Here is a 288,358-nt window from a genome sequence, read left to right on the forward strand (position 1 = left end):
TTGATCTAGGACATGCCCTATCCAACTATAAATCTGCCATCACATTTAAATTTACCCCCCCCCCCTCCAATGCCACGTGGTTTTGCCAAGGTTCAAAGTTACTAATTTTTTCGCTTTACTTTCCTTAATGAATCAGGCCCATTATATTTAACATTTTTTCCTGATGCACTTATTAGTTATGTTGTGTGTTACTTTGTAATTTTGTAAGGAGTTGCATACACTAAGTGGCACGATACAAATGTACTCATACAGTGCGAATACATGTGCACAACATTTTTTATTTCTTTTTTTTCTCTAGTGGAAAATTATGTAACTGGCTGAGGGATAGTAAGCAGTGATATTAAAGAGACATAATACATTACAAACCACACAAATCATTACTGGGCTCTGTCCTTTTCAGTGTTTTCTTTATTAATGATCTTGTATGTGGTTTCGCAAGTAAAGTATCCATATTTGCAGACAACACAATTTTGTAACAGAGCAGGATATTAAGTCATTACAGAATGACTTAGCCCAAATGACAACTGGCAGATGAGGTTTAATGGACAATGCAAGGTAATAATTGTGGGATCCGAGAAGGAAAAAGACTTAAGTAGACAATAAGTTGACTAGTGAGCACCCAGTGTCAGGCAGCTGCTGCAAAAGCAAACACAATTATGAGATACATAAAATGGAGCATAGATGCACAAGAATTAAAAGTAATTTTGCCATTGTCTAAACTCACATTAGACCGCATCTTGCATATGGGATAGTTTTTGTTAATACCATTAAACACTATAAAGAGATTAAATTGGGGCATTGTGCAAATGAAGATGATCTTTGCATTTACAAAGCAGTTAAAAACCACTTGTGTAACAGAGCACATAGGAAACAAATGACAGATTAACCTATTGGGATTATGTGACTAAAATGAACTGTGTAACCTAGCTCTTAATAAACAACTTCCAAAGTTCTAGAGCAGATTCAATTAGCTACGAGGGGCTGTGCAACTTGCCGGCTAATGTGGTACTAAAATCTCTGTTTATTTTCCCCCACATGTCTGTGGAAAATGAGTGGAGATTTTAAGTAAAATCTTCACGCAAATGTGTGGACTGTTTCGGAGATACATTGTGGCACCTCCTGGCTAATGGAATTTCCCCCATAGAATAGATCCCTGCACATTCTCATCCACAACCTGCTCTGACCTGGTTCCTAAATAAACTGGGGTGTGTTTATGGCATAATTGAAACAGAAATCGAAGTTGCAGATCGCAAGGCTACAAGAACATACCATCTAGAGTTTGCCTCCAGATATCATAGACTTATTATCAGACCACGCCGAGAAATTCTGTGTTTTAGAAAAAGATGGGTGTCTTTCATGACACTCACCTTATGGGAGTGTTACCATTAAGCCTAATTAGGCAACGAATGTGCAATATCCAATGGGATTGGAACCAGAGACGCATTTAAGGAATCAGAGGCATGGAAGTTTAAGAGGCTTGAGAAAGTCAACAGGTGGTGGACGAAACGCGTTGCCTATATTCCATCCAAATCTATACGTATTTACTGTATTCACTTTATGATTTTCCTTATTGGAACAGACCTTTCAAAACAGGAACCTTTCAGCCGGCTATTTGTTGCACGGAACTTACACAGGTGCGCACCTGCAACATCACCAGGAGTTCATTACAGCCGAATGAGTATTGGAGAGCCAGCGTGAGATTGCGGTCCATGTGGAGCGATACCAGAGAGACTGTGAGTGCATATTTTGCTATTTTCTCCCAGATCCATCTCAATCCCTGGCAAATCTCCGTGGTTTCGGCAACTATTTTTATCTGGACGGCTAAGTGTGTTTTCCACTAGACACAAAGTGTCAGTTCTCCAGAGGAGGGATACCGGAGGAACTGTGGGTGTATATTCTTGCCATTACTATACACTTAATTAAATCTCTAGCAAGACCCTACAAGCTCCGCTTATAACATTTGCTTTTCCTATAGACACCAAGTGTATTCTATCCGGAACGATATTTGTCTTATGGAGGAGTAAATAAATTAGTCCCAATGTCTACACTAGTGGGATTAATATTATCCTAATGCTTCTTTCCGGATTTGCGAACCAGCTAAAGATTTGTTTATGCCAAGGTATATTGTGGAGATTAACCTCACACCCACATATCTATTTTATTATTATTATTAATTTTTATTTATAGGGCGCCACTAGGCGTCCGTAGCGCCGTACAGGGACAAACAAAGTTACAATACAAGGTGAGACAGCACAGTACAGTAAACAATAAGCACAGTAACTCGGTGAGCTCAAAGCACAGCTAGAGGGACGGGAGAGGGGAAGGTCCTGCATACATCTGAGCTCGAGAGGGAGGGCCCGGATGATAGGGAAAGGAAGGAGCGAGAGGGGACGGAGCGAGAGGGGACGGGGGGGGGGGGGGGGGGGGGGGAAGAGGGTCCTCGAGGAGGAGGGCTAGGTAGCTGGAGAGCAGAGTTACGAGTTGTGCGGACAGGAGGAGAGATGACCCTGCTCAGAGGAGCGTACAATCTATATAACAGTTTCACTAGTGTTCAAATTGTTATTATGACTGATGATCTGTAAATCCTATAGATTAGTTTCATTTGGTGTTCACACCTGCTATTATGATTGATGGTCTCTAATCAGCATATAAAATCTATCTAATGCTTATTTCTGCAGTTATATGTACCCTTTTGATATTGAAGAATGTGATTTTTTTTAACTGTATATTAAAACGTTATATTGTATTTCACATTGCCCTGGATATTTTTAATTCATCACTCAGATATTAATATTGAGGGAGATTCACTCCTCTGGAATCATTTTTCAGTGCTATGTAATTTTCTTTTTTGTTATCTTCTGTTCTGGGATGTGACACCATCCTCACACAGCTGCGTTATCTGATTCCATCGAGTGTTTTTTATTTTATTTTATTTAGCGCCAGGTGATTGTTTTTTGGTTATCAGTACATACTAGTCTCATAAGCAGGCAATAGCGATAACAAATCTTTCCAAGGGATCCTCCTAATATAATCATGTTTCTTATGTAACCGAGTGGAAAATCAAACTCTGCTCAATTTTTTTTTATGCTCATATATTTGCTGTGTTAGAAGAGCGTCAAATATGTATAGAACTTAGTATTAGAACTGCGTTTGAACAAAGGACCATAAAGCCGGTCGTAAAACAACGTACTCTTTCAGTGAGGTCACAAGGAAAGGGGTTGAGGGGGAGAAAAGTGGTTTTATATTTTCCCGTATGTCAATTTGTTATCCATCAAGCATTGAGAACTTTTGTCATGTAAACTCCATTCAATAACATGCTGACTTTGTGTTCTTATTGGATTCACGATCCGTTAGGCTTGTTTGTTCCAAATCTACATTTAAGGCACACAATTGTTGGGTTTACAATATCTCTGATTAAATTCGGTTGAGTTTGTATTCTGAGATGTCAGGGAGTAACTAAAGACTCCTCAGTGACAACTCTGAAACTAAATCTTAGTTGTGGCAAAACTGGGTAGTTAATAGTTAGGGAGCGATATCATTTTGAGAGATTTCAGACATTTTTTAGACAGACTACGTGGTTTTGTTTAACTCTTCACACCCATATGCCATGCATGTCCAGCTGAGGCTTTTCAACCTGCAAGATTAAAATAAGATTTGTCAATGTCCGGGCAACCATCAGGCGGTAGCTCACTCCACATAACACAATTACACACATTGACGTTCATGTGCAGGAAGAGAGGTGTGTATGGCATGATGTACACAACAATTGTTGCCTTATACCTTCAATGTTTAGAAAATCAAAACAAAAACCCACCAGACAACAGACTTGCTCATAGATTTCATTACATTTATTGATGGCAGGGATTACCATGATCCCCCGTCCCCCCCCCCACCCCTCCAAAAAAGGTTTTATTGCTCTATTTGGCAACCAGTTTTATCTGTCAATGTAATAAACAGACCAGTGGCCAATTCTTAATGGAAAATACTAACAGAAATAAATTGAAAAATACTAATAACAATAAAAGTAATAACTGCAATTATACACTAAAAACAGTCTATACCAGTGGTGCCCAAACTGTGCGCCTAGGCTCCCTGGGGTGCCTTGGAGATCTCACAGAGGTGCTTCGGCCAGGGTCAGTGGTAAGCAAGGCGGGGGACTACTTGGTAATTATTTTGGCTTAGGGGTGCCTTGAAAAATTTTTGGAGACCCAAAGGTGCCTTGAACTGAAAAAGTTTGGAATCCACTGGTCTACTGAAACACAGCTGCACTCCTATGGCACCTGCAGGAAGGTGAGGCTGCATGAACCACATGGAAGCTGTAAGCAGGATTGGGTTATAAATATATATATATATATATATATATATATATATATATATATATATATATATATATATATATATATATATATATATATATATAGGCATGTTTTAGTGGCAAGGCATATACATAACATCAGTGACGACATGTGGGTGTGGTAGGACATCTTTGGGGGTGTGGTCAGGTCCAGAAAGGAGGGAAAATATGATCCAGACAAGGCAAATGGGTGACTTTGCTCATAGTCAGCACATAGGGATAAGAGAACTGTGTGTATAATCTGTCTTCCTGGATGAAATCTACCTGGAATCCAGATGGATTTCTTTATTATTATATTCTCTTTGAATGCAACAGCTCAGCTCAATTCTGCACACTGGAGACAACAAATTTAACAGATGTGGCTTCTCTGGGCAATGAAAATAAAGAAATCTGGTTGGTAGCCCGTCCGAAGGGTGTGTTCCCCTTAAGGTTAGTAGCTTTTAATAATCACAAACTGTATAACACATGTTGCCTAATAATACATATCTATTTGTGAATGTTATTAGATGTGTAAGAATTTCAGGACTGAGATCTAAAGCTTATCCATAAACACATGCATACAGTGATCACCAAATTAAAAAAAAAAACAGCTAATAACAGTTTGTAAGAGCATTAGTTTATTTTCTAATTTCCATGTGTTACTTGAGAAACAATTGACTTATATACAAAAATTGGAATGTTGAATAAATGCTTATCATTAAAACATTACACTGCTGTTGACAAAAAGATTCCATGAAAAATAAAATCTCACAGCATACCTAACCATGAAAGCTGGGCTCGATTTCATCTTTGCTTTATTGCTATGTTTTGAAAGTTCATAGAAGGCCTTAAATGTATATACACATTTCTTTAAAACACGGTCCAAAAAAACAAACAAGGAATATGCTATTTACATAATAAATAGTGGGAGATTTGCAATTGACCTCAGATTACAAGACAATGATGCTGTGTGATGTGCATTTGATGCAAATATATTTTGATGTGCGTGTCTCTGCATAGTTGAGGTTTATATAAACCAGGTCAGTTGCCAGAATAACACAATACACTGTACACAAGTACGTAGTATTAAACAGTACACACACACACACACACATCACACCTGTGCATTGTTGTAGGATACCTCTGGCTCCTCTAGAGGGAGACTGTTGGGAATTTAAATGGTAAAAAAAAAACCCGCCCCCTCCTCCTTTTGAAACCGTTGCATTATTTCCGTAAGGTGCATGAATCTTTCCGGTACCTGGAAAACACAGTATGCCGATTCATAAGAAAAAGCAGTATAACCGTTTTGAAATGTCATCCTCAAACAGCTGCAGACCTGTCCAGTATCTCAGAGGAAAACAAAAGATCACTAGTACAGTAAATACCGCATTTCAGACATAGTGCTTCAAATGCTGCTTCCACAGTGAACTGTATTGTTAGTTCATGAACATATTGCAAATTTATTACCACAAGGCATCTAATCCATGTATATGCATAGGTCATTTGAATTCAAAACCATATCCCTTAATTGGTTTGTGCTCTCACACAAAGAAGTAAAACAGTATTTTAAAAATGTGGGACAGAATGTAGATCATAATCTATTTATGTCATAAAAACTATTAACATTAAAATGATAAATTGCAGGGAGAACTTAATCTCTCCGTCATATGAAATGTATGCCATGTAAAAAAATAAAAACAAAACAAAAAAAAAGTTCCTCTCTTTAGTTAAATGCTTAAAAAATTATAAAATCCTGAAGGTCTGTATTACCATTTGCTCATATTGAAACACATTCAGCATTTACACTGTAACAAAATACGGCAAATTTCTGTGGTTATATTCCAAGATAGTCAATTCCTATGTAAAGATAACTGAATCTCAACTAATTGAGAATACCAAGAGCTATTAAAGGGCTTCATTCGGAATATTCAACTTTACACTACACTCCGGAACCAAATACAAGTTTCTGCACTTCTACATCCAAGAGCAATATCACTTTTGACCATTGGGTATCAACAGATACAAAATATCACTTTTGCTTTGCTAAAATCCACCTGTAATACCTCACAGTCAGGGCTGGTAATGGCGGATGTATCCGCTATTGAATCACAAATAAATTACAGCATTATTTAATTATACAGATGTAGGGCTGTGTTAACACCCACATACATTGTAAGTAACATGAAAAAAAATAATTAACTGTCAGAATAATGATCTAATAAAAACAAAGAGACAATTAGCCCTAAAATAAACAGTTGTTGGTCATCTATGGCACTTATCCCTGGTCTTTAATAATCATGTGTTAAGAAGCACTGCAATCCCTACTCATTTACACCAGAGCAACAAAAGAAAAAATATCAATGAGCAAATGTTCCTTTGTGAGCGAAACCATAATAAGAAATATTTACATTAATAAGGAACAAAGGCAGCTTGTGGTAAATCACCAAACAGTATATAGTTAGAAACCCTTTAATGACTCTAGCGCATCTATTTCACATTTCAATGTTCCCTGTAGAAAGAGCCCTTTAACTGCTGCCATTAAAATGAACGGTCTGCGGGACCCTCCGAGCTGGTCTCCAGAACGCGTTCGGATTCTGCCACACACTTGCTTTGGTTACCTAGCACCAAACACTGACATTTAACAAGGCAAGAGGCCATTCTGTCCCATGTGGAAAGTGAGGTGATGCAGGTGTAATGTCACCATGTCTACAGAAGCAGTCTCTGTTATAGCAATAATAATGAAAGCTGGTGAACTTTAACCAAGCCTTTGGCTACTGGTCACCTGGCATGCAGACATGGCACCTTACTGTAGACAATCTGGGGTTCTCATTCCAAAGAAATCAAATAAGGTGATTCCGAGAGGGATTTGTTGACAGCGATAACTTTGGAAATGTGTGTGTGTAAAATACAATGATCAGGCACCAGGTACAAATGCTGCTTGCCTAGGCTACCCTACCGTGATTTTCTAGTACCACCCAGGCCTAGCCGAGCACATAAATCATCTTTTTGTATTGCATGTGAAAAGATAACAAACAGATTAAGATGTAAACACACTTTCCCATGAAATTATTACAATAATAATAAAAAAAAAATGTGCACTCACTTTAAAAAACAAAATAAAATGTGCTTTAAAACAGATGAAATCGCTAAGGATGTTAATATTAAAAAAATATGCTCTAGGCGCCTTTAAAAAAACAAAACAAAAAAATAGCTTTCATTATTAAGACCCCATATTCTAAAGAAAGAGCACTTATTTCCTGCACAGTCATTGAAACCAAATAGGACAGGTGGCTACATTACCCAGCCAACCATTTACACTACTTTGCTTAACCATTCGCCTATAATTGTACACATAGCAAAGCCAAAATTCTCCCTGTCCAACTCTACACAAGTGGTTTGAATTAAAAAACAAAAACACAAAAGGTGATACCAGGTGTGAAGAGAGAAAGGCTTACACAGAGGCAGCTCTGCCGCTCACCTGTTCGCTACAATTGAGGCTCATTTTTTTTTTATCTTACAGAGTTTAGTAATGCACATTATCCAAAAATAAACCTACATTCTGTACAAAAACAATACAGGTTTGTTCTTGTAGGCAAGACTTTCAAACACCCGAGCAGCAAGGCGTTTGATCCCAGCTGTGTTATCTGCAGTGGTTTGCTCCCCCTAAACCACACGTCTGACAATTCATCTGTGTACAAACTGTTTTTCTTTTTTATCAAAATCCAAGTGCATGTTTTCTGTATTTCTCTCCAAGCCGTTTTTACTTATATACATAGAAAAATAGTTTTTATACTAATTAGTCTCTTGACACATTGCTGGCATTCAGTTCATTTTTGTTTCCTTTTTACACGGCCCCGTCCCGTAAAACAATCAGCTCTACCGCACCCTGAAACTTCTTAAGCAGTGAGACTGCTTGTCCGTGGTCAATGTTCAGGAAACTGTACCCATTAGCCTAAGGGAGAGGAAAGAAAGTTTATTGTTAGCAAGGCTGTAACAGCACTGACTCATTCTACATGAGCTTTGGTTCCTGCATAGTAAAAGAAAAAAAAAGTCACATTTCAACAGCGCAAATGTAGCTCCATTTGAACAAATATTAACAAGACTTTGCTGCAACTGTCTGCTGAGCGATTACCGCACAGGAAACAACAATTTTGTTTTGCAAAATGTTGCTGCTGCAATTCTGTAATCATGGGAGCACTTGTCCCTAAGAAAAACTGTACTCCCAAAAAATTAATTGGGACTCGATCAACTATATCAAGGATACAATCCTCAACTGTTCAGATTTATGTACAGGCTAGTAGCACACTCCATTTTTTGTTGTATCTAGATCTCTCATTTAAATAAGAAACTAAAACATACTTTTTCATCAAAAATAATTAAAAAACAGAAACACAAACACCCTTTACGTAAACCAACATACAATTGTTGTGGCATAATGTTTAATATAATATTATTGTGTATATAATAGTGATTTGACATACCAGATGACAATTAAATGCACAAACATATATGTTATTTCACAATATTCAATTTTGCTACCGAGGAAACCTGGTTCTGTGAACCTGTGACCTTAGTCTTGTTTAAGGCTGGTAGGTATTACGTGTACTCTAATAGATCAGTTGTAGAACAACAGGGTGGCTATATAGCAAGAATATTGTAGTGTGCGTGTGCGTTTTCTTTTGCTTTTCATCTGATTGTGCAGCATGCCATCTATCCAAAACAAAATAATTAGTAATCCACTTCATTCATGTTCATCAAGTTACTAAGTAAGGAGAATGTCTGCTTAATACATCTTGAGCATTCACCAGAAAAGCTTTCAGATATTTAAGAATGGTTATGAGATATGTACAGATTACTGTTGGAAATGGAGGCTTGGCTGAGCACATCAATCCCTTTGGCCAATATTTAATTTTGAATCATTCACTTCAAAAGGAAATTGTCATTCCATAAACCAAGGGGAACCACCATTACTGTAGGCTCATAATGCAACAGGTTACAAACATGCCCTGGAGATCAATGCTTTTGAACCTGAATATATTTTCTCTGTTTTATTCATTTGGATATATATAGCCGTATGCTCCATTGAAGAGAGCCTGTCACAAGTTTTAACAGTTGCGGTTTATTTTCTTATCACATATTGCCTTGTGCAATGTGTAATAAGCAAAGACAAAACTAGTATGAAGTAAAGAGAATATTGTGCAGCTGACTGGTTAACTCAGACTGTCTGCTACGCTCTACTGCAGGAGGACTTCCGCTATACCCCAAAGCTCTCCTGGGTATTCAGAGTGCATGCTCTGTCCCGAGCTAATGTGGTCACGAAAAATGCTTGTATTGTTTTTACCAAACAGGACAAGTAGCTATCGGAAAGTCTAGCAAGTCTTATATATAAGACGGCGAGATGCATGGAACAATGGCAGAAAATCGGAATACTAGTGGCTGGATGACAGATGTAATAGATATTCCAAAGAAGTCAATGGAGGGAAACGTGAAAAATGGAGAATGATTAACATTTAAATTTCAGTAATGTTTACCTGTATTATCTTGTCCCCAGGCTGCAATAGTTTGGATGCTGGTCCATCAGGCTGTACTCTGGTCACAAATATACCCTACAAATGGAAATCATTTTCAAGTTCACAATATGTAAAAGGCCCATTAACCCATTTAGGGCTCATCCACATCTATGCTCCACAAATGTATGAAAACCAAATAAAAAAAAGATAGCAAGAACAGTTTCTTATGGGCTTTTACCCATCATTGGGCTCTTACATTTTAATGCTGAATTTATAAGTGTAGCACGGCCTATTTCCTATGCATTAATGCACGCTATCCGTGCAATACATTAAGCTGGTAAAAGCACATGTATACACTTTACAAACGCATTACTAAAAACGTGTCTAAAGCCTGTATAAGTTTTCGTTGTTTTGCCCATCTTCAGAATCATCGCTGCCCCACCCCTATCTGCACCACTCGCCTTCTCAACTGTTGGTAGAAGCATAATACCTGGTTAACAAACATTTGTTTAATGGAATAATGGTGTAAAAGCAGAGGAGAGAACAGAGGAGAGAACAGATCGGACCTCCAAGGATAAGACTGTCTGCTGTGAGAGGCTAATAAGCAGCGCAGAAACTGCAAAGAGTTTGGTTTTATGGACACAGCCCTCCCCACTAAGACAACACACCGCCCAGCCCTCCCCACTAAGACCACACACACAACACACCACCCAGCCCTTACCACTAAAACCACACACCCAATCACAACACACCGCCCAGCCCTCCCCACTGAGACCACACACCCAATCTCAACACACCGCCCAGCCCTCCCCACTGAGACCCCACACCCAATCTCAACACACCACCCAGCCCTCCCCACTAAGACCCCACACCCAATCACAACACACCACCCAGCCCTCCCCACTAAGAACACACAACCAATCACAACACACCGCCCTGCCCTCCCCACTAAGACCACACAACCAATCACAACACACTGCCCAGCCCTCCCCACTAAGACCACACACCCAATCACAACACACCGCCCAGCCCTCCCCACTAAGACCACACACCCAATCACAACACACCGCCCAGCCCTCCCCACTAAGACCACACACCCAATCACAACACACCGCCCAGCCCTCCCCACTAAAACCACACACCCAATCACAACACACCCCCCAGCCCTCCCCACTAAGACCACACACCCAATCACAACACACCGTCCAGCCTTCCCCACTCAGACCACATCTCCCAGCCACTTGCCCCTAACACCAAACACATCCCCACTTCAGAAAACATTTCCAAATAGACAGAAGAAATCTGCAGGAGAAATTTCCAAGCCCCAGCGCCACTTCACACAACCGCACTCTTATCTCTTGTACAAACTACAGCACCGGAATCCTCTTGCAACTCTTATGTCAGCAATCTGGTCTCATTCTACTCTCACCCCTTCAATCTGCTGCATACCTCAAAGTTAAATAGATCCACTATCCGCTCACTACACTGCTGCTCCCCCCCCCCCCGAGCCTCAGCTGCAGTGTCTCATTCCTCAAATTTTGACAATTTGAGACTTATCTGTTCTATGCATGTTTTGCACACAGTGGAGGCAGCTTTCATGTCATGAGAATACAATCTATAAATTCACATGACATCACTCGCTCCATAGGACTTATTTATGCTCAATTCCAGGGAATGAAATAAATTATAAGATTTAGCCACAAGCGGTTATATGAAGTAAAATGGTGAATAATGAGTCAAAGGTAATCACCATACAATGTACTGAGTTGCTGTCTGAGAATTCATTTCATACTATTAATGGACTGTCGTATTGCTTCCATTCCATTAATCTGTTACCAATAATATATAAATATATATAATATACCTGTTTTTTTTTACTGTTTATGTTACTGCTATTGTGGTTATTTACACTTAGTAATACACATACACTAGCAATATTTACAGGACTATTATAAATGTACAACAGAAATAAAAATTTATCAAACACATATCACTTATAATCCAAGTGTCTTCTCTTTCCCTCAGTGAAGAACACAACACAGATTCCTTTCAGGAAAAATTCCTTGAAGGAAGAATTATTATATATACACACACATTATATATATATATATATATATATATATATACACACACACACACACTCAATCCTTTGGGGGGGGGGGGGGCCAGAAGAATAGCTCCATGTACTTTGTATCTTATTCTCTGGAAGTTATTACAGGTCTCTGGTTTTCTGCATGACATTTCAAGCTATTCCATCCACTATTTGCTCGCAGTTGGGAGTATTTCCTCCTCACTCTTAACTTTAAGGTTCTCAAGTGCCAGGAGGTTAATCACACACATGCCGGGGACAGAAGTGAAGACAGATGGGTAATCAAGCTCCGCATAAATGTAATTTGAATGGACAAGTGCAGCTTTGGGTGTATGACAGATAACAGGTATCACTTACTCTAAATAGTGGAAGGACAAAACCCTCCCAAAAACAACAAAACCTATATTTAATAAACACCTATGCACAAGTTTAAATAAACACTCCCACAAGAGAAGATTCTTAATGAATCATTATTATTACTACAGGCTAAGATACACACACTCTAATTGTGGCTCTGTGTATGCAGAGATATTTGATCAGAAATAAGTGAGAAGTGTCAGAGAAATACTTACATCATCACCAGGTCTGAAAGGATTTCCTCTTCCGCCAACACCTCCTGATATACTAAAGCCCAGCTCGGGATCCTTCACCAGTCTTACCCGGACCTAGCATTAGAAGAGAGAAAATGATAAACTGTTTGGACAAATGCTGACTATTCACTAGCGCATCTGACCAATGAGTGCGAAACGCGTGTGCAATCTTGCTGTGAAAGCTCATTGGCTGGTTTGGGAATGTAGTTAAGGATATTTATGAACACTGTTCTACAGGTAACAGCTTAGAAAAGATAGCGCTGCCTACAGCAGATATCAACTTATGTTGTGTAAACTGTACTAGAGAAATTAAGATGGAGGGATGTCTTACCACAGCTGGCTGGGCAGGGTGAGGATGGTGCTGACTATAGCTGCCCTGTGACCTCGACGGCTGGCCCATCTGCCCATTGCTCATATGCATCTGTAAATCAGGTTTAGTTATATTAAAAAGGGTAACAATAGACTTATTAATAGCTGTTGGCAGCTTGCAGCTTTCAAGCCCAATATACGGTGTCAGACATCGGCATGACAAGCTGTGACTTGCAGTTCATCAGCTCAAGGGTGACAAGTTACCTACCCCTAATAGTACGTGTGAATGATACATGAGAGATAAAGAAGCAGAACATGGGTGAATTTAGACAGAAATTCAGACCTACCTTTTTCCCACTATCCGTAGCATTGTCTTTGTGGACCAGGGTAGCGTAGTTTTGCTGTCCGGAACCAAACACATCATCTTGAGCAGGTTCTCCGGTGCTGCCAGCTGTAGGGTGCTGTCAACAAGTAATATGGCAAGTGTTATAGGCGAACAAACTGTGTACAGGACATGTACAATACTGAATATCGTATTTAATATTATTTCATTGTTTTGCCATGTATTGTTAAACAGGAGTAGCAGCAATCAAAAGTCAGTGCACACTGGAAACAGAAACAGTGTTAGCTGGAACGTACAGATTAATGATCACACAGTAAAATTATTATATTCAATCCATTAATAATAATCAGTACAACACAGCGTAGAAATGAAGCATTTTAATGTTCTGATCAGTTAAAGAAATGAAACAGTAGCAGACCTGTTCAGCACTCCTAACTAACACATACACTGAAGACATTTAAAGGAAAGCTACAAATAAACATAAAAAAATCATCCACATATGTTTTCTGTAAGAACAGGACAAAGAGCTATAGAAACATAATAGAAACATAGCCTTATCATATGTCTCCTCTACACATGTGCAATGGAACTTATGTGCACCATAAGAAAAGTGCAAGGTGCATATACACTCTCCTGTGAAAATGCAGTGGGGGATTCTAACTCAGGTAGAAAAATACCATTGTTGTCCAACAGGTAATTCATGGTCCTTTTGTGATCCCATCCACCTCCCTAAAAACGCTATTGTATTCAGATGGTAGGTATAAAGTTGCAAAATGCTGTCCTCTTCATATAAACACTGTACTACACCCTTTGCTTTTGGGTTTTGTTAGAAGCTAAAACATGTTATGTATTTTGGGTAACTGCATAAACAAGTCACTAGAGATCTCTTCATTGCTAGCATGAACACATGAACATGCTGAATGTTACTCTGTTAGGAGTGAGGAGACAGTTACTATGATGTTCCAGGTACAGAAAAGCAGTGGTGTGATAGTACAGGCTTTGCATGCGACACCAGTGGGGACCATGAACATTGGGCAAACCTTAACTAGACCCGTCCACATTCAAGTGCTAATGCAGCCAATATTGAACCTCCAGGTAGCAGTGACATCACTGTACCCCAGGCCTCAGCGATGCCACTAGATCCTTGTGGTTAAATAGACTGCAGACTAAACCAGTAGCGATGAGAATGCAAACTGGCTGCCTCCAGAATGATTGGGAAATGAGGTGCACAGTGGTAAAAATGGTCTCAACATCTAGAGAGCACAAGAACCAAAAGGCAATTGTGACTGTAAGGTAACAGTGCCTTATAACTCCAATCATAGTCTTCTTTGAATATACGCTGACAAACAAAATATTACATTTGACTCAATTGATTGCACCATTACACCTCTGATTTGTGCAGTCATTTTATTTTGATATTATAAGGCTGTTAGTGGTTTGGAAATGTCTGCTGATCTTCTGTATAATTCAATGTAAAGCTGTATAATAATTATTACATTACAACTGTTGTGCAGCTTATTTTCTGGAACAGATAACCTTACTTGTTTAGCCAAATATAATGAACTTACACGGGTCTTATAGGGCCAACTCAGGTGACTTAAACGCCAGACTAATGGTAAGCCGGAGTAGAACTAGCCACTAGTCACCAGAGAAGTTCAGTTTTTGGTGAGCAGTTTTATGTTTTTATTGTGGTGGAGTCCATCTTACTGCTGAGATGGATGAAATACAAAAGGGTTTGCCCTCCGTCCCATGGCCCCATGGAGAGCGCAGAAGAACGCAGCACATAAGCGGCAGAAGGAACGACATGCACACATACTGTAAGAGCATTTCAGAGTAGAGAGAATGGAAACAAATGACAATTTAGATGATATTATAATCATGGGATTTGTTATAGTCAATGAGCAAATTCAATATCTAAAACCCAAAATCAATTAACGGTAATCTTTATGCTTTTACATTTACACAATGCAAAGACCAGAAAAAGGTATCAGCCTTTCACACGCGCATCCAAATGTGTATTTAGCCTAAGTACGTGTGAATGGGTTACTCTGCATATTTAATGTGAGGTGAGCATTTTTTTAAGTCTGGATTGGTAAGTGCCCAAATCCTACTTTTACAAGGATATATGTTAAAAAATAAATAAATAAAAACCCCACACATTGTATAATGCAGTGATGAGCAATGGGCGGCCCTAGGGACACAAGCGGCCCTCAGAGCCATCACCTGGCTGCTTTATTGTCAGATCTGTTTGTTGCAGCTTGTAACACTTGTTTAATATGCCTGCTGATATGTTATTACAGATAGGGGTCTACTTCCTGGATTAAATGTATTGTTTTAACTTACTTAATGTGCGGCTCTTTACAGGTTGGGGGCTGCACTATGTGTGCATCCGCTTGCCCATCACTGGTATAATGCATTGCCAGCTGCACATTAATTATAATGTTTACGGTTATAACAGATGTGGATGGACCCGGCAGGAGGGTAAGGACATTATGTATACAAGGTCATAGATGCTGCACTGAACAATTCTTCTTCTCCTAGAAATTGATTCAGAGTACTTTTCATTAAGGCAAACTAAACCGTTTGCACATTTTGCTCTTCAATAATACATTTCACTGCTTTAAGCTTTACTTTAACTGTATTATATATCTCCCTTAATTGCAACAGTGATACACAGTATCACCAATTACTTTCATAACAATTAAAGAAAAATGTACTAATTAGGACTGTAACAAAAAACAAACAAACAACATGTTTGTGTACATTTGTTATTGCTTTCGTTTTAGGATAAACATTATCTGTTTCTTTCTTTTTTTAGGATAAAAAGCAGGAAAGAGGCACAAATGGGTATCGATCCTTATGTTTTGCCTTCAAGGATTTGCTTATGAAATTCAGCAAATCACTTTGTTTATCTCGGCTGAAGTCCGGCTGACAGCTTGGCTGCTGTGTTTATCTGATTAAGTTTGCAGGGTTTCCATTACATCCCAGCATGTGAGAGAGTTTCCACTGGATACCCCAAAAGTCTGCTTAATGCAAATGTAACGCTGTCTCCATATCAATCATGTGAGTTTATATTAGTAGCACACTTTAGTAGAAGGTTGGGCTGACCCTCAAACAAACAAACCACACAACATTAAAATTGCATCAAATACATATATGAATATATAATACTAATAATACACTCTATGCATTTTCTCCACGTCCAACGTGCTGGTATTGATAAAATCCTACGGCTACTTTAAGTACTCACACGAAATATGTGAACACCAGAACCTCTTCTGTCAGCAACACTAAAGGCAACACTGCCCTGGCTGCCATGCAGATCTCTAGAGCTGCCATACAGAGAGCTGCTAGCTGCAGTGTAAGTGGAATTATAGGACCGTGACAGCATGCTCTGAATAAAGAGGGACAGATGTAACAACACAGATTAGTAAAGCATGCATATACAACTGAATGGGTTATTCACACAATCGCTCAACACATTGCATGCAAACACTGTACACAGAGCCGTGTGGTTTTCTGAGGCGTACCCTTTACCCAAGACGTGAGCATGCAACCTTTGTATACCAGCGTGCAGTATTTAATGGTAACCACTTGTATGTGTGAGATGTGGGAAATCCAGCAGATGGGCACACAAAAAGGAAAATACACATATACTCTGTATATAGGTCATGGGACCCAGGGCAGTCTGGGAGGCTCATCTACCGCCCCTTTGACCAGGTTTCATATTCTTCCTAATAATTGTGATATTATAGTCCAGAGCAGCAACATAGCCCATGCAGCAGGATTATTGCAGGGTTCTGTGGAGACACCGTCTCACCCACTGACCAATTCGACATGGATCAACCCATCCCTAACCTATTGCTCAGATGTAATAATACAAGGTATTGCACAGACAATCGTTGAGGATGCTTCAAATATTGCACACTAATCTATTGCTGTGATTTCATAATGCAGTACACAGTCACTGTGGATTCTGCATGTACTGTATTACATATTAGCCTATTGCTGTAATGTCATAATGCAGGGTATAACACACACAATCATTGTGGATGCTGCAAGTATTGCACACTAATCTATTGCTGTGATGTCATAATATGGCACATAGCACACACAGCTACTGGTGGGTGCTGCAAGGAGTTCTCATCTATGTAGTGCATTGTAATTAAAAGTGTGCCCCTGATAACCATCACATAATCTAGCAACACTTTATATAGTAGCAGCAAGCTCATCAACTCTGCTGGAATAAATATGTAAGGTAAGAGGGCAGTAAATATACTGAAGATTTCAGTCCAATAATTTATGGCAAGTACTAAGATTGCAGACTAAATAAAATCTATCCAGAAGAAAACTCTGCAATCATACTAAATTACTGATCTTCAGGAAACATGACAAGCATACCAATATGGTAAATGAAATGACAATTTCAGCAGAATTCTAAGTATCTTGCAGGATTCAAACATCCCTGACAATATGGTATCTGCAATGCCCAACAGGCATAGCTGTAAGCTACCTCTTCAAAAGTTTTGGACCACATATTCACCATTTCACTGGATTAGTCTACCATTCTGATTTTAAAATGTGTCAATAGAGTTCTTCTTACTAGACAGATTACAGTTACCAGGTCTGAAGTAAAATAATGCAACAACACCATTCATTTCACATGTGCATTTCCAAGGGCTATGGATTACTAACCCTGGGTGAAAGATCAGTTTTATTAAACTGCATCTCATCTACACACAGTACAGGCAGCTATTTTGTGGGCTGAACGAACATTCAAATACAGACTATTATTTCACAAGGGACCGGACACACCACTGATTTGTAGTAAAACTGACAAGCTGCTTTCCCATGGCAGTATGGATGCTTCAGTGAGATCAATTCTTTTTATTGCGTTAATTAGCTGAATCCCCAAAATGTTTGCTTCACTTGTGCACAGGAGATAGATGCACAATTAAAGGCTTCCACGGAAAATCAAGCAGGTAGAACACTTGCTGAAACTCATAGAAAATAATAAGAGGATAATTTTCTTTACGGTTTACATTTAAAACCCGATATCTAATTGATGGTTGCGGATTACAAAACATAATTTAATAACCCTCAGAGTATCAACTTCCTGAACGTGGCTTGTTACTTTAGTTGGTAGTACTTGGAAAACATGACCATAACCAACTGCAATTGACAATTGCAGACAGCCACTAGGTGGCAGTGTAGTATGCTATAAATGCGATACTTCTTCATGCAGCTGGAAATAAAGAGATTAGAATTTCACGCTTCACAGAAACAAATTTGATTATATGAAAGTTACGCATGTAGCTTTTCGCCATCCACGCCGAGGTTACAAATGAAAAAGAATGCACCTTGTTATATAACTGCAGAATACATTATTACCCTCGTGAAAATTGATGTATTTCTAAGCTGGTCAAAAACTACAGACTGTCTTTGTGAGAGGTCAGGGCAGACTGTAAGGTTGTAGAGCAGACATAAGCAACCTGTGGCTCCTGTTGAACCACAAGGCTCAGCATTCCTTACTAGCCACAGCTTGTCTACCTCTGCAGAACAAAGCTGACTCTCTATGACTAAATGACTTGTACATATGGCATTGAGAAAGTTTAGCTGGGGTAACAAAAACTTACAGTGAAACTTTACACTGTTAACGACATTTCAAAACCCTCTGAGGGGAATCCAGAGACAAAGAAAACTGTATTTTTCCTGCAACTTCTGACAGTTTTGTACTTTTACCCGGCATTAACCACAGATTATTCACCAGAGAGCGGTCAGACAGTTTCTGGTCTGATCTACACACATGGAACAGAACAGAGATTGAGACCAAGTGGACAATTACTAGTAACAACAACATAACACTAAGGTACTTGTAAACTGACACTCTCTGCTAGTAACTGCATCCTTTACACACTTTAATTCTGTAAAAAACAAATATAAAAATACCAACAAAGCCTTGATAGCACTTTGGGCATCCTTGAAAAGTAGAATATTTTATTGTTTTCATTGGTGACAGGAAGGTGAACTTCATTTAAAGCAGGCCTGTCTAACCTGCGGGCCTCCAGGTGTTGTGAAACTACAAGTCCCAGCATGCCCTTCAAGCTATTAACTGGTTGTCTACTGGAAAAGCATGCTGGGGCTTGTAGTTTCACAACACCTGGAGGGCTGCAGGTTGGACAGGCCTGATTTAAAGCATATTCCACTCACAATGTGTCCTATTTGGTCATTGAGCAGCGCTCTACAGTCTTAACCAGTATAGAATAGCATCAATCTATGAAGAGTACAGCACTGCCCCCTCCCCCCCAAGAAATATATCTTCCCATCAATAAACCTAATGAAGTAGCTGCCCACAAAGAGTTTTGTCCAATCCCCATTATATAAAAGTGGCTAAAGCAATACAAATGACAAATACTTCATGCACTAGAAAAGTAGTAAGAGTATGCAAGAAACCATTCCACTAGAGTGGGGACTAGAAGACATGTTTCTCTATAACTGTATGTGGTAGTACAAGATGCTCACAAAGCCTTAATAAAAGAAAGGCAGACATATCAGTCACAGGTCAGATATACGTGATACATTGGATATATTCAGAATTTTTACCACTGAACAACACAAACTTCTCTGTAATGTCAAATAAAATAAAAAATAAACAACCCAATTCTAAAGATTATTCTTATTGTATAAGTAAAGAGCAGACAATAATTGACTGAAGCTATACACACCCCCCCTTTTTTATTTTGGAATATTGCATGAGTTTGATCAGGTTGTATGGCGACCAACGGTAAGAAGCAATTCTCAAATCATGTCAGATTCTTGATGGGATTAAGGTCTGGGTGTTGATTGGGCCATTACATGATCGTGATTTTATGGTTTAATGAAGTGGCTTTTTTCTGTATACTGGAATAATACATCTTCTCCCAAGTCCTGGGTCTCTTCAGCAGATTTTCTAACTGTATCCTTTCTGCTCTCTATTTTGTCATGTTTTGCAGTTGTTGAAGCACAGAAACATCCCCATGACATTAAACTCCCTCCACCAAGCTGATCAAACCATAGAATCTTCCTCTGCTTGGTATGAGCTTCCCCCACGTTCTTTCTGGCAAACTCTCTGCTCTAAGAGTTTCGGCAGCGTTCCGTCAACAATGGTTTTCTTTCAGATACCCTCCCATAAGATGCAGATTTATGAAGTGCCAGGCTATTTTTGTCCCATGGACAGTTCTTCCCATTTCTGTGATAAAACACTATAACTGTCAAATTTCCCATAGGCCTCTCAATGCCTTTTTCACACAGATGCTCAGTTTTGGAGGATGACACGATCTAGACAAATTCATAGTTGTGCCACAAAATCTGCATTTCTCTATTGCGGACTTGTTCACGCTCCTGGGAACATTAAAAGACTTCTTATATCCTTCCCTTGATTGTTGCTTTTCAATAACCCTTTCTTGAACTTACTTTGATTATTCATTAATCTTCATGATGAAGCTCTTGTTTGGAAATGCACAAACCAAGTGTTGAAATAAACTGAAACACTAATTATTTACTGGTGTACTACACCAAATTATTATGGGACCTGTAAAGACAACTGATTGCACCAGAGTTTATTTAGGTGTATCTTGGCATTTTGTGTTGATTTGTGGTAAAAATTCCCAAATAAATCCCATTTGGTTCCATAATGTGGGAAAACAAAAATCAAAAACTACCAAAAGGTGATGAATATTTTTTCAAGTCACCGTATCTCTATATTTTTCTCTCTTTCTCAATGTATTTGCAATAGATAATTTTGGAGAATATACAGCTCAGTTTTCATTACACAACTGATGCCAATATTGGCAAAAGACCATAGCGCAAGCATGAACTGAAGCGTTGTATAGAATAAGAGAACTCATAGATATCAGGTTAGCACAGCACTGCTTGATGTGCTCATAGTTTGAACATTATAAATCTTAACTCTAATAGCCTCAAAGTTATCCAACTGAATTAAAATAAACAAATTACATTAAAAACGGAAGTATAAATCCCTCAAGATTCATTCGAAATGGCCACATTACCTTCTAGGCGCAATGATAGAATTAAATAAATAAAACACTAATAAATATAAAGGATAGTTTCATTTGCAATGTCCTTGATTAAACCAGAAACCTTCTTAATAGACAGCCAAACAAACACACACAAAGCTCTGCAGTTACTTAACACTCTAGACATGTTCAGAAATTCACAATATTTTGACAACAGTGCAATTGGAAAAGAAGACATAAAAAAAAGACAACACAAGTAAATTTAGCTTAAGTAGAATATATGAGGCAGATTGTATGGAGTAATTGTCCTTACCTTTTCTAGTTTTTTCGCCTCTATGTGCCTTAAGACCTGTTCCCTCCAATCATGAGGGACTTTACTCCTGCCTTGAGGGTCCAATAAAGAGTGCTCGGAATTAACCCTAGCATTTGGCTTTTTTGAAGGACTAGTCCGAGAGTAGTTAAAATCACTGACAGACATCGTTCTCTCGGGGATATCATTAACAGAGGGACGTGCGCTCTGAGGTCTGGGCACATTGGGGCCATCGATGCTGTATGTTCTGGCTGATAGGGGTCTCGGAGGACCTGATATCATGTGTGAGGGTCTGGCCATTGAATGTAACTCTCTGTATGTCATGTAGTCTCCTTCTGGCACAAGAACCCTCCTTCCAGGTCCTGCATCCCCCAGAGACATAGACGCATTGGAGGAGACGCTGCCTTGTCTCTGAAGGGTGTTACGACTGGCTCCCTGGAGGACCCGATCATTTGGGGACATGGCCCAGGCCTCCGCATGTCTCTGCCCCATCCTCTGGTGCACACTGTACATGTTACTTGACCTCACGTTATTGTGATTAGAGAAATTCATGTTGGCAGAGTGTTTAACATAATTGGGACTATCTACGCTGTCTGACATATGGAAACGAGCAGGAGGCAACCCCCCCTGATCCATAGAGGTGCTTTGTTTCGGCGAAAACAGATTGTCTTTGGCAGTAGCACTACTACTACTGTACTGAACATTATATTGAGGGATAGCAGACATCTGAGAGCCCAGGGGGCCCCTCATTGTGTATAGTCCCTCAGGATTATGGTTGGAATCAAATTTGAAAACCGTTTTCTTTCCTGTAGATACTAGATCCGAAGAGGAAGACGAACAAGTGAACACCTGCAACGGCTGATCATAAAGAAGAGTCGCAGACTTGCTCCTAACAATGCTTTGACCTTCCATGCCCGCTGCAGCAGGTTTCCCACCATATGACAGCTGTGGAGAACCACTGTCGCTGAGGATATCATAGATCCTCAGGACTCCGGTGTCGACGTTGGTTACGCTGTGAGATTTCCCAACAGAGCCCATGGAGTCTCCCAGCTGTGGAGACAGATCATCGGTGCTCTTTGAAACACACATATCGAAAGAAGGCACTGAATCCTCCGACGCCATCCTGACCAGGCCGCTCCTATCCAAAGACATCTGATCATCCAGCGAATGCCCGTTAACCTTATTCATGGCGCACACATCAGGGTATGTCATCCTATTCTCCAAAACTTCAGTCTCTTGTTTCTCATTGTTGTTTGAAAATCCCTTTACGGATACCACCTCATGAGAGATTAAGGACCGTTCCAGGGAATCCGAGTGCATGCCACCATCACTCGATAGATTATTGTTTATGTTTATTTGGTTCAAGTTATGTGGTAATTCAGTGGTGTTATTTACTCTTTTCTCACGAATTACATTCTCTTCATTGTTCGGTGATGGGATCTCTGCAATTTCTCTCTTCGCATTTAATTTGCCCCCGTTATGCAAAAGATTGTTTAAGTTTTCATCTTCTTGTCTGCAAGCAAAAGTACAAGACTGTGAGGCCCAGAATAATTACATGTGTAACTTCTTAATAGGACAAACAAAGGATTCAAGTTTACAGTGTCCAAAATGCCCAGCATATCCATAACACAATCCAAGGGCTACGTTACAGGCTTTAATATCTATTTCATGGTCATATTTAACCAAACCATATTAACTATTTTTCTCTTAGGTCTGGTTCACGTGTACAGAACTCAGAGTGCTATGCATTAGGTGTGGTTTGATGGCGGTCAGGTAATAGTGCAGGCATTAGGACCAATCACTTTGTAGCAAGTGGTAATATCTACAGCACTGTGAACACAGTGTGCAGTAGTCCAAGCGCACCACATGGAAGGCAAATATCAGAGCGGAGATGTGAGCAAACCCGTAATTTTAACGTCTACTAACACCGCCATTTAGCCCATTATGTTTGCCCCTGCTTAATGTCTAAATTAAAGGCTTTGTATCTGACTCAATTATGTGTTTTTTTATTATTTGAACAAACCTGGTGGAAAACGTCTTTGTGTATCTAAATGTTTTTGTATATTTCCTTTCAGTCTCTATTGTTCTTAAACTCCTATTTTCAAAGTGCTTCTTGGATTCTAGATATTCTTTTATTAACTGAAAGCTTGTATCCTATCACACTACCCCTTCCTTCTGATATCTGCTTGTACAGACAACAGTGTTCGCTTACAAAGGCGGCGAATAGTGATTTTATCACTGAACGGACCGTCATTATTTGAGTTAGACTATCTGTATTGCACTCCATCCTTTCATTGTATGATGTATTGCATTTATATGATGATGTACAACATATATTAAGTTTATGAAACTGTGAGCTTATTTTTACGATTATGTATATTTATATTTTTATTGCTGTATGTATTAATTTTAATCAAATTATACTTTATTGACTTAGAGACCAATAAAAGGACACATTTATTACACGTACTCTGCACTTGTATATACCCCTCTCTGAGAGACAGACATAAGCATTTGTTTTTCTAACAATGGCTTCTGGTCGGGTTCTGAATGGAATGGCGCATGAGAAAAGAGGTGGGCAAAAAAATTACACACACGCTGCAAGCATAGCAGCCGCACACAGGATACGGAGAGAAAATAGGCTATTAAGTGATTGGTCAAGAACCGTAAACTTTTAATTACACCAGACAAATAACAAAGACATCCTATCGAAACAATATGCCTGATATTGTAGAGTTAAAGATTTAATACTAAATATCTACAGCTGTAGTGCCTATACTCTGATTGAAGGTGACTGTATGGCTTCTCCTGCCAGGGGACAACACAGACAACTGTTCAAGCTACTGGGAGGTAGCTGTAACACTGAAAGCTGGTAAGGAGGTTTGTAGATGGTAACGCACATTAGTGTATAAGAAAAACTTCAGAGAACTTTTAACAGGGGCACTAAAAATATATTTTGCCTCTTTGCAAGAGGTTTATGATTTCCACCTGGTAGAGAGCATGGAGCTAAATAAGACATTTGTTCATCTATTGATGGATATGTATTTATTTTTACCTATCAGACATTGAATGCTAATTCTTACAATAGGAAAAGAAATGTGATGATAAGAACACAACACAAACCTTAATTTCAAGCTCACGGCAATGCTGGAGTCTTTTTCTGGCGAGCACAGGGAGGTATCATGGCTGCTCTCGGTGTTTAGAGAGACAGAGTCGGACATACGGGATGGCGAGGAACAATTACTATTGTTCTGATTACTGTTGTGGGTCACTTCATCTGACAAAGAGTCTGCATCTTTAATATCATCTGAAACACAATACATCAATCCAGTCAGCCAATGGCAAGCTGCCAACGAGCCATCAAGGGAAGATTGCAGCAATTTATTCAACATTGGTGTATCTGAGAGACTGAGACAGCTTAAAAAGACATCATTATTATTTATCGTTATTTAGTACAGAGTGCTAATGATTGCCCACGATTGTACTCAGAGTTTGAGGGGGGTATTGAATTGTTCCTCCGGGTGCCGCCGGAACGAGCGCGTTAAAACTATTACCGTTTATACGCAAAAACCGTTAATACGGTAGTTTACTCGCTGAAATTCATCTCGCAGCTCAGGGAGCTGTGAGATGAAATTCAGCGAGTAATTACCGTATAAACGGTAATAGTTTTAGAGCGCTCGTTCCGGCGGCGCCCGGAAGAACAATTGAATACCCCCCTTAGTCTCATATACTGCTAGGTGAAGGCACTTCAAGGTACCTGTGAATCAGTAACTTAAAAGACCAAATATTTAAACTGTCGTGTTTTATAAGGGCTTATATGATACGTTTAACAGTTTGCTATATATAATCTACACTTTAGCCCTAATGTCTTTTCCACCTTCATATGACGGCTGTACAGAGTATTCTAGTACGGCTTGATCCCACCAATGTATCACAGACTAGACGTCATCAAGTTACAATTGAGTAGTGTAAAATCCACTGTAACAAGAGGCGACGCTGGAGGCAGGCTGTACCAGGAGTATTCGGTAACACCGGACCATCAGAGATCTGAAAACTGCATATATAACCTCTAAAAAAAGAAAAAGAATTCCTGGACTTGCCCTTTAATGACTAACAATGCACAGGATGCAAAGGCAATAAAGAGTTGATCTACTGTAGTTTGAAATGTTCACCTTTCCTGTTGTTGCTCAGTGCTACCACTTTTGGTTGGTTCATAGAAGTCTCTATCAGGGGTGGCCGCATTTCAGCCATCTTCATCTCTTCATCATAAGACAGGTCTTCAGACTCCGGCTGCACAGAAACGGTAGCACATTTAAAGGGACTCTTATGAAAAGTGTGTATTATTTATATGGAGACAGACTCATGGAAAGTATGGCAATTTGTATAGATAGGTTTTAAATAAAATTAAATTCTAAATTGTTACTTTTTTTCTGCCCACATTGTGTAGTGTTCTCAGAAGCAGTGATTTGGCACTTTAATCTCAGCAGAAAAACAGTAGGTAACTGTATTCTCACCAATAAATGGAGAAGAAGGTTAATAGTTTAGAGGGTCTGATTGTCATCTCACAACTGCATAAACAAGTGGTTTTTTTTTTTTTAAAATATGCGCATTGTTGTGGTTAATGCGCATCTGACAGTGCAATCTAAAATGCAGGATATTTAACTTATGTCCTTGTAAAAGTAGGATTTTGGCACTTGCCATTCTTGATTTAAAACCTATGCATAGTATTAAAATATGCACATTAACCCATTCAGGGTTAATGTGCATAATTCTAAGACCCAATTCACCCTAACTATCTGTTTCTCTGCACATGTGAAAGTCAGAGAGATCACACAATGATATAACTACTGTGCAAGCCTCTTGTAGGAACTCAGTAATGTAAAGGTATTTAATTAAACAGAGGAAAAAACACTGCATCACATTGTATTTTTGCAACAATGATTACACTACAATCTACGCTTTCTGATTACTGCATCTTGGTGTTACATTAGGATGTTTAATTTGTCCACACTCAACTAAATCGGAACAGGCACAGTCCCTGCTTTCAAAATAAAGCTACTTATAGGCTATTTTATTGGTCTCCGATGTTAATCTAAATTTATTATTTCACCCCTTTATGGGAATTAGTTATAAGACACATCATATCCCTCAGGCTCAGTTAAATATGATGAAAGATAAGTTCAAAGACTGTAGCAAGTGGGAGAAATAATCAACTTATTCCCTATTCTATCTAGGTGAAACAGGTGACTCATAGCTTGGCAATAGTCCACTGAGCAGTCAGATGCACAAATCATGAAATATAGACACATTAAAAAACAGGTGGAAGCCTTGGTAGACCGAAGAGCTATGATATCACATAACCTTAGAGATGAATAAAACCTGATTCTTCTTGCATGGCTGATTATTCAGTTGAACGAACATAAAACTGACTTTTACCTGCTGTTCACAGGGATGGTTGTGGACCAACTAGCTGGAATAAAAGGCTCAATGCCTGTTGGATTGTACATTTAGTGTATATAACACACAATATGCATATATTTTATCACAGACAAGGTATAAAACCATTGAGGACGGTCGAGGATGAATATCATCATTATACCATTAGTCATTGCTTGATGCATACCTCAAGTGTCTCATTATGGTTCACAGTGGTTTTTGCATTCCAAAAATTTTTAACAAGGGTAGTTGGTTGTGAATTTCCAACGGTATTTTCAGATTCTGGGTTACAGGGTTTCTGGATACAGTTCCCTAGAATGTGCTTCTCTTCAAAATCGCCTTTGGCCGGTGCAGGGTCTGGTGTCTGCGCACAAATACAAATAAAAATGGTAATTTTGAATATAATAAGAATAAAAGCAAAAAAACAAAAAATCCCCAAAAAAAGCAAAATAAACCAAAAAAACAAGCTATTACAAAGTTAAATCATATTAATAATCAATGACTTGGTTGAACAGGTTTAAGTGTCGATAAGAAAACATTGCGCAAATGTTTATTAACCAAATATTAGGTAAAGGAAAACTATTTTTACCATAACTTAGGTAATGAGTGATGCCGTTCTGCTGTGGTCTATATGTTATACTTTCATTTTACTCTGGGTGAAGAAGAAATAAACTGTACATAGGCTTAATACATAAATGGAAAATATAACCTACGATACAATATAGGTCTTAATGAGACCACCCAAGGCAGGAATTGAACAGCCGTATTTAATGTACAAGGCAGTAAAGCAGTTGCTATTAATAAAACTTGGCCTGTAAGTGCAGTGATGTGATAAAGGTTTGTATGCCTATAGCCCTGGTTAGACCCTACTGAAAATCATCTCCAAAACCACTTCGCTTTAGCTCAACTGCTTTACCAACTATCCTCTCAAAAAATTATTTATCACAGTTATAGGCAAGCTGTAATTTTCATGGGCCTCAGCAATGACAATAAATAGTTAGGAGAAGATCATGACAACACCATCTATTAACACTACAAGATGCCCCCACCTTCACTCCCATGTCTTTCATAGACAGCGCCTGGGCTTCACTCTGCTTCATTTCTCTGTTCGCTTCCTCAGCCTTTTCTTCATCTTTCAGCCGATGCACAATAGTCTGAACGGTCTTCACCATGTTCTTCAGCTCATCGGGGTACGGTGTTGGATATCTCTTCAAGTTCCCTTCCTGATTTTCACCAAAATATGCAAATGATTAGCCAGGTCTATTGTGGCATTTAAAGAAAGGCTACACAACATTCACTGTCCTCTGCAACATATCAAACTATTTTTTATAGGTACAGTTCCATTTTAAATGGCTCCAAAAATTAAGATTCAAGTTGACTGAATATGAAAAGAATGCAATATACACACATACGTAGGAAAAACTTTCACATAGCAGAGAGAGCTTAAAAGATAATTCCACGCAAAACTGAAAATTCGGCTTAAGTAATGCTATGGTAAATAAAATCTGGTACCAAAGGGTTACTTACCCTGGGGCCAGAAGTCAGACCATCTGGTGGGTACCAAACATCTTAAAACGCACATACTACTGCTCTTGTCTTCAGACATTGGATTTCCCTCAATTCCCTTTCAACCCGCCAACCAACAACAAGCAGGAGCGTGCAGAGCAGTGCTGAATGCCCGTAATACATTGGTGGTAAGCAAAGGATGGCCTGAACACCAAACCCTGGTAAGTACCTTTTTAGGAATGGGTTTCACGTCAAACACATGATGTTATGGACCATTTTTGGTGTATCCTTGAGTTGTAGGCAAATGGCTCCAAAAATATTTAAGTTTAAGTGCATATGGAAAATGCTTCTCTACCATAACTGAAGCTTAATTTGCAATATAAGCAGCACTGATTACATCCGATACATCCTCAGCTCACCAGCAGATGGATATCTGTGAATATGTCTGAATGTGCTTGGATCTTACCCATTAATAACCTTACAGAACATGACAGGGACGGTAGGGTTAATCATGCAGAATACTGACCCGTGCTGGTGCTTCCCGCTCATCCTTGTCATCATCACACTCAAAGGCAACCTGAGCGCGCTGCTTTCTCTGCTCTTCCCACAAAGAGGGGTTAAAGCTCTCATTGTCTGAAGAGAAGATAACTGCAAAACAATCAGAAAACAAGCGTATTCGCTCATTACCATACAGCTCAAATCACACTTCCTTCTACACCATGATTTTGACTAGTCTCGGTCACAGAGAGGCGGGTTAAATATTTTTGGCTGTGTTGACGGACTGCTGTATACATACAGCTAGCGGACCTCGCCTTACATGAATTTATTTCAGAGTCCTAGAAACATCTAGGGCAGTAGGCTGTATATACTATTCTTATTCCACTATGCTGGAAAATGTCACAGACTTTATATAGTATTGCCTACACAGGCTGACAAGACAAAAAGTAAAAACCTTGTCTCTACTGCCGCTACAATTCATAATAGGTACATAAGCAATTAGTTATATACCTATTACGCAAGTACTATCATTTGGTAAGGATGGTGGAAAAAAATAAATTATGAAAACCTGAAAAAAAAAAAAAACCAACAATGTAGTCAGTGGAAAATGTGCACCTACACTGGGCACAAACCAATACAGAGACCGAAAAGGAAAAAGAGAGGAAAAAAAAAAAAGACTGTCTGGTCTCCGTTCTCTGTCCATCTGGTAGAGAGCGATTAATCTGCAAGGTAAACATCTAACATTCCATTCTCTGGTGACAGAGATTGTTATCCCAGAACAAAGCACAATTCTAGGACTGCTCCAGCATGAAATATTTCCAGCAGTTTGTGAGCACAGTCTGTCCACACCAGCAATATCCACACAATCTTAAACCTTGCATATAAAAACTTCTGTTTAACTCTCACTGACAATTAAAGGAGATCTTCCCCCTAACATCAATTAAACAAGATCCCAGCACAGTTCCAATGTGTCCTGTAAAACAATAGACAAACTGCTTCTTTTTCTGGTGTGTTAAGGATTAGCTCCAGGTACCCTCTTATTTACACTGCTCTCCTAGGTAAATTAATCATCCGTGCTGGATGTCCGTACCATCTGCAAGCTGACTACACCCAACTTTAAACTTCCTCCCATGGACTTTCACTATCATCTTATAACCAACCCCACAGACTATCTTCCAGCTGTCTAATTAATGATATCCGCTTTTTACTTATTACTCCATCCTCACTAGTGCTGAAATACTAATTATTAAAATATAAAAATATTTGACGGCTCAAAGTATCAACAATGCTAACCACTGTGTTCTGTGCTGCCTTAACAGGACATTCCTTTATCTGTTATCACCATTAGGGGGTCACATGTCATTCCAAACTGCCCCTCTATTCTCTCACGTTCAGGCACTGACAAGATCTGGTTATGCCCTTCTTGAACCGTATGAAATAAACGTTGCCCACCACATCCAGTAATGCCGCAGCCCAGTAACACCAAGTTCAATTTTAGCTGGTCTATCGCCTGCAATAAGTCTTGTGACATATAGATATTTTCCTTACGATCATCAGTCCTTGGTTGTTGCGGGAACATATAGTTGGTTAAGACCGTTTTCTGTGTATCCTGGTCGGTCTCCTTCTGCAGTGGTATGAGTGGCTTAGACTGAAAACAAACATTAATTAATTAGATACGAGAACGTTACCATAACGGATGATTATTATAGTAGCCTGCGTCACATTCTGGTACGCAAGACTGCAATCAAGGGTTTTAATCCTCAAAGGCCTCACAAGAAAAATGTAAAGTGCCAATCCAATAATAAAGGGTAACAGTCCAAATATAATACAGACAATGTTATAAACAGTTCATGAGTCTTGCCCACACTCAATTCTTCATTCTTATACTGGTGCTGTAGTCCAGTGTCTAAACAAATGTTATATTATTATATTGTTTTTTAATTAAGAGACAGGGCTTTCATTTAATAACATATTCAGTTTAATAAATTTCATTTTATGGACATTAAAAGGGCAAAAACAGACAAAACCACACGCAAATGAAACAGTTCCTGGACTGTTTCCATAGTTACTTTAAAGCAATTACCACAACCAAGGAAAATAAGCCAAAATGTTAACATCTAATACTCCGGAGCATGGCGATAACAGATATATGTACTTTAAGGAATTGAGATCGGTATTGGGGCCAGGGGAAATGTAATCCCCTCCACCCACACACCTTGAGGAGACCCAATGCAAGTTAGAAGATCCAAGTAGAAAACAATTACTATAAAATCTCTGTTAAATGTATGCGAGACCTAAATCAAGCAGCTGTGCAATAGGAATTTTGTACAGTGCAAACTGATCAAGTGGATTTCCTATTAAAGGCAGAAGTGTAAAGCACTTTGGCCGTTAACAGATTACGTTCAACCAAATGCCGTGTGTAATTTTGGGTCGAATAATCGCGCGGGTCCAGGCTTACAGGTGGCCATGGTAGGTAACTATCACTCTCTGATGCCATTTGCAAATAAAACTTTTCCTCAGCGAGACTTTTGAACTAATGTACTTAGAAGAAAAGGTTCCAGCACATTGCTAGAACACAATGTATTGTGAACAAACAAACGATTGTGTTCTCATGTGCATAAATGCAGAACCACCTACGGTCACTGCACACAATACATTCCCAAGTCAACGAATTCCATCCACATACACAGAGCTCTCTCTTCTGTAATCGTGTCATCCAGTCACATCTCATGAGGGGACGCTGGAGAGACAGAGAACCACAGAGAGAGCCCAGCAGGAGAAAGGTTATTTCCAGGGAAGCGTAACCCCACCTGATTATCTGACAGCCACATTGCAGTAAGTTGTTGCAGTCTTGTAAAGCTAAAGGGCAAATTCTTCAGTCTGTAGAAATACAAAAAGAAATAAATATAGATCACAAAGGTTTTTTTTTTTTTGTTGGTTTTTTTTGTTTTTTTTTTAAATGGTTTAAAAATCATATTAACACCACCACAAAACCATGTGGTTTACAGAACAAGATTTTCCAAGAAATCGCTCAGATCCTTTATATGTTTGTGAATTAACTGGCACTTAAGTGGCGCTAAGCTTGCAGCCAATCTTACAATGATTGTAGCACACTTGCTGGAGCGAAGGGGCTTAATGTATGGGACGGCCTCACCCTTCAGCAATGCACAGGATTAGCATACTTATAATTACATTATGCTATAATACATTTGGCCCGACAGCCCATAGTTTGGGAGATGGAAGTTAGACATCTGATATTGGACAACCGTTCTTAGTGACCGGTTTTACAATGCACAGGAATATGATTAGCTAGTTTTCTGACCAACATTTCAGACATTAAGGGGTTAATTCAATTGAAAGCAATGTGCCCCCAGATATCACTGTGATATCCAGCTGCGCACATTTTCAGGTATTACGCCACCCCAACATTGCAGATTTATCTCTGCATCCCTATGGGGGTGTGGAGGAAAATCATATATGTTGCAATTCAGCAGAGTGCCTTCACAAGCACTGCAGGGGCCCCTCCACCGGCACATTGCTTTAAAGTGAATCGGCCCACAAAAACAAGAAAGAAGGAAAAATAATTATTTCATACACACTCTGATATACATATCAGATTATATATATATATATATATACACACACATATATACACACACACAGATATTATGATATCTACTCATAAGATGACACACATTGAACAGAGAAGACTCGCATACATTTTAGACACAAAACAAACTTTGAACAGTGTACAGTGATTTTACTGGCTACACAAGACAGCCACACACAAGCAGATCCTGGTGCTTGATCTGACAATCAGGATCAGCGTCCAACTTCTCCACACATCTAGGAAGCAAAACTGGATGTGATCTGGCCAATCAGCCCTTGGGCTGAACAGCTTGTTCTCTTTCTGCTGGTGCAAGGGTGACTGTGAAATGACCACACACAGGCTACTAGTGGTCATCTTTATCAGTTCTGATCAGATTAATATCGGGCATCTTTTAAGGAAAAGTAGGAAAAAGTAAATACAGAAAGTGATGGGAGAAGTTGCCTTATTTCTATGGGAGTTCATAGAGTCTGGAAAATCTGATGTTTCACTTCCACTTGAGTCACAGATTATGAATCTATGTTTCACCAAAATATACTAATACTCACTTGTTGTCACTCAGATTAATGACTTTCAGTTTCTGCATGTCTCCCATCTCTTCTGGGAGAAACTCTAACTTGTTAGAATGCAGGAACAAAACAGTGGCGTTTTTCCAGTTTCCAATCTAAAAACAGAAAAAAGTAAATCTATTTAAAAAACACACACACACACACACACACACACACACACACACACACACACACACACACACACACACACACACACACACACACACACACACTACAATCTGAAATATTTATATTACAGATCAAAAAGATGATCAATATAAATGTTTTACCTCTCATTCTCTAACACCAGAGACATTGTATATAAAATACAAGGCAATAACAGGTTTAGCATGGTACAGGAATAACAATGAACCTGTTTTTCATGTAAAGTAAGCTAGATCTTCGATGTGAGGTGAGCGAGACCTCCATAAAACATAGTAAGCACTCGCTTCATGAGGAAACACAGCAAGAATAAGGTTGTATCATCCTACATAGCCCTCTGACACTTGCTCACCCATTTGTGCAGCACTGGCATGAAGGGTAAGATCACAGGGTGCTCTTGGAATGCTACCGCTCAACCAGGCAGTTCAGCACCCTCTGACTACACTAAAGGGGGTTGTTACCCAATTTACTTACTGAACAGATGTGGGGACATAAGACATGGTATCTCCACCATCCACCCCTTCATCCTACTCCACACTCCTACTCCAGGTAAAGCGTCAGAAAAACAAAATAAAACCTCTCACAAAAGAAAGCTATACACACTGTTACATTAAAATTCACTGGTGACGTCACAGTGGAGAAAAGCGCTATACCCTTCGTCCCTACGTAGCGCCTGCTCACTGAATCAGCCTGCAAATGAGTTATGCTTATTTTAGGAAAGGGTAGACACGCTCTTCTAGAGAATATACCCAAACGATGACTGTAGTTAGTTGAAAGTAGATGACACCCTACCTAAGTGAAAAATAGGTTTTATTCAATATGACAAACATTCTACAATTTGCCGTTTCACGGCAGCCTAGCAATTTATCATTCAATCTTATAACATGTAACACCATGGCACCTCCATCAGGTTAATATAAATATGCAGACTATAGTGATTTTTGGGGCACTACAGCGTGTGCCTGCATGGTTTACTACATGGTTATAAAAAGGTAAAGTGGAAATAGATCCTACTTATAAGCCAGCTGTCTTTTTCCTATAAGGTTTTAGTAGTACGAGAGTACGTGACAATGTTCCTATAAGTGCATGTGTTTTGTTTCCTATTACATTGGCAGAAAACAAACACAACCTTTGTGGAGAGGCTGCTGAACACTATACACTGCCAACAGGCAGCAGAGTCCCTGTTCACTTGCCTCAGACAGTTCTCAATGTTTTGAGGTTATCTAGTTCATCTGTGGCTTCATCTGTCACAATGAAATGTGAAATTGAATGTATATACTATTAGGTTCACTGGTCCTCTTATCAGTCACTTTAACTGTCTGACTTCATAACAAGAAAACAAGGTCATGTGGAGAAGGCCTTATAATACAAGTGAACATTATTACTTCCTCCCACTCATCTTTTTTGCTGATAACATTCATTGGGGCTGGAATTTATACCATAATCCATCATGGTAGGAACAAACTTCCAACAAACTTTGCAAATTTCCTTGGCAGCTAAAATGGAAATATTCCAAATTGCTCGTAAAAGTCTGATTTACATGGCCATGGCCTACTACGGGGAATTAAAAGATCTGGGCTGGAACAAAATGGAATTTTATACTGGGGAAGTCTGTGAATTTTTGAAAGCTCAGTAAAAGCAGAATGGTGTGCGGGGATTTTGAGAGCGTTGTGTGAATGACAATATGGGGAGAACGACGTCTGTATGAAGGGCTGTTTACAGATAGAGAGGCATTCCTCCATCAAGCAATCAGGGGGAGGCTGTTTTCATGCCTGGGCTGCCAATTGTTTACTGTAGATATCATCATTTTTTTTATATAGCGCCACTGATTCCACAGCGATGTACAGAGAACTCATTCACATCAGTCCCTACCCCATTGGAGCTTACAGTCTAAATTACCAAACACACACAGACAGAGAGAGATACTAGGGTCAATTTTGATAGCAGCCAATTAATATACTAGTACGTTTTTGGAGTGTAGGAGGAAACCGGAGCACCCGGAGGAAATCCATGCAAACATGGGGAGAACATACAAACTCCACACAGATTACACCATGGTCTAAAGCAGATAGCAAGAGTCTTGTATTGGGAAAACGCCCTTTAGGGCATAAGAAGTGTATGTATTTGGAGGAGGAGGAAGTAGTTCTAGAAATACCATCACACATTTCTATGTTCCATAACATTCCAAACAAAATAAGAGACAGAAAAACAACAGACATTACACGGATGTAGAACACGGATATGTGCATGCTTATGTGCTGCATTTCCCATAAGCCAGAATTGTTTTTATAGCTCATGTCAACACTAGTTAAGCAGTGTCCATCTCTTCTTCCACCGCATAATATATACATACAAATAGCGCCAGGTTTCGTCCTGAGATCACTTGCTCATAACAGGTGGCAGAGCCAAGAGAGGCACATGATACTAGCAGATGTGTCTGTCCCTCTTGGATATGGCCTTGTGCTTTAATAGCCAGTCACTGGGTATATATTATCCAGGCTGTTTGATAGGGTAGCATGCTAACAATTTATTTTTGTGTCTACAGAGTTTTATGTAGGGATGCTGAAGATAAAACCAGTAACCTCTATGTTTACGTTTGACTGCTACGAAATTGCCAATTTACAAAACTCTACCGACCCTGGTAACAGTAACGGCAGACTAAGAATCCTGCCAAACAAAACTCACTTATCTGTGAAAATAGTAACGAGGAGCTGCAAGCTATACAATCAAGCAGACAGTGTTTACTTACTCGCTTGCAATTTTACTGTAATGAATAAAAGAGCCGCTGTACCTCTGGGGGAAGCTGTGTTAAGAAGTTATGATCAGCAGCAAACGTCCGTATCTGAGAAAATTGCCCGATAGAGGAAGGTAAAGCTTCAATCTCATTGAAACTGCAATCCAGCTCTTCAAGGGAAACAAGCCTGCAGGATGGATGTTGACATTTAAATAATACAGTATACAACTTCTGCAAAACTTTCATTGGATCAATTTGAATACTGTAGATTAAAATATTTAATATTCACGTAAGGGCAAAATCTCACTGATAAATATTACTTGTGGATGAGCATGTTTGGGTTAGTTTATCTATTTCCCAAATGACTGCAAGCTGGAAAATACTCTGATTATGTGATTCTATTCAATTTCATGGTCAAGTACCCATTTCTAAGCTGTCAGAAAAAGGTCAAATTATTAACGCAATTCCAATTGTAATCCTCAGCCCCTCTGTAGAACTCTAGCAGAGTCTAGCACTGTGTACATCAGTCACTAAACAATGAGGAAACCAGCTATATGCTTGACATTAACAGTAACATAAAAACACAAACATACAGGTAACTTCCAAAATAAAAGAACACTTGAGTATATAAAAGGATAAAACAAATATTAAGTAGGTACTACAACAAAGGAAAGGTTCCCAAATTTCATTACCTATGAAAGAAAAAATCCTGGGTGAGCCCACCAACCCAATGTTTTGTTTACCATGACTATAGGAAGCAACTTTAAAAGGAGGGGTAATTTTTGGGGAACATTTGGCTGGAGGTACAGTGATCAAGACTGCACAACCTGCAGAGGATTCAATAACTGAGATGATGATGACATGGACATCTGAGGGAAAGACAACTGTTGATAAGAAACATTGCGGAGCAGCGTTTCAGACAGTAGCTTCCATCATTAACAAATCGGTAACTAATTTTCTGGTGGAAGAACAGAACTCTATATAGATTCCTTAGACATCCAACACATGTAGATTCCAAAGTGCATTGATGTTGTTCTAGCGGATCAGGAGTACCCAAAGTCCTTAGAAACTTTACATCAGTGTTCTTTTACTTTGGTAGTTACCGATACATATTATGTGTAATAAGCTCAAAACCAGATATTTTATATTACTTATTAGAATATTAAATGGCAATTTTACCATAAGTGAACTTCAAGAGAACTGAGTTTTAGACTTACAGTGAATTCTACTGTTTTCTTACAGATATTTTGTAGTCTGGATCAATAAGCCCATCAGCTTACTAGATGAAGTTCCCACTGATGGGCTAGACCCTCAGCGCACACAGCTTTGACAGAACAGAAGCAATGTAAGTGTGGAGGCCCAGTGAATTAAAGGGAAACCTATATCAAAGTTTAACACTTAATAGCTTGTATAATTTACCTTGGCAATGTATTACTTAGAGAGGAAAGAATTATTATGTTTATTTGATATACTCTACGACACTCGGTAGCATTATCTTATAGGGGCATATTCAATTCTTCCGATTCCCCGCCGCGTTAAAACTACTACCGTTATTACGGTTATAGTTAGCTGGATTTCAGCTCGCGGCTCAGGGAGCTGCGAGCTGAAATCCAGCGAGAAAACTACTGTAATAAAGTTTTTCCGCGCACTATTACCATAATAACGGTAATAGTGCGCGGAGCGCGAGTTTTTTGGCGTTTTCTGCCGACAATTGAATATGCCCCATAAAGTGCTACTACTATTTTCAGGGATCATTTCAAGACATACCCTCCAATGGAGTCTGGTAAATACATCAGCTGGTTTTCATCCACTTTCAGAGTTGTCAATTTCTTCAGTGCACCTGTATTAAAAACAAAACAAAAGGAGTGAGTGACATCCTGGCATTTGTAGTACACTAGTAATACAGACTAAAGGCAACCTATGGAACCGATTGAAAACTAGGTTGGCCGATTAACATTATCCCCCCCCCCCAGACAATATCAGGGACATATAATGGTTATTCACCAATATTCAAATGAGAGTGAAACTGAAATGATTCTATTGTGGAATGATATAAAACGACAGCTAAGATTGCAATTACAAAATAAGTTCCTACTCTGCCACCGCTTGTCAGAGGATGACATAAGTTTTACATGTACAACGAGTGACAGTCGTCTATATAAACCATATGAAAAGTTTTCCTGGATCTAGTGCAAACATTGAAGATGTCACATTGAGCAAGGCCAAATTATAAAAATGTCCCACCACTTCTACAAACCCATCACACCCTTCTACAGCAAGAGAGAGGAAGAAAGGAGAAGCGGTAGTTCCAGTTATAAACAGACCACACACCTAGCATGAGGCACTGTACATCTGTTTAATAGCACCGGATGTTCTACACATACTTCTTTATCGGCCAGGGGTTGTGATAATGATGTATAACCCATTTAAGTCATATTGTGATGAACGTCACAACTACATTCACGGCTGCTACCAGTCCCAAGTTACAAGGATGCATCCCTGAAAATGTTTTACACCTGGAAATGTGGCTATTTTTCAAAACCGCTAAATCGCACCATATAATGCAACCTGTTCTGTAAAACGCCATTTTCTTAATATATTTTTATCTTTGGGGTTAAAGTTAATATTTATTAAAAATAAGCCTTTAAAAAATAAAAATGGACAAATGATGTCATTATAACCATGTTTAACAAACATATCACACCATGACGAGGGTTGGAGGACACCAAGGACGACCTAAGCTGTAGCATTACACTGTACCAAGCAGCAAACTGCCACTGGAAATGATTCTTACAATGTTGTTATACTACATGCACTTCGTGGACACTGACCAATAGACTCCGGTAACTGTTGCACGGCGTTGCTCGATAGCAGCAGGTCCTGTAAGCTTTCACACCCAGAGATGCCATCTTCCACCATTTCTATGTTGTTCTTCGAGAGATCTAAGTATGTCATTTGCTTCAAACTTCCAAGAAACTATAGCAAAAGAAAGGAAACGGTTTACAAGGTAACAGAGTGTGACTGGTGTGTGTTAATGTATGTGTCAGAGAACGGCTGAATTATCTGGATCTGTTAATATGGTGAAATGACTTTATACATGTGGTAAAAATGTACAATGTTTATTTCATCAAATCACTTTTACCTACTTTATTATGTATTTCAATTGTGTTCAAATACTGTGTATATACAATGTGCAAACTGTATACAGATATTATATATACCCCTGGGATATAGGTTAATCGGTTGCCATCCATCCAGAATTCCTTCAGACCACTTAGTTGTTCAAGTACTTCAGGCTGGAAGAAAATCATTCAAACCGTGATCAGAAACGTACACACTATACGCACAAGCTATTGGTAACCAGTGTGACACTTTATATCCGTAAGCCTAATGAATACTACAGTGAGCATCTCTGCGTTTTAAAACTACGTTCGAATATCGTTTATATACTTTTTCCAAAGCAGAGATCTTTAAATATCTGTTAATGAGGGAATTTGCCTATTCTACGACTGTGAGCGTCGTAGAAGTCTTAGTATGAGTGACAAGCTTGTTAGTCTCCACTTTAATATATCGCTCAGTACATATTTGTGGAGCCTGGCATTGACCATAACCAGTGATATAACAGTGACGGCAAACTATGTTTTGTCATTCCAGCTTTCCGTCCTACACGAGCGCTGAATTAGAGCTGTGGTTTTTTGTTGTTTGTTGACTTTTCTTTTAACAAAGGTTGCAGTGAAATATCAGGTTAAGACTGGAAAGTGCTTTTTACCTTCATCTATCATAGATGAAACGTTACATTGGGTGTAGGTGTTCTTCATTAAAACACCCGTAATAAACGTGATGATTAAGCAGTCTCTAAACAGACGCACATGTAGATGGATCACCACTGGCTTATTTACAGCCCATTAGTAGTCGGAAGATGACCATACACTCAGGCTGAGCAGTCATTTCCGTCTGCATTGTACACAAAGCTGGAAAATGAACCAACTGATTTCAATAGGATAATTATCTATAATAGGCTAGTATAGTGGTTGTTTTGAGGCCACATGCTGCAATAACAGGCCAGCCACCGGATATTGTATTTGGTCAGCTTAACCATTATTACACATCTTGTCAGTAGCGAGATATTTACAGAGCTAGCCACACATTCAGTCCATTAGAGGGGGCACGGTATAAAAAGCTATTTTACAGCTACGATGTAGTGTGTAACCATGCAGTGTGCATGGATGCAGTGTGTAACCATGCTAAAACATGGAGCGACTAATGCAATAGAGTGTAAGAACAAAAACAGCCTTGACGTCTCTTCCTATTAGCCCTTGGTGTAAATAGTTTTTAGCTTGACATAACTGCCCTAGAGATACAGATTGCATTGTGTGTGAGTTACTAATAAAAGAATCAGACATTAGCATGGTTACAGGGCAGGGAGTTTTTACAGTGCTCACCACTTCTGTGAATTCATTACTTCCGAGATCCAGTCTCTCGAGCTGTGTAAGTCTATTCATAGTTCTGAAAGAGGAACAGGCTGAGCGTCAGATTATATTTTTAAGGTAAAACAGGGAACACTTCTAGAATCACATTTCATATCCCCTGGACCAGCGACGGGCAACAAGCGTCCCTCCAAACAGTCCACTGCGGCCCTCGTCTCCTTTATTGTCAGATTTGGTTTGTTATATCTTGTAACACTTGTTTAAAACGTCCGCTAATATTTTATTACAGATAGATGATATTTCTTCCTTCCTCACAAGCATTCTGAATGGAACAAAATGATGTAATCATACAGGTTAAATATATAAAACTAGCTATTCATGATATAAGACAACTGCTCACCAAACAAGTCTTAGCAGGAAAATAATATAATTCTTGCTGATAAAGTTAGGGATCGGTACAGTAGTTATCTGATATAACTAGTGGGAGACGCGGTGAAGGGGTCTGGGGCAAATATCTGCTTAATCTTAATCTGTATTTCATCTCAATGAACAATAGTCAGTGTTATGATCACCAATGTTTTAGGCCGATACTCATTCATGGGTATTAGAAATAAAACGAGAATGTTTTGTAAAAGCTCTAGATTCAAGTTTCATGAATAGCTCATACTGTAACTGAATCCGCCAATGCTGGTAAATAACATTGAAAGTGCAAACAACAAATTGTTAAATAAAACACAAGACTGCCCATCTGGGAGTACAGATTTTCTTTCAGCAAATCTCTGGATAAAACAGAAACATTATCCTGCTGTTTAATTTGCAAAAACCCCACCATGAACTAGAGGACATGACATTACTGGCCAAGAAATCACAAATCAGATTTAAGGCTGCAGAGAGAAAATGAGGTAGACTGTAACTGGGAGAATTACAGCGGACAAACCCCTGGCAGTTTTGCTGCTTCTCTTTCTGACCAACAGATGAGTATTTTCACCTTTAAACCATCGTGAGCAGACACAGGGTTGTTTTTAAGCTAGTCTGATAATAAACAATGTCAGGCACAGAATGAATAGAACAGTAAAAGGCACAGAGTGCATGACTTTGTGGAATGCCAGTTCAATAAACAGCCTTTATCCCAGCACTTACAGCATAATACTGGGTGCGCCCTAATGAAATAGACTTAAACAAAGGCTCTGGCACATGTTTCACCTCTCAACAGAGCCACCTGGCACTCCTACATCAATAAAAGGCATAACAAAGGGCCTGATGAAATCTGGGCAGAGAAATATCAGAGCAGTACATGGGGAGGATATAAGGGTAGGCTGAAATGGTCATTAACGTTGACATTTTCCATACTGCTGTGCCGTGTTTTGCTTAGTATCTCTTACAGTATCTCTCCCAGCTGTCTGGAGAACCTACAAGCACCCGAAGACATGTATTGAAGACGTGGAAGCTGCTATCTGTTACTAGACAACCATCTAATCTGTCACTTTCCCTGCAGGAGAGTCTAGCCCATCTGCAAGCTGTCCAGGCATCTGTACCTGGAACCCTGTATACAGTGTCCATCATGGTGGTTACAGACTTAGCAAAGCAATGTAATAAGTTATCAGAGGGGACATCTATGAAGCTCTGACCGGTGCAGGCTCCCTTTATCTATATGGGACCTGCCCCATATGTAATCTTTATGGATGGATATTTGAATATTCTTAGTCAAAGTGACATCTTACCCAGGGGATGTTAATCTTTATTCCCCTAAAGAAATAGATCAGATCATTTCCAATTCCTTGCTGGGCACAACCAATTAAACAGTCATTTAAAAATTGGTGAACGAAAAAGATTTTCGGGTGCAATAGTAACCGAAATGGGGGAGCCCCCAAAAAATGGTTTCGGCATATAGTTTCCAGGGCCCCAATAAGAGGAAGCGCTTTATCAGTACCGAATAAATGGAAATGCTGCATTAAAACGAACAACGAAACTCAAACGTAGTTTCTAATATAGGTTATTCCTTAACATAACAAGTGGTTTCTATTGACTACTGGAAGGACGACCATCACAGAGAACGAGTGACAAGTTCACTAATTACCATGATTTAAGGATAGGAGTAAATGAAGCTAGAAGGGACAATCCTGCATTCTGGTGAAGCCATGGTGTGCTGTAGGTGGAAGAGGAACACTTTATAATGTATGGACAGATTTAGAGTTGGATGGAGGAGGGGGGGGGGGGGGGTGTCACGTGTCCCACATAAACTCTAGGTCACAGTGTTAAAATAAATCTATGCAAACAAAATATCATTTGCATCCCAACATAATTTGTCTCAACACTAATTGAGGCCCAAAATCTACGCGATGAATGTAATAAAAATAAACACTTACTTTGGTAACATTTTCAACTGGTTCTCCCGAAGCTCCAAAATTTGAAGTTTAGTAAGCCTGTAGGAGTCATTCATATATACATAATTAAAATTAGGGATAAATAACACACAATTTTATAAAGAATGATTATGTATCTCAATAGAGAGACGTCAGGACAAACACCACATCGTGTTTATACACACGATACTTTCTTCATATCTACAAATTAAAACAATGATTTGCAAGCACTTCTTTTTTCTGCTACCTTATAGCAGAAATACAGTATTTACAAATGCTGTTTTTAACTTATCTGTGGAAGACTCCAGACAATCTCAGCAACGGATTACGCAAAGAAGCTAAACAGAGCTTTCACCGTCCCCCTTTCCTCTAACCCTGACATTTATTACAACAGATTTTAGTAGGCAGCCATCTGTTCTCACATAGAGCCGTCTCTCTACTTTTCACATTGAAACAAAAGTTAGCACTCAGTGCTGCAGTGGAGACGATATCACCACCATTTATTTATATATATATATCTATAATATAAATGTCTAGTGGCGTGTTAGTCTGTCTGTGTGTGGAAAAAATAAAACCAAGCTGCAGCGCCACCTGCTGGGCGGAGTTATACACTGTCCTACTAAATTCTTAGTGTGTGTGGGAAAAAAAATTCAGAAAGGGCTGAAATTTGGTATACTAAGATGTTTTTAATTTGTTAATTGTTAAAAGTGTTTATAAAGATTTAAAAAATATATATATATATTTCTTGAAGGAGAAGTGACAGTTGGGAGTGGTTGGTGGTTGCCGGGGGTGACAGTGGGGAGTGGTTGGTGGTTGCCGGGGGTGACAGTTGGGAGTGGTTGGTGGTTGAGGCCTGGGCTATGGCCCAAATGCATGACAAGAACCTTTTTAACACCCTAAGTAGCTTGAATTGACTAGAATGCATGAGTATCATGCACGGGTTAACTTGTTATATATATATATATATATATATATATATATATATATATATATATATATATATATATATATATATATATATATATATATATATATATATATATATATATAGCGCCAATAATTCCGCAGCGCTGTACAGAGAACTCACTCACCTCAGTCCCTGCCCCATTGGAGTTTACAGTCTAAATTTCCTAACACACACACAGACTAAGGTCAATTTGTTAGCTGCCAATTAACCTATCAGTATGTTTTTGGAGTGTGGGAGGAAACCGGAGCACCCAAAGGAAACCCACGCAAACACGGGGAGAACATACAAACTTCACACAGATAAGGCCATGGTCGGGAGTTGAACTCATGACCCCAGTGCTGTGAGGAAGAAGTGCTAACCACAAAGCCACCGTGCTGCCCTGGTTTAAATACAGTTTGTAAAGACATTTTAAATCGTTATATTTTAAAACATTTCTGTTTCAGTGCTTTAAGATCTAATTTTTTATATTATAGAATCCTCATATGACATGTATGACAATAAAGGAAACACTATCCTAAGAGAACTAAGAAACCTCAATCTTTCTGAACAACTTAAATATGCTGCTGTCATAGTTGTGTTCTGGAGTGTGCATGTTCCGTGGCCTGCCTGAGAAATGCCCTGGTCTTACTACATTACATCATTATTCAATAGGACAAGGCCAACAAGCATGTAGGTCTAAAAGAGACCTAAACCCCTCCCCATGACGAGAGCTGAACAAGAACAACAGTTCCGAGTCACTGATTTATACTTGTACTGCTGCAGTTTTACAAACCCCACAAGAATCACACCATGTGAAAGTCAGCCAAATGGAAATATATAAAAGCATCTAAAAAAATCCTAGGCCAAAAAAATAAAAACCAGAGACCTCAGATATCACCTTTTAAAAATATAAAGCCCTAAGAAGTTCTACAGGGATTTCCCATGTGGGTTAACTACGTAAAAACATGATACCAAGTCTATTATATGACTTAGGAGTTCACCAGCACAGAGCTGTGGTATTTTAGTGCATGCTTGGCTGCAGACTTCAGTAAATGTTGGCTGCGAGTTACAAAGAGCAACATACTAGAAAGCAGTGCCAACGAGAAACCAAAATAATGGACAAAAGATAAAGGAGGAGGATCTACATTGCTGGCACAGCTTAAAACACAAAGAGCACAAAATAAGCAATAAAAATAAAATTTCATAAATGTCCTTTTATTCTTACATACAAGTCAGTATATGGCAAACAGCACATTATAGAACAAAGGTACAAGTTGTACTAAACCTAGTATGTAATGAAATATTCATAGCATGATAAATTGCCTACACATTGTATGATTGTCAGATAATAGTAACTATACAGGCATGAGAATCTGCACCAGTACAACAACAAAAAATATGGAAGGCTTCTCTTCACGTAAATGTCTCTCGACGATCTAAATCTGCATATGGTAAACTGAAAATAAATAACCAATCTCTGGGTATCTTCACTGATGAATACCACAAGCCGGGCAAGGGTGGTCCACAGAGAAGCAGCACGTGGACAGTGTAACGTCCAAGCCATCTAACCAAACATTCTCATGACCCTCATCAAAGCGTTACATCTATTGCAATACAGTGCTGATATATATATATATATATGTGTGCAAACCTTAATATAGTAAGGATGCATGAACTGCTTCAGATTCAGGGGCTAAGCTGGATTGTAACACTTCCATGTAAAGTCTAAATATGTATTGTTTGCAGACACAGCTGTATTCTTCAGTACAGTTTTTTTTATATTATGTTTGGTGAAGAACAGATAGTGGCAGGGACTGAATTGACAAATATCCTCTGTACAGCGCTGCGGAATTGGTGGCACTATATAAATGATGATGGCGAACAATGCTGGACAACCCTTTTATAGACTCTGGGGCTAATCTAAGAGCGCTACAAATGTATCCCTTGGGCCAAGAGAAGAGCGCAAGGGACTGCATATCTTCTGTACGTCATGGAGGTTCATATCAGTTCACCCATTCACTCCAATTTATTTAATTTTACAGTACTATGACGCTATGGGGTGTGTAAATATTTTCTTAGGCTAGGTACACACTGAAGAATTTTCCGTCCAAAGTGTTATCTAAAACGACTTTCCCTTCGACCGAAGGTTCGAACGCTCGGGCAATTCATGCGTACACACTAGTCACGTTTTAGACGATTAACGTAAGACTCAGAAAGTGACTTTTCACCTCCATATTGTCGTGAGCAAAGATTAGACATTTGTACACACTTAAAACGACTATGTAACGATATCCCCCAAAAATTGAAATAATGGGCAGAGCATGTTCAATAGTAACAACCCCAAACCTCACAAAAAAGCAAAGGCAACACGTTTTCACAGGTGCAAGATGCACAACAATTTACACAGGTGTACTAGACATATATAAAATACACATCTATACATATCTACAGGAAACACGAAAACATGTATTATATACAAAAATGTATTTAATTATGCAGGCAGACAAATGTAATACACATATTTAACCTTTTTATTAATGTGTATTGAGTGTACAATAAAGTGACACATAGCTATATTTAAGAAAGCAGACATAAGCAATACACATATAAATAGTTTTTTTTTTTTATAAGACTACACTGACAAAGGTTTATAATTAAATTGGCAGACATATGATATACGCATTAATGCAATAGACAACTGATATTGCTTTACCGCTAGAAGCACCTATCATCATCATCACCATTTATTTATATAGCGCCACTGATTCCACAGCGCTGTACAGAGAACTCATTCACATCAGTCCCTGCCCCATTGGGGCTTACAGTCTAAATTCCCTAATATACATACACACAGACAGAGAGAGTGAGAGACTAGGGTCAATTTTGATAGCAGCCAATTAACCTACCAGTATGTTTTTGGAGTGTGGGAGGAAACCGGAGCACCCGGAGGAAACCCACGCAAACACGGGAAGAACATACAAACTCCACACAGATAAGGCCATGGTCGGGAATTGAACTCATGACTTCAGTGCTGTGAGGCAGAAGTGCTAACCACTTAGCCACCGTGCTGCCACCTAATTACAAAATGAGTGACGTGCGGACACCACACCACGTGGGACTGATACAAGCATCATAAATTAACACACACCCCCCAAAGGAGTCGCAGCTCGAGAAACTATCGGCACATGGTCGTGGATCGATCGGAAAATTACTACATGATCGTTCGGGGGATTGGTCGGATAATATTAAAAAGTATGACCAACCAAATGAGCCGGCAATCGGCACTTTGGTACGACTTTCGACCATCGTGTTACTATAGACACTAACCTGACTTCCAATCGAACGGTTGTATGTCGGCTGATTTGCCAGATTATTGGACGAATATGCTTCAGTGTGTACCTAGCCTAACTCTGTGTAAACGCATTACAATTATCTCCAAGATACTTCCAAGGGTTCTTGTCTGAAATGTGTAAACATTTTCCCTACTGTGATACGTAGATGGTTATCTAGAAACACACAATCTAACATATTACATATTAATATTACATCTACCAGCTTGTTCAGAGACGAGCGGCTGGATCTTATCCACATGAGTGGACAACACATTACTCAACTGCGGGATCGGAGTGTGTGTGTGCTCACCTTTACCGAAAGCATGAATGTTTTTATTTTAGGTGATCTCTGAAATAGGTAAGCTATAAGTAAGTCCCACTCACTCATACAATGCCAAGTGTTCTATAGAGAAACGCATACAAGTAAAAATATATATATATATATATATATATATATATATATATATATATATATTTATTTTTTTTTAAAAACCCAGCTGTGTAAGGAGACAAATGACTTGCATAAATTCACTTTGTGTCTAGGGAGAATGACCTGCAAAATCTGAGTGTATAAAAAGCATTCCTTTAAATCACAGCGACAGTAACACATATTGACTATTATAGTCTGTACTCACCTGCCAAAATTAGCTGGCAAGAAATCAAGAAAAGCGTCATTTAGGTATAACTGAGTCAAGTTTAACAGCTGTGAAAACCCATCTGGGAGTCTGCAGAGAGAAACAAAATAAAACAAACAAAATCATTAGTAAACAAAAAATATTTTGGTGCTAGTGATATCTACCAGTATGCCATACGAGATGACAGATACCAGCACGTGTCAACAATATTAATCGTGAATATAAAGCTGTCACATTAGGCAGCTTGGTATAATTTAGAGAAAATTATTTTGTGGTTCTTTTACACTAGATTCAAGTAAGAACAACGCAGAAAGAATTATGTATGTGCCATACAGCACGGACACAGAAGTGTAAACCTCTAGGTAAGAGACAACGGTCACATTCCTCACGAATGTACATTTATTGTAGGACTACAGAGCATACCATTGTCTATGTGCACAAACACTCACGTCACCATCTGTAAAGTATATATATTTTACACTGTTGTGTATAGTAAGCTCTATACAAATGTCCACATTGAGTGGAAATTCTATTCCCCATTTCCGTGAATGGTATATATTCATTTACTGTAAATGATTTACAATATTTTACAAGGCGACTGATTTATTTGACAAAAGCAAGTTCATTATTATGGCACAAACATAACACTGACTTATTATTTTCTTGTGGTTGGTTTATTACATACTATGTTTTAGGCAAGTGAAGAAATTGTAATGATTTCTAGCTTGAGGAAGCTAAGAGCAAGTAATGGACATTTAATTACGGCTAAGTCATTATATAACACACATCACTGAGATGTTTCTAAAGACAAGCTTACATGTACACAGTTTTTATGTATTTTGTGGTTGGATATAGTATGAAAAACAATTATGTGCTACAGCCCATAGCAAAGCAATCGATGCAGCTTCCCTCAGTCTAGTGTTTTAGGTCAGAGGTGCATTTCAGAAAATGATGTTTTTTTTCGATCATGAAAAACACTGAAGATATGCATGTGGTGTTATTACAGCTGAACCGCTGTAGTGTTACAGGGAGAATAGCACTCAGCATTTGCTTTAATATTGCCCTGATTCAGGTATTCTTTTTTTAGATCGCTGTGTTTTTGTTAGAGAATTGTGATGTTCTGAAACGTCTGTGTGTGACCTTACCCCTAATCAGTTCAGATACATCCAACTGACCTCAGTGACAAGCAGATGATTCCACGTCCAATTGGGCTACACATATATGGCCAAATTGGACAAATCCGATGCAGTAGGCCACAGCTATAATAGTCGGATGCAATCACCGACTGCAGTTTCCGACAATCTCCTTCAATATCTGAACTTACATAACCAGGAAGTGGTCAAGATCAGACTTTTTGTGTCTACTCATGTCACAATTTGTGGCCAACTAGGTCTAATATGGAATAATTGCAGTGTGCATGGACACTTGGTTGGAAGCGAAAATCTGATTGATTGTTGTGCATTAGAGGACATGGGTCTACTATGACTTCAAGGTTTGGTGATAGATAAAGGGTAAGAGAGCTGGGACAGACATTCCTAACACTGAAGGAAGGGGCTTAGCTGACACACCTGGAGAGGACAAGCGAGCTGAGAATCCTGCAGCTAACAGTAAACAAATAACTCCTCATCTAACAGATTAGTATAATACAATAATATCAAAAAAAATATATAAAGAAAAGTGAAAAGAATCAACACTCCCAAACTGAATTTGAACTTACATTTTATTTACAGCAAATTGGGTAAAGCATCAACGCTCAAAGCTTTACTTTGCTAGCAATCAACATCACTATGCAGAGCTTGTTTCTAAGAAAACCACAGTTTAGGCAACAAAGGGCAAGTCTTAAATCGGTACTAAAAGTTCTATTTAAATGACATAACAAAAGATACAAGGTGAGGCAAACTGAACTGAACTGAGGAAAGCAAAACAACACATATTTGAAATAGTACTGTATAGGGCCTTTAAACAGCACCATTATTCATCTTGTTATGCTAATCCTCTTCTACATGCAGGCTATACTAGTAAATACATCATGCACTGCTGACTTGACACTAATGGTGATTTAGAGTACAGCACAACGAAGGACAATTAGCACAGCCCATTTGTGTTATAGAGAGCTCTGATAAACTGCTGAAAACCTGCTGTTTCTTTAGAATGAATCAATGAGACCATGTGATCTGCTCTGAGCGCTCGATTGGATGGCAGGAAAAGCAATTCTGCTGACTGTTCAATAATCCATTTGCCATTAAACAGAGAAAGAGCTCTGAGAAATGTACAGATACAAATACTGGGAAAAGGACATAAGGAGTTTGAGTCTTGATTTTCTGAGCCGTTGTCGCTAAGCAGTTTTCACAAATAATCACTTCTTCCCTTGAGCTTCTTGTACCATGTCACAAACCTCTTAATTATCCCCTCCTCCAGTAACTGATTGGAGCCTGAGCGAATAATACATTATCTGCCAAATGCTTCATGAGAAAAAAACTGGGCACATGCAGAATGTTTACTGTAGTAAGAGCCAAACTGGAGTATGACTTATATAAATTAAAATATTTATTAAGAATTACCTTACCTAAATTAAACATTAAAACAAAACACAAAATAAACAGCACTAAAAAGGCAAATAAACAAATTTTCAGACCAAATTAAAACAATGATTAGTAATAAAATCAAAGGGTTAGTACTTACTTGGATATTGGATTGACACTCGCTTCGACGATTGTCAAAACTTTACAATTCTTAATATTTTCTGGAAACTCCTGTATACCTGTGAATAGCAATAATGTTTCTTAGTTGTCCACACAAACATTCAGTTTAACCCCATAGTGATGAAGGAATAAAAAAACAAATAAACAAAGCCCCCAAAATATACAAGTCTATCAACTATAGACAATACCAAAAAAAATAAATAAAAAAATAAAAAAATAAATAAATAATACAACATTAATTTAAAGCAGACTGAAGACATTGCTGAAAGGTTTAAATGTGCACTGAAAGCATGACACTCAATCAGCAATGGTCTTTTAGCTGCCCAGTGCAAGTTAGACAATGATAGAATCAGCATGTGATAGCAATTTGATATAAAATGATAGCAATACATTGCTAGTGTTAATTCAGATTTGCAGCCTTGAGCAATGTTTCTAGGTCAGTGTCAAAACTTGTGAATACGTAAAAACGCCACAATTCTATTTATCTCTCATAAGTGTAAATTGGAGAGACCAACGATTGTGCCTCAGGTCACCTGAAAAATTATCCTTTATCCAATTACTGCTTCTACTTGATATGATTAAATTGGACTGGTAACACCCTGTCATTTCAACATACCATTTCTTTAGGCATAAGCAGCTCATTTAACACGTACCCACTGCTCAAACATGTGTGTGCTTAGCCGTTAGTCATGAGAATGCAGCCAAAATTCACAATGTGGTCATAACATCACAGACACAAATCTTTCCTAGAGAATTGATAGGCTGCATTTTCACATGCATCAGAACTGAGAAATGTCTGCCTCCATTGAGTACCATTGAAGGGTACACTTCAAGACATTGTCCATTTTATCAGCTGAAGCATACATTTTAGAAGGCCAACAATCTTAATCCCTAATCTTGTGCCTCTCAACAAGCAAACCATGGTCCTTACGCCTAATGTTTTTAATAACAAGGACCAGATAAGTAAACAATGTTCTATACCCATACCAATAGCAGTGTAATTGAAGAGGTATTTTGGCTCATTGAAAACCAAAACAATTATCAGAATTTGAAGGGAAAGGACAAACAAGAACATCCTCTTACAGCGATACACACAACGCAATATCATCAATCTGTTTGGGTGGAATTAAGGAGGCTCTGTAATCTACAACAGATTACAGCTATGGTCCGCTATGTTTAGCAAGCTTAGGCACCAAGCAAACCATCTCATTTTTCAGGCTCTAATATAATTCACCTATATGAAGCCCTTGGAGAAAACATACCAGGAAACCTGGGAAAGTGCGAGAACGGACAAGAAATCTGAATATAACCTAACAAGTCCCTTGGTGTGGGGATAGGATGTGGGAGATATAAGACAGGTATCAGAGGAAAGGAGGGTTTCCTCTTCCACTACTGCCATGATTATGGGTTATATAAAGGTCACTGCTACAATAATGACTACATTATGTGACCAATATTTTACTTACAGGATAGTAATAAGGTACAAAAATATACTGTGTTGATCATTATATCATATTACGAACCCAAAAGCAATACAGTGTTGCAGTAATTGACACAGGGAGCATTCTCAGCTATATCTGAACACCTTGTTCCTAGTGCTGTGCTACTTACCTATTACCAAGCCAATATCTAGCACATAATATACTTTATTATTATTATCATCCTTTATTTGTTAGGTGCCACAAGATTTCCGCAGCGCCGTACACCATACAAACAGTACACTATACAGGGTGAAACAGTACAAAACAATAAACAAAATACCAGTACTACAGAAACTCCAGGCAGGTGAAGCAATAAACACGGAGCAGAAGAACAGGTAGGGAGACAGGAGGGAAGAGGGACCTGCTCATGTGAGCTTACATCCTAAGGGAGGGAAAACAGAACAGGCACAAGGGGAGTCAGATGAGGCGAGGGAGAGCGTGGGTGGAGGAGAAGAAGGGGTTATGCGGGTGGTTGGTAGGCTTTAAGGAAGAGGTGGGTTTTCAGTGCACGTTTGAATGAGCACAGAGTAGGAGAGAGGCGAATGGAGCGAGGGAGGTCATTCCAGTGAAGGGGGGCTGCGTGGGAAAAGTCTTGGATTCTGGAGTGGGAAGAGGTGATCAGAGTGGAGGAGAGGCGGCGATTATTGGCTGAGCGCAGAGAGCGGGCGGGAGTGTGAGTGGAGAGGAGGTTAGAGATGTAAGGGGCAGTAGAGTGGGAGAGAGCCTTGTAGGTGGTGGTGAAGAGCTTGAAAAGGATTCTGTAGGGGAAGGGAAGCCAGTGTAAGGCGAGGCAGAGAGGGGAGGTAGATGAGGAGCGGCGTGTGAGGAAGATGAGTCTGACGGCCGCATTGAGTACAGAGCGGAGGGGGGAGAGATGGGAGTGGGGGAGGCCGGTGAGGAGGAAGTTGCAGTAATCCAGAAGGGAGATGATGAGTGCATGTATGATTGTCTTGGTGGCATCCTGAGAGAGAAATGGACGGATGCGGGCGATGTTGCGTAGTTGGAAGCGACAGGCTTGGGCAAGGGAATGAATGTGGGGGGCAAAAGAAAGAGAGGAGTCGAGGGTGACCCCCTGGCAACGGAGTTGGGTGACAGAGGAGATGGTGGTGTTGTTGACGACAATAGAGAGGTCGTGGTTGGAAGGGAGTCTGGACGGAGGAAAGACAATGAGTTCCGTTTTAGAGATATTGATTTTGAGAAAGCGCGCGGACATCCAGGAGGAGATGGCGGTGAGGCAGTCAGACACGCGAGAGAGGACGGCTGAGGAGAGGTCAGGAGAAGAGATGTAGAGTTGAATGTCGTCAGCATACAGGTGATACTGAAGACCGAAGGAGGAGATGAGTACCAAGGGAGGAAGTATAGAGTGAAAAGAGTAGAGGGCCAAGAACAGAGCCCTGCGGGACACCAACAGGGAGAGGGTAAGGGGGGGGGAGGACGAGCCGGATGTGGATACAGAGAAGGAGCGGTTAGCGTTACTTTATATGCTATTTATATTGCACCGAAAGACAAATATTATGCATACGAGTGAGGGAAAAAGAAGCAATGAAAGAAACGTTGCATTGGTAAATATACGTAACATGAACATTGGATTCTGATGGACTGAGAGCGATCATTTTTCAGGATATATAGCCCATACAGACTTGTACAGAGCTGCCCCACACAGCTGTTCACCTGCTTGTCCTATAACACTCCGTTTCAGGCGACATCAGCTACATAATCACTTTCCCAGAGGCCACCACTCTCCAGAGAGCACAGATGTATATACTCTGCCATTGTCTCCGGAGCTTTAGCTTTTGAACTCTCTTTTTATTGGCTGACAAACTGTGCCATTCAAAAGTCCCTGATACAAGTTTGATAATTAAGCATCACTGTTCTACTGGTGCCTACTTCCGATAATGAAATTATTCTTAGGACTCTTATTTCAAGAAGCATTACAGTTTCATCACAGTGATGGGAATAATTAAGAAATTGGTTCCGACTGTTCAAAACAATTAGTCAGCAAGGCACAAGCCATCAGCACTGCACAGCAAAGCCGACAGGAAAATCTAACAGATTCTGAATATTATTTTCAATATTTCCATCAAGCAGAAAGAAACATGAAATATTGCTATTCCAAAGTGTCAAGCCAATAACTGACTGACACTGAAAACCCAGTCATCCTCAGCAGTGCAATCATCTTCTGCCGATTACATTTTCATTCTTGATTTTTAGCAAATCGGGTGCTCACTAAAAAGGTCAGTCGTTTCAAAGAGTTTCTATCTATTAAATTAATTTGTACTGTGCAAGATATGATTTTTTCATAAAATCACTTCCGCGACCAGTTGCTGTGCCTATAATATATTCAAAGTGGTACCGGATGAGGCATTCTAACTAGTTAGCAGACGGCAGGTAGTAAGCTGCCATATATTAGTGTGTGAGATATATCTATCTATAGCTACACACTAATATTTATTTACATATATTTACACATATATTTACACTATATATATATATATATATATATATATAGGCAGGGTGCCTCATGGTGTAGTAATATAAGATCCAGAAACCAAGAACCAGTGTGATAATAGTTATGCATACCAAAAAATAACTTCCCAGTTTTATGGTCACATGTACATACACCACTGGGTGTAAAATAAGGCTCATTAAGGTACTATACTATTACTGGTTTCTTCACTTTTTTGTTCCTATTATGAGATCCTTGAAGATATCCTGAAGATTGGTGCGAGGACCATCATTTTGATACGATTACTGGCAAGCTATTTTTTGGTACGTATAATTATTATCACATCGATTCTAGGTTCCTGGATCCTATATTACAGCAGAAACGCAAAAAACACAGTTTGATGTAGCCTCCCAGGCTCCAGCTAGCGGGAGGGGGCACCTTAGTAAACTCTTTTACCCAAGTGGTAGTGCAGCCTTAAATCTGCTGTGCCCTATCAAAGCCATATCTGAAATATTTTAACCTCTAATATGCTCCTGAAACGTTTATTATAATGGGTATAAGGGAACTTGCAGTGTAGGTTTAGTGGTGCCGTACTATGGCCAGCTGAGTGGATGTACAAGCTGCTGCTGGGAGATCACACGCTTTCATTTCTTCCATATTTTCACATTTTGATGTGAATGTCAGTGTTTTACTCCTCCTATTACAGGCTCAATAAACTTTAAAACAAGTCTCTGTGAAAGAAAGAATATGAAATCTTTGTTTATGAGAGAAGCAGAGGAGCTCTGAGAAGAGAGCCGACAGGAGTCATTCCTGCGATCTGCTTCACCAGCCCCACCAGTAAAAGCACTGAGCTTGCTCCATCCATCTCCTCACTATTGTGCTCATTAGATAACATTACACTACATGTGAAGCCACCACCTACACACACATTTTATTTCCTGGATAAATACTAAAGAGAATGCAGCATATGAACAGCCACAAAATGCATCAGTGATGTCACTAGTTCCTCACGTAATGAGAGGGTACACAGGTTAAAATGAACAACAGAATGTTTATATTGTTCTATTATTTAATAATCTGTTCATGTAGATCAGTCAATAAAGTCCCAGCTGTGATGTAATTGTTCTCATGGATAAACTAACAATGCTCAGGAGCCACGAGTGGTGGGTTTGCTAGAATGGGCAATGACTGCACACCATTCATCTACTGACCGAATATTTAGCCATGCCTGAAAATAACCAGATCAATTTAGAAACCCATTGGTTCATTTTCAGGTATTGTGCTTACTATGGGGTCACACACCCTGCGATGCCAGTTAGCCCGCCAATATCACCTTTGATAACATAGTACGTGGCCACTTGACACAACGGACTAATATTTCCTGTTGAAAGATTCCTTATCCCTAAATGGGCACATCTTAAATATACCTATCATAACTCTCTCAGCTTGTTACCTCCTGACCTACAATGAAATGCTTTCATCTACAGAGCAGCATTAACAAGACAGGATGCTACAGTACTTGTGTCCATGATGTCAAAGAAAGGAAATGCCACAGATCCTGTCATTATTACTATATCCAAGTCACATTAACATTGTTTACATGTAAAATAGACGTGAGCACATGCAAAAAAACAAAAAGGGAACGACAGTAAATATATTCAGGGATGTCCTGCTGATTAGTGTCAGGATTAGTGAATTATTTCCACTGTCACTGCCCAAAGAGGGACTACAGGTCACCTGCAATGTTTTAGTAAAGGGTGGCAAATCAAACTACTTTTCAGAGAAAATTTTTGTATTTATGGCAAGTCTATGACATTTCCAAATCCAGGCAACATTTACAATAAAGTAAGTTTAACATTACGCTCAAATGAAAGAGAGAATTCTAATTTACAAATCGAAACAAGGATTTTTATCCTCTTAACTCGTGTCCTTACAAAATGTTAAATTAGTAACCTGTAAAAGATTAAAAAGATACGCAACCTCCCTTTTGTTCTCACATGAGGAATCTAAATAACATAAAACTTGCCAGTAATTCATATCTTGGTAGCACATCCTAAGCAAAAGGCCATTCACACAAAAGGAAACAAAATCAGTGAATTCAAAGGCACATTGGAATTCAGAATGAAACAAAGAAAGCGAGAGCATGCATATATTGTGCCAACTACAGTAGTTAGCAGCGCATTGATATACAATTCAATGAACTTGTAAAGGAACTTACCATTCTTGCTGACATCTAGTTCCCTGAGATTAATGAGATTTGCTATAGATGCTGGCAATATTGTTAGGTCATTGTCTGGCAAACTCAGCTTGTGCAGAGACTGGCAGTTGAATAGTTGCTATTGAAATAAAAAAACAGGAAAAAATGACAGTCAGCTTCCATTTTCTACTTCACAGCTGATGGTGGGAAAAAGAGGACAAAACAATATGCAATGAGACAATGAGGTTTAGAGTTGCAGGGCTTACAATGGAGCAGTTTCATAGTAATAAAGGTGATTGAGTTTTGACTGCTCTAAATCAGAGATTCTTATCCTTTCTTTGTCCAGGACCCAGATTAAGTTTGTGAATCAGCCCTGAGGCCCAAGGCTCACTTTAAAATATTTCCTTTCACTTATTTTACTATTGTCTGCAATTTAAAAATATAATGGTGAACACATATAACAATTATTCAAGTTAGGCGAGCGTACAAAATAATTATTGGTATAATAGTTGGTAGTAAACACAGGTTTGCAAGAAAAAAGCAATCTATTCCAAACACACTGTGACCAAATGTGGAGGTTCTGACCCATAGGTTACAAATGTTTGTGAGATTGTATCATCATGAAGACTCCTGCTTAAATCCACACTGTTTGGGGGGATGGCAGGGTAATGGCTTTCACTTAATGTCTTACTTGCTTTTCTGTGACCAAGAAGCAAAATAACATACTGCCACCTCCCAAGGGAGATTTAAAATGCAGGGCAACCCTTATAGTCCCTCCCAGGAATGTTCAAACAAAAAATAAAACCACCTGTGCAGTAAGCACACCGCCCTGCTCCCATTTTCTCCTGTAATTAACTGTCCCCCTCTCCCACCACTTCCTACATCGTATACATGTGTTGACTCTGACCAGGGCACTCTGGCAACATCAGCACCATGCTGCGCGTGTTCACAGCCCATCAATGACCTGGAGCAGCAGCATGGCATGTGATACCAGAGACATGCCCTCCTCTGTCCATCGGTAGAATAGGAGGTAAGAAAGTGTTGGGGGGGGGGGGGGGGGGGAATGTTACAGGGAAGGGGTATTAATTGAGAAGGAAGTGGTGGGGAAGAATTAAATTATATGGGAGGGTGATGGGTGAAAATTTGTTACATTTTGGAAGACTATATATAAAATGTAATCTGACAAAGGGGAGGCTACTCAAAAATTCTGCCCTGCGAGTCAGTATTTGTTTGCTTAAAAACATGCAGTAGTGGAAGTTGTCTGCGGGCATATGGGGTACAAAGTAAATGCCACAAGGCTTATGGGACTAAATATTGCCATGTCTGTGCAACCAGTCTCTAATAGTTTGCTCTGCACAAACAAACACTCAATCACAACTGAACACAAACACAGAGAAATTGTCCTGTATTTCTGGGACAGTAGCTCCGCGTCTGACATTAGTAGATTAGAATAGGACAAATCTCAGGAGCCAGGTAACTAGAACACAATCAAAAACACAGGTCAACTACAAGACCAGGAGCTCCAGAAACGAATATACATAACAAAGCCTTTTCTTTATTTTAAACAGAAAATAAAAGCTTTAAAAGCACACAGATGCTATTACACAATATAAATGAGGTTCGTGCAGCTGTGTGTACACATGTGAATGCCGTAGAACAGACAGCATTTCAGTCTTGGCATCAATGTATACATGTATGTTAAAGGGCAAGAACCGCTTAAAAACATGCTCATTAAAAGTACTGGTAGCAAGCACTTCTAGGTTATCTATATTTGTGATTCTTATACCCTGGCATCAATGATGCTTTTTTTGCCACTGGATACACACAATTTTATTATATGAATGGACATAATTGCTGTATGTAACAGGTGTCAGACTTGACAACAGTAATACAGCACATGTAACTGCACTTGTAGCTGGTCTCATTAGAGACATATGGTTACAAATGATACAATCTTTTGGAGGTGATGAATTGTGCAGAAATTGGCAACTAAAAAACTACTTGTGTAACTGGATCCATATGAAGCGCGACCACTGCTTATCCATACGGACAACCATCAGGAGGGACCAGGCAAGCAGTGCTGGGTACGTTTATAACACAAGTGCTAACACCTCAGCACCTGTTAGTTTCTAATATAGATGCTAACATAGCAGAGTTTGGATTATAATTTTCCCAGGTGGCCAAAACCAGTGGGGGGCCATTTCTCAAAAAATGCTAATTGGGGGAGAGAGAGGATTTTTAAATTGCATTGGTTACTATTAACATTTTCAAACAGAAAATAAAAATGTAGTTTATATGAACATATTGCTATGTTTAAATCTTCACTGATTGGCTCTCTAATCTCAGGTAAATCGGTAGATGTAAGGAACATTCTGCTGATAGTACTAACAGAGTACTGGATCAGAAATGGCAGCTATATAACGGTGCACATTATACAACATTCATTAATAATAGAACACAATGACCACATAGGCAGTCTTAGACACACACACAGTATAGCGCATTACCCCATATTTCTTAGACGCAGTCTGCAGTATTTTTGTACTACAGCACCTTTGAGAAGGCACACGTCAATTTACAATGAATAAACAGCCGGAGATATGTTTTACGCGTGTTTTGAGGATGCATATGTTCCACCTATGCTTCACATTATTCAAAGGGTTGTGGGAAGATCCGCTCCCAGTAATATTCCATGATCATCATATGAACTTTATTGCTAAATAAAAAAAATAAGCAGTTACCATAAAAGTTTAATAGGCACCTGACCTGCATGATAGCAATCTCAGTGTGAGATAACCAGGATTTGGGAGTTCCGTACCATCATTTGGAGTTACAGGCTACTCAGAACTGTGTCACACAAATGGCTGCACCCAGAGTAAAAGGTAGCATTTAATTTTTGGCCACCATCACCACCGTGTGACAGAATAAGTGAGACACGGTTGTTCCATTAAGTATAACAAGACAGTAAATACTGGATGACTTTGCTTTCTGAATCCTCTGTGACATTTATGAGGACTGTCTTCCTGTGGAAGAATTCATGTCCACTATAAAACTGCAATTCAAGTTTCGAAATGACACAGGCAAGTAAAAAGGCATTAACTCTGTGTTTGCCACTATCACAAGCCGTTATTGTGACAGAATACTGCACAAAAAGCTCCAAAACAGGAGCGAACTGATACATCAGCATTTCTAAAAATCCCATCACTCACCCATTGTTCATCTCTCGCTCCCTCAGCCCACTGTGCTTCCCTCTCACTGCCACTCAAGCCCACAGTTCCCTTCCTATCTCTGTCACTCAGTCCACCCCCCCCATCCCCCCTCCTCTCAGTCCACTGTTCCCCTTTCTTAAGCTGGGTACACACTACACAGTTTTCATCCAATAATCGGCTACATCAGCCGACATACGACCTCTTGTTCAAAAGTCGGGTCAGTGTGTGCAGTGACACAATGGTCGAAAGTCTGCACAAGTGGACGATTGTCGCCTCATTTGGTTGGTCGTACCGTTTAATATTTTCGTTGCAATCTCGTTTCCGCTGTGTAGTGTGTATAAACTTTCGACCGATCCACAACAGTGAGTACGAAATTACAGTCATTGCTCACGGCAACATGGCTGTAAAAAGGTCGCTAAAGGGACGTCCGCTCTTCCCTTTATCATCCTAAACAAGGCTAGTGTGTATGCAGTCCATGGACCGAGAGATCGGACCATCAGTCGCATGTAAAATCGCTCAGCATAAAAAGTTGGTCCAAATTTCTGTAGTGTGTACCCAGCTTTAGACCGGTGCCTCCTGACTCTGGGCAGACATCGGCAGTGCAGCAGATTACACATGGGCTTCACAACCCCCTGCCTACTGGATTTTCTATTACACATCCCACACTTAGAACCACTAGTCTAGTGCAAGTTACAGAATGAAAGCGCACTCCGATTGGTTGTTATGGTTTCAGTGTAGATTTGTGCATTTGCGTAATGTTTACACATAATCTTCAGTGTTTAGGTAGAGGGTATTAAATACACTACTAATGGTAGGATGACAATTTCCTTGTAGAAAGCAGTAATTATAGAGTTTTGAACAATAAAGATCTTTGAAAATAATACTTTCATATAATAACTCCATCATATTAAAATTGAACTGTATCTACAATTTAATCACCCATAATAAAACCTATATTTCACTCCATTCATTAGGAGACGGTCAATGGAATATAAATGTTAAAGGTGCATTGGTATATAAATAGTTCACATAAAAACATGTTTTTATCATGACACAATCACCCATTAATGTCATAGTCACGGGACAAACACCATAGAATGAATGAGTCAGTGCAGTATCTACCAGAAGGCCAGAGATTTAAACATGTGTTAATAAAGGCTGATGACTAACAAGAACAAGCAAATAATGGCGGCATGACCTAATGACATGCTTAACATGTTTCCCCAGCCTCATACTACAAATGAGAGAAAACAACAGCACAAAGGAGAAAGGAGAAGAGAGAAACGGTAATGTGTCATGTCTCATTGATTTTTCCATTTCAAAATATCTCTTGTCATGGCTCCCAGCTCAAGTGTTTTAACACATTCTGTGCACTGGGCACAGTGTAAACAAAATCATGTTACTTGTGTTCGATATAAGAATTTCAAGGATAATTTCTGTAATGGAGACTGTAGGCTGGCCGGCTCATGTAACACCCTAATACAAGTGCAGTCATATGAAAAAAGTAACAACAACAATCGCAATCCAGTGTGATTTCTATACAACTACCACTAACCGGATGTGCCTATATTAGATGTGAACTAGTGAAAAGCAACACATGTCCATTGTGTGCACTGAATAAAGAGTTCGACCAAGCGAGTATCATTTTGATGCCCAAGATGTTTTGATTTTTTTTTTTTTTTTTTAATGGGCAGAGGGGTAGGGTTGATCCAATTCACATATTAAGCCAATGTTTTATCACTCTCAAGAGTTCTACAAGTCATAAATGAGGCTAGTGTTTTAGAAGGGGAAGTTGAAATGAATAAAGTGCATGGTCCTAAAGTGTTTGCAGGCTGTCGCTGTCCACCATGCACATATTTCCATCTGGACCCAAAATCCCGTAAAAAGAACCATTTCCATTCACAGAAAGGGGGTGTGCACCTATGTATTTGCGAGGTGGGCCAATAAGCATGCGTGCACAAAGTTAAATGTGCTGCACTTCCATAGTTCGTAAATTAGCATGTGTGCCACACTTAAGAGTGTTCTGTGAACACTTCCTGCATTCGCCAGCAACCTGAGCATTTATATAGCAGTGCATTAATATATTGTGACCTACTTCAGAACAAAAGGTTTACTATGCTCCTGTGACCGAGTCTTTCAATTCCATTATCATCTATAGGGCACTGTCATTAATACAATTACCCCCGAAGCTGCAACTGGCAGCAGAGTGTGGGTTACTACACCGGCCAGCATTATGCAGAGCATTAAAACAGTGACCAGACAAGCAGTTCAGACACCACAACTCATATTAAGCTCAGTTTGCAGTTAGAATAAAAAATAATAATAAAGAACAACCACAACACTAGAATTTTTAAAAACCATCAAAACTGCATTACAACTTCTACTTGGCACTAATGGTAAAGTACAAAGACATAGGACAGTGGTGGCCAACCAGTGGCTCTAGAGTCACATGCGGCTCTTTGAGCTTTGAAGTGTGACTCGTGTAAGGGGCAAGTGAGATCTCATGGCATGTGAAAAGGCCAATGAGCATGTAAGAGGATGTAATCGCATTTGTGGAGATATGATATAATAAGTGTAGGTCTGTTGGCATGTGGGGGAGCTTAATTGGCATCTATGGAGTATGTGGAGAGGTCTAATGGCATGAATGAGGAATGTGGGTAGATCTGATGACATGGAGAGTTTGAGGGGCATGTGGGAAGGTCTGATGGCATACAGGGATTTTGATGGGCTTGTCAAGGGCATGTGGGAGGTCTGACTGTATTTAAGGGGCATTTGGTGAGATCTGGTGGCATGTGGGGAGGTACGACGGCATTTAAGGGCCATTTGCCAAGATCTGGTTGCATTCAGGGAGGTCTGATGGGCAATTGGGAATATCTGACGGGTACTGCTGAGACATGTGGGTAGAATTGATGGCATATGGAGAGGTCTGATGATACAGGGGGGGCTGATGTGCATGTAATGGGCATGTGGGGAGATCCAATAGGCACGTAAAGAGGTCAGAGGGGCACGTTAAGAGGTCCGAGTGATTGAGGATGCAGTAGCAGTGCGGCTACTGTGAAGAGATATGAGCAGCCCTTGGAACCCTCCTCCACTGGTCACAGCAGTGAAGTAAGAGTTGTGCTGATTTTATGAGAATTGTGAACATTTTGGCAGTGTTCTATATTTTCTGCTTTGCTTAGCAAGATATTGTAAATTATGTAAAATGTTCAATGTATGCGAGTACAGCATGTATGCGCATGTTTATACTAGGTACATGTATATGCACAAACATGTAAAAGGTAAAGTTGGCTCTTTGCAGTACCTATAGATATTATTTGGCTCTTGGACTCTGACTGGCTGGCCACCCTTGACATGGGGGTATATTTACTAAACTGTGGGTTTGAAAAAGTGGAGGTGTTGCCTATGGCAACCAATCAGATTCTAGCTGTCATTTTGTAGAATGTACTAAATAAATGATAACTAGAATCTGATTGGTTGCTATAGGCAACATCTCCACTTTTTCAAACCCGAAGTTTAGTAAATATACCCCATTGACTTTAATGCGACAAGGTAGATTGTGGCACTCTCACATATGTTTAGAAAACATGCAGTTCTTAGCCTGGTGAAGTGCGTTGGCAAAGACGTGATTAATTGCAGTCACAAGGAAAAAGTACACGAGAATATATTTAAGAGTATGGAGCAGCCGTTTCAAAAGTGAATAAATTACTCAACTCAGAGCAATCTAGGTCACAAACTAAGCGAGAAAGAACAAGGTAAAATAATAGAAAAAATCCACGCAGGATTCAGTATTCCAGATTTACTGTGCAATTATAGAAATAGGTACTGCAATGTTTTTGCTGATAGCTGTGAATCTGCAGAAACTGCTTTCCTGAGCTTGAAAAGTACAGGAACCATCAGCAAAAATAGTGTTCCAAGATGTTGCAAAAAGAAGAAGGTGGCTATTCCAAGGAATCTTTTTCTGAACATAGCTTTAAAGGGGTCCTGAACCTATTCAATTTGGCTACACACGTGGGTATCAGAGTTGTCCGAAATTCAGCAGTGTATCACTTCTGGCTCCATTGTAGCCTGTTGGATGATGACTGCAAACACAGGCAGACAGCGGTTAACTTCTGCATTTTCTAGCACTGCCAATAGAGATTTACTCAATTTTGAGATGATCATTATTGGGGTTGATTTCAGTCCGACACGCTGCAATATTGTGCCAATTACTTGATACTGGCAGCGTGCTGGTCACCTTCACAGTGCAACCTATTTTATGATTACCGGCCATATTTACGAGACTGAACACTTGTGCTGGGTCCTACCTGTAAGTGATTATGTTTACAATTACTGTGTTCCACAGTTTCCTGCCACCTATTACAGTGCTATACTGTGACAGTATGTAATAGGAGCTATACTATAATACCCTGGCACAGGATAGCACAATGAAGCAAGCTATGGGTGTCAGAGTATGGGGAAACTAAAAGCTGGGAGGTCAATGAAATGCTGCAAAGAAAACAGCTCTTATCCAGGACTAGGAAGAAGTATAGAGTGCAGCAGTAATGATCAATGCAGGGTTGTGCTTATAAGGCAAGTAGGGCTGGTAATAAGTATTAGAGTAAGAGGAAGTGTCATGCAGAGATCAACTATAGGTTTACAACCCTTTAATGCAGCGTTGTTCAGGGTCCTATTTATGAACCCTTATACCATGTGGATACAGCTTTTTCCGCATGGTTTAGTAAGTTTTAAGTAGTCATTATGTAACAAAAGCCTAACACAGGAGATATCCCCTGCATCAGGCAAAGTACCACACAATACCGCAGTCCCCATAATACTCAAGGGTGACTGCAGTGTGGGCAAATATATCAAGCTCAAAAAATCTTATCTTTCAGAGATTGATCCCATTTGCACTGTGCAATAAAACACAGAGTTTTCACTCAGAGTCATTATCAGAACAGCCTCCTACTGGGAGTGCTGTCCCGACATGACTTTAATGGTAAATGTTGTCATCGCTGTGATAACAGATGATCTTTAATGGGACAAAAGTGTGAATAATGGTAAATAGGCCCCTCAATTGTTTACTACTAAAATTGTTCTCCCAAAATAACAATCTTGTGCCGGAGGGCCCAGTGGTTTTTAGGAGCATAGCCTTGGAACATTAAGAAACGACGATCACCGATTGGTGTCAGTCACTGGCGTCAAAAAATGCTTTTCTGTTGCATTTTAATTTTAACCGACATCTTAAACACAACGCTTTTTTTAACACCATTTTTCTCTTATACAAAATTACAAAAGCCCTTACAAATCATATGGTCTAAAATGTTATGTCTTTTCTCATAATAATTATAACTGGTTTATAGATGCAGCTTTGCAAAAGTGCTAAGGAAAAAAAAAAAAAAAAAACCCGAAAATTATATTTTTCTAGCATATTCGCAAACAGACATTTCAAATAAGCCTGAAGATATATGAGTGTTCTGATGTATTTAGCAGAAGAAGTGAGCAATAGCCTCAGCTTTTGAAGGCATGGCTGGTAGGTAAATGTATGAACATCTGCTTGAGAATAAATCTACCCAGGTGCCAACTAACTGAAGAGTCTGGAATTGGAAGGTACTCCCTGGCTAGATCTCACGCTCATGAGATGCGAGTTGGGCGTTAAGTGAATGGCTGGCGCGGGAATCTGCCAGGAAAGCTAGTGCAGCGAGGTGAGATAATGCTTATAAAGCACAGCTGGAAGAGGCCCAGGAGAATGAGCTGCTTGTCATCAGTGTCATGGAAAATATGAATCCTACACAAAGAAAGTGGTACCTTGGGAAGCTCTTCAATCTGGTTGGCATCCAAATACAGTTCCTCCAAGGTTTTCTCGAACGTGAAAATCTCTTTCGGCACCTGTTCCAGGCTGCAGTGAGAGTAGTCAAGTGAGGTCACAGTTTCTTCCTCTCCCCGCAAACACCGGCATGGCACCAACCGAACAAACAGGTTCCTCTTCGCTGTCATTTTCAGGCACTAGAAATAAAGCCAAAAGACAGTATAAAAGTCAGGTATAAATCAACATTCACAGTGGGTCTGCTGGCGCACACACACACGTCTGTACATACAGACTCCCCATCACATCTCTCTCCTGCCTACAGATCTCTAGAGAACACGGAGACGCATTAAACCACAAGACACTCATCTATGAAAATCCAGCTTGACAAGTTTGGATGTATGTGGTGGAATGCTCTGGAACTGCATCCTATAATAATAGTAATATCAACATCATCAAGGTCACACTTGTTGGATTACTTTTCCCACTCAGAAGCCAGAGGAGTAACCAACTCCATTTACAAAGTGTCTCAGCTGACTTAGCTGTGATACATGAACAAACATAAATAAAGCATTTCTATTTCAGCTAATAACAGGAGGTAACGAAGCAAAATATTCTAGGAGTGGCCGTCATGTAAGCATGATAGCATTTGGTCAGTCTAACAGTGTGTTGGCTAACCTGTGACACTCCAGGTGTTGTGAAACTACAAGTCCCAGCATACCCTTCCAGCAATAAGCTGCTATATATTGGCAAAGCATGCTGGGACTTGTAGTTTCCCAAACACCTGGAGTGTCACAGGTTAACCAACACTGGTCTAACAATTAATAATGAATGGGAGAACCTATGCATGCTCAAAGTAGAAAGCAACGCAATAATGCACATTGTGGAATATTGTAGCAAGCATGTCTTTTTTCGTTCATTTGAAATATCATACAAAAAAAGCAGTTTTCCCTTTTAGGACAGAGTAAGATTACAACATTATTGGGATAAAAGATCAGTTTTTCACTACTATTCTGCAATGTTTATGTCCTTTCCAGATTCACAACCATAATACTATATAATAATAATTTCAAATTTAAGATTTATTGTAGAGGAGCAATGACAATGCAGTACAAGAGGACTGTATCGGGTACAGAAGTCATGTGATGTGGGGGTGGGGCTATTGTCACAGTGTGTCTAGAACAGAGTCGATACCCACTGGCGTTTGAATTAAGTATTTTACATGCAATTGATCATTGTTCCTAGTGTTATCATACTTATCAGCATTTTTACATGCAGTTTGCTCTGGTAGCAATTTCTAAACGCACCTTTTCCATTTTGGCGTGTCTGAACTACTTAAGGACATACAATCATCTCTAAACTGTTAATAAAACAGTGTAATAATAAATGTGTACCAAATGTATTTGATATGTGTTTTTACAAATGTTAAAATTGTATCTCAAACTCTATTGGATATATACCGTTAGACAACCTGTAGCCACATGGGCCAGTGGTGTTGGGACTTAGTTCAACAACAGCTCCCTACCTCTGGGGGACAAGTAACAGGTCTCACTTGCAGTTCAGTCCTCTAACTCCTCGGCCACCAGAAATAACAGTGTGTTCAAACTGAAATATGTCTGCACCGACCAAAGAAAGAAAGACCGTCTCTCATTTCTTGACTGGTTATTACACTTTTCTATGTTATACTCAGAGAACTAAATCTGCAAAGCTAATGAAGGTCAAGATACACTATGAGGCAAGGCAACCAGGTATAAGGTACAAAGATTTATGTAATAATACCCCCAAAGTATTCTGCAATGGATTAGAAACAATCACAGTCAATGAGAAAATTGTAAAACAGACAACTGCATTTCAGACACCATTACTTAATATTTATTTTTCAATAATATATGTGCATGTATATTTAAATCTAATGTCACTGCTTATAAATGGGAGATATTAATCAGAAAAAAATGTGTAATATACAGAACACTAAGCCTGCAGCTTATTGTTTGTTTATTCATAGTTCACAGAGCGCTTTGATCACTACTAATATCCAAGAGTTTGTGGCAGTGCTGATCCAAAACCTGATCTCCTGAGATGGTAAAGACTGGGCAGTACGGGTAATAGCAAAACAATCCATAGCTTCTAAACAAAGAACAGGCCACAGACTGTGCATGTAACACTGACACGTGTCCTGCCAGCCACACTCAAGCTAAAGAAAATGGATCCATAACCGGCCCACTATACACAAAGGGGATGCATTTATTTATTAACATTTAAATATATAGTGCCAGCTATATAATGCCAGCAGTCTGTGAAATGTTTCACTACTGAAAACAGAGTAGTAAAACAAGACAATTAACAGGCAGACAAAGGGCTGCTCATGACCTTAAAATCTATACACATACTGGAAGGATATAGTGAGGGAAGATGGGAGTCGCAGATCTTGAACAGAGTAGAGCGGTGAAGGAGGGACATATTTTGTGACAAGAGAATACATATAGGGGGGCAGTCAGGTGACAAGTGCTAGAGGGGTGTGGCCCAGCCCCCTGCTTTTAAATACCGCAGTTGCATTGCAAAGCAGAGGTGGGGCTTGTTGGCGCAAATCTCGTCATCATGTCCCGCCTCCACCAAGACTTGGGAGGATGCCTACTCTTGTGGGAGGACGCACTGAAATTCGGCATCACCCACGGAAATTCTGGGAGGGTACGCAAGCACGAGATATATGTTTGTGTAGTTTTGTGAAGGGCCTTCCATATTGGGTCTGATAAAATACAAAGCACCAATGTAAAGACCGACAGAGCAGAACAGCAGTATAAGGAAAATTAGTCTAGACTCTGCATTCAAAACAGATTGTATGGGTGTAAGTCTGGTTAGGAGATGACCAGGAAGGGGAGTAATACAATCATCAATGTGGGAGATAACAAGTGCATGAATTAAAGTTCTGGCAGTATCTTTCTGCAAGATATGGGCGCGTTCTGGAAGTATTTCTTAGACGTATGTAACAGGATTTAGATACAGACTGGATCGGTGTCTTCACATAGTGAAGTACAGCACACTAAACACGTTTTTGAAGAAGGGACTGTGGCACAATGTGCAAATATTTATTACAGCAACATAGGTATCAAGGAGCTTCCATCATAGACTGTTGTTCTGTAGTCTGTGATATGATACACAGGACCCCACTGAACAGATGTCATTCAATCAACAAACGAGAGAACCTGATCATATCACGTCCTGACAGAAACCGAGTTGGGAACAGGTGGAGACAGCTTATGAATGCTGGGTACATACATGTAAACAAGCTCTTGAATAGGCTTTATGAACCACAATGGGATAAGAGCCTGAGAAAGCTGCTTTTCAACATTGTGAAACGAACAGTGGTAAAGTGAAACCATTCAGCCCTTCCCAGCAGACATTTACCACTTCCCCCTAATGCCACCACTTCTCTCTGTGCCAGGGAGCTCTGTGATAACTTGCAAAGTAATTATAGATAACTCAGTAAAACCGCCAGTATTACTATAACCTACATACAAACACTAAGGTGTACATTTCTCACTTCTCATGTCAATATCCAAGGAGCAACAATTCTGTGACTTTGCAATGAAAACAAGTCAGACGATCATATAAACTCCTGTATTTTAACTGTAACAGGCACGAAAATTATATATGCATGGGGACAGTGAGTACATTATTTAACTGTGTTTGCAAAGTGCTGCAGACCTCAATGGACATAACTTAACTGGAACGTTTAACTAATTTTACTGATGGCACCAGAAAAATGTAATCAACTATGACAGTTATTACAATCTCCCTACTGACCTGTCTGTATTCCAAGCAACTGATTAAAGAGAAGTCTGTAAATTATAATTGGGTACTCCACACATAATTATGCTTTGGAATTCATATCAAAATTGTGTGTTGGAAGATTCAGCCAACCTGCATGCAGGGAGTCAATAATCTGGACATTCACACCTCCCCCTCCCTTCAACATTCAACTACACTCTGAAAAACTTATCTCTTACTGGTGCTGACAAGATTAATATATGATTATTTGCAAATTGTTATGAACTCTTCAGCTGCCTTATGAAAACCTAAACATGTTCCAACGGATACTCCAATGTATAAGCACAGAGAGTTTAATGCATGAAACTGTTAAGCTGCTGGGGGGCTGGCCATAGGCCATATATTATCCAGAGGTTGGGGGGGAAAAAATGTTAATAAAGATGGATTTATCCTCATACTTGCTATTATCCTATCTACTTATGTGAGGTGGAAATTTAAGCAGTGATGTATGAATTGAGTGTGAAGGAAAATCCAACATCCCCTCTCTCTTCTCTGATCACTATGAAATATCAATTCAGAATTGCCGACTCCTGGAATGTCTGGGAGACTCCTGTTATAGTGAGTGATCTCCAGGAAGCCAGGACAGACAGAGATGAGGTGGGTGGAGCTAGGAGTAATGACGTAAGTCATGTCATCACTCTCCTCCCACCACAAAGGAAACACCGGGGAGAAGAATAAGTAATCTGGGTGCTGGAAAGTGGCAGCCATGTTTATGTAGCACACCTCCTCCTCTTCCTGGTAAACAAACACTTCCTTACACAATCTCCCTGGAACTTTATTTTTTTTTCTTCAAAAGTAGGCAAGTATGTATAAGGGTATAAGGGAGACACCATTACCCTTGTTTATTTTTTTTTTCATTGTGAGTGGACATACTTAATTATTTGTGCCGAGGCATCTTGTTTTGTCATGCTGCAATGAGTTGAATGAAAACAATTAACAAAATAAAATAAAAAAGTGCGGGGCATAAAAATGTTTTGTTTGTTTTTTGCGCCATTCTTAACCAATTGTGCTGCACAACATTTTCTGTTCTCTGATCCACCCTTGGAACCAGCATTGAAAGTCTAGCACCACAGACGTACAGGAACATAGTTGTGACATTAACACAGCAAACGCAGCAATGTTGCTGCCTTAAGCACACACTACAGAATTTTCCACCAACTTTTTATGCCGATCGATTTTACATCCGATCGATGGTCCAATCGCTCGGTCCATGGACTGCATACACACTAGCCTTGTTTTAGACAATAAAGGGAAGAACAGCAGTCCTGTTAGCGACTTTTTACAGCCATCTTGTCGTGAGCAATGATTGTAATTTCGCACTCACTGTCGTGGATCGGTCGGAAACTTATACACACTGCACAACAGAAACGAGATTGCAACGAAAATATTTACCGGTACGACCAACCGAGGCGACAATCGTCCATTTGGGCAGACTTTCGACCATCGTGTCACTACACACACTGACCCGACTTTTGAACTAGCGGTCGTATGTCGGCTGATTGAGCCGATTATTGGACGAAAACCCTGTAGTGTGTACCCAGCTTAACACAGACAAAAGCATTTTTTCCAATTAGGGGAGTCGGAGGCTGTTGTATAAGCAGTGTCAAGTTCTTGAAATCTCCTGTCGCCCGAGGAGGCAGATCTCAGATATTTTTGTGTGCTTGCACCTCATTTAAGATTTGCTCTTCAATTTTTTGCTCCTAGGTCTCATTTTTAGGTCATTTAAAACAATGTTTCATTTTGTTCTATTTTTCCAGCTAAGAACACAAAGGTACATTAAACACTTCTCCAATGCAGAGCTTGTGGCAGCAATGCGCATGCATCTATCATGACAGCACAGTGTGATACCGTACAGTTTATTTCTCTGTGTTCCAGTCATTAACTTCCATTAATAGTGTTTGTAAGAGAACATCATTATAAAGGAAGGGTAAGCCACACAATAAACCTGTGTGCTGTCAGCATTGGCTGGTTTAATATCCCTCACTATAACCACATTAAAAGCTAGATATAAATGCTGACTACAAATCAGGTACCCAAGTTTAATTTTAATTTATTTATTTTATTCCAGCAAGCCTTGTTGAGTTGATTATGGTAGAAGCAGGAGCATGGAACGGTTACACTGCACAGCACAAGCTCAGTCACCACTTGGCAATGTCAGAAGAAAAGCTTTTAGCAGCCTACAGAGCCCTGCTGTAGACTGGCATTTGGGAAAAGCACCCTGGACCAAATTATGATGCACCCACAAGTCTCCAGCCACTGTAGAGTTTTAGTTTTGTCTTTGTACAGTTATGCAAGCCAAGACACGAGTTAAAGATTAGAGATCAGGTTAAAGCAGTCAGTGGCTCTTCAGCAGATGATGAACCACACCTATAACACACCAAAAAGAGAAAATATATTTCAAACATTAAAAGGTAAAGAATGAGAAAGTGAATACAAAACAAACAAGGACAGGAAAATGAGGACTCATGATGATTTTGCTGTATTTTCATGCTTTGGCCAAAATGACACCATAAACTGTACGTGATGCATGCCTGCAGCTAGAATTCCTGTTTGGCAATGATCCCTGTCTGTGTATAAGTAGCCTTATCACTGATTATTCTGCACGCAAAAGGGACTACGCTGCCACTAGGCAGAGGCAGCTTTGCCATAGGCTGCTGTATGCATTTAAATCCCTTCTCTTGTTTTGCATGTTCGTGCTTCAACACAGGTGTTGCATATACTAGCCTATTAAAGTATGTGGTTTATAAACACATTCATATATTTCACAACAGGTATGCACAAAGAGTATTAGATTAGAGAAGCAGAAAAAGTTAAATGACCTCTACGCCCCAAAACTGAGATTTTCATGCATGACGGTGAAACGTATTGTCCGGTGTTAGCCTGACATTCCCCTGCAGCACTTGTATTACCTCCACACACCACTGCAGACAACTGTAGTCCCTTATGTATTTTAAGGACTGGAGCTATTTGAGTTGTGGTGACACCACTCTGCCCTTGTGTATGAATTAACCAACCCAACACAATGCATTTCTGCAAAGCAAGGCTGTCTGTCTCTCAGTCACCGTACAGAGAAATGCCTCTTTCCTAAAATGGAAAGTTATTGCAGATATGTGACATACTTATGGTGGACTTAGCGAAGAATAAACCCTCCCAATTATTTCATGACATCAGCTCAGCAATACACAGCATTTAATATACATGTCAAATAGTACATTCCCTATTTAATTTTTACATTGATTAGATATACATGTATTTGTATAGCCTATGGTTTACATTTAAATGTATGGACCGGATATACTTGTTACTTCTATATTTTAAATGGTTGCAACCCTTTGGATTATAGTAACTCACACCTATACCTTATGTCTTTCATGATTATCTATCTATCTAGATCTCTATATCTATCTATGTTTTAGAATAGTAACAAATAAATTGCTCTACAGATTGCGTGCTACCCTTTTTTCTGTTACTCAGACACCTTTCTGCTGCCTGGCACCCCACTAATGCTGGGAGCTTCTGGATTGGATTACAGAGTAATAGGTGAATATTAATATTTAATAGCACCATCTCCAACCCCTCTCTCACAGCGAATGGAGCACAGAACAGATACAACTAAACACATATCAGTAGTCTGCATCATTCAATATTGAGGTTTCATTTACAGTTTTTGAATCTTATTTGCGGTATTATTACTTTACATTTTGAAATATAATAAAATTCAGTAGTAGGGGATAAAAGCACCTGCCATTCACTAAGACGACATACTATCTTGCTAATTGCTCAGTCATTCCCCCCAGGAGCATTCTACCAGGATGGGTAAGCATTGCAAGTTTGCTAGGAATTAATGACTATAATTAATGACCATAGCAAGGCTTTTATTAACCTGCGCAAGGCCCTCATCCTCCACGTAAAGCAATGTCTACAAATCCTCTAGGAAGAAATCACCTGAAAAAAAGGATTTGGGAACAGTGGAGAGAACCAATATTCCACTAGTTAGGGAAGAAACGCCTTCATATAGCTCATTCAAAACAAACAGAATATCCCTGTGTGATCCATTACTATCAGCAAAGATATATAACCTGGTAATTCTGATGGGATAGAATAAATGATCATTATATTCCATCTATGATGCCTATTTGAATTGCACCACATTGAGGTACAGATTAAACATGGCAGGGGCTCAGTACAAATTTTTCTTACACAAAGTATGTATATTTTGTAATGTAACCAGTCATGGGTGGCACAGTTAATAGCATTGTTGCCTTGCAACACTGGGGCCATGGGTCCCATTCCAACTAGGGCTCTATCTATGTGGAGTTTACATGTTCTCCCAGTGTACTTGTAGGTGTACTCCGGTTTCCTCCCACAGTTCAAAAACATATGGTTAGATAAATTGCCTTCTGACGAAATTGGGCCCCTCTGTGAAATAGTTTAGTAAGGCACTGAGTAATATGCTTGGGCTATATACACCGAGCAGCCTAACCATTAAAACAAGTGAAGTGAATAACAATGATTATCTTGTTACAATGGCACCTGTCCAATGGTGGAATATTAGGCAGCAAGTTATGGAAGTTGATATGTCGGAAGCAGAAAAAATGTGCAAGTGTATGGATCTGAGTGACTCGGACAAGGGCCAAATTGTAATGGCTAGACGACCGGGTCAGGACATCTCCAAAACGGCAGGGCTTGTGGGGTGTTCCTGGTATGGAGGCAGTGTGATGCTCTGGGCAATGCTCTGCTAGGAAACCTTGGGTCCTGGCACTCACGTGGATGTTATTTTGACACGTACCACCAACCTAAACATTGTTGTAGACCAAGTACACCATGATGGCAGTGGCCTCTTTCAGCAAGTTAATGCGCCCTGCCACACTGCAAAAACTGTTCGGGAATGGTTTGAGGAACATGACAAAGAGCTCAAGGTGTCAACTTGACCTCCATGTTCCCCAGATCTCAATCAGATCGAGCATCTGTGGAATGTGCTGGACCAACAAGTTTGAGGAATGGAGGCCCCACCTCGCAACTTACAGGATTTAAAGGATCTGCTGCTAACGTCTTGGTAGCAGATACCACAGGACACCTTCAGAGGCCTTGCATAGTCCATGCCTCGATCTGTCAGACCTGTTTTGGCAGCACGAGGGGGACTTTCACAATATTAGGCAGGTGGTTTTAATGTTGTGGCTGATCGGTGTAAATACTAATGATAATGTCAACACAATGTTTCACGTATTTCGTAAAACAACATGTAGCTGTAAAAAGGAACTAGACATGTTTAGCAAACTAACTTCTTGACCTTGCAATAACGAAGCAAAACCTTTGTTACTTCTAACTTTTTGTTTACATATCATGCATGACATTTAAAAAAAGTTCCCCATGTGCAACTACTGAATACTTGAAACATGGCCAAAATGTTACAACAGATCTCCTTAAAAGACCAATCAACCTAAATACAGGTTGCCTTATATAAAACACCAACTAAAACTCAAAATATAATAGAATTGTTCAGCTGAAACATATAAAGTAATAGCTGTTTTCTGGACAGAAGAAGCGGCCTACAGGAAACAATCCAGAGTGTTTTTCATAAAGGGACAGAAGTACAAGATATGGTGTTTGAAAACATTTCTCTGGCAGTAATGTACAGCTACAGAGGGCTTTAACAGAAGGGTGTTTTTCTTGGTTCTCTTTAAACACACAGTTATCTGATATTGCACCCTGGGTCACAGACTTCTAAGCGATAATCTCAACATGATCACAATGTGCGATTACCTCATTAAACGTAGTGTGTCTCTAATCTAGAAATAATTGGATGTCGGTCTGTAAGAATATATTGCAGAGTCACAGACGTCTGTTAAATCCTGTGATGTATTTTTGCTATAAATACATTTTAACCAAGGTGGATAAAAATGGAATTTACACACTGGACCAGTCTACAAAGCACTGAGAAATAACCATTCTAAATGCATGTATGAATGATACAGAAGAGGTTCTTCAGAACACTGCAGACGTTTTCTCCTTAAAGTATATGTGTCGCCTACACACAGTGGAAGCAGCCACTTCATGGGTAGAACCAATGCTCCTCAGAATGCAAACTATAATTCACTAGAAGAGATATCACTAACATGACACATTTTGTGGTGAAATATTGATATTCAAGTGATTACTATTCTGTCAGTCAATGTTAAATATATGAGTAATGCATCACCCTGAAAACATAAATAATCACTATGGTAGGCTATGTGTGACTACCACAGCAACCACAGTCATGTGGCACATGATGTAGTGAGCAGGGAGGCTTTGGAAAGACCCTCTGAGTTCAGTCTGCACTATAAAACCCTTCCCTTCCGCCTTCACGTGATATGCTTAGAGCCTGCGTGTGACTGGCAATCATACTTGTCTCTACCCTCTGAAGAGATTTTTTGAAATGGAGATAAAGATTTGTAGTAGGACATTATAAAGATGGAAGCAGAGAAAGCTTGTGCCATCTTGACTGTCTATATATATATATATATATATATATATATATATATATATATATATATATATATATATATATATATATATATATATATATATATAAGCTGCACTCGCTGATATTTCAGCAATTGCTCTAAATGTTGTCATATTTCTAGGAAGGTTTGTCCCACATGCCAACTGATTGCCTTGAATTGATAAACGGTCCTGTACGCATACTACAGTAGATATTCTCTAATACCGTGTTTCCCCGATAATAAGACACTGTCTTATTTTATTTTGGGGTCCAAAAAAACAGCATAGGGCTTATTTTCAGGGTAGGTCTTATTTTAATTAACATTGACAGCAATTTCAATAAACAGGTAATGCCCCTCAGTCCTGCTTGTATCCCCATCATGCCCCTTAGTCCTGCTTTACTTACCATTTTTTTTGTCTTCACTTTCCTCTTTTTCTGTATTCTTCTCTGTGGCGCTGCTGTAAAGGACGCTGGCACGCACACCAGCGTCATTCACAGAAAACGAGGAGAGGGTGCGCGCTCACTGTGAGAGAGTGAGATGCTACAGCTGTGATTGGATGCCACTGTTAAATCTTTAACAGCGGCATCCATTTCATGCAGGGGGGGGCGGAGCTGGGGGGCATTGTATTGTAGCGCAGGGACTGGGCAAAATGGGGATTTAGCTAGGTCTTATTTTCAGGGTAGGGCTTATTTTGGACCGTTCTGCAGAAGTAAGGGTAGGTCTTATTATCGGGATAGGTCTTATTATCGGAGAAACAGGGTATCCAAACAAAGATTTTACATAATTACAGAGTTCTCTTTGCCTATAACAGTGTTGGCTAACCTGTGACACTCCAGGTGTTGCGAAACTACAAGTTCCAGCATACCCTTCCAGCAATAAGCTGCTATATATTGGCAAAGCATGCTGGGACTTGTAGTTTCGCAACACCTGGAGTGTCACAGGTTAGCCAACATTGGCCTATAATATATAAAGAACATAGCTGTCCACTCTGAGCCATATCGTCATGGCAGCAAAAGATTGTAGAACTGGCGTCCACATAAAACACCCATTTATCATTTTCACATGAAAGAACAGAAATTTCTCACATGGGCTTTTAAAATAAGTGCTTTTTTATTTAGTTCTAGTTTAAAAAAAAATATATAAGAGAGGAATTGCAAGGATTGTAACGTTAAAATGATGATGATGTGAAGGTATAGTAAGCTTTAGAGCTAGGTAAGGAAAGGATAAAGAGTAAGCGTCTGTGATTTCTGATCACGTATGAGTGTATAGGAGAGCTTGTGATGGCTGCTGTGGGGACAACGAAAGCAGATGTAAAAAGGTGAATTTAAAAAGTTAGAACAAATGTGATATAAAGTGAATTGTAAGGCAGTCAGGGGGGGTTCAGGAACCATTTCATTATGTGCCGCTTCTTCTGGATGAGATACTCATCCAGTTTACACTGAATCCTTTAACTCTAGCAAGAAGCACCCAGGGTTTTCAAGTTAAAAATAAGAAAGCCAAATCAAAATAGGAAACAATATACAACTTATTTTTCCAATAGAACTACACATATTTAGCATTACTATGCTCTGGAAACCAGTGGATTATATTTTAGGTAAATTGATGGGTTTGCACTAAATATATAAATGGTACAACAAGCAGGATCTTGGGTGCTTCTTGTTTAAGTGGATTTTTTTTTTTTTTTAAATGAAACAATAAGAATTTTAATGTGAAAAGAGAAACAAAAACCAAATCAAATAAAACTTACTTTATAGCTTAAAAATAAAATGAATGAAACTTACAGCTTAAAAATAAAATGAATGAAAAGTAATTTCACATTAAAACACAAAAACTTGAAACATTGACTTGCTCATGAAGGGGGAAGGGGGAAGGGGGAAGGGGAAAGGGGGCCCAGTGGTCAATTAAAAAGTGTTTCCTTTATTTTAACAGAGTCACTTTCTTAAATAAGCAACCCAACATGTGGGAGGTTTACAAAGCATTGTAAATACCAGCAGTCATATTACTGACCCTGGGTCTTCTCTGGATATGAACTCAACACCCAACATCATAACAACAGAAACAATAGTATTTACCTACTGCACTGGAGAGAAGATGTAATAAAAGGCTTATGTCTGATATCTTAACCCCTTTACCTTCTTCTTCGTCATAATCAACTATCACCTTAGAGTAACGACACGAGACTTGATTGTGGCAAAATAAATGAATTAATTAACTATGGTGGAGGAGAATAAAGCAGTCAGTCCGACGTGTGCCAGGCCAAACCCAACTGCATCTCCTTAGGACTACCATCCGAGGCGCCAACACCCCCTGGGTTCACGTGGGGGACAACCAATCAACCCCAGGCGCACATATCAACCTGGACGGGGCACTACGTCCAGATTCTACCGAACCCGCCCATCCTCTGGGCTATACGGAAAGCAACCACAGGGCAACCCACAGGGGCGGTACCTGAACCGAGACTATTAGCTGATTCACTCAAAGAGAGGCGGGTTCAACGTGCCCTAATACCGTATATGTGCGCCCACACAACCACTGGCCGTCGACTGAACTGCGTTTTCCGGCAAACTCTATCCATCTTCGCAGGTCACTATGACCACCACCAGCACGGACATCCATCTTGCAAGTAGCCTTCCAATTCTCCAAGTTCTTATGAACTAAAGAAACCAGGGAGGGTGGGTGGGCAACATCCAGCTTTGCAAGACTGACTCAAACTCCACCCATCCAACTTATAACCTCTGAACCCCTCCCCTATGACACCGGATGGGCAAATCCAAATAGTTAACCATTAACACTCCAGAGAATAGATCAGTTAAAGATACAGCAAAGCTTTTATTATCCTTCGTTCCTATGCAGATCTCAGTTCTTAATACTTCCAATGAATGAGGAAATACAGCTCCAAAGTCAAGAGACACAACAAAAACACAGAAAACTGAAATGAACTAGAAAAGGAACACATCCTCCACGCAGCTGTCACAAGAGCTACTATTGTTTAGTATTGTAAACAACTGCACAGGCAATTTGCATTCAAAGCTCAACTCTTCTCTTACATCTGTAACAGAAATCTTCAATTTCAATGAGTACTAATGAAGGTACTTAACATGAGTAAAAGCCCAGCTACTGAGGGCACTAAACTGTCAACAATAGAGGAATTACAAGAGTCACAAGTGTGGGGAATTGTCCAGGAGTTTTATACTATTGGTATTTACAACATAAGCAGCATATAGAACACATCATATACATACATATATATGTAAACACAGGGACTTAAAGCTGGTACATTCATCTGCCATCCCAGGAGATGTGCATGCCTTAAATCAAGTGAAACCAAGCCGAGTGCCAACATGTGACGCTATAAGAGCAATCTATGGAAATATTATTAATTTCTGTATGCAATATTTCCTGGTTTGGAAGCGGTACAGAGCTCTAGGAGTCCCGAAAATCCTCTATGAGCCAACAGCAAACTGTTAACTCATGCCCCAGAAAGGTGGGGTAGAATCCTAAAAATTCCTCATTATATAATTTCAATAAGGAAAACATACTTACGATTATTTACAAAACTATAACAGACATTTTCAGCCCCTTTAAAGCAACAATCCCATTACAAATAGTTGTGTATTTTTGTTTGTTTGTTTATTAAACACAAATCACAGTGGCAGTCGGTTTCTAACAGATATGTTATTACCATTTTCCCATTGTTTGCCTACTCAGGCTGCTATTAATGATTTAGAATTCTTCAGAGTTTCCCCAGTGCCCTATGACTACCATGGGAACCACAGTCATGTGGCAACTGATGTAGTGAGCAGAGAGGCTTTGGAACACCCTATGAGTTCTGTCTGTACTGAGCATTAACAAATCCTACCCCTCCTTCTGCTCCTCCCCCCATAGAAAAAAAAAAGAGAGATACGTTAGACAAGACAATCTTTTTACGATCTTCAACGGCCCGGTTTTGGCGAGTTTGTACCCACTGTAACCACAATTCAAAACAGACATAAGTGGAGCCTGGTTCTGCTGCTGTAGCCAATCCACTTGAATGCTGGACATGCTGTGCATGCAGAGATGCTCTTCTGTATACCAATGTTGTAACGCATGGTTATTTGACTTAGTCGCCTTCCTGCCAGCCTGAACCAGTTTGGCCATTCTCCTCTCACATTAGCAAAGCATTTTTGTCCAAAGAACTGCCACTCAGACATATTTGCTTTGCGCACCCTGTCTGAAATAATCAAATCAGCTTATCTGGCACCAACAATTCTTACAGAGTCACTTAATTTACATTTCTCCCCCATTCTGGTGTTTGGTTGAACAATCTCTTGACCATGTCTTTTATGCACAGAGTTGCTGCCACATGATTGGCTGATTAAATATTTGCATTAACCAGCAAGTTTACAGGTGGCCACAGTGTAAATGCACCATTCTGTCTCTGTGTGGCACGGTTTGCCCATTAAACTGACCAAAAATATGTTCATTACAGTGTCCCATTTTGGCAAAGTACTTGGTGCTAACCCACATAGATGCAATCATGTAAAAATTTGTATATAGCAATGCAGTAAGGTATGGCTTTATGTCTGCAGACTTTCAACATTCATACATAACTTACAAAAAAAGGGGTACATCAATACATTTTCAGCGCCTCAAAACAATTGCTGCTAAATAGATACCCAGAAAAAACAACCGTACACTAGTCGAATCAGAAAATGTCAAAGAAATGTATTATGGGACAAAATTCAGCGCTATTTGTTCTCCAATCTAAGCGTTATTTGGAAGTTTCCATAAAAAGCTATAACTAGCGTTGGTTAGTGTGAAGATCATGGGTCCATTAAATGGATTGAAGGACTTTATAATACAGTATGAGGAACCGATAACGCTGAATTTTGTCCCATAATACATTTCTTTGACATTCATAAATGGACTTCCAATGTATTGCCTACACAGGATGTAAAGAACCCAGGTCTCATTTTGTATGGAGGTTAATCCTGAGGTTAGAGCAACATTATCTACAAATTAACTGTTTGAGGACATTATCACTCTAGCTGCAAAGATTCACTTACACCTCTACTGTTCTAAATAAACCACTAGTATTCTGTTAGAACAGTGGTGGGCCCGCCGAGCCTTCATCCGCAGGGGGTAGACCAACTTCCTTGTTACATGACGCAGAGTTCGCGCTGAGGAGTGCAGTATACTCCCCCTCCCTCTCAGTGTGACCCTTTGGAAAGATGGTGGGCCACAAATGCGACCCTCTAAGAAGATAAAGTTGCCCATCACTGATTTTGACCAATTGGAATGTACTTAAACAACTACATTAATTGCCCATTTCTACACATAAGTAAAAATATCAATATCCCTGATATTGCCTACCTCTCCCTCTTTCAGATCACATTTTCTGGAAAACTAGAAAACCAAAAAGTATGTAGGAATCCTGAAAACTGTGGCATGGAATCCATGAGCAAATCAGTAAGTGCAGATACGTCACTCTCTCCCTGCTACAAACGCCTGCGGACATCAGGCAGAGGATCGTCTGTGTACGGTCTATGCTTGCTGCTTCTCCAAGGTGACCAAGGACATGGCTGGAAACTGGGCACAAGCACGCAAAGAGATTGCTTGGAGATAACCAGCTCTAGACTTCCCCTGCTCATTTCAGGCCAGTGGTGTTAAAATGATTTAACTAGAAGCTAGCAGCACTTCAGTCTCAACTCAATGACCACGGACCCGCCACGGAAAACTAGACTATGAAGAAGAATTTACAGCCATTTGCTTCTGAAATCAAAAGATCACCAAGTAAATTCTATGTAACATAGCTCAATGTAACAACTAAACGAAAGGCTAAGTGTAATAATTATTAATAATAATTATATGCAGTATGGGCCACCACCGGCTGCTAACTTCAGGACCACACTAATATGCTTCACCAGAGAATCACAGAAGATGCAACGGACAAATGGAAACCTGAAAGATGTAGAATGTTCAGCTTTTTCAGATACTGCCAAACTTAAAGGATCACTTTACGGAATAAAACACTCTGTCCACTAAGGATGGAGGTAGGGGTGATAAATAATAATGAATTAACAGCGGCTTAACTTGCAATGAAGCTAAAATAGTTAAAAAAAGAAAAAGGAAAAAAGCCTATTGACAATGCTGACGAAAACAATAACAAATGTATGGATCTGTATTCAATCAAGCATATGTCAAATAAATAGATCTAATCCATAGTTTTATTTGAAGGGACAGCATTACACGCCCCCAGCACGTGAAAAAATGTTAGATCAGATACTGAAGATGGAGCTTGGTGCAACTTCAGCAATTTTTAAAAGGGGGGTTAATGTCAGAATGTTTCATAGACTGTCCAGATAGCTCAGTTTAATGAAGTATCAGGACTTTCGACTGTGGAGCAATCCTTGCTAAATTTCTCCAATGGATCATTCTCTTATCAGATGAGAGACGGCCACATTAAACATTAGTATAAATCTTACTGAAGAAATATTTCACTATTTTAAAATGTGCCTGTAAAACAGTGAAACCAGCCTATGACTACAGACAAAAAACAGGTCTGTGCATGTACATTTCTCTGTGAGAAATGATGATATCATAATAAAGTAATCAAAATAATAATAAGTCAAAGAAAACCATAACAGAGTAAAGATAAAATTATGGCTTTTGACTGCATAAAAGTAGAACATTCAGCTTCACCAGTGATGGGTAATCTGACAGACATCAGGGCCGAACATTACCCTTAATCTCGGTAATAAGCTAAAACAGTACATTTAATCAAAGAAAGACAGCTATATGTAATAACATATCAGCAGACATTCTAAGCAAGTGTTAGAAGCTACAACAAACAAATCTGACAGTAAAACAGGAAGAAGCTGTGGACCAGAGGAGAAGGCTTGGGGGGCCGTCTGTGATTTATATATTGTTTGTTTGTGAGCGCCGGACAAAAAACTTTCTTTTCTTTCCACCACTGAGCTACACAGTTGTGGCAGCAATTTTGTGGGCTGAACCAATTTTCAAGAGATTGCAGACTATCCATTCATTAGGACCTTGTGACATTGCTGAGGCATGTCTCATAGTATTACTAGCTCCTGGTGAATGGATTGGATGAACCAAAAACAGCCCACAAACTGTCTGCCTCCATTGAGAATAGGTCATCATCAGCTATTTATATAGCGCCACTAATTCCGCAGCGCTGTACAGAGAACTCACTCACATCAGTCCCTGCCCCATTGGGGCTTACAGTGTAAATTCCCTAACATACACACAGAGACTGAATAACGTTGGGTACACACTACACTGTTTTCGTCTAATAATCGGCTCAAACAGCCGACATACGACCTCTCGTTCAAAGGTCGGGTCAGTGTGTGTAGTGACACGATGGTCGAAAGTCTGCCCAAATGGACGATTATCGCCTCATTTGGTTGGTCGTACCGTTTAATGTTTTCGTTCCAATCTCGTTTCCGTTGTGTAGTGTGTATAAACCTCTGACCGATCCACAACAGTGAGTACGAAATTACAGTCATTTCTCACGACAACATGGCTGTAAAAAGTCGCTAAAGGGACGTCCGCTCTTCCCTTTATCGTCCTAAACAAGGCTAGTGTGTATGCAAGTCCATGGACCGAGCGATCGGACCATCGATCGCATGTAAAATCGCTCGGCATAAAAAGTTGGTCGAAATTTCTGTAGTGTGTACCCAGCTTGATAGAGACTAAGGTCAATTTAACAGCAGCCAATAAACCCAATACTCCACTTTAAGAAGCGGAGTATTGCAGAATAAGCTAGTCTCTGTTGGCAGCAAGAGACATGATCTGAGAAATACACACGTTAGGGAGAAGTAGCAAGATACGATTCAATTACTGTAATCAAGCTGACAATATTATAAAACCTATTACAAAAAATGTGCATCAAAGCTTGTTTCATGCAAATATTGACATCGTAAGGAAGAGACCGCACATCGGAGAATGAGAGTGGTCTGAGTGAAATTGCCACAAAAGTATATTTTCCTTCCTACAAATGTACAAGGTTGTCGGGTAAAGTAAACATTCTGCAGACTGTGAACCAGGTGGGCTGCTGGGAGAAATGCCCTGCCACTTTGGGTCACTAAAAATGATGCAAAATCAAAAAGTTAAAAACTTTGCTAATGTAAATTTTTAGAAAAGATAAAAGTTTCTTGTACTGATCTAAAGTAGGTATATTGCTATCTCTGCTTTTTCCCTGAGGACTGATATTTGAATTGCAACTGCTCCCTAAAGTAGAGAGGAATTGAGAGGCTATGTGATAGAAAATACCAGGAGAATATTTTTTGCTATTAAAGCAACCTGAATTGCATAGATAGATGAACAGGAAATAGGTTTTTGACTTGCAAGGTCAAGTGTGCTGACATAGATTGGTGACGAACATAGGAACAGCATCTGTATTCGTACTGTTCAAGTGATTCACTGCTGTGTAATGAGCCAAGGGTGAGCCCAGCCACAGGGAGCAGTCAGAGCTCTATCTTTCTTTTCCAGAGAGAAATGTGCAGAAGGTGTTTGGTAATACATCAAATTCCTCCTTGACACACCGAGATTACACAGGCTTGCAAATACGCAGGGGTCATTTGACACAAAATAATGGGAGCATCCCTAATCGTTTTTAAAAGTTGGCTGGTATTTTTGATGTAATACAGCAAAGGGTCATTTACGAACCTGCAGAAGTGATGTCATCTAGCCCTTTGTGTGGCTAAGAAGAAAGCTTAACATGAGGAGCTGGAGGTGATGGATGGGGTACAACCTTTTGTTTGTTCTTATGGGAGGAGCTGGGTGACCATGACATTCTTTTCTGAATGCAGAGTAGCCCGAGTAATGTCATTTATACTGCCACCAAAAACACAAATGAGATCATGTTAAAACACAAGATATTTAAATGAGCTTCATGAAGTGGACAGTACACATTTAGGGGGTATTCCTGGTTTAAAAGGGGTTCACAAAACCTTCTTGTCCTTGCAAAAAGTCTTGATCTTTACACCACTGAAGTGGTGGACAAGCATTTTCCAGTCTTACACCATCTAGGCGTGCTTTATACTGGTAAGCACGTGTGTGTGTGTGTGTGTGTGTGTTAGGGAATTTAGACTGTAAGCTCCAATATGGCGGGGACTGTTGCGAGCGAGTTCTCTGTACAGCGCTGCAGAATTAGTGGTGCTATATAGCTGATGATTATTTGTGTGTCTGCAAATAACAATAACTGAAATGTAAAATTGTGAGACATGGAAGATGGCCCCAATGTATACTTGCTCACTTTTTCCGTTATCCATCCGGGAGATATCAGAGTACGTTATAATACAACTGTGTCGTTACGCCGTGGGCGATTCACGTCAGGGAGGCCCCTATCTCACCCACTTCACTAGGATGTAGGACAACGGCCTGCTCACCCTGGAGTCTCCTGGAATTTCCGGGAGAGGGGGCAAGTATCTCCAAATGTCTCATTACTAACAATGAGTGCTTTAGGTGCAAAGTGGAAATGTTGCAATTAAAAAGATGGCTAAAAAGGGATACAGCAGGCAGGACTTAGACGTGATGTTTTTACTTTGCCAGCATACGTAGTTCTGTGAATGTCCGTAATCTTCTTAATGAGGACATGCTGTGTGACAAATATGTGCTGGATATCCATTTGTATTTCAGGTTCATAAATGATACCTATGGTACATACTCGCTGGCATCGTATAGGTGCTATTTTAATACTACAAATCAAATCTGCAAATGTGATTTTACTTGCATGTACAATAGCATCTTAGTGATTATTGTATCGTTTTAAATGCATAGAAATACAGTGAATGGACAGAAATGAAAAAGCAACACAAGTAATAGCTATGGATTAAGGCTATTTAGCGTCACATCTGTTTTGACAACTTAGAAACGCATGTAAAATGCAAAATTCAAACGCCAGTGGCTCTTTAACCTTTGACATTAGCGCTGCTGTTAGAAATATCTTCACAAATCAGAGAACAAAGTAGGGAAAACCGGGATTAAACCATGGTCTTCATTTTTATCTGACTGTTAACTGCTCAAGCTTTGCAGGAGGGCTTCAAAATAAAAAAATATGGACAGTGCTTCATGCTAGCCAGACTTGTCTATTTGTAAGTGTATGCACAAAGACCACGGTAACAATTAGACTTAAATAAGATACAGTTCGTGAAATTTGAGATGTAAAAGTATCTAGGAAAAATAGTTGGCCAAAAACAGTAGCAGCACTCAATGCCAGGCAGCTGCTGCAAAGGCTAATTTTGTCAGGCATAAAAGAAGACAGATGAATATGCAATCATTACTAGTCAGACTAAGTGAATAATGGGCACATTTTGATGAGGAGAACATAGAAGAACTTGAGGGTTGAGAGACCTGACAAATAGACAAATTAAATGTGTTTTCTTTAGAATAACAGAGCTTGGGTGTGACCCGATTAATAGGTATTCATATACACACACACACACACACACACACACACACACACACACACACACACACACACACGGTCAAAACTAAAGATTTGACTAACAAATATTTCATACCCAGGACTGCAGATTCCCATAGTAAATGCGGAAAAGATCGTTTCAACAGTGCCAGAGAAAGGTCTCCTTCATTGTAAAACGCGGGCAGGCTGTGGATTGCTTTTATTTTTATTTATGTTTTTATCATGCAAGTTGGAGATGGCAAATGTGTTAATTGAATTTAAAGGAAACATCTACCTTTGAGTTTTTATTTATTAAAAAAAATGTCAACAATGTCTTAATGTTTAATGGTTTGATAGATACTCCCTGCTGGTTATTGCTATCTGCAGACAAGATGGCAACATCACTGGGTCGATATTGGCAAGATTGAAACGTACCGCGTGAAAAGCTACTTGCACTTTACATTTCAAACCTGCTGATGTTCGAACAATGTTACAGCATTGGAGATGGGCATGTCCACACAGTGTGCCTGTCTAGAAAACAATGAAGGTTACAGAATTTCATCACAATTTTCTATACGTTCCATGCAGAGTTCTAGAGTTCTGCTGTAGAGCTATGGACAGCGTGCAAAGCACTTGAGCAGCATTTTATGCAGTCTGGCACCTGGCTTCAGGTAATGGTGGGTGGAAGCCCCCTATTTGAAAAAATCCACTAAACATGAGCTATTGGGGGTGCGTGCAGACTAGAGTTAAGAAACACTATTTAAAAGGAATGGACATTTCTAAGCACACTACACCCAATGTAATAAATAAAAAGCTTCAAAAGTGGCCTTTGCAATAAAGTCCAGATGCATGCACTTCTCTTAGCTGTTCTTCTGCAAATCATTATCTCCTTTTCAAAATCTCTCTGGAGGTTACAAAATATGGCTGCCAGGCAGAGGTTCACAGCTCTCAGCTTATGGGAAGGTCAGGGAATAGGACGAGGAGGAAGGGGTGGATTTTACAGAACACAGAGCGGATAGATCTCAGCCTGTCACGGTGAATTATATTCTAAAAATGCACACCTATTTTTAAAATGGAAATGCAGCTTTAAAAAAGAGTGAAGGGGCTGGTCTTACAGTGGTAGTAGGCTTTGACGCGACCATCGTTTTCACCTTGCGTTTATTCAACAGTCACCAATGCACAAAGACCAGGAAATGGTTGTGCACCATGAAGTGCCCATATAACGAAACAGTGTAAGACCATAGATTTTGTGGCGAACCCTTATTTTACCCACCAATATTTATCTAGCGTTTCTGCTGTAGTTCTCATTTTACTTTCATTATGGTTTCCTACTGTTGTCATTCAATACGGTAGCAGTCAAAATTCCAATTGAGAGAATGCGGGCTCTTAACGTGCCGACATGAAAATGACGACAGGCTAAATGTCGACACTTATAATATGCAGACATGTTTACAATGTCTACATTAAAAGAACAACGCCGCCAGATCCGAAGGCTATACCCCGGACCCGGCGGCATTTTTTTTAAAAAAATTTTTTAATGTCATCACTGTGATTGGGGACATTGTCAATGCCACCAAATCACACCGGACAACATTGTAGACCTGCTGTATATTGTATAAGTCTCGGCATTTAGCCTGCCAACATTTTCTTTGAAAAAGCAAAATAGGTGGCACCACAGCACAAACACGAGATACCAGCAGCCACCTATGTACAAACTCTGATCCACCAATGAGTTAAAATACTAGAGATACAAAAAACATATACATAGGACCGGCTCTAATAATAGATGCAAAGAGATATAACCGTATGGATCAACAGCTTCTATGGGTTCAAAGTCATCATCATTTATTTATATAGCACCACTAATTCCGCAGCGCTGTACAGAGAACTCCCTCACATCAGCCCCTGCCCCATTGGAGCTTACAGTCTAAATTCCCTAATATAGACACACACTCACACATAGAGAGGGAGACAGACAGAGACTAGGGTCAATTTTGATAGCAATCAATTAACCTACCAGTATGTTTTTGTAGTGTGGGAGGAAACCGGAGCACCCGGAGGAAACCCACGCAAACACAGGAAGAACATACAAACTCCACACAGATAAGGCCATGGTCAGGAATCAAACTCATGACCCCAGTGCTGTGAGGCAGAAGTGCTAACCACTAGGCCACTGCGGTCTCTATTGGATATTTCTTCTATAAACCAAGCCCAATGAGGAAAGCGAAAAAGTCACTAGAAACCGCCATACAGTGATGGTAAGAATACTGATCAAGCCTTGACAAAGATCTCAGTATTGAAACGCATTGGCTGGGGTGCACACCCGAATCAGGATAGCTCTTTTCCCGAAGTCTGTGTCAGTGGAGTTAGCCGGCTCTCCATCTGTAATACCTAGACTCTGCATACCATCTGCTCTAGGGTAAGAGTCCACCCAGCACGGGATGAGCAGAATTTTTTTTTTCTATTTTTTGCATGTTTTAGTAGATCTTTTTTTTATTAGTGTCATTATGCTGGATGTGTAAGAATAAACCCTTTTTATATAAGGATTACGTACTGCGAGTGCTTGCTTTTATATATGCATGCATGCATGGATCCATGTTATCCAGCGAACAGCATTAAGAAGGAGGAGATTGATAATAAGGAAACTCTATACTACATGCCAGTGATTGCAAATAACTCTTGTAAGTGCATACCCTAAGGGGGTCATTATGGAAGGAATCACCTGGTGATGTGAGGCGTTGCATGTTAAGACACACGAGGGATGGAGTTTGGTGAATACATGCTGTGCATATATCAGTCTGCATTAGGATATATCCCCTGTGATCTCTCTTTTTTTTCTTATATACCATCACGGAAACATATGAGAAGGAGAATTGACTTGTCATCATCTCCTGTTGTCGTCATCATCTGATCAGCATTCTAACCATCGCTGTATGACTGTTTCTGGTGACTTTTTCGCTGCCGACATTTTCATGTCAGCAGGTTAAGTGCCGGCATTCTCTCAATCGGAATTTACATACCCTAGCCATTCAATAAAGAAGAAGTAGGGTGCAAGTAGAGACCACAGCCTTCATTCAGTTACGGTTTCTTTACAATATTTTTGCATTTACATTTTAAAATATCAGTAGAGGAAAAAATGCAGCACGCTAGATACTACTGTCAAATTTACTCCATCGCACATTGAATACTATGCAATTCATATAACATTTCATTTATGTGCAATGCATTTCAAGTGGTCATAATTAATCATATCAGCCACTGTGAGAAATGGTTTCTTTTTTCTTAAAAAGTATCATCATCATCTTCTATTTATATAGCGCCACTAATTCCGCAGCGCTGTACAGAGAACTCATTTACATCAGTCCCTGCCCCATTGGAGCTTACAATCTAAATCCCCTAACACACACACACACACACACACACACACACACACACAGATTGAGAGAGACCAAGGGCAATTTAATAGCAGCTAATTAACCTACCAGTATGTTTTTGGATTGTGGGAGGAAATCGGAGCACCCGGAGGAAACAAACACGGGGAGAACATACAAACTCCACACAGATAAGGCCATGGTTGAGAATCAAAATCATGACACCAGTGCTGTGAGACAGAAGTGCTAACCACTTAGCCACCGTGCTGCTCACATAATTGTTTACTTATAGCAAAACAATGGAATAAAATCTTCACGGATAAGAATTTTACCTTATTAAAACGGAGGGCAATACATTACCACAATCTGATTGTTACACAACCCACACATCCAGTTGCACTATCCCTGTCTTATATAGGAAGAGATAGTTATTCCAGACATTTGCTGCAGATTGTGCACTGGCTGCCTTCAGACTCAAACGCAGGATTAAAGACATGGAGATAAAGCACTGATCAATAAATACATCACTTAACACAACTGAACATTCAGTCATAGCTCTGGCATGCGATAAAACACTGGAGATGCAGCATACGAGGAAGAGGGGTCTCATTCACAAAAGTAGGTATATTTTAGGGACACCATCATTAAATGATGTCATGTAAATGTAGGTTTAAACAGAATACGTCAAATTCATATTACATTCATATGACAAAGCAAGACTAGCTGCTCCTTTAGAAATACAGTGGACTTACCCATGAAGTATTCACAAATCAATAGATCAGATAACTGTCATATTGAAGCATTGATTATATATATATATTTCTCAGTGCAGACCATGCATATAATGAGGTGCCCTTGATGCTGGGATGCAGGCTTCAATGTTTTGATCAAAATATGAACCAATACCTCATGTTTTCATTTTGCTAGACATACACAGATATGCAGTTTAAAGGATAAGCGCTGACAACTGTCTTTTTGTTTTGTATACATATATGGGCATTTATATTGCTATGTAGCTGGGACAATATATAATATGGGATATACCAAGGGCAGGTTTATTTCTTTTCTGGTTTTGTCTCAAAATATTGCCTTATGTTGTCATAGCAGCTGTCCATTAAGCCTATTTAAGGCTCATTTGGGTGTGACTTACAAGCCAGCCCTTGCTAGATGTAAGCCCCTATACCTGGGAGGTGAGTGCATCTGATTTTTAACTGTATTTTAATGCTGTTTAAAGCATATAGGTCAGTGCAGGACCTGCATATGAGGTGCCCTTGACGCTGGGATGCAGGTTTACATGTTTTGATCAAAATATGAACTAATACCTCATGTTTTCATTGTGCTAGATACACACAGATATGGAGTATTAAGGATAAGCGCTAACAACAACTGTCTTTTTGGTGTGTGTGTGTGTGTGTGTGTATATATATATTATATATATATATATATATATATATATATATATATATATATATATATATATATATATATAGTTATATATATATATATATAGTATCTTTTCACAACAGTGTCCCTTTAAAGAACAAAAAGGTACACTGTATTCAAAGAAAGCATGAATAAAGATATTTAATAGAGTAAAATCCAGCTGAGGGAAAAGGTACAGTTACCTCAATTTTTTATAATTTTACCCCAATTAGCTGGTTTAAATCATCACTTTTAAGTATTTACAACAGAATAAGGATTTCAGCGATAATGAAATGTTCTGTATTGCATTTTATTTAGAAAGAGCAGCCATCCCTTGTTCCCCCAGCAATTTAATGCTATACTCGGGCTAGATGGGTCAATCAATGGCTCATTCATCGTCTGTGACGCATGTGCTGGATCAGAGGCTGGAACTGCTGATGTTGGTGTTTCTAATGTTATCCAGACATTGCTCAGATCACATACATTTCCTCGGGTTTATTGCAATATTTAATTGTGTTTTCAACTTGTTATTTGTTCCTCACACCTGTAAACTGACAATAACTACCATCTGCTTTGATATTGGTATGCATATACCAATATCGAAACATCAGTAAGAGGAATAAATATAATATAATAAATATAATGCACAATTTAAACATCCATTTCCTAACTAAGATAAACATATTTACTATCTACAAACTAGAGATGTTCACTGACCCATTTGTTTTGGTTTTGGATCTAGATCAACTTCAGTGTTTTGGCTTTGGCAAAACCACCCTTGTGTGTTTTGGATCCCTATTTTTTCCTAAAATCCCTATTTTTTTCTAAGATCACATAATTTGGCTCTTTTTTTTATTCCTACATTATTATTAACCTCAATAACATTAATTTCCAGTCAATTTTTGTCAAGTGACAAGAACACCGCTACCCCTGTTTCTGTGTGAGCTATGGCGCTGGATCTCCTGCGGAGGGAGGTACTTATGGAATCAAAAACCTGTGAGATCTAACAACGTAAAGATGATGTTTTGCCTCGATTCAGATCCGAGGATGCGCGAAAGTACCGAGCCAGATCGCGGGCCTACTCGGATTCCCTAAGTTCGGGTGGGTTCGGTTTTCAGAAAACCGAGCCCGAGCATCTCTACTACAAACACGTGTAAGACAAACATGGATAACAATAAATGCCTATAGATATTCAAAAAGACAAAACACAAACTTTTTACTATATTATTCTATTTTTGTACCATAATGTTCTATTTTTTTCCACTCACTTTCTCCTTTTGTAACATAATGCAGCCTGCGGCTCTCTACCTGTTGTGGAACTATAAGCCACACCAAGATTGCTATGTCCTGTGATTAAACGTATGCATGTTAACCATAACACCTCAAAATTAACTACGCCGACAGAGGCAGAGGGGGCCCCAACACAGAGCCGACAGAGGCAGAGAGGGCCCCAACACAGAGCCGACAGAGGCAGAGAGGGCCCCAACACAGAGCCGACAGAGGCAGAGAGGGCCCCAACACAGACTGCAGAGAGACAGAACCAACCCAAGCATAGAGACAGAGAGAGATCTGAAAGAGGCAGAGACACACAGACATAGACAGAAGCAATAGAGATGGAAAGAGACAGACAAATGCAAAAGAGGCAGAGACAGGCAGATAAAGAAAGACAGATATCAGAGAAAAGGTTACCTGATTGTACAGTACTGCAGATTATGTTGGCATTATAAAAACATGTCTTTTTACACAGAATGAACCTACATTTTAAGGAACCAAAAGGATATAGACTTCTCTCCTGAGATGAAAACCTATATCTGTATTTAATTGTGCATAGTCATGTACCAGTGTATTGGCTGCTGTTAATACTACTGTAAAGTACTGGTATGAACTGAAGTCTAAAACAACTAGATAAATATACATTAATGACCTTGTGTGCTTTAACTAGCAATGCAATGCAAACCACAACATTACACCTAATAAGTCCCTGAAAGAGAGACATCATGTCATAATTTTGCACAGACTCAGCACAGCACTGTGGGTTTTGCAGCACAATAGGGAGAGCTTGTGACTGCCAGGTTTGGCTCTGCTCCCTGATGGAACATATTGAACAGTTGAAGCTTCCACATTGTGGAAGTCACTGTGAGCAAAACATTTCGGATAATGGTGCAAAGCAGAAAAGAATGCCAACAAGTCCACATGGAATCTGTTCATTATGCACTCACCTCTCAGTTTTTTGCTCCCTGCTGTTTCCTCCCTGAGCTTGCAGAGCCAACATTCTGAGGAGACAAATAAAGACAGTTGGAACGTTACTGTTTGCTTCTGCCATCAGCTTCACAGTGCTAAGATAAAACCACACTGGCTGTTAAACAAGGAAGGAGGACACGAGTAACAGTCTTTCAACTTCCGTTTCAGAGTCAAAGCTGCAGTTTTAGCATTTTCATGTACGAACGGGTGAAGAAAAAGCAAAACAAAAAACAAAAATGTGGTGTATTTGTTGCACAATATAGTTACAAATTATCAGCTTTTATAATAAGATCATGATATCAATACAGTTATCATAGTGGTCCTGTCACCAGATCCTACAATATATTATTTTTTGTTGGTGCACAATATAGTAAATAAAATAAAAGGGAGGGTTCAACACGGAGAGAGAGCATTTTTGCTGAGCCCTCTCCCAAGCAGGCTAGTGCCATGAGGTATAGAGGAAGCTAGTGCAGGAGAGAGAACAGCAAGCCTGCACTGCAGAAAGTCAGAGGGACTTGTTTGCCTGACACTCTGGGTACCCAAACGGTTTTATTTTAGTTTTCTGAATGTTTGTTCAGCCTCAATCTTCCTTTTAATAAGTCACAAGCTGCAAAAACTACAATGCTTGAGCTCAGCAGTGTTTTACTCACACTAGTAAAAACACCTAACGAATGATGGACTTTGTTACAATCGTCAAGACTGAGCAAAAAGTTATTAATCACCAATGTGGGCTGGTAAACCAGTCTAACCCTAGAGCATAGCGCAATCTAACAGCTCAGCTTGGAAGGCTCCATAGCCAGGCTCACTCTGAGATACCTCACGGCTCTCCTTCCCCGGAGACAGAACAGAGCATATACAAATAATAGAGCATTCTGAGGGAACCCAGGTTTTCTGCTTTCGTATTGCACAAAGCAATGTCTAGTAAAGCAAAAAAGAGTGAAACAGGCCAAGTCCACTCTATATGACATACTTCTATATGAAACATAATTTGGATGAAATATACCAGTGAATGCATTTTCTTAACTGCAAAGCTGTAATGTTTCTACCTACTGGTGTAAATGCTAAAAACAAGCAATAGTCTACATAGTAATGGATTTAAATTTGTTGCATATTTTTCGAGTTGTCATTATTCAGCAGTAGTACAGAAAGTATGACCCTGACACAACAGGCACAGAACGTATTCATTGCTATGGATAAAACTTAAAGAAGCCTAAATAAAATCTAATAGGTTTCGCAAAACTTCTGCACATTGTACAGAAGATAACATGTGATCTGTAAAGAGGTTTCTTGCACTTCACATTTAGTAGTAGCCCAACAAAAACCTCTTCCTGTTCTCAGACAAACATGCAGTTCTCCGCTTTACACACAATGCATGTTTTTCTCTCTTTATGTTTATAGAAACAAACCACTAAATCTTAAATTTGTACCAACATAAACACTACTGCTGTCTAATTATCACGTTTATTCTAAACTAAACCGGCAATACATTTAACAATGAGGAATTTAATGCACAATTCACATGTTAATAACCATATGAAAAGTGCATTAAACTAGTGCCAATAGAGCCATATTTTAAGATTATAACATTTATTTTTAATGCCTTCTCTCATGCATTAACGCACCCTACCAGAACATTTGATTGTATTAGCAAGAACGTAATACATGAAAAACGCATAACTAAAGTGCATCTAAAGTGCACATTATATTAAATGCGTTTTATCCACTTTCCCAGCACATATACGTGAGTATGACCGTTGGGAATCATATCATCCTATATTAGCAAGCCAAGCTGTTTGCAGAACACGCCTGCTGCCAGAACCACACTACAATAAGGCTGCACTTTATTTTATTGCACACTTCTGTCTAATCGTAATAAAGTAATTTAACCCCTAAACCCCCAACTGCAGGCTCACAATTGTGGGACCCCAGCCGTCTAGCAGATAGCCACCTTGGCGGTATAACTAGCACTTCGCCTAGGCTGACAGCAGTAGAATTTGGACGTAAACTGCACTGAATGGCTGTCAGCACAGCTGATTACAGGCTGTAGAGCTTTGTACACACAGTCAACTCTGTTGCCAACCTCTTGATGTCCGCTTTCAAATTTCTCACAACTTTCAGCCTGGGAGTATTGTTTCATACATCGCATGTGTATCCTACAGTCAAGTACCAGGAACCCGCAGAAGTTTAGACAGTAGATTGGAGGATCATACGGACATTATTGGGAAATGAAAAACCTAGAATACAACAAGAGCCCAGGAATATTATTTAGATACTTATCGATAACCAATGTAAAAACTAACCATTCAAAAGCAGAACTACCAGTAAAGAACATAAAAAGGTCACATTATACTTTTAAAAGGCAAATAGTAACAAAGAATTATAATGAAAAAATTTCAGCACACAAAGGCTTACTCGTTAACCTATAATACTGACGTAGGCAGGAACACTATGATAAAGCCCAAAAAAGTTCCTTATATCTGCATGGTCATAAAATTCCAATATCTCCAGGCAGAAGATTAAACTGAACTGTATTCACACTAAATTAATCATTATGAAACCAATGTTAGAATTTTTATTCAGGAAATTCTCCGAGCCTAAGAAGAAATAATCAGAAAAATCAGCACTCTGCAACACCATTCTTAACGTAAGAACGTTAACTTTAAGCAATAAAAAGCAGAAAGTGACCATTCAAAAATCACATCCTACATTCAGGTATTAATGAGAAGTGCCAATGACACATCCATTGGTAATGTTTAGGGAAGGAGAAAGCCACAGACGGAGAATTAGATACTGGAATGATGGGAGCCAAACTGATTACGATTTTATTGTCCAAGGTACTCTATGTGAAACAAAATTCCTACTGTTCATCCAAATTTGTTTCGAAACGAGTAAGCCTTTAAACTAAAATCTAACAAGACAATTTTCAAGCCCATGCCTCCTTTCTTCTAAGCTTCAATGCTAGCCACAGAGATCTGTTGTACACCACAACAATACCAAACACTGCAATCCTACAGAAGTGCCTGGATGACATGTGCATTCCTTCTATCTACACTAGTTTGAGTGACACAGGTCAGTCAGCACCATGGGCTGCTATGGTTGGAGTTACGCCCTTGATTCTGCCACTTCCACGAATTGTTGCTGTGGACCACTAACTAATAATCCTCTACATTTTGTATTAATACTACTAAATCCACCCTCTTTACAGGAGGATCAAAAATAAATGGGATAAAACCAACACAAAAATATGCAAGACCAAGATGACTACCTATAGCATTCTTCTAAAGCAGCTTTGGCTGGAATAATATTGTTTGACAGTAGATTAGAAGAATTCAGCCCATGTCATGTCTGCCTGCGCTGAACAAGCTGGAGGCCTGTAGTGTAGCATCGGCAGCAGCTCATTAGTACAAGGAAGGAAGGAAGCCAGCGATGTCATAGGCAGCACAGTGCATGTGGTCCGGCTGAAATTACTTCGCTCTCAACATCATTATACACCATAAAAATAAGGCACATGATGTCTCATCACGGCTAGTTCTTGATTTAGACATAAAAGAAAGTCCATTCTCAAAGTGTGCTCGTCATTCAGAACTCTAACCTTTATAGAACAGTCTAACTAAAAGCCTAATAAGCAATGTAAAGTTATAAATATACATACTGCTGCTATGAACACGCATCTGTAAAACTCCTCCCCTCTCTGTGACAAATGCACAAGGCATTCTTTAAAATTAGCAGTCGGCGTGGATGGGAAGTCCCTGTGACACAGAGCTCATATGGTCATTCACAACCAATACACTAAAAGCTGGCGGCTTGATGATGTTACAGGACGTCCGTGATCACTATAACGGACAATGCAACTTTTAAGTCACCTTTAACCAAACATGGCTGATAACAAAACAATAGTCTGCAGTGAGGGGCGTAGAGAGGGAGAGACCATGCAACACCCATGAGTGGTGCACATTACAGTAACATGATCATGTATAAAAAAAAGGAATGAATAAGGATAGATAAATAAAACACACACACATACGTAAGTTCAAGCGCTCCGTCATCTAGAAAGAGGGCAGGCACTCATGTTAATTAGCCGATATGATGTTCACGAAAATGCAGCCTATTGAGTCAGTAAATAACAGCGTCTCGTGGATATTACTCAAGAACGTGCCGTGATGTCACTAGCTCCTACAGAGTTTAGAAGTAGTATCCTGACATTAAATGTCAGTTCCGCCCACAAAACAGTTGTCTCCACTGTGTGTAGGCAACAGGTGCACTTTAATTTTAAAAATGAAGATTTAAAAAAAAAAAAAAAAAATGTAAAAAATTAAAAAAAAGCTAAAACATATGTTTGAGGCAGATGGCTTAATCAAGACCTGGGGGTAAATGTATTAACCTCCGGTTTCTTCAACTCCCGCGAGTTCGCTTTAAATTTAAGCGCCAAAGACGCCGAACTCGTGGGAGTTGAAGAAACCGGAGGTTAATACATTTACCCCTTGAGCTTGGTCATTTATGGAAAGTCTTATTAATCTTATCCTATTATTATATAGCACCAACATATTCCTCAGTGCTGCACAAGGTGATCAAATAGACACATAGGGAGGAATTCAATTGGCCGCTTTACTGTAAAAAGTAACGTGGCCTGCGCACTATTACCGTCATCACGGTAATAGTGCGCTTAAATAACATTATTACGGTAGTTTCATCGCCGGCTGTTTGTTCGCAGCTCCCTGAGCTGCGAGCAGAAAGCCAGGTTAAATTTACCATCATAATGGTAATAGGTTTAGCGTTGTGATACTCTGGGGGGGAATTGAATTCCCAACTGTGAGTCTGTGGTAAAGAAAGTAGATTGTAAACTCCACTAACACCAGGGAGTAAATGTATTGAGATGCGCTTTCTGCAAATTGCCAATATTCATTTACTTTGAAAGGCAAATTTAAAACAGCAATGTCTTTAAGGAAGCAATACTAACCACTGTGCCACCAACATCTACTTTGTTAGAAGCCTGACTTATTACAAACACATGTAAACAGATGACACAAAAATAAAACGCTGGTCCAGGAGAGACCACACTCATTTGCATTTTTACATGCATTTAAGTTGCGCCGACTGTTCTGTTTTGACTCATTTGCTGCATTTCAATGCCTTTGTCAACTGCACAGTTCTTTCTAAAGTGCTAGTTAAAAAGCGCATATGTTGGTCATGCATCTTTAGTAGTGTTTATTGTTCTCTTCTATTTATAAAGCACCAACATATCACGTTAAAAAAACGTATCTCAAACGCCAGCGAGTATGTAACCTACGGCTCTTTGAACTCAGTTAAGTATATATAATAAAATGAAAACAACCTGAAATTACAAATATTATTGAACTCAGAGGCTGAAGGTTAATGTGGATGTACATAAGGGAGGTTAGTGTAAACCTATATAACACCATCTGCATCTATGAACCACTACCCAAGCCTGCAGTGCAGCGACGACCTTCAGAAACAAATTGGTTAAGAAATTATAGTTATCTCTGTGTCCTTCTGGTATTTCCTGCTTTTTCCATTAACTGTATCTTATGTGATCTGCGCTTTCAAACGTAATTACCAGCCAGAGTAGTTTCTGCAGGATTGTCCTGGTTCTGCAGAGGGAGTTAACAGGACATCAGTTACTGCTGGTTCCTTGTATTAGGTCTTATTGTGTCATTGCCATCCAGAATAAAGATGCTCTGAGCAATGTAACAGACTGAGAAGTTGGAATTGCCGGCTACCACGACGTGGAATAAGTCAAAGGATTTCTCTCATATCTGGAAGTGCTTCTATTTACTTTGTTTTGCCACTAGAGTACAGAGGGGAATATGGTAAATTGATTCTGCTAGTCATGAATGGGAAGTATTCAGAAAATCATGGAGTGGACCATTAGGCTGCATCGTGGGTGACCTGAAAAACATCAGCCCGAAAATGATCAAAATATGTTTTGGGATAATTTTTAGGCATGCCTCAAAACCCTGCTGATAGACCAGCGTTGGCTAACCTGTGACACTCCAGGTGTTTGTGAAACTACAAGTCCCAGCATACCCTTCCAGCAATAAGCTGCTATATATTGGCAAAGCATGCTGGGCCTTGTAGTTTCATCCCACCTGGAGTGTCACAGGTTAGCCAACACTGTGATAAGACGATCGGTATATACCTGTATGTGCAGTTATCTGCTGGTCACACCGACGGGGTGAAGTGAGCTACAGGATTCGGGACACTATTAGCAACACATGGGCACACCTCATTATCAGTATTATGCTCACTCTGTTATACCACCGATATCATGATTTTATTACAGATAGTAGAATAAAGAAAGATCCGCAATAATGACTCTGGGCCCCACCTAACTTCCTTTGCATTAATTGTGTTTCAGTTTCTACTTTGAATGTACGAAGCATTAAAAACATTTAGGCTTCTTTCTTTCTTGTGGTATTGGAGCCACACAGCAGTTATTTTGGCTTTGTATACTAAATAAGCGATTTTTATTTTATCTACTTATGTTCCGGAACATTGTTTCCAGCCAGCATCTCTCTCCAGCCCTTTGGTACACACAAGGATTCACAAATTACACATTGCTTCTGAAGTGTAATGTTAGGTGTTTTTATAGGTTATGCTATTAACGGACACAAGATCCACCCGACCAAAGTATTCAAATGTCATGCAGTTTTTAAAATATAATATTAATAGCACAGCCTGAGAAAATGTCGAACTAAAAAAATTAATAAAAAAAAAAAAGTTATTAAAACAACTACCAACCTCATTAACGACTCACTCCCTAAATTTCGTGAGACATGGACCCCATGGCACGGCCCACATGGCTCCCCTGTCCCGTGTAATGGGCAACTTAGAAAGCTCTCTATCCTTAAACCCCCCCCCCCCCCAGCAAAAAAATAAAAAAAACTTCTCTTCCTTTCCCTCTCCTCCAAAAAAAACCCAAACTTTTTTCCCCAACCTTTTTTCTCTCTCTTTTCTCTTGCATACTTCCCTCATATCATCATTAAAAAACCCACTTTGGTACGTTTCACTCATTTTATAAGTTATATTGCTAAACTGATATTTCTGTAATACTGTTTTCCATTTTTCTGTACGTTGATTATGCTCTGCAACTTTGTACAAAGTGTAAAAATAAACAGATTTAAATAAATAAAAACACACACATATACCAACCATTGTTCAGAAGTAATAGCTATGAACCCCCTCTCTCCTTGTCCAACTCCTTGGGCATTAGCAAACTCACGGCTCCGCCAAGGAGAAGTTGGGGGGACGGGAGCCCTAAAACTACCATCTGTTATTGGTTGGTAGTGCAGGTTTTATTTGCATCAATATGTGAAAACACCACCTTAGGGCCATAACTGCATATTACAAACAAATAAATATAAATAATGAATTGTATTCCTATTTCACAACAATTGGGCATCTGTATAAAATAAATAAGGATAATTGTAAAATTATTTACTGTATCACTAGGTCAATTACAGAACGCTCGTACTTAACTGCAAAGGGAATTCACCTGATGTAATTATTTAATACTAAGCTTTGTGCAACATCTCTTCTAATTTTAGAGCCTGGAAATTACATTAAAGCCCAGGATATTAGATTAATCTGGTAAAAACTTCCTCTTAATACAATTCATATTGAGAAGGGAGGATTGAAAAACCATATACAGGCAACCCGTGTCCAAACAATGAAAATTACAAAATCTTTTGATGTGATTTTATAATCATTTAAAAACTATCAGGTTTGCGGAACCTGCGCCAAAAACCCTTAAGCCAAGAGGAAAATCATGAGATCAAAGAAATCCAAACACATAAACATTGACACAGTCTAGTTTATTCAGTCCCCGTTAATACCACATCAATATTCTATATTTTTTTCCCCCTTTTCAAACTGTAGGTGTAGTAGAGAAGCAGAGAAATACATAATGCTTCAGACATGGAAGTTTCCACCACTGAACCCCAAAAGTGAAATTTACAGCTCTTATAAAAAAAATGATTAACTTCCTCCTGTACTACAGACAGCTGTAGCTCCTGAGCTTCTCCCACATCAGACACCGTCCTGATGGGATATCATAAAAGAATGCAAACATCTGAGCTAATATAACATCACTGGCCCCGTGTGTGAACCCTCCAATTCCCACAGTGCCAGTCTGCAGAGCTGACAGTCTCTTCGTGCGACCCCCCCCCCCCCTATCATGGCAAGCTGAGGTGGCAGTAAACGAGCACAGTGGTGGACAGATTTAGTGCAAACACTCCTGTAGTTTCAGGTTTATTATTCTGATCAGCAATAGACTGTTTTACTCTAACTCTTAGGGCCTTGGTCATTAAAGAAAGCAAAGCATAAAAAAGGAATAACTTTGCACCTGGGCAAAACCATCTTGCATTGGAAGTGGAGGGGAGGTAAATTTAAAATGTGGAGACAGATTTATAGTTGGGATAAGATAGGTCCTAGATCTGCTTTAAACTTCAGTGAAAAAATAAAGCTATCAAGTATTTGTGAGCTAGATGAAAAAACAGCCAGTATTTAACAGATGTGCAAAATAATAAACTAAATTGCACCCCTTGCATTGCATGGTTTGTCCCGAAGATCATTTACTGCCTTACTTTCCTTAATAACTCAGGCCCTTAGAGTTTAAAATGACTGCCCAGTCTTCCGTCTCAATTTAGCGAAATATGCACTAAATACATTGCTGCAATCTTACAGAAACAAAGCATTTACAGTACATCACAGCACTGTGGTTATTATTTGCATGGAAAAAACACTTTAAAATAAGAAACCTATAAAATGAGGTTCAATGCTTAAATTGGGGTGTTGGTGCCTATTCAGTAGAGCAATACCCAGGCATATAAAAGGTGGATACGAGAACAGGTCATCACATTTTATTAGAGGCACACATAAAAATATGTATAGTCCGTTATTATTTTATGGACCCTCAGCAAAATAGACTGACCACAAAGTCCACATATTACCACAAGTATCACAGACAATATATAACTGCATTCTAAATTACCGTGCAACACATACAAGTGACCGATTTCTCTACGGCAGACGTTACATATATGTTGGTGCAATTTTATCATGTGCTTTACTGTACGTATAAAGAATAAATACTGGTCTTTTGGTTTTACCATGTGTCTGCTCGATTTTGGATATGGTGCCTCTTTTCGAACATGTGTTTTATTGCGTTTTTGACCACTATGTACCTCCCTTTGCCTTTGTCTTCTTGTTGTTCTCTTTTGCTTTCAGTCTCCACATAACTGAAAAACTTTGCTTTATAGATAGAAAAAAATAGATATAAAAAACAGCAATTCTGAAAAGGCAATGAAAATGAGCAAGTGTTAAGGACTTTGCACTAGTGGAAAGGTCACACCACTACCAAGGAAAATTGTGATAATTATATAGGCTCTATGTTTGGTTCTGGATACAAAGGTAACCAGGGCACTAATGAGCCATGGGACATAGACCTCAGCAAGGAAGTAATCATTGATCACCATGACACAAAGGAAAGGCGAGAAAGTGATTACATGGACATTGCAAAAAACAAAATGGGTATCACTTGGGTTTATCATTATCAGTATGGATCAAACACTCTTATCTGAACATACACATACTTCCAAACAATAGCAATTAGCAGTTCAGTGACTACAAACAAAGCTGGTCACACATAAGGGGATAAGCTCAGACAATTTGGCCATTTTCTGTCAAAATTTCCTTGACATTGTTCTGTGTTTAAGCCCAATCTGGCAAGAAATACTCAAGAACAGTTTTATCTGAAAAATTCCAGAAGTGCTTCAGGCAGGCTATACGGTCACATCTATATTATTCTTCATCAATGATTTACTTTCAAAGGTTCCTGAAGTGTTCTTAAATAGGATTACAGCCAGAACCCTAGTGTGTAACAGGAAATCAGTCCCCCAGTGGCTAAAACACCATAAATAGCTTTTGGTCTCACGCACCTGAAACTATTATGGACATATCTGTTGCTATTATAAAGCTATGAATGTTTGGCTATGAGAGAGACATGCATCACCCACAGCATAAGATTGTTTTTCATATCATTCTAAATAGAAGTCTTTTCTGTCTGTGACTATGAGGGATCCTCTGTCAGTCACTGGCTTGATCACAAAACACAGAGGAGTCTCTTACAGAACGCCTGTGAACTCCCAATGAACCCAGACTTAAAATACAGCTTGTTATTTCTTATTCAAGCTGCATCTCTATTCATTTATTTATAACCAAGCAACAGAACAATCATATGACTGCTGAGTAGAAGAGGTATTTTGGAGATTGGCAGAATAGTGCTGGTTTTACCCCTTTGCTGACTACAGAGTACTGGACGGGGCTTGGTTGGTTAATATTGATAACAGTTTAGTGTTCAGGCTCCAATCAGTTTTTGATTGCTCAGATCACTCTTGTTGGGAGGAACACACTGTACGCGGTCAGGCAAAGTTGGCCAAAATGAACCAAGTGGAAAATGACTATTACATTCACTTTACTTACATTAACTTACAAGGAACAAAATAACGTAGTGGTGAAGCCAGGATTATTAAAACGGAGACTTCAGAATACAACAGACCTTTCACTACATATGTGGTTAGATAACGGGTTATAAGGCAGGTTAGAGACAGAATAATGGCATTATAAAGGTAAAAATACCTCACTTGGCTACACAATCAGGACTACATTCTCCTGTGCGTGAAAGTGACAAGTCATTACGAGAGAAAATGTTGATAAACATTGAAAACGGTTATAATAAAACTGTAAAAAAAAAATATTGATTTTTGTCCAGTAAAATTTTTTACTCAAAAAACATTGTCCTACGTATAGTTACAATTAAAAATGATATTACACACAATCCATGGCGCCCATTGCATGGTATATTAGAACATATGATTAAATATGGCTTTATGCATATTTCTGGTAATGTAAAAACTAGAAGCGAAAAGTCTAGTTCAGTGATGGCTAACCTATGACACTCCAGGTGTTGTGAAACTACAAGTCCCAGCATGCTTTGCCAATATATAGCATCTTCTTGCTGGAAGGGTATGCTGGGACTTGTAGTTTCAAAAACACCTGGAGTGTCACAGGTTAGCCAACACTGGTCTAGTTCTTACTTTTGTTGGATTTCTAGAATAGCAATGTCCATTCCACTAAACATGCAGGACTAAAGCTGGGTACACACCTATGTAATTTTCGTGCACATCACATGATTCACGACCGTTTGCTCAGTTTGCAAGTCCGTTTGCCAGAGTGTGCATGCTCCACAATCATGTTCTATGGAACAAAAACACATTGCATTTGTTGAGTTGGTTTTATAAGCTTCCTAAACATCACAATCAAACATGGAACTATGTCGGGCAAATTCGGAAATGTGTACGCACTCTCAACCAGCAGTGTAGGCAGATATCTGTAGACTGTGTACACAGTCACAATCTTTTTCGATCACAGATCTGAAGGTAAATTGTGTAGTAGTGTACAGATGCTCTTTGGGACTTTCAATCGGTGGTGAAATCGTTACAGAAATTGCATCTGAAGTAAGACTGCATAGGTGTGTACCCAACTTTTGGAAATGTTTATGGAGACACAGAGTATCTAAATGTGTACACCCACTCACCGTGGAGGGGTAAATGGTGTTTAAAGAGAAGGTTAAATATTCACAGCCCAAGACAGCATGCAGCTGGTAAAGAAATCAGACCAGAGAAAGGTTCATGTAACTGGTGCAGAGTCGGACTGGCCTGCCGGTGAGCCGGACAATCCACCGGTAGGCCCAGACGCTGGTGAGCCACGCCCCCGCTGGGTCCGTTAGCCACGCCCCCCACTGGGTCCGTTGTTCCAAATAGGTGACAGCCTGGGGATTGAAGTGCAGAGAGCCCAGACGCGACTGTGGCTCTCTGCACATGCGCTGTACAGACACAGTCATTGGCAGATGAGTCATGTCACATAACTCATGTGGAAAGAAGAACCGCCCACAGTTGGAGAGGTCCTGGCTCCTGCCGCCCAGAGGAGCTACATGAACAATGCAGGAGCAACAGAAGCCATTTCTGATAAGGTCAGTAAAGTGCGCAGCCTGTCATTTTGGGGAAGAAGGGAGAGAAACAAAGTGGCATGAAAGATGAGGGGCAATAAGGGCCTGTGAACTACCATGGCAGAGTATGAAGGGGGGGCAGAGCACAGCATGGCAGAGTGTGAAGGGGGGGCAGAGCACAGCATGGCAGTGTGTGAAGGGGGGGGGGGGGCAGAGCACAGCATGGCAGAGTGTGAAGGGGGGGCAGAGCACAGCATGGCAGAGTGTGAAGGGGGGGGTAGAGCACAGCATGGCAGAGTGTGAAGGGGGGGCAGAGCACAGCATGGCAGAGTGTGAAGGAGGGGCAGAGCACAGCATGGCAGAGTGTGAAGGAGGGGCAGAGCACAGCATGGCAGAGTGTGAAGGAGGGGCAGAGCACAGCATGGCAGAGTGTGAAGGGGGGCAGAGCACAGCATGGCAGAGTGTGAAGGGGGGCAGAGCACAGCATGGCAGAGTGTGAAGGGGGGGCAGAGCACAGCATGGCAGAGTGTGAAGGGGGGGCAGAGCACAGCATGGCAGAGTGTGAAGGGGGGGGGGCAGAGCACAGCATGGCAGAGTGTGAAGGGGGGGCAGAGCACAGCATGGCAGAGTGTGAAGGGGGGGGGCAGAGCACAGCATGGCAGAGTGTGAAGGGGGGGGCAGAGCACAGCATGGCAGAGTGTGAAGGGGGGGGGGGGGCAGAGCACAGCATGGCAGAGTGTGAAGGGGGGGCAGAGCACAGCATGGCAAAGTGTGAAGGGGGGGGCCAAAGCAGCATGGAGGGTGCAGTTTGATCATAAGGAGGCACAGCATGGTGAGCATGGTGATGAAGGGGCACAGTAATGTGTGTATGATGGCACAGCGGGCTTGTGGCAATGTAATGTGTGTATGGTAGCTGGTGGCTAACTAATGGGTGCTATTTTGTTTGTGGAGTGATGCAGCAATTTAATTTTATAGTGGGGACTATTAATTTAAGATGAGGTGGTTTGGGGACTATTAATTGAATGTGGGGCTGAGTTTGAGAAGCATGAGATCTATTTATTAAATGTGAATATGAATTATTTAATGGCAGTGACGGTTGCGGGAAATAGGTATATTTATTATACATAAATGCTATTAATTTATTGCTGGGGTTGTCTGAAGGGAGGGAAATAGGTTAATTTATTAAATGGGAATGCTATTACTTTAATGTTGGGGCTTAAGGAAGGCTTAAGTATTAATTGTGGGTCCTATTGATTTAAGATCGGGACTGGTTGGAATTTTCTAAATGTACCCATTTTTTTCCCAGATAGGGCCCCCAAAATTCCAGGATCCAGACAAGCCGCAACTAAAGAAACCAGCAGCCACAGGTGGTGACAAGAACAGGTAGGACAGTCTGTCAAATGTTCTGAGTCTAGTGGGAAAATCCTGATTTTTTTCTCTTTTTTTGGTGACTGTTCTGCCCAATCTATAGGGCAGGTCAAGACTGTGTACTCTTTATGTACACACTGCATTCTTTTTATACTACACTAGGGTGCTAGCTGTCATTTGTGGGCTGATCACTCCCCCTCTAGTGTCTGACGGTCTTGCCTCTTTGATGGCTGGCCACACCCATTCTGGTGGGCCCCTGGTGTTGCAGCCCCTGGTGGGCCCTTCACGCCCCAGTCCGACACTGAACTGGTGCCACCTGCAGTAAAATAGACAAGCAGATATTGGGCTGCAATCTAATGCACAAGTCTGCATCTAATGTCATGTCAGACAAAACTAGAGAAGCGTTACACAAACGGGGGGAAACTGTGAACATGGAATAATGACGTCTATAACGTGCAATTAGCAGATATGGATGTTAACAATTTAGAAAACATAACATTATACATTAAAACAACTCTTTTTCCCAAACTTATTGAAAAAAAAAGGATGTTGAGGCTGCAATACATAACCACTAGTGAGAAAAAAAAAAAACAGGTTAAAGTCTAAACGAATTCTTAGGTTTTATTTGGCTTATTTTAATACGTGCACTTAAAACATTTGTGGACAATTTAAGACTTCTCTTACGGGAACATTTTTAATGACACAGGAGAAGGTGACTCACCTTTACAAGCTCTGCTGCTGTACTGAAAACTTACATCATTTCAGTGATGAAACTAAACCTAACATTATAGGTTAATAGTAGAAACTACACTATAAGCTGTATTAAAAATTATATTAAATGGTCCTGAAGTACAGCAATGACTTTGTCTGCAAGAAAATAACCATACTATCCATCTTTTGTTACCTAAACATGTGCTGCTTTCCCTTTTAGTAAAATACCATATTTCTCCATGACACACCTTTTTCCCCAAAACTTTGGGTCTAAAAACTGGGTGCGTCTTATACAGGGGTAGTAGCACTTACCCTGTCAGATGATTCCTCTGTCCGGTAAAGTCTTCTTTCTTCTGCCCATCTGATCCAGATGCTGGAAAGTCGCTTAAGGTCCTCTTCGCGATGACCGGATGTGATGCGTGAACCTCAGTTGGAACGCACACTTCTGGTTTCTGCATTTGGTGTTTTTCCAATCACCTTTGTCAAGGTCCTGAAAGGACATCCGGTCCTCGTGAAGAGGACCTTAAGTGGCTTTTCAGCATCAGGATCAGACAGACAGAAGAAAGACGACTTTACTGGACAGAGGAAGCATCTGACAGGGTAAGGCAGAATTGACTATAGCGTTGTCTAACCTCTATATATGCTGCACAATTACTCTGTGAAAAAATTGAAGATAATGTTTATCCTCAATTTTTTCACATGATTTATATAGGTGCGTCTTATACGGTGGAGCGTCATATACATGGGGAAATACGGTAATGGGATATTGGTAAAAAAAAACAATAGTCAAAATATCCCCAATTTCAAAGTCAATTAAAAGTTTGTATTTTTCCCATGTACTTTAATAATTTAATTATGAAAAAAAAAAGTAGAATAGTTGAAAACACATTCTTTCCCTCTGCACAAGTTTAAAAATAGCCCTCAGCCTGCAATGAATTAGCGATATAAATGCATTTAGATAACATATGCCTGTGGTTAACTTAAGTGGAGCTAATAAATAACCAAGAGCGATTGGCAAGTTTGCTGGCCTTGTCCTTTGCAAAGCCAAATACAGTCAAGGTAAGAGGGGATGGAGGACGGGGGGGGGGGAGGGATGATAAATTCTCATGTAGAGGATAATTTGGCACAGGAATACCTCACCTAGGAGGCATCCAAGTACAGAGAGGCACACTGCATGACTACATAGCTGAAATGTAGGTGGAGCTGCAACTTTGTAGGCACAAGTCAGGACTTCGAACCTCTGACTCAAATATTTCTACATCCTGATACACAAATATACGGCCCAGAGATATAAATGATATGCAGTGTTAACGAAGTGAAATAGGCCCCTATGTAAACAGATATGGCTGTAAAGCAAACTCAGCTAGTTAAGGAGGAAATTCTTACACTACATGCACGGGGCTTTGGGATATGTCATGACTGCTATATGGTAATTGTTTTTTAGTAATGCTCTCTTTTACAACACTACAGTGTGTGTGCATATGTAGTCCTGCTCCACAACATATTGTAAAACATATTGCTAAGTGGGCCCAGCTATCAGTTTTTGGCACTCATCAGGCTATAGAGCAGTTCTTAATGTAAACTGAAATCACGGAGGAAGGGACCAGAGGTTACACCGAGAGATTCAGGAAGGAACATGCTAGTGGAGAAACATTACTGCTGTAAACAGCAGGGAAAGGAATAATGGTAGGGGAGACAAAAGGAACAGAAGTGTTATCAAATATAAAAACAGAGCAAACCAAGACAAATGAAAGGTAAACATATTTTTAGGCAAGAGCCTAGGTCAGAGAGCTAGTGCAAATAATTAGACGAAAACGGAAGGTCAGTACACCACAGTCGATAGCTAGATGACCCAGAGGTCAAAGCCAGAGAAAAAGCAGCAGAGATATTGGTAGAGAATGGGTTACTAAAAAGACAACACAGAAGTGATCTCTGGCATCTGCTCCCAATCCCCTGTCACTTACCACCAGCAGAGAATCAAGAACTTGAACACAGTTTTTGTGCCTGTAAGAGTTGTTTTTTTGCTCAGGTGCATTTCTGCGAACTCAGCCACCATGACTTAAAAAACAAAGTCCCTGGAGGTCCACAGAGCAAGCAAGTGTGCCAAAACAGAGCCCCGTACCAAGATTGTTCCCCCTTCTTGTTGTTACTTTTTCTGGTTACATGGAGATATGCATGGATTAAAGAGTGTGACATCAGACGGAAGGGAGATTTCGTTTTAAGATGCATATGATTTCCAGTGCTGAGTAAGCATATACCCTAAGGGGTCCTTTGGGGAGTGAAGGAGCACTGTGTAATTTCCATACACACTGGTCATCTGTGGTGGAAATATTGAAGAATTAGTTCTATATGGTGGTGGACTTCATTCTAGAAGTTATATCTGTGACGTATTACACGGTTTTGCTTTTTTTTTTTTTTTGTTTCTTGGACCTTTTGAGTCCTTTTCAGAGTTTTATCCATTGTATTCAAGTTTATACCAGACGAATAATATACCTGGAATTGTGATCCTCCCATTGTACTAAGAAGGGAGCGCAAGTGTATGTATTAGCTTTTTTTGTCTATCCTTTAATTTCTTGAATATTGGTGGATATTCTTTATTTCATACACGGCTGCAAACCTTAGTGGAGCGACCCAATGGAATTTATAATTTGTTTATATGAAAGATACTAGAACAGGAATCAGAACCAGAAACAGGTATGTGACAGAGTGGTTGTGGACCAAACAGAAGATCAAAAGGCTACAGACTAACATTGAACTGGACAGAACCTGGGTTCTAAAGTTAAGTAGGACAGAATGTTTACGTAAATGGAATCATAATCAGACAGCTCAGTACAAGTAACATGACTAACATTGCAAGATGTGCAAACTCTAGAACTAGCCCAGGTAGCTTGGAGGGTAAAGGAGCAGATAAGTTATGCAGAAGTCCTGGGTACACATCTCAGTTGGTTGTGATGCTTTGCCTAAACCCTCACCCACTTCTGCCGATATAAAACAGAGAACTGCAAGGATTGAATTTAAAAAAGCCTGGGATGTATGGGTGGATCTTAAAAATGTACGTAACCAAGGCAGTGAAATATTTAGTATAGTCTTTAAAACATATAAGTAAATGTTTGGTTTTCATCAATATGATTAATGGAAAATGACTGTTTAAAAAAATGTGTAATAAACTTTCCATACAATGGGGCCAAGTTGTCAAAGAGCTAGAACATCATATTCATATAAGCATTAGTTATATTTTAACTTGATTTTAAAAAGGGGGTATGGATTACAAAACTTTTAGTGTGTGACGCAAGTATTTGCTGAATTTTAAAGGCACAGGGATTAATGACACATTTTACTGAATGTTGTCATAAGCAGAACAGAATTTGGAGGCGTGATATTTTGGCAACAAATGTACAACTTTTTTTGGGGGGCAGAAACATCACATGCCACTTCTCACAAACAATTTCAACAGTCTGCAGCATATACAGTATGCTACTTTGTACACATGACAAGACATGGGAAATAACTAATTTTATAATACCAGTCCTCATACCTATTAGGCAGAATGCACAGGACTTTCTGTGCATCCTGTGATTTGTTGCAGAAAGAGTGTAAAGCTTAGCTGGAAAATGGGTAGAGCCTATTAGTGGCACCAGCGACGCAACAGTAAGAAGCGGAAAGTGACAACTGCAAATACAATAATTAAGTTAATTTCCTATGCCAGGTCAAATCTCTGTAGCATATAACAATCATCACCATTTTTAGAAATAAAAAGTTTTTTTTGAACATGAATTTTGAAATTATTCTATTTATGCAAATCAGTCGCACAAGTCCAATTATCACCTGTGCAGTTTCAGCTGCAAGCTATGCAGCAAATCCTGTCTCAAGTTTCTTGCCTTGTGTACGAGCAATGCAAAGCTCAGTTTCATACACTTTATGGCAATCTAACCATTTAGTAAAACAGCCCTGTATCCAGCTCCAGAGCCGTAACTTAGAATTCTAGCGCCCGGGGCGAGAAAGACATATGCCGCCCTCCTAGCCCTCAATTTTAACCAAATTTACCTAAATTATTCCTAAATTGCACCCCCTTGCAGCGTTGCGCCCTGGGCGGTCGCCCCTGTCGCACACCCTAATTACGGCCCTGTCCAGCTCTGATAGATATTGGGAGTGGACACTGAATACAATGTTATGTCTACACAGGTAGTGAAATACACTATAGGTGACTGCCATCATCATAACAATGGAAAGTCACAGGCATCACCCTGAATGCCTTAAGATATCTTGAAAATCAGCATGGGGCTCCACACTGTTGCTGCTTAGTAATGTATACATGTGTGCCATTATCATTTCCATATACAGAAACTGATAATCAGCAGACTACAGAGGGAATTCAGCTTCAATAAACACTCCGCTACCTACATTGACAGTAAGAAAGTAAATGGACGGAGACATCATACTGACAGTTTAACGCTTGCTCACAGCAATTTCTCCACAACAATCTGAACCTATGACACGGGCGCCCGATCCCCCGTCACTCACCCCATCCACAAATAAATATATAATGCCTTTCATTCTCATTATGTTAAATACAGACATGTACCATCTGCCAAGCAGACATGATCTGTTTCCCCAGCATTATCTCATTACACTTCACGAGACTAATGTTACCGTTTAAATCTCATCGCTTCAGCCAATTTATAAACATTAAACCTTGGCACAGTTTCAGACTTTCCAGCTACCTGGTTCAGAAAACAGTGGAACGGGAAATAATGCCATGACAATGATACCCCCCCTCCAGGGTCAGGAGACACACAGACTGCTGCTAATCTATGGCTGGCAAAGTGTACACACAACAACAAAAGCAGACTCACTGGCTCTCTTGCCACCAATTCAAAGAGAGACTATGATGGAACAATACAAATTTATAAAATACCATTATAAAATCAAAGACCTCATTTTGCATTATTCAAAGAACCAAGACAATTTGGTGTCAGCCCTGTTAAAGTATAAAATGAGGGTAAAGTCTAACACAACCAAAGAGAAAGGTAAACCTCAAATATACAACTGCCCATGGTTGTATTAGACAGATGGTTTCACCAGGTCACTGCATTTAGAGCTATGAAACATCACATCTGTACAGTAAAAGGAAAATATTAGCACGAGACATAAGAAGCTAATATCTGAACAAACATAACGCATCCTATATGCTACACGCAGTGTTTTGTGACTTGTACATAAACTACTGGACTGATTTCATGCTTTAATGCTAAATAATTCTAGGATAGGCACAAATATACAGTTATCATCATCACCACCGTTTATTTATATTGCGTAACTAATTACGCAGCGCTGTACAGAGAACACACTGACATCAGTCCCTGCCACATTGAAGCCTACAGTCTAAATACCCTAACATACACACACAGACAGACTAGGGTCAATTTGTTAGCAGCCAATTAACCTACCATTATGTTTTTGGAGTGTGGGAGGAAACCGGAGCACCTGGAGGAAACCCACGCAAACACGGGGAGAACATACAAACTCCACACAGATAAGGCCATGGTCTGGAATTGAACTCATGACCCCAGTGATGTAAGGCAGAAGTGCTAACCACTTAGCCAAACCCATATTTTCCATTCACTGATTTGACACTAACAATTCTGAAAGACAGAACACTAATGCTTTGATGCTTGGTATACGCATTTGTCAGGATAACCTAGGAATTTATAGGTAATCTTTCAGTTAACTGTGTCAAGCAAATGATACGGCAGCCAGCCCTCGAGAAAATACATTGTAATAAATGCAGCTCTCTGGTTAAAATCATGTGTTTAGTTTACTGGTTGTAGGTTTTTAGGATAATAAAAACAAACCCAACTTATACAACACAGAATATTTCTCCAAGTTGCATATTCATAATACATGGAAATAAGTGTGTAAGTAACAATACAAGGTTCAGTTTAATCAACAGGGAACTTCCGCAATTGCTTGCAGCATGGGGTAATGGCAGCTGTGTGTTCTCAGATTCACAGCAGTAAATGTAATTTCATTAAAGTACATATGTGTATAACTGCGCATGTGTGTCTGCAATTTTTGTTTGTTATATGTATCCACATAGAAAATGTTGCTGTACAATAAAGGTAAAAAAAATGTTTGTAACTGTATCAATGTGCAAATAGAGACTATTGTTTTGTAGAATATATTTCCAATGCTCCATATAAAATAGGAGTCTATAAGAAACTACTACAAAACATTACACAAATCACGCCCTGTACCATAATTCCACTACGCCTGTTACCCACTCCCATGTAAATACAGCAGCAGATCAATCCTCAGAGGGAACAGTGTTATTGAGTTAGAGGGTGAAAGCATGATGAATGCACAGAGTGATCATTGCAGACACCATGGAGCTGAGGAAAATACTGGCTGTAGAAATCAATGCAGCTTATTTGCTTTTCTCCTTACTATGCAATAACCAGAGGTGGCAATTACAGAGCAACAATGAGGGGAAAATTAAGTATCTGAAAGACAAAATAACTAAAAATCACAGCCATCCAATGTCACACTGTACAGATTTATAATATAAAAAGGTAATTAATTTGTTCCCATTAAAATCTCACTACCTGTATATAAGGGCTAATTTCCCCATAACACAAATTCAGGGATTATGGTAATGAATACACTTAATTAGAATACATGCTAAACAATATTTAAAAAAGACCGCTCGTTCAAAAGTCGGGTCAGTGTGTGCAGTGACATGATGGTCGAAAGTCTGCCCAAATGGATGATTATCGCCTCATTTGGTTGGTCGTAACGTTTAATATTTTCGTTGCAATCTCGTTTCCGCTGTGTAGTGTGTATAAACTTCCGACCGATCCACAACAGTGAGTACGAAATTACAGTCATTGCTCACGACAACATGGCTGTAAAAAGTCGCTAAAGGGACGTCCGCTCTTCCCTTTATCGTCCTAAACAAGGCTAGTGTGTATGCAGTCCATAGACCGAGCGATCGGACCATCGATCGCATGTAAAGTCGCTCGGCATAAAAAGTTGGTGGAAAATTCTGTAGTGTGTACCCAGCTTTAGTAACAAAACATATATATATTATGAGCAAATGAACAGCTCTTTATGGAGTTGCCCTGATAAGACAGTACATCTAACAGTGTGATTTACTCTATGCTGCATATAGCAGTCTGTCATCTCCACTTGGAACACTGATCAAAAATAGGCAGCACTGGTCTCTGATAATCACTGTGATTTCCTTGTAGATTTAACAGAGTATATCATAGGGATCTGCAATCCTTATATTTAACGGTCATGGACCACTGAACGCACCACACAGCACCTTACATCTGCGAGCACAAACTATTTTTACAGGAGATAGGCAATATGCTACACTTTCACCTATATGTTTAATGAAAACAGCGGTGAAGTGAAGAAGTCAAACAGTAAATCTAACGATGACCACTTATAGGATATACGGTGTGTGATCTTTAGTAACAAGTTTATCGCGTCTGTATATAGGTTTAGAATTTTTATTTCTGTACAGAAAATGTTGTAAACACTGGAGGCAATGTTTAAAGCAAAATAAATACTAAAATGGTACAGGTCCCCCATACATAGATCGCTTGAGAGACCTCCTCCTGCCAGCTTGTAACAATAGATAGCAGAATTTAACAACAGATAAATTAAATTCTATCATCCATAGGGCTCTAATACAAAGTGGACTTCGGATACTCTTGACGTTACTGAATCAGCTCACTGATACCCCATTCATACTGCACCAAAAACCCGGGTTTTTGCAGAGGCACGCTGAAAAACCCGGGTCTTGGTGCAGTATGAATAGTCCAGCCACAAAATCCCGGGTCTAAAATCCCGGGACTTAGACCCGGGATTTTGCGAGGGGTAATTCCCGTGTTGGACCCCGCTCGCCTGCAGTATGAATGGTGCAACCCGTGTAATTCCCGGGTCTCACCATTCATACTGTAAAAAAATAAATAAATTGTGAAGTAAAAAAAAAAGATTTTAATAAAAAATACATAAGAAATGTTTATTCAACTTATTTTCAGCCAGCGGTGTCTCGGGTGCGTTGCCGGCTGTCAGGGGGACCTCTGGGTACTAAAATGACGTCATTTCTAATGGACTAGAAATGATGTCATTTTAGTACCCAGAGGTCCCCCTGACAGCCGGAGACACCGCTGGCTGAAAATAAGTTAAATAAACATTTCTTATGTATTTTTTTTTTTTTAATTAAAATCTTTTTTAACACCTTTTTTTTTTCTAAAACCCGGGTCGGGCAGGTGCAGTATGAACCCGCCCGACCCGGGAATCTTGTTATCTATACTGCCCTGTGCCCCGGCAATATCCCGGGTTAACAACTCGGGATATTGCCGGGTCGGCAGTATGAAAGTGGTATTACACTATTACTTATAAAGAATGTCAGGGCCTTATGTTGTCGAATATTACAGGACTCAGCGTTTTAATACTCTTACGATCTAATTGGGAGACAGCCAGAAGTTGTGCAGAGCTAATAGGGTGTCAGGAGACAGCCGGAAGTTGTGCAGAGCTAATAGGGTGTCGGGAGACAGCCAGAAGTTGTGCAGAGCTTTCAGTTGTCTCCCAATTTGATCAGCGAGTATTGCTACACTAAGCCCTGTGATAGTTGACACAGATACAACTCACAATTCTATCAGTGTGTTCTATTCATCACTGCATTTGTTAGCTATAGATTTTATTACATTTACTTGTTGGTGATGAGAAAGCTGGTAGGAGGAGGTGTCTCATGCTGTGCTGTCTATCTAAGGGGGCCTGTATAATGTTTAGTTTGCACATTAACACCAGTAGACAGTGGCAAAGCATTGCCTTGAGTGTTTACCCTAGATCGGATATGCTTATCGAATAAAAATTGTGTTATAAATCACATCATACACACACACACACGATTGACCTGCTTTTAAACATCAGACTCCACGAGATAAAATAATAATAATAATAATAATAATAATAATCAACAACGAGTGTTTTGAGTGCTTATATGTGGAAATCTTGTTTCTCTATTCCTGTTCCAGTTAATGTCTCCATAGCACTCATCACTCAGGGGACTCAGGTCACACGACTGACCCCTGACAGTGTTATGGGACTTTTATAGCACAGTATTAAGCAATCCTGTGCGGGGTACACAATCTCTACAAATAAAAGTAAACAAGCAAAAAGCAGCATGAAAACTGTCACAGACCAATAAATGCACCCTCGTCACCGACTAACAACCTCCCCTGATCCATCCATCATTTACAGAATAAAACAAGGGGGTACAGATTTTTTTTTTGTTTGTTTTTTTTTTGTTTGTTTTTTTTATCCATGACAGAGTATATAACTATTGCATTCAATTTGTAAATAATTTAAGGTTTACAGATTATTGATTCATTGCGTTTCCCACTAACAAGACCTATGTGCATCTCCCCCCCCCCCCATCCTCTTAAATTATATATAAATCTTCTGGAATGGAGGTTTCATTAGAGTGGAATGTGCCCTAAGAGACCAGCAGAGACATTTTCAATTGTGATTTCAATAGAAAGCTGGTCTACATAGACTATTGTTATTCAGCTGCATTCTTTAGGTCTAGGGATATAAGAAGTGTTCTACTTGCAGAGTCAAAATAAATTCACAGTAAGCTATTCTGGTCATCACGAAACGAAAGCCAGAGGAATCAAATTAAATCGCCACTTGTGTATGTCGGTAAAAGATGTGAAGAACAAATGGGTTAACAAAGGAATTTCCATAAGTATAATCATTTCATCCTTGTGTGCAGGCATTACCTTCATCAGATACGCTTTGCTTAGCGCCTGACAGATTTCAGAGATCTCGCTAACATGGTGATGTAAGCCAGGGAACTGTAGGACAAGCGTTATTAAAAAAAAAAAAAAAAAAGCAGCAAAAAAAACCAAAACCCAGAAATAATCACTTCCAAATTATGAGTAAGAATAATACAATGAAAGTACTTAAAGTACACACACACACACATATATACAACAGTTAAATATAATTCAAAGTGAAATGAAGCTAACCATTATAACCCTGTGTATCCTGATGACATTGCTCCCCAACTCCCAGCATTTTACATTTAAAAGCAGCATTGTCAGTGTGTGAACATGAAGGAGCAGTTGCTATAGGGATCAATGAGCTCTCTGACAGTCACACTTTTTAGGAGATTACAAGTGCTTTGCCCACAGTCACTTCTTGCTAATAAGGCAGCCACTTCCCCTCCCTTTTTCTGCACCAACCACTGTGTGAGCTCATTACAGCTCACGTCCAGGTGATGCAGAGATTGCAAAACTGATACAAGACAGTATATAACACAGAATAGTATCATCATCATTTATATAGCGCCACTAATTCCGCAGCGCTGTACAGAGAACTCCCTCACATCAGTCCCTGCCCCATTGGGGTTTACAGTCTAAATTCCCTCACACATGCACACACAGACAGACAGACAGACACAGCAAAGGGTCAATTTGTTAGTAGCCAATTAACCTACCAGTATGTTTTTTGGAGTGTGGGAGGAAACCGGAGCACCCGGAGGAAACCCACACAAACACGGGAAGAACATACAAACTCCTCAAAGATAAGACCATGGTTGGGAATTGAACTCATGACCCCAGTGCTGTAAGGCAGAAGTGCTAACGTATCTGTAAGAGGTCCCAAACGAACTTCGTCCTGAAGAACAATTGAAACACTGAGAAACATCTGAGAATAGGTTACTGAAAAGCACCTAAGGGGATGGATACATTTTCATATTGCCCAGAGAATATAGCACACCTGTGCCTATATCCTACAAAATGCAGCATCTATTGTAGAAGGACACATGCCTAGGGCAACTCATGCTGACAGAATTACATACAGTCTTTCATGGCAAAGATCGGAGAAACTGTCCATTGAACAACAATCGACACTTAAACAAATTTGTACTTTATTAGAGGGTGTTTTAAAAAAAAACAAACAAAAAAACCATGGTTGATGCGAACTCGCCTGAAATCTCATCTACAGCTTTCCAGAATGGGGGGCTCAAAGCAAGCAGGTCTATGGTCCGATGAGACTCAAAATTAATTAAGTTTTTGTTCCCGAAAGGAGGCGCTATGTTTGGCGCTACCACTGCACTTCATCCCAAGGACACTATAACTACTTTGAAGAATGACAAGAGTATGATCCTGTGGGGGTTTCCTATCTCTGTTCCAGAGACTGAAAAACATGTCAAAATAGATTGCCAAATGGATGGAGCATGAAGATATAGACAAGAGACTGCTGTGCTGGAATATAAACTTCTCTAAGGTTGATGACACAAAGCATACAGCAGAAGTTTAAATTTAAACAAAAACAAACAAAAAGACATTATGTCCTCGAACAACCCATTGAAATCCCAAATAATCACATTAAGAATCTGCGAAGTGATTTAAAAATGTTATTCACAATCTGTTCCCGTCCAACAAGACGGAGCTTGAGCAATATTTCAAAGGTGAATGGGCATTCATTGCAGTGCCCAGGTGTGCAAAGAGACGTACCCAAATACACCCACAGCTATAATTACAGCTAAAGGTGCTTCTAACGAGTATTAAAACAAATAGAGGGGGGACTATATCATCAGGGATTTTTTTTTTCGTAAATGTTTTCCTGTATGTAATTTTACAAAGTTCATGTTTATCAGCGTTAAGAATTCCCAAATAAATTCATTTTGATTCCATGATGTAAAACATAAAATAGAAAGGTGGAAAATGCTAAATATGGAATATATACTTTAATAGTCACTGTACATAATTGAACCAAATGTCTGATTTTTAGTCAAACAATTACCAGGCGCCTCCTGAAGAAAAACTATTTCACCCCTGCAGACCCTGTTCTATTAATAGTGCTCTAGAGAATTAAAGTACTTCTCAAAGAACAAATTGTGCTGAAATCATAGCTACGCTCTAGAATACTTCTTACAATCTGTGTAATAAAATGCTGATCTTTCTGATTTTCTGCAGAAGGGTTAATCTGTACATAAAGCCTATGTTCCTGTCCTGCTGACGAGTGCTATTGGACACTTCTATAGTTTCAGATTATACTCCAATTTCAAGGATTCTGAGAATTGTACGGCCAGTGATCACCAACACCACCCTTGCTTAAAATGTACCTTTCCCCTATTCACAGTGGAGGCAGCCAGTCCATGGGCTGAACAAAACTTTTAATGCAGCCTATAAATTCACAATGAGCTAGTGACATCACTGAGGCATGAAGCTCTTCAATTAAATTCATCAGTTGAATGTTGGTTTAGCCTTCAATTTGTATAGACAGAAAATAGACTTTGGGCTAGATTTACTAAGCTGCGGGTTTGAAAAAGTGGGGATGTTGCCTATAGCAACCAGATTCTAGCTGTCATTTATTTAGTACCTTCTACAAAATGACAGCTAGAATCTGATTGGTTGCTATAGGCAACAACCCCACTTTTTCAAACCCGCAGCTTAGTAAATCTAGCCCTTTAACTTGTATGTTAGGCTGTTGGTAAACAAGCAACAATATTAACAGACATGGTATCCAACAACTCACTTAGCTGGAAGCTACAAAAAGGCAGGAAGTTTTATGTGGGTTATGGTTGGAGAAAATACAAAGCATGCGAGATAAGCCCCTATATGTCTATTATTACTGTACGCTCAAAAATATTTATTTCAGCTTTCTAAACATATTATACGGTTCTTGCAAAAAGCAAATATCTCTTGCAATATAAACAATTGTTCAAATTTAACAAACTAAAAGGTGCAGCTTCTTAAAAGGAAAAACAAGAACAACAACAAGAAAAAAAAAAAGAAAAGAAAAAACAAATAAAACCACACATTTAGACAATAATAATAATAATAATAATAATAATAATAAAAAAAAAAAAGAAAACTATATTGGTCCGTTTCTCCTCTATGGATGTGATCAGAATGAAAACAGAGCCATTAATGGGAAAACCACAGCACAGAGAATATTTGCTGAACACATGAATGAAACTGTAGCAACTAGTGACGGGCACCAACTGAAACAGAGAAAAGCGACCTGTCAGACACCTCTATGTCATGAAGAGATGGCAATTAAGTGATTTTTAATATTCAGCGTTAACTCCAACTCTCCAATGCAACTCTGTGATGGAAAAATTCCCTCCCTTCACTATAGAAAATATATACAGCCACATTCTACAACTCTAAGGCACAGTCTTAAGTGACACTGAAAGAACAAAAAGCTCAAATGGCAAAACCCTCTGCTGTGAAGCAACTAATCTACACAGCATATTTGGTTAAGTAGTCTAAGGTACGTTAATCACTCAGACCCTGGCTCCTGCGCTACTCCAGTTTGATACAAGACAGGGAAACCAAACCCTACTGAATACAATACCCAGGACCTGCCATGTTTCAGCTACAGAACGTTTTGCATAGTACCTTTTGCACTAGGTCTTAAAAAGAACAAAGTTTGCTAATGCTCCCTCTGCTGAGGTACACTCATACTTACTCCAGGCCGGCTTCCTCCTACGCTCACTAGAGAGAGGAGCCGTTATGTAGAAGGAATACGCCCAGGAGACATTGTAAGTCTGTACAGGGATAGAGTTCATGCTCTCTCAAAGGAGAAAAGAGCAGTGAAAGGGGCTTGTATAGTACACAGAGCACGTTAAGGTCTACACAGACAGTCTCTGGTATAGGATCACCAAAAATTGGAGAACAGGTTGGACCCCACTGAAAGAGCAGGGAAAGAGAAAATAAATAACAGAGACTACATAGAGTTCTTGTTTGAAATTTTACACCTTAGACTTATTGAGCTCAGTCACATTTCCTTAAAGTATAACTCTATCCAAAACTTAAAATGTTAGTTTTGGACTTCAACTTATTAATAGTAGAATTCATAGGGATTTGGTGTTGCCAAAGAAAGAGCAGATCATCCAAGGATTCCAATATTCCAGCTATGCTCTCCTCTCTCTTAGTTAAGGTGCACCTATTTGTTGATGGGAAAGCAGTATAGCACTGTGGTGCCTTTTCCTGGGTTTCGGAAGAGACTCCCTCATTTATCCTGTGCAAGGGATTTATTATTTCGTATCATCCGGCAGATATCTGTACACATCTAGCTCTACAATCTGCTAATGACCATGGTCACACAGCATACCTTGATATCCTATCGATTTATTTTATTTATTTTTTAAAGAAAATTGAGTTTATATTAAATTACATTTATATGTTGAGGATGGTGAAAGAACTTACAATCTAAATGAAAGGAGGGAGTGACACAAGAGGCGCTAATGCTCAGTCCAGTAAGAACCAGCTAGTTTAGATGATGAAGTGTAGATAATGTGTAGTGAACAATGAGGTCATAAGACAGCATGCATATTACTGCTGCGTAAAGTTCAAATCACTATTTCCAGTCTGCAGACTATAATGTCCCCGCACACAGGAAGCAAAACTACTAAAAACTATTAAAGTAGAACCCGGGAAATAAAATATTTTGTAGGATGCAGAGGATGATAGCATGCATTGTCTTACCTTTCTTCAAATGTCAGTACAGCTTTGATTAAATAAAAAAAAATAACTTACTTCAATCCATCCCACAATCTTTTGTCACTGACTATGAATAGATTGTTGGAAAACTATGTTTACTGGATCAGACTGCTTCCCATTTACTTATCACACTTTCTCCTAAAATAAAACTAAAGCATTTCCATTATTAAACACGTTACTGTCAGTGCATAAAGAACAGCAGCAGCCACTTGGAGAGAGCTCATCATTACAACTCCCAGCCAGGGGACACTGGGATCCTAAAACACTTCTGTCCTCATTCAGATAAGCATATTAAAAGAATCTGCTCACAGCAGGGTCCAAGAGGAATGCAATGTGAGCAAACTGCTTGGCAGGCATCGGGATAACTGATAACTGGGTGCTTCTGTCATTGAGACACTGGTAGTATGACCCTCGGGTATGCCCCAAACATCAGAGAATCATGTATGCATGATTTTCCAGTGTTTTGCTGTGACCCATGTTTACTACTGCAGCACGTCTGAACAACTCTGGCCCGCAGACAGCAGAATCAATGATCCTGAAGCCTGAACAAAATTACAAGCAGGTTGCTGAAGATATGTTCTGACCCATGGCGTGAACCAATTCTGCCAAAGTGTTTCAACATGTCAGTATAGAATAACCATTTATTATCTTCACACGTACGAATATGTATCATTTAAGTTTCTGAGCAAGACTTCAACAACATAACCTTCTGAATTACTTGATGAGTGAAAGGACTTCACAGAACTGCACTTTGTATGGAGACTTACTCAGCTGGTGACCAAACCTCCATTACTGAAGTAGAAAGCAATGATACGGTGTTGCTGCTGTCTTATAATTGGAATGGTTAAGGACACAACTATTACACATAGCAATAAATATAACAGGTCAGATGTGTCATGCCATCAACATCTTAAAATTATGTTATGAGCCATCATTAACCAAATACTTACACAGCACTAGCACAATCACATGCCCAATAAATCAATGCACATAAAGAAACAGGCTGCCTCGCCTAAAATAGTTTTATCACTCACCCGATGACACGGCCCTTTCTGGCTTCTTGTCTCTAATTCACAGCCCGACAGCAAGGATCAGTTCCTAAAATTCAGGCATCAGTTGTCAAGTAAGACACCAGGTCAGCAACCTAATAGGAGACAAAGTAATTGTAGATTAATACAAATGCTCACAACATATCTGAATATGTTACTTTTAAAGTATTACGAACAATACCAAACAATAAATAGAAAGTGCCTCAGCAAAGCTGGAGGTAACCCATGTTCCTGGCTAGTTCTCAATACGTATTTGGCCACGATTAATGATCCATGTACATGTCCACCCACAGTGTGAAGAGTATTAAAACTGCATCTGATTGTGAGATAATGAGGACTAGAATCATGTAAGAAGATAATTCGTAAGAGTGAAAAACAGTCAACAATTTTATCTCCAGAGCTTTTACCATGGACCTTTAGAGCTGGTCGTCAGATCCTACACAGAGCATTAAGAAACTCTGTGAGGTTACAGTGGTTAGTGCAGGGTTTCACTTGAATATGGATGTGGCCACAGGACCAGCACAATGATAGAGATATAGATGATAGAGATTATACATACATACATACATACATACACACACACACACACACACACGAGATGTGATCATTGGAAACCTGTTCCCTGTTCTTATAGTTACTGGAAGATGCAGAAAACGTGGTCTAGAAAGGAGAGAACATGTAGGTAAATGATACGATGGAGAACACTGGTTGGGAATTGGTGTGAAGGTTAGCACAGCCAGCAGTGTATGTGAAATATATGCAATGATGTTTTTATTTGGGGGTAATTACATGCTTGCCATTTGTTAGATGTGATTCAAACATCTCAGCACCCCTAACCTCTTAGACATCTGCACACGCCTATGGAATATGTGGGGATAACGCTGTTATAAAAATCTTGGGAGTCTGTGAATACCCCTCTTTTATTGTATTATTAAAATTAGAGGGCTCTTGAGATCTGTATTTCCCACCATTCATTTAAAGAGTGATCTTTCCTAAAATCACAGCCTAATAAAGAACCGCAAGGGATGACTTCATGACTAATGTCAATATTTGATGTATTGAGATACTACTTGTCCACTAACTGAATATCAAGATACATTTATAAGAACTGAATTATACACGTCAGTGGTTTGCAGCCCTTATGTGACCGATTGGCCCACAAACCTATAACCTGTATGCAGCTGTACATTAAACTTGGACAACTCTGGTCTAAGCAAATATGCAGTAAAATATCCAAGATTGAATATTGATTAAGCTGTCAGTTTAAATAATTTTACCATACAGTACTTTTACGGTTAATATATAATAGAATGAAGCCCATTCTTTTCAACACTGGTAATTACACATAAACCACTACACCTGTTATATCTGCACTTTACACACTGTGCTTGGTGGGTGCTGGAGGTGAATTTCTGCATTACACCTACAATACCTCTGTAGCAGCCTTGTGAAAGAGCTACCTGAACATAAACACAACAGCAAACAGGCAGTTACACCTTACACATTACTAGTATATGCATAACCAAAAGTATAAGTATATTCATAATAAGTTGAAAATTAGTTAACAAAATTAGCAAAAAAAATATTAAAGAGCATATCTTCTTCCTGAGCAAGTCTGGTCAATTAGGTACCTCTATTTCTTGACATCTATAGTCCTTGAGCCTAGTGACTATGAAAACGTGATTAAAGTATGGTAGCAATGAGAGTAACGTTATTTTGGAGGCGAATGTTTGAAAGACAATATCTCCTTAGTTTTTTTGTTTGTTTGTTTTGTTAACTGGACAGCATGCAATTGCGCACATTAAACATCTGCAGTTCATCAGATGCACTTCAATGATGATAATCACAAAAATCTATTTACAGAATTGTTTTGCAGAGTTGGATTCTATGGGAGAAAATTGTACTTGAACAAAACACAAAATTGTTGAACAGGGACTTAATATAGAAAGTCTGATCAACACAGCTGCACTGGTGCTCACAAGGAGCATGGAAATCACAAGAGCCAGTTCTATCAACCGACGTGATGAAATACTATACATGAGTACACAACTGTGGTCAAATACATGCAAAGTGCAGGCTATAGGTGTTGGTGGAAGAAATCGCAGAGTGCAACACAAGTCAATGGCTCCATAAATGTGGTTGTTACATTTTTGTTTCTAAATGCATTCCAGTTTGGAAACATTGTCACATGCAAGAAACCAGAAGTCAATCTTCATCATCAACATCATCATTTAATTATATAGCCCAGCAGATTTCGTAACGCTTTACAATTGGGAACAAACAGTAATAAAACATTACTGGGTAATACAGACAGAGAGATAAGATCTAGTGTGTTAAACACTTTACCAAATATAAGAGAGTCATGTTGACTCCCTTAGGCCTCATACACATAACTGCATATATTACACTAGTAAAACAAATGTAAATGGGTAAAATACTTGAAACTAATCTCTAGTGTCACCTTACTCACTACCACTGTTACTAGTATTTCCTAGCTTTGCAGTTTTTGGAATGTACCTTGTTCTATCCACATGCATTTCCTGCAGGTAGACAGATTGTGGAACCTACACTGAGCTCCAAACACAAGAAACAGACAAATGTTGAAAAATTTGACATGCGTTTTTACTAACCACTAAAGCAACACCAGTGAGATCCTCACCTTAAAGAACTTCAAAACTATGGTGGAGATTCAATGCAGCGCAATAAGTCTCCTGAACCGTCCACGGACACACTGGGCCGATGTTGTACATTGCCATGATATCCTTCAGTACATCGCTGACAATTGAATCTACCCCTATGACACCTAGGGGGGAATTCAATTGACAGTGCTATGCTTGCGTATAACGCGGCCAGTGCACCATTACCCTTACAACGGTAATAGTACGCATTATTATCGGTAGTACAGTAATTTCAATGCTGCTTTTTGCTTGCAGCTCTAAGAGCCGCGAGCAGAAATCTGCGTTAAATTTACCGTACTAACTGTAATAATGCGCACTATTACCGTAGTAATGGTAATAGTGCACTGGCCGCGTTATACGCAAGCATAGCACTGTCAATTTAATTCCCCCCTAGGTGTCATAGGGGTAGATTCAATTGTCAGCGATGTACTGCAGGATATCACGGCAATGTACAACATCAGCCCAGTGTGTCCGTGGACGCAGGCCGCGTTATTCTCAAGCATAACATTGTCAATTGAATATCCCCCTAGAATCATGCAAACACTGGTGACCTTTGTGCCGTCGCCTTTCTGTATATTACACAGCACACTATAAAATGCAAAAAAAGCATGGAAAACTGGCAAGTTTGTTTTTATTTTGGATTCAGCGTCTCAATGCACTGTATTTGAGGCACAGGATAAGGCAGCTACCTCCTTACACTAAAAAGGGAGACATTCTGTAATTAATGCAGTGGTTGTCGACTAATGCTGCAATAAAAAGTTAATACATGATTCAGTCAACTACATATAACCATTCAGCCAAACAATATCCTAAATTAATTTGTTGCATATATTTGAATACTCTATTTTGATGAAACCACATGTACAATCCTTTGTAAAGAATCATTCTGTGGTTGTACAGCCATCCAACATATGTTAAAATAATGAGACTTCATTGGTGAAGCAACACATTATCATTATACTCTGAGCGGTCAGATAGCCACAGATAAAAGCTTACTATTAGTAAGACTTTCCTCTAGTCTTCAAACATTCAAGTGTTCTCTGAAAACCCTCCTTTCAGACAAGCTTATAATATTCCTCAACCACCCTCTTAATCTCCCTAGGTTAACCTATTACCACCCTCTACACAGCTAACACAAGACATCAACCCTCTGACCAAAATTGCTGTGTGACTGATCACACAGCCCACTCAATACTTTTATCTTTGCATTCTAGCTGCACTAATGTGCAATATGAAGTAGCACATGCCCTTGTGCTCAAACTCCCATTATCCCATACATTGTAAGCTTGCGAGCAGGGCCCTCTTACCTCTCTGTCTCTATGTAGTAACCAGCATTGTTTTATTAATGTTTGTTCCCAATTGCAAATCGCTACGGATTTTGCTGGCGCTATACAAATAAATGATGATGATATTAGTGCCTAGAATTGTGTGGACATTTCTATAGTTCCTAAAAATCTGCATCTCCTTACCATCTCCACCATGTAACAAGCGGACATCTAGATCTAGCCTCTACAGTACAAAACCTCATCTACCTTGTGTTATTCACACGTTGTTTGCACATACATTTAGCCCACTATCCAGATGTGAGGTTTTCCACATAAAAAATTAAAAATGTTGACAGAAACATAAAGCCTAGACACCAAAAAAGCCAGAGTATGAATAATATGTCCATTAATTAAAAAACATACAAACACGTGTGTCTATTCTGATACTGTGTTACACTGCTCTTTATTATCACAGGACATATTTCTAAGCTTTGTTGCCATAACTTTAGTCTGGACATAGAATAGTGAGAAAGCCACATACCATGTTACAGATAATTCACATTATGTGGAACCTTGTTGTCTCTCTCAAGGTAATCTACTGGAGGAAAAGGTCAGACTACTTTCAAATTAAAAAGTGCAAAAAATGTATTGCTGAAGCGACATCTCCTGATCAATATGGGTATGGTTTTCACTGGGGGGGGGGGGGGGTGATTAATTTAATTGTGGTACATTAAATCAACTGGCCACAAGCTATGGAGCATGTATATATAGAATAAAGTTAGTCTGGCTGGACATTTACAGGAAAATAAGGTTTAAAAAACTTTAAATCCCAGGACTAGATATTAATGCAGTTTTAAATTCATTTTTTATCAGCTAGGAAGCGTACAATTCACCTGACAGCTCCCACTGCCTGCGAAACTCTCTAGAGCCCAAAATGTTATCTTTAATAAAACACTTTATATTCTGGCTCTACAAAATCATGACACGGTTACTTGTGTTCTACTCCTCACGTTCTCCACACAAAGAATGTCCCACGTTCCGCAGAGATAACTACTTTACAATACATTAGTTACGGCTGAATTTACTAAATTAACCTCGAGACCAAGAGTGGGAGAGAATAAAGAAAACAGCAACAGCCTGGACCATAGACTGGCGGTAAGTTAGTTGTGTTACAACGTAAGGCTTTGGGCACATGAACACTTGAAAAATGCACAAAAAAATTATTGCATTTTCCTTTATATTATACTCTGATATTTCTAGAAAAATGTCTGTTATTCCAGCATCCTGTGTTTTTATTGTATGTCAGAATCCTTTTGGTTAATCAGAGAATTAAATAGAAAGCAGACTAAAAAAACACAATAAAACCCAAGAACAAAAACCGTGAAGCAGAAAAATAAATAAACAAATGAAGCTCAAACGCCCTCACTGGTTTCACTGCAGCATGCTTTACGCAAGTAAAATACAACTAAAAGGCAAATCAGACATGGATGAGGAAAAATTGTGCAAGGAAGGCATATAAAAATGCAATAACAATTATGTGCATTATTATAATAAATAATATATATGTGCAGTTGTAATGCACATTATGTACAAAACTCCAGTAAGACTAAATGTATACACAAATCCATAAAAAGGTTGACCCTTTTTATGGATTGTAATTACTGCAAGGAATGCATGTGTGGAGGAATGACATGACCTCATTCTATATTATTACTGGCCTTGTGTCAATAACAAAAATCAGTCACGTCACTTGAGCGCTTGGCGCACGATAATCTACATGTGAATCTGGTTAAAGTGTTCAGTACCATTTGTATTACTGTTCCAGTTGCATTTGTTGCTACTGTCAAAGAATTCTCCAAAACGACAGCGCACTGAAAAATCAAACTCCAGAAAAGAAATATAAACAAAATTAATAAATAAATAGAAACCTAGCACGGAATATTTTGATAATTCCAATTCAGACTCTGAAGGAACAAGACTTTGCTAGCCGTAAGGAGATAACCCTCATTGGACATTAGCTGTTTTATCGTACCCGAGCACATCGTATCGTTTCTTTTAGTTTTATAAAGAATCACGATCAACGATGAAATGATGTTGGCTAAATGTGGAAGTGTGCGTGCACTCACCACCAGAACTGTAGGCAGATCTCTATGGAGTTTACAGAGTCACAATTTTTTCAGCAGATGTGACGACAGAAGATCACAGATATGAAGGTAAATCGTGTAGGTGTGTACACATGAATGTACACTTCGTTGATAAAATCGTTACAGAAATCACATCTGCAGTAATTTTCTGCAGTATGTACCCAGTTTTAATTTGCCTTAAATGTCTGGTTATGGACCACAGCAAATCCCTACCACTTTGCAGCAAACATTCAACTGCCAATAAATATTGCCTCCAGACAGTAATTACGAAGATCCTGTTTAGGTCCACTAGACTCCCTAATAGCGGCGTTTGATCAAGATGCCTTTCTATACTCATGTACCGTTATCTTCCTTGTGCCTCAAACTGCAAAATAATCAGGCCCCGTGTTATAAAGATTTGTTTCCCTGAAATTATCTCTCCAGAGAGTAAACCATAAAGCATGCCTACAACATAAAAAGAAAGGCAATTAAAAAAGATTAAGCTTGAAGTAAAAAAATTATTTGAGGCAGTATGGTGACTAAGTGGTTAGCACTTCTGCCTTACAGCACTGGGGTCATGAGTTCAATTCCCGACCATGGCCTTATCTGCGAGAAGTTTGCATGTTTTCCCCGTGTTTGCGTGGGTTTCTTCTGGGTGCTCTGGTTTCCTCCCAAACGCCAAAAACATACTGACAGGTTAATTGGCTGCTAACAAATTGACCCGTGTGTCTGTCTCTGTTAGGGAATTTAGACTGTAAGCCCCAATGGGGCAGGGACTGATGCGAGCGACTTCTCTGTATAGCACTGCAAAATTAGTGGCGCTATATAAATAAATGGTGAAGATGATGAATTATAGATCTGTAAACTATTACAAGCATGGAGAAAAAGTTAGAAAGGTCTACCGGTATATAAATCGGTAGGGGGTGGGTTACATTTGTCAGACATCGTTCCAGTGATGTTTAGGAAGTTTATAAAACCAAATCAACTATTGCAATATCTGTTGGTTGTTTATTGTGTGATCTGCATAATAATTGCATCAGTGTCTACCCAGTTTAAGGCAGAGATCTCATGTGTAAATGAGGATAGGGATTCATGGTGTAGGGATTAGAACAAAGGCAGAAAGAGGATTCCTGATACCCAATAGGCTTACAAAAAATACCTTTGTTATCTATTACACAGAACCTTATTCATAGCTGTAGAAAAAGGTGGAAAAAAACATTGCAGACTATGGTGAATAAACTTTCCAGAGATGGTTTTATTTATCTTCACACACATTCCTGGGAATTGAGGCTAAAAAAGTTTGCACCTCAAACTACCACTGTAACACAAGCACATGTACATTTACACATTTATATAATGGAGTCTCTTAAGTCTCTTAAACCTTTCTGGATGTGGAATACCTGAGTGTGATAGATTGTTGCTTTTTTATATTCCTTTAGATAAAACAGCAATATTTACTTTTAAGGATTATACAGACTAAATTAGACAATGATAGGACCCCCCCCCCCCCCCCCTCCTCCCCCTCCTCCCCCAACACACAATTATATCCCCCCGTTCATGGTTATTTCATTATTTACAGCTCCGGCACTATCGAGCATTTCAACAAATTCATCTATTCATGTTTAATAACAGGAATTTTCTTCAGATACTTGGATGCTTTATATTTTTCCTATCAGGTCTGTGAAGGATTAGGGTCTTAAATACCTTATTATATGGACTGTGAGCCTGTCAGAACAGCTTAAGGAAATATAAAAAAGGACAATTTAAGAAATATTGCCCACAAAAAGAGTTCCATAACTTAAGACTTATGTCATTTTCCATTTTTCCCTCCATCTCTGCTATTCATTTTATTGCTAGCGTTGCACAACCATTAAAGCACTATAAAATAAAACATTTATGTTTAAATGCATTCTTTGAAGGTTGTGTAATTCCGCTCTACTCTCCTGCCTGACTGGCCTTTATCAACAAATCGCAATATATCCAGATAGTTTTCACTAATCTTCAAAGGAAACCTAGCAGATATTATTTAGGATAAAGGTACCTAGAGATATTAGAGGTCATTGAAGCAATTTTGTCAGCAAAGTCTACCATATATACACACATACACAACAAGTACACTCACTGAGACTACATTACATACACAAGATCTGCGACACAATTAAATGGATAAGTAAAGCATGTGTATGCGTCTGTACATCCGTTTCAGATCTGATCCTAATAACTGTATCAATACCTACATAACACAAATGCTCCTGCAAACACCTCTGTGGATCATAACATTCCAATGACTTGTGTATCCACTCCACAAGAGGACGATGGTACGGTTGCTCTTTACTTAACTGGATATAAACAGAAAGTTTGTAAGAGATTGTGTAAGTGTGTGTATATGTTCTTGCCCCATGGCTTTTTTTTAAATGAGATATCTAAAAAAGAAAACTTTGTGTTTTAACCAGAAGCTTCATAAGATACATACTGGTTTTATAAAATAAATGTTTTCTGTAATATCCCTTTAAAAATGATCATAGACAGCTCAAGCCTTCATTGTCAGACAGGCAGTGGAATTACTTACCACAGTCACCGATGTGAATAGTGTGGAATACACAGACTGTATATGAATGAAACGTCCAAATATTTTCATAAAATAAATGAATATAAATTCTCTGCCGGATCAGACTTTTTTGTCTGTGCTGACATTTATATATCTTTCGATCTGATCAGATGCAACCGCTTTACAACAGATCAATATGAAATTAGAGATAATCTATAAGATTACAGTTTCTCATTACTGCTTTGCAGGGTGACAGGTTACCTAAGTCCGTGTAAAAAAATCAGAGTTGTTCAACCTTTATTTTAGCTGGGACCTAGGAGACCGCTCGTCATCGTTCCGGGAGCCCAAAGGAGACAGTTTTCATTATAAAGCACTTTCACCTACCCATCCAATAGGTCTTACAACACCAAGATAAATTGTAAGCTATTTGAGATATTGACCTTTTCTAATGTATAAAGTTTAGCATGGGGCTTAATTTGTTATATGTGCTATAAAATCTATACATACAGTCATACAAGAAGTCACTACAAGTTAATAAAACAAAACAGATTTTTTTTTAAAAAAGGTTCTAGAATTCTGCTTGTTTATGACTTGCCCAATGTATGCACATGTCCCTTCATATGGGGAAAGTTAAAAAGAGGTCTTGGTATTATATATTGTAAATTTGCCTTGAATGCAGCTTTGACCGACACCATTGATAGCAACTGGGTCTTGCTGTCATCTGTCTTGTGCAAAAACTACACTTTTCACTAATCTGCAGTACCTGACCACAATCTCACAGCTTCAGAATAAAACCTTAAATAATCATTTCGCAACAATACTATCACTTCTAAATGTTATTATAATAGTTCACAAAACGGTGTCACATTTACACTTCTGCAAGCGAGTGCCAAGGTTTTGACAAACAGGAAATTACATCAAAGCTGCTAGGGCTGGTGTAAAAAACCACAAGAGTTAGATCGAAAACACACGGTACATAAAACCACCACCCTTACGTTATGCTGAAGGCAAAACTACCACCTATTCACTTTAAAAACAACTTTGTATAGCTCGATTGTATGGCAGACTCTGGTGGAACGACACCAAGGTCATGAAAACACATCTATGGTCCATAGCTGTAGTTAGCACCATCTCCCACAATGGTTTGAGCATGGGAGAGGAGGGGGGGGGGGGGAGAGAAGAGAAGAGAAGAGAAGAGAAGAGAAGAGAAGAGAAGAGAAGAGAGAAGAGAAGAGAGAAGAGAGAAGAGAGAAGAGAAAAGAGAAGAGAGAAGAGAAGAGAAGAGAAGAGAAGAGAAGAGAAGAGAAGAGAAGAGAAGAGAAGAGAAGAGAAGAGAAGAGAGAAGAGAGAAGAGAGAAGAGAAGAAGAGAAGAGAAGAGAAGAGAAGAAGAGAAGAGAAGAGAAGAGAAGAGAAGAAGAGAAGAGAAGAGAAGAAGAGAAGAGAAGAGAAGAGAAGAGAAAAGAGAAGAGAGAAGAGAAAAGAGAAGAGAGAAGAGAAAAGAGAAGAGAAGAGAAGAGAAAAGAGAAGAGAAGAGAAAAGAGAAGAGAAGAGAAAAGAGAAGAGAGAAGAGAAAAGAGAAGAGAAGAGAAGAGAAGAGAAAAGAGAAGAGAAAAGAGAAGAGAAGAGAAGAGAAGAGAAAAGAGAAGAGAAGAGAAGAGAAAAGAGAAGAGAAGAGAGGAGAGAGAGAAAAAAACAAACAAACCAAAAAACAAATAAACACAGGACTTGTACACAGAGATCACATATACAATGGACGGCAGACCTTCAGGGAAGTGATCCCACATGCTTGTAATGTTTCTCTTCATAGTTGACCTCTACAATTTGCAGATACAAACAAACATTAAGTAGATAAAGTGGCTACTCAATATGTATATTCTGAACATAGTTCTACTACTAATGGCTCTGCTAAAGCTGAGGTTAACACATCTAATTATAAAAAGGGCACTTCAAGACAGCAAAGACAAGCACTATATATCACTAGAATATAAAAATATATATATTTATCTTGTAGTGATTACATTTACGGCCACGTACAATTTGATCTGGTTGTCATGTGCACTCTGACACACAGATTTTTAACCCATTAAGTCAAACAAGTAGAGAGCCAAATTAGACAGCTCTAGGCAAGTGACAAATGACTGGATAGCAAAAGTGCTCTTCATCTTTATGTCTTTGTAACAGGCCAATGACCACCAGGGATCATTAGCAAACCAAACTCCATTGAACTAAATTAAATCTAACCAAATACATTTTGGTTGTTTCCATGGCCACACACTGTGCAGGGTCCAGCCGATTTAGTGGGAAATTACCAAATTAGTTAGGCAGGTTACAGAATTAGCAATTAATTGCACTGCGGTCATGGGGCACATTGATATGGTCAGTGTAATGCTAGCTGCACGCATTCCAATGTTTGCAGCAAGATTGGTCAATTGGACAGATAGAACAACCCCCACTATTGACAATAATCCACACTAAATCAATTGTACGCAATCAGTACACTTAGTATGTATATTATATCTTCATGTTGATGAAGAATTCCGTGGAAATTCCAAAGAGGAATGTATATGTAAATAAATATAATATGAGGAGTAGCAAAAAGATGGTGATATATGATAATAATAATATCACTAATAACTTTCTTTTGAATGAATTCTTCAGCACTATATCATTATTGTTTTTCATGCTGTGTTATGTTCTTTATCTTACTCTATTGATTAACATTGTTTTAACTTAATTATATGTGTAAACTCTTGCACATTAATAAAATCTGAGAGCATATCACATCTGCCATCCATACAGATATAATTTTTTTAGTGTAATTATATTGTGGCGCACCCCATTTTTTTTCTATATATACACTGGTCCACCATTTTCTGAGATTGGCAGCCTCATTGGGGCTAGCGACTGATATATATTACACACTTACATTTGGATTCATATTTTTGAAGCATAGTGGTTATATATTTTTTTTATAAAACCCTTGTTCGGTTTGGTAGAATAAATGGCATGTACGCTAGAAACTATACACTGACCATTAGTTAATCGGGTTATCCTGAATGAGAAAGCAATGGACGGGCAGGTATTTTCCCTCCACCAAAATGCAAAAAAAAAAAAAAAAAAATCACACACACAAATAGACTGCCATTGTTTAGCATATTTACATAAAACGTATGCTCATGTTGTGATCATTTATCAATACACACAGATAAATTATTACAGTTGCATAGTTCCTGGCGCCCATGAGGAGTATCTAGCTCCAGATGCAATTTGTCAAGACAAGCCAGCACTGCCGAGCTGGGGGAGGGAAACTATTTGTTATTAGATGGCTGTATGTCTACCACGCCTGGAGATGGATGAAGGTATACGTGAATTTATTATGCAGTATTCGATGAAGTGACGAGCATGCTCATTCATTGAGGACTACCAACCTGCCATAATCGTTCTCCCAATGCACATATCAATTTAATATGATTTAAAACAACTTGCAGGGTCCGTGAAACTAAGCACCTGTCAAAGCCATGCAACATTAAGAAGCTGCATGCCCATCCTTTTACTCCATCTAAGCAATGTACTTTTATAAATAAAAAACTTGCTTGACCTCCTTAAGCAAACATCATAATCACAAATACTGAGGCGGAAAGTGGCGCGTCCTGCACAGCAGACAGGATCATTGATTATGTCAGTAATAACGATGAGACATTTCCCATCCATAACGTTATCTAGCTCAGATATGAACATTTTTAGCACTCGAGCTGTGGCTGAACTGAGGCGCAGTCTCTTCAGACTTTAAACTTTATTGGCAATTAGCGGTCTAAGCTCAGTTTAGAAACTGTGTCGCAAGTACTGCAGATATCCATTGCCCCAATAAATTAGTTCTGTGAAACTTTAAAGAAAGCTATTTTTGAAATGAGATACAAGGAGTGGAAGCGCCACGTTTTAGGGGGTCCCACGCTGTTTCACTCTACAAAAGGAATTTATTTTGAATCTGTTCCGATTGGGGGAGATCAGGTCTCATCCTAGAGTTTTAATGGGATGCATTTCAAGCTTTCCAGTTGCACTTTGTTAGAGAATCTCTAGAAGCACCGTACTCATTGATAAAGAAATCTTCAATAACTGCTGTCCCAGCCATGAAGGAGATTGAGCAGTATTTCATACTTTTCATTTTATAAAACATTTTTGGCAGGGATATGGATGGACTTTGTTATGGCGTTTTACCCCTTTAGTACAGTGTGCAGCTCCAGATTTCTCAACCACCATCACACCTAGGTGCACCTCTAGTTTGCAAAGATGTCTCCAGAGAGTGTAGTAGGAGTACACCTTGATGTGCGTTGAGTGGATCACAGAGGCGCAGGAGTTTCAAAACAAGGCATTTGCCCTCTGCTCTGTAAAGAAGGTCAGTAGCTAAAACCACCCAAGTGGTAGCTGAAAGCCATCTGCCATTCCTTTTCTTGGTGCATATTAGTCACCCGGAATCTAAAAGCTGTTGGATAAAGTGATAAGCATGCCAGTGTGACTGATTCCATCAGAATGAGAAGGACTCCCTTCCCAAGTAGGCGCCCACTGACAATTTATCATCGTTAAGTGCCCATGCCTACAGCACATAGATAAGCTGTTTAACACTACTTTTGTAAGATCCAACTATTCCCAAATCAAACACATTAAATGTTCACTCAGGAAAACAAATGTCACTAATGAAAAGTGGAGTTAAACCAAAAAAAAAACAAAAACAAACAAACAAAAAAAACAAAACACAATGCACGTGGACTGAGCCGTGGAAACAATCCTAAATGGAATTCTTATAGTATATTTGTTAATTGCGTCACAGGTTATAGATTAAAAGAACTTCCTTTTATTCAGTAACTAAAAGGCTTACATGGTGCCCGAATGTAGAGGATATGAAACGGTCCTGCAAATAAAACAAAATTTCCTGGTGGAATGGAAAAAAAAGCAGGGGGAAGCTTGGGAACCACATTTGTCATAATGTCTCTTTAATAGGAACATTTCACCTTGCTGAATGGTACCACCAATGCTAAAAATATGTATGAATTTATATTAAAAAAAACAAACAAAACACTAAAAGATTTTAATAGACTTATTCGGCAATATGAAATAATACATCATTCTTTCATAGGTTGAAAGGTATTCATATTTCTAGCTTGCCACATAATTACAAGACAACATAACACATTTAGGATATTCCTCCGATTATTCAGACCATGGAAACTGCAATACTTAAACAGCACCTCTGGCATTGTAAGAGGATGGTGAATAGCAAAGGTAAAGCACAACTGTCTTTAATAAACAGCAACATACTACGTATAATAATACTAAGACTTTTTCCTGGGGAAAAAAAATGTATTTTATTTTAAGAGTGGGAGGCCCAATACTGGAACCCCCAATGTTTCAGTGAACAGAACTTTGCATACCCTATATAGAGAATACAACGTCGGTTGGCTGGGATAGTGCAGGATTGTATGATGGGACCCTCACCCATCTACTAGTTAGCGGGAGTAAAACATAAATAAATAAATAAATAAGGGGATACAATTGTAGACTATTGTAAATCTAGATACAACCCTGCACACAAAAGATTTCAATCACAGTAATAACTGATCCCTTCGAATTCCACTCCCTGTATAGTGCGTTCACTTCCTAGAATTATCTTTTGGCCAACTCCAGCTATTGCATCACTTACATTCCAATCAACAATAAACCATTGACAAAACACGCTAACAAAAACACATTCCTACAGAAAGAGGATTTCAGATTTCCAGCATTTACGGGTTAAGATGATAACATTCTGAAACCTCACAGCTGCTGTAACACTGTACGCTAATTTACTGTTTAAATTTAAAGTTCCTGGCTATCATCCCACTCTGCGTTAACAAAATATTACTGGAATACCTGTAAAATTACTGACTGGCTTTAAAAAAAAAAAATGTATATATTTTCACATTTACACACAGGTTTAAACCATTATGCAAATGAATTTACACTATAAAAGCATGCATATTGTAAAAAGCACACTAAAAAAACTGAATAGTGGATGGGATATAAATTGTACATAGCAAAGTGATATATGCAGACATTTGCATTCAGACAACCATGCTAAGACAATCTCTATTTCCCAAGACAGACAATTCTTAACAAGCAATAAATAATCTAGTTGAGCTCACCTTACACTGATTTAGGGACACCAGTTGACAACCGACTGACAACTGTTTTTTTTAGGCTTTGTTTTTAAAGCAGCAAAAAAAAATTTAATATTAAAACATTCTTGGTGGAATTGCTACTTTAACAAACGCAAAAATACCGGTCTGTTCCCAAAAGTATATGTAAAAGAAGAGAAGGGCTCAGCTAATCTATTTGTTTTTAAACAGTGTAGCTGTGTACATTAAGACGTATGGCTCATGAACACCTCAACACAAAATGTCAGTAGAAGCTTACAAAGGAAAATTACAAATGACAATGGTTTACATTCAGCTATAAAACTATAACACATAAAATTATTATAGATATACACAGCAAAGCCAGTTTGTGGCTCATGACAAGGCACTTCATAAATTCATTCAAAACATGACAGTGTTCATGACTTGCCTCAGTGATATCCCCGGTTCATAGAGAATGGATAAGTTGCATTATCACGGTTACTGGATAATCTCATTAGGGAGACCATATGAATCACCCTCATGTCAACACAGGTTTTATATGCCAGTCAAGAAAGGACAGACTTCCTGCATGACATATCATACGGACACAAGATGACACAGTCCACCCACTAAAATAGACACAACCTACTCGGACAGCAAGGCAGTGTGTCACCCAAACAGGTCGGTTTTCTGATTCCCTTGTCGTCTGCTTGCTGAATAGGTTTCAGTCACACTAACTTTGAGCACACAAACAAGATTTTATAAAATGTACACTCAACTACAGACTCTATAGTAGACTTGAAGGAGGTTTTCCAGCATTAAATAAACCCCAGCCTTCCTAATAAGAGTGATTTGATAGTAATTGAAAACTTTACAGTATCTATGTCAGATCCCTAGTGCTATGGACTGACCCAAAAAGTGTGAAAGGTGATTGGCTGATGACTCAGCTACACGTGGATGGCGAGATATTGCTCAAGAAAGTCAATGGCATTCGTACTATTATTGGAAAAGCAATAAATATAGGGTACATCTGTTATTTAAAAGGTAAGCTTGCACTGTATGCACACGTGTTATTATAACTACTGTAAGGTGAAAGTTTAAAACTTTAATGTGATAGTACTAACTTTTTTTTTTTTTTAAACAACCAACCTTCTCCTCACTAGTACTTTGGTTGGCGTCCCTCCCCCAGAACCTCCGCTCAATTTACTACAATCAGTATGGACCTCTGCTGGGGAGTTTGTGTATACATTTATGAGTACTGGAGAAAGGTGGTACCCAATAGAGACTAGAAACAACAGAATGCTTCCAATCAGACGGCCGTTCACTTTGTCCAATCAGTAGCGTCAAATCCCTCCTCGCTCAGTTGCTTGTCAATAAGCCAGTGCTCTACAGTGAAACAAAAACATGGTTTAATATCACTTTGTTTCCAGCTTCATAGGAACGGACTCCCAGTCTACTTTACTCAAGAAAAATAGTATTTTTTCCCCCATGAATGCAAGTAGAAAACTAGGCAAGATTTAGACACAACTAGAACCAAGAAGAACAGAGATTATATTAGTGCAGCACTGCATATTTTGATTGGAGCTATATAAACCATAATGTTATAGCTCATTGTAATCAGGGCATCGAAGAATGAGCTCATATTTAACAGAGAATTAGAGAAATTTGCATGAACTCCCCGTCCTTACGTGGGTTTCCTTTGGTTTCCTCCCACACTCCAAAAGCATACTAGTAGGTGATTTGGTTGCTATCAAAAATTGACGTGTATGTGTGTTGCAGAATTGGTGGTGCTATATAAAATGATGATTATAGTAGAAATATTTTCATTCACCATTGACTTGTTGCTTGATTTACCTGCTCCAAAAGTTACAAAACTGCCAGAAATCCCTTAAGTTCCCTTAACACAATGATGTGCCTTCCTCACAGCTCACTATATAATAAGGAGTTCAAAGGAATCCAACTTTCTCTTGAAACAGATATGTTTTCACCATTCTAGAGCAGAGTTAGGCCATCTACAAGTCAGAGCAACCCAATGCATTGTGGGGCTTTCAGTTCCATCACAGCTGTAGGACCACACATGACCTAATCCTGGTCTATAACAACATGTGTTACTGTCAAACGCAAATAATTATGGAATTATTGACAACTCTATAACTGACTTATTTCACAGATACAATTACTCTGATAAAAGTGCAAACTACAAGCTTATAAATCCAACTAATTTACTCCAGTTTACTGTAACTAGCACTGCAAACGGGAGCTTAATTACCCAGTGAAAGAAACTATATGCAAGATTTAAAAAGGAAAAAAAAAAAGCTTTAGAGTGGAAAAAAATAACTGTCTATTCCAAATGTTACAAACGAGGAAGTTTATCATGCATGAAGAATCTAGCCTTGAAGCAATTATAACATATGCATACTTTGTACGAGAGATCTAGTTCACCTCGCCTGTGTTTACAGAAGCAAATGGTCAAACCATGGAGAGAAAAAAAAAAGAAGACACGTTGGGATTGACATGACATATGCAGTACTAAGAATATTTTTAAACCCAAGCCTCATATAAAAACAGCTGCTAATAAGTGTCACAAACATATGTAAAAGTCCTTGTTCCTTGACAGAACTTTCTATGTTAGATATTGAATGTAGTTAAATCTTGACACAAATGCGCCGTTTTTCGCAAATTCAATCATATGTGTAAGATGGCAGATGGCTATGGAAGGTTATTCTTACAACCGATATAACGCAGAATTTTAAGGTTTAGAGGTCCTCTAAAGTGCACCAAATCACTTGTACAGGCTGTCATTTGGTGGTAGTGCTAGAAAATAATATCAGCTGGTCAAGCGGTATAATTCAAACAACAATGAAATTGATTACATTTTTTTAATTCTAAACCAACAACAATAATTGTATGAAAATTACAAATTTCTCCAAGTTAGAGAGGCAAAAGTTAGGACCTAGCTATTTTAGAAATAAACAAATGTGTTGGGTGTGGCTGTAAATTTCTCACATGAATATCTATTCATCCATATCATATACATAACGTATTAATATATAATATTGAACAATGGAATGCCCAAAACAATACATCAAGCAGAGTGCACCACATCCTGACAAGGATGGAAGTAGGCACTGACTTAATGGTGTAACCATACTGCATACAAGAAAATGTGCATTAAACAGTAAACTTCCATATTTGCCGAGCACAGCATGATGGAATCTTGGGCATATTGTCTTCATTAGCAGTAGTGAGAACTATTTCCCTCGCATGAGATCGGTTGACATACCAGAACGCTGGTTATTGCAGCATGTCTGGTGACGGTGGGTGGTTCACACTTTCTTGAAGGCACTATAGGAGTACAGCAGCGAATGTCTGGATGAGGCATGGAACAATGGTCAGCAGGTACCAAACTTAAAGTTACATAAAGACTTTTGGTGGGGATTTCAATCTGTGATTTATTTATTTTTATTATTGTTTAATGGGGAATTTTAACACAGGACTGGAGTCTTTGAGACTGTGGGAGGACTAAGTTTTGTTTTTCCACCAGTATTTCTACGAGAGAGGCAGGATAACCGGTGTAGACCTGAGTGTGCGGTCATCACTGACCACAATAACAAGCCCCAGTGACACCAAGAGGTAAATGTATCAAGCAGCGAGTTTCCAGCAGGTTTGAAAAGTGGAGATGTTGCCTATAGCAACCAAATCAGAATCAAGCTATAATTTTGTAGACTGCACTAAATAAATAACTAGAATCTGATTGGTTGCTATAGGCAGCATCTCCACTTTCCAAACTTGTCTGAAACTCACAGCTTGATATATTTACCCTCAGTAGTGATAGGGCAGCTTGGCTCAGGGGCCAAAATAGTCTCATCCAATTTGCCACCACAAGTGTGTGGTTAAGTTGGACAGTGATTTAATCGGTTCTCCGGAAAGCAGCATGTGTCCAACTCAAAGGCTCATTTCATTAACTGACTATTCCGCTTGGACTTGAAGAATTCTGGAGATGTTCTGTTTTAAATATTGGTTTCTGGTATAAAAGAAATAAATGCAGAAAATCTGAACATCCACTGGAAAAAGCATAATGTGAAAACAAACAAAAAACTTTGCTCGGCATAATGTCCACTGCATGTAAAATAAGAACTTAGAATTTTGGCACTGTCAGTGGAGCATAGTGCTGTCTGATAAGGACCAGACTAAATGTGCATGTCTTAGAGTGAACAAAGAGCTCCACTGTGTGTAAGGACAAGGCTGCAGGATTATATCCCATGGACACCTACCCCCTACTGCCACCGCAGATAAAGTTGATGAAATGTACTTCTACAAAACACAAAGAAATGTAGAAGCTGGAAGAAACGGGTAATAACAGTCAAAAAAGATTCTACTGATACACCAGGTTCCAGTTTTTGGGTTAATGTACAACAAGCCACGCTATATTATAAAATATATTACATGTGTTTATATATTACACACACGAAAAAACAAAGTTCTTCTGGCTTCAGTTTACCTTTGATTCACTCCTGGCAATAAACATATATTACACTGCAGACCAATTTTACACTCATTTACAAATTAAATAATATTTTCCAATACTAATTTTTGCAACTTATTGATTGATTTTATTGAATTACAGCGTTTGATAAACACCTGGCAGACATTGCAGAGCTGTAAAACTACTGATGCATACAGACACAGGCAAGTAGCGCAACATCCTGCAACCACACATTTTGCTTAGCGACACGAGTATGCTCAGTAACCAATCACGTTTTACACAACTACAGCAAATGAACAGCAGCAAAAAGAATACTGGAAAGTGCAGCACCTTACATCTATGAGGGGGCACCCTGGAAACCTGATGCGATCCTTGTTCATTCTTGCATTTCAAAGATGCTAAGCAACAGCAATGCGAGCACACTGGATTGTGTCCAATGTACATAGCCAAGGCCTTCGCAAACTAGCAACCTGCAACAAAGCCCTATAGAGGAATCTATGATCTGCAAATCTCAATTGTTCTGCAAACCTGCAATAACAACAAAAAAAAAAAAAAATCTTCAACTGTGAAATGATGCAGTAACCCTGCCAAACAACAATCAGGCCACCTGTAAATTAAGCATATTAAACAAAATTGTCACTAATGGCCAAAATGAGTTGGTACAATTCATGGAAAGCATCACCAGTTGTAAGAAGGTCCACATACACTGCATTGGAAGAAATGACACATTACTATCTAAATACTTTCTCAATTTCATTACAGACTAAATTTGTATTGTTTGCTTGCTGATCAGAAGAGCACAGTTTGCACCCTCAATTCAAAAATAAGTCCCCAAAAAACATCAGAACTGCTAAACCAACTACCTAGGGTTCCATATTATAATTAAAACAGACGGCATTTAAGAGTTTGCAAAGGTGGTGGGGGATATTTAACCGAAATCTTAAAAGTGGGCCACAACATGCAGCTCCTAAAACACTAATTTTAATGATTTGTTTTATATACTGCTTCACAAAAAATATAACACCCATGACAGCTAACCAACCAACATATCTTAAACTAATGTAAACTAAAAACAAAAAATCTAAAGCTACAACACTTGAGATCAGCTTTCACTTTGCAGTTCCCACCATTGCAGGGTTTCAATGTTATTTACCAATCAATAGCTGCTTAGCGGAGCATTGAAGGCAACCTTTAATGGAACACGAAAACCCCGTAGAACCCAGCTGTAAATTGCCAGTCTGAATAATCCCCCTTTACCTTACTTGTCTTTTCTGACTTGATGAAGATCTGTTTCAGTTCCTTATTCCACTTCACTCTGAAAGTCCAATGTGTTTTTTATGAAAATAAATCCAACTGGAATCACTTGTTTGCATTTATCAGCAAATAACTTCTCCTGTACCTTCTTCTTCCAGAAATATAAACCAGATGAATTTCCAGAAAGAGGATTAGAACCAGAGAAAGAATCACACAAAAGATTTGTAGAAGTTCCAGACGAAACGATCTTAAGTTTTTTTTGTTTTAACCCTCTCCACAAGCACGTTCTTCTTTTCCTTCTTACTGGAGATGGACCAATTAAAGAAGAATTTAAAAAACAAAATAGTTAAAAAGGGGGGATTAAAAGTCCTGGTGGGAGGAGATGAGCAGTGAGTGTGGAAGGGACACAATGCTTAGAGGGGACGGAGTGGTTTGGGGAGCTAAGGATTCCAAGTGCTCAATCCCCAGGTCCCCTGGGTTTCTTGGATGTCAGTAGGGGTCAATGGGGTGCTTTTTGGGGGTATGCAGGCGCACTATACAGCCGCACCCTACACTCAGACACACAGGCAGAGCTGTCTCTCCTCCCCTAGTGCTGCTGCCAGCGGCGCACACACATACACTCCTCTCCCCTCCCCCTCTGTCTCTTGTTTCTCCTCCTCTCTCAGGAGGCTGTCTCTCTGTCTCTCTCTCTCCTACTCTCACTTCCTTAGGCGTCACATTTCTCCTCTATCTGGCCCCAGACCAGCTTGTCTCTTTCCTTCCCACTACTTCCCCTTTGCAGTCTTTTTCTCGCGTAACATTGACATGACAGTCATATCCTCCTGATAGAGTAACACCCTTTACTGCACCTCCTCCCCCGTTCACCTGTCTGCCCCCTGCCAGCTTCTCACAGCCTCTTCCTAGCTACAATATAGCACTTCAGACGGCCTCAATGGGTGGGCACGGCAGAGGATATGCCTGGGGGGTGGGGGGACATCATTAGAAGCGTGAGAGGTCACATAGCTGGCCATGACCCTGTCTCACCCTCTCTGTAAACACTGTACTGCAGTAACTGGCATGACATGGTTTAGTTAATAGGGGCAGCCATGTAAAACCACATGTGGAGATACACATGGTGACATTGCAATTAATCTGCAAAAGCACAGAGCTAGGTGTGTGAGCTGACTGCAGCATGCACATGTCCTGTGTTACTGAGCTGGTGCATGTGTGTGAGCTAACTGCAGCATGTATATGTCCTATGTGGCTGATCTGGGACATGTGTGTGAGCTAACTGCAGCATACACATGTCCTATGTGGCTGAGCTGGTACATGTGTAAGCTAACTGCAGCATACACATGTCCTATGTTACTGAGCTGGTACATGTGTGTGAGCTAACTGCAGCATGTATATGTCCTATGTGGCTGATCTGGGACATGTGTGTGAGCTAACTGCAGCATACACATGTCCTATGTGGCTGAGCTGGTACATGTGTGTGAGCTAACTGCAGCATACACATGTCCTATGTTACTGAGCTGGTGCATGTGTAAGCTAACTGCAGCATGTATATGTCCTGTGTCACTGAGCTGGTACATGTGTGTGATCTAACTGCAGCATGCACATGTCCTATGTTACTGAGCTGGTACATGTAGCAATGATGTCTCAGCCAATGCACATAGGTAACCAATCATTGGTAATATAAAGATGGACTGCAAGTAATGTACCGATAACAAGGGGAAGCTAATGAACAACAATACAGTGAATGGGAATAATCTAGTGAACTGAGCGAATGCTTTCAATACAGACAAGGGAGGGTTAATGTTGCACCATTATTGTAGCTTGGCATGACAGGGGCATATATATATATATATATATATATATATATATATATATATATATATATGCTATAAGGAAAATAGTTTATTGACTGTAAATGAACAATATGTATCAATGCTATCAGATAGACGAGGTGGGCACAAGGCTAAACAGGTATTGATTCACCAATGCAGCCCCATGCTGCTTTCCTCTCACACAGCCAGTTGTTATTGGCAGGATGATCAGGATGCCGGTAAGACAATACTAAGGATTGTTTCTCTCCACAATAAAGCACCTTTTTATTCAGCTCATTCTATATTGGCACCAGACGATTTAGGTAACTTAATGCAATAAGTAGTTTGTCCCCTTCCCCCTTCCAGCACGTCATAAAGCCAGTGATAGGTTTCCTTGTATGGGTTAATCATGTAATAACCATTCCCTCCCCCCCTGACGGTAAAATGGCGCGCTCAGCTGCTGCCCTCTTCTCTCGGGCTGAGGAGGACGGAGCTGCCCGTTTGGAACCAAGTCAAGGCCAATCAGAGACAGACTTCACGAACAGAGAACTACACGGGCCAATCAGAGAGCGGTGTCAGTCAGGGAGGGGGCGGGCATTGTGTACTTTGTCTGCAGGCAGCCAGGGAGGGGGGTCGTGCTCGCCATACAGCGCTCTGACTGAGACATAAACTACAGGGGGTGGGTGACAAGTTGTAAAGAAAGTGTTGTTGTTAATTTCCTTATTATTACACTGAAAAATATATCAGGTTTGGGATGTAGAACATGCAGGGAAACCTGAGTCACACATGAAAATATGTAACATTATGGCTGACATTAGATGTAGGTAACCAGTGGCTCTATCTGTTGTGGAACTGTAAGTCCCAGCAGGTACTGATGCCTAAGACTTTGTTCTTGTTTTAAAATGGTATTTGGTCACTAAAGAGTATCCAGGACTGCCACCTGTAAACACAAGCACACATCACATTCTATGTTGTAGCTGCATCATTCATTAAGAGGGGCAGGAGGGGCTGGGGCAACAAGGATAAAGCTCTGCTTCACAATACTGAAAGTCTTTCTCATTCAAATGCTTTAAAAGGGGGCTTGCAATCACTGCATGGACTGAATTGGAAAGAGCAGATGTTACTCAACTTTTTCAATGCTGGAAGGGGACAAAAGGAAACCTGGTAGTGACAGCCCCACTAGTTCTCATGACATTATGTAATACATGTGGTAAACACATACACACAATAATAGTGATTGCTGCGTACACTTGATGTGCACGTAAAGCATGACTTGTAGCTAACCGGTGGCATATAGTTATTTAATAATTTATTATATGTATAGGAAGATTTGGGGGGGGGGGGGTGTGATTGTTTAGTGTATGTTTTTAAGTTTGTGATAGACAACTTGATACAATTGGAGGGCGCATGGTCTGGTCTTCTAACCTTCAAAAGTGCTGCACATTACATTTAATCTCAGTAGTAAGCTAAAACCATACATTTAATTGAAGAAAGAGACAACTATCTGTAATAATAAGACATTTACAATTAGCGGAATGTGGAACTTTAGTGGATAAATAGGACTAAACCATCACTAAATGTTCATCACCATCACCATTTATTTATATAGCACCACTGATTCCGCAGCCCTGTACAGAGAACTCATTCACATCAATCCCTGCTCCATTGGAGCTTACAGTCTAAATTCCTTAATATACACACACGGAGAGAGACAGACTAGGGTCAATTTGATAGCAGCCAATTAACCTACTAGTATGTTTTTTTTGGAGTGTGGGAGGAAACCGGAGCACCCGGAGGAAACCCACGCAAGCACAGGGAGAACATACAAACTCCACACAGATAAGGCCATGGTCAGGAATTGAACTCATGACCCCAATGCTGTGAGGCAGAAGTGCTAACCACTGAACCACCTTCCTAAATGTTAATGATTTTATGAAAATGGAAACTTCTGTAGCATACCATTATGTTCAACCCAAGACCACTAGAGCAGATCTATCTATGTGCAGATTGGGATAGCCATTCAAGGATCTGACCGTGCCACTACATTTGACCCCAGTAGAATGGTCATTAACTACATCCACCGATTGCTGTAAGTCCTGCTACCTGTATTATACCACCTCTTTTACTTATGATAGAGAAATGTCAAATAGTTCGTAATTGTCTTCTGTTACTAAAGTTTCGTTTGCAAGAAAAGATCCTGGTGAAATGTGTGTGCCCACATGACTGTAATCTTTACCACAGCAGTGTCCACAGCTCCTTTTATTTCTGCATGGTAGCTCCAGGTCAACTCTTACTGCAGGGAAGTACTATCAGATAGGGTTGGCAGTGCTCCAGCGCTAGAGCTTGGAGCCAGCCCCAAGGACTGGATATGGTAATTTTTCTTTTTTTTTTATATGTGCTTGTAACTGAAACTTGCTGGAGAAGAGCTGAAATCAGGATGGAGGTAATCTTGGAGCTGCTGTTCTCAATGCTGATTTAAAACCGATACGCAGCTAATTAATGTTTCAGAAAGTGTATTTTGTCAACTATAAGGAAATACTTTTATTAAAGTAAAGTGTTAATGCATTTTTTTTCTTCCTCTCTTGATTCTAAAGTTGATTTACAAAACCTTTCTTGTGAAACATCAACAGAAGAAATTTTTAATTTTTTATTCCTCCTATTTGTACTATTTTCATGTCTTCAGATTATCCTCTAAGAACATTGAATTACTACAAGTAATATATATTCAAACAAGCTCCTGTTACAGTCTGTTCTATTAAACTTGAGACTTCAACAGTGTTTGCAGGATAGTAATAAACTGTGTAAACGTGTAGAAAATTATCTGAGAAACGGTAGCTGATGCTTATAAAAAAAATTACAATGATGACATCTGGAAAGAGAAAAAAAACATTTTTTTTTTTTTTTTTTTACCCTAGTTGGGACATTTATAAGCAGCCGTTTTCGAGATGCCACATACCTCTGTTGATATTTAGATTGTCAGCTCTCACCTTCTTCAGCTATCTCATATATACTTGTCCTGTTCTTATGTATGATTTGTTTTAACAGCGTTCCAGTGCTGCAGAGTTTTATGGCGCCTCACAAATAAACATTTATGATGATCATATTTCTAAACCTTTGATTACAAAATGCCAGTATAAGCATTTTTTTAATGACAGGGGTTAAGGTCCTCGTGGTAGTACTTTTTAATGCAAGGTCCTGGTTACACCGATTGTTGAAAATAGACGAAACCTATTGTATTCATGTCTTCCCTGACTAAAAAGAAAAGTTAAAAATGTGTTTCTGGCCTTGTTATCTATATTGTCTGTCACGTTTTTGTGTACATTGGGTAGTGATTTTGGACAATTACTCTAAGAGGTGTGGGGAGCAATTGATTCATAAGCTAGTGGAATAACATCTAAGGCTAGGTACATACTACAGAATTTTCAGACTAATCTGTTATCTACAATGATTGTATGTACAACAGAAGATCCTATTATTCGGGCAGTTGATGCGTACACACTTCACACTATTTACCTCAGATCTGTGCTCTTCATCTGGTCCTCTAGTCATTTAGAGAATGACAGAAAAATAGTCATTCATTCATTCATACATTTGTTAACCTGCAAAATAAAATCTGACTTTTTCCACAATGTCATTATAAATTTTGTTACCTTCTGTGACTTTGAAATGAAATCATCATCATCACCATTTATTTATATAGCACCACTAATTCCGCAGCGCTGTACAGAGAACTTATTCACATCAGTCCCTGCCCCATTGGGGCTTACAGTCTAAATTCCCTAACATACACACAGACTAGAGTCGAATTGTTAGCAGCCAATTAACCTACTAGTATGTTTTTTGGTCAGTCTAAAAACAAACGGATGAATTATTCCACCTACAGAACTCTCTACATTTCGTCACCTGGACATGTTCATTGCCGACATCGACTGAAAAGATTATGACTCTGTAAACTCTGGAGATCGTGATCATGAGTGCATACACTCTGCAGGATCGGAAGGTGATTGGAACGAGATTATTAGTTTTAACGACCAACCAATGAACCGACAATCGGTGCTTTGGAGCGACTATCGGTCATTGTGTAAGTGTACACACTACTGCGATATCGGGCAGAATGTTCGCTTTACGGGTGTTTGGCCCGATAATCGTCTGAGAAACCTGTAGTGTGTACCCAACCTTAATTACTGGTGTGGAAAGTGTAGCTACTGTCTGGCAGAAGCATTAACAGCCACCAGTATTACAGCAGATATTGCTGATTTCTGTGCAGCTACATCAGGTATACCAATGCCCAAAAAATTTGATTTTGCTTTGGTAGAGAATAATATCTTTTATTTGTGGTGAGCCCAGTGGTTTGCAGACATATGACAATTGATCTGGTAATCAAGGTATGTAAAGCTGTATGCTAATTTTAGCATGTAGCATGAGTTTGGTGGTCTATTAATTAAAATAGTTATTTCAATGGCAATTGTTAAATAAGCGTATTCGTATTTTGCTTACAGAGTCCAATAGGTTTCTAGGAGCCTTTCATTCATTTTGGATGTAAAGTTGACCAGTGTTTCGGTGCTTTATCCAGATGTATAATTCAAGTTTCATTATTGTGGTAAAATCAGTACACCTGGGAGCGCTGTACGTAATAATCCATGACATATTGATTAAAAAAGTCTAACAATGAGAGACATGAGCAACGGGAATACAATAGGAGGTATATTGGTCATGGTCAGGATGTTTCATGCATAGTTATTTTTTTTACTTTTTAGGACATAATGTTGGCTTCTTTCATGATCCAGAGATGGGTTCATAAAGACTCTTTACATTATTTTACATGCAGAAATTAAACCTTAAAGTTTGATCACAGGAAACACAAGATTTAAGAGATATTTAAGCCAAATTCAGAACACAAGTATTGTTTACAACGGTTTCCCTGACAAATTCCACGTGGATGAAACGCGTTAGACTGCGCCTGCGCTGGTGCAGCCACAGACATCTTTAATTCGAAAATGATGCTTGGCTGTATTTCGGGGTCTAAGGGTTTACAGCATGCCAACGTAATGTACATGTCACGGTTCAAGAATGGATTCCTCGGTTTGCCTAGATTTGCACTACTCAAGTAAGGCGCAGCGTCTAATGGGGAGGCGGTATGCACCAGGAACCGCCGCAAGGTGGTTTGGCCTTTGCTGCGTCTATCCTGCAGGTCGCGATCCCTACTAGGAGTACCAGGCGAAACCCCTTAGGAGAATATGCAAAGATGGTCAGCAATGGCGGACAACACGAGCAGTGGTGGTGAAGTACTTTGTAGAGTGTCAGCTCTGCGGACAACAAGTTACTACTGGAAGGGTGGCAAGTACGCTGTGAAGTATTAGCTCTGCAGTCTGCAGGTTGTCACTGGAGTGACGGTGAAATACTCTGTAGAGCGTCAGCCCTGCGGACAACAGATTACCACTGGAATGGAGGTGAAATATTTTGTAGAGAGTCAGCTCTGCGGACAACAGATTACCACTGGAATGGCGGTGAAATATTTTGTAGAGAGTCAGCTCTGCGGACAACAGGTTACCACTGGAATGGCGGCAAGTACACTGGAGTGTCAGTTCTGTAATCGGCAGGTTGTCACTGGAGTGACGGTGAAATACTCTGTAGAGCGTCAGCCCTGCGGACAACAGATTACCACTGGAATAGCGGTGAAATATTTTGTAGAGCGTTATCTCTGCGGACAACGTTCACCCGGTGTGTGACACTACATTTACAGTTAGGCCAATTGAATAAAGTCTAAGGTTGTCGTCATTAGATCTTTTAGGATTTTAACCTAAGATTATGCCCTAAGCTATTGTCCTTGGTATAAAATTGATTTAACAAAAGCATTCAGAAGATTTTTTGAAATCTACTCTTTTTTTATTTTTATTATTATCTTTTGTATTGCAAAGCCGGGAGGAGTAGTACCTACATTCTAAAATAGAAAAAGGTAAATATCTTTACCATCAGGATAACATGCAACAAATAAGGAATACATACAATGAGAATTTTTGCAGATAATCTTAATTAAATTAAATCCTTCCTGCTTGTGGGCAATTATGCATAACCACTTCATTACTTATTTTGAATTACTTTGTAGAACTACCTGCTTCCTTATCATCAAAGTGCAGTAAAACCTGCAACACCTATGTTTACTTGTACATTCTTTTCACTAAAGCTGGGTACACACTACACTGTTTTCGTCCAATAATCGTCTCAAACAGCTGACATACGACCGCAAAAGTCGGGTCAGTGTGTACAGTTACACGATGGTCGAAAGTCTGCCCCAATGGACGATTCTCGACCCATTTGGTTGGTCGTACCGTTTAATATTTTCGTTCCAATCTCGTTTCCGCTGTGTAGTGTGTATAAACTTCCGACAGATCCACGACAATCCTCCGATACTTCCTCGACCTGGGGGCGTGTGTATGTAAATTTTTATGTCAATCACAGTCCCACGTGGTGCGGAATCCGCACATCACTGTGTTATGTATCGATGTATATTGCACCTGTCTGGCTGCAGACCATTACACTTGTGCAAAGCACGTGTGTTATTACCCTTTGCGTCTATGATCACAAAGTATTCATATTTACTCTTTATACACTTATACCTTTATAACCTATTAAAGTTATATTAACCTTTATTAACTTATAATTGTGAAGTACCCAGAATAAACCACACAGTGTTCAAGCAACATTTTTATTGCAAGAAAAAGGTACAAAAATTTTAACACACACAGCTATCAGAAAGATCCGCATGAGAAGTGAGCGCGCCCATGCCAATCAGAGAGCTGAATACTGCAGAGTATTATTTTTAGTATTTAGTATTTTTAAAGGTGCTACTGGTTTGTGGCAGACCAGGTCTTGATGTCGCTTGGGTTTCTGTTCCCTTTGATTTCTTTATCTACGAAACAAGAAAATAAAAAATGTTCTACCATTTAACTTATATATCTGTAATTTATATTCAATGACATAAATACTCTCATTTTCTCACCTTTCACACTGCTCGAGATCAGTTTATATTTATATTTTGGTCCCTGTGGCGAAATCGCAATAATAGCGGGCTTAACCTCCGTACATTCTGGAAAACAGGCGCCATTTTGGTTATTATAATGGTACAGGTATGTGCCCAAATCATTTACATGTCTACACATGTTCACTGAAATACCTTTGTGTTGAACTTCTTTAGTATATTTTTCTTGTTCAATTTTTCCTTGTTTGCTAACAGGTGTAACATTAGTGGTATCAATGGTATATAAACAGGCCTTCTCACCGTTAATTCTTCATTTTGACATAAAAAATTAGGTTATAAATTAGCCTTTTACATTGCTTTATGTGACACTACATCTACACTACAGGTACACTATATCTGCTACTGACCTTTTTTAATGTCGTTGTTGTCCTGGTCTAGTACTTTGACCATTATCTCCACCTCTCTTGGGCTCATTGGATTTGCTCTTTGCTCTTCTTGAGTATTTCCATTCCCCACCTTAACTTTTCCAACATTTTTTGGCCCTTCCAGCACCATCTCTGACTCTATCTCCATGTCCGTCTCTCTCTTCATAGCTGCAACCCCCACTGACACCTTCTCCTAACCCGCAAACCCCCACTGACACCTTCTCCTCACCCGCAACCCCCACTGTCACTTTCTCACTCGCCATCTTCTGACGCTCCTCAGCGCCAAACAGGTTCCTCTGTCATTTTATACACTCAGACATGGGCGTTTGTTTCTGCTGTGGACCAGTCAGCGATGATGCACGCCGAGAATGGAGCATTCCATTACATACGAAGGGGTTTTATTATTAGGGAATATTCATTGCATTCCACTTTAGCAGTTAAATGTTTTTCTAAATTTAATGTATATTACTAAACTTCTATTTTATAGAAATGAAGGGAGTTAACTATAGCTAAAGCTCTGCCCCTTTATGCTAATGTCTTTGGTGTCTCGTACATTTCCCGCAAATGTTGCTGCAGTGTGTACGGAATTGAAATCATTGTTTAAGACAACATGACTGTAAAAAGTCGCTAAAGGGACATCCGCTCTTCCCTTTATCGTCCTAAACAAGGCTAGTGTGTATGCAGTCCATGGACCGAGCGATCGGACCATAGGTCGCATGTAAAATCGCTCGGCATAAAAAGTTGGTCGAAATTTCTGTAGTGTGTACCCAGCTTTACATTGGCCTTATAGTATCCAGCTTCCCAGTGAAGACAACATTTATTGATCTTTCTTGTTCTTTTGTTTACAACCACTTTATAACTAGTCTCAATTCCAGTTATTTGTAAAGTGTCGCCTTAATACAACCAAAACATAAAGTCTAACTTGTGTGCATAGAAATATACCCTCCAACGTTTACCAGTAATTTATTGTTCCTTCTCAAAACAATCTTGCCTTTCTTTTCTCTGCACTAGAGTAGAGCCACATAAAGCAAGATACAGAAGACTTCATTTTGGATGGGGTAGTCTACATACTATTATGTATGATATTATGGCTCATTTATATAAGTGTGAATGAATTTTTGTGATCTCACATATCTGAGGTGGCCTTGGATGAATTTTGAGCCTTCCAGGGGTACTTAATCATAATTCCCAACCTTGTCTCTTCTTCATATCCAGACAGGGGGTGTGAATCAGTACAATGGGAGCATGACCACATCCCTGTGGGCGTGCTTAGTGCTTTTGAGGTATTGGGCTAACCTGTACTCTTCTCCTACCAACAACATACATTACATGTGAAACAGTACACGCGGCACCTGTTCAACGTTGCTCTGCCATGCAGACCAGAAGTGAATATACAATACCTCCCAACTATACAATACCTCCCAAATTTCCCACCCACAGGATAAAGCCATCCCAATCGAGATGGAGGGACAGAGTCCTCAAATCGGGACTCTCTCGCCTACATCTGGACAGTTGGGAGGTATGCTTTATATAGGAACAAGAGTTTTCAGCCACGCTTCAACCAATCAAATAGAAACATTAAAATGTACAATAGGGAAGCAATAAAGACCTAATGCCCCTTCACCCTTATGATTAATTTACGACATGAATGAAGCTAAATGCAGCAGTATTTCAATTGAAAAGTTGAAATTAATGAAGAGGAGAGATATTTTTACTTTGTCCACTATGTACAATTTTTCCGGTGGATCTGCAAACTCACAAAAGTATTCGCTTCCCCTTTCACAGGGGCAGTTTAATAAACTGAGAAGGAAAACCAGAAGTGCCAGAACAGTCTTATTCACTGGCTTTTCCCTATGTAAATAACTCTTTTTAACTCCTTTTTTTACAGTAATCTCAGCTGTTAGCCTAATCCTTAACATCTGGCTTCCAAGCCAAAAGGTGGCTCACATTGACACTCTTTAGTAACACATTGAAATCCTGCTCTGTACACCTTCTGTTTCAATGAATACCACTGTATTGTTTAACTGGGCCTGATTCATTAATGAATGCGCACTGTATCATGTGTAAATTCGCTCTGCACATACCCAGAACCGAACTATACGCTAGTGACAGCAGCAATACCCAACTCATCTTCGAGCACAAAAGACCCTCGAAATAGCCTATGATTTCATGGACGTAACAGGGAGGGGACTAGGCATATACACGCAGTCAATGTACAGTAAGGGCGTGCCAAGCTCGAGCACACGCAGCAATGTCCAATTCAAGCTTTGGGCATTTCAAAGGTACATATGTTTGCATTCAGGAGTAACTGTAAAAATGCATTTTATGTACAGTTGACATTAATAACATTATAATAAATGCATTTGAGTAAAAAAAAAAGTTTGTAATTAATGACTATATTATTAACAGCTGACAATCATTAAATACTTTTATTTTATTTTTTTCTGTGCTTTCTTTTGGGACTTTATATTCCACGTATGTATTGGACGTATCTTGCAGTGTATTGTCTGTTAGAGCAGATCGTACCTAGACCCATTTTCAACAAGAGCCGTATCTTCAGATCCGCTCCTAGTTGATTTTGGACGTGCATATGCCCGAGTTACGTGTTTTGTTGTTTAAAAAAACTCAATTTACGTTTGTTTTGTGCTCCTTATTATCCTATTTGTATAACCTTACCCTTTTTAGAAATACCCCACCAGCTTTGTAGTCCTTCTGTGGACACCCACTTTTACTTACACTAAGCTCCAGGTCTGCCAAATTCTACAGCGTGTCATGGTGGCTGTAATTGGATTGACTGTGATTATAGAAATCATTGATCTCTGTGGTAAATGTGGCCATAACATTAACTGAACACAAGACACAACAAAAATAGAATATGCTCTGCTCTAGCTGCAAACTGTGAGTCTGGAGGATGCATTCTACAGATCAATATGCAGGTACTATAGCTACATCTATCTTGCTGTGAACTCAGCTTACTGTACCTCAGGGAAAAAGCTGCAAATGTATATAGTTTCTACGAGCCCTAAAGGATGATTCAACAGCTAACAGTTAACACAGAGTGGTTTATGCAGAGTTAGGCGTACGTCCATTTGATTGAAGTAATACTAGCTAATTCCCAGTGCACATGCCCACACACAATAGCATATGTCTCTATACAGAGTTGGTAGCATCTGATACTTGCACCGGCTTACAACTGGAGAGGTAGATCAGTGGTGGGAAGGGAGTGCAAACGTTAGTCGAGTATAGTAAAGACGTGATCACGTCATTGTGAATGATGCTGACCAGCAGGGACATGCAGGCACTCCTGTCGGCAGCTGTATCTTTTGCAGGAGACTTGATGTTGTGGGTTTCCCTGTTGTAGCCCATCATCATCACCATTTATTTATATAGCGCCACTGATTCCGCAGCGCTGTACAGAGAACTCACTCACATCAGTCCCTGCCCCATTGGAGCTTACAGTCTAAATTCCCTAACATACACAGACAGAGACTAGGGTTAATTTTGATAGCAGCCAATTAACCTACTAGTATGTTTTTGGAGTGTGGGAGGAAACCGGAGCACCCGGAGGAAACCCATGCAAACACGGGGAGAACATACAAACTCCTCACAGATAAGGCCATGGTCGGGAATTGAACTCATGACCCCAGCACTGTGAGGCAGAAGTGCTAACCACTTAGCCACCGTGCTGCCCAGCCTGCCATAACCTAGTGCTGGTAACAACTTGATTTGTGAATTCTAGCAGGGATGTTATGCTACAATTTTTAAATGACCATTAAATCCCCAAATTTAAAAAAAAAAAAATCAGATATGAAGCATGGAAATGACTTTACCGCTTCATATCTTAATTTTTTAATTTTGGGATTTAATGGTCCTATGTTGCAAAACATAGCTTCTAAGATTCACAATAAATCACAGAATGGAAACAGTTACACTGTAAATTTTCACTATTGCAATATGGGTTACAGTATGGATTTTGGATTAGAATAGGTTTATAATAAGCACATAGTTCAGCGTTAACCTGGCTTTCCACTGCAGCTGTTAAAAAGTAAAGTTTAATCGAGTATTACTTTTTATTAGAATGTCTTATTGGGATATAATGGATGTTAAAAAAAATACTGAGATTGCAGCTGCTGTGACATTACTATCTGGACCCTGTGTATGAATTTGCCAATCCACATAGTGTATTACTGACCAAACCAATCAGTCATTCTCTGTCTGCTCAAGGAAGCACCTCCCCCTAACATTACAATCTGATGGAAATGAGCAAGAAGAGTCCATACTATATTTATGTATAAACACTTAATTTACTTCAGAAATATTATTCAGCTCAGTTATATTCAGCTCTGATATAATGTATAGCAATGTTAAACAGTAGTTTGTTTGTTTTTACTTAATTTTGTTATATGTAGCTCAGACATGTTTTTGAAGGGAAGGGAAGAAATCGTTGGGGTATAGATTTCAATAGGTGAACCACTTTCTAATTTGTTTGAGGAATTTTGTTTCTATGACAGAGCTTTGTGCATATGCCGTGTCTGTCTTACTGTCATTAAACCCATTGCCACAATACCTTCATATCAAAATGTTAAGACAACTAAAAAGAAAAGAATAATCCTCTTTAGTGTGAAAAATTAAGTAAATTAAATACTTCTAAGATAATGCAATACTGGTTGTCTCAGCCACAGGAGAAACTGACTGATGATTCCTCTGTCAAGTAGATTCACCTTTCACATTTCATCTTTTGTTTCTAGGCAACAATGGTCTCCCTGGGGCCAGTGAGAGAAAAAAATAAGATTATATATGCATATGTATGGCACAGGAAGAAAAAGAGTCTAATGAGTATTTTAATAGATTTGTTGCTTTTCTTTCAGAAAAAAATAAGTTAACATACATTGTATTTTACTTTAAAAACAATTGAGTAGATAGAAACATAGAATTTGACGAAAGATAAGAACCGCTTGGCCCATCTAGTCTGCCCAATTTTTAACCTATGGTTACCTTAAACCTTAATTGATCATTTGTAATGATATCTTTGTGTCTATCCCAAGCATGTTTAAGTTGCTCTACTGTATTATTATCTACCACCTCTGATGGGAGCTATTCCACTTATCCACTACCCTTTCTGTGAAGTAGTTATTCCTCAGATTTCCTCTGGACCTACTTACCTCCAGTTTCAGTGCATGTCCTCGTGTTCTATTACTTCTCTACATGTTTCCCTCCATGTACTTTGTTAAAACCCTTGATATATTTGAAAGTTTCTATCATGTTGCCCATTCCCTTCTCTGCTCCAAACTATACATATTAAGATATTTTAGTCTGAAGATCAAACTTTAGACATGCAAAATACATTTTTATTTAATTACTACTATCAGTTAATAAATAGTTATTCTAATTTATTGTAGTGAATCATGGGATGGAAAATAAAAGTTAAATATTTTCACTTTTCTATGGATGGTGTAAATTATAATTGATTTAATTTATGCGCTAGTATCTATTTTTAAAAAAAATAGACAACTCCCTGTTTAGCAATTGCAACATGATCATCAGTGCTATATAGCAAAGTATGGTCTGATGCTGAGTTTGATGAACATCCAATTGTTTAGCGTAAAAACTGCATTTTTTTGTACTGCGCATACATAGTCTATATGCAGATTTGGACGCATTTTACACTTGTGACAACTGCCACTTAGAGAGGCGGGATGGACGAGGGACGTGTAAGAGTAGAACGAGGACAGTAAATGTGACAACAACACAGATGGATAAAGACTCATATATCTGTCAGGAGCCGCATCTTGCAGCTGCTGGAAGACTGGTGCGAGATACGATCCTTGCCGACGATAATGATCATCAACACGGACCTTTGCCGTGTAAAAAAAAACTGGCCAAATATTTATTTTTTTATTTGCTGAGTCACACATACCTAGACATAAGATGCCTTGAATTGTACTAATGTGCTAAGATGAGATTTTGTGTATCAGGATGAGATATTCATCCCTTTACTGCCAATACCGTAGAATCTATGTCATACTTGTCCCACACTTAGGTAGCAAATGAGGTAGATTCTGAGGTGTGGCTTGGATGCCGACTAAGATAAACATGTACCTGCAGAGCTCCTTCTTTTTATCTTTAACATCCCTTTCCATCAGGCTCAAAACTCCACAGATATTAATATTATTATTGTTTATTTATATGGCATCACCATATTACGCAGCCCTGTACAGAGAATATTTGTCATTCACATCTGTTCCTTACAACCTAAATTCCATAATACAAGCACAAACCAAATAGGTTCCTTTTTAGTCAGCAGCCAGTTAACTTGCCAGTATGTTTTTGCAGTGCCGTAACTAGACATTTTAGTGCCCTGGGCAAGACAGGGCACCGGCGCCCCCCATCTATGTGGGAGTGGCATTTGACAAGTGGGTGTGGGAAACCCAATATGTGGGTGTGGCTAGCACTTTAGTGAAAGAACTCTGTTACCCGTATTTGCAAAAGTTCGGTATTTGAAACGCAACTTTGCGTTCCAAATGCCAAACTTCCCTGTCTGTGGAACGCACATGCGATCCACTGCGGAAGTCAAAGGCTTTTCTCATCACTGGCTTTTCGTATCACTAACAAAAGAGCTAGGTAGCGGGCGGCTGCTGTGCCCCTTTGGGCTTGCGCCCTGGGCGACGGCACCACCCTAGTTACGGCTCAGTGTTATTGGAATGTGGGAGGAAATCCCACAAACTCAGGGACAACATTCACACAGTTAGGGCCATTCTCGGGAATCAAACTCATGTCCCCAGCTCTGTGAAATAGCAATACCAAGGCCTGGTAGTCGAATTAGTCATACCTCCCGTAGTGCTCACCTTGACATTTACTAGCCGTTGTCCTCTCTCTAGTTACTTCTTATCTGGAGCCATGTTGGGACTTAAGCACTCCAGAACCCACAGCGATTCACTCCAAGTCTATTAGAAAAAACTTCCTCCTCTCAGACCTCCTATCCAGGAGAATGGGGGAGCAGACCTTGTGGCCAATTCATATTGTCCACTCAACCTTTCCTTCCCATCCCTCCTCATTTTTCCTTCACCCTCTATACTGGCTTAACCAACCCTCTTCCACCTTGCCCATTTCTCCAAACTCCCCCTTTTGCAAAATACCCATGGGTCTCTCCTCCTCTCAGTCAACCTCTGGAGGAAGCTTCCTCAAGCCACCTGCTGCCCATCTCTTCATAAATTACAGCAACCCTCCACACCAAATGTAGTGTTCAGGATACCTGAACATTAACTTCTTCTCTCAAGTGACCCCTGGTACCCGCTACAGCCACAGGCACTTTGTACCACATCATCTCAATCTTCTTTGTTCACCACATTGCTGTCCACAACTAGTGGTCACCCAAAGTGACCTTGGAGCAACCTTCCTTTTATAAAACTTTCCACTCTGCTTCCTATTGTCTCTTGTCTTTCCTTCCCTCTGCCACCCCACCTTCTAGTCATCTCTTCGTGGAGATCCAAAGTAACTATTGAAGAGAAAGCAGTCAACAGGAACTTAGTTTTTTTTTATAAAGGATCCCACACCTATAATTCCTACTGAGTTGACAGGCTGCATTGTCATTGTGTTCTCATGTATAATTATTTTTTAATGAACTGATAAGCTGCATTATCAGGAGTGTTGAGCTCAAAAAAGGAAGCTTCCTCTTTGTATGGTAGGTTCATCTTGAAGAGAGATAAAAAAACAAACTTACATATATAAGAAAAAAAAACAAATTGCTTTGAGAATGTTAAACATTCAAACATGCAAACAGTGGAGAGACTGTGTGGCTTTATCTCGCTAAAACTAGCAAAGCATTATTAAAGTAATTCTATCGTTTTAAAATAAGCATTGCCCAATCAATTGTATGTGTGTCCAAAGCACAATGTGATTTATTTTAGCAGATGTAAATAGTCAACAATTCAATACATTATTATATCATGATAAAGTACAGTACAGCACAGCCAATACCAAAAGATAAATACATACCAAATGCAATCGCTTGCGCACGCTGCGCACCCACGGGACCCGGTGGACAATATTCTGTTTAGAATATTGTGTCAAAGTTGACTGAGGCCCCAGTGAGATGCAGCTAATATATATACAGTCAGTGTTTCATTGTGAACAATAGAGATGACGTAGATTGTTTCTATAGGTCCAGATGTTGGGTGGGTCCAGGCCAGACAGGTAATAGGTTGATTCAATCTAAGGAGTCCAAAGGTGGGGGTCTTCTCTCCAGGGGGTCTGCTCCTTTTCATAGCCAGTATCATACAAAGGTTTACTCTATAATATCAATAACTAAAGTATGCAATGTGCGATCTCTTCGCCGACTGCACCGGACAGCTGCTGATGATTAGGGCTTCGATATCAGGCATGACACCTTTCCTATTACCTAAACCTTTAATAACACTACAATGTACATATAATCACTATATATATATATATATATATATATATATATATATATATATATATATATAGACTAATAATAAACCGAATACTATCTGCTCCTGAATTACAGTGTAACAGAACCAATATGAATTGTATAAATAACTAAATGTTGTAATGCGAGAGTGTACCTGCGTATTTTACCGTGCGATCGCATCACGCCACGTGTTACGTGGCGTACGCTTTGCAATACGCACGGCAAACCAATATTAAACCAATATACTTTCGTTCATCCAATTATACGACTTTGACAGCATGCTAGTTGTTCCAAACAACTGGAGAGTCATATGTTGCTTGACTGTTCTAGATACAATATTTCTGTACAAAGCAAGAACATAAACATGTAATCTGAAACCAATTACAAGTTGTAATTGGGGGCTTTGGAACAGTGTGTATGTAAAATCTTATGGCACTGGCTCCTAATCTCTGCACCCGCATATATCCAAGCTCCTGCTTTGGGCTTACCAAAGGCGCAGAGCACATTGTAGAACTACAGTGAAGAGTGAATATTTTATTTACACTCAAGTTTTCACCTGTAAACAATCAAAATCCTCAACAGCAGTCAAGACACAAAGAACCCCATATTATTCACATTGATTACTACCAATATCAAAGTGAGTCATGAAGTTAGGAAGCAATTCATGATCCTTCCATTCCTTGAACCTGAGGCCTACTTTGAACTTAAGCTCAGCACTTTAATCATCCCTAAAATTTTAACGATCATACGTGCCTTTGGATCATTACTAAGGGGAAGAAATCTTCCACCCTTACAGGCCCAAATCCCCCTGACATCATGAGTTAGAATCCAATGAGGATGACATCATTCCAGTTACTATGAATGACTTACTTTCTCTCCTAAGAGATGAAAGAAACATGTTCTGCTGTTCAATCAGGCTGTACAAAGACTAAAATATGAAATAACCTGCATTGGCGAAAGAACAGTCCAAATGGAAAGAAATATGGATGAGCTTCTGCCCTACCAGAGTGATTGAAACTAACCTTACAGGAAATCATTCAGATCAGGAAGTTAGTATCAAGATAATAGGGAATGAAGCAATACATTAAGAATCAAGGAGGGAGTTCAGAAAAAGTATAGTTCCATGGCCTCAAGCTCTACCAATTTTCTCTTGATCTACTGATATACTGGAAGACCACTTGCTACTAGACAGAGCACTTAGGTCCAAGACCCTAACCAGCCAAAAGATGGAATACTCTGGCTTCATTATTTTACTGAAAAGTAAGCAATAATGCAGAAAGCCTGAAAAGCCCAACCCTCATATTTGAGGGCATACTTATATAAATTTTCAATGACAACACAGATGATAAAAATGATAGATATCAATGGTGATACCCATTCCACATATTGGTTTGGCACCAAAATAAGCAACATATGACTAGATCCCTTGCAGCAGCACAGTCTATTCTCCCCAAGCTGTGACTCTCAGCTAGTGAAGCACCATTGGTTAGTACACCAACCTCCACAGATGAATCTAATGCTGCAACATCCACTGAGACATGAATGATCTACTTTTACAAGAACCCTGAAGATTTAGATCACCAAGACCTGAGATAGATAAGACTGCACCATACTAATTCACTTAATTAATGTATCTGTCCTTAAGTCACCATGAATTCCATCACTCCTTGATTACATCTATGATTTGTCTGCTTTTTTTTTTTAAATGACATTGTCCGATAAATGTCACCTTCGGTAAGTTTAAAAGCTATTATGAATAGATGATGAATAAAGGGATCTCTTACATGAGGGCCTTTTGTATAACTAGAGGATTGCTATTATTTTCTCCTTCTATATGACCATATATTTCCTGAATATTGTTTAAATGAATCACTCTGTGGTAGCTACACATTTATACCAGACAGCAATAGCAGCATCCCACACTACACTGGTTTAAAATCCGCCTACTTGATATCACAAGTGCCAATATGTCACTGTGTTAAAATTACATTTATCGAATTGACATTATGTCTCTTAACCATATTTATGTTCCTTACACTTAAAATACCTATTCTCTAAGCTGCCACTATATCCGTGAATATAGCTAAAGCTAGGTTAGACATAGGGGGGATTCAATTCCCCCCAGTTATACCGTCCTGGTAAACCTATTACTTTTAACACAGATTTCTCCTCGTGGCGCAGGGAGCCGCAAGCAAAAAGCCGGCATTGAAATGACCGTATTAATGGTAATTATGCGTACTATTACCGTAATAGTGCCGTATACAGTAATGCGGCCAATTGAATTCCCCCCATAGTCTTCATACTGTTGCCTTCAGATAGATTAAAAACTGTTATAAATGTATTATGGACAAAGGTATCTTTTACATGCAGGCTTTTCTATCAACATTTATTTATATAGTACCAGCATTGCATAGCACTTTACATATGTGTGGCTAGAAGCCAAATTCTGTTACACAAGTGGACTATGAAGTACCAGAGCTAAAAGAAGGGTCCAGTTGAGCCAGGGTCAAGAACCAGGAAACTGCCTTAGAACATGGGGCTGTAATGGCATCGGACAAGGATGCCTCCTGATTTTTACCCTGGCAGTAATTTTGAACCCTAGCAGTAATGGTCAGATCTTCAATAGAAATACATGGGGTGGATGACTAGCTTCTACATATTATCCACAGATGACACCCTATTGTCTTTTATACAACCTAGATATCCCTCCCTAAATTATACAAAATCATGTATGATTGCAATGGGATCTGATATTAGCTCCCAAATCAACTTGAAGTGGGGAGCCATGCTGCTAAAAAGAAACCATTATATCTAGCTTCAAGCTTGAATGACAGCTCAGAAAAATCAAATACCTAGGAGCTTTCATTACATTCTCCTACAAAATCTATGTAAAAAAAAATAATTCCACGACTACTCTAAAACATTAAGCCTGACCTATCCACCTGGAGACCTCTTATAATTTTGTAACTGGACAGGATCATCACAATCAAAATGAATGTAAACCCAACATTTTTATAGCATTTTCAGACTCTTCCAGTACAGGCCCCATACTCCTTTCCAGTGTCCAAAGATCCTTCTCTGATTTTCTGTGGAATGGTAGACCCCAGAGGAAGAACAACCAAAAAAGGGTTGGTCAAGTCTAAACTGTGTTACTGAGCATCCCGCCTAACACTGGTGTTCACAAGCTTTGTCCCGCCGGATATTATTTCCTGGCTGAATAACGTGAACATTCTCTCATCCATCTGGTAGTCTCCCCAAATCACACAGACCATCATAGTTGAAAAATGTGGGGTTCCTGCTTGAATACATTTAGTCTCTCTTCTACCAACCCCCCTCTTAACTTCTTTTGGAATAATCTATTATTCTCTTTTGGCCTTACTCTAAAGATTTTTTAATTCTGGCCTCAAGCTGGAGTCTGTTTTGCTACAGACCTTGAACCTTCCACCCTGAAGCTCTATGTGCTTTTTCCCCCCTTTTAGACAATATGCTTTTCTTCCCCCTTATGTAAAGGTATGATCTAATTACTATGCAATTTTTGACCTATGTTTCAAATCCAAAAGAAGACAATAAAAGGAGTGGGAAAAAGATCTTGGCCCTCCACTGAAGAGGATTATTGCGAGGAGATGAGGGTGAGAATATCATGCAGTTCAATCTGTACCTTAATTAAAGAGATAGCTTACATATAACAAATGGTACTATGCTCCGGATAAAGTCAACAAGGTGTTATTATTATTATTATAATTATAATGTATTATAAATCACTGACAAATTATGCAGCAGCGTACATTGAGGGTGCTCATCATACAATGACAAAAAACAGGAGGTAAAGATGGCCCTTTGGGATAATGACATTTTTTCTTTGCTACCTGCCTCAGGATTTGAACAAACATTTGATAAAGCTGACGTCATATTGTCTAGCTGCCTAAAAAAGCTTAATTGCCAGAATCTGGAAGCAGGCTGAACACCTCTCAGTTTCCTTCCTCAAAAACTAAATATGTACAGCCTGCACAAAAAACATTTGCTTGTGTATGTCGTTTAAGTAGTGAATAAGCTCCCACAAATACCCAAAAGTTATTCCCAACCCCCCTACTCAGAACTGTGATTTACTATGGCTCAACCCCCTTCCCATTCCACCGTATGATCTTCCCCCTTCCCAGTTACGCATTTTAACTTGTATATGTATTGATATGCTATTGTAACTAATTTAATACCATAAAATGCCGGACCTGGTGTATTTTCTGTACGTCTCCTGCATGTTGTGTCCACTGAAAATAAAAAGTTTAAAAAGTTGTACAGCATACATTTCGATGGAATTTGGAAGGAACAGCATGTTTAGACATTATAATACAATTGAAAAGATATATCTCCCTGAGGAGCTTACAATCTAATTTTCTCAATAAGAGCTAACTGGGATTCACAAAAATTAACAAGAACATTCCAGTAAATTAGTTTTTCATAAGTTTTGTTTTCTAGACTTTGAAGTTTCTTTTGTGCCTCAATGTGTTGCTAATTGGTGCACATAAAATGCTAATGACAACATTATTAGCTAATTAAAAAAAGAATTCACTTTCTTTGATTGGCCTACTATACCACTAATAAAGGATCCTTAATGTGACGGAAGCATCTGGATCTCCTATAGTTCCAGATGCATATTTTTTTCTGTGCGGGATGCATAATACGTCAGGCTCCAATCTAACTCCCAATGCTATGTTTATATGTTTATATGCTGTGGTAATAGCCTAAATGCAAAAAAAGATAAACATGCTCTCTGTCAACATAGGAACCATTTAGACTGATACTTGGAGGGAGAGTAGTTGAATGGTAATATACTGAGTGAATCACTCAAAACTAATAAAGAATAGGAACACACAAATAGCAGAGAATATATAAATGCAAATTTTGTGAAGGTGACTTTCTTGAGAATCCTAATTTTATTCAGTTATCTAAAGTTCAGAAAGAAATGGATTTCCCAGTAAATAGAAGCATTATACATATTGAGGGCAGCACGGTGGCTCAGTGGTTAGCACTTCTGCCTTACAGCACTGGGGTCATGAGTTCAATTCTCAACCAAGGCCTTATCTGTGTGGAGTTTGTATGTTCTCCCCGTTTTTGCATGGGTTTCCTCCGGGTGCACTGGTTTCCTCCCACACCCCAAAAACATAATAGTAGGTTAATTGGCTGCTATTAAATTGACCTTTTGTCTTTCTCAGGCTGTGTGTGTGTGTTAGGGAATTTAGATCGTAAGCTCCAATGGGGCAGGGACTGATGTGAGTGAGTACAGCGCTGCGGAATCAGTGGCGCTATATAAATAGTTGATGATGATGGTGATATACTAACACACTTCACTTCTGTTCTGTCTAAGTCTCTTTAAAGTCAGATATACCAAATCCCCAACATTCTTTGTAAAAATACTTACAGAGAGGCCTATTAGGAAATTTTATTTGTGTAGGGAAAAAACACAAGATTTTAACTGTTAGCACTTGCCCCCTGTTCCTGTGCAAACCCCAAAATGTACTTGTTTTCCAATGAATTCCTGCAGTCAGGCTACATCATTATTCTCTGTGATGGAAGATATTCTGTAGACTCCAAGGTAGACAAGGTTGCTGTATGGACCCCCCCCCCCCCCCACCCTCGCTGCGCTGCATCTTCCAGGTCATTCCTCATGACCCTTCTCTCTTCCTCCTCTACTCTTTCAAGGTCTACTCCATTTGTCTCTTCTATCCAGTGCACCTTTGCATTATGGTCATCTATTGTTCCCAGTTTATCTGTGCATTATAAACAAATAATAATAATAACAACAACCTGCTGACTTTATCCGAAATACAGTATCACCTGTCATAGGACTAGTAAGCTATCTCTTTACTTAAGGTATAGTTTGAACTGCATGATCGTATCTCCCTCACCTCCTCCCAATAGTCCTCCTCAGGTGGAGAGCCAATATCTTTTTCCCTCTCCCTCACTTCCTGTCCTCTGACCTACCTACCCTCATTCTAGGTGATCTCAGTATTCCTATTGATAACCCCACCCCCTCCAAACCTTTCTGTCTCTTTCTCCCTATCTCTCTCTCTGGGAGAGGAAGTACATTGATCTCATCTTCTTACCTGTGTTTTTTATCCAATTCTTCCAACCCTCCTTTCCGCTCTCAAAACACAACTTTCTTTGCTTCAGCCTCTCCCCGACTCCTGCGTTGTTCCGTCACCTAAATCCATGCACACTCAGCAGCATCTTAAAGCTCTTGAAACTGCATCTTGACCCATCAGTTGTGCAGCTCCTCTCAATCCAATTGGAGTGGTAAGAATTTGCATTGACTTTTGTACTGCTTCAAGGGTCTGTCTCAGAATAATTTGGATTCTCTGGACTTTGTTATACTGATGATAAGTATTCTGTGACATCCAGTTGTACCACTTCTGCTGATTTGGGTTAATCTCCTGCTCTGATTTTGGGACTTTCTGTATCCTGCACTTCTGCCTGTTGATAGCAGAGCCATCTCCATATGATTCTGAACGTGATATATCTGCATATGATTTTGAACCTGATAAATTTGCATATGATTCTAAACTTGAATCTGAACTGTTTGTTGCTGATCAATTGTATTCTAAAATAAAGACTGTCATTTTAAGTCAAACACCTCATAATTACTGCTGCTAACCTAACACTACCACCACTCTGTCATGCCCAAATCTGGCTGTCTCCTTTTATCACTGCAACTAGAAAAACCCCTTTTGATGCTATATAAATAAAAAAAATGTATTGTTCCGAGTTCTGCATCGAGATCTAGGAAACGTCTTCAACCCCTCTAAAAAATACAAACAAAACAATAGATCAGTTCTTGAACCAGGATATTTAAATATACAGTCAAGTCCATAAATATTGGGACATTGACACAATTCTCATATTTTGGGCTCTATACATCACCACAATGGATTTGAAATGAAACTAACAAGATGTGCTTTAACTGCAGACTTTCAGCTTTAATTTGAGGGTACTTACATCCAAATCAGGTGAACGGTGTAGTAATTACAACAGTTTCTATACGTGTGTCACACTTTTTAAGGGACCAAAAGTAATGGGACAATCGACTCAAAACCTATTTCATGGACATGTGTGGGCTATTCCCTCATTATTTCATCATCAATTAAGCAGGTAAAAGGTGTAACATTTGCATTTGGAATCTGTTGCTGTCGACTCTCAATATGAGATCCAAAGAGCTGTCACTATCAGTGAAGAAAGATCATTAGGCTGAAAAATAAAAACAAACCCTTCAGAGAGATAGCAAAAACATTAAGTGTGGCCAAATCAACTGTTTGGAACATTCTTAAAAAGAAAGAACGCACCGGAGAGCTCAGCAACACCGGAATACCACGGAAAACAACTGTGGTGGATGACAGAAGAATTTTTTTCCTGGTGAAGAAAAACCCCTTCACAACAGTTGGCCAAATCAAGAACACTCTCCAGGAGGTAGGTGTATATGTGTCAAAGTCAACAATCAATAGAAGACTTCACAAGAGTGAATAGTAAAGCGCTACGGAATTTGCTGGCGCTATATAAATAAATGTTGATGATAAAGAGGGTTCACCACAAGATGTAAACCATTTGTGAGCCACAAAAACAGGAAGACCAGATTAGAGTTTGGAAAACAACATCTAAAAAAGCCATTACAGTTCTGGAACAACATCCTATGGACAGATGAGACAAAGATCAACTTGTACCAGAGTGATAGGAAGAGAAGAGTATGGAGAAGGAAAGGAACTGCTCATGATCCAATACATACCACCTCATCAGTAAAGCATGGTGGTGGTAGTGTCATGGCGTGGGCATGTATGGCTGCCAATGGAACTGGTTCCCTTGTATTTATTGATGATGTAACTGCTGACAAAAGCAGCAGGATGAATTCCGAAGTGTTTCGGGCAATATTATCTGCTCATATTCAGTGAAATGCTTCAGAACTCATTGGACGCCGCTTCACAGTGCAGATGGACAATGACCCGAAGCATACTGCAAAAGCAACCAAAGAGTTTTTTAAGGCTAACAAGTGGAATGTTATGCATTGGCCAAGTCAATCACCTGACCTGAATCCGATTGAGCATGCATTTCACTTGATGAAGACAAAACTGAAGGGAAAATGCCCCAAGAACAAGCAGGAACTGAAGACATTTGCAGTAGAGGCCTGGCAGAGCATCACCAGGGATGAAACTCAGCGTCTAGTGATGTCTCTGCGTTCCAGACTTCAGGCTGTAATTGACTGCAAAGGATTTGCAACAAAGTATTAAAAAGTGAAAGTTTGATGTAGGATTGTTTAGTTTTTCCCATTACTTTTGGTCCCTTAAAAAGTGGGAGGCACATATAGAAACCGTTGTAATTCCTACACTGTTCCCCTGATTTGGATGTAAATTCCCTCAAATTAAGGCTAAAAGTCTGCAGTTAAAGCAGATCTTGTTAGTTTCATTTAAAATCCATTGTGGTGGTGTATAGAGCCCAAAATATGAGAATTGTGTAGATGTCCCAATATCTATGGACTTGACTGTATACCCTATAAACTTGAATGGCAATGCACAACTATAAAGAACTCACCTCAAATACAAAAATATTATGTATTCATAAATACTTATGTATATAAAATTAACCTCCAATAATACATAGATGATTAAATAATATTTACAAAGTTCAAATACATCTATTCTTTTCATGACTCCATAGTATTGTTTCTCATAGAAGACGTCTATAAATTTTATTTAATATTCTAAATTATACAACTAGTACTAATAATTAGATCAGGTATTCTCTAAACTATGTAATGCATTATTTATAATAGAGCGTTAATCATTCAATAAATAGTAACTTAATTCATAAATAGTCCCGATATATATGCAGAAAAAGAATCTGTTATTCATAAAAAGTCCCCATGTACACAGGAGTAAGCTGCAGGTCACATATGCCTTATTTGGAGCATATCAGTGTTCATTCATAAATGTTCACATACAAGTAATTGTGGCAGGAACAGGTGGTAAAGGTATGTTGGAGTTTAGCAATGGAAACTGTATAACTGCTAGAGTTCATACAATGTTGAATCTCAAGTACCATGGGCCACTGTGCAAAAGCTAGAGCCCCTCCAGTTACTTCCATTCATAATACCAGCCACACATCACACCTATTTTGTCCTCCATTACTTTTTGCCTGCCCCTTGTATTTCATCTGCCTCTACTGTCTAAGTTCTCCCCCGTTATGTCTGTGTCCTAATAATCTCCTGTCTGTTGCCTCTCTTGTTTGCCAAATTTGTTTATTTTGCGCACCCATTGTATTTTATGTCTGTCTTGCATGCATGGTCCCTTTCAATTTCCTACTATACTGCTTTGCTATTGCAGGGATACCAGCTTGGCCTTGGCTTAGTATAGTTTCTTGTTCTTAATTTTTCAAGTCTGTGCAATGATATTGTATGGCACTCATATTAACTGCAAAGGGATGAGTGGGGCAGAAGGGAGTAAAAGAATAAGAGAACAAGTTCCAGGACTGCATATATAAGAGTAGTTTTGGGGTGGGGGGATCTTTTACGGATCAAAGTACACAGTCGAAATATTACATGCCTGTGATGTGTCCTAGTTTGTATATCTGTCAAACACTATACATTTTTACTAGTCACTTGTTTGCATTTGTCTATCATTAACCAAATACATTGTAAACTTTTGGGAATATATATAATTTCTATTTTATAATGTTTTTTTACTTGTTGGTATCCTTTTTTGTTTGTCTAGACTAAATAAGCCTGGGGCAGATGCAGTTAATGAGAAGTAATTATACACACACAAAAAAACCGCTTATGTTGTCAGTCTTTTCAAATTGATTTTGCATTAAATATTTAGAGAATATTTTATGGGAAATCTCTGCAAGGGCCTGTTACCAGGAAGTTCATTATCTATCACCTACAGGAATACATATGGAGTAGACTTCAGTGCACCATTTGTGGTGCTCATTTCACAGAATGTCACATTTAATGATTTATCTAATTGGTGGCAATTCCTTTAATTACATTTCATTGCACACACGTGTGTTAAATTAAAAGGTATGGCAAAATGAACATTACCTTGAACATAACTTAATTGGCAAATGTGTGAATTGAGGCTGGGAGTTTATGTTATGAGCCGCAGGGGTGCCTTAAGCCGACACGACTCACACTCCCTGGTTGATGCGTCCCAGCCATCTCCATGACAACCGGAACATCACTTCCGGTCCTTGTCCCGGCCATTGCCAAGGCAACGGTCGGGAAGCTTCTGTGTGTAGATCCCGGCATCGGGGGCAGCCGGGCGCGTGCGCAACTTGTTTAATTAGTAATTACAGCCTTCTGGGCTGATTTTTACCTGCTGTGCCTCTAACCCTGTTATTAGTCCGTCTATGTATATAAGGCAGGGAGGGCTCTTGCCTTGCCTGCGTCTGTCTGTGTTGCTGATTGCTTTTGGATTGATTTTCTGTGTATGACTATTTGCTTGATCTTGTGGATTCTTTGCTTAAAGGCCTGACCTCTGCTTTGTTTTCTGGACTTCCTTTTGATTGCCACCAGCCCTGACCTTTTGTCTGTAGCTCACCACGTCACCTGCTTCGGACCCTAGACCACGGCCTGTTCCTGACCACACTTCGCTTGTCATCTGCCGCTATTCAGCGCTGCGCTACATTCATGAGCTTGTACCACGCTGAGTATAAGACCTGGGGGCATCTGAGTACCTGTGAGCGCAACGAGCTCTACGGAAACGGCCGCTGCTATGACCTCTACATCCTGTTCTACAAGCTCACGATAGTAGCCGTTAGCCATAACAGTGTATTAAACTGTAGTGTTCAACCAAACACAACATCAATCCTTCCTTAGCTTGTGTCACAAATCTTACCTGCTCCACACTCCTGTGCTGCTGATTTCCTCTGCCTCTGTGTAGAGGTCAGCACTTCCTGGTTCGGGGGGGGGGGGGGGGTCACATGATCGTGCTGGGAGGCGGCATGTTCAAATCTGCAGAGTATTCTGACACTGCGGCTGTCTAAGTGCAGCAGGTATTCATACCCAGACTGACTCCCTATTATGCTGTATTGCTGCTGACCATGGCTTCCTTTGTGATTCCTGCTTGGATAGTGCTTCTGCATGTTAACCCCTTGTATACCAGTTCTTGCTTGATTTGATTACTCTCTATCTGATCCTGATTTTGTACTGCACTATTGCCTGTGTTCCAGATCCCGGCCTGTTATTGGACTTCCCTTTTACATACTGATTTTATACCTCTACCGCCAGGGTACAAGTCCTATCTGAACTGCATCAATAGATTACTAAAAGGTGTCTGTAAAGTAAGAGATAAGGTTTTTTTTTTACTGCATTTGCCTGTCCTCCCTTTCAGTGTTCTAGATCTTCTTTCCATCAGTAATTCTGTTTATTGAGCTCTCCATTTCACTGGCCACGTTTGGCTTTGTCAGAATGCAGAGGAAAGGACAGGAATAAAATATGAAAATATACAATAAAAGCAAATGGATCAGACATGAATATGGCAGTGTTGCCTGAAGTCATGCAGGGTTGCATACACTAATATTTTGCGCATAATTCATAAATTATTATTTTGCATGCACTAGTGGTAAAAAACAAATAACACAATGTAACGATAACATGCATTAAGTGATGGGAATTAAGCAGATATATGTTTTTATGTGATGTCTCTGGTATATACTGCCTTTATCTTAGAGCTTTCACCTCTAGACCACAATGTTGTAGGGAGTCAGAGAGATAACAGCACAGCAGGTATGCTCCTGTAATAGTCACATTCATCACAACTGGCGTCCTGTTAGGATTTATACCCACAGAGAACAACCAAGTGATGTCACGTGTCTATTCATATCTGGATACATGTCCCTTGACAATGCCTTCTGCATCTGGGTGATGTAACCATTGCCTTGGTGTTCTAGCAGACAATAGAAAGACAAAATCACAAATCCATTGTTGTGCCGGTTTCCTAAACATTGTATTAGATGAGAAACTATTTTTCAAAGAAAGACTGTAAATGTTAAATATTAACCTTGGGCAAATTAAACGGCTTGCTTCTCTTCCCTTTGATAAGCTAACAAATATTTGTATTTGTAGCATACAAAAGAACATATCTAGCAAAAATAATACTAATATATTTTCCAGGACTGTCCAGATTTTAGCTTTCTAAAAAGGGGTAGGCTTACATGTCCTTGGATATGACCTTGCCAAATGAGTGCATAGTGCATATCTGACACTAAGATCTGCATGATAGGAGCCTCTCACATAAATATTATGTGCAGTTTCTAGACACTGCTCCTGCCATTGTCTAATTGTCAGTCTGTGACATCTTGCCACCATTCCCTTCCCTACATCATTACACTGCCTCTCACTAACATAACCACAATCTGGATAGGTGGCTGCCTCCCATAGAATAAACATTCAGCTGTGAAGGTCCCACTATATCTTATTGGGTACATGTTATTCGAGCCCTACCCACTTTAAAACTAGGGACACAGACATTTAGGAGATAAAGAGAGACAAACTGAGAAAGACAAAACAGAGCTCTGAACCTAGTAAAATGCACGAATATTATAACTTTAATCATTATTACATTTAGATATATACCTCTGATTTACAAGAAAATTAGATTTCTTGCATTTTACAGTCTATTACATTTGCTAAGCACACCTCTGGTAGGCAAGCAGACCAGCCCTTGCAAAAATATGTATCATTGTAAGGCAGACAGAGATAGGAAACCCATCATGAGGCAGCAGCTGATATTTATATAGGATACTCATGGTTATGACTATTTCCTCTCATGAAGAAATGTGCTGGTTGCTGTTATATGCATCAATAGAAATGGCCACTCGGCTACATAGGTACTATATACATTGTCCATGCAGCATGATGGGGACATTCACTGTTCTGTTTTTGCCTCACTTTCCACTGCAGCTTTGTTAAAAATATATATATATATAAAGTGTAACAGAGTATTTCCCCCATACTTTCTCATTAACAAACATGTATGTGATGTTAAATACTTTTGTGTCAAAAAAGACAAAAGTATTATAGGAGTGATACCTTTATTGGCTAATCCAAAAAAATTATTATATTTGCTAGCTTTCAGAGCACAGAGGCCCCTTCATCAGCCAAGTTTACAAATGAATGACTAAAGCTGGGTACACACTACACGGTTTTCGTCCAATAATCGGCTCAATCAGCCGACATACGACCGCTCGTTCAAAAGTCGGGTCAGTGTGTGTAGCGACACGATGGTCGAAAGTCTGCCCAAATGAATGATTGTCGCCTCATTTGGTTAATCGTACCATTTAATATTTTCGTTCCAATCTCGTTTCCGTTGTGTAGTGTGTATAAACTTCCGACCGATCCACAACAGTAAGTACGAAATTGCAGTCATTGCTCACGACAACATGGCTGTAAATAGTCGCTAAAGTGACGTCCGCTCTTCCCTTTATCGGCCTAAACAAGGCTAGTGTGTATGCAGTCCATGGACCGAGCGATCGGAACATCGATCACATGTAAAATCATTCGGCATAAAAAGTTGGTGGAAAATTCTGTAGTGTGTACCTAGCTTGAGAAAAACGCACAACATTTAAGAGCGGTTACATCAAGAAATTTGTACAGGGGGGCTTGGGGGGGGGATACATCATCAAGATAAGCTAAAGAAATAAAAAGGAGGTTTTCATTATAGATGGAAGAGTAAAAAGTACTATGGGTTCAGAGGTCTGCACTCTTCTGTGGGGTGTGAAGTGTGTCCATGTAGTGGGTCATACATCCAGGTGTTAGATTGAGTCCTTTAGTCAGTGACTAGAATGTTATATCAGCTTGAATTCCCATATTTTTCTCTCCCTGTCATTTTTAAAAAGACCTTTCAGTATTAGGACTTTTAAATCTGTCATACTGTGTCCTGGTCCAGAGAAGTGTTTACCCACCGAGGTATCCAGAGTTTTCTTTATTGTATGTCTGTGGAAATTCATCCTGAATTGCAGTTTCTGCTTGGTCTCTCCAATATAAATTCTCTCAGGACACCTTGTACACTGTATCATGTACACCACATTGGAGGATGTACATGAGAATGTGTCAGTGATCTTGTAGTCCTGTTGTGTGTTGGGTATGTGGACTGTGTTTGTTGGTAGGACATGGGTGCAGGTTTTGTATTTTTTGTTTTTTATTTTCTTTTTATTACTTTAGCTTTTTATATGATGTATTTTCCTCCCTGTACAAATTTTTTAATGTACTAGCCAAAAGAAAGAAAGGTGTGTTCAGAAAATGAGGCACTCAAATGGTAATTGACCTTAAAACTTATAATTTTATTAATAGTTATTAAAATTTATAACCAACAGATTAGTTCCGTTCATTTTCTGAACACACCTTTCTTTCTTTTGGCTAGTACTGATTCTAATATAGTGTGTGAGTGCACCCTCCATTAAGTATTATAGTAAAATACCTATCTATTATAAATATAAAAGGAGTAAAATGGTCTACTTGGTGCAGTGCAATTCTACTATTTAAATTTCATGATGTAACAGCTCTTAAATGTTGTGCCTTTTTCTCGGTCATTCATTTGTAAACTTGCCTCTGTGTTCTGAAAGCTAGCAAATATAATAATTTTATTTGGTTAGCCCAGTAGTTCCCAAACTTTCTCAGTTTGAGGCACCCTTAGGGTCACCATAATTTTTCCAAGGCACCCCTAAGCCAAAATAATTACCGGGTAGTCCTTTTTTTTAAGTAATTGGGTCAAAATAACGTAATATGTGTTTAGGCCCCTTCACCATCACATTGTGCCCCTTCATCATATCACTCTGTTTCCCTTTCATCACACTGTGTCCCCCTTCGCCATCTCACACTCTGTGTCCCCCTTCGCCATCTCACACCCTGTGTCCCCCTTCGCCATCTCACACCCTGTGTCCCCCTTTGCCATCTCACACCCTGTGTCCCCCTTTGCCATCTCACACTCTGTCCCCCTCTTCATGAGCATCTCACTCTGTCCCCCCTTTAGCATCTCTCTGTCCCCCCGTTCAGCAACTCTCTCTGTCCCCCCTTCAACATCTCACTCTGTCCCCCCCTTCAGCATCTCTCTCTGCCCCCCCTTCAGCATCTCTCTCTCTGTCCCCCCCTTCAGCATCTCTCTCTGTTCCGCCCTTCAGCATCTCTCTCTGCCCCCCCCCCCCTTCAGCATCTCTCTCTGCCCCCCCTTTAGCATCTCACTCTATTCCCCCCTTCAGCATCTCTCTCTGTCCCCCCCTTCAGCATCTCTATCTGCCCCCCCTTCAGCATCTCTCTCCGTCCCCCCCCTTCAGCATCTCTCTCTGTCCCCCCTTCAACATCTCACTCTGTTCCCCCCTTCAGCATCTCACTCTGTCCCCCCCTTCAGCATCTCTGTCTCCCCCCTTCAGCATCTCTCTCTGTCCCCCCCTTCAGCATCTCTCTCCGCCACCCCCTTCAGCATCTCTCTCTGTCCCCCCCCTTCAGCATTTCACACTTTGTCCCCCTTCACTCTCCGTTCCTTTACTTACCTTCTTTCCTTATTTTCTGCTGTCTTCTTATCTGATGTCCTCTCTGCTGCTGCTCCTCACTGACACTGTCGGACGTGATGACGTCACTCCCCGCAGTCAGTGAGAACAGTGAGGAGGAGTATCCGGCGCTGGATTGGAGTTTGAATTGGATTGAAGTTCTTTTTTTTTTTTCTTTTACTTCTTTTGCAACGGTGACCGCGGCACCCCTGTGACAGCGCCGCGGCACCCCAGGGAGCCGCAACGTACACTTTGGTAACCGCTGGGTTAGCCAATAAAGGTATCACTCCTATAATACTTTTGTCTTTTTGACACGAAAGTATTTAACATCACATAGATTTTTCTGGCTAACACGGTACTGCAATAAGAAAAAAAAAAAAATTTGCTACACATATTAACAAACATCAAAAGGCACATTCAATCTAGGTCACAAACTTTAAATTACAAATTATATTTTAAGTTAGTTGTTTTCTATTTGTAGAGCCATCACTGGCTATGACTGTGTGTCCACAAATTTGTGTTACCTAGTGGACTGTGATTCTGAATTCTGCTCTGCCCCACAGTAATGTAAGATCTTCACTGACTTTCGCAAAGGAATATGAGAGTAACTATACTGTGCAAACTTTAGCTAAGCATAAACATTTCAATTATTTCAGATACATAATTTAGCCTACTAGTTCACAGGCTTTCATGCATGTTTACATCCAACAATGGGTTTACTGCTCTTTAAAGATAATTGATATGCTTTGCTATGAAGTTAAAGTCATTCTATTTTCCTAAAACATATCTATTTATTGTTTTAGATTAAAACCTAACTCATTTAGGTGTTGACTAGTACTGAAGGCTTATTTAATAAAATACATTTTACACTTGAAGGCTGGTGAAACATTACAACTGGAAAATGTGACTATTTTATGAAAAGGTGCAAAGTCCTTATTCTTATGTTCTTTTGTTGTTAATAATTAGTAACCAACAACAAGTTGTGAGTCTTCTGACACTGAACAATTGGACATTGAAAATTAAGGTAACCCTCGCACCAATATGAAATTCCACAGACATTATCCTCCCACTGAGACCAATTTTTTAAAGACTCCCCTAGAAACACAAGACCCAGGAGGGGCAACTGGTTCAAATCTACTCGCAGGGGCCGAAAGAAATCTGTGCAATCGAGAGCAATGGAGCTGGAAACAACATCACCGGCCCAACAAACGCATGGGACGAAGGAGATAAATACTAACAACTCACTTCAAATTATTAATCTACCCAACAAAGTTATGGCCAGCACACATATTAGACTTCTCTCTAAAGGTCTGTCCTTCTCTCCAAAAAAGAGGTTTAATCAACACAATTGGGAGAGAGACCTTCATCTATTCACCAGAAAACTTAGACTTAAATTTTGTTTTTAAGAAAATGAAGGGGAGAATGACCCAAGCCCCTCGCAGTTTTTGGTTAATGAAAGTGAGAGAGAAGCACTTCGTAATCTCGAACAATTGCTATTGGAACAAGGGGATGACCCAAGTGAATATCTTGTGAACACAAGACCAATCTGTAAGCAGAAATCCAAATTCTGTCCACAGGACCATATTAGCTCACAAGTAGTTGTATTTGAAAATCTAGGGGTAAATGTATTAAGCTCCGGGTTCTTCAACACCCGCGAGTTCGGCGTCATCGGCGTTTAAATTTAAAGCGGCGCTGCCTTGTAAAGGGAAGTTTCCCTTTACAAGGCAGCACCTCTTTAAATTTAAACGCAGAAGACGCCGAACTCGCGGGTGTTGAAGAACCCGGAGCTTAATACATTTACCCCCTAGTGTCCAATGATCTGGACAAACTTGTCCGAAGAAATCCAAAACGAATGACTGACAACCTGACCAAACAAGAGAGGCTCAGACTTTCAGAAATAGAAAAATGGGACGATATCCTCATCAAACCATACAACAAGGGGGGGTAATATTGTCCTGTGGCCCATTGAGATGTATACGAAAGTGGCCATAAGACAACTTGGGGATTCACCATGCTATAAACCCCTCTTTGGCAATCCAATACAGGAACATAAGACCCAATATGAGGCAATTATCAAAGGAGCATATGAACAAGGAACCATTCTCAAAGCCGAAATGGAATTCCTCACCGTAGAGCATCCCAGAAGCCCAACTTTTTACCTTTCACCAAAGGTACATAAAAATTAAAACAACCCCCCTAGACGATCAATTGTGTCTGGCAACAGTTGTTTAACTGAACAAGCCAGCATTTTTCTCTAAGCATTTACGCAAATATGTTTTGACTCTTCCGTCATACATACATAAAAGACACTACAGTAGTCTTAAAAATGCTGGACGGGATCATTGTGGATAACAAAACCTCGCAGTGCTCATGTGGTTTTCAATGAAGATCTTAAACTATACACAGATCAAGTTTTATTGTGGGCCCGCTACATCAACAATATTCTGATTCTCTGGTGCGATAGCGAGGCCAGTTTCATTGAATTCATGAATACTCTCAACAAGAACAAGAACAATCTCAGACTCACCTATACCATCAGTAAGAATGAGATCAACTTTTTAGACCTCACAATCAAAAGAGGTCAAAATGGCACAACTGAAACGGATGTGTACAGAAAACAACGGCCACTAACAGCATTCTACACAAGAAGAGCTTCCATTTCCCCCCAACCATCAATAACAGCCTGAAAGGGGAGTTTCTGAGAATGAAAAGGAACTGCTCAAACACAGATGCGTTCAATGCCAGAGCCAGAGAACTCAGCGTTCGTTTACATGATTGCGGTTATGGGAAAAAACTGATCAACTTAGCCTGGACAGACGTTCAATCAAAAGAACGACACAAGATTGTGTATAATAAGAAAAAAGATGACAACTCTGGAATCATTAGAATCATGGGCGATTTCTGCCAGGAATGGTGTGAACTTCAGAGAATCATACAGAAACACTGGCATGTCTTGCTCTCAGACGACACGTTCCGCAAGGCCTTGGATACTAAACCGAATTTCAGCTGGAGGAGAGCTCAGAATCTGAAGGTTAGACTAGTTCATAGCCACTTTGTAGGCAAAAAAATGGTAGATAAAATCAAAGGCTCTCAAAAATGTGGGAGACGCTGAGCGTTCTCATACATGAAGAAAACCTATGATCTCACCGATAGATACGGCAACAAACGTATCATACGGGATTTCATTAACTGTGACACTCAGGGAGTAATATATCTGCTATCGTGCCCCTGCAATAAGCTCTACGTTGGAAAAGCTAGTCGCACCCTCAAACGCCGTGTCCTGGAACATGTGGGTTGCATCCGCAACGTCACATGGGATAGAGAGTGCCTGAGACAACTATCCCCAATCGCTAAACATTTCTTCAAAACACACAATAGCGACCCTAGAAATTTAACAGGTTTAGGGGTTGAACATGTAAAAATGGGCATAAGAGGGGGTGACTGTGATAAAATCCTACTACAGAAGGAAAATAAGTGGATTTTCCTACTAAACTCCCTATATCCTATGGGGTTAAATGAAACTAATAGTTATGCGTGGTTCTTGTAGTAAGGAATTCACCTACCACATGCTGTCAATACCCATACCCTTCAGTATCAAACCACTAGTACTAAACTGTGGTCACACACCACAACCCAGTTGGAGAATGAGTGATAGAACATCAGTACATATAATTCTTACGTCTAAGTCTACTTTTAGACTGATTCTATATTAAAGCGCCACTTATACACATATTTGTTCTTATTACTATGTCCTTCTCTTGTATGCACAAGAGAATGAGACCCTCTGACACCACATCTTATGAGAGATCAGCTCTCTGTGTTACCTCCTGTCGTTTTCATACAGCACAGGGGAACTGACATTGCTTCCATTGCGTATATTGAGAGAGAAGGGATCGTTATCAGTGGAGTGACGAAACAATTTGCATTTCATCATGCAGTCATATCAGTTGTGTGGTAACTGTGCCGACAGATTGGCACAGTTTATAACCCTCTTCTTTACATACAAAACAATACTATAATCGGCTTTAGTGAGCCCTTGACAGCACCAAAACGATGCAATTGACCCAGACAAAAGCCACTCAGTCTCTTCTTCATATAATTGGCCAGCATGGAGGGCTTTTCCATACACAGACTAAGGGATTCCCCGTTGGCCGTGATTGGCCAAAGAGGAAATCCTTCAGGTGACTCACACAGAATTCCCATGCTGATTGGCCCGTGATAGAGCCAGTCTACCAATAGGTCCAGTCTCTAACTGTAAAAGACCATGCTGACAGGCTTAATTAACTGGTAACACAAACGTATAACAAAATGGTTTTGGGGAAAAATCTAACGAGTTCATTAAAGTTTCTTACACTTTCATGTTTTTTTTTATTTTACTAGTTTAATGGTAAGTCTTTATAAAATGTGTTACCTTTATATAATGCCCTTACACATCAGAACAAATAATTAATTGCCCGCTCCTTCAAGGACTAATTGCATTTATCTGACAAATGTACAATCTTATATCTAAGGTAACTGTAAGTTATCTCCATTTCTTTGCTGTTATTTCGTGTCACTGGGCTCTCATCTAAGAGGAGCAGCTCATTTTACTGAGCATAGCTCATCCTGCTCTTGGGATATTCTGGATCTCCTTTTGACAAGTAAGAACAGTTGCCATCTGTGTTATAAGTTGCCAGGAGATGTGTTGTGTAAAGACGAGATGGGATATGAGATCCCTCAAGGGCATCGTCTGCTTATAGTTAAAAGTGTGAGTCATCTGTCAAACACTGCCTTGTAAGTATCGGACCTCTGGGTATCTCCCATGTAGTTCATCTAAGTTCCAATTTCTGAGTATTGATTTTACTTGTTAGACTGCTGTTTCTCAGACATAAAGGAGAACCTTAGTGTTAATGTAATACAAAACCACATCCTCTATTGCCCTGATGATATCAGACATGAGAGTAAGTTATTAGTTAAAACCCATTATTTGTTGGCAGCAGTAGGCAAACACTGACATTAAAGGACGGCTATACCTCTTCAGGGATCTGGCAATAGGGCGGATGATCTTAAATTGATGAAATTAACCTTATAAACTGTTACATGTTATGTACAACAGTATGATAAAATAAGAGTGAACCATGTTCTAACAGCCCCGTCTCTTCTTCACATAAATATTTATTTTAATGACCAAAAAAAAAAGGTATGTATTTTTCACACTTCCTCAAAATCCAAGGAGATCGGGAAAGGTGGTGGAATTAGTACAGAAAACACTCTAAAGACAACTGGTTATGTTTAAATGGCCTTAAAGTGATGCCAGGACCCGGGCTACATTTTTATGTAAAGACGGCAGCTCACTATGCAGGAGAGCTCTTTCCATCCAACCTAATTCAATAGAGCGAAATAGAAACATAATAGGGGTGGGTTGTCCAAGACTGGACAAAGCCTTTAAAATATGTCAGCCAATTAAGTATTTCCTTTATCAGTTGAGTTCAAGTTCATTCAACAAAATCCCATGTGTGGTCCCGTTGGCTACAGGTAGCATATGTGTTAGGCATTCACTCAGTTTATATATCAGTAGCGCCATCTCTGTTTCCCACTTTCTGCATTCTATTCAGATGATTATCAGGCCAAACAAACGATAAACGACCCCTACGCTCGATATCGCATTAGTGTGTAACTGCAATGAGGAACGATTGTTCCAAAGCACATCGCGTTGTTTCATTTGATTTTTAAACTGGACTAAAAATCTCTTTTCAACGATGGAACAATATCGTTGCAATTCTGCACTCACAACCGGCAGTGGCCATAGATCTCTATGGAGTGTGCAGAGTCACCATCTTTTCAGACGATGGTTATGACAGATGAAGAGCACAGATCTGAGGGTAAATTGTGTAAAATGTGTTTAGTGTGTACACATGAATCAGCATGCTGATCAGGACATTTTTTTTAATTGTTAGTATTAAGGATATCGCATCGGGAGAAATTTTGTATAGTGTGCACCCAGTCTTACTTATTCTAAGCTACAGCATTCTCTCAATAAAAATGTTTTATTGCATTTTCTTGACATGTCTGTGAGCATTACAGTTTCTGGACAGGCTCCTTATTGGTTATATATATTTTTAATAGAGTCATATTGAGGTGGTGCCTATAACTCTATGTTTATTAAAGATACACGGAACATGACTGTATATTATTATTTTTACTATAAAACTAATTATAAAGTGCCAATCTCTTACACAACACAGCTTGTATGCAACCTCCACTTTTATATGCAAACTAAAAGATATAAAAGGCATACCTAAATCTGTCTTGTTACCATGCAGCAATAAGGGAGAACATTTGGTTAAAGAATGTTAATATTAATAAAATTGTGCTGATAGAAATAAATGAATAAACATGCTATAAATAATTCAGAAAATGAATGAGCTAAAATAAAACCATGAACAAATGAAATAATAATGGCTGATACATATAAATAAATTAAATAATACATATAGAAATGAGTAATATACAAACTATACATACACGTTATGTGCTATCTGGTGACAGGAATCATGTAGTTTTAAATACAAAGATGATACCGTGACAGTCATCATTATCAATCGGCACTTACACCTGCCCTGTAGCTGGTGCAAATTATACTGGTAAAAAAATGTACTTTAGAGAAACCCAGGCTTGAATCACCCACGTCTATGTTGGCATTTACGTCCAAACATGACTCAGCCCCAAGGTCTCCAACAAAGAACATAAAAACATACTATTCTACCCAGCACTCCACGGTAACAGCAAACTACTATAAGTGTCTTCTTTCTTACTAAATGGAGGACCACCGGTTATGTAGCACATACACCACACTCCACAGTAGCTAAGCACAAAGGTCATTCCCAATACTGTATGCCTACTGTATATCTGACCACTACTTGTATTGATGTTGATCCAAGGCAACAGCAAAGGAGACATGTATCTCTCAGCAGTTTGAGAATATAATGTTCATTCCCTCCCACAGCTACAAATGACTAGATCTGTGACTAATTTTATTAGGCTGACTTATCGATAACAGTGGACCCCATGACTAATCAGATTTTCTATCCTGATTGGAACACAAAATGAAACAACCACTTTGTGGGTAACATAGAGTGGTATTTGTGTGGCTGGCTTAAAGTTGGCAATGCATGCAGCAATATCGATACCGATATATCATGAAAAAAGTCAGGTATCAGTCCCATGTAGATCAGCATGTCCAAGAACATCATATTTGACATACCTGGTTTGTTCAGCAAATGACCAATTGTGTGTTCTGTACTGTCATCTAGCGCACATGATCTGGATATATGGTAAAGCGCTAGATCTGTCTAATTTGCCCACCTAGGTCTCTGGCCACATTGGAAAAGAACCGTCCATGTGTCACCAGTTTAACAGGTACATTTGATTTTTACCAGAAAAAAACTACTATCCCTGCATAGCAGTACATGACATTAATAAGCTTCTGGACTTAACAGAATAATGTGATAACAGTATATATTTTGTCCAAGTCAGACAGCATTGTATTAAGCTCTGTCTTCATAAGGAGCTATTAAAAGCCGGCAGTACTGATAAGAAAGGTTAATGCAAACAGCAGGCAATGTCCTGGGAAAATACCTGAGGGTGCGGCTTGTTGTTCATTATTACAGTTACAGTGATATGATCCCTTGGTGCTGTCATCATTCTTCAGAACTAGCACATGACTCATTAGTCAGCAGGATGTTGTTTAATGTACCCATAAGCCACACCTTCCTGTGACTTGTCTTCTACCTGATGTCGTTACAACAAATTACACACTGTATTAACATGACATGCAAAAAAAATTACATCTACTATATTTTATATATACGTTACATATATTGCCTGACGCTATATCGTAAAGGTTTTCCTGTTACAAGGCCACCATTTGATGAAGTTCACTAACACATATTTGGAATATATTCAAACCTCCTTTCATGGAAAATTATTGTGATATTTATTAATATTGATTATTAACTATTGTTTCTGTAGAAATGTGTTTTAAAGGGCCAGTATATCACATTAAGTTTGGCTGTCACCTCATTCTTCTATAAAAGCTCAATAAGACACATTTGGAATCTATTAGTTTGCACTGAGAACCTGTATTTACTATCATTTTACATTTGCTCACATGCATATGTTTGCTTAATCAAGGCGATTTCAGCTATACTTCTTAATGGCACAGTGCTTCTAGCACTGGATCAATTTGACATTGAATAATATTAGTAGCAATTAAAATTATATGTGAATTATACCCTTAATCAAGGTATCTAATTTCATACACATAGTATAGGTATTTTTTATAAAAGTGAAGGAATTTTAAAATGTTCTTAAACAAGTCTTTGAAGGGACATTCTATACAATTTGCCACCAGAGTTTGTAAAGGACCTAAACTGTCACAGTCTATTACTGTGATATAAAAAAAACAATACACAGTATTTATCTACAAATAATAAATGGGATGATTGATGTGAAACATAGAGCCTACATTTCTCCATAAAACAAAATAATATATGCTTATATGTTATGACGCAAGAGGCTCAGACTAAAAATACATGGAGCAACAACATTCCCTCTAAATTAAGGAAATAAACTATCCTATTTTATATTAACAGTTAACACTGTTTCTGTACTTGTTTCTAAAATGTTAGTGTTATTTGGTCATGGGTTTTAAGCTATCTGACATGTAGAAAAAATTATTTATTAGTTGTTTACGCAGTTCAAATTTCTGCATGTGATATAGAGTGTATCTTGTTCCTGATATAGGACAACTTTGAAAACTGATCTTACTACCTGAAGTTTGTTTGTCCTGTCTAAAAATAATAATTTTTACTACTAGTAATACATACCCGCCGTGCAGTGCTTAGCCAATCTGGAATTGATGGATCATTGCTCGGTCCCATCACTCCACCCCCTTGCTGAGGCGATATAACCGGCTGTTGTACGTGGTCCATCCATTGTCAGGGGGAAAACAGTGAAAGCTCCTGAAGACAGAAGATTCCCCAGCTTAAGACAGGAGATGGCGGCAGGGCATGGAGGATGGCGGCGATCAGTGAGAAAGGAGAGAAGACGTCGGGATCAAGTCAACGGTCCAGTTGGTGGCACCAACACTGAATAATGGAAGGAGTAAGGATAAAGAGTTTTCACGGTTTACCCTTGCTGCCAACGCAAAGTGGGCATACGAATAAGGCCTTTGGGCACTCCACATTGTGTATTTGGGTGCAGGGCATGTGGGCACCAGTATAATTATGCCTGAGGCCCCAGTTTTTTTAAGCACTAGGTCAGTGATCGCCAGTTCAGGCACTAGGCCTGTGTTGCATTAGGAGTTATTATCACTTGTTTTCTAGGCTGGTGCACTCACCCATTCCTTTCATTTCCTAGATCACCAGAGTGGTCCATTAGACATCAGGGAGAATTAGGTGTGATCTGTTTGGTCCCCTGCTCTTGGGACCACTGCCTGGATATATTTTACCCAACACAACCACTGTTTTCCCGCCCGTTTCTATGGCGGAAACATTCCTGTGGTGGACACCTGAGATATACTGGTAACAGGCTAGCTAAAGCGGGTCAGTAGTAGTGGTGTATGGTCGAGATGCCTTATACCAGCTACACACCCAATACACGCCCACTTTGTGTCCCAATGGACATTCACTTGTTTCTTTTCAGCAGGTGGGAAGGACTCAGTGGTTACAGAGAGTCTACCGGTCAGGTTGGTGATTTTTCCCCCAGTTGACGCATCAAGCTCAGGTAGGACTCTTCACACAGACTACCATAAAGCTTTGTTATAGCAGTGATAAGCACAAATACAGTAAGTTTTAAGCATCATTAGATCTACCAACAAGGTAACTACAACTGATTTAGACTTTTGCATGAAGAACATTGACATTTTTTTAAATCCACTTTATTGTGCTGCCCCCTAAAAACTGTGACAATTTTCATGTTGTCTCTTTATAGCCTAATAAAACCATGCTGTTTTTGGGTCATTGTCATAGGAACATGGTGATATAACATTAAAGAATATGGAGTACAAAGAAGGATTATCCTATGGTGAAGTTAAGGCAACAATTTAATTCCTCTGCCTTTGTAGAATATGCTGTATAGTGGTAAAATAGTTGTTGAGGACATGCTGGGACTTCTAGTTCTATAAAATACGGTAATCATATGATTGCTCAAGGCAGGACTAGCATTTCACGGTATCAAGAAAGCAATGACCAGCTTGAATTTCAGCTTATCTTTCCTAATTAATAGTTGGTGAGTCAGACATCACTAATGCCGTATATACACACGCTGAAATATCAGCAGTGATATCCAACAATTGGCCCAATATTGTAGATTGTGTGGCCATAGTACCAGTCCAATGCCTGCTAATAATCCAATCAAAAATGATCAGATTGTTGTTGGGCTTGTTGGTTGAGGCGGTCAGAAGGGGTTCATCTTCAGACAGCACTACATGTCCCAGATGATTGTCTAGAGTCTCCAAATGATTGGATGTTTCACTTTCTTACTTGGAAGACATAATGGCTGTACTCTTTTCCCAATCTGTGCATCTGTTAGATCCTACTTTGTGGCTTTTTTTTATCCATCTTTGTGACCCTTTTACCCCCTATGTGTCTTTGTTTAACCCCTCTCTATGTATATATTTAGTGTCTGAGTTTATTGCCTGTGTGTCTTCCCTTCTTCTTCACCAGAATTATTTTATTCTTCTTTCTCTGGAGGTCTTCTCTAATGCCCCTACAGTCATGTCATCTGGATCTCCTTGACTGATTAAAATGAAAGGCTGCCACTGGATAAAATTGTGGGTCTTCTCTTCATTGAGATCACATTGGTTTCAGCCTATGGAACCACCTTGATTTCAGGTGTTGTCCATGAAACTAATGGGCTTTGTGTGCAAACAGTAAAAACAGTTTTCATGTTTAAACTGTGCTCGCATTTCTGTGTATTATTAAAGAGAAGCGTCTGTGGTCATGAAAATGCTCAATGTTGCATGAGGCAGGCCAGGCAGACTAAATGGGACAGCATGTATCTAGACCGATACTTATTTGATCTTTAATAAACACCGGTGTAGTTTATATGCAAATTATTATTTTCTTTTCCTTCTAATTATGGCAGAACATTTGTTTTTGCATAGTGCTGTACAATGAATGCCAGGTCCTGTTTCAGGGGCATAGTATCAGATGAGAATAAGATCAAGCATAACTGAAAGAACAATGTTTACTTTGTGTCATATTAAATAAGGATGCCAATGGGAATGAATAACAGATACTATCTATTTATTTAAGGCTGGTTTGTTAACAATATTGAAAGCAAGCATTACTATTTTAAAATATTTTTTGAAAGGCTAATCTTCCCTTAGCAACCAGACACACCATCACCCTCATAAATATGGAGTTGGATTAAAGGTCGTCTTTAGACACATAGTCATGGTCAAGGACAATAAGTCACATTGAATGGAAGAGAATTGCAAGGTTCTGCTTGAAATATAACAGGCATTCACTAGTCTCTGTACAAGAGCTTCTTTTCCATCCATTTCAAGGATGATTTTACTTTTTTAATTGCCTGTGTTACATCTTCCTGAGGTCATCGGTAGAATAATTACGTCCTGTTCCAATGCATATGGTTTCTACCACAAAGCAATTTTAATAAGAAGCACCACTTTGTATATAAAAATGTTGTTTTAAAAAAAATGTTTAAAATATAATTTTAGAAGCGAAATGGAAAACATGTGACTCTACAGCTTTAGTGGGACTACAAGTTCCAGCATACTTTACTAGCTTGACTGGCCGAGTGAGCTTAGTCCCACTACAACTGGAGAGTCACATGTTGCCTAAGGTCAGATACCCACTGGTGTTGTGCTATGAGTTTTTTAACAAGAGTGAATATGCATTTTTTCTTGTTACATGAGTTGATAAATACTGTCGGCCAGTTACCAGGATTAGTTTTATAATCATTCCAGACTGATTAGCAGCCAGGTGTCCCTGACTTACAGCAAGACATGGATGGAATAAGGTTTCTTCTGTATTAGTATCACTAGCAGAACAACAATTTTAACTGTTCATACTGTCAGGTAATTCCAGGCATGCTAGAGATGGCTTACATCATAAAACAGTAATGTAGAGTCTCAAACTCTTTTAGTATTAGAAGGAATGCAATATTCAGCTGGTACTTGGTCTTGAGAAACCTGATCAGAATGAAAATCTGATTAAACATTAAAGTAGATCTCTGCTAAGAACACAGTTGAAGAAACTGTTCTACAGGTAAATGTATAGAAAGGAGGATTTATCCTTAACAATCAGATTCCGTTTTTCTAGAGCAGTTATAAAAAGTGAAAGCAAGCATCTGATTTGTTGCTGTGGCCACAACTCATTTTCTACACACAGAAAGATCTTGTTACTAGGTGCTCCCTCCATCATCCCTGCACATACGGCGATAATTGCTTTATTGTATTAACACATCTATTTTGGTAGGCATAAACTGTATAAATGCAAATATATATATGTTTAAGATAATGTATAAAACATATTTATCCAGTGGTCTAATGGAGAGTCCGGGGTCCTTGATGAAACCTGCGGGAGCGATGCTTTAGGGAGCACCTGGCTATTGTCCAGGGTTCCGAAAGTCAGCAACAACGAAGGTCCCTCCCAATGCAGAGTTCTATTGAACACATAAAATGTGCTGCCTACTTGGACTCAGAGAGCTCTAAATGCCAACGCTGCTGGCCTACACCCCCAAACTCTGGCTCTAAACCTACTGGGGCCAAATTTGGCTCAGAGGTGGCGCTAAATGCTGGGGACAAAGTCTTGGAAATCAGTCTGTGTGGGAAATCGAAAGATAAGATAGCACTTGCCAACATAAATTCAAAGCTTACTTTTTCACACTGTCCAGTACTCTGTGCCCATGACCAATTGACACAGCCACTCTCCTGATCCATAAGCCATATCCCTTATACCCAATGGTAAAAAAAAATAGATGGTCACATGAAAAATTAGGACTACATTTCTTTCTGATTTCTATTTTCCAGATTTCTTAAATTATGTAGATATTTGTGTTTGCCAAAGAGCCTATTTTTGATCTATATGCTGTGGTTATGGTTTTACCTAGTCAAAGAAAATACAATACAGCAACATATGACTAGTATTTAATGCAGTGCCCATTCTAATGACCAATATACATTCAAGAGAGCATTTTAGCGACTATACAAAACATTGAACCATCTGGTGAGCACTGTAAAATGTAGAACATAATCTGGTGGCTTCTGGACAATGTAGATGTAGATCTCAGAGGGGCGTATTCAATTGTTAGCGGCAACGCTGATAAACGAGCGCTCAAAAAATCTTACCGTTAATATGGTATTTACTCGCGGAATTTCAGCTCGCCGCCCCCTGAGCGGCGAGCTGAAATTTTGCGAGTAAACTACCGTATTAACGCTTTTCGCGCTCAATATTACCGTATAAACGGTAATATTTTTTGAGCGCTCGTTTATCAGCGTTACCGCTAACAATTGAATACGCCCCAGAGAATAAATTCTCTTATATTCAGCGCATGGTATAATTGAATGTAGAAGTGTAGAACATGAAAGAAAGGATCTTGCACACACACAAACATATAAGAAAATATATATAGAAAAAACTTTGACAAATGTTTATACTTATTTGTTAAATATATGGAGATGAATGGTATTCAGCACAATATAAACGGAGGTGGGTCCCACAACATAGACCCCAATTTTGTAGATAGTAGGCATTGCAGACTCCAATCCCTGGTGGACACTAGGCAATATGTACCCCAATCTGGTAGATACAGGGCACTACAGACCCCAACATGTCACTAGACATTAAGGGCCTGATTCATTAAGGAACTTAGACAAGAATTTGAGTAAGTTTTCTTACTTAAGTTTTCTGGACAAAACCACGTTGCAATGCAACGGGTGTAAATTAGTTTATTATTTTGTTCATAAATTAAATTCTGTCTGTTTTGTCATTCTGCTGATGGTGAATATGTTGACACTTATACTGTTGACATAGAAATGGTGACAGTGTAAATGCCGACATTCAAAAGGCAATGCTAGCAGCATTACTGTCTGGCACAAAATACTGTATTTTTCACTCCATAAGACGCACCTGACCATAAGACGCACCTGACCATAAGACGCACCTAGTTTTTAGAGGAGGAAAACAGGAAAAAAATATTCTGAACCAAACCATTCAACACAATGAACACAGTAAGGACATAGAATCACAATGATAACAATCTCATAATATGCAGTCTGCACATATAGCAAGTGATTTAGAAATAGTCCACTAAAGCAATGACTGACGCAAACAGCTGGGTCATATAAGAGGGTTGGAAAGTCCTCCACCCATTAAGAACCCAGCGTGGTACTCTGAGATATATCCATACATAAACGTGACAGGTTCCTCCACAGTGAGTAGGTATAATGTCAATAGATGTCCGTATCAGCGGGCAGTACAGAGTAAATAACTTCACAGATGTAAAGGAGTCTGTACACTTACAGTTGCGGAGAGACGGTCATCTTCCGATACTTTCTGCTAGCATGGAGTCCATTCTGATATGCGTGTGATCGGAGAGAGTGAGAATTGAGTTCCTTTTGTGCGCGCATGTGCAGAACGTTGCTGGCGTCCAAGCTGATATTCTTTAGTGTGCAGTAGCGATGTGCATAGATAGCTTTATTCACTTCACCGACTGCACTTTTATGTTTGCCCCATTCTGCCAGTCTCTGCACTGGTTCTTGCCCCGCTACCAATTTTCTCAATAAAATTATAAGAGAGAGCAAGTCACAAAAAAGAAAATTCAATACAGTAAGTGCTTTTGTGGTGAGATGTGCGATGTGCGATGAATGAATGAGTCAGATCTGCAGGCTTCCTTTTTGCAGTATTAGCTGCATAAGACGCACACACTTTTTCCCCCACTTTTTTGGGGGGAAAAAGTGTGTCTTATGGAGCGAAAAATACGGTAGTTAATGTTGAAAGACAAAATAACACATAAACATGTAGCCCAAACCTTCCCCCTCCAAGCACATTAACTCTAGGCACAATACAGTAAATAAAAAAACAGCATCATTCCCCATCACCAAACAGATTAAACCTAGTGTTGCCAGCCTAGACTGGTACTAGCAAAATGGGGGGGACGGGGGACGGACAAAATGCATTTTGTTAGAACCAGCAATATGCTTGTCAGCCGGGGGCTGGTGGCACTATAGCAGGGGAATCCACAACAAGCCCCAGGTTGGTCATCACAGGGCTGGATTCCCTAGGTCTGCAGAAGAAAAAAGACAGTGCTACAAATGGAAGCATACCCATGGCTAGCCAAAATAATTTTATTGGAAAAAAATATAAACCCCATTAATACTCACCAACCACCCAGGTTCTTCGTCTGTAATAATCCCAATAGTCCTTGGTTGTCCATAAAAAAATACCTAAAAAAAAATATTTTGGCAACAAAGCCTAGTGCTGATTCTAGTAAAATCGGCTGTATTGCCAGCTGATTCGGTGGCTGTAATGCCGGCAGGTCAGCAGGCATGTCGTACCCAACTAATATAAAATAACTTGATATATTTATCATTGTAATTTCATTTGCTGCAGTTGAGAGTAAGCAATTATTCTCTGATATCAGTAATTTTCTGCATATTTAGAGACAGCAACTAGTGAGTATTTTAGATTTAGAAGTCCTTTAAGAGGTAAATAGGGGCTTCATCTTCTGCGAAGGCTGTAAATTTATTGCCTCTGTTTGTACTTTTCCGTTTTTGGTGGAAGCAAAATCAGGCACAATTTGCATAGTGTGTATTGCTGTTTGCAGAAATGTTCTTGACATGGTCAATAAAAGGAACAAAACCAATAATTTCCCATAATTACGAATTTATAAATAAAATTTCCTATATCTAGATTGAACTTGTCTAACAATATATTTACATTTTCTATGCACCTGATTGCAATCTATTAGTCCCTTTTATCAGCCATTTCACACTGAAGCTTCAAGCACTGATTTCAGTAAATTGCCCTGATATCACTGTAACTACGTCTGTGACTGGATCGCTTGTAAATAACTTATGGTATAAACTTATTTAAAGGAAATAGTGCAAGACGCTTATTTATACAATTGCAAATGTACTTATTTTTGATATTGTGTGTATGTTGGTAAAGGAAATATCTTTATTTCTGAGACCAGGGGAGGAAATTCGATTTTTGTTTTAACTTTGCTAGAGGAAATTCATTATTTTCGAGGTATATACCTGATGCAATAAGCTTTTGCTGATGAAGGCTTTTGTGTATTTTGGTAGGGAAATGACTTGTTTGGGGTTTTGTAACTCTTCTTTGGGAATGTGAATTCTGCAACTGTCTGAAGAAAGGATCCATGTTAATCTCATGTTAATCAGACCTTTTGATGTGTGAGGGTCCAGCACCTGAAGGCACAGGAAGGTTTAATTATACTTGCTGTTAGATTCTCTCTGTGTCTAAAACAAGATGCAGGAAATCACAGCAAGTTTTAAGATATCATAGATTAGTGTAAATATTGTTAGCTTTGCATTGCATGTAAATCCATGTTTGGGTAAACACATTGCATCCTGATTCTAAAAATAGCTCAGACCTCAGCTGGCTTACCCTGTGAGGCTGTGTCCAAAAACTGTATAAAAAGCACTGTTTTGTATTGAAAATTGTTCTTCTTGTCTTATCTGACCTGCCCACTGGTACTTTCAACCAGGGTGAGCAAATAAACATTACTTGCTTCAATCCATTCCCTGCTGTTTCTGAGGTTTTGACCCAGCTTTCCGGTACCACCTCTCTGCCCGCTACCCAGCAGCTCTGGCCAGTGTTATAGGCCGGGGGGATCCATCCACAGCAACCCTGATCCATAGGAAGAGGTCAGGGGTACCATCACCATTCACCATTTATTTATATAGGTGCTGTACAGAGAACTCATTCACATCAGTCCCTGCCCCATTGGAGCTTACAGTCTAAATTCCCTAACATACACACACACAGACAGAGAGAGAGAGACTAGGGTCAATTTTGATAGCAGCCAATTAACCTACTAGTATGTTTTTGGAGTGTGGGTATAAACCGGAGCACCCAGAGGAAACCCACGCAAACACGGGGAGAACATACAAACTCCACACAGATAAGGCCATAGTCAGGAATTGAACTCATGACCCCAGCACTGTGAGGCAGAAGTGCTAACCACTTAGCCACAATGCAGCCACTAGCCCAGGAACACCAGTAACAGGGACACTAGCAGCGCCAGTTACCCAGAAGAAACCCGGGTCTGGATGCCGGTAAGCAGTCCAGTGGTGGCAGCATTTGTAAGCCCCTCCTACTGTGGTTAAAGGGCGCATTTGGAATAATGAAAGGGAACGGTGGCAAAGTAAACCCAGCCGGTTCCCAGCAACAACAGACAGGGTGACATATGGCGGTCCATCCTGTCACAACGTCCCTAACTGGAATAAAGTCAAAAAATTTATTTTCTGGCATGATCCTGCCACATAGCACAGAGTCCTATGACTAAGGCTATGTGGTAGAATCATCACATGAGTGGTCAGTAAAAAAGAGGCTCACTATCTGTGTCCTTCAATTTACTTAAAGTGCCCATCTAAGTCCAGATTCTGCCAATTGACCCGAGTGAAGAGTGGTCTGACCTATGTTCAATTTGGTTACATAGCTGTGTGGCCAAATTGTAAAAATTTGTCCACTCATCATTCGGGCCAAATGGCCCAATCAATGGGGGGCAATTAGTGTAGCTGGATGATGACTGCACATAAGATGAGATAGCGCTATGTCTAAAACTCTTTGGCTGTTTGAATTGTACCATGTAGAAAACATAATAGACACAGACACACACACACACATACATACATACATACATACATATATACACACATACAGCCGTCCAAGTGGAAGTTCAGGCAATGGTATGTAAAATGTAAGTGAATTTAATTTGATAAATGAAGGCTGTAGGAGAGGTGGTGGTATACCGCTAATATAAATATATATAATATATATATATATACATACAAGTTAACCCGTGCATGATACTCATGCATTCTAGTCAAATCAAGCTACTTAAGGTCTTAAAAAGGTTCTTGTCATGCATTTGGACCTAGCCCAGGCCTCCTCAGGGGAAGAGCGTTAGTTCCCGACGCAAGCGGCCTTTTTAATGTGTGTTCATGAGGTAAAATTACCTCACGAAAATGAGTTTGACCCCTCAACTCGTAAATTTAGCCTTTACTACCCCTCCCACGGGGGGAAGGGGGGATGATGGAAGTTAACTGACTTGACTATTCTAATTTTTTTGTCAAATAATGTCAGTATACCAAATTTCAGGTCAATTGGATGAGCCCTTTCGGAGAAAATAGTTTTTTCCACACACACACACACACACACACACACACTAAAGCACGCCTCTACACATGTGTGTTCATGAGGTAAAATTACCTCACGAAAATGAGTTTTAAGCCCTACCAAATTTCAGCCCTTTTTGAATTTTTTTCCCCACACACACTAAGAATTTAGTAGGTCAGTGTATAACTCTGCCCAGCAGGTGGCGCTGCAACTTGTTGTTTTTTTTTTTCACACACACACACAGACGCCACTAAGCATTTATATATTAGATATATATATATATATATATATATATATATATATATATATCTCATCATCATCATTTATTTATATAGCACCAACATATTCCGTAGCGCTTTACAATTGGGGACAAACATAATAATCTAATAAACAAACTGGGTAAAACAGACAAAGAGGTGAGAAGGCCCTGCTCGCAAGCTTACAATCTATGGGACAATGGGAGATTGACACATGAGGTTAAGTCTACATTTTGCATTTTGGCCCAGCCAGACTGCAAAGGTAAAAGTGACTCATAAGCTAAATGAACCCGTCACACAACAATGTTGGTCAGGGGGCAGCCGTCCCGCGTGAAACTGTGTAACAGGCTAAAGGTAGCGAGGTATTACTGTGCGAGGGAGAGAATTCCACAGAGTGGGTGCAGCCCGAAAAAAGTCCTGTAACCGGGAATGGGAGGATGTAATGAGGGTGGATGAGAGACGCAGATCTTGTGTAGAACGGAGTTGCCGCGTTGGAAGATATTTTGAGACAAGAGAGGAGATGTATGTTATATATATATTATTAGTTGCCCTTTTATATAAGCCAACTTGCATGGGTGTGCCTAAAACGAAGTAGCCTTCGGCAGCCGTCCCACGCAAAGAGGATTCATTTTTTATTTAAAAATAGCGATTTACTTTAAGCAAAGGTCTAAATTATTACCTTGTTATTAATACATGAATATTATACTATTTTTTTGGGGGAAAATAATTTTTATTAGGGTTTTTTTTCAAAACAAAACAATGATTATAAAACATTATACTATTTATTTTTAAAGTGCACGCAACTCATCTTAGAATGTTTATGGTAGTTTGTATACTGGGTGAAAAGGTCACCAATTGATTTGTCTCCTTGAGCAGTAGAATGACTAGGCACACACCAGCCAACTTGTACTTTTGGTTTTGTTGTCCTTTGACTGCTATGGACGCAGCTGTTATGGTATTGTACTACCACTCCCAAGTAACAGTTACATCATCCACTAAGTTCTTACTGATAAACAAATGATTGTGGTCAGGACTGCAATTGTACTTTTAAACTGAAGGGGAAACTTCCGGCATCATATTGGCTGGTATCCATCCTTGTATCAATAATGATAAAAAAATAATTGTAAGTTTCATTTAAAAATGCAACCTCTAATAGAGTCTCCATATTCAACAACTTTTTAAAAGTAACAGGGCTGATTCAATCCAACAAGATTAGTATTACCTAGTTTAGGAGAAGCAGTGCGTGGTATGGCTAACTGAAAAGTAGGAAACAAGAGTTTAATTGAATAAAACACTCCCCGATACCCCAACATACTTCTTCTCTCTTTGTTCTTCATTGTAATCTAATGGGAAATTATGTTGTCTTTGCAATTCAATTAGCCCAAATTTAGCCCTAACAGTGCAGGTTTTCCATATCTCCGTGCTGGAGCACAGGTGTATTCATTACTGACTGACACATTTTAAAACATCCACAGGTATAATTATTTCACTTGTGACCTGGAAAACCTGCACTGTTAGGGGGCTCTGAGGACTGGGTTTGGGAAATCCTATCATAGCCCCTAGCCAATCACAAAGAAAACAAATGTGAATGACTGATCAGTAAATGGGACTCACAGTCATTCCATTCACTCTGCAGTGGGCACTTATATCAAGCAATTGCCTCACATTTTATGTGTTTTTTTTTCTTAAAAAAACCAAATCAAAACCTTCTAGTTTGAGAAAAGAAGAAGAATTGATTTATGGCAGATCAAGACCAAGGAAAGGGATTTTTTTTATAATGACGCAGTGAGCGAAGGAGTGTTGTATTGAATTAAACTTTATTTTAAAATATTTGTCTGTGTGTTTTACTTACATACTTATATACACTTTTGGGGTAATGGGCAGAAGTCTTACTGAGGTCACTATTGGTATGATGGGCAGTGTCACAATATTTTTTATCACCTCGGCCCCCACAGCCTAAGGGTTCCAGGGAGAACCCCAGAGATTTTCTGCACAGAGCTATGGATAGGTCAGTGGGTAAGGACACTGCCTGACACTGAGAGATTGTAGGGCATCTCAGTTCAAATCCCATTTTCAATTGCTTGTACTGCCTGTGCTCCACATAGGTAGATTGATATAAATATAGTAGAGAAATTTTGCTTGACAAATTATGCCCTAGATAACAATGTTGATGATAACAGCTTATATTATATGGGAAAAGAGCAGCAGATTTTGGTTTTATGTGGTTTCCAATCCCCATATAACATGACATGTTTTGCATAATTATACATAGTCAGCTGTCTATTTAAGTTCACTGGCACACCATATTAATAATGTAATATTACCGAGCAGTGTTTGCACAGCAGACATGTGAAAACTGTGTGTGTTATTGACAGACCGGTTGCTATTCAAACATATCTTCAAGTTCGTCATCGATAATTCCTACATAGTGCAAAGTGCTGGCTCTGCATAGCAGACACCAAACAAAAGTAATTGAAAGCTAGAACAAAAACATTCCATGGTAAGACTGATATCAGAAATAACTCCTGATGTGTTTCCTGTTTCCACAGCAGCAATTTCTCCTTTTTTAACCCACTCATCCAGCCATTCTCACAATGACTGTTGGTTTGCGGGAGACAATTGAAAGTGGCATCTTTATCAAAAGAGGCGTTAATAAGATCTCTGTGACAAAGTTAAAAGAATCAGTAAAGCTGGGTACACACTACAGAAATTTCGACCACCTTTTTATGCCGAGCGATTTTACATGCGACCGATGGTCCAATCGCTCGGTCCATGGACTGCATACACACTAGCCTTGTTTAGAACGATAAAGGGAAGAGCAGACGTCCCTTTAGCGACTTTTTACAGCCATGTTGTCATGAGCAATGACTGTAATTTCGTACTCACTGTTGTGGATCGGTAGGAAGTTTATACACACTACACAGCGGAAACGAGATTGGACTGAAAATATTAAACGGTACGACCAACCAAATGAGGTGATAATCCTCCATTTGGGCAGACTTTCGACCATCGTGTCCCTGTACACACTGACCCGACTTTTGAACGAGTGGTCGTATGTTGGCTGTTTGAGCCGATTATTGGACGAAAACAGTGTAGATTATGGCAGCTTTAGGCTAGGTACACACTGAAGAATTTCCCTGACTGATGTGTTATCTCAAACGATTGTACCTAGGACTGTAGGTCCGATCAGTCTGGCGATTCATGCGTACACACTGACATGATTTACCTTCAGATCTGTGCTCTTTATCTGGTCCTTCATCTGGTCCTCTAGTCTTCAGAGAATGACAGCACAATATTCATTCATTCATTCATTATTGTCACATTGTCACAATGATTAAAATGGCCTTGTTATAGATATCCACATATCCTAAGAAATTTCGTTAGCTTCTTTGACTTTGAAACGAAACATTCTGTCTCAGAACAAACAAATTAATTATTCCTTCTACAGCACTCTCTACATTTATTCACCAGGACATTAATTGCTAGTATCGGTTGAAAAGAGCCCGACTCTGTAAACTCTATGGAGATGTGAGCATGAGTACATATATAATATATTAACGGTCGGAAAATATTAAACAGTATGACCAAATCAGCCGACAATCGACACTTAGGAGCGACTTTCGACCATCGTGTCACTATACATACTAACCCGACTTCTGACCCAACGGTCATATGTCGGCTGATTTTCCTGATTATTGGACGAAAACGCTCCAGTGTGTACCTAGCCTAAAATGCCACCTCTTATTTACCTCTTATCTCACACATACTTCAGTGCTTATATTTTGAGGCCATTTCACTAAAGGAAAATAAAGAAGGAGCCCCAAAGATGACAGTAGAATAATTCTTTTGTCGGTCAGTTATTTATACCAGAGTCCATATAGGATAGTCATGTCCCTGCTCTGAGTCTGCCTATCAAATAGGCAAAACCAAGAACTGAAATACTAGACAAGCCAGGAAAGGTATGTCAGGTTTCATGAATACAGGTAGAAAGCCATCTACACTGAATGGCATACTCACAATGCATCTTGATAAGACATAAAGTTTATATAAATGCTCAGAAAGGACAAGAGTACATTTATACGAAACCAAAATGTTCCTTATGTAAAACTATGCTCCTCAGTCTGCATCGAAAAGGTCACACAGATGTGATGCGTATCAAAATTAATTTCCCTAACAAATGAAAATGTATCCATCCTGAACGTATTCTAATATGTTGTGGGAATGCAGCAGCATAAGTATCTGGATGCTAGTAGATGCGATAAGGAACCACAAGAACATAGACTTGTGTACTTTCCTTACACGTACTCAGCACTGGACTCTGTCACTAAGACACACAATCATGGGTCTTACATCACTGTAATAAAGAATCTGCAGACTGAGACTGGCCAGTAAAGTCAGGGACCAACTATTGGACCCCGAACTTAAGTGGATATGAACATGGTTTACACAAAGAAAGTATTGAGACAGTATTTCTTTCCAATGTCTCACAGGTATCAATAAATTAGATTGATCTGGTCTTAGAATATAAAATGCATTCGCTACATCAGGTAATTTATTGACTCAATTTACCGGTGTGCAGTGTGTAACCCAAAGCAAGACTGCAAAATCAAGTCATTAAAAAAGAGAAAAAATAGGTTATTTAATGTAAATCCGTTGCTTTGTGCCTATCACTGTTGTGAGCCTTGGAGACTGAGAGACAAGAACTGAACATATTGGTAATTTTCGGTGATTAAATGCCCCCATAAACGGCTGCTCTGCCGTTTCAGCCCTATTGCTTGAGTCTGTGATTCATGGGAGCATTTTCTGCCTTTAACTTCCACATTTCTCTTGCTTTCTTGTTGATAAGCAGAATGAAGATTTTTTTTCAAGGTTGAATGCGATGGACTTTTATATTTCATCAACTGCAATAACTGTGTTATTATTTTAGAAAATGTATTATCCATGGTAATTGTCTGATCTCTCTATCTTTGAGCACCATGGGAGAAAAATGTTTTGTTAAGTAAAGTTATTTCATTATATATGTTATAAGTTAATTGTATGGAACTTCTTAATTATCTGAAATGTTGGTCTTCTCTCTAGGGATTAGTGTTTCATTTCTAAGACAATTATATTACACAGCGAAGCAAAGCTCAGGGATGGTAAGAGAGCTGTATAGCTGTCTCCCGCAGTAACACCGTAGACAAGTGTATCTTCTCCTTTATTCATATTGCACTGACACTTCAAAATACTATGCATTGTAAAGAACTTTAAACACAAATCTGTGTGGATGGGAATATGATGGCGCATAAGCACATTTCATATATTTTGCAACATAACATTTTCTCATGAAGCTTCAACATAATGTATAGAATATACTATAATAAAGGAACAGGTCCCGTGACAAGCTGGAATGGTGAAACGTAAAGCTGTTCTCATGATCCTTTGTTTATGAATGTCACGGTTCTCAGCTGTAGATTAAAGGTAAGAATGTACTGAAAGAATTTATCCTACAGCACATCTCCATTTTAATGGGTATTTATTACAGAAAAATAATAGAAATATTTTCTCACACACTCTGAGTCTTTCAGGCCACTTATATCTGTTCTGCCTCATGTACTATATTTCTTTCTAGCTCTGTCCTGCTTGTCTGACATCACAGCAGCCAAAGGAGAGTGCACAGTTGACAGCTCTATTATTTTTTTTCCCAATTTTTATTGTTTTATATATATAAAAATGGTATGTATCTCTCTATTATGATTATCTAAATTACCACTAAAAAATATACAGTATATTAAATGGATACAAAAGAACACAAGCATATGGCAGTGAGAAGGGATAGTTCACTAGAATATGTGTTGGAGGTCTGTAATTATTATTATTATTTATTTATTTGTAAGGTGCCATAGATTCTGTAGTGCTGGATACAGAAGCAGGTAACAAACAGTTCAGGCAATACACATAAGTAGCACAGATACAGTGTCGGACTGGCCCAGCGGGCTACCGGTTAAACCACCGGTAGGCCCGGCTACCATACGGCCACACTCCCTTTTACCCGTGGGCGGAGCATACCTAGGGGACCCTCAGGAGGACCCAGCGTCCCCGCTGCTCAATTGCGATCGCAGCTGCGATCATGTGACACGCCCCTCCCCCTGTCAGCTGATCTTCCCGCCGTATGAAGAAGGGAGAAGGAACAGAGCCTGCCCTGCAGCAATATCAACATATAGGTAAGTTCAGTATATTTTTTAACCATTTATTTATACTATATTGTGTGTGTGTGAATTTAATAAATAATTAAACCATATTTGGGGAATATAAAAAGCATTGAGGTGTCGATAAAACTGCCTTTTGACCACTTTAAATACATAACATTAAAAACCATTATGTAAAAGAGTGTATCAAGCATTGATCAAAATAAGCAACAATCCTCCGACCCTGCTGGTTTGAGTATGGATTCTGTATAAGATGGAGAGGTACGGTGACTGCCCCTTGCTCTGCGAAATTGGGACATCCCCAGTGGATATCAATTGTACAGAATAAAAGTTCAAGTCTGCTGACCATACTAATGCAGGTCTTGAATCTAGAAATTTTGCAAACTCTTTTTACATATATGGTCATGTTTATTTGCAGTTGCTTTATTGCTGTGTTATAAAACATCTCCACACTTTGGAGAGATACATATGACCTTTCAGAAACAAACATGCAACATGGGACAAAGTTTTGTGACTAAACGTTCTTTTGTCAACGAAAAGACCTAGTGACGTCTTAAAATAGTGAAAGCTAAAGAAGTGAACTCTGGATTATATGATTAGATAAAACTATCCCAATGGGAAGTAATCCTTCCTTTGACTGGGTACATGCTCTTTTTGTGTAGCTGATTGGATAGGAGGACTGCACCTTGGACCTGCTAAAATGTTTTTTTGGTACACAAAGCATTCATATTGTGTGTGTGTGTGTGTGTGTGTGTGTGTGTGGTCACTTGTTTGGCATAACATTGGGGGCATATGTGGCATAACATTGGGGCACTACTGTGTGGCATAACATTGGGGGCATATGTGGCATAACATTGGGGCACTACTGTGTGGCATAACTTTGGGGGCATATGTGGCATAACATTGGGGCACTATGTGGGGCATAACATTGTTTTGGCGGCACTACTATGTGGTATAAACTAAACTATAGGGGGGCTGACTATACTAAACTATAGTGAGGGGGGGCTGCACAGAGAACACTATAGGGAGGGGGTGATGGAACCTTTAATGCTGAGGTGGTTTGGGTCTATAATTGAATGTGGGGCTGAATGTGAATAATAATTATTTAATGCTAGGAATGGTCGTGCGAAATGGATGTATTAAACGTAAATGCTATTGATTTATTGCTGGGGCTGTTTAGAGGGAGGGTAATAGGTTTATTTATTAAATGGGAATACTATTAATTTAATGTTGGGGTTGGTTGGAGGGAAATAGGCCTCTCTCCAGCCTCAACATTAAAGTAATAGTGCTCACATTTGATAAATAGATCTAATTATTAAATGTGGGTGCTGTTGATTTAATGGCAGGGATGGTTGGCGTTTATAAATGTACCCATTATTTTTTCCAAATAGGGCCCTCAACATTCCTGGATCCAGACAAGCCGCAACTAAAGAAACCAGCAGCCACAGGTGGTAAAAGTGACAACAACAGGTAGGACAGTCTGTCAAATGATCTGAGTCTAGTGCAGGCTTGGCTAACTTGTGGTACTCCAGGTGTTGTGAAACTACAAGTCCCAGCATACCCTTACAGCAATAAGCTGCTATATATTGGCAAAGCATGCTAGGGCTTGTAGTTTCACAACACCTGGAGTGCCACAGGTTAGCCAAGCCTGGTCTAGTGGGACAATCCTGCTTTTTGGTGACTGTTCTGCCCAATCTAAGGGGCAGGTCAAGACTGTATTCTTTATACACACACTGTATGCTTTATATATGTGTGTGTGTGCGTGCGTTAGGAAATTTAGACTGTAAGCTCCAATGGGGTAGGGACTGATGTGAATGAGTTCTCTGTACAGCGCTGCGGAATCAGTGGCGCTATATAAATAAATGGTGATGATGATATACTACACTAAGGTGCTAGCTGTCTTTTGTGGACTGACCACTCCCCCTCTAGTGTCAGGTCCCACCTCTATGATGGCTGACCACACCCCCTCTGTTGGGCCCCTAGTGTTGCAGTCCCCCGGTGGGCCCTTCATGCCCCAGTCTGACACTGCACAGATAAGTGTGAGTAATGCTATGAGGACTGACACAGAGTTCAGCAATATACATGACAGGACATACAAGGGAGTCAGACATAGAACATGGGACAATAGGTAGAGAGGACCCTGCCCGTGAGAGCTTACATTCTAGAGGGAGGGGTGGTGAGAGACAGTAGGACCAACTGGGAGAAAATGGAGATGGCAGGCAAAGGAAGCAAAGGTGATGAATAAGATGATCAGGAGGTGGCAGGATTGGCGAGCTTGAAAAGGTGAGCTTTGAGTGAGCATTTTAAGGATTGAAGATTGGGGAAGAGTCAAGTGAGATGGGGTAGGAAGTTCCAAAGATTAGGGGCAGTACGGGAGAAGTCTTGGAGGTAATGAGAGGTGAATTAAGGCAGAGGTCAGAGGTGAAGTGGAGTGGTTGGGTAGGTATGTACCTCGAGACAAGGTCAGAGAGGTAAGGTGGAGAAGTGTCGGAAAGAGCTTTGTAAGTGAGGGTAAGGAGCTTGAACTGAATTCTAAAACAGATAGGGGGCCAATAAAGGGATTTATATAAAGGTAAAGTGGAAGAGGAGTGACAGGAGAGGAAGATGAGCCTAGCCGAAGCATTCTGTATGAATTAAAGGTCAGAAAAGTGAGAGTCGGGAAGGCCAGTGAGAAGGAGGTTGCAATAGTCGAAATGAGAAATGCTGAGTTAATGGACAAGGATTTTGGTTGTTTCCTGAAAGAGAAGGGCCAAATTTTCATGATGTTACGTAGGAGGAAGTGGCAGGATTTGGTGAGGGACTGGATATGAGCGGTAAAGCTGAGGGCAGAGTCAAGGTTGACTCCAAGGCAGCGGACTTGGGTGACAAGAGAAAGAGATATGTTTTCAACCAAGAGAGAGATATTGGGAGGGACAGCAGCATTGGCAGAGAAAAGCTGATGAGCTAGGATTTGGAGATGTTGAGTTTGAGGAAGCGCTGTGACATCCAGGTAGTTACAGCCGAGAGACAGCTAGATACTTGGGTTAGGAAGGCGGGAGAGAGGTCAGGGGAGGACAGATAGACTTGCATGTCATTAGCAAATATGTTCACCAAGAGAGGTGGTGTAGAAAGAGAAGAAGAGGTCCAAAGACAGAGCCTTGAGGGACTCTAATAAAAAGAGGAAGAGGGATGGGGGGGGGGGGGGAGTCAGAAGCAGAGATGCTAAAAGAGCAGCCAGAGAGATAAGAGCTAAACCAGGAAAGAGCTGTTTTGTGAAGACCTTGGAAGTGGAGGCTGGTGAGTAGAAGAAGGTGTCAAAAGCACCAGAGGGGTGACCTTTGGACTTAGCTGAGAGTAAATTGTTTGCTACTTTATTGGGAGTAGTTTCAGTTTAGTGAAGGGGAAATTACACAACATAGCAGGTTTCGTAGATTCCCCCCAAAAAATGTCAATGCATAAAAGTTCACAAAAAATATATCGATTTTCACCTTCAATGACCCAGGTATACCCATGGAAATGGTCGATGTAGACATTTAAGTTGGTAGCTAATTTCTCTAAAACCATAACTGAAGTTATTTTAGTCCTGACCATATTCATGGCAATCAACGATTTGGTTAAAACATATAAAAACAGGACTTATGATGTAAGCACATAAGCTCTACAATGGTAGTTTGAGAAAAAAAAGGAGTAGTCTGTGCAATAATTAAAATATATTGGACCAAAAACATTTCACTATTGGGTAGAGCCGCCATATATGGACCATATTGTCTTTAAGCTCACAGCCAAATATTACTACTGGTAATATTAAACTTATAACACATTTCCTTCAGCAGACCATTTACAGAAATATTTCTTACACAATCAAGTACTTTTGAGCAAACCTTACCCTCCCACTCATTATCTAGATCAGTGGTGGGCAACAGGGGGAGGCGGTAACCTCTCATCTGCAGTCCCTCAGTTCTTTGTTCTAAATTCTATATCCGCAGGTGTGCAGTGTGAAGCCTCAGCATCACTGTACTGCTGTGGAGCCAATTGGGACTAGGGGGCGGGGCCAACCAGGACCAGTCAATCAGAATAAAGGGTGTGACTCTGCTAAATTGCCCCCCCAAAAAATAAAAATAAATAAAAGTCTAGGTCCGCCCCTGCCTGCAGGAAGAATTGGGACTGCAAATCAGTGTGTGTGTGTTTAAAATTGTATGTGACATTTTTTTCTGTCCTTTCTTGTACTTCCCTAATGAACTTTTTATATTTATTAGGACTGAGATTACAATCCTGCACAAGCACTTGGACAGGAACAATGATCAGGATAAGAGCAGAGAAGAAATCTCCAGGTATGCCAGAGATGTATTGTTTGATAACACCTTAATCAGGCTGTCCCTCGTTTCTCACAAAATGTGGATTATAGCAAGTACTTTTTATAGCCCTTGCTTTTCTTCCCCAGCTCAACAGAGTACAACTGCAGTGTCTAATTAAATGTGGATAAGGGGACATTGTAGCTCACTGTAAATATATTGTTTATTGTATATTGTTAATATAACAGTGAAGCTGTTATTCATTGTCCTTAAAGTGACGCCAGGCAGGTTATGGGTAAGGATGAGATTCCAGGATACAGGTGAGGGGACTGTAGCCATATTCAATCTCCCCCTCCTTTCTGTACAGGAAGCAAGGAACAGCAGGGGACCCTGTGACATCACAAAGTAGTGTATGGGGTTAATTTTAGGAGGGGCAGACTGCTAACCTATCTTTGGAGGTGGGGGAGGCCAATTAGTATCCATTGTTCTCCATAGGACAAGTCCAGACATTTTGTCTGCAACCCAGCAGGGGGCTTTTGTGAAAGCACAGCTCATCTCCACTCTCCCCCTCCAACCCCATGATCTAGCACCCACCAATGTTTAAAGAGGGAGAGAGCCAGGGGTTTGCCCAGGGAGGGGAAAACACTGTGGAAATTTGACCCTAGAGAGAAGGAGCCACTCCAGGGGGAGAAATATTATGCTCATTCTGTGAATTAATTCTTACAAGGTGCAGGATCTGGTGTTGAGTTTCCCTTCTCTACCAGTGAAATACAGATCCAAGGGTCGTCAAGTCAGGACAGCCAAGTGACTGTAACTCCTTAAGTTAGTGGTGTAAGGGTCAGATAATGTGGTGAACCTGCCTGGCATTTATTTACTGTGTGTATATAATATTTAGTGGTTGTTTTAATTACAATAAATGTATTTTTTTGCCCACTGCATTTGCCTGAGTGGCTATACGAACCTTAGAAGGTACTGGGGTAGGCTTCCATGGCATTGTAAGGCAACCCTGGGTGGTCAACCAGCATGAAGTGGATAGAATTGGGCCAGAAAACCCGGTATTTTCACATGCATTGATGCATATATTATTTGAACCCTACATTAAAGATGTATGGTTACCAAAAATGTATAGTGTCTTTATTAAAGTGGGAAGCAGGGTGCATATTATCTAGTGATGTCTCTTTCTTTGATTAAATGTATTGTTTTAATTTGCTATAATTAAGGGTAATATGTGACCCTTGAATACCATCAGGTTGCCTATCACTGCTCTAGATCCATCTCCCAGAGTATAATAAAACTGGTTTTACTAGTGGAATCTGCATTCACAAATTATTTATATATAAATCCTAAAATATATACGATAGTGGAGTATTCTGACAAATATATAGACCAGCATCAGGAAATCCACCAGGGAGAGAGGGCACAGAGTGGGCAGTCAGTACATGCCTAGTGGGAGGAAGCCAGGATTGGTAATAAAAGAGTTAAGATATAAGAAAATTGTGATTGCAAATTAGAACTGAGACAGCATCTGTCCTATATTTTAAGCAGGTGTTTAAGTATGTGATTGTGACCCAAAGCCTAAATTAGAAGTAAATGGCCATATACTGAGTGAGACAATCTGGCTGGCAAGATAATAATAATGTAAATTTGTCAAATCTAGTGCCCCCATGATTCAGGGTCTGGCACATAAGTCTCCGAGAAACTCTATGCTGCATTACATTGCAAATAAATGTATCAATCCTTTGCTGAAACTATATAAATAATACTCTTAGGCACTGAAACAGGAAGACTAAGAAACAGAAACAAAACTTGGGGTCATTTTAACAGTATATATATGGACATTGGACCCTGCCCAGCTACAATATATAGAACTGTTTATTTTAAACACATTTTTATTGACTTTCTCAAATCTAAATGTTTTGAAGGTCCACGTTTAACGGTGATATCGGCCTATATTTGGCGCACAAAGATGGATTGTGCCACTCCATTAGGATCACAACAATTTCCGGTCCTTTGGTGGCTTTGCCAAATTTCCTTCCCATGAGAATTGCATTACACAGACCTAGTAATAAAGAGGAATAACAGGCAGAGAAAACGTCTGAAGCGGGAGCCGCATATGTTTTGAGAGATTTGATCGCATCGGAGAACTCTTTGCTGCAATGTCCATTTTGCGTCTTTCAGATTGTAAAAGCGTTAGTCGAGGAAGCTTACATGTCTCTAGGTAAGTTTGGATCCCATCTGGGAGCGGGGTAGGGACAGGTAAATTTGCAAGTTAGTCGTAAAGGTAGACGTAATATTCACCAAAATGATTAACAATCTTTTGAGGATCATATAGAAGACAATTTGTGGTATCTTTAATTGTCAGTATTCTATTTGTCATATGTTTGGCTCTGAGCTTACTAGCCGGGATGGCGTCTCCCTTGTCGCCCCGTTCATAATTTTTTTGCTGCTAAAATAGTACTAAAAGGGCAAGTAAGCCAGTAATAGGAGTCCTGCTGAACAAGTCAACATTGCATTAACAAGTACAGTTCTGCAGAATTCATTAAAACTGTGTGGTTCCTGGGCATGCGCAAAGTAAAAATCAGGACATCGCTAGCTTCACATCAAATGCAGTAGGGAGTGATAAGAATATGAATAACATGATTGATGGTTTTTTAAGTTTAATTTTCAATTAAATTTCTCAATGTAAGAAGCAGAAAATCCAAAGCCTAATAGCTGATTAATTCTGTGCCTATTTCACACCTACATGTAATGACACTTCAATAAATGGAAATGACATAACTTAAATTTACATTTTAACAATGTGGCAATGGAGAGCAACTATAACACTCTCTTTAATGTAGAAATGTGCAGCCTGTGTAAGTGCTGAGGATGCTCAGCAGTATTAGGTCAGTGAAGATCTCTCAGCTTGTCAGTTTTCATTCTTACACATGCCACTAATGAACCACAATCTGTGTAAGTGACAGTCTCCAGCTGCGTTGAGAGAGGTGTCATAACATCTACTTTTAAAGGGCCACTTCACCTAATATACAACTTGAAGAGCCCCAACGCAGAAAACAAGCCAGGCCTCCAATATTCAGTTTGATTAGTCTTAGACTGGGTACACACTACAGAATATTTCTCCTGATGCCATATCAGTAACGATTTTACAAACTACTACCCTATCACACGTACTAATTAATTTCTGCAAATAATTGTTTTAAATATGGTGTATTGGTTCACTTAACGTAACATATGTTGTGTCAATATATAGCTTTATGAAATATGCAGAAAAGTGTAATGTATTGTTAAATTCATTTTATCGCTTACCAAAAATTATTGTCCACTGCGATTTGTTGTGGTTCCAACGCACAATTAGATTTAATAGCAGAATATAGCAGGTCATCATCCAGGTTCATTAATGGGCTCTATAGGAGTTAGGCACTTGACCTGGGCACCAATCAGCTTGATCTGTCTAATTTGGCTTGGTAATAGATACAGTCATTCAATGCTTGAGCCACATGCCTCAATATACCCATGTTTGCTGATCAATAAATCCCCTTATTCAAATATTTTAAGCATTTTTGTTACTTGTTTAATGACATTTTACATGTAGCTTTCTTTTTTTAAAATAATCTTACATTTTAGATCTATGGGATAAGTAAAAGAGTGAAAGAGCTAGAAATTCTTTCTTAATATTATTATTTTATGCATTGCAATTTAACAATACATACTAGTTTCCAGAACCAAAAAGTCAAGATGCATCATCATCCTTTATAAAGTTTATACAGCAGTGTTACCTTGTAAAAATTGACCATATACTAATAGGAAGCTGGACAGACTTGTCAGTTTGCCTTTGCAAACTGGTTAATACAGACAGAGCTGACAACACAGATATTATTAATCGATAACTGCATGCAGCACCCCGGTGATCTGATGTCACACAAGCTGGTAATGGAAGCATCAAAACAGCTGTTTACAATTGGAATGGGAGAAACACAGAGCGCTTGTCAGTTTGTGTGTGGACATGAAATCTGCCAAAAATAGTACGTCTGAATCAATAAAGCCTTCCTGTTGGGAAAGCGCTAGGAAAGAATGTATATGCCGTCACATGTGCCTTTAGTGGGGCATACATTGTGCACTTGGAAACTTTTATATAACTTCATGAGCTAGTGGAAAGTGACCATAATGCTGGATTAGCAAGACATAAAATACTGGCACTGACAATCGCCTGAAACACCTGCAGGCAGTCACACTGAAATATTATTCTGAAAGATTTAACTACAAGTTACTTGGTTGGTTTGATGCAATTTACACTTAACTGATGAGTGGCTTATATAATATTTTTCCTACAACGGGACACATCTGATAAAGACTGGCATCATATTAGGAGTATGGATAAGAGGGTAAAGATTCTGCATGTTTTCAATATTAAACTACTTTGCTTGATTTTAATACTAAAATATACATTAATAATAACAAATATTATTATGCAACATGTGCCATTTATTTAGTACCACAGAATGCAAGAAGCTTCCTCCATAAAATATCATAAAAAATATATATATAAACTAGGTGACAGGAAACACACAGAGACACCTAGATCCAGCGTTAACACCAGTTTGTGGTGTTATGGGCATCGCTATGTTAAGGATGGTCATCTGTCAAGGAAGTAATGTTACGGATGGATCGGATGATTGGCACAAGGTGATCAGCACAGAAGTAGAATAGAGATAGGGGGTTTCAGATGTCACATTTGCCCCCAGAGTACTGGCAACCATCATGATCTGAGTTGTAAACCAATCTCAAAGCAGCCTGTTCACAATATACAGGAGACTTTAAATTCTGTTTACTGGAGCATTGTGAGATAACATAATGACAAGTAGGCAAAAGAGAAAATATAAGGCAGTTAGCAGGTGAAGATGTAGACTGTGAGAACTTGGGATTTTGAATCTATGGGGGAAGATGTATGAATGTGATAGAAAGAGATGTTGTCCCACTGGAATACACAGAGGTTTTTTACAGCTGAGTACATGAAATGTGGTGGTATGGTAATATGCACCGGATGACATAGAGTTTATAGGCACTATATGAGCAGTGTATAGCCTGTCCTAAGGTACATGGAGGTGTTGACACTGTTTGAACAGCGCGTAGTGTGTAATGAAGTACATGGATGTGTTTGCACTGGTAAGACAGTAAACAAATTAATACAAGAGTATATGGCAGTGACTCTGTAGAGTCTAAGACCCCCACTGGACTTCAAGAGGATACAGATATCGCTCAGTGAGGACCCAGGTAATGGTACAGTTTAGTTGGTTCCCTCTGTGAAAGCAACAGAGTACTCAGCTTGTATAAGGACCCTGCCAAAAACACAGCAAGGTGAAATGCGGATATGGGTGTGTGTTGTCAGGGACACTGGACACAGGAGTTGAAGAAACACAAATAGCTGCTATACTTCCTAGTATATCATCGCGCAAATTGTTGTATCAGGGTTTAGATTTTCTTTTGGAAGCTGTGGATATAGAATCTGGTTTTGCGATAAGTGGTTTTAGCAGGGCTACATGAAATACCAGGGTAATATTCATACATTTCTGAAGTTTGATCCAAAAGGTCACTGTTCTAATTGGTGCCACAATCTTAAAATACATTGTAGGCTCAATTCTATTTAGGGTACATTAATATTAATGTTTTTGGTGTAGACATCTCTTCAATTGAGGGCTGGAGAAGACCTTGAACATATTTATCGGCTGCCCTCTTACAATTCTATTGATCTATTCATGAATTGGGGGTATTTTATAGTCCAAATAGCATAACCCAGTACTCATAATGTTTGGAATGAAGTCTTTCAATCATATCTGGCTTTATACCAATAAGATTATATGAGCCTTATCAACCTAACTATGTTCTACTTGGGGTAAATGTTTCCAAAAGGTATGGCAGCTACAGACATCAGTTCTTTTGGGCAATCATATGACAGGTTTGGAGGAAGTTTAAATGTATTCTTCTTGTACCATACATCAGCAAACATTTGGAACTACGATGGTTTCTGTTTTAGTACATCAGGAGCCTTCAAGATTCTACTCCACTTCTCAGCATGCTATTTCTCAATCAATAATTGGCTTATGTGCTTGTAAGCAAGACAAAATTATAGGGAAATAAGGATATGAAATTAGTAGAAAAGTTTAGGGTTTTAACGTGAACAGACTCCATGATTACTTCTTGTTTTGTTGATTTTTTTTTTATGTAATAATGCACCATTTCTTCCTGAAAACTTTGGAAATTAAAAAATGTTTTGCTGTAGTGCTATAAACACAAAAAGCAGAACTATTTACTAAGTTGTACATATTTACACACATAAAACCTGTGAAATGGACTGGACAAAATTATTAGTACCTTTTAGAAGTAGTTAGAAATAATTAGATTTTACGTATGTGATTCTCCTTCACTTTGGAACTGAACTCACCTATGGTAAGTAGCAGATGCCTGTAATAAACAAATGAAATGAGCTTGAATAGAGAAAAGGATTCAATCTTCTGTTTTGTGTCACTATGTGTGCTGCAACGAGCATACGGAAAAGAAAGGCAGAGAATTGTCTGAGTAGGTCAGACAGAATATTGTAGCCAAGAATAAATAATCTCAAGGCTACAGATCAATCTCTAGAGACCTTGATGTTCCACAGTACATAATGTTATTAGGAAGTTTAAGCCCCACTATAGCTATAGAGAAAACATGATGGAAGAAGGCAGCACAGTATAGTTGGAATGGTGGAGAAAACAGATCTGCCAAACAGATTTAAAATGACATTCAGACATAATGTACAACAGTTTCAGCTCGCACTAGCTGTCACCAGCTCAATGACAGGGCCCCACTGCTGAGAAATAAGAAAGCCAGACTGGAGTTTGCCAAAACACACCTGAACAAGCAATATTCCTTCTGGGAGAATGTCCTGTGGACAGATGAGACCAAATTAGAGCTTTTTCGTAAAGCTCATTAACCCTATGTTTACAGAAAGCATCTTCCCTAAAATCAAACATGAAGGAGGTTCAGTGATGTTTTGGGGTTGCTGTGCTGCATCTGGTGCTGGATGTCTTGATTGTGTGCATGGCATGAAATCTAGAGATCATCAGACCAGCCATCACTATGATTGACCCATTGTAAAAAGAGCTGAGCCTCCATCAAATGGGTCAATGAGTCTTCTAGCAGGACATTGACCTCAAACGCACTTCAAAAAGAACCCAGGAATGGGTGGTTGACGGCTTAGCAGAGTCAATTCCAGCAAGTAGCCTTCAGTTCAAATACATTCGTGGGAATTGTCTCTTCTCATCTATGCGCTCTCTCAGACTTCTCCAACTCTCCCTTCCCACTCTCTGACCACCATCTCCTCTCCTTAAATCTGTCCTCTTCCGCTTCTCCCCCATGCCTAAAACTACCCTCACTAGATGCTATCTTGACACTCTTGATCCTACTTCTTTTTCCTCCTCTCTTGAAACTCTCCTTTCCCCTCCCTGGTCTGCCCTGACCAAGCGACCTCTCTCTATCACCACTCCCTCTCCTGGATGCTGTAGCCCCCACCGCACCTGTTCATCGATGATATTCAACTCTACATCACCCCCCCCCTCCTTTCTCATATATCAGACTGACTCTCCGCCACCTCCTTTTGGATGTCCTCATCCTTTCTCAAACTTAACATTACTAAAACCAAACTCATTGTCTTCCCTCCTTCTAGATCCTCATCCCACCTGGATCTCTCCATCACTGTTAACACCACCAACTCTCCTCTGCCCGCCAAGTCCTTTGCCTGGGTGTCACCCTTCCTCTCTTTTGCCCTTCACAATCAATCTCTTTCCCAATCCTGTAGCATCCAACTTCGCAGCATCGCTCGCATCCGGCCCTTCCTATTTCAGGATGCCACCAAAACCATTATACATGCACTTAATTCCCGTCTTGACTACAGTAATCTTCTCCTCACCGGCCTCCCCCACTACCACCTCGCCCCCTTCATTTTAAACTCAATGCGCCTGCCTGACTTATCTTTCTTTCACGCCTCTCTTCTTAAACTCCTGCCTTGCCTTACACTGGCTCCCTTTCCCCTACAGAATTCTTTTCAAACTCCCTACCCTCACCTATAAGGCCCTCTCCAAGACTCTTCCTGAGCCGACACCCTGCACTGGAATGACCTCCCATGGTCCATCCTATTGTCCCCTAATTTGTGCTCCTTCAAATGGGCACATAAAACTCACCTCTTCCTCAAAGCATACCAGCCTTCTACTTAACCCTCTCTCCATCCTCGTTCTCATCACCTCTCTCTTCCCGTCTTTACTTGCCCCTCCTGCGCTTGATCCCCTCTACTTACTCCCCTTATGCCAGCTGTCTGTTTGTCCCCCCTTTAGGACGTAAGCTCTTAGGCGCAGGGCCCTCTTCCCTGCTGTATCTTTACCCATTATGTGCTGCTCCAACTTCACTTTAATTGCGATGCATGGAGCCTCTGAGTCATGGTATCACTCGTTTATTGTTCTGTACTGCTTTCCCTGTATGGTCTACTGTTTTGTATTTTGTACGGTGCTGCGGAAATCTTGTGGCGCCTTATAAATAAGGGATAATAATAATAACAATAATATTAATATTAAAAATTCAAGGTATTGCATGCTAAATATTAGCTGCCTCAGTTAATTGGAAATAGTAAAAGAAGGTAGCTTACCTTACTGTGTTTACACCCATGGAAAAAAAAATGACAAATTATTAAATAGCACATCAATCTTAAAAACGTCTTGCAATAAGATTATAACACTTAATGCTGAAATGATTTAAAGATAGTGTTGCCCACAAGGGATTTAAGCAGAGAAAGTCAACACTTCCTATTAATGAAAAGATGTCTGAAATTCTTAATGTACTGTGTCGGCATTTGCCTTTGAAATGACACATTTAAAAGCTTTGAAAGTATTATCACTATATTATGAAATGTAAAATGACAGACTCTACTGGCAGAAGTCACTACAATGCATTTATTTTATTTCAGTAGTTTCTGAACCGCCTTTCCCTTTCTCTCTATGCAACAATGATTGAAGACAGAAATAAAAAGAAACCCCTTTACATTCCATTCCATGTTGAAGATGTCCAGCCAGTCCTTTTGTATCCGCTATAATTCTTGCGCTGTGTGCATAGAATTGTTTAATTCTCTTACTAGGACTAGGACGAAAGCCCATTCTTACTTGAATGGGCTTTTAAAAGATCTTGAGAGGGTGTTCCTGTTATTCAATATGCTTTTTTTTTTTTAAAGTTATTAATTATTTTCATTCATCTTGCGATCAATCCAGTCCTTTCATTTTCCTGTGAATACAATTTTTTTTTATTTGATTTCTTAGACTTGACATCCTTGCTATATAAAACTTCAAGCGCTGGAATAATCACAATTCTGCAATTATTGCTGGTCATCGTTCTTATGACTAGGAATAAAAGATGGTAAATTTAACATAGGCAAAATATAATAGTCTATTTCAGATAAAAGATAATACTAGCTCTGGTCTTTGTGGCATAAATGATGTCTTCTATCTGTTCAATGCAATTTTCTATATGTTTAGATCATGCCTAAATATTTTAATCCGGGCTACGGGTTCTATGTGTCAAGCCACATATGGAGGAGAGTGGCGTCTTTCTACTCTCTCATCTGTATTTGCCCCCAGATGGTGGCTGTGCACATCATCCATCGGAGGAGTCATTGAGGAGTGAAGGCCATATTGCGTCCTAGTCCTGCAACGGGAAAGGGGGGGGGTGTTCAAATTTAAAACTTAGAGTTGGGAGAGGGGCGTGTTCTTGCTCAACTCTCAATTACAGTAATAAAATTAAGCTGCTCGGTATTTTTTGTTACATGCAAAAGCAGCCAGTATATACCCTGAACGCAAAAAAAAGAGGAAAACATTTACACCCCTTACATGTTTTTTCCAGGTGCCCTTTAGCTGGATTTACTTCTAACTCTATATGACCTACATCTTTTCCTTAAAGAGCATCTTCTCTATGCATGCTCACGAATATCTGAAATGAGCTCAGCGAGTCGCTTGAATTAAATAAGTCTTTAATGAAATGTCCGCCCCCTCCTACGGTGATGTCATATCCACTTCCATGACTCTCATGCACACTAATCCCGATTTTTTACATTTTCCCTTTATTCACTCGTTGTGTAGCACTTATTGTCTTTCGTTGCTTAGACTGTAAGCTCTTACACCCTTCTGTTGCTTTTGTGTACTTTTGTACAGCCATTTTACTATACAGAGCAACATTAAGTGCTGGCACTACTATATATAAAATAATATCAGTAGATAAATTTACAATAATAATAATAATAATAATAATAATAATAATAATCTTTTTCAACTCTATGTCGCTTCTTTACACTGTTAAAGTAAACGTGAGCTGCTGCAAAACACTGCCGGGCCCTCCTCCTACTGTGTCATTAGGCTGCTCAAACCTGCTGCTGAATTACGTTTCAGGGCTCTAGGACAATAACTTATGACACTGGGAGTTTATAATATAATATATTTTGGGGATGAAGAAACATATTAACGTGGCAAGAGGTGGGCCTGACGTAACGCTCCACTGTAACCTACTCTGTAAACCCCTTTGTGGACACTTTTTTTATAATCAGATAACCCCAAAACAAGAACGGATCTATTTTCATAAGAGGGACTGATTTTAGACACGCAAACTTGTCACCATGGCCCCCTGCAGTGCAATGCCGCAATTCACGGTGTCATACAGCAGGGGAGGGGAGGGGGGGGGGATTATCTGAATTGCGTCATTAAGCCCTGCTTGTGCCCAGGATCCGGTAGGGTGTCTGCATGTTTGGGAGGACTCGCCAAAATTCATGAGCCTTCCTGATATTCCTGAGGAGTAACCAAGTATGAATTATGTGTGTGAATACTCTCCAGTATAGTTGACTTTGGGTATGGTCAAGAGACTGAGGGGGAGTGTGGTACTTTGCAAAATACCATTTACAGGGGTATTGAGTTTTTACTAATAGCAACATATTTATTGCATTAGTCTTAAATAAATTACAAGGAAGTTGGGATTTTGTTTATTCAAAAAAAGGACAGACTGCCACAGCCATATAAATATATCAAATATTTGCACTAGACTGTGTCTATGCACTAGGACTGAACCACCCCGCTGACCTTTTCAGGAAACAAAATTCTGTTTTTAAACAGTCACAACTATTTGTTAGCCAAGCAAAGAAAGTGCAATTATTGCACAACCATGTTATCAAATTATTACTGTATTTTATAAAACTCCTATATTGTTCATGTATGTAAACCAGAAAAAAAAGGTCACAATGAAAATATGAACACCTGCTTCTTTTACTCATTTATATTTGCTATAACAATACACAATGACAGAGAACATCAGCATATCACATAGCAGAGCAGCTTATACAGTCACAGTACATAGAAGCACATATCACAGAACAAAATACTGCAAATGAAATGGCATCACAGGGCAGTATATTATGGCACAGTACGTAGTGGCTAGGCTCCTAATGGAGGTAGCATTGGCACACTTATCAGCTTTCAATGAGCAGAACATTAATAATAATATTGATGTAATATAACTTGATGTGAGTACGACGACAAGTGTTTCAGGCACTGATATTAATCAATTCTCTTGCATCAAAAGTCACAATAAAGGGGAGATCTATGAAAGGCTGACGTTAAAATAGCCATAAATAAATAATTTATCCCCTAAAATCTCCAATTATTTAAAAATATTATTTTCAAGTCCATTTGGGTGATTTTACTCTACTGAGCAAAAATGACTATCTTTTACCATTCATTTGATAAGTGATGCCTTTCAATAGAAGCAGAAAGCCCACTGAAATCCATTGCCCAGAGAAACGAGTAGGATAAGCTTAGCCAATCACAAACAATGCTTATATATATTAGATGTGATGAGATGGAGTTACAGTTGCCATCCTCCATCTGTCACTATGGACCAAAAGATTGCATCTGTTTGCTAAGGACTCTGATGAACTCTATCAGTATTATCACTTTCATGTATAAAGATTTTATTAAGTCTCTGGCTGCAAACATATGGACTACAATCTCTAATCCTTAAACGTAGCCAGATGGGCTGCTTGTGTTTCAGTTGGAATATAAGATGGCTTCTACACCCCTTACACTACAAGGGCAGGAAGTTTGAAAAGTCATAAAAACATGGAAGGGTTTAAAAGAGGGAGTTTCACTTTATCAACTAGTAATAACTAGTGTTATTTAGTTTAATAACTATTGTTTCCCTCTGGACTCTGTCAGACTTCTGGGCTCATTCCTGGGCTGAACATTCATCCGACTAATTTCCAACCCTATGCCAGCTCTCAGCCAATCAAAGGACCAGTAACGTTAGAATTTCCTTTACAGTTGTATTTTTGCATTTTTGTAATAAATGCAGTGGCTTGGTGGTTAGCACTTCTGCCTCTCAGTACTTGGGTCATGAGTTTGATTCCCGACCATGGCGTAATCTGTGTGGAGTTTGTATGTTCTCCCCGTGTTTGCATGGGTTTCCTCCAGATGCTCTGGTTTCCTCCTACACTCCAAAAACATACTAGTAGGTTAATTGGCTGCTATCAAAATTGACCTTAGTCTCTCTCTCTGTCTGTCTGTATGTTATGGAATTTAGACTGTAAGCTCCAATGGGGCAGGTACTGATGTGAGTGAGTTCTCTGTACAGTGCTGCGGAATTAGTGGCACTATATAAAAATAACTGATGATAAACTGATGATGATGATGATACTGTTGTATCCTCATCTCTTCTTGTCTGTGGGATCTAAGAACCGCTAGATACCAGGGTCCCTAGTGTTATGCCCCAACATCCTGGTATCATCACACTAACAATTTGTGATTGGCTGACAGATACTGACCTCCACCCCCTTGAAAACAATGGGGTTGCCTGCAATGCATGGAAATGCTCCTCTGGAACTGTTAAGGCAAGCCCAGGCTGACAAGGCAAGCTGGGACTTTTAGTTTCACAATAGTATTTAATATTTTCTTAACTTTCAAAAAAAATAAAAAATGGGCTTTCTGCACCCATTGAAATGCATTGTCCATTAAAATGAATAAGCAATCTTACATCATGTCACTGACTTCCAGGCAATCTTGACTGTCTGAAACTAGTGAGATTTTTGGAAATTTCCATGGTATTTTTGCAAATTGCCTTTTAAAAGATTTCCCCTGCTCTAAGAAATTCATGATTTATGCAATTGTGAGATGCATTTGCCTGCGTTTTGTTGTTTCAAAAAGTGGAGGTTTATATTTCGTTTTGCCTTTAGTAGATAAGACGAACTGCAAATCGCCATGTAAATCACTAAAAATATACATTTACATGCAAGGCAATATATAAAGTAAAAAACTGTTATATGGTGAAAAAGTTGTGTAAATATTGTACTTTAGGAATAAATCTACATTAATAGAGATTATTACAAACTCTTTTGAAGATCTTGCAACAAATCCATGTATAAAGTGTTTTACATAAAACCCAAAGGGGCATATTCAATTAAGACAAAAGATCGCGGTTACGTGCGGCTGCACATTTACTATTACCACAACATTCCGGATTTCCCTTCAAAGCGGTTGCGAAGGGAAATCCGCGATGTTGTGGTACCGTATTGGTACTTTATGTGTGAAGCCGCACATAACCGCGATCTGTCCCAAAGTGTTACAAAAAAATCTATAAATAGTGAGTAACAACATTTTAAGACTACTTAAGTACACAAACCATATTTCAAATGCAAAATGGCCAGAAACATGGACTAATTTATAAAACTGAGGCTCAGACATTAATAGTGGTTGGCGTGGAGTTTTAAAGCACGTCACATGTGGCTCCTTTGACCAGGAGTAATGTCCCCTCTTTGGTCCTTTTCATAGCGAGTCTGATGTCACACAGAGGATGCTGTACATGCACACAATCTATGTAGCAGGTTAGTCTGTCAATGGATGCTCAGCACTTCTCGCTGATGTCCCTAGAAAAACATATGTTACTTACTGCTTGGGCTGTGTGGATGCTTCACGCTGTTGCTCTGATCTCATAATGAAAACAAAAACCAATGGAGCTGTAGAGTTTGTAATGACAAATTAATGGTCTGATGCATCACTATATAGTTAATGTGCCTGTGCATTAAGGTTCCTGAAAGTACTCTGAGGCATCTGAAAATCGTGTACTCTACCTCTGGTCTAGGCCCAGCACTACTTATCATATAAGGCTCTTGACATTAAAATCACTTTTTCTTATCACAGATGCACAGACTTTCCCTGTCCCTCGTGCTTTCTCAGTAAATTCAGAAAGCTTATCTTTTATGATATTATATACAGTTGTATGCAAAAGCTTAGGTCAGGTCAAATTGCATGTTTTGCTGAATCTCTATGTAAAAAGGAATTAACACAATGGGCCTTATTCATTAAAGAAAGCAAAGCAAAAATAAGGAGTAACTTTGCATCTTGGCAAAACCATGTTGCATTGGAGGAAGGGGGGAGGTACATTTAAAATGTGCGGACAGATTTATAGTTGGGGCAGAGCATGTCCTAGATCAATTTCAGTGTAAAAATAAAGCTATCAAGTATTTGTGTGCTACATGAAAAAGCAGACAGTATTTAACTTATGTACAAAATAATACACTGATTTGCACCACTTGCATTGTGTCCATCAGAAAAATGTAATCCATTTTTTCCCTGCTTTTCTTAATGAATCAGGCCCAATATCTGCATGATACAAACATATACATACCGGGCCTGATTCATTAACAAAAGTTAAGCAAAGGTAAGGCAAAACCATGTTGCATTGGAGGGGGAGGTAAATTTAAAATGTGATGACAGCTTTATATTTTGGGTAGGGCATGTCCTAGATCAATTTCAGTGTACAATTAAAGCTTTCAAGTATGTGTTTGCCACATAAAAAAAACAGACAGTATTTAACTTATGTGCAAAATAATAAACTGATTTGCACCTCTTGCAGTGCAACATGGTTTTGTCCAGAAAACTTGAAAACTTACTCAATTTTTTGCTTAAATTTCCTTAATGAATCAGGCCCACTATTTCTTTTCTGAATTTAAGATAAAAACAATGGATGCAGGTTGTTGAAAAGTTAATATTTTTCTTTTTAAGATATGAAAACGTGATAGCTTTGTTAAGTATTAAGTCAGGTGAAGACAACTCCAGAGTTGAATAAGTCCTCTGACCACTTGAACCTCTCAGGATGTTGTTCTTACTTTCAACATCCATGTAGCAGCTAACAACATGAAATTGTTTATATATATATATATATATATATATATATATATATATATATATATATATATATATATTGTCGAAGTCGTATAATTGGATGAACAAAAGTATATTGGTTAATATTGTTTTATTGGCCGATTGCACTCAATATGCCATGCTACACGTGGCATATGGCTATCGCACGGTAAAATACGCACGTACACACTCGCATTACAACATCTAATATATAAATGCTTAGTGGCGTCTGTGTGTGTGTGGGAAAAAAAAAACAAGTTGCAGCGCCACCTGCTGGGCAGAGTTATACACTGACCTACTAAATTCTTAGTGTGTGTGGGAAAAAAAATTCAAAAAGGGCTGAAATTTGGTAGGGCTCAAACTCATTTTCGGGAGGTAATTTTACCTCATGAACACACATCTGTAGAGGCGTGCGTTAGTGTGTGTGTGTGTGTGTGTGTGTGGAAAAAACTATTTTCTCAGAAAGGGCTCATCCAATTGACCTGAGATTTGATATACTGACATTATTTGACAAAAAAATTAGAATAGTCAAGTCAGTTAACTTCCATCATCCCCCCTTCCCCCCATGGGAGGGGTAGTAAAGGCTAAATTTACAAGTTGAGGGGTCAAACTCATTTTTGTGAGGTAATTTTACCTCATGAACACACATTAAAAAGGCCGCTTGCGTCGGGAACTAACGCTCTTCCCCTGAGGAGGCTTGGGCTAGGTCCAAATGCATGACAAGAACCTTTTTAAGACCTTAAGAAGCTTGATTTGACTAGAATGCATGAGTATCATGCACGGGTTAACTTGTTTATTTATATAATTCATATTCATATTGGTTCTGTTACACAGTAATTTATGAGCAGATAGTATTTAGTTTATTATTAGTTTATATATTATGATTATATGTACACTTCAGTGTTATTTAAGGTTCAGGTTATAGGAAATGTGTCATGTCTGATATCATTCTAATCTCCCATTCATCAGCAGCTGTCCGGTTCCATCGCCGAAGAGATCGCATATTGCATACTCTAGTTATTGATGTTAGGCAATATCTTGTCAGATTGAGATCAGACTGTAAAATGCTAATGGACTAGTTGTAGCTGGTTTCTGGGCGGGAGATTTGTCTGGAATGTTGACCTCAGCCTTTGAGGGGGTTGTTTGAACTAGTCTATGTTCTGTTTACCCTGGACCCACCCGAAGTCTGGACCTATAGAAGCAAGCCAGGTCATCTGCATTGTTCTCTCTATAACACTGAATGTATATATGATCATAGCTGCGCTCCCAGTCTTCAGTCTACTCTGACCACAGTGTTCAAGGGTGAACTACTGGTCACTGGTGCCCGTGGTAACGCAGCGGTATGTATGTATCTTTTGGTATTGGCTGTACTGTGATGTATTATATTATAATCTTGTATTGAACTGTTAACTTTTTACATCTGCTAAAATAAATCACTTTGTGCGTTGGAAACACAATACAATAGCCTATGCAATGCTTATTTCAAAACTATAGAATTACTTTAATTATATATATATATATATATATTTATATATATATATTTATTTGACTGTTATAAAGCAGGGGATGGGCAAAGAATCTAAAAGATTCCAGCTTGAATTTCCACTGTCAGAAACATCACTTAAAAAATGAAGAATAAACAGGACTGCAAAGGACCTGCAGAAAGGTTTAGCTGACAGCGTAGTGGTCCACAGTACAGCTTACTTACAGGAAATTATCTGTATGGAAGAGTTGTCCGACGGAAACTCTCCTATGACTTATAACAAGAAAAGTCAAAAGGACTGAATTCTGCAAAACAATACTTAGAAAAGTCATAATTAACCATGAAGTACTTATAGGAATGACAGCTTAAGGTTTTGGAATAGAATCCACGGTCCCCACACTTGAACATCATTGAAAATCTGTGGAGAGATCTCAAACATGTTGGGCCTGATTCAGTAAGGATCTTCTTAACTTAAAAAACTTCTTATTTAAGTCTCCTGGACAAAAAGCATGTTACAATGCAAGAGGTGCAAATTAGGTTTCGGTTTTGCACATAAGTTAAATACTGACTGTTTTTTCATGTAGCACACAAATACTTGATAGGTTATTTGTACACTGAAATTTAAGGTTGATATTTGTGTGCTACATGAAAAAACAGTCAGTATTTAACTTATGTGCAAAACAGAATACTAATTTGCACCCCTTGCATTGTAACATGGTTTTGTCCAGGAGACTTAAATAAGAAATTTCTTAAGTTAAGATCCTTAATGTATCAGGCCCGTGATGTCTTCAAGAAGACCTAAGAATATTCATAGTTCAGTAAGGGAGAATGGGGAACAATTTCTTAAGGAATAATGTACTCTTAGGGCTAGATTTACTAAGCTGCGGGTTTGAAAAAGTGGGGATGTTGCCTATAGCAACCAATCAGATTCTAGCTGTCATTTTGTAGACAGTACTAAATAAATGAAAGCTAGAATCTGATTGATTGCTATAGGCAACATCCCCACTTTTTCAAACCCGCAGCTTAGTAAATCTAGCCCTCAGTTGGTTACAATAAACCCCTGGATACTGTGACTTCTACCATACAAGGTGTTACTTAGTACTGACAGGGTGCCCAAATCAGTTGCTAGTGCCACATTCACAGTTTTCTATCCAATCTGTTAAATTCAGCAAATAAAATGTTATTGTGCATTAAGATGTGCAGAAACAATTTAATGTTTAAATGTGTACCATACAGAGATCTGGTTAATTTTTTTTCACTTAAGGGTAGTCTTATCAAACCTTGTAAAAAGAAAAATTAGAGATTCTGCCCAATGCACCCAATCAGATTCTAGCTATCATTTCTAGAATGTACAAGATGCATGACAGCTAGAATTTGATTCATTGCTATGGGCAGCACACCCACTTTTCTTTTTAGAATGTTTAATAAATCTACCCCATAGTGAAATATCCAACTTGACCAAACTTTTCCATACAACTGTAGATCTGGGTTTGGTGCAAGTTGGAATGCAGCCTTTATGCTATATTTACATATGTAAAGAAATCCTGTTTTATCTCTAACTATATTTAATCAAGTAATATCCAGTCTCTCTCGTAATCTTCCCCAGTTGTTCAATGGAAGTCTGAGGTGTAACAGATCCGGTGTGGCCAGCATGAAGGACATAAATCTGAAATAGACCTGTCTGTCTGCCAGCTGCTCCTCAGAATTCAATATTCATACATGGCCAAGACAACTCGGCTTCAACGTGTGACCTCTAAAATAATTAAAGTAAGTGAAGTACCCGTGAAAGGGATGGTAGTTTACAGCGTCCTTACTAAACACACTCACTGAATACAAATCTCATTATACTATCAGCATACAGAGCTAAGAGATTTGCCATATCATGTCTAGAACTGGAAGAAAAATAATATGAGCTAATTTGTATGAGGACAGGACACACAGAGTTCAGTTGTCTGTAGAAATTAAAATTATTACACACTAATAACAACAATTAGAAGACAAAATAAAATGGAAATTGGCTTTATCCCTTATTAACAAAGCACATTGCATACTAAGAGGTCTACTTCATCTTTGCTGAACATGATCAGTAAACTGACTTTATACAAAACATATTCTATATGGGGCAGCACGGTGGCTAAGTGGTTAGCACTTCTGCCTTACAGCACTGGGGTCATGAGTTCAATTCCCGACCATGGCCTTATCTGTGAGGAGTTTCTATGTTCTCCCCGTATTTGTGTGGGTTTCCTCCGGGTGCTCCAGTTTCCTCCCACACTCCAAAAAAACATACTAGTATATTAATTGGCTGCTAACAAATTGACCCTAGTATCTCTGTCTGTCTCTGTGTGTGTATGGTTAGGGAATTTAGACTGTAAGCCCCAATGGAGCAGGGACTGATGTGAGTTGAGTTCTCTGTACAGCGCTGCGGAATTAGTGGCGCTATATAAATAAATAGTAATAATAAAAATATTTTACACTGGTTGATGATAAAGACTATGGTACCCACTGTAATAAATGGCTTTGGCAAATATATTTACAGCTTGCATTTTTTTTCAATAACAAAATAAATAAATCAGAGAAGCACCAGATCCTGGATTCAGAATTAAGCCAAATTCTAAAGATTTTTCTAAGCAAAATTCAGGTGGATCCAAATCAAGATTTCCCTGTGTAGGAAAAAAGTTTAAAAAAGGTTAACGCAAGTCAAAAGTAAGATAAAATCTTTAATTACAGCCCAATCTGCTTAATTGCATTAGGCAAATTAGTTCAGATTTAGTTAGGTGTTCATAATGTTTGCTGAATACTATAATATGGATTGGGTGCATCTCTGTCCCACTACAATAGATCATTTGTTAACCACAATGAGAGAATCACAGCAGAGTCTGGAGGAAGGCAAATGAAGCAAATGCAGTTTATATGTTAACAAGGGTGTAAAGTGGCTTTAGTTTCTTTCCTCTCCCTGTTTTTCCATGTTCACTAATCTAAATTTCTAGCTGATGCCATTACCATGCAGATACTATTTAATAATTTAAAAAAGAAGTAGAATTAGGTTTTTAAGCATACTTGCTGTGGATATCAAATCAACTTATGCCAGCAAATGTACTAGAGCTGCTTCAATTCCAAATGCTCCATTACACATCTAAAATTTGACACATTCTCCACTACTTGCTGTTCATGGGTCTTACCGTGATCATTGTGGTGTATTCCTGTGTAGTGTGGATTTGCATTCATCCATTGAGACAATTAATAAACAAACTGTGACAAACGTATAGGAATGTTGTATTCATTAAGATTTGTGTTCGGCTATCCTGATTCCAGGGCTCATTAATTTGCATTGGATATTACTGTCAGAGTAGTCTTTTTTATACAATGTGTTTCCAATCATTGCTCTTTGGTTAGGGGGCGGTCACCTTATAAGAGTGATATGGAGGGAGTTTCTGGGGACAATCTCCTTGTGAACTTGGATAAGTCACTTGAGGGTATATTTACTAAACTGTGGGTTTGAAAAAGTGGAGATGTTGCCTATAGCAACCAATCAGATTCTAGCTTTTATTTAGTTAAAGCATACTACAAAATGACAGCTAGAATTTGATTGGTTGCTATGGGCAACATCTCCACTTTTTCAAATCCGCAGTTTAGTAAACATACCCCTTCGTCTTTCTGGGTCACAGGCCCGAATAAACCCACATTAAAGACAGATACATGTATTGACGAATGATACTGCAGCTTATTTTAAATGACTTTCTTGGGCACACCTTCATCACTATAATAAACATATTCCTATACAATATATCTGTCCCTCTGCTTGTTTTACATTTATAACACAGGATACATAAGGAAAAGTTTGTGTACAGAAATCATCTCCATGCAAAAAAAAAAAGCATTCAGTATTGAAAGTTTGATGGGCCAGCTGTGTATAAATATATGCTGTAGATATCAGTTGTCCATAATATTCAAAAAGGATCCAAGTTTTGACCATCCAATTTAAGAAAAATGTAAATATCTTGTTTTAATGTATAATTTTATAATATTTTGTATCCTATTCTCGCTGTTCTTTCTTTAGACTCTCTAAGTTTTCTTTACCAAAGAACAGTGTTTAACGTACAATAACATCCCATTACAAGTATAAGTGAGCAAGTCATGATAGAAGGTGTATCACCACGAGACTGTATAACATGCTTACTGGTACTTCACCATTGGCAGAGCGACCATGAAATGAAGCCAGGAACACCCCACAAGACCTACCCTTTTGAAGAGGCTCTGACCCAGTCATCTAGCCATCACAATATGACCGTTGTCAAAGTCACTTAGATCCATATGCGTGCCCATTTTTCTTGCTTCCAACACATCAACTTCCAAGAACTGACTGTTCACTTGCTAGATGCCATTGTAAAGAGATAATCAATGTTATTCACTTCACTTGTCAGTGGTTTTAATGTTGTGGCTGATCGGTGTATACAGTACATGGATAAAAATATGTGGACACTTAAATATGAACTTTTTGAACTTCTCATTCCAAAACCATGTGCGTTGGTTTCCCTACTGCTGCCATAACAGCTTCCACTCTGCTGAGAAGAGATGTTGAAACATGGCTGCAGGGATTCACATCCATTCAGCCACAAGAGCATTAGTGAGGTCGGACTCTGATGTTAGTTTGTAAGGCCTGGCTCACGGTATACGTTCCAAGTCATCCCAAAGGTATTCGGTGGGGTTGAGGTCAGGGCTCTGGGCAGGCCAGTCAAGTTCTTCCACAACAAACTAAGGAAACCATTTTTTGTTCACAGGGGTATTGTCATGCTGAAACAGGAAAGGGCATTCTGCAAACTGTTGCCACAAGGTTGAAAGCACACAAATCTCTAGAATATCATTATATGCTGTAGCATGAAGATTTTCCTCCACTGTAACTAAGGGACTGAGGTCCACCAAATTTTACACCTGGCAGTACGCATGCAGATAGTGAATGTTTTCATGGCATACGCAAAACCCAGATTCATCTGTGAGACTGCCAGATGGTGAAACGCGATTTGTCACTCTAAAGAACGCATGTCCACTACTTCAGAGTCTAGTGGCGGTGCGCTTTCCACCACTCTAGACAATGCTTGGAATTGTGCATGGTGATCTGAGGCTTGTGTGAGGTTGTTTGGCCATGGAAACCCGATCCGGAGCTCCATATGAACAGTTTTTGTGATGAGTTTGCTTCCAGAGGCAGTTTCGAGCTCGGGAGTGAGTGTTGCAACAAAGGACAGATGATTTTCATGTGCTACCAATTTCAGCAATGCCATTCTGTGAGCTTGTGTGGCCTACCGATTCGCAGATGAGCTGTTGTTGCTTCTATCGTTTCAACTTCACAATAACAGCACCTACAATTGACCTGACCGGAGTAATTCTAGTAAGGCAGTAATTTGACAACCTAACTTGTTGGAAAGGCATCCTATAGCAGTACCAAGGTCCCTAAACTATTCAGTACACCCGTTCCACTGCTAATATTTTACTATGGATATTGCATGACTGTACGCTTGATTTTAGACACCTGTTAGCAATGGCCAAACACTAATTACAAGGGGTGTTTACATACTGTTGACCATGTAGTGTATATGTGTATATGTATAGATTACATTTTTTTACCCCAATGAATTATATTTCAGTTAGCTCATTGGGCTTTATATCTTTTGATAGAGTCCCTGCACCAAGACGAAATGCACAGCAGTCGCGGAGGAGAGAGCTGCTTGAAATTGACTTTAAATATTACCTAATCAAATAAAGGTAACTCTTTTTACACGCCATTATTTGGACCTAGAAGCATTTCACAGATCAATTTATACAGGAAACTTTGGCAAGTGGATTTGCTTATCAATGGGATTTTGTGCTTTATGATGCACTATGAGCTATGTGGACTTTCTGTGGGACTATATAGCTCCTAATTCCAGCTATTACTGATGTATATTCATTCTGAGTATAAGGCACTATGAGTGATTCCTGAATATATGCTGCATTCATTTTAAAGAGCTACTGTATAACTCCGTACTTCACTGCAGCGTACATTTCTCATGTGAATTAGTTGAGACTGTGCATTTTTTATTAAAGCATTTATTCACTAAACGCGCAAATTCCTTAAGAAGATTTAAATCTGGTCAGGGACTCATAGGAATTTTTTGTTTTCATATACACTATATGGACAAAAGTATTAGGCCACAATTGTTAATTCTTGAATTGAGGCGCTTCAATCAGTCCCGTCGCCAGAGGTGTATAAAATCAAGCACCTAGCCGTGCAGGCTCCATTTACAAACATTTATGATACAAATGGGTCGTTCTGAAGAGCTAAGTGACTTCAAGCGTAGTACTGTGATAGGATGCCACCTTTGCAATAAGCCGGTTTGTGAAATTTCATCCCTGCTAGATATTCTATGGTCAACTGTAAGTTGTATTATTAGAAAGTGGAAGCATTTAGGAACAACAGCAACTCAGCCACGAAGCGTAAAACCACGTAAAATCACAGAGCGGAGCCAACAATGCTAAGGCGTATTGTGCGTAAAAGTCGCCAACGTTCTGCTGATTCCATAGCTGAAGAGTTCTGAACTTCCACTGGCATTAATGTAAGCACAAAAACTGTGTGACGGGAGCTTAATGGAATGGTTTTCCATTGCCGAGCAGCTGCATCAATCACACCACCAAGACCAATGCCAAGCGTTGAATTGAGAATTGTGAAGCACACCGACACTGGACTGTGGAGTAGTAGTAAGGTGTTCTGTGGAGTGACGAATCACGCTTCTCTATTTGACAGTCAGATGGGCGTGTCTGGATTTGGCGGATACCGGGAGAACATTACATGCCTGATTGCATTATGTCAACTGTGAAGTTTCTTGGAGGAAGGATAATAGTATGGGGCCTTTTTCAGGGTTTGGGCTAGGCCCCTTATCTCCAGTGAAGGGCTATCTTAATGCTTCAGCATACCAAGTCATTTTGTACAATGCTTTGCTTCCAACTTTGTGGTAACAGTTTGGGGAAGGCCCTTTCCTATCCAACATGACTGTGCCCCAGTGCACAAAGCAAGGACTACAAAAACATGGTCAGATGAGTTCAGTGTGGAAGAACCTGACTGGCCCGCACAGAGCCCTGACCTCAACCCCATCGAACACTTTTAGGATGAACTGGAACGGAGATTGCGAGCCAGGCCTTCTCGTCCAACATCAGTGCCTGACCTCATAAATGATCTACAAAATGAATGAGCACAAGTTCGCACAGAAACACTCCAACACCTTGTGGAAAGCCTTCCAAGAAGAGTGGAAGCTGTTATTGCCACAAAAGGGGGACCAACTCCATATTAAAGTATATGTATTTCAATACAATGTCATTAAAGTCCCTGTTGGTGTAATGGTCAAGCATCCGAATACTTTTGTCCATATAGTGTATATTTTGGCGACATAAAAACGTTAGCCTCGTTTCAAAGGGCACAATTTGAGGAGTGACAGAAACTAGGTCCTGGCCCCCAACTTAATTCTCCCACCTCCCCCAGTTGGTTTTAGTGTCCGTACTCTGCCATAACTGACTGGAATGTTGGCACTAAAGAGAAAAATTTGTTTTTGTCATACATTCTGTTTTATCATACAATGGTAAGTTTACATATATATATATTTGTGGAAATTACTAATTAGGACACATTTCATTGAAGATCAACTTCCATATTATGTTTAGTTATCCTTTAAACAGATTGAATAAGAATAAATTGATAAATGGTCACCTATTAATGAACCTAAACCAGCTGTCAGAATAGGGATAAATGGAAAAAAGTGCATGTATTTTTCAAACACACACACTATATCTGCATTTACACACCATGTAATAAACATGTTTCTAAGTGAATAAGAGCATTACAAGACAAATAAAGAGTGTTGGCAGAGTCCAACTATAAAGTCATTTGTGCACGGTGGTTTTCAAGACACAGTGTGGGCAGTGAAATAAGTGGGTTTAAGAGTTTACTTCTGTAAATTTTATTACAAAGTACAGCTAAATGTAGGCTTCAGAAACATCACACAAGTCTTATTTGCTGTAGCAAATTATTCTGCTATGTGTTTTATGCTTTTCAAAATGTGGTTCAATTAGTTTTTATTTTTTAATTCAGGCCAAATGTCTATTAAACACAGAAAGGATAACTTTATATTTTATAGGCTTAGCCCTTTACTCAAGAGAAAGGCTTTTTGGTTTGGCTCACGACCTAGGAATTCTCGCAACAAATCCATGCCATCCACGGAACCTCCGGGTTTCAGGATAAAGTTTCTGTATTTCATTCCAACCTAGAGGAAAGAAATCACATAGTTCAGTCATAGAGAGGAGTTTGTAGACAGAATCTCAACCTTACAGAGGAGAGCGGAGGGGGAAAAAGGTGACAAAAGATGAATTGATCTGCCAGGTTTCACTATTTAGTTTGGCTGAAACTCAGTCACGTGTCCCTACCTCCACAAATGTCATTAAAATGAAGCACTAACGCAAGGGCCTGGAAGAAACCATCACAAGGCAATTATTCTCCAAGGGATTTAACTGGTGATTCAAGTGGGAAAATGAAATAATTTACTTGGAATTTACTGTGTGTGAGAAAAATCCTTTAACAGATTCTATTTAAATGTGTTAAATGTATTTACAGGGATATTTTTCCAGCTCTCCAGTGGAGCTGACTATAGACAATTGTTAGGAGATATGGCTGCAGTGCCCCACTGTTCTTGCACAGGATTGATAGTAATAGAGGAATCAGGTAAACCACATTTATGGATCTATGAGATGGATATTTATGAATAACGGTGGCTGGATCACTTATAAATAACGTATTACATAAATTTATTTAAATTAGGGGCGCAATGCGCCAGATTTATATCAATGCAAATGTATTGATTTTTGATAATGTGTTATATTTCTAATGTACTGATTCCTGGTGCAGTAGGCATGTGTGTGAAGGAAATGTGTTTCTGCAACTGTATAAAAAAAAAGGATTCCACCGTAATCTCAGGTAACTAGACCTTTTTATCTCAGTAGCCAACAGGTCTTTCTGGCCTGAAAGCATATGGAGGGGGTAGTTACCTGTATCCTGCCTTACTAAAAAGATAGAAAAACAACATGAATAATGCCAGCAGCAAGTTTTAGGAAATCACAGATTTATGTGAATTTTGTAAGGTAAATTGTGTTAATGCTACGTCTAGAGAAATTTCACATTCTGATAAATTATCTGATGTGATATCAGATGTTTCTGTGCCTGGTGGGATCATGGGGCTCGGCTACCCCCTGACAACATGTGTGTCAGAATCTGTATAAAAGGAGCTCTGTTTTACCATGTAATGTCTAGATGATCACCAGTACCTTAAACTGGTGTGGAAAAGACCTTGTCAGGACTCTTGAGCAATAAACCATCACTGCTTGAACATTCTGGCTGATACTATTACCTGCTGTATCCTGTGACCAACAGATAAGAGCTTACACTCTAATCCGTTCCCCATCTGTCTTGTGTAGAACCCAGCGTCTGTGCCAACGTTCCGCCCGCTACCAAGCAGTCCTAATCCATAGAAAGTGGTTAGGAGGTACCAGCCAGCCCACAGTAAAGAGGCATTACAATAGCTATACCATCTACCCCAGAAGTGAGTGGTTCTGGGTGCTGCAAAGGAGTCCAGTGGTGGCACCTGAATTCTCCTACAACTACTGCGCAGTTGGCATTCCGGCGAGTGTCTGGTGGCAAGGTGACACCAGTAGGAGTGGTCATTAACGGTCAGTTAGAGACAGTGAGAAGGAAACCAAGATAAACTGTGCAGGAAGAACAACATCCCTCCGTTCCTCTTACAGACCGGCTGGCGAAGTAAGCCCATCCCGTCACACTAACCAAGTGTATTAGTGTTACATATTTATACTACCCCTTTCTATCACACCACATTCGCTTACCATCAGCAGCAATCTCTGCACAACAGTGCATTAAGTGATAATTGCTACCACAACAAAACATTCAGTTTTCGGTTATCATAAGAAAAACCGCTCCCACAAAATTGCTGACATGAAGTCCTGAATTCCCCAACATTTGCCATGTGTGAGGTGCTGCTGTCTGCCTCCTGCTGTCAGTGCTACCAGTAGCCAAAAAATCTCTGGGAATGGGGTTTAAATTATGATGTTTCACTCAAAACTAAATTTGCAGTTTTGGATGGAAATAGCCTTTAAAAGTTATTACCATTACATGTCACCACCCTCTGCTGTAGAAGAAGGTTTAGTCTGTGTTTGATTCAAGCAGTATAAAAAAGGAGTGCTCTAATTATTAGGTATATTTAAGAAATGTATTCTTTAAGTAAGTATTTGAGTAAGAGGGGCAATAAACCCAGATTGAAATGCTGTATCTGAATAGAGCGGTCACCTAGGTACGGTTGAGGTAGCCATTTTTGGGTTGAACCAATATTCCTAAGACTGCACCTTATAAATTCACTAGAAACCAGTGTTTCATGAAGATTGGTCAAGCCTCATGAATATTAGTAAATACATGCTTCAGTGACTTATGAATTAATATTTGTTCAGTGCACACTCTGTCTGATTCCACTGGATAGACAACAGGTGCTTGTTAAACAGCCAATCACATAAATAGTTGTGGTCATGACCCAGACGTGACAAAACCACCATAACCGAGCACCAACTTATAAATTTTCCTTCAAAAGGAAAATGTACCCAATATAAAAGTAGGGTTTATTTTCATAACATTAAAGCAAAAGAAACGTAGATTGTTTTACAGAAATAATATTGATTATCTGCATTTAAACATATGTAGAGACCACATTACTTGTATTGCAGAGCTGATATGAAACTTCAACCAGGTGGGAAATGATAGAATACTTGTTTCTCATGAGCAGATTAGAACATGAAGCATTTTTCAAACTCAGAAGTACTATTGTTCCATACAGAAACAGTAGCCACCAAAACAAAATCTAGGTAACTTATAAACAGTTCATGCAATAGGGTTTTCCCGCTTCAGGGAAATGTCATCAACTGTTTCCTACATGTCCTCTTGCCCCACTTTATTTTACTTTATCTGTCTGGGCTCCTCCTGTTCTTTCATTTACCTTTATATTTACCAGGCAATGCTTATTCCGAATGTACCTGAATAGAACACTGCGCATCTCTACTTTATACATTGGACACAATCCAGAGTAGTTTTATGTTGTAACCAAAAAGCAGCAAAAATAAACAACTTCAATCTGCAGGAGGAGCTTGTACAAACCAAATAAAGTAATTCACCCGAAAGCAGAAACGACCTTTAATTACTAAAGAAGATTGGGCGACAACTTTGATGGAGCCACCACCAAGGCTGAGATAATGATCCAAGTGGTTGTGGTAGCTACAGGCCAATCTCCCTGCTCAATGTAGATCTAAAATTATTAGCCTAGATCCTGGCCACCAAACTGGGCTCAGTGAAAACATACCTGGTTCACAAAGACCTGGAGGGCATGAGATAATATACTGGGGAATAGCTGCTTTATATCATAATACCATGGTCGCGGAATACGCTAACAGGTTCTCCTTGTCCACCGTTTAAATTAAAAATGTAACCAGATAGAGCTGTCCCCTGTCTCTATTGATATTTGCTTTGGTCATAAAGCCTAAAGCCTCCAAAATAAGAAGAAATCTCAACATAACCGGAGCATAAAATAGCTCTGCGAGATCCACTCATCACTGTCCCAAACGTCCTGCAGGAATATAACGAAATCTCCAACTTTAAAGTAAATGGGAACAGAACGGATGTCCTAGACTTCAACATGTCTCCAGAGACGCAACAGAGCCGTCCAGACAACTATTCATGTCACTGGCAGGTGCATAAGATCAATACCTGATAATCTACCTGTCTGAACACCGTTAATGACTTCAGAAATGGGACAATCAGTTTATTATGGCAGACGTGATAATGACAATTTTAACAAACTTTCTCAACCTTTTTCAAACATTAAAACATAAAATACAACTAGTCGCACTTGACTTAGGACTTCAATATCCACTAGTCAATATTATGTTAATATCCACTTTATTTTGTTGTGTATTTTGTTTTGTAGCTGATGCACCTACAAACATTACCATTCATGAGCTTTCAAAGACAAAAAAAAAAAAATGTTCCTTAAAAGGAGACGCTGAAGTCTATTGAAAAACTATTTTGTATATGTAAATTTCATAAAATGTATTTAAGTAAACTAAAGTTAGACTCTAACCCAAGTAACACATTCAGCAAAATACTAAACTTAAAGTGCAAAAGTGATAATGTGAAAACCATGAAGCACATTATTACCCACTGGTTGTTGTATTGTATTTATAATTCTGGACATTATACTCAAATAGTGTGTGAACGCACTGGTTTTTAAGATGAAAGCACATGTATTTTAGGCCAATATGGTGGCATCTGCAGGATGCAAAGTTTTGCATCTTATGGCAAGAAGAGCTGAGAAAATCGGGGAGTTCCTTGCTGAATGAGGACTATGTACATTAACATGACTAGTGATGCATCCACATGGAAATATTAGGATTTTGTATTGTGCAACTTGATCAGTTAAATAGGATTTAATGGGTGGAGAGGATGCATGATGATGATGGGGTTAGTTTTGTTTCCTCACAGCACTGTGGTCATGAGTTTGATCCCTGAAACGGCCCTATCTGTGTATTTTTATGTTCTCCCCGTGTTTGTGTGCGTTTCCTCCAGGTTCTCAGGCTTCCTCCCACCTTCCATAGACATACACAGTAGGTTAATTGGCTGCTGACTAAAATGGACCCTAGCATGTATCTGCTTGTGTGTTAGAGAATTTAGACTGGAAGCTCCAATGGGGCAGGGACAGGTGTGAATGACAAATATTCTCTATATAGCACCGTGTAATATGGTGACTCTTTATATAAAAAAATGATTATAATAAAATAAAAGGACTATTACACATCCTTAGCTGTGGAGGAAAAGAGGACTCCACTGGCACAACATTTGAACCTTCTAGCTGCACCTAACATGTGAAACATATTTGTAGGCACATTTCGACCCATTTAATAAAAACATTAAAATCCAAAACTAACACATGTAGTAAATCCAGTCCCGATGGCCTCTCACTCTCATTATCGAGCATGGTAGGAAGGTGAACGTGACATTTTCCATTTTCCAATTTGCGCATTTAAAGCTTGACATGCAAATCTGCAAAAGGTGACTCAAAGCCCTGTTATGGGGGCAATTCCAATACCTAGACTGGAGATTTGTCATGGGCTTATGTACGTTATGCTTGTACAAGTGTATGCAGGATTAGAATTTTCATAACAACCAATTAAAAACCATATTAATTCCTGCAGCAGTTACAGCTACAAAAGGTAGCTGTAACCTTAAAATAAAAAATAAATTAGAAAAAGCATAATTAATAATAACCCGATCACATTTTTTTAAAAAATAAATAAAATCAAAGGTGGACTCTTTAACGTTCACACAGCTAGGAAAAACTAGTACGCAGATGGCACTGTTAGAACTTTTTACATTTACATATTATTTCCTGAAAATCATACATTTATGGGGGATATTTTAAAATCATTCCTTCTCTTTAAGAAGTGAAATGGTATGTATGTTTCTGAAAAACAGATTGTCTCATATTCAAAGAATGTTTGAGACATCAGCCAAGCTGCCGGTGGTTTTGATTGGCTAGCAGAGCCTGATACAGTCTGGCACTCTGTTAATGCTCATTATGATCATGACCCTTTAACCTCCTATGTAGGAGAATGTATGCTATAGCACTGATACTAGTATGCGTAAGAGGACAGCAGAGTAGGGAAGATAAAATGCTTTATAAAAACACAATCATAGGAATGAACTTTTCAATAATACAACATATGTATGTAGTCTAAAGTTTAATGAATGTTTTCATTTACATAACCATCTTTAAATAAATATATGTACTCATTTTGAAAGCTACGGGGGTACAAATGATAAATATTTTCATGTAAATGTTTAATTTTCATTGTTATATTAGTCTGCATGTAGCTGGTTTGATCAGTACCATAAAGCAGTAGAAAGATGTCAAGTTCTAAGTCACTGACGTTGCCGAAGAAGACTCTAAACAAGTGTCATTGACGAAACATCACACTACCTTCTCAATCATAAGTCTTCCTCAATGCAGAAATGGGGCTTCAAAAAGGAGGATCAACTGTAACACAATATATCTTACCTCTGGGTTCATTATTCCTTTCTGTTTGAAGCTACTATAGAAGATATCCATGGAGAAGACCTCACTCCACAGATAGCCATAATATTGTCCATCATATCCTCCAGCCAGATGCCCAAACGTAGCTGGCATGTTTGTACCTACGGATTAAAAATACACAGGAAGATTGAGAAGGACTACAGCTAATGCATACATTATAAACAGACACCCCACTGCCCCTCCACATTATAGAGCTGCTCTACACTGAAGCTCATCTATTTGGCATGAAGGGCCTCATGTAGAGTTATGATCAAATGCAGCTAAAGGGTACAAATTTGCACCTGAACAAATCCTGTTGCTATGTAAGGGCAGCAAATGATCATTTTTTAATGCAGGGAAAATACCGGCTACTATTGCATGTAGCACAAAAATACTGAGCAGTTTTATTTTAACACTGCAATTTAGAGGCCGATCAATTAACTGCGAGGGTCCGTAGAAACTAATTAAAGTTAATTGAATCAACCCCTTTAAGCTGAGCTAGTACACTCTAAAGAACTCAAAATCTGTCTGCACATTTTAAATTTCTACTCCCCCTGCAGTGCAACATGGTTTTGAAAGGGTCAAAATTGCACCTTTCAGTAGATTTACTAAACTTGAAATGAGGCATTAAATGGTTAATGATGGATGTAAGAATTTCTGTGTGAAGTCTGTGAAAGTGTTCAGAACTTTAGCCACTCCACCCAAATAACACTGAACTGACTGGTAGCAAAAAGAAGGTGGTGCAGTACCTGGTGTTGCGGATATCCCCAGAATCTCCGCTGAGTATCTGGCATATTCACTGGCTGTATCAGCAGACGACTTTGTGTGGAGAGACTGGTCCAGTGTACTGAGAACAATTTGGCGAAGAGTCAGGAGACCTGGCAGACACAGGAACACAATGCAAAAAGTTTACTAAGTGTTTATCATATCAATGCTGCTTTAGAGACATACTGTTTCCCTGCAGAGATTTGTCAAACATTAATATTGACGTATTACTTCACCCAGTTACCTCTGATAAAAGTATTTTACTCACTGCACTTACAACGGATTCTTAGTACCAAAAAATACCTGGGGTCTGGCACTGAGGCTGTGCAGCGGTCCACCAGCAACTTGTGTGCACACTGTGCTGCTCACTTCACTCAAGCATGCTCCCACCGGCAGTGAGTTGTCGGTGGACAACACGCTGCCTGCCTGGAAAAAGACTGGGTCCTTACACAAATGCTAACTCCAGAAGGTAATTAGTCAAACTACAGTATCTTTACCTGTGTTGGCTAATCTGGATTCAATTAGTTTTTCCAGCAGTTCATCTGGAACAGGACTGCCATCTATGTAATGTCCAGACATTCTCTGTAAGGCCTCTTTCTCCCATACCCAATTCTCCAGCATCTGGGATGGAACCTCAACAAAATCCATTTCAACATTTGTACCACTAAATCGAGAAAATTTTGTCTGAAAATAGACAGAAAAATAAATAACTTTATTCTTTCAATGCTAAAAAAGAAAGGCATAATTTTGAGAAGAAAATAAAAGTTACTTGTCATTTGCGGTTATGTTAAAACATAAAATAAGTAAGGATGCCGCATGCCCTTTATTTAAGAATTTGGTTGTATACTCGACACTTCACAAATCTTTGGCTGAATACTGATCTACAGTAGTCTCACTAGCTACCTCTCCAACAACTTCCTCCCTCCACCCTGCTCTTTTCTTTGTACACCTCTTCACTTGCTTTACTCATCAGTTCCTTCAGCCACCAATACCACCTCTATGCCGACGACACAGAAATCTACCTCTCATCTCCTGACCTCTCCCATTCCCTCCTCACTAAAATGTCATGCTGCCTCTCTGCCATCTCCTTTTGGATGTCATATTGTTTCCTTAAACTTAACATGGCTAAATATGAACTTATAGTCTTCCCTCCTTCAAGGCTATCCTTCCCTCCACCCTCTCCATCACCATTGGTAATACGACATCTCCTCTCTTCCTCAAGTTCGGTGCCTGGAGATCATCCTTGACTTCTCCCTCTCCTTCACCCCCCACATTGAATCCCTCACCTAATCCTGCCGTTTCCATCTCAGCAATATACACTTTATGTACAAAAGTATTTGGACGCTTGACCATTACACCAACAGGGACCGTAATGACATTGTATTCAAATACATATACTTTAATATGAAGTTAATCCCCCTTTTGAAGCCATAACAGCTTCCACTCTTCTTGGAAGGCTTTCCACAAGATGTTGTAGTGTTTCTGTGGGGAATTTGTGGCCATTCATTCTGTAAATAAAAAATTAATAATAATAATAATAATACAGCATTTATGAGGTCATGCACTGATGTTGGATGAGAAGGCCTGGCTCGCAATCTCCGTTACAGTTCATCCAAAAGGTGTTCGATGGAGTTGAGGTCAGGGCTCTGTGCGGGCCAGTCAGGTTCTTCCACATTGAACTCATCAAACAATGTATTTTTAGTCCTTGCTTTGTGCACTGGGGCACAGTCATGTTGGAATAGAAAACGGCCTTCTCCAAACTGTTGCCACAAAGTTGGAAGCATAACATTGTCTAAAATGACTTGGTATGCTGAAGCATTAAGATTGCCCTTCATTGGAAATAAGGTGCCTAGCCCAGACCCTGAAAAGCAGCCCCATACCATTATCCCTCCTACAGAGAAGCGTGATTTGTTACTCCACAGAACACTTTTCCACTGCTCCACAGTCCAGTGTCTGTGTGCTTTACACCACTCCATCCGATGCTTGGCATTGGATGGAGTGGTGTAAACTTCGGAACTCTTCAGTTATAGAATCAGCCGAGCGTTGGTGACTTTTACGCACCAGGAACCAGTGGTGTCTTTTATGAACTCTGCAACAATCATATTAAAGAGCTTCTGGCTAAAGAATATGGAAACCCCAACTGTTGACCATTTAATTACTGGACATAACATTTTTGTGACCATATAAGTAGGATAATACTTTATATGTTGTCCTGTGCTGATCTCCAATCATTTGATAAAGCATACACCTATACCTGGAGTCTCACTCATGGCTCAATCTCTACCCTTCCTAATCATGCCCACATTAGAGATGTTATGGACATCCTGACTTCCAACTTATCAGGACTTGTACGAGTGTTAAAATCATTTTCTCAAGAGTGCATTTACCATGTCTCAATGAAGCCAAGTATATGCAGACAGGGGTTTAAAAATAATAATTTAAGAGCATGGACCTGTATACACAAGCTTTCTGACAAGCGTTCGCTTTATTTTTCATTGTGTCAATTTCGACATTGCCTGCAGCATTGCGAAGTGTTAGGACCTTAACAAAAAACACAAACGCGGAAACTGAATATTTATCTTATATCTCAACCAAAAAGCCATACTGTGGAGGGAATTCAAATAACCGTAATGTTCCTCAGAACATCACGGCTGCGCATTTTTACCGTTACTATGGTAAAATCACTTACCTCATGCGCATTATACACAACTGTGATACTCACACAACATCCCTTTGCACATATAGGCACCCGTTGAATTTTATTGGTGTAAAGCACATTTCTATAGACTGCAGGTTGTAAAGACTATTACAGTCTATGGAGGAATTTGGTCACTGTGCACTGATGCCAATTTGTATTTTCTTAAATGTTGCTTTCCCTGTAAATGACCTGGTCCTTGCTGCAGATATTTTACAACTGTAATTTACGTAAATGTAAATCCTCATTCCCGCGTGTATGTTATGCTTTAACATCTTTATATTCTGTTCTTGTACTGTCTATTCCATTCATCCGGTAGTGTTTCCAGCTAACGTAATGCTGGAATCCCAGGGTTCTAATCAACCAAAGGGAAGAGATTGTTTTGGTTTACTGATGAAGAAAAAGGAACAAATACAGCATGGTGCAGTGATACAGGAATGAGTCACCGTACATTAATTGACTTCTACTAAGAACCACAATTGAGACCTGAATCTCAAGTGTCAGTTTATTAGTACATCCTGTGTCAGGAGAATGAAGAAGAATGAGCTCATCTTCTGCCGATGATTCACAGCAAACAAACGTTACAGAATTCCTACATCCACAGCACTGGGATCCCCATTAACAATTATTTTCCCTTTGCAAACTAAACAAATAACGATCTACGAGGATTATTTACTAATATTGCATTCAGATGCAATACCAAGTCAATCAGGTATTTGCTTTTATTTTCTAACTTGCTCTAGACAGATGACAGCTAATTGCTTGCTGTAGTTTACTGCAAAGTGGTACCTCAATGCAACATTACCAAATAACTCTCTATGTACTGTCATTGTGAGAACCAGGGCCGGACTGGGACTAAAAATCAGCCCTGGCATTTAAAGCACACAGGCCCACCTCTGTTGAAAAAAATGTGTGCGACAGTGCAGTGGCGGTGCCGCCAAGGGCGTAGCTACATTATGTTGGGGGCGTGGTCAAAATGGTGCGTTGATACATACATTATAATAAAACATTACATTTATCAGACCCTCCCCATCCACATTACGCCACCACCCCAGATACATTATGACACCCCCAGCCCACTGTACTTATCTATGCTTCTGATGCTGCTGACATTCCTGTAGAGTGAGCAGGGAAGCTCTTAGTTTCACGAGATTAATAAATCTCATGAGACTTAGAGCTCCTCGGCTTGCTCTGCAGGCTGTGTCCTGAGCGGAACTGGGAGCACAAATTCCTCCTGCTGACCAGAACTGGATTAAGGCTCGGGGGGCCCGGCACTTAAGTCATAGGGGCTCCTATAATGTAATTTGGCTATTAGACAAATTTTTGACAAATACACAGGCAATACTGTGTGCACTACTGTTAGGTGCACGCAGTTCTGCCTTAACAAGCAGTACAGTGTGAAGTAGGACATATCTCCCAACTGTTCTTGTAGTCAGACCAAATCCTGACTAAGCGGGACAGTCACCCATCAAATTCAGAACAGTTGGCAGACTGTCCTGGTCTCTCCTACCTGTCTTGTCATGGTCACCACTTGTGGCTGCTGGTGTCTTTAGATCAGTTGCTGCTTGTCTGGATCCTGGAATGTTGGATGCCCTATTAGGAGAAAAAGTACATGAGTAAATGAAATTTAGCCCTGGTGTTAAATCAATATAGCATCCACGTTTTAAAATTAGGCCTCACTGCAGCCACTCATTAAAATACTAGTATTCACATTTGATAAATAAATCTATTTCCCTCCAACTAGCCCTGACATTAAATAGTATTCCCATTTAATAAATAAAAATATTTTCCTCTCTCCAAACAACCCCAGCAAGAAATTAAATAGCATTTAAGTTTAATAAATATATCCATTTCCTACAACCACCCCAGGCATTAAATAACTCATAATCACATTTAATAAATATACCTCATTTTCCACACACAGCCCCACATTCAATTAATAGCTCCCAAACCACCCCAGCATTAAATTAAAAATCCAATCACCCCATCTTAAATTGATAGGCCCCACTATTAAATTGCCCCTCCATCCCCCACAAATTGAATAGCACCCAATAATTAGCCCCTACCTGCAATTCACCATTAGATTAACCAGCCTACCACCCACATTATATTAAGACCCCCCCCCATCCACACATTATAGTCATACACCGATCCCCCCCCACACACACACATTATAGTCGTATGCCGCCCCCCCCCCCCCACACACACACACATTATGGTCATACACTGACCCCCCCCACACACACATTATGGTCATACACTGACCCCCCCCACACACACATTATGGTCATACACCGGCCCCCACACACACACACACACACACACACATTATGGTTATACGCCGGCCCCCACACACATACAATAGTCATACCCTGTCACACACAAAACATACTATATTTTCACTGTCACACACGTACACACTATAATCATACCCTGGCACCCACATACTTTACATACCCTGGCACCCACATACTTTACATACCCTGGCACCCACATACTTTACATACCCTGGCACCCACATACTTTACATACCCTGGCACCCACATACTTTACATACCCTGGCACACACATACTTTACATACCCTGGCACACACATACTTTACATACCCTGGTACCCACATTCTTTACATAATCTGGCACCCACATACTTTACATACCCTGGCACCCACATACTTTACATACCCTGTCACACACACATACTTTACATACCCTGGCACCCACATACTTTACATACCCTGGCACCCACATACTTTACATAATCTGGCACCCACATACTTTACATACCCTGGCACCCACATACTTTACATACCCTGGTACCCACATTCTTTACATACCCTGTCACACACACATACTTTACATACCCTGGTACCCACATACTTTACATACCCTGGCACCCACATACTTAACATACCCTGGCACCCACATACTTTACATACCCTGGCACCCACATACTTTACATAATCTGGCACCCACATACTTTACATACCCTAGCACCCACATACTTTACATACCCTGGCACCCACATACTTTACATACCCTGGCCAGGGCCGGATTAAGGGAATGGAGGCCCCTGGGCTAAGGGGCCCTCCATTCCCCGCGAGGCCCCCAATGTGAGCCGTCCGCCGCCCCCCACCCCCCGCGAGGACCCCCCCAAGCACTTACCTGTCAGTGCAGTCCTCCGTCCCGGCGCGCTGTAAGCTCCTTACTGAGGAGATCTCGCGAGAGTTCATGAACTCTCGCGAGATATCCTCAGTAAGCAGACTACAGCGCGCCGAGACGGAGGACTGCACTGACAGTACTCAGCAGCATTGATCGGGCCGGGGGCGCCCCCGCCCCCGACCGATCAATAATGCTGCTGAGGAGTTTGAAGGGCCCCCTGGATGCCCGAGGCCCCTGGGCTATAGCCCAGTTAGACCTCGGGTTAATCCGGCTCTGACCCTGGCACATAAACTACCCCCCCCTCCTTCCTTACCTTGTTGTGCGCTCCGCGGCGCGCTGTGCAGTCTCTCCTATCACATAGGACGGCACCTATCACGTGGTGCGCGTCCCATGTGACATCGCCAGATCCATTCATAGAAGAGGAGGGGAGAAGAGGACGCGCAGCCACCAGGAAGTAAGTATACAGCCGGCCCCATTTCTCAGCGCACAGACTGTCATGCAGGAATTCCGGCATGACAGTCTGTGCGCTGAGCGATGGGGCCGGCCAGCTAGCAACCGGCCCATCTGGCCATCGGCCCTTCTGGCATTTGCCAGAAGTGCCAGATGGCCAGTCCGGCCCTGGTGAGAACATTACAGCACTAAAAACAGATGTTGGTCCCAGCATGCACCTGTGTCAGAGAGCTATACAGTCCTAGGTCAATGGCTTCTTTTCAGTGCTGGAGAAAGCGCTCGTCAATATAACGCATGATGTAAGATTTTGTTATCACTTATTATAGGGATGTATGTAATCCAGGATTCAGTTCATTTAGCACCATTCTAAAGGTTGTTTTTTTTTTAGCAGTATTATGTGTTAGTTAAATTCTCTGAATATGAATTTGGTGTATCCATTGAGAGATATGCAGCAATGGTCAGGTCCACAAGCCATTTCCTACTGATAAGCATGTGGTTTCTCTCCATGTGTCAGCCTCTAAATAGGAAACTGCGCTACAGACTTTAATTGCTGGGTGTCAGGAAATATTAGGTGTGAAATAGCAGCAAAGCGGAGAATAGGCAGCATGAACAGGACTATGGTTAAATCAAACAAAAAGTTAAATAGGTCACAGACAGGAGGGGAAGTTACAGTACTTAGAAGGACTGGCTCTGTATCAACCATAAACTGATAAACTGCATCACAATACAATATAGCTGACATATACACCTATGATGAGAATATCTGTGATATGGCAATTTGGTGCTTACTTGGAAGCATATTACAGCAATGTACAGCATCTTCAGTACATAAGCTAGTGATGTATTTTTCAAACAAGTACTAAAGGAAATTTGTATCACTGCTCAATTAAATGAAGAATACTCTAAATAATAAGCTAGAATACTCAGTAGTTCCAACCTTTTATTCATTTAGAGAAGTCTGGTTTTAAAACCACTCATAACTAAAACTAAACAAAGGACAACTTTAGTAGCAGATTCTCAACTAACAGACCGTCATGGACACGTTGGAAAGTAGGTGATGCTCTGAAAAGTCTCAGCTAACCAGAATTCATCGCTGCCTGAAATTCTCCAAGATTCGGGAATTGATTTGCAAGATCGCAGGATATAGGGATTGTAAAGCAAAGGGGATGGTGTATGGTGTTACAACCCCTTAATCTAATGTATACCTAAACTGCACTTTTTAGCCATGTTGTTATCAGGCAGTATCAGTGATGGAACTATAACATCTCCTTGGAAAAGTACTTCAGGGGTTAAATTCCACCTCCACAAGGAACACTCAGGAGTTGAGTGAATTAAGCTACCATTGTCATTTCTGTTTGACACTACTGTCCACTAGTGAGCTCTATAGGCAGCCAGGAGCCGGACCCAGCAGGGGTCACCTGAGGGAAGACACCTGGGGAGGTAGGGGAGGGGGCTGGATTGTGTGAGAAGCCCACCAATCGAGACCTTTTGCAACTCCCCTGGGCCGGCAGTTCCCAAGGTGGGATTATGAGGTGATAAAACAGGCTATCCTAGGAGCTGGACATGTATGTGACTGACTTTGGCCAAGGGGTGATGCTCTGCCAGAGATGTGCTGTGGAACCTATCTCACTGGATTTATTTGAACAGATTTCCTCACTTGTTGGACCTGCTATTGTGAAGGGGTCGTGCTGTATTTAATCCTGTTCTGCAGAATAAATCACCCTTCTATTTTTCCTCTAATACCGTGTCTGAGTGATTTGGGAACCACGCATCTTAATTCTTAACAAGGACATACAAATAACCATGTTATATGCTGTTAGTCGTTTAATGTTTCAAGCAGAAAATAGAAGCACCTGCAGTCTTTACTGCAGAGTGGTTATAATTCACATTTATATAAACCTGTTTCCACCTTATTAAGTCTCATCAGTGTGGGATATGGATTTGAGCTACTGCAGGGTAAGGCTTAGAATGTGCCTAGTTTGAGCATACAATACACTTTAGAATACACCTTTGAAATGCCCTCTACTGTATAGTTCACAATGTAAATGTCTCAATATGTGTAACAAGCGAGAAACCACACATTTTAAATGGAAATGGATTCCTCCAGCGCTCAATTAGTTGCTACAAAAATATGGGTATCTTGGAAAAAAGTATAAAGTATGCAAAAATATAAAAATAACATTTTTGGAATATGATAAAGTGTTTAATCGCATCTATTGGGCGTTCATGATGAGAGCTTTAGGCAACATGAGCTTCATGGGAAAATTTTAAATAGCATCTCCGCCATTTATTATAATCATTCATCTTTTCTACTGGCATAAGTAAAGGTTCTCCCATTTGCTCACTTTAAGGAACTCCTAGCAAATAAGATTCACTCTACCGCTAGTTTTGGAAGAATAAGGAGGTATAAGATTGTGTAATATGCAGATGATCTCAGTCAATGGAATAAAATGTTTTTGGATTGGCTGAATCAATTCGGTTAATATGCATATGCTACCAAGATAGTTTTACCTTTTTCATATACTTCTTATCCATGCTGCTAAATTCGATCAGCACCACATTTCAAAATTGCTCTAGAGTTCAATTACGCTCCCTGAAGATATGTCTCCAGCAGGGCTGGATTTACCGCTAGACAACTGCCTAGGGCCTAGCGGTACCCAGAGGGCCCAGTTAGGCGCTCCCTCTCTGTCCGCCGACATACTGAAATAAACTGCTGCCGGAAACAGACTAAAAGACAAACCAGTCATGTGATCGCATGCGCCGCTCCCAGCAGTCTCTCCTCCTCTCTTCTCCCACTGAATGAGGAGGAGAGACTGCCGGGACCTGTCACGCGGTTTTTTTTTAGTCTGTTTCCGGCCACTGTGAGGGGGACTAACCAAGGAGCTGCGCGCTGGAGAAGAAAGAAGACAAGAAGACCAGAAGACAGAAAAGAGGAATACAAAAGAGAAAAAGACAGGTAAGTAAAATGGAGGCACATAGGGTGAGGTGATAATGAAGGGGCATAGAGGTGACATAATGAAGAGGCACAGGGGTAATACAATGAAGGGGCAGAGGGGTAATATAATGAAGGGGCACAGAGGTGATACAGTGAAGGGGCACAGAAGTGATACAGTGAAGGGGCACAGAAGTGATACAGTGAAGGGGCACAGAAGTGATACAGTGAAGGGGCAAAGGGGTAATATAATGAAGGGGCACAGAGATGATATTGTGAAGGGGCAAAAGTGGCAATAAATGGGCATAGTGTGATGATTGAGGGACAAAAGTGACAAGGGCACATCCTTGGATTTATGTGTATTATTTTTGCAAACAACTTAATAAGTATTTCTGTCCTGACTTAAATACTTATTAGGTTGTTTTGACCCAACTACTTAAAAACCGGGACTGCTCGGTAATTATTTAGGGGTGCCTTTTTCTGTAGCAGGGTGGCCTTGCTCTTTTCACATGTTAGGTACGCCCCCAAAGAGGCAAGACACGCCCCCACCTCCTTTGGCTACGCGGCGGCACATACTTTCACTTCTACTTAACTATAGGGGTATATGGTAGGCTACAAAAATATAGTGCTATGGATTGTTTCAGGTAGGGGGCCCAAAACCTGTATCCTGCCTAGGGCCCCATGAGGTCTAAATCCGGCTCTGGTCTCCAGGTGAGAACATGGATAGCCCCAATTTTAAAAAATATGTTTAGAAGCTCAACTTGTACAATGTCCTCAGGCAACATACGCCCCTAATGCCACAATGGCATACCCCTAACACAAAGGTTTGGGCTGATCTAGAATCAGAGAGCACTGAACTACCATCGCTCTCCACCCTCCTGTGGTTTCTTAAACATTAACATCCATCCTCCGTGAATAGCCATCCCATTCTCTCATTGTCTTCATAAAGAGGGGGCTACTCTAGTAAGCTTTACCACCTAGCAAGTCTATGGTCATCCCTAATTCCAATCTGGAGGAACCAAATGATTCCAACTGGGAAAATCCTGCCGACTCTTAGGATCTGAGGGTAACTTAAGGTTTCTCACCAAGATTTTGGTGCTCCTTAACTTCCTTTTGTACAAGATTGAAAAGATAATTGCTCTTCCAAATAGCTGTTTTTATAGAAATCTTCAAATTAGATGCCACTTCCACACGAACAGTAAATCAGTCGGATTTTAACTACTTTTGAAACGCTATGCGTTAGAAATCCAACCCTCATCTTTATCTTCTGCTATTTCCATTCCCAACTCCCCCTTTAAAGACCCTCACAAAGTGGGAAACTGCTCTTGTAGAAACTATTGAGGGTGATGAGTGGATGGATATTTGGTACATTATTGCACGCAGATCAATCTGTGTTCAAATAAAGATAATATAAACTATTATATTGCTGGTACTATATCCCTTCTAAGCTACACAAAATAGATCATCCGAAACAAATGTGGGAGATGATGGTTATCTATTTGATCAGTTATTCACATATGTTGGAATTGACAAAAATGATCTAATTTTTGGAGCGACATCAGGAAATATTCATGCTCAATGTCACTCATGTAGATGTACCAAACTCCCCTAAATATATTATCCTCACCCTCCCTAATCAATCTGCTATTCGTCATCAAAATACATTTGGCATATTATCTCGGGAACTACCTGCCAGCTGCCCTCTGTTTGGAAATCTCACATCCCTTCAACATTCCTGGCAGTATTGAACAAAGCCTGGTATGTTTACCATATGGAATACATGACCTGCCTTTATCTACTTCTTTCTGCAGAGTCTGAGAACCTTGGACATCTTTCTATAACGGTTATCCTTACTTATTTTAACAAATATGAGAGTAATGCCATCCTGCTGCATTACTTGTGTTGCATGGATTGAGCCCACTTTGATTTTTATAGGTGTATAACTCAGTTTGGGAACATGGGATTTCCTTAGGGTAGAAAGGAGAATCATGGAGGCCCATGACACTTATTGGTGCCTGTGTAAGGTCATCAGCTGAGCCAAAAGTGGCAAGTAGACATGTGGCCAGCTTTTAATGCAAGTCAGTTCAGCTCTGATAAAGTGCCCATAAATGTTAGAGCAGGTGTTAACATACTATAACATAAGCTTAGATGTCGCTCATAGCGAAGCTACCCTAGTGCAGCACTGTCTAAATGGTGACTCTAATTGGTGACTCGTTCACCTGCCAGGACAGCACCTGTGGCCCTCAGCCTGACACACACTGTCATCTGTCCCTGAAGCCAACCAGGTGGCTGGGGCTGTGGTGGGCAAAACGATGTTATGCTGGACACAGGTTTCCAACATATCACCTGGTACTCCCACCAACTATTGGCAGACCTGCCTCCCCAGTGATCTCCAATTCCCTACCTTACACTTTCGGACAGGATAAAACGGGTTCCCATACAATCATAGGCTCCTCACACTACACACTCCTACACTACGAACGGAACACTGACTCTCTTGAGTTTGGTTGAGCTATTATTACAATCATTATTACAATTATTATTAATATTGTTATTGTTGCTTAAATCTGTTCTGGTATTGTTTTTATTGTGCTCCCCTAGAATTCAGCGCATATTCTATTAGGAAACTATAGTGCTATGTCTATTCCATTTTATATTGTTTTTTTTAAATGTGGTGTTCTATGCCACCATCTCAGTAAACAACATTATATATGGACCAAGATCTTAATTGACTGGCCTTATGCCAAAGAGTGAGCTGTCCTAGCTTATACTCGGACTGTTGTGTTTTATAGAAATTTGTTTCTTTTGCATTTACTGTAATGTTACTAGATACAATAAATATATTAAACAGAAACAAAAAAATTAAACAGAGGCATTCTTCAGCTCCCATAACCCAAAACACATATGGAAAATTGTTAACACCTTATTTATGACATTTATACACCAATCAGGCACAACATTTAAACCAATGACAAGTGAAGTGAATAACATTGTCATTACAATGGCACCTGTTAAGGGTTAGGATATATTAGGCAGCAAGTGAAAAGTCAGTTATTGAAGTTGGTGTGTTGGAAGCAGGAACAATGGGCAATCGTAAGGCTCTGAGCGACATTGACAAGGATCAAATTGTTATGGCTAGATGACTGGGTCAGAGTATCTCCAGAACGGCAGGTCTTGTGGAGTATTCTCGTGTATGCAGTGGTTAGTACCTAACAAAAGTGGCCCAAAGAAGGACAATCGCTGAACCAGTGACGGGGTCATTTGACGCACAAGGCTCATTGATGCGTGTGGGGAATGAAGGCTAGCCCATCTGGTCCAACCCTACAGGAGAGCTACTGTAGCACAAATTGCTATTAGCTATGATAGAAAGGTGTCAGAACACACAGTACATTGCAGCCTGCTGCATATAGGGTTGTGTATCTGCAGACTGGTCAGAGTGCCCATACTGACTCCTGTCCACCGCCATAAGTTCCTACAATGGGCACGTGAGCATCAGAACTGAACCATAGAGCAATGGAAAAAGGTGGCCTGAACTGATTAATCATTTTTTCTTTATAAAATGTGGACGGCTGGATTCATGTGCAATGTTTACTTGGGGAAGAGATGGCACCAGGATGCACTATGTGAAGAAAGCAAGCCGGCGGAGACATTGTGATGCTCTGAGCAATGTTCTGCTGGGAATCCTTGAGTCCTGACTCTCAGGTGGATGTTAATTTGATACGTACCGCCTAGCTAAACATTGTTGCAGACCAAGTACACCCCTTCATGGCAACAGAATTCCTTGATGGCAGTGGCTTCTTTCAGTAGGATAATGTGCCCTGACACACTGCAAAAACTGTTCAGGAATAGTTTGAGAAAGAGGACACAGAGATCAAGGTATTGACTTGACCTCCAAATTCCACCGATCTCAATCTGATCGAGCATCTGACGGATGTGTTGGAAAGAGGCCCCAACTTACAGGACTTAAAGGATCTGCTGCTAATGTCTTGGTGCCAGATACCACAGGACACCTTCAGAGGCTTTCTGGAGTCCATGCCTTGATGGGTCAGAGCTGTTTTGGCGGCATAACACAATATTAGGCAGGTGTTTTCTAATGTTGTGGCTGTATATTGTATACATAGGAGATGATATTTTAAGTTTATAATGCTCAATATAAGCAAATTAAAAGATCTGTTTCTGCAAACGTGTAAACATGTGTGTGCATCTACTCACAAAATAATTTTTTTGGGACTTTTTTTATTGCACTAGAAATAAAGAATTGTATCCAAGCAGCAGCTTTGAGCTCAGTATCTTTATATAGATATGGTCTCCGTGCCAATTCATTTAGAAACAAAAACTGGCAGCAGCCACAATTCCAATCAACATTATTCAAAGCACATAATGGCAATTTTTTGTTTACACAGAAAACAAACAGAACAGCAGGTTAAATAAAGCATGGAGGATTAGATCCCTCTGTGCGTTCCTCCTCTGTCACACTTCTTTAATAAGCTTTTTCCATATACTATGCAAGCTCTGCCGTTCGGTTTTTACAGCTAATTTTAGATGTTCAATCCAAAATAATCCAGGGGAATTAAGTTGAATATTTCCATGGTCACTTTACCAGTTGTAAGAATACATAAAGCATAAGATATCCATTTCTTCTAAAATACATGGGCATGCTTTTATAGCCCATCTATAATTCCTCAGTTGAGTGGCGTAAATCATATTTAACTGTGCAAATGTCATATGACTTCAAAGAGCGGCAGATGAGTGAATTTTCCATATACTTTAGAGTTTCACGACCTTGTGGACATGTTTTATAATCTCACACTCTCTTTTATGAGAGGCTGGTCTTCAATGTTCCTAATTGCACACTTTCAGCAGCACAGATCAGTTACAAAGCAGTGAGAGTTTATTTTTCCCCATAATTCATCATCCTGAAAATTACGCTGGTTTCTTGTTATTTTCCACAGTGATATCAAAACACTGGGCTTTGCTTATTCATGGTGAAATGATTGAAGTTCTACAGTGGATAAACATTACAACCTCCCAGTGCTGAGGCTATGGGTTCTATTCTACCCAGGACACTACGTGTATGGAGTTTGTATGTTCTCCTTGTGTTTGCGTGGGTTTCCTATGGATGTCAACTTTTGGCTGTTGCTGTCCGGGTGGAGAGGTGGGTGGTATGGGAGGAGAGGCCGAGGCTTGGCAAATCTTGTCATTTTGGCAGGCCACAATGACACGATTCTCAGGGAATCATGTCTACCCTTATTGATATGTGATTGGATTAGCAAGAGAAAGCAAATTGCAACATAAGAAACCTGCATTGTTATTGGTCAATGCTGACTTTTTTTAATCCAATAAGAATCAGCTAAGAAACGACTCATCTGCAATCAGGGGTTGCAATAAGGGCTGCGATAAGCACTAGGCTAGGGTAGCTGAGACCACAAAGATTTACTATGAAGGTCCATCTTTGTGTTAAAAAAGTAGTGTTAGGCATAACACATGCCTACTTTTAACATTTCTTAAAATATTGTATTTAACTACTTATGCAGGCTATAACCAGCATTAACTATACGCATATTGTGCCCAGCAGAGCCCACACAGACGCTGTACCGAGCAGTGCCCACATACTCACTGTCACCAGCAGAGCCCACATAATCACTGCCCCCAGCAGTGCCCACATAATCACTGCACCCAGCAGTGCCCACATACTCACTGCACCCAGCAGTGCCCACATACTCACTGTACCCAGCAGTGCCCACATACTCACTGTACCCAGCAGTGCCCACATACTCACTGTACCCAGCAGTGCCCACATACTCACTGTAACCAGCATTAAAGATGTATCTTTTGCGTACTTGAGCAAAGATGGTCTGCACACTTGTATTTTTACGTCTATGTTTTTAATTACTGGCCCATAAAGCCAGGAAATCTGAGAAGAGCCACCAAAAGGATTGCATCTCTTACACAGAATTCTTCTTCAAATGAAAAATCTACACTAAATATGAAACATTCAAAAAATGTCTGAGAAAACTTTTAGATTTTTCCTCCTTGCATTTTAATGGTGTTTAAAGCATATAGGTTAGTGGAGGCATATAATGAAGTGCCCATGATGCTGGGATGCAGGCTTAAATGTTTTGATCAAAATATGAACTAATACCTCGTTTTCATTTTGCTAGATACACACAGATATGTAGTGTTAAGTATAAGCACTGACAACTGTCTTTTGTTTTGCATACATATATGGGCATTTATACTGCCATGCAGCTGGTAGCATATATAACATGGGATTTACCAAGCGCGGGCTTATTATTTCTCTTTTTTCCTCCTCTGAGAAAAATGTATCCTCGCCCAGGGATTCCCTCTCCTCTCCTCTACTCTTGTCTGGTAAGGCTGGAAGTCTCACACTTCTGTGAACTAGCCAAAATACCCTGAACTATGTAAATAGCTCTGGCTTTTACTGTTCACATGTGCTGCGGATCCTCACAGTAAGCTCCTGTTTGACCCAGACTCAAGACTTGATGGTGGTGACTTGATGATAACCCATTACATGTTGATGTTAGAGAAGTGGGATCGAGCTGGGTCCTGCCTTGAACACTTGGGATCCAGCATGGAGTCGATGATGCAACACTTCTTGGCATCCAAAGGAACAGAGAGAAAAGGAGTATAGTCGCGGTTCTAACAGGCCCAAATGGAGCAAATGGCAAAACAAACAGAAAATGTACTCATGCTCTTCTAGGAGGAGAGGACTGCTGACCAGGAGCAGGAAAGGAGGCTGACCGATGGAGTAGAAACTGCCACCATTCAATGGCTCCTGTAATTCCTAAAACAGAGCAAGTCATCTTCCCTCTCACTGGAGTCTTTAAACCTCCTCACCTATTTCTCCATGAAAAACACTATGCTCTTCTCTGTTCCTTACATCCACTGTCTGGGTGCAATCTTTGAATTGTCCCTCTCCTTGGCTCCCCATATTCAGTCTCTCTCCCCAGCTAGTCACTTCCACTATTCAACATTGCTAAGATTAGAATCTTCCTCACCCTTGAAACAAGCAAAACTCTTATCCACTCTCTCATTATCTCCTATCTCGACTACTGTAACCTCCTTCCCACAAAGCCATCAGCCTCTCCCACCCCCACCCCCACCCCCCCCGCTTCTCCGACCTAATCCCCCTGACCTAGTCCCACACTTCCTCCCACCATTTCCGCTCTACCAAAGACCAGTACCTGAACTCCCCAATGATAACTACATTACACTCCCTCCTCTAAGACTTGTGCAGCGCTGCTTCACAAGTATGGAGCAAATTCCTGCATTCAGACTCTCCATCAGTGTCACATATTGCACCAGTTACCTTTCATTCTGGTCACTGTTCTTACCCGTTTCCCTTGGTTCTCACTCCCTGCATTCACTTGCTGGTCTGAACTAAGCATGTGCACACCTGGGGATAAATGTTTCAAGCTCCGATTTTGAAAATCCATTAATTTTCTCGCAGGTGTTTCATCTTGCTGATGTATTAAAGTGAGATTTTCTGTTAAATCGCCAGAGATGTGTTTCTGTCAAAATCACTATTTACAAAATAGATAGAGATCAAAGCTCCGACTGATTGCCACTCTAGCTATACAAGTCTCAAATGTATGAAGCTGTGATTAAGCAAACTCTCCTGAGTTTGCTTTAAAAATCACCAGATGCAACACGCTTCATCTTAGCAGCGTGATTAGTAAACACATCACTGTTACACTGCCCTGTCTATAAAGCCGGAGGTTCAGTGGCAGTCAAAAGTTTAAAAACAGATAAATGTACTAAAAAAAATAAAATGTGTCGGGTACCCCCGTCCAAGCACTATTAACCCTAGTGCTGCCAGCCTACTGCTGGTTGCGTGAAAATCGAGAATAAAATTTGTGTGGGGTCCCCCCGATTTTCATGCAACCAGCACTAGGCAAATCAGCCGGGGTAGGTGGCACTATAGCAGGGGGACACGCGGCATAGGTCCCTCTGCCATAAAGACAACCAACCCCAGGCGGTTTAGCGCTGGGCTGGATTTCCTAGGGAGTGGGGTCCACTGAAAAAAGGAGCAGGCCCCACCTCTAGGGACACCCAGTCCTGTGCTGAAAGCACTAGGGCTCTTCCTACACTCTTGGGTGGTGGGTGTCGGGTAATAACGGCAAATTAGTATGTAAAAAAACAAACAGATGCCATTTTGTTTTGTGTCACTACAAGTCCCAACCAGCCTAGGTGCCATAAGCAGTATGGACATGCTTATGCTTGTATAACTACAAGCACCAGCATACCCTTGGCAGCCAGGGCATGCTGGCACTTGGAGAACCACAAGTGCCAACATGCCCTGACACCCATGGCTGGCTGAGACCTGTAGTTCCACAAAACATTTACAAAACCACTACAACCTCATTAAAACTACATACTTTTATTAACAATAAGAAAACCCCAATATACTTACCAATCAGATATCTTCTTCTTTCATCAGCAGCTTTTAATCCAAAAATGCTTGTAAATATCTTCTGTTCTTTTTGGCCAGAAGGGCCCCCTTGTTGCTTGCAGTCTTCTTATCTTCAGCCCAGAAGGGGCCCCATATTTGTTATCATCCGCGATTTTAAAAAATCGAACCTCGATACATTTACCCCCTGGTCTTTTCAAAACTTCCTGCATTCTCTTGATTGGCTAATTGCCTGTCAGCTCTGTCTATTTAATGCACCTGCTTCTCTACTAAAGTGACAGATCTTCAGGTCTCCTTACTTATTAGGACACTGTTCTCTCTGGCTCCTGTCCTCACATCTGTATTCTGTGTTACCTGTTCCACGATCAAGACCTGTGGTATTATTGCAAAAACCTTGTGCCTCATCATCTGTCCCGTCCTCAAGCTATTCGCATTCCAGGGATCTCAGTGCACTAGTTCTCTGCAGTTCACCACTTCTCAGTTGGTATCCTGTTACCTGTTCCCCGATCAAGACCTGCAGGTGTAGTTGCAGGACCTCGTGCCTCGTAATCAGTCCTGTTCTCAGCTATTCGCTTTCTAAAGATCTCAGCACTTAGGTTCACTGCCCTTCACCTGAACCTCTGGAATTAACGTCCAGCAGTCCTACTCCACTCCACTGTTCCAACTCACCCTGCTCTAATACCCCTTAGAGGACTGCTACCTGTGGCTAGAGAGCAGCTAAGTCCATGTTACCTTGCGGGGATCCCTGGTGAATATCTCTCTACTGTTAGACTCTGCACCTCTCTGGGGGTAAGTCTATCTAGAGCAGGGCTTCGAGATCTACTCCAAACTCAGGCTCCATGACAACCAACCTCCAATGCTGCCCTAAATATAGTAAAGTGGACCTGTTACTTGGTCACAGTGGAAGTAGCCACTTTGTAAGTGGACTCAATATTAAATCTATCAATACACTAAGAACATCATTAAGGCATAATGCACTTTGTTGCCTTCACTGTGAAGGGTAGGCTTATATTGAGACGAGCTGAGATACCCGTCTCATGGAAGTAAGATTTGGGGGTGGGTGGGAAGGAATATTAAAATAATTAATAAAAAAAAAATACAATTTTCTTGATGCAATGGTATAAATAAGTGGTATTTACCTAGTTGACAGAGCGAATGCTTAAAAGTTACAATATTTCTCTTTTTAAAAAGTATAAAACACAACTACACGGTTTATGGTAGTTTCTATAAGGAAAGAAAAGATGAGATTTCAGTTGCTGCCTTAAGCAGTAGAATAGCAAGTGTCGAAGTCAGCAAATTGGATAAAGTCATCTCAATTAATATCGAGCAAACTTGATTGTCTTTGTCTGAAATGCGGCGTGGAAGGCCGTATCCAGCCGCAACACGTGGCAATAACAGTTTTTACACTTTAGTATACATTCGCACAAACACACACACATTTGTAAATAGTACACATTAAATCGTAGTTGCAACACATAGTTTTTTATGTCGAAATATAGTAGTGTTTATGTGTAATATTAGAAATTATATGCATATTAGTGATACATATGGTTCAGGTTAAAGGAAAGGTGTCATGTCTGATATCATATTAATCCCCTTTACATCAGCAGCTGTCCGGTGCATTCGGCGAAGAGATCGCACATTGCATACTCTAGTTATTGATGTTAGGGAATAAACCTTTAATATGATATTAACTGTGAAATTCTAATGGACTGATTGTAATTGGAGTTTTGGCAGGAAGAACAGAGCTCATCCCCTGGAGAGATGACCCCCACCTTTGGATTCCTTAGATTGAATCAGCCTATGATGTGCAACCCCCTGGACCCTCCTGAAGCCTGGACCAATAGAAGCAAGCTATACCATCTGCATTGTTTCACTGTATCTCTGTTTGCATATAAGCAGTAGCTCTCATGTAGTGTTCAGTCACCTTGACCACAGACTTCAGACCTGAATGACTGTACACTGGATCCAGAGCGCCTGCGATAAGTAACGGCTGTACTTACTATTATTTCGCTTGAATTATTCTGCTACTTATTGAGAATAAATATTTGTGCGTTGGAAACACAAATCGAGATTCGACAATCGTTATTGGATAGCGACAAAACGCTCTTAACACAAGGCACACCATCATCATCTATATAGCGCCAACATATTCTGTAGCGCTTTACAATTGACCACACACAGAGAATAGGTGACAGGCACACTAAAGGATTTAGCTAGTGCAGTCTAATTGTTATAATAAACAGTATTTAATGAATTTACAGGGAAGGTTTGCAGCAAGAGAAACATGCAGTATTTCTCATACTGCAGCTTGCCTGAAACTTGTGGTTCCTGCGTTACAGAGCGTTCTATGAATTTAGTGGGTCTTTGCACAAGAGTAGCGCTCTCCCTCTCCTCCAATCACAGCAGCTCCCACCTCAGCTGCTCTATGTGGGATGTTACAGGCAGCAGCATAAGTGGAGTCACCCACTGATGAAGTCACCGGCGCTCTGCACAGACCACTCACATCATGGAGCAGCAGGGCCCCCTTGACTCAAGGACCGGTGTGCACTGCACGCCCTGCACCCATGGTGGGATAGTCATTGCAGCACAGATCCCCTACCATGTTTGGTAGAAAAAACATTGTTCTTGCTATAATAGACATGTTGGGGGCAAGGTAAATTTAAATATATCAACCAAGTGATAGCTCCAGCCACAGAACCAATATATTAATTGAACTATAGTGACTGACTCACCAGAAACAGGTTATTACAGATAATCCTTTATGATCACAAGATGAGTGTCAGAACTGTACCTTTCACTGGATATTTATGAGAACATTCTTATTCAATATAAAACAAAATAAAAATATAGCTCCCTTTTGACCCTCCCCCACAACAAAACTCCCCAAGCAGATGGAGGTACACTGTGCCTAAAGATAGACTATTGTGTGCAGGTGAGCACCAAAGAGTGCCGCTTATCTTTAACAAGCCCATTCCACCGATGAACCTTTAAAACCCATTGAAAAGTTATCATGACAAATATACTTATGTCGCCTTATGAGAGAGTGTGCCATACCCAACTCAAAATGATGACAAGTTTGAAACCCCCCAAAACATTTATACTTTTTTATTATTTAAATCTGCCCATAGTCCCCTTTTGGTCTGCATTAGAGTTACGCTCTCCTGCAGCAGGATTCTAATCCAAGCACCCGCGATGTGCAGAACACAATCCAGAATCATCATTGTTTACCACTGGCAGTTGGAACTGCAACACTCACTGACCTTTCTACACTTAAGGGAACTTCTCCAAAGTGAATTTCTCATTGCTGAATGTGGTATATACTGTTTTGTGCTGAAATGCTCAATTGTTAAGCAAGACTTTTTTCCCCAAAATTATCTAAGTACATTTGAATTAAAAAAAAAAAATGGAACAAAAATATGATTTGGGACAAGTTGTGGCTCACATTAGCCCAAAAAAACTTATGAAAATAATCAAGTCAAGGCAAACAATTCGATAGTAAAAATTCCATCACTGGGTTATTAAATAGACAAATAAAAGTGCAGGTAATCATTAAGCAGAGCTGGGTTGTCAGTCTGCTTTCAAAAGTAAATGTTGTAGTTTAATAAAATCTAGACAGCTGTAGAGTTATATTAACATGTAGAAACGAATAAACTCCCTTGGTATGAAGATAATTAAAATCAAAAGTTGGGGAATTACTATAATAAGCTCTGAGAAGTACTTACAATAAGATTAAAAGTGAAGGACAAGAGATAGAACATATAATAACACCAGAACTGTTCTAACAGGTAGATGTTAGTTCTCCTCATCACTTTATTTATATATTAAAGTGACTCTACTTACCACCAAAAGAATGAACAGAGCTCATATTTACACATGTTTTAAATATTCTAAAGTATTATCCCTAAAACATTCAGAATAATAAAAAAAAATGATGTCACCAGTGCATACAATAAAATGAAGGCATCTGGATCAACACTCAGAATATTAAAAATACATATTCTCAAATTATGTGGTTAAAGCCTGTTAACTAATTATAATCTTATTCTAATCATATTAATGGATTGTATTTATTTATTTATTTATATAGTGCCAGCAAATTCCGTGGCGCTTTACAATTGGGAATAAACACAGTAATAAACATTACTGACAGAGAGGTAAGAGGGCCCTGCTCACAGGCTTACAATCAATGGGATAGATTATATATGATTATTTTTATGTCATTTTAATATTTAGTATTTTGATCCATATATTCCTTCATTTACTCTAATGTGTAATGTTTGAAGTATTGGGGACATCATTTTTTAATAATTCTGTATGTATTAAGGATATTTTTAATAATAATTAACCGGTCTGACTAGGAGTGCTGTTCATTCTTTTGTTGGTCTATAAATTCTAGGGTATTGACAATACCCAAAGAACTGCAGCTGCTCACATATAGGCACCACAAAGGGTTTTGTTGGTTATCACCCATTCTAACGCGGTGCAGATATTCTGCATTCAATGGGACAAAGCCACAACTTAACAAACAGGGTTTGAGTATAGCTGATCACACAGCACCTCCTAGTGAATGTGGACCAGCATATTCTCATAGTATAAATCAATCATTTTTATCTTTAGGTTTGTTTTTTTATTGGCAATAACCACTTACTGTGTTTGCCCAATCTATCCGTCTGTCATTATGTGCTCATTAAAAGGTACCTGGTTCACTCAAGTCACATTGATTACTCTGAAAGCGCTATTCTATGGAATAACTAACAGTTCTTGAAAACATAAGTAATATCTAGACATGCGGATCCACTCAAACATTTAGTTTAGTTAACGAACATGATTATTTTTGTTTAGCTAAATATGAAAAAATAAATAAGATCTACTGAATTAGATTTCAGAAACATATTGGTAAGTTTTGTTCTGCTAAGGTCCCAATATTGTATAGTAGTTGTTACTAATCCTTGTTGTATACTGAAAATAGACTTATTTTAATCCTGAGCATGATTTAAGCCTTCATATGGTCATGTTAGATTTCATATGTAATAGTTTGTGGATAAAACTAATCATGATGAAGAACTTTAGGTTTATATATTTGTTTATATCTCTCTTCAAAACATCATCATTAATTATTAACATTATTCATACCTGGCATGCTTGACAATGGATATAAAACCGGAAGTCGGGAAGTGACGGGGTTAATTGGTTTACTGTGAAATTAGCAGTTCATACTTTTGTGTAAACATATTTCCCCATATTAGTAATACTTCTCCAAGTTGGTAAAACTTCCTTCTTTTGTCCCTGTATTTGCTGTTTTTAGCTTCAGTTTTTCATTTTACTTGTTAGTTCAGGCACTTCTCTCTCTGTGCAGAGACCTAACTCAGCACTGATCTACACTAAATAAGTTCTAGCACCATCGATTCTGTTCTAAACAGGGGGGTTTTCAAAGAGGAACTAAAAACTTAGCGAAGTCCCCATGTATGTACTGGCATTTCACTGGCAGTGGTTTGTGTACAGTAGAGATAGATCATACTTCCCTTAAGTTCAATCATATACTTTTTGCATGATCTACATTTTAATAATAAACTAAAAAAGTGCATTTATCTTGATACAAGAACAGGTTTTTAATGGCTACAAAACTGGGTTTCTTTTCCTCTTCACGATTTTAATCGACATTTACTATGCTAACTGTAATTGTTGCCTGGTTACACTGTTTACAATTGTCTGTAATAACCAGCAATAACCAGTCCTCCTATTCTGCGGTGTTAACCATTACACTACCACCAGCATGGATTATTCTTCCCAAGTGCATCATTTTACACTTAGCAGTATTAAATTACAGCTCCACATACAAAACTGTTAGCATGTTATTTATACCTTCTGATAGGTCAACAGATCCTAGTGTCATCAGCAATAAATCATACCTTTTCTACCATGATTTCTACTATATAACTGACCTATGAAACCTGAAATTGAACCCTGTAGAGGTCCACTTCTTACCAGGCTGTTCTACAAGCATGTCTGCAGCCAAATGTATATCCACAGAACCATTTATACAATAAATCCATACTTCTGCAGACACAGACTGTAACAAGCACACTAAATAAAATATATTTTGCCATAAATGACTATAAATTACACTGTCTGAGGAACTCTAAATCTTGTGAGATTTGGTAATCTCATGAGATTTACAGCTGCATTGCTCAATCTGCTGGACCAGCACAGCTTAGGTAAGTATGTTTGGGGAGGGGAGGGGGGTGGTTAATGATGTGCCTGGGGAAGTGAATGATGTATTGGGGAGGGGGGGGCGTGATGTTACTGGTGTTTGTTGTGATGTGGCGTGATAAATGTAATGTTTTATTATAATGCATGTGTTATATACTGCGTGGTCTGTGTTATGTACTGTGTTGACTTATAGCCCAGTTTTCACTGTTTCCTTTACCTATACATTTTACAAACAGGTCCAAACATTCCAGGATCCATACAAGAATCTAGTACCAGGTTGTGAAAGCTGCAAAAAGGGCAACACTGTTTTAATACATAATGGGGTAGATTTAAGAACACAGCAGCTGTGCATTGTTATTGGTAATATAGTAAAAATATCCGCTCATTTTTGCTCACATCTCTATGGAGGTGCAAGCAAATATCAGTGGATATTTCACTAAAAAAAATAATACACGTGCAGTGTCTCCGTGGCTGTTCCGAAGACACATTGCGCATATTTTTTTCCAATTGAATCTCCCCCAATATGTCATGTTTAAAGTGACGCAGCCACGTCCCCAAAACTGTGGCCTCGCCCCCTACAGCAGCACATAGCCCTTTCCCTTCTCATCTGTCGAGGGGCGGCAAAAGTTTGCTGTACCGTGGCCCCAAATTCCTTTTGGCGGCCCTGCATACCAGGCCTTGCCCCCACTTCCAGCCAGGGCCGGTGCAAGGTCTCTAGGCGCCCTAGGCAAAGTTTCAGCCTAGCGCCTTCCCCCCCCCCCCGTTCCTTCTGTGAGGCTCTGACACAAAATTGCTAAATTTTTCTCCCACATAGCTTGCAAATCAAATATAGAGTATTACTTGGCAAATAGTCATTTTTATACCATAGAAAGATGACTAATTTGTCATGTCAGACACAGGCAGTGTGAGACTGTTACTGGAGCGAGGCACTGCCCAACATTGAGAATGTCACATGATCACTGTCAGTCAGTGATCATGTGATTACGCCAGGCGACCCGGGCGTATCGATTTGGAGAAAGAAGAGGACGGCGGCGGCCACTACAAAAGAGCAGCAGGCTGCACTTATGTCCCAAACCGCTGACTAGATTACAAAATCTAGACAGCGGCGCCCTGCAGATCCCGGCGCCCTAGGCAACTGCCTAAGGTTGCCTAATGGGAGCGCCGCGCCTGGTTCCAGTGCTCCTTTCACTGCCCAGGACAGTAACTTGCAGGAAGGTTGATTTGTAAATGTTACAAGATGGATATTGGATATTTTACGGTTAGTGGCTTAACATTCATTTTTGCAAATTGTCCACCATAATATTTTATTTCTGGTACCTGAAGCAGCATAATGAAAACATGTTTTATTGTAGACATTATAGGCTTAAACAAATCTCATTTCTGCCTTGTCAAGTAATAACAGCTTTGACTTGTAATAAAAGATTGCTGCAATACACCACATTTTACCCATAATAATGCTATTTGAAGTTCATTATATTTATGATAGACATATATAGTATTATATAAACTTCATTACCGATTTGTTCTCTTCGGAAAATCATATTTTTTATCCCCATTGTATCATCTGCTCCAACTCAGTATCCTGGCAGTCTGTAAATTGTACCTATGCAATTCTAGAACTGTAACATCTCTAGGAGTAGGACATGAACTTTAATACTAAGTTAGTCTGATACTGCGTTTAGATAATAATGAGATCGGAATATTCAAAATCAACAAGTAATAGGACAGTAACAACAGACACTGACCTGTGCACAGATTTGGTGCATCACATGCCCAAACTCATGGAAGTAGGTCTTGACCTCATCGTGCCGCAGCAGAGAGGGGCGACTGGCCGCGGGCTTGGTGAAGTTTGCCACCATCGCTGCTACAGACATCATCTTACTTCCATCAGGGAGCAGACAGCCTGGCTGTAGTCCAAAGCAGGCAGCGTGCCCATACTTTCCTTCCCTAAGGTTGTAAGACCGGCGTTAGTAGAACCTAACACAGAAACCTCTACCTTTACTTGGCAGTCATGGAAATACATGTACAGGAATCCCAGCACGTTTGGTGCACTGGACCAACAGATGGATTGATTACAGTGGGGGGTTACAAATAACAATGTGCTATATTTTATTATCCAAAAGCTGTCAATAATAAGCTGCCTATTAACATTCTCTGTAGCTAACAATTTATTTCTAACTAGTTTAAAGAAACTTACACACATCAACAGCATGTAAACCATAATTGCCAACTCTCCCGAAATCCGGGTCGGTCTCTCAGACTCCCGGGAGCGCAGGCAATTTTCCCGCGTCAGGGAAATACCTGGCCAAAATAAGATTCACAGTGAATTGCGTCATTTTGGCCCCGCCCCCCGCATCAAACAGCATTGCCGACGTGGGGGATGGGGCCAAAATGATGTGCTTGACTTGTCCTTTCCATAGTACACACTGAAAATTGGGTTCTCAACAAGGGAGGAGATTTCTGATAGTTTGTGTCTGCTAACAGTGCACCTGGGGTTTGTTCTTAGTTACATTTGGGACTAAATGGGTTCCTAGCCCCCGATATTCCACCTATACCGTGTCAGCATTTTCAAGGCAGCGTGGCTTATGTTGAATTGTGGCTGTTTGTGTCATTCAAACCCAGCGCTGATTTACCCGACCTACGTCCAGTTTGGTCACATACAGGTCAGGCAGATTTGGCGATCAGAACAGACAGCCACATTTCATGGGGATCAAGGTCATTGCCCAATTGCATTTTACTGTGGTCACGTGAATGTTCCCAGTTGCATGATCATAATTCATTTTGTGCCCATATGCTGTGATTTGTGGCTATTTAGGTGTAAAATAGACCACCTAAATCGCAGTGTTTATGTCATACTTGCCTACTTTTAGGCACTGAAGTCTGGGAGATCCCGGACAGGGGGCGTGAGTAGAGGGGGGGGGGGTCAATCACATGGGGATTATCTGTAACAGAAAGCTCAGCCTAACAGCTGCTAAAAACAATTCAATTAAAGTGTTTCTTATGCTGCTAAGGGACCAAAAGACTGTTATTCTATGTAGTAATTCGTTAAGGTCCCACCCTTAATCTAACCTATGCCGCTAAGAGTCGTAAATACTTGCAGACATTTAAATGAAGTTTCCATGAGTGATAGCATGTCACAGTTACAGTTAATACTGTGGATACAGCTTATATTTATCAGGCTCTGTAATGGATACGCTTAATGCTTACAGACACCTGTTGATACATTTTATACCTGACATGTGTAGCACTAACATGGTTGCAATTCATACTGCAGAGTACTGCTGCTGTTTCCAAGTACCTTGTATGGATTTACAAATATAAGGGAGTGTAACCAAGATGAACAAATAACAACTACTATTGTAATTTTTATTTTTATATAGCTAGGAGTTCACTACAGCGGCGCAGGAGGCCCCTTAAAAAGTAGGGATTACTTATTTGTGTTTATATATGTGTTTTTAAGTTTTTGATAATTAAATTATATTTTGTTATTATTTTGTAGCAACTTTCAATAGCTGAGAGGCAGCTCTACTGTTTGGTCTGTTTTATTATGATTACAATAAGAAGCTCCAGTGGTGAATTACTAAACTACCATTGGTTATGGAAGGTCCTAAACCAGCATCTTATTTATTATGGGTATTAGTTACGAGATTCCAGATATATTTTTTACTCTCTATTTTACCATCATCATCAACATAGCACCAGCAAATTCCATAACGCTTTACTATACTTTACTGTATTATTCTGATGTGCACAGACACATTGTTTGACCAAGGACTGTAAAAATTTACAAATAAATGGTATATTGGGAACGTACACACAGACCTTACAGCATTCCCACCTGCGGCTTCTGTGTCAGGGATCCAATTCTAGACAGCTGCCAAGTGCCGTGTGCAATATAACGCAATTCATTCTGCACAATATCACACCTTAAATTTGATTGAAATTCTGAGTCTTCTACAGATTTTTGTCAAAACTCTCTTCAAAATCTACTTACCAATCTGCAGGTGAAAGTACTTTATTTGTCCATAGACTTATGTGATCATTTGCAAAATGTTCACAATGCACTTGTCAGTAAAGCTCTCTCTAGTCTACGTGGTAAGTACTTCATTTACCTTGGGTAAAGGTCCAAGTAGAACTGTCCCAGAACGTCACCTGTTGCACTGTCATACACGGTGTACAGAGTCACATGTTCATGCCACACGTGTGCATCTTGCACAATTTCGAACTGGAGTCCAAGGAGCTCCTGGTAAATGCGCAGAAGGTTCTCGGTGACGGTCTCCATAGGGAAATATTCCTGCAGTTTGTCCTGATCCACAGAGTACTTTGTCTCCAAGACGCGAGTAAGGTAGTAGTGCAGGTCCCATGCGTTGATTCTGCCATCAAACTCTAGACCTCGCTCGGCGCATTCTTTGCTTTTCATCTCCAAAATAAGCAACTTTTCTTCTTCCCCCAAAGGCTTTACCTTTGTTTTCAGGTTATCTGCAAGAAACACACAGACACACAATATATAATATCTATATCGTATATATAAAAAAATCATTGGCCTGTTTGACTGTCTGGTTATGCATTCGGACACCTCTACACCGATTGGGATGAAACCAACGCGAGGTGGTCCAGTTGGATCCTGGCCAGGTTTTAGGGGGGGGGGGGGTTAGGGTCCTGAAGTACACTGGGCAGAACTTTGACCCAGGGAGCCTGTTCTGAGCCTTCACTGGATGGATTTAGACGAAAATTTCATAGGGGGGGGAATCCCACCGACACAATGCAGTGTTAGGCATAGTACCATTAATACTGTAATTTTAGCACTGATGTCTGCTCGCAGCTCAGGGAGCCGTGAGCAAAAGGCCGGCGTTGAAATTACCGTACTAACGGTAATTATGCGCACTATTACCATATTGACGTGACCTGACCTTTATGAATAACCACATTTTGTAAAAAGGCAATCATTAAACAACTAACCCAGAAACGTAGACACATTGCTCGTGTTCTTCGCTGTGTTTAGTTCAAGGACAAAGTCAGCATGTGTTTGGTGTCCCAGCAGCTCTGCCAGTTTAGCTCGCAGTTTGATTAGTTGTTCAAGAATTTTAGTATTTTCCTAAAACGTTAAATATAAAAAGGCATAAATGACACACAAAGTGGAGAGTTACTAAATGTTCATAGGTTGTAAAAACCTCTCTCTAGATCTATATAGATTTATATGATGCTATGTTAAATGAGAGGCATCAGTATCCTTCCTTATCCATTATCTAAACCTAGATTTTTACTCAAACCAATATTGCATACAGGAAACCATTGGCAGTCTTGGACATGCAATCCCTGGTATTTAGGAACACCCGCCTCATGTCTCAGTCAGAGTATCCCTGCCGTTGGTGGATCATCTCTGCAAGGCAGCATAGATAGCTTGGAGAGAGAGCAGAGGGCTGGCAGGGAAAACTGGGTACGTTGGGCTAACTGTTCAGTCTGTATATCCGTTCAGTCTGTATATGCAGTCTCTGAAGATGCGGCCAATTTAATAACGAGTTGTGCTAACTACATACCTCCATCACTGCCGATTGAACAGTTAAGACAGGTTATATTCTGCATAACTGACATCTTCTCTCCCACTGTCAGTAATGGTGATGTACATGATTGTAATCCAGTAAAGGTGGGATCTGGACTAGGGACCCTAGAAGATTTATTCATGTGGATTCTCTAAATAGAGACAACCTCTTTAACAGAAACAATTAATTGTTGATCCAATATAATCCCCAGAAAAACATGGGAATAACTTGAGTTTCTGATTTCTCAAATTTTTGGTGTCTAGTAAATAAAATAAATGTACTGCATATACTAGTTACATTTTGGTTCAAGATTCTCCCCATATAGAGTCTGATACAGCAATCTAGTACTAACTGCTACAGTACAGTCAAGATCATGCAAATGTCATTGTAATCACTAATTATATAATTCAAGTGGGAAACAACATTAAAGAAAATGCTGAATTATACATACTTCCATACATCTACTGTTGAAGGCAATTTCCAATTTCCTCCGGGTTTCAGGAACAGAACACTTTTTAAGAACAGGAAAATAATGGGGGTACTGGAGAGTTACTTTATAACTGTTACAGTCTGTCTTCTCTAGACTGTCAATAAAGTCATCAGAAAGACCTTCTGTCAAAGACAACATTGGAGTTATTGGCGAGGTTCAATTCTGCACATTTAAGAAAGAAAGGGCAGAAGATATAATCCATTCATAGTATCATTGAATAAAAAAAAAATTACTTTATCAAACAGTGTTGATGAGCTTTATCTGATAACTGTACAAAATCTAAGGTGTTCAAAGAAAGACAAGGAAAAATCATCATCATCATCAGTAATGTATTGTATCTAGCTGTAATTTTTTTACTTAGGCTGCAAAGTTACACAAGGGACAGGGGTCTGAATACCTCCGCTCCTCACCCGGTTTCAGGCAACAAGGTACCAATCGATGGACTAAGTATGGCGGAAGCACCCCCATGGTAGGGAGTGGATGTATACTTTTCATGAACTTGCATAACAAAGGAATGTTACAAGATCTGATATTGAACTGTTCCATTGATAGGTACAAGCAGGGTACTGGGTCTCTACTACAGACACACATGATGAGCTGTTTTATATAGCAGAGAGGCACACCACTAAGGGGCGAATTCGCAGGTGTGCATTTTTTCCCGGTACTATGGTACCGTAATCTAGAGATGTTGCAGTAACGGGGAGTGCCTTTGCGACTATTCCGGAGGCACTCCGCACATAATTGAATTCCCCCCTAAAAGTCATATTTCTCCTTTAGATGTACCCTGAAAGGTGAGCAGATGAGTAACATCTTCTCCATTCTGTTTGGGTAAAAATGATACGGGACAGTAGATTAGACATATTTCCCCCATCCTGGTATCCCAATGGTGGGATTTCCTCAAGCGTCCAATCCCTACAACTCATTGCCCGTAACGATCAGGCGACCAAGTCCTTATGAGCCACTGAGCATACCACCAAAGTAAGAAAGGTCATGAACACACTTCACTCTACATACAAGTCTTGTATTTCTCCTGTGAATTGCTCAGTTTGTATAAAAGGTCCGGCTCCCACCAAGCTGGTTAGAAAGCACGTTAGCTATGTACATGCTTGAAGAATAGGTCTAGAACTGGAACTAAAGAGGCAGCTAACAAGGAACAGTCCTGGTACAGATCACTCTTTTTATCGAAGGGTTGCAAATAAAAGTGTGGAGAAACGTCAGTTTACTTAATTTCAGTATGCAAAAGTAACAAATGTTTTATACATGGATTACATAACATATTTCATCAGTAGGTAGCATTTCTGGCAATATATTTTCTCCTTAGTCAAATTTTGTTGTTTATACAAGCATATCCAGTAAAAAGGACTACTTTCTGCACTCATAGTTAAGTGAATACATTTCTAAAAAAGAAACTATTATACATTACACACATTTGAAAAAACAATGAAAAAGAAAAATCACAGTCAAAATAACAATATTCTTTGTTGCGATTCAGTTTTTCTTACTTTCTTTTACAGTCACATCCATAAACCTGAACAACAAATATATTAATGTTTCTAGTAGAAGACAAGTCTCCCAAAAAAGACAGACAGGGGGTGATATAGCCTTATATGTAAGTGCAATTGTACTGTATAATTCTGTTGCACTGCACTTGTGCACAGCTTGCACCAGTATTTTGAGAAGCAGATATGTAGCAATTGTGGTCTCTTGTGCATCAAAAGGCGGATTAGTGGCGTTCACATGCAAGTTAAGCATGTCCCTTCCAGAGGTGTCTTATGTTGGCTTACATCTATCTTTGATCACGCAATCTAAGTAATTTATTATCCCTGTTATTTGAATCAACTGCCAGACAACATGATCCACATTCAGTTTGGTCACTCATGTTGGTGGCCAAATTGGACAGGTCCAATAGCGAGACATCAGGGAGGGGCTTGTAGGTACAGTCCGATGCAGTTGAAAACGGTGCAGTAAAAATACGGTAATGGTATTGAAGAAGACTTACCGAGTTCCGCTTTTGTAAAGACTAGAAATGTGTTGTCCTCATTGAGATTTTTATTGAAATCAATACTTTGCTGACTTATCATTTTTTTCATGCTCTTTATTTCCTGAGTAAATGGGAAACTTAATATCAGTACACTTCCACAATGACAAATGAGACGCACATCAGACACATGAATGTGACACCTAACACAGTGAGCAGATGATAATGAATCTCAAAGGGCAACTACATCCATTGAAGTAACAGTTTAATCCAAGTGGAGTAAAAGTATATCTCAGATCTGTTAGTTAATATTGAAGGACATGTCCACCTCTCTCAACTCTGGCAGAACCATTGATAAACAGACATATGGGGGTAAATATATCAAGCTGCGCATTTCTGGACGTTTTGAAAAGTGGAGATGTTGCCTATAGCAACCAATCAGAATCTAGTTATCATTTATTTAGTGCATTCTACAAAATGATAGCTAGAACCTGATTGGTTGCTATAGGCAACATCTCCACTTTTCAAACCCACCGGAAACTTGGAGAATGATACATTTACCCCATGGTGTGTGCTCTATCCAACCATATGTGTGAGGGCTGTAGGGAATTGGGGAGTTGGATGCTCCCTGGAAAAAGTACTTATTTTTATATTGTCAAAAAGAAACTTTAAGTGACTTTATTATTGAGTAAGACAATGGCACAATCCATATCTATACATATGAATTATTCAAATGTTACGTAAGTAATGGCAAGTAAGCTTTAGTTAATATTTCAGAATAATGTGGCCACTGAATGGACTTTACAGACACTATTTTAATATAACGTATGTAACAATTTTTTTTCCTTCAAGCTGTCCAAATGCTGTCAGTCCAAAGTGATTGTCCAGTCGGTCAAAACGCAGTGAGATGGAACTTTGATTGGGTTGGAGGTAGGTTCTGTGTGTGGCTGACGGGAAACACTAACAATGGTAATCTGATCATTTGATCAGCCCATTGTCTGATTGTGTCAGGCCAGTGAACATAGATCCGATTGTCCTTAGCTGGATGACCAGATTGCAATGTGTGGTTAGGATAAAACAAAACCAAGTAAATCCTAGCTGTATGCGAATTCTGTAACTGTTACAGATTCTAAAAAAGGGAAAATATCCTGTGCTTGGCTGCTCCATAATACTAATATGCACACTGCAGCTGTAAAGAAGGGGTTAATTGGTAATCCCCACTAGAGACAATGAACAGCATACAGGAAACAGCGCTGAGAGGAGATTAATAGCTGGATAATCAATGTACAAAAATCACTATAAATCAAAATACATATACAACGGTCAAACCAGCGATAATTTTATAAAAAATATTTAATGACTCGGTGTATAACAAATTATTACAAAGTATTAAAACCATTCAAAAGTAAAAATAAAATCAAGATTATTCAATCGCTGGGACATAAACTGTATAAGTCACAATTCAACTGGTATAAATTATTATGCAAATATAAAAACAAGAGTTAGAATGACTAAAAATTAAGCCTCAAAATAGAAAAGGATCCACACTCATATTCCCTCCGAGTAATGTTAGTTATATCCCTTCAGTTACTGCTCGCCAATAATAGCAGTTTCCATATGCATAGGTATCAAATCTGGCAGTGAGAACGTTCATGACAGGCTTCGCTCTTATAATATCCTTATGAGAGAACAAATAGTCAAACTGTAACAAGGTATAAAAGCTGATAATATAGACGCCTTTATCTGTTATCTGTGCACGTCCGTCCGGATGTTTCACACAACCGTCGGGCGGTAGCGGTAGTTCCAGACGCTTCCTGAGTCAGAGTTGTCTCTCCAATCACAACACAGATGGTATAACACAGTCAGTGTTAGTTGCACAGAATACTGCGCTTGTATCGTCCATCCAATCCTTGTAGTCAGTCACAGATAGTGGAAATAACAATCAGCCTCCGGCAGCACAAATACTGCAGATGTAACACGATTAGCAATGATTAAATAAGAAGCTGCACTTGTAACCTATGTTTGATTGAATGAAATAAAGGGTATAAACAGCAAATCAATTAGAGTGTGGTCCTGTAACTGACCGACGCGTTTCGTCTGCAAAACTCAGACTTTTTCAAAGACAGAATAGTTTTAATATTTTGTAATAATTTGTTATACACCGAGTCACTAAATGTTTTTATTAAAATATCGCTGGTTTGTCCGTTGTATATGTATTTTGCCATGATATATAGTGATTATTTTACATTGATTATCCCCCTATTAAACACCTCTCAGCTGTTTCATGTATGTTGCTCATTGTTATAGATTCTACCATTGCATTAGACAAAGCAAAACATGCATATTACAGGTATACTATAATACTCACACTCTGCACTTCTGAAGGGAGATGGAGTCCATTACGTTTTCCAATCTGAACCGACTTCTCCAAGTATCGTCTAACCTCCGGGTGTTGTTCTTCCAGATTTTGTGTTTGCTATAAAAATAACGGCACAGATTGTGGTGTATTCTAAAACAGCGGTGGCCAACCCGTGGCTCCAGAGCCACATGCGGCTCTTTCAGCTTTAAAATGTGGCCCCTGGCTGGGAGCATCCACGAGGTAAAGTGTTCCAGGCGCCGGCAGTGGCAGATTGGAAAACATTCAGCCACATCTTGTGACCTCCTCTGCACAATGCAGGGAGGTCACTGTGTGACAGACAATCAAATCAGGGAAGGAGGAGGAGAAAGTGCAGTGTGCTCTTCCTCCTTCCTCTGCACAGACAAGTATGGGGCATGAGAGATCTGCTGGCATGTGAAAAGGCTAATGGGCATGTAAGGAGATGTGATGGTATTTGTGGAGGTCTGTTGGCATGTGGGAGGTTTGATGTATGGAGCATGTGGGGAGGTCTGATGGAATGTGGGTAGATCTGATGGAGTGTGGGGAAGCCGATAGGCATGCAAGGGACATGCGGGGACATCTGGTGGCATGTGGGGAGGTCTGATGGGCATGTAAGGGACATGTGGGGAGGTCTGATGGGCATGTAAGGGACATGTGGGGAGGTCTGATGGGCATGTAAGGGACATGTGGGGAGGGCTGATGGGCCTGCGAAGTGGCTCATGGGCCTGCGAAGTGGCTCATGGGCCTGTGAGGAGGTCTGATAGGCATGTAAGGGACATGTGGGGAGGTCTGATGGGCCTGTGAGGTGGCTGATGGGCCTGTGAGGAGGCTGATGGGCCTGTGAGGTGGCTGATGGGCCTGTGAGGAGCAAGTGGGGAGATCCGATCGGCAAATAAAAAGGTCAGATGGACACATTAAGAGGTCTGAGGGATTGAGGATATACTAGCAGTATGAGCTACTACCTTTGAACCCTCCTCTGCTGAAAACAGCAGTGAGATAAGAGCTGTACAGTGCAGACCTGTGCTGATTTGATGATTATTTTGAACATTTTGGATATTTTCCTTTTTGCTTAGCAAGATATTGTAAATAATGTCATATTTTCAATGTATGTGTGTGTTTATACTAGGCACATGTATACACACACACATATAAAAAGTAAAGTTGGCTCTCTGCAGTACCTATAGATATTTTGTTGGCTCTTGGTCTCCCACTGGTTGGTCACCCCTGTTCTAAAACCTTGAAGTCCTGAAACTGAGCGATGACATATTAATTTTACCATTTATTTACATAGCGCCAACATATTCTACAGCGCTTTACAATTGGGAACAAACACAGTAATAAAACAGGACTGGGTATTAACAGACAGACAAAGGAGTTACAACATACAGCAGTACATTGTATTGAAATGCAAAGTTGAATAAAGATGTGACAATGTAATTTAAGCTTCAGATTCACCATTATACCAGTATCAGTCAAGAGAGCATGAAAAATTATATTTATTTATCATATATTTATGAACAAATGTTACATTCTGACATAACCTACATTTCGCTGCTAGTATATACCACATTATTATACTCACATGAAAGTGGAGAATTCTTTTAAATATATCTTCTCTCATATTCATTTCAACATCAAAATCAGACAGCCTTTTGTCAGCTTGCGTGCTGGCTGTACGCACGTCCCTGCATGGGGACATGTGCTGGGGAAAATCTAACATGCTTCTCTCCACTGTCAAGAGATGATAAAGTCATGGTTAGCGGAAAGGTGGCCATGATGTGCACGGGTGAAGGCCCCTATGATAAATGTAAACCAATTAGTACATTCATTCATAAAAATGAGTCCTGGCAAATAATTACTTTAAGACCCGACAGCTACAGCAGTCATCTCATAGAATCACTTAATACAATCTCTCTCATTGGGTGGACTTGTTATCACACTGTGACATTACTGTCATATGACAACAAGGATGCAGTGCAGCAGATTGACCAGAACCCACATATGTCAGTTTATAGAATGAATCAGGTCATCATTTATAACACAACATCAAAAGAAAAAGGTTTTTTTTCCATGGGCAGTAACTGGTTTTTTTTTTTTTTTAAATCTTCTTATTCGTTTTTCTCAGAGATGACAGTAACAATAACAAGAACAAAGTACAAAATACCATTCACTTATTTTGATACATTTCAAATACATTCAAGATTTTCAAAATTATGCATTAACATTATGTAAATCTTTCTTTTTATACGTCTGTAAATATGTCTTAATGGTAATGGTATTTGTCAACCCAAAAACAAGATTGATAAGTAAAAGGAAAAAAGAAAAACTAATAAATATATATATATATATATATATATATATATATATATATATATATATATATATATATATATATATATATTTTTTTTTTTTTTTTAGGGTCAGGGGAAGAGTGAAAGGGGGGTGGGGGAGGGGGGGAAGTAGTTGCCTTTTTTTACTTAGTAATGGTCAGATAGTCAAGACAGATCATTCCTTTTTCTAACCTAATATTTGTCCATATCTTAAGGGAGTGTAGAGTGATTGAATCTAGAGAGTAAGTTCAGGTCTTAAGATTCCCAGAGAACAAAGCAATTCCCTTCGATCCTATAGGCTTATCTCTTCAATCAGGCCTAATTAGCTTAATTGTCTAAGTAGATACCAAGTAGTATATTCAAATAACTTATAAATGTTTTGTTGGACCGAAGATTCCAGTGATTCAATGTAAATGCCCCATTTCTTTTGAAACCTCACCCTCATTTTTCTCTATGTCCGGGAGAGTGGCTCTTCTGTCCAAATATACAATATCCAAAATTTCAATTTTGAGCATCTCTAGGTTCGGGGATACTGGTGATGTCCAATATTGCAAAATCAGTTTCTTTGCTACCGTAACTATTACTGTCAGGGCAGCTAAAACTTCAGAGGAGGGTAGGGAGTCCTTCCAACTACTAAAATCAGCTAATAGGAGAGGTTCTGCAGCCAATGTAACTCCTATCTTAAATGAGTTGTTAATAAAGTTAACAACCTTATACCAAAATTTTCTAATCTTCCTGCAGCCCCAGAAATTGTGCAACCAATTTGCTCTTTGGAATTTACATTTTGGACAAAGACCTGTCTCTCCTTCAACCATAAAACGACGCCTTGACTGTGGTATTTATGCTCTATGAATCACCTTTAAATGTACTTCCTGGAGATGAGCAGTAGATAGCGATTTCCATACCGATTCAAAGTGGCAAGTTAAAGTGAATGGCTCGTTTATACTGGAGATATCTTTTTGCCAAGCCTTCACTGTTTGATTCCAGGTGGTTATGTTTTGTGTAGATAATAAATCTGCATATATATACCTAACTCTAAATTTCACATTTTTCAGAAAGGAGAGCAAACCTTCCAAACTATCTGGTTTCCCCATAGATTTTCTCGGGTCTAGATTTGAGTTTGCATAGTGTCTCAGCTGGAGATACATAAAAAACTTTACCCCAAATCGGAAGAAAGCTGGTCGTTTTTAAGTCCCTATTAGATTTCTTATTAATATGAATCCATGCTTTATGTGTATCCTTAAAAAAGATGTTCTTATCAAATTGAGGCGGTATCAGGGATCTAGGGATATGTAAAAGTGCTGCCGGGGAGTATGGATAAAATAGAGCGTTTCTAGTTTTTTTTATCAGGGCAGTAACTGTTAGACCATTTCAATATCGGACACTACCTGACTGTAAAACATGCTGTAGTAACTTGAGAAATAATATCTGTTCCATACTAATGGGTAAAACAGTTGGTGATCACACTGCTATTGGGAACAATCAGTGGTCAGGCTACATTTTTTTTTGTAGATTAAAATTACTGTTCTTAGTAATTATAAAGGGGTAGTTCTTTCCAAAAAGGAGTATACTGTTATATGGTAATTCAACGTAAAGGTAAACTAGCTTATGATGTTCAAAGACCTTGGACCTGTCATAAAATGCTCCCACATGCCACGCAGACGTCCTACCTGTCATAAAATGCTCTCAGATGCCACACAGACCTCCCAACTTTCATAAAATGCTCCTACATGTCACGCAGACCTCAGAGCGGTCATAAAATGCTCCCACATGCCACGCAGACGTCCCACCTGTCATAAAATGCTCTCAGATGCCACGCAGACGTCCCAACTTTCATAAAATGCTCCTACATGTCACGCAGACCTCAGAGCGGTCATAAAATGCTCTCAGATGCCACGCAGACGTCCCACCCGTCATAAAATGCTCTCAGATGCCACACAGACGTCCCACCTGTCATAAAATGCTCTCAGATGCCACACAGACGTCCCACCCGTCATAAAATGCTCTCAGATGCCACGCAGACGTCCAACCCGTCATAAAATGCTCTCAGATGCCACACAGACGTCCCACCTGTCATAAAATGCTCTCAGATGCCACGCAGACGTCCCACCTGTCATAAAATGCTCTCAGATGCCACGCAGACCTCCCACCTGTCATAAAATGCTCTCACATGCCACGCAGACGTCCCCTGTCATAAAATGCTCCCACATGCCACGCAGACCTCCCACCTGTCATAAAATGCTCCCACATGCCACGCAGACCTCCCACCTGTCATAAAATGCTCCCACATGCCACGCAGACCTCCCACCTGTCATAAAATGCTCTCAGATGCCACGCAGACGTCCCCTGTCATAAAATGCTCTCAGATGCCACGCAGACTTCCAACCCGTCATAAAATGCTCTCACATGCCACGCAGACCTCCCACCTGTCATAAAATGCTCCCACATGTCATCTCAATCAATGCATGTAATCTAAAAATAAATTGACTGCATTATACCGAAATTACCATTTATTTAAACATAGAAATTTCCTAAAAAAAACCAAAACCCTCAATATTAAACAAAATACATTTTAAAACATAAAAAGAATGATCTAACTTTTGGTGACGGATTCTCTTTACATTCTTACAAAAACAACATTTATTAAAAAGGGACTGAATCAGCATTCAAGAATCAGATTCCAGGATTAGTGTAATCTGTTTTAACATCTTAATACATTTATTTATCTTATGCTGTTAATGACGGTTTATAATTTAAATATAATAGACACGTGGATGATGTTGGTGGCATGGAGGTCTGTGGAAATGGATAGTGAGTATGGCAAGGGTGGCCGGTAAATTCAGTACTAATTCCTATTGAATGTATGGGCTGTATATTCACCAATAATATATTAGTGAACAAAACGCCTGTCTCCATTTTATAAAGGAATAGTTTCACTTCATACAGACAGTAATAGGTTTTACCTGCATACTCAAGTTCCAGGTCCGCCAAAACCTTTACAGTATTTTCATATGTGACTTTCTCCACCTCCAGCGCAGCAACTGCATCATAAACACTCTTCGTTCTCGTGATGAGTTCTTCTGTCCTGGTTTGAATGTTCTCTGGTGACAAATCCCATCGCAAAAGATTTCGGTTAGCAGCCGTGCTGGAAGCCATTCTTATGGTTTGGGGAAACTCTGAACCAACTGTCATTTTCAATAAAACCTTGGTACGGCGTAAGCTGGTATGGAAAGTAGAAATAATACCATTTTAAAGACCATTATAATCTAGCATCTAGCACAGCATGCAAACATTTCACATTATACCTGGCACTGCTGCATCACATTATACCTGGCACTGCTGCATCACATTATACCTGGCACTGTTGCATCACATTATACCTGGCACTGCTGCATCACATTATACCTGGCACTGCTGCATCACATTATACCTGGCACTGCTGCATCACATTATACCTGGCACTGCTGCATCACATTATACCTGGCACTGCTGCATCACATTATACCTGGCACTGCTGCATCACATTATACCTGGCACTGCTGCATCACATTATACCTGGCACTGCTGCATCACATTATACCTGGCACTGCTGCATCACATTATAACTCTTCAGATAATAGCCTAAAGTTTGCAGCTGCTGGTTTTAAACACTCTGTATTTATGACAACTCTCGAGCATGCGTAGATACATGCAGATTTTTTCTTTATCTATGCCACAGTAGCCAAACCACTAGACATTACCTAAAGGATAATTGTACTATTAAATATGTGGCTCAAATTAAATATATTTGATATTTAATATATTACACATATTTGCTAAAATAACATGGTGTCTGAGAGAAAAGCTGCACTACCACTTTGTGAAAGGTAAGTTTCTCGCTGGGCCCTCTCCGCCTCTGTCCAGGTGGGGTCTTACTGTTTCATAAGAGAGTGCCCAGATCATAAATTAGGGGGCTTCTTCCCAAGAAATACATTTGACATGGTCTCACCCTCTCCAGTGTTTAGGGACCTTTTTTATACCCATACATTTAAGGGAGGTAGGGTCATGTTTATGGTATATTGCAAAATGGTCTGACATATTATGAGCGTTGAGTTGTTTATTGATATTCCTAAGGTGTTCAGACACTCTGATGTGTACACTCCTAATCATAATCCCTACATATTGAAGTCCGCAGGGGCATTCTAAAAGGTAGACAACCCCTACAGTATCACAAGATAATTTGCTTTTAACCTTAAACTTTCTCTGTAGTATGTGTTTTGAAGGTGGTTATGGGCTTGGTCATATTCTGCCCAGTAGATTTGCATGTATGTCAGCGGTTACAGAAGTAGAAACCTTCTTTCCCTTCCCCTCACCATGTCTCAGGTTAGAGGAAGACCATCTTATTCCTAAGATTCTCAGCCTTCCTATAACAACCAAAGGTTTTTGAGGGAGGATTTTAGCTAATGTGTCACCTTTGAGAAGGATAGGCCATTGTTTGTGAAGGATTTTCTAAAAATCGTTAGAGAGTTGCTACTGAATGGTGTGAACAGGATCACGTTAGTTTCTGCTTTGTCAGTATTTTTCTTGTCGGGATTAGGAGTGACTCCCTGTCTAAGTTAAGAGTGTCATGGTAAGCGCTGTTAACTGTCTCTGTATTCTTTGCGAGGACTCTTTCTTCGAAGGATGAGGCTTGGTTTACATATGCCTCAAGGTCAGTGCAGTTTCTTATTATTATTATTATTATTATCATTTATTTGTTAGGCGCCACAAGGTTTCCGCAGCGCCGCACATGGTACAAACAGTAGACTATACAGGGTATAACAGTACAGAACAATAAACAAAAGTACCAATACTTCAGAAACTCCAGGCAAGCAGATGCAATAGACACGGAGCAGAAGAACGGGTAACGAGACAGGAGGGAAGAGGGCCCTGCTCATGCGAGCTTACATCCTAAGGGAGGGTTAAACAGACCAGGCACAAGAGGAGCCAGTTGAGGGAATGGGAGAATGAGCGGAGGAGATGGGAGTTAAGTGGATGGTTGGCAGGCTTTGAGAAAGAGGGGAGTTTTGAGTGCACGTTTGGCTGAGGAACATGCCCATTGGGGATGTTCCTCAGCCACAAATGATGGTGTTTACTTGAGGCTGGAATATAAGTATTACAGTCCACTTTCTTAACAAAGGTCTTAGTCTTAAGAACATCCCCTTCTGTATACATTTCTAAATCAAGAAACTCAACTCTCTGATCGTTTGTATTAGCTGTGAATCTCAGGTTATGGCGATTGATGTTCTTGTAATTTATGAAACTGGTGAAATTTTCCTAGGAACCTTTCCATATACAGACCATATCATCTATGTATCTCTGCCAAAGGGGGATGTCCCTAGGAAACAGGTTGTTTGTCCATATATTCATCTCCTCCCTATGTGCCACGAACAAATTTGCACAATTTGTCGCAGATTTACTACCCATTGCCGTCCCGCGAATCTATGAGCCTCATTCTCTATAATCGTATAGGGGATGTGATGTCACATGTAAGGAGCGTCAAAGGTGTCCTTAAGGTAGCTTTGTTGCTTAACAACCGAGGGTTGAAGAAAATTGTTGACAAATTTGATGAAAGGGTTTCGATCCCAGAGACAATGGTTCTTCCAGGGGGGCTTGAGTAAGATTTTGTGGATCTTAGGAGGGCAATACATCATTGGTGTTTTGGGATGTTTACGGTGAAGGAAACTAAGTTCATGTCTGTTAATAATCCCGTCCTGTAAAGCTTTTGTGAGTTTTCCTAGGTCTCTATTGTAGAATAAAGTAGGGTCACTGAGTAAGGATTCGTAAGTGAGCATCTTCAATCTGTTTTAGTGTTTCTTACTCATAATCAGATTTATTGAGAATCGTAATTCCCCCTCCTTTATCTGCGGGTTTGAATGTAATGGAGTCGTTTAATTCTCTAATCACTTCTTTCTCTATTTTTGTGAGATTCTGCCCAGAATGCTTATTAACTAAGGGACGTTTGTCCAGATCTTCTTCTACCAGCATTTGGAAAGCTACCACAAAAGATCATTTCATATAGTTTGTGCAACAAGCAGATTTCTTTTGAACCCCATATGTATAAAAGGTGTAGTATCCAATGCAGTCATTGTGTTTTTGCTTCTGTTTTCTTGCATAAAAAGTGTCTTTAAGGAAAGCCTAGAAATAAATCTTTGTATGTCTATTTACGTATTGAATTTGTTCATTTTTGTACTGGGGCGAGTTTAAGGCCCTTGCTAAACACTTGTATTTGAGGGTCGCTAAGAGTAATCAACTTAAGTTAAAAATATCCTGTGTTCCCAGCTGGTCGACGCATGGCGTCTCAAACACCCCACAGACCGCGACTATACTTTCTTTTCGCACCCACATAATACATATTCGAGACTGGACTATTTCTTTCTTACTCACAACCATTTGCCCCTGATATCAGAAGTAGCTATAGGCCAGATTACATGGTCTGACCATGCGCCGGTGTATCTGACGCTCTCTATTTCCAGGACAGGAAGTAGACCTTTCACCTGGAGGCTAAACGAGCTCTTAATCCAGGAAGCGCATAACAAGACAGTGATAGAAGAGGCCATTACGGATTATGTCCAGACTAATGACACCCCTGACATTTCAAAGATATCTTTATGGGAAGCTCATAAATGCGTTATACGAGGTAAACTTATCCAAATAGGTGCGATCAGAAAGCGAGAAAGAATAGCATATAGGGACTCACTCCTAGAAAAAATCAAGACACTAGAAACGCGACACAAATCTTTCTTAGATCCCTCTGTTATGACAGAATTGACAGAAACCAGGAAGACTCTGAACCAATTAATGTCAGATAAAATTAAACACGACCTACGTAGATGTCAGAACCAGTTTTATCAGTGGGGAGATAAACCAGGGAAGCTTCTGGCGCGTGCTCTGCGCAAACAGAGAGCCCAACTATATATTCCTCAGATTAAGACAGACGCAGGGTCCACACTAGTTCACACCACTGATATTGCTGGGGCATTCCAGACCTATTACACTAAGCTTTACAATTTGTTCGACACGCTGAACACAGCCAACCACCCGACCAAACAGGCTCGCATAGCAGAATACCTTAAGCGCATAGATTTTCCCACATTAGATGAGGATGCCGTACAATTATTAGAAGAACCCTTTAAGATCGAGGAACTGGAAGAGGCGATCAAGACGACACCATCAGGGAAAAGCCCGGGGCCGGATGGTTTCACCATTCTTTACTACAAAACTTTCAAAGCACAGCTAGCCCCTCTCTTGCTACAGGCCTTTAACTCTATTTCTGCCCAGAAACACTTTTCCCCTCAAACGCTAGCTGCTCAGATTACCGTATTGCCAAAAGAAGGGAAAGATCCAGCTTCATGTGCTAGTTATAGGCCCATCTCTCTACTTAATGGGGACATTAAGCTTTACGCTAAGCTGATAGCAAATAGATTAAAACCATATTTGACCCAAATCATTCACTCTGACCAGGTGGGGTTTGTTCCAGGGAGGGAGGCGAGGGACAACACCACTAAGATAATCAATTTAGTACAATATGCACATACTGCCAATATCCCAACAGTTTTACTATCCACAGATGCCGAAAAGGTATTTGACAGAGTAGATTGGGAATTTATGAAGGGGGTACTTAGTCACATGGGCTTAGGCCCTCGGAGTATGGCTCGAATTGCTGCCTTGTATACGCAGCCAACTGCAAGGGTCAGAGTAAATGGGGAACTATCAGAACCCATTATAATATCTAACGGTACCAGACAGGGATGTCCTTTGTCTCCTTTGATTTTTATCTTGTGTATGGAAGCATTGGCCCGCTCTATCCGGGCAAACCCTGATATCTCTGGTCTACAGATGGAGGACAAAAGCTTTAAATTGGCCCTATTCGCGGATGACCTCCTGGCAATACTCACTAACCCTGTGGTTTCGATCCCTAATTTACTATCAGAATTTCAGCAATATGGCGAGCTATCTGGCTTTAAAATTAACTACTCAAAATCGGTAGCTCTCAACATCTCTGCGCCCGAGGCAGTAGTTGAAGGCCTGAAGCCAGCATTCTCATTCACGTGGCATCCATCACGACTCAAATATTTGGGGGTGTTTATCAACAAAGACAACACAAAGATTTTTGAAGACAATTTTACTCCTATCACCAGCTCAATTTGTAGGGACTTGAGAAACTGGTGCCCAAAAGGCTTTTCCCTGATAGGCAGAGTCAATGTGGTTAAAATGAATGTATTACCACGGATCCTCTACTTGCTTCAAACGCTCCCCATACACCTCCCCACTTATTGGTTTAAGACGTTATATAAAGCAGTCAGGGATTTTGTGTGGAAGGGTAGACGCCCCCGGTTTAAACATGATACACTTTATATGCGCAAGCACGCTGGGGGACTACAACTCCCCAACTTTGCATTATATTACGATGCGGCTATGTTAAATAGGGTGGTGGACTGGACGAGACAGAGACTGGACAAACAGTGGGTCTGGATCGAGAGCTACGTTGCAGGCAAGGCACTTCAATTTTCAACATGGCTGCACCCACTCCCTAAAGTCATTCACCCGACTGTTACACCAACTCTGGCTAGATGGGCCAGATTGCGCTCGGTTTCCCACATTTCCTCACGACACTCGCCTTTGACCCCGATATTTGACAACCCGGGGTTTCCCCCAGGACTTGCTAGACAGACATTCAGACATTGGATTGGGGCGGGGCTCCGCAGGGTTGGCCAGCTGGTGGGCGCGTCTGGGGTCTTGCCTTTCGCCGATCTCCAATCTAAATGGAAACTTCCGAATGCGGAGATTTGGAGATACATACAGCTCCGCCATTTTCTCGGATCCTTGGAGGTACGGGAGTCTGTGGGGCGGCCGCTTACACAGTTTGAATCTTTATGTACCTCTCCGCTATATCCTAGACATACTCTATCTCTCATCTATGGTAATCTCATTGAATACACCTTTAATAAACAACCCACCTTCATACGACACTGGGAGAGGGAGCTGACTTGCTCGATATCTGAACAAGAATGGAAAGATATCTTCTTACGCACCCAGTCGAGCTCGGTCAGTATACGGGTGGTGGAAACACAGTATAAGGTGATGACTAGATGGTATAGATGTCCTAGCTTGCTGGCTAGGATGGTTCCTGGGATGTCGAACGTGTGCTGGCGATGTATGTCGGCGCCGGGCACTCCGTTACATGTATGGTGGGAATGCATAGCTCTTAGAACTTTTTGGGATGCAGTCCTTCTAATTACTAAAGAAATAACGGGCGTTGAGCCACCCAATTGCCCCAAATACTGGTTATTGAATTATAATAAAATGACAATCTCTAAATACAAAAAATCAACAATTAAAAACCTTAGCAACGCGGCAAAGGCCGTGATTCCAGTACATTGGAGATCCCCGAATATCCCTACCATTAGAGAATGGTTTGCCCGAATAGAATCCTATAGAATAATGGACGACATACTCTATTCCTCAAAGGACAAATACAGGGAATATCATTACATATGGTTTGAGTGGCTCGAATTCAAGGATTCACCACTATATCCTCAGTGGAATAAATGAACCCCCCTTACTCTCTCCCCCCCCCCTCCCGCTCTACCTTTCTCTCCCTCTCTCTATTCCTCTTTGTCTTGCCCCCATCCCTACATGATGTATTATTGAATACTAAATGGTACTTTATTTTTATGCTGAACTACTGTCGAATCGTGTTCATGTACATGTGTCTTTATGTAAGATTTCTGAATATCCTTAATGCATTGTTCTATGCAAAATAGATATGTTTGTAAAAGCTGTTCAATCTTTCAATAAAAAAGAGATTTACAAAAAAAAAAATATCCTGTGTTCATCATCTTATTTTGGGTTTTGTTCCTAGTTCTAGTGCCTCCTCACGTCACTCTAGGTTCAGAGGGCTGTCTCTGTGTACTGCTTCAGGAATGCGATCAATAGGCTGTTTCCAAATTTTTACTATTGTTTTCTTCAATAGTAATATCATGGACATTGAGGTCCTAAGTTAAGGATATTCTCCAACAAGGAAGATCTAGCAGCAGCTGTATGCACTCCTACGCCTATTAAGATAATTAATGGGTGTATCTTTTGACTATATAAAACTCACACCTAACCGATTATGTCATCATTTTCAATTCATCCCTGAAGAAGCCTGTTGATTGATATGGGCGAAACGCATTGGGCATAGACATTGCTACACTTTTTCTGATATTTATTCACACTTATGGACATTCTTTGGAGCAATACAGAGCTTAACATGTGAGAATAAAAGCAGCAGTATCCCAACGGAGACTCTTTCGATAGCCGCAGGCTCACAGACGGCACAAGCGCTTCTAACGTTTATGGACATTTATTTGACGCGATAAAGAGCCTAATCTGTGCTAATCAGAGCGCAACATCTCCGCTGCACCTCTCTCTGAAACTGCGCATTCACAGATGGCACCAGCGCAACGTGGAACACACAGCAGTTATTAGTCTACAAGCACCCAGAATCGGCTTTGCAGGCAACATCCCCGCATCTCTCCATAGAGCTGGGATGGCCACCTGCAATTTCTGGTTGAGGGTACCCTGGCGCCCAGGCAACAGGGACATAACTCTCCCGGCCGTCCGGCTGCCACCGGGCACATGCACAGTAGCATGTCCCATTGTTAGGCAACGGAATGCTCTTTTCAGCACTCTGTGTCATGGTCAGTGTCATCATTGACCACCAACCTATCAACCCCCAGGAGCCTCTATTTAAACCCAGCTCTGACACCATTAGGGTGGCAGAGTATCAGGTTTCACCTGCCTCCAGCGTTTCTTGTGAGATATCCTGCTTCCTATTGATACACCAGATTTGACCAGGCTTACTCTTTGACCATGCTCCTGGATACTGATTTGGTTCTTTTGTCCTTTTGGTTTGACCTCAGCTATTCTGACCTTCCTCTTGGATCACCCTTGGTACTGCATTTCCGGATTGGCTTGAATACTCTCACTACTACTTCACTGGTAACTGTCTTGGAGAATCGCGACCTGCACACCTCTTGCAACCAAGCCCAAACCTCCTTGTGGGTGTGAAAACTAGGGGTGCGTTACACTCCGCGCCTCCTTGTTTAGTTGCGCCAATACCAGTCAGTAGCTCCATCCTATACGCAATCCAGACACAGTTTACCTACAGCCGGTGGACACATCTAACCGCTGGGCACATCTCACATCTGACATTTGGGACCTCTTATTCAGGAGGGGCAAGAAGAGTTCCGTTAAGATGATGACATGGAGTACATGGAGAAAAACACACATGTAAGTGTCCCGTTTTTCAGACTGCCATTACATTTCTTATTCAGCACTTTGAGACTTCAGTCCCACTGTATTTAAAAACTATTTGAGCTTCCTATCTTTCCCTGGATTGTGCTCACACTCTCTTGGATCAGACATCTGACCACTGCGCCATATACAGTGCAATATTTACTGTGTGTTCATTGGATATCCTTATATGAACTGTGCCTCCAGCACCATTTTCATATTGTTTATCAATTCTTTTAGCAATATTTTTGTGTATTTGTTCTGGTTTCTGTTTTATCATTTGCATACTACCATTTGATTACTGTGATACCTTATCTTCAGACATTGTATTTGATTATATATCTTTCTACAAGTTCTGGCTGGTGCACTTAAACTTTCTGTATATCACGTGTCTATACTGACTATATAGAATTGTTAATGTGAATAAATGCCTTTCATATACACAACTTTCTGTCTGGTGTACTAGATCAGTGTGACATGTCCCATGGCCACTTCTACAACCCATTGCGCCTTGGAGTTTTTAATTTTGTACTATTAAAAGTAATAGGACTAGGGTTTCCTATTACCTCATTTGGCTGCATTCCCATCTCTCCTACAAAAGGGAGCACAGATAAGGTCTCTTCTTATCTTTACCATTAATCTCTCTCCCTAATGTATGTGATGAGAGACAGCAGATTTTACTCCAGGGCCCAACGCAGGATTTCAAGATTTCTCAAGATGGCGACAAAAGAGTAATATACTGTATTCCTTGAATAAAGCATTTTTTTAATGAATGAACGTTCTTAAAGGTTTTTTTTAAATAAATGTAATCTATTTTTTAATTTTACAACAGCTTCTACTAATTGCTGGAGTGGGTGGCCTTTTGAGAACCTCTCCCCAGAAATGCTATCTTCCATGTTGTGTGGGAAGAAGGAGCCCCCAACAAAAAGGGGATAAACCCATGTACACATACACACAAAAGGGGGCACACATTGGAATACAGAGGGAGAGAGAGAGGTACACAAATTAATTGGAGAAAAAGAGACAACACAAACGGGAAACAGGGATAGGGGAACATGCTAGAGAAAGGCACATAAGAGCAAGAGGGGGGGGGGGCACGACACAGACACACAAACATGAGGGGAGTCAAGTAAAGGCACGAGCTGTTCCTCTGAGTAGAGGTCAGAGCAGGATCTACTCTGTTACTCACTGTCCTCTCTATGTCTCAGAGTGTGGCTCATGGTGCAGAGGAAGGCTGATCCCCTTCTCTAATTTCTTCCTTCTACCTCCCCCCCCCCACATTGTTCTGTTTAGAGGCTCCTCTTTTACCCAGTCTCTCCCCCTCCATGTTGTATAATTACCACTTTATAGGACACTACTCACTTTCAGTTGATCTGTCCCTTTTGTTTCATTCTGTCACTTTCTCTTGCCCTCTTCTTTTTCGTAGTGGGGCGGCTGCGATCTTCCAGGTCTGTACCTGCAGGGCTGCCAGTAGGGGCCGTGCGCTGCAGTAAAAGGCAACAGCCCCTAGTTTCACAGAGTGAGAAAAGAGAGAGGGATTGCTGGGTTTGCCCACTTCTTTTATAAATAATTTAAAAAAATGCCACCTTTTACAGGGGGGGTCTGAGGAACTGACCCCCCCATTGCACACCTGCATCTCTATCCAACTACAAAATCAACACAAGCAAGACAGAAATTTTAGGTTTCTGCATCCCTTCACAGGTACTCCCGCTTGAGTACAAAGGTATGGGTTTATATTAAATAAGCAGCTCTGACAACAGCCCCCCACTCACTTTTCTTTGGCTTCCCTCGACGTTAAGATAGGTCCAAGCTCGTTCAAAATAACCTATCCTTCCCTCCCTCCTGTCCATTCTGCTGCAAGATATACACCCTAATCGCAGACCCCTCTTTACTAAACCCTCTATGGCATAACCTGAACTTTGCTTCTGGTTTCCTCCCCCATATCGCTGCAAAATGTCTGCGTGTGAACATAAGCTATCAAAATGATCTTCCATAATCAGGCACTTTTCCAGATCTTCAGTCCTAGAATGGAATATCAATGGGCAGTTCTATTAAAAAGGCAGTTGAACCAATGCCTGCAGATGAGCCACTTCTTTCATACTCTCGATTAGACCCATTACCCGGTTAGAAAGACTTTGCCTCAATAACCACTTATCTAAAGGGCTCATTTCAACTGCGTGAAATTAATTGGGAAATGGATATTCAGGAGGCACTTAATTCAGAGGAATGGGCTGAGATTTGGGAAGGTGTAGCTAAGTCTTCCATAAACATGTGTATCAAAAGAAATGCTTACAAAATGACTCTTTAGGTAGTACTACGTCTAAACAAAATGACACATTATGCTTCCAAACACTTATGACAGCTGCTGGAGGAATGGGCCACAGGGGTCCTTTCTATAACTGCCTCAAACTGCAATCTCTATCACAACTGTCCTGGTCCTGCCAAATCTAATATTTACTTTGTTCACTCTACCTATTCCAGATGTCCCTAAATGCAATAATAGACTTATCAGGAACATCCTTAATTCTGCAAATTGCCGGACTGCAGTGGTTTGGAAAAACTCAACCCTATCCCCTAGTCATCAGGTCAACCCTGCCCAACATATCAAATTGAATATATGAAAAGTGTTTGGAGAAATTCATCTATCCTTTCACCGTTGCTCTGCTCAACTTCTGAACTAATGCTTTTCCCCCATGGAAGACCCATCCCTCCATTTGTCAACCTTGTAGCTATCCAAGGCGACTCTCCGCTCTTAGCCTCTCTTCCCCCTTCCCGATGCGCATTGATTAACTTCCTTCTATTGCCTCATTTTTTTTTTCCATGATGCACATTAACACTTACTGATTGGTACACGGTTTCATCCATATGTCAATCTCACTATGAGTCAGTCATTGTGCATAACTGTTATATTACATGCATCTAAAATAACTGCAGTATAGCTATGCAGTATTCGCACTGTTTTTGGATGTGACAATCCTACATACAAGGTCTTCCTTTCATTTTAATGGTGGCTGATCAGGATGCGTGATATGAATGTCAATCGCCAGGGTCATTGTTCCATTTGGCCAATCA

At 39.7% G+C, this 288,358-nt stretch overlaps 2 protein-coding genes across 9 annotated transcripts in view; both read right to left on the reverse strand.

Annotated features, from left to right (window-relative positions):
* Positions 1-4,954: 4,954 nt before the first annotated feature.
* On the reverse strand, positions 4,955-144,093 carry ERBIN (erbb2 interacting protein). 6 transcript variants are annotated; one of them, XM_075182696.1, is made up of 28 exons: positions 143,462-144,091; positions 122,935-123,044; positions 93,244-93,297; positions 65,513-65,710; positions 56,541-56,658; positions 50,376-50,454; positions 47,694-47,783; positions 42,784-42,840; positions 40,433-40,496; positions 39,212-39,286; positions 38,822-38,966; positions 37,758-37,830; positions 36,048-36,177; positions 33,095-33,210; positions 31,750-31,819; positions 30,488-30,587; positions 28,968-29,089; positions 27,985-28,158; positions 27,123-27,299; positions 25,672-25,789; positions 24,623-24,806; positions 21,503-23,012; positions 16,425-16,568; positions 13,179-13,292; positions 12,854-12,943; positions 12,505-12,597; positions 9,865-9,939; positions 4,955-8,285 (listed from the first exon to the last, which is right to left on the reverse strand). In XM_075182696.1, the coding sequence occupies exons 4-28, from the start codon at positions 65,699-65,701 to the stop codon at positions 8,178-8,180; spliced, it is 4,215 nt and encodes a 1,404-aa protein (XP_075038797.1). In that variant the 5' UTR covers positions 65,702-65,710; positions 93,244-93,297; positions 122,935-123,044; positions 143,462-144,091; the 3' UTR covers positions 4,955-8,177. The 6 variants fall into 6 exon arrangements, with proteins under 6 accessions (XP_075038797.1, XP_075038789.1, XP_075038807.1 ...); XM_075182688.1 differs by having other exon boundaries at positions 143,457-144,091; XM_075182706.1 differs by lacking the exon at positions 143,462-144,091 and adding an exon at positions 143,353-143,371.
* An 86,294-nt stretch (positions 144,094-230,387) lies between these two features.
* NLN (neurolysin) overlaps positions 230,388-288,358 on the reverse strand; it is a 59,361-nt gene continuing 1,390 nt past the window's right edge. For 2 of the 3 annotated variants that reach the window (XM_075182748.1, XM_075182742.1), the window contains exons 2-13: positions 276,952-277,208; positions 273,241-273,389; positions 271,650-271,757; positions 269,303-269,405; positions 267,265-267,425; positions 266,233-266,368; positions 265,386-265,752; positions 263,019-263,220; positions 237,891-238,077; positions 237,378-237,506; positions 236,614-236,750; positions 230,388-230,718 (exon numbers count right to left, since the gene is read on the reverse strand). In XM_075182748.1, coding sequence (XP_075038849.1) covers positions 230,587-230,718; positions 236,614-236,750; positions 237,378-237,506; positions 237,891-238,077; positions 263,019-263,220; positions 265,386-265,752; positions 266,233-266,368; positions 267,265-267,425; positions 269,303-269,405; positions 271,650-271,757; positions 273,241-273,389; positions 276,952-277,180 — 2,040 coding nt within the window. In that variant the 5' untranslated portion in view covers positions 277,181-277,208 and the 3' untranslated portion in view covers positions 230,388-230,586. Of the gene's footprint in view, positions 230,719-236,613; positions 236,751-237,377; positions 237,507-237,890; positions 238,078-263,018; positions 263,221-265,385; positions 265,753-266,232; positions 266,369-267,264; positions 267,426-269,302; positions 269,406-271,649; positions 271,758-273,240; positions 273,390-276,951; positions 277,209-286,648; positions 286,760-288,358 lie in introns of those variants that run through there. The other variant, XM_075182759.1, reaches the window with a different exon arrangement.

Source organism: Mixophyes fleayi, chromosome 1, assembly GCF_038048845.1.
Source record: "Mixophyes fleayi isolate aMixFle1 chromosome 1, aMixFle1.hap1, whole genome shotgun sequence".
Taxonomy (NCBI): Eukaryota; Metazoa; Chordata; class Amphibia; order Anura; family Limnodynastidae; genus Mixophyes; species Mixophyes fleayi.

What these genes read in the sequence shown, in the direction of transcription:
- ERBIN (XM_075182715.1), bottom strand. Translation starts at nt 65,701, where the DNA reads ATGACAGCGAAGAGGAACCTGTTTGTTCGGTTGGTGCCATGCCGGTGT. An exon ending in TGAAAGACATGGGAGTGAAG is followed by an intron (nt 27,300 to 27,984) that starts GTGGGGGCATCT and finishes ATTTGTGCGCAG; the next exon opens with ACACCAGACCCTGCACCGGC. An exon ending in GCCGTGAGCTTGAAATTAAG is followed by an intron (nt 23,013 to 24,622) that starts GTTTGTGTTGTG and finishes TTTTGCTTGCAG; the next exon opens with ACAAGAAGATGAAAACTTAA.